The sequence below is a fragment of the Leucoraja erinacea genome, chromosome 24 (assembly GCF_028641065.1).
Source record: "Leucoraja erinacea ecotype New England chromosome 24, Leri_hhj_1, whole genome shotgun sequence".
Classification (NCBI taxonomy): domain Eukaryota; kingdom Metazoa; phylum Chordata; class Chondrichthyes; order Rajiformes; family Rajidae; genus Leucoraja; species Leucoraja erinaceus.
The window spans coordinates 23,830,210-24,108,864 of record NC_073400.1 but is presented as its reverse complement, the minus strand read 5'-3'; the positions used below and the strand labels follow the sequence as shown (position 1 = coordinate 24,108,864).

At 41.1% G+C, this 278,655-nt stretch overlaps 6 protein-coding genes and 1 long non-coding RNA gene across 18 annotated transcripts in view; 3 read left to right on the top strand and 4 right to left on the bottom strand.

Annotated features, from left to right (window-relative positions):
- csde1 (cold shock domain containing E1, RNA-binding) overlaps nt 1-14,879 on the bottom strand; it is an 82,057-nt gene extending 67,178 nt beyond the window's left edge. For all 7 annotated transcript variants that reach the window (XM_055654816.1, XM_055654818.1, XM_055654821.1 and 4 more), the window contains exons 1-2: nt 14,745-14,879; nt 1,822-2,174 (exon numbers count right to left, since the gene is read on the bottom strand). The gene's annotated coding sequence lies outside the window, so the exon portion shown is untranslated. The remainder of the gene's footprint in view (nt 1-1,821; nt 2,175-14,744) is intronic.
- Nucleotides 14,880-46,539: 31,660 nt separating this feature from the next.
- sike1 (suppressor of IKBKE 1) lies at nt 46,540-54,486 on the bottom strand. Its single transcript, XM_055654815.1, has 6 exons — nt 54,388-54,486; nt 52,750-52,910; nt 52,173-52,278; nt 50,762-50,901; nt 49,268-49,381; nt 46,540-48,268 (listed from the first exon to the last, which is right to left on the bottom strand). Exons 2-6 carry the CDS (start codon nt 52,906-52,908, stop codon nt 48,179-48,181), a joined length of 609 nt encoding a protein of 202 aa, XP_055510790.1. The 5' UTR covers nt 52,909-52,910; nt 54,388-54,486; the 3' UTR covers nt 46,540-48,178.
- Nucleotides 54,487-103,274: 48,788 nt separating this feature from the next.
- LOC129708815 (bile acid receptor-like) lies at nt 103,275-153,318 on the top strand. 2 transcript variants are annotated; one of them, XM_055654811.1, is made up of 11 exons: nt 103,275-103,944; nt 129,973-130,113; nt 134,639-135,001; nt 138,326-138,466; nt 140,576-140,715; nt 142,737-142,841; nt 143,871-143,970; nt 145,567-145,695; nt 148,575-148,703; nt 149,486-149,599; nt 152,477-153,318. In XM_055654811.1, exons 2-11 carry the CDS (start codon nt 130,017-130,019, stop codon nt 152,713-152,715), a joined length of 1,557 nt encoding a protein of 518 aa, XP_055510786.1. In that variant the 5' UTR covers nt 103,275-103,944; nt 129,973-130,016; the 3' UTR covers nt 152,716-153,318. The 2 variants fall into 2 exon arrangements, with proteins under 2 accessions (XP_055510786.1, XP_055510787.1); XM_055654812.1 differs by lacking the exon at nt 103,275-103,944 and adding an exon at nt 123,646-123,798.
- A 94-nt stretch (nt 153,319-153,412) lies between these two features.
- Nucleotides 153,413-158,585, bottom strand: LOC129708818 (uncharacterized). Its single transcript, XR_008725417.1, has 2 exons — nt 158,447-158,585; nt 153,413-153,653 (listed from the first exon to the last, which is right to left on the bottom strand). It is a non-coding gene; the product is annotated as an uncharacterized LOC129708818 (long non-coding RNA).
- Nucleotides 158,563-173,478, top strand: LOC129708816 (synaptonemal complex protein 1-like). Of its 2 annotated transcripts, XM_055654814.1 has the most exons (5): nt 158,676-158,829; nt 161,962-162,107; nt 164,109-164,193; nt 165,488-165,543; nt 169,221-173,475. In XM_055654814.1, exons 2-5 carry the CDS (start codon nt 161,976-161,978, stop codon nt 169,407-169,409), a joined length of 462 nt encoding a protein of 153 aa, XP_055510789.1. In that variant the 5' UTR covers nt 158,676-158,829; nt 161,962-161,975; the 3' UTR covers nt 169,410-173,475. The 2 variants fall into 2 exon arrangements, with proteins under 2 accessions (XP_055510788.1, XP_055510789.1); XM_055654813.1 differs by lacking the exon at nt 161,962-162,107 and having other exon boundaries at nt 158,563-158,829; nt 169,221-173,478.
- A 3,685-nt stretch (nt 173,479-177,163) lies between these two features.
- sycp1 (synaptonemal complex protein 1) lies at nt 177,164-248,045 on the top strand. 2 transcript variants are annotated; one of them, XM_055654806.1, is made up of 27 exons: nt 177,164-178,023; nt 183,211-183,269; nt 185,882-185,951; nt 187,968-188,041; nt 192,649-192,757; nt 194,695-194,789; nt 199,198-199,382; nt 199,645-199,712; nt 203,339-203,400; nt 203,542-203,658; nt 206,059-206,163; nt 207,729-207,832; nt 211,669-211,786; nt 216,656-216,726; nt 216,956-217,037; nt 218,862-218,924; nt 221,878-221,940; nt 223,362-223,424; nt 228,253-228,378; nt 230,446-230,556; nt 231,943-232,035; nt 232,953-233,027; nt 236,466-236,534; nt 237,792-237,992; nt 240,357-240,506; nt 246,116-246,202; nt 246,743-248,045. In XM_055654806.1, the coding sequence occupies exons 3-27, from the start codon at nt 185,891-185,893 to the stop codon at nt 246,881-246,883; spliced, it is 2,493 nt and encodes an 830-aa protein (XP_055510781.1). In that variant the 5' UTR covers nt 177,164-178,023; nt 183,211-183,269; nt 185,882-185,890; the 3' UTR covers nt 246,884-248,045. The 2 variants fall into 2 exon arrangements, with proteins under 2 accessions (XP_055510781.1, XP_055510782.1); XM_055654807.1 differs by lacking the exon at nt 236,466-236,534.
- Nucleotides 248,046-249,057: 1,012 nt separating this feature from the next.
- On the bottom strand, nt 249,058-269,835 carry si:ch211-105j21.9 (sialomucin core protein 24-like). Of its 3 annotated transcripts, XM_055654809.1 has the most exons (5): nt 269,582-269,835; nt 264,688-264,821; nt 255,834-256,431; nt 251,603-251,770; nt 249,058-250,658 (listed from the first exon to the last, which is right to left on the bottom strand). In XM_055654809.1, exons 3-5 carry the CDS (start codon nt 256,396-256,398, stop codon nt 250,444-250,446), a joined length of 948 nt encoding a protein of 315 aa, XP_055510784.1. In that variant the 5' UTR covers nt 256,399-256,431; nt 264,688-264,821; nt 269,582-269,835; the 3' UTR covers nt 249,058-250,443. The 3 variants fall into 3 exon arrangements, with proteins under 3 accessions (XP_055510784.1, XP_055510783.1, XP_055510785.1); XM_055654808.1 differs by lacking the exon at nt 264,688-264,821 and having other exon boundaries at nt 269,582-269,834; XM_055654810.1 differs by lacking the exons at nt 264,688-264,821; nt 269,582-269,835 and adding an exon at nt 262,666-262,807.
- Nucleotides 269,836-278,655: the final 8,820 nt, after the last annotated feature.

Sequence of the window (278,655 nt, the reverse complement as noted above, 5' to 3'; positions counted from 1 at the left end):
GTTTTTAAAAAATCACATTTTTGAAGGCAAAAACCAAAGGAGAATAAAGACCTAGCTTGTTCATATGGTTGTGGAACTTTTCAGTGATGATTGAAGGGGACTGATTGGGTCTCTGGTCATGAGGAAAATGAAGGGCATGTGTTTTTCATACATTGAGGACTGATATGCTTAAAATGTATTGAATTTAAACAGAAAAGATTGATATGTGGAACAAAAATCAAATTGCTGAAGGAACTCAGTAGATCAAGCAGTATCTGTGGAGAGTTGGTGGGAGGGTTGGAACAAGGACTGTTCCATAGAGATAACATAAATATAGGCATAGCTGGGGCCCATTCCAGTGCCCATGGTTCTACATTTGATTTGTAAAAATTGTCAAGAATTGAAAGTCATAAATTCTTCCTAGCAGTTAGGTGTCCATCGAGAGGAACTTATTGGGTCTTTGTTTCAGAAAACAGAGGGCCCCCAACCCCTTCCTGATTGTGAGAGAGGTGTATAAAGATGATGTCCACTATGAAAATGAAGTGTTAGAGCCAGGGAATTGGAAGCTGTCAAAACACAAGAGGTGTGCTGAATGTAGCTGGGAAGGCACTGAACAAGGCAACACAGGATAGAGTTGAGGCATAGTGACAAGTACAGTCGCATAAGAGCAGTCAGACGTAACAGGTCCTATCAGTGGAGTAGATTTAAGTTAACAGAATGACAGATTAGAGAATTATGAAAGTTTCACTCAATGGTGAAGGGGCATGGGAGTGAGAAATTTGGTGCCCACGGGTGGAATAGTCAGAAATAACCACCATATTTTAAAAAAAAACCTAGATGAGGACTTAATGAATCATAGCCAATGGGTACATGTAGGATAGTAGGATTAACCCCGAGCTCATTTTAGCCAGTTCATGGGCTGAATGGTCTTCTCTGCCTTTATTTTCTATGATTCTGAGAAAAACCATGATTTAAAAAAACAATTTGTTTACCAACTAGAAATTGGTTAGACAGAATTTGCTGACCAACTATCTTTCATTCTACTGGGATTACATGCTGGACATCTGCTTGTCAGCAAATGAAGTTTACTGCTATTCCTGTTGACTTAAGTTAATTATTTTGAGATGAGTTTGGAGATGGAGACATGGTAATTGAATGATACAAAGTTGATTAGTTTGCGTTGCCAACCAGCCAGTGCAAGCTGGGTGATGATAATCTTCACAATTACAAGGTTTGCGTCCATTTCATTGAAGGTTGTTACACTTCTTAAAAAGAACGGTTGCACTTTAAACAGCTTTAAGCATTAAAATAAATGTCAACACCCACATGAAAGAACTGGAATGACCTCCCATCTAATGGACTTTACCTGGTGACTGTGGTGTGGTCAGAAAGATATAGAATGCACTAGAGCCCTAAAGTTTCTACCTAATCCAATCTCAAATAACGTTTGTACACTTTCCGTGCATTACTTTACCAGTGTCAAACCTTTCAACCATTTCTTGTCTACCATCAAGCTCCCTTTATAAACTAATTGTTGTTCCAGCCTGAATTGTTGGGATGTGTTCTATGAAACAGACTTAATTCCACATCTACATGCCCCAATGAAATCATGGATAATTTGTCACACAATTCTATCTGCTCACATATGCCCCATCAAAGCCTCAATTTTTATCTAAATGTGCAGTTATTAAAGGAATGAAAAATTAGCAAGATTAAATGGTCCCAGATTAAAAACATATTTCTCCATAACGTAATAGTTTTTTCCAAGTGATAAAGGCATTTCAATAAACACCTCAGGCAAAATTTGTTTACTCTCAGATAATATCCAAGTGAATCACATACCTTGAAGTGATGTTGAATATTGCACTTGCACTGCTGTCTGATCTGTTTAGCACGCGTTCGTTTACAAATGCTGGGTGGACAGAGAGAGAAGGATCTATCAAGCTAGTAGAGAATTCCTATTCTTGCTGCACTAGAGAGCATCCCAGGACAGCAACAAGAAGTGTAGAAGGTCTAGCAGCGTTGGGAAGTGCTCTTTGTAGGCTGTTGAGTAGGCACAAACTTCTGTTTCGGATCAAGTTTTCAGCTGTAGTTTGCTCTTTGGTTGTTGTTCAGCGTAATTTTCTATTTCTCAACGTGATCCGAACTTGAAGCAGCAGTTTCAGATGGTAAATTCAGTTATATTTCACTTCATACTGGAAAGACAATAGAATCAATGTTAAAATTGGAAGTGCTGGAAGCACTGACGGTTAAACAGCATTGGAAAGAATCAGATCCAGCATTTCGGGTCAAGGAATCTTTACATAACCATTTGATAACTTCGCTCCATTTCAAAAATGATTGAAATGCAAGTCTTTAAACAGTTTTAAAAGTCAAGGAAACCCCACAGCAAGTTGAGCTGCTCCAATAAAAACTGAGCCATGAAGAGCTCAAAATTGGAACCTTTTGCACAATAGTGAAATGTACAAGATGTACACGTTTATTGTAAGTAAATTAGGGGTTGTTGATTTGTTGTAAGGACACCATACCTTACTTGCAGTTTCTATATCTCTTTTGAATCTGCTCTCAGAACATCCATATCATCTTCACTCCAGCAAGTATGGATTTCCCCTACAGTTGCAGATGCAACCCTAATCCATGTCGCCTCGGGGGTTACCCAGTTTTGCTCTTTTCCCCCTCCTCCCTGACAAAACATGGTTTGAGTTACCCTGCTACCACCTTTCTCCCCATCAGTCTCCATATCCAAACCCCCATTATTTGCCATTTCGACCACATTCAATGCACTCCCACCACCAGTCCCACCTTCACACCTCTACCCCTATCTGCTTTTTTGCACTCTTCATGATTTCTTTATTTCCTCAACTATTTCCACCCTGCCCTGATCCAGTTGTCCCCTGCAACCACAGGAGGTTCAACATCTGTCCCTACACCTCTCATCTCCATTCGCTGCCCTTGATTTAGCCTCTTCTACATTGGCGAGGCCAAGCATAAACTAGGCCGCGATTTCACCATACAGTGCTTTGTCCACCAAGGCCTGATGATCTGCTGTGTGGTAACCATTCTAGTTACCCTTCCCGTAGGGTTCTTTCTGTCCATGGCCTCATTCATTGCCAGAACGAGGCCACACGCAAAGTTGAATATGAGCACCTCATATCCCGCTTGAATAGCTTACAATGTAATGGTATGAATTATGCTGAAACCAGGAACTGCAGATGCTGATTAATACACAAAATGACACAAAGTGCTGGAGTAACTCAGTGGATCAGGCAGCATCTCTGGAGAACATGGATAGGTGATGTTTTGTGTTGAGCCCCTTCTTCAGACTGATTGTAGAGGGCAAGAAGAAAGATGGAAGAGGGGAGAGGCAGGACAAGACATGGCAGGTAATAGTTGAAGAACAGTGGGGGGGGGGGGGGGGGGGGGGGGGGGGGGGGGGGATTGATCGACAGATGATTGTAACAAACAAATAAAAGCAGAAAGTTAAGAGGCAGGATTGAAGAGTTGTACACTGTGAAGACAGAGGGAGGAAAGTAGCAAGAGGGGAGAAATAGGTATGAGTTACTGACTTTGCTGCCCTCCGTCTTCTCCACTGCCAGAATGAGGCCATGCAAACAGGAAGAACAGTACCTTATTCTGCTTGGGCCACCTATATCGAGCACATGAACATTCTCCAATTTCAGGTAAAATGCCCCAGCGCCTTTCTCATCTACCCAGTTTCCCACACGTGCACGCACTTCCTCCCAAACCCATTTCCTTTCCCTTCTCCATATTCAAAATCCCCCATTTTTATTTTCCACCTCTACCCCATTTCAAGATTACAGAATGTAAAAAGCAACACCCGTGAAGGCAAAGGGATGTCTGACTTTAATCCCAACAGTAATTAGGATACTGTTGGTGCAAAAGACATTAACACAGCAGAATTTCTTGAAGCAGCAAGAGGATAGTCCAACTCAAGGAGTGAATATATTGGACCTTGCATTAGAAAATGAGCATGGCCAGGTGAAAGGTGTTTCAGTGAAAGAATATTTTTGGAACAATGTTCACAACTACATAAATTGTAAGATAGTTATGAATATGGATAAGTCTGGACTTCGGGGAAAGTAGTGAATTAGGGCAAGGCAGATTATAACATAAGGCAGGAGCTAGAGAGAAAAAATTGGGAGCAGCTGACATTAGACAAGTTCGCACATCATTCATGTGGGAGTAGTTTAAAGACTAACTAATTATAGTGAAGGACGGGCCACATGTTCCAGTAATGAGAAGGAATAAGGATGACAAGGTAAGGGAACCCTGGATGAAGAGGATGACTGAATTTGGTCAATAAGGAAGCATGCGTAATGTTTAAAAAGATGCAATCTGACAGATTCTTCGAGAAAAATGAATCAAACCGGAACGAACACAAGAAGGGAATTTGAAAGGCCAAAAGGAGGACCCATGAAATGTAATTGGCAAGTCAGATTAAAGAAAATCCCTAGGCATTTTATAACATACATGAAAAACAAGAGGATAACACTGGGAGAACATAGGACCACTCAAGGTTAACTGAGAGAATTTATGCTTAAAATACGAGGATGTAGGAATGGTACTAAGTGAGTACGTTGCATCTGTATTCACCATGGAGAAGGACACGAGGACAGTGAGATCAGTGTGGGGAATATTAATATGCTAGGGCAGTTTGAAATCAAGAAGGTGGTGGCATTGGATCTCTTAAAAGCACTAAATTAAGATTGATAAATCCCAGGTTATGGAAAGAAGCAAGAAAGGAGATTGCAGGTGTCTTAACAAAGATCTTTACATTTTCCAATGCCACAGGCAAGATCTCGGAGGACTGGAGAGCAGCCAATTTTGCTTCCATGTTTAAGAAACTCTAGATAAACCATGAAATAATAGGCTGGCAAGCCTCATGACAATGGTAGGGAAGCAAATAGGGAGGATTCTTCAGCATGGAATTTACTTGCATTTTGAAGAGAATGGGTTAATTAGGGAAAGTTAGCACATTTTTATCCGTAGAAAGTATTTTTGAAAAGGTGATGGAGGTGATTGATGAGAGTAAAGCAGTGGATGTTGTCTACATGGATTGTAGAAGGGCAAAAGGTTGAGGATTTTAGATAGGCACATTGATAAGGATCACATGCAAGAGGATATTAGTTTAACATGGCAGCATGTTCGGCACTGACATTGTGGACCACAGGTCTGTTCCTGTGCAGTACTGTTCTAGGTTTCCTTCCATCCACCACCCCTCCCTCTTGTTTTTGAAGAGTACAACACAGGAACAGGCCCCTCGGACCAGTGTCAATGCCAAACATGATGCTCAGACCAATTCCTATCTGCCTACACATAATCCATATCCCTCCATATCCATGTGCCTAACTAAAAGTCTCCTAAATTACACTATTGCATCTGCTTCCACCACCACCACTGGCAGCACACCACCATTTATGCAAAAAACATGCCCTGCACATCTCCTTTAAACTTTGTCCCTTTCACCTTAAAGCTATGCTCTTTAGTATTTGATATTTCAATCTTGGCAAAAAGATTATGTCCCTCTTCCCTGTCAATGCCTCGTAGTTTTATACACTTCTATCAGGTCTCCCCTCAACCTCTTGCATTCTAGGGAAAACGATCCAAGTCGGTCCAACCTCTCCCTGTAAACAATACCTCTAGATCATTCCAATAAATCTTCTCTACACCATCTCCGAAACCATCACATCCTTACTGTAATGGATGAGCAGTACTGCACGCAATACTCAAATGCAGCCTAACCGAAATCCAATAAAGCTGCATCATGACTTCCTGACTTTTATACTCAATGCCCGATCTATGAAAGCAAGAAATACAATATGCCTCCTTTACCACCCTATCAACTTGTGTTTCCACTTTCAGGTAGTTATGAACTTGGATCCTAAGATCCCTCTGTACATCAATGCTGTTAAGGGTCATGACATTAATTGCATATTTTCCACTCACAATTGACCTCCCAAAGTGCAACACCTCACACTTGCTCAGATTAAACACTACCTGCCATTTCTTGAGCTGAGCTATATCCAGTGTATACTTTCATAGCCTTCCTCACAGAGAGCGACTGCAACAATTTTTGTGACACCTACAACCCATCTACATTTACATCCATGTAATTTAGGTATATTACAAGCAACAAAGGTTCCAGCATAGATCCCTGCAGAACTCCATTGGTCAGACCTCCAGTCTGAATATTGTTCTCTCACCACAACCTTTGGTTTTCTACCAGTAAAAGCCCTGTTCCACAGTACAAGTTCATTCCAAGAGTTCTCCCGAGTTTGCCCCGATTCGAACTTGGAGATTTACGGTAATAGCCACTCGACGGTACTCGGGGCTCTCGTGGACATTTTTCAACGTGTTGAAAATTCTTCACGAGTCACGTGCTTACCTGCCATTAGCGAGTCTTCCCGAGTACCTGCCGTTCGCGTAACGAACCGCTAGAAGTCGTCCCCGAGCTCCGACTTACCCACTACGTTCATTCTCCATGCTTCCTACAAGTTGGATTTTTTTTAAAACTCGGGAGAGCTCTTGGAATGAACTCGTGTCGAGGGACAGGGCTTTGTGAACAAGTCACTGTTAATCCCATGCATCTTCATTTTCAGGATCAGCTAACCATGGGAGACTTTATCAAGTGCTTTACTAAAATGTATCCACCGCCCTACCGTTATCAATCACCATCACCTCCTCAAAAAACAAAGTTAGTAAGACACGACCTGCCAAGCACAAAGCTTTGCTGACTGCCCCCAACTAACTTATTCTTTTCGAATGAAAATGAAACATATCCTGGAGAATTCTCTCAATAGCTTCCCTAACACTGAGGCTCATCAGTATATAATTTTATCAAATCTCTCTACATCCCTTCTTAAACAAAGGAACAACTTTGGCTACTCCCCAGTGCTCCAAGACCTTCCCTGTGACGAGAGAAGACAAAGATCTTTGTTAAATCTCCTGCAATCTTTATTGCTCTCTCAATAACCCAGGACTGATTCCATCAGGCCCTGATAATTTATCCACCTTACTACTCCTCAAGAGCGCTAACACCACTTCCTTTATCTCAAACTGTCCTTGCATATTAATATTCTTCACACTGATCTCATCCATCACATCCTTCTCCTTGGTGAAAACAGATGCAAAGTACATGTTTAGTACTTTGCCTACATCCCTTGACTCGAAGCATAAATTTCCTCCCTTGTCTCTATTTCACATTACAAATCTCCTATTCAGTCTTTATCCGATTCCATATCTGTACTTCCCAATCAATTTCACCTCCATCCATTATTACTATCTCCCTCATCTGCCAACCATCCCTTCCTCATCCAGAATCCACCTCCAGAACAAGGGGTCACAGTTTAAGGATAAGGGGAAAATCTTTTAGGACCGAGATGAGGAAAACATTTTTCACACAGAGTGGTGAATCTCTGGAATTCTCTGCCACAGAAGGTAGTTGAGGCCAGTTCATTGGCTATATTTAAGAGAGTGTTAGATGTGGCCCTTGTGGCTAAAGGGATCAGGGGTATGGAGAGAAGGCAGGTACAAGATACTGAGTTGGATGATCAGCCATGATCATATTGAATGGCGGTGCAGGCTCGAAGGGCCGAATGGCCCCTCCTGCACCTATTTTCTATGTTTCTATCATTTCCCATTTTTGCCCCATCCCTTCCCCTCAACTGTCTTTACGAGCATCTTCTCTACTCCATTAGTTTGAAGAAAGGTCCAAATTCAAAACGCCACCTGTGCATTTCACTCTACGGATGTCTGACCTGCTGAGTTCCTCCAGCACTATTGTTCAACATCCAGCATCTGGAGTCTCTTGTGTCACCATTAATCACAGCAATAGCTTCATAATAGTTTATAATTCATGGATTAGTATTTTTAAAGTGTGATATACAAATAGCAATACTAATAAGAATAAAACAAAACCTTCAGGCAACCGAAACAGTAGCCAGTGTAAAGAATAAAAGCGTGCTATAGATTAACTGGACTGTGCGTATCTTTTGGGATTAAAGCACCACATCCACAACACCTATTGATTGTTCCAATTGCTTGTAATTCCCTACAGGGTTACATGGTGGCAAAATAAAATCAGAGACCACAGGGTAGAGAGTTTGATTTCTCCTCGTATAAATTACCTTATCTTGCTAGCTATGAGAAGACCCATGTTAGGAAGGAATGGGATGGAGAAATGTTTTGTTTTTGATCAGTGACTCCACATCAGTGACTCCAGAGAATAAAACATTATAGTTTAAACTATAATATTTTATTCTTAATGTTTTAATAGACAATAGGTGCAGGAGTAGGCCATTTGGCCCTTCAAGCAAGCCAATGTGATCATGGCTGATCATCCTCAAACAGTACCCCGTTCCTGCCTTCTCCCCATATCCCCTGACTCCGCTATTTTTTTTTAAGAGCCCCATTAGCTCTCTCTTGAAAGCATCCAGAGAACCTGCCTCCACCGCCCTCTGAGGCAGAGAATTCCACAGACTCACCACTCTGTGAGAAAAAGTGTTTTCTCATCTACATTCTAAATGGCTTACTCCTTACCCTTAAACTGTGGCCCCTGGTTCTGGACTCCACCAACATCGGGAACATATTTCCTGCCTCTAGTGTGTCCAAGCCCTTAACAATCTTATACGTTTCAATGAGATCCCCTCTCATCGTTCTAAACTCCAGAGTGTACATGCCCAGCTGCTCCATTCTCTCAGCAGATGACAGTCCAGCCATCCCAGGAATTAACCTTGTAAACCTACGCTGCACTCCCTCAATAGCAAGAATGTCCTTCCTCAAATTAGGGGACCAAAACTGCACACAATACTCCAGGTCGCACTGGGGCTCTGTACAACTGCAGAAGGACATCTTTGCTCTTAAATTAGATTCCTCTTGTTATAAAGGCCAACATGCCATTCGCTTTCTTCACTGCATGCTGTACCTGCATGCTCACTTTCATAGACTGATGTACAAGGACCCCAGATCCCGCTGTACTTCCCTTTTCCCAACTTGACGCCATTTAGATAGTAATCTGCCTTCTTGTTTTTGCTACCAAAGTGGATAACCTCACATTTAAAACATAATATTTTATGTTTTATTCTTAATTGTTTACTGTATGTGGTGTTGTTACCTGCGAGCAGAGTACCAAGGCAAATTCCTTGTATGTGTACATACTTGGCCAATAAACGTATTCATTCATTCATATTGCATCCTCTTGCAAATAGTGTTACACTTGCAAATTAGGTTTCAATACTCCCCAATGCTAAATTAACACTTAATTTAAGATTATTTTTGAAAAACAGTTGCTAGAATAAAATTATGAGTGTGTAAAAAGGAACTGCAGATGCTTGTTTAAACTGAAGATAGACACAAAAAGCTGGAGCAAGGCAACGGGTCAGGCAACATCTCTGGAGAAAAGGAATTGGTGACATTTCAGATGGTGACCCTTCTGCAGACGAGTGGGCAGTTAATGGAGGGCAACTATCATGCTCCAGGTCATACAATAAAGAGAGAAAATAATTGAAGGATACATAGGAGTAAAATACTTTAGCATTATTTGGCTAAAATGCAATTCAGCTCTTTAGTAAAACATTCAAGCCCAAGTAAAGCAATCTAACACATTTAAAAAAAAGAACAAAAGTTTATTGTTCCAATTTAAAATACTGTGATGAAACTTTTCCAAACCACTTACTGCTTTCCTCACCGTCTTGGTTTTTCAGACACATAAAATTGAAGTTTATTTGAAGTAATTAACTAACATTGTACTGTTCTGGAATAAAATGTCATCTTGCCCCAAATCTGCCCACTCTATTAACCTACATCTGACATTTTTCAACTTATAATGAATTATCATGTAGTCTGTCACACAATCTAATCAATAGCATACATCAGACGTGACTTACCCAGTACCGATCCTATGGAATAAAGATATATTTCTCTTAACGTCTGGAGGTGGGGGGTTAAAACTTTCACTGGAGACCCTGTTTTCTGTCAAACTTTGTGATTTGCCTCTTCCTCCCTAGTTATTTTCTAAAACGCATAATACTAATACATTCCCAATCGGCTGAATGGTTGAATTGAAACTATTTCAGTTCTTTCACCACACATCACCTGATGATTACCACGATTCAGTTTTTACTTGATTTCCAGCATTACAATATATTGTGTCAATGAATATTAAGCTAGAACATAGTAAAATTTCCTGAAGAATGTGATGGAAAGGATGCATGCTTTCAACATTACAGGATGATTATGCAATTATTGCTGAATGAAGAAATATCACTTTCTGGTTTTTGGCCCAGACAGAGCATATTTCTGAAAATAGTAATCAACAAGACAGACAAATGAATCCGGTTCATTTTCAGCACATTATTGAGAAGGGCTTTACAGACAATCGCAAGGTAAACATGTTTGATTTGCCTGCGAGCTAGAAAAAAAATTGCAACATCATGTCCAATAGAATTTGTGCTGTTCCTGGTTGCATACTAAGCATTCCCAACACTACTAGATAATCAGTTTTAATCAATGTTGTTGTTTCCACAAACTAAACCAACTGTCCCACGCATTTTGGTGAGGAGTCTCCTAATGGACCATATGTGATACAAGAGGGCAATGCGGCATGAAGAATCACAAGGTGGCTGAAGCAAATAAATGATTTAGTTTTGATTTAGACGGCTACGTAAATGGGTACAATCATAACAGTTTATTCCAGGGTTTCGCTATATTCATGTTTATTAACAACGTGACACTCACCTCAGATTTACAAATTATGCCAGAACATTGCAAGGAAATTGATTGCAGCGGATTTGGGAAAGTGGGGCTACGATTTGAAAAATAAATTAAACAGCGCGACTATGCACATTTCAACTCTTGCAATCTATTTGGAGTAAAAAGGTCTAATTGACAGGAAAGCAGCCACCAACTGCTCCAAGAAGTTTTAAATTGAATATCAGGAAAGTGGTGCAAGAATCTGGACAGATGAAAGATATTAAGTTAAAGAAAATGTAATCTTAAAGTGGCTTCTACTTATGGAAAAGTTCAGATTGAAGGAGCACAAGTAGGTACAAGACAAATTAAGTAGGACATTGTTACTACGAGAGAATAATGGTGAAAAATCAAAAATGGTTCAAATGAAATATTAATCCACAGGGCCAACTCATTCCTGCAAATTAATGTTTCTCATTTCCTATACCAAAATGGTGCAGCATGCCAAGTTAAAACCTCACTTGGAATAGAGTATAACTTTAGTGAATCATTAACATTGCAATAGTTGAGGCAGGTATCATAAAAACATTTAAAATACATTTGGACAGGTACATGGATAGGAAAGGTTTAGAGGGATATGTGTCATACAGGAGGAGGTTACTGGTTTAAAGAAATTCTATCAGTGACCAAAATTAAAATTCCTGTTGACGATTCTGTGGAAACCTGCTGGGTTTTAACATAATGCATCACATTTTGTGGAGAATCAGCACATTATTTTCAATGAATGACCCGAGCTCATCATTGGGAAGCACACTCACATCAAGCTGCCAAGTGAGTTTCTGCAACACCCAGAATTCAATAAACTATAAAAACAAACCAAATATCTTTAAAACGGCTGTTGTTCAGGGAGTGTTCACTGCTTCAAATATACACATTTTAATTGGTGCTCATTAGTGATCAATAACAATTATGAAATTAGTCTCCAATTTTAACATTGATTTCACAACTTCCAAAAATCACCGATTTACAGTCCTTCTCAAAGGATAGAACAAGCCATAATTTTATGGATTTTGACACACTAAAATGTCCAGTGCTTTATTATTATGCAGCACAAGATTAAATACCCAGAATGCAGGAAATGGTGGAGGTTGCCAACAATAAAGGTTGACATTCTAAAAGATGATCCACCCACACTACTAAAATTGTGGAAAGCTAGAATGATCATGTCAAAGTAACTCACAAGAACAACTTGAAATTTCTGATTGACCAGCTACTCAGAAATTAAGCTGTAAAGACAAATTGTTATAATCTCACCGTTGAAATATATCAAAGAAAAGTATATTGATGCAACTGAAAACAGCATACTGTTTTTCAAATAAACAGCTTTCCATATTTATTCCCAAGATGTTCTGCTGTTTTTGATGCTGGGTATAGTGCTGGTGGAGATACAAAAAGGGGTGGGATGTGGCAGTGTTACAAGTTGACAATCTGGATAAGAATTTTAACACACATTGTTTTAGCCTCAGTACTAACAATAGGCAAGACCACAGGGTGGCTTAATGGTTAATTCACTGAACAACGTTGATATCCCTGGACTACAGGCCTTGAAAAAAGCTTAAAAATGTCATCATCAAGGCTAAGGAATGTAAACATAAATAAAACTGGAACAAAACTAGCGACAGTAATTAAAATCACTAAAACACGAAATTATACAAACTCAGCTGGCTCAACAAAATATGCTCTCCACCTGAAGCGTCACCCATTCCTTCTATCCAGAAATGCTGCCTGTCCCGCTGAGCTACTCCAGCATTTTGTGTCTATCTTACTTGTAAACCAGTATCTGCTGTTCCTTCCTACACAAAATACTGTACCCCAGTTTCAACTCCAAACACTATTGTAATCGGCTCTTAACTATTCCCAAGTGGCCTAGCGAGCCGCTGAGCTCAGGAAGCAACCAAGGGTGCCAAATATTTTTGGTCTTGTCCGTGACACCATGTCCCATCATTGAACAATCCAACAAAAACAAAGAATAAACTTGGTCCCCAATGCACACATGGAGATTGCAGCAACAGCTTCTGATTAACAACTACAAGTTGGTACTCAGATCCACTCGTTCTACTCAACCCCTTAACACAAGCAGTCTTTCACACAGCCTCTCAAGCCTGCCACACCACTCAATATGATCATAGCTGATCTATGTTGCACCCTGTTCTATGGCAGCTTCCCATAAACCGAGCTACCTCTATTTTTTTTCCAAATATCTATTGTCACCTAAATGTATGAAATGATCTAGCTTTAGCCACCCTCTAGGCAATGAATTTTAGAGATTCACTACCCTCTGAAGAAATTGCTACACACCTCAGTTTTAAAAGGCCAAAGCCTTATTTTGTAACTGTCACCATGCATGTGCAAATATCTCAGTATCTATGTTTAAGAAGGAACTGCAGATGCTGGAAAATCGAAGGTAAACAAAAATGCTGGAGAAACTCAGCGGGTGAGACAGCATCAATGGAGCGAAGGAAATAGGCAATGTTTCAGGTCGGTTCGACCCAAAACGTTGTCTATTTCCTTCGCTCCATAGATGCTGCCTCACTCACAGAGCTTCTCCAGTATTTTCATCTCACTATCTACCTTGTTAAGCTCCTTTAGGATATTCTATGTTTGAATAAGGTCACCCTTCATTCCTCTCAACTCCAAGGAATGCAGACTCAAACTATCTAGCCTTTCTTGACAGGGCAACCCTCTCACCCCAGGAATTAGCCCAGTGGACCCTCTTAAGCCAACAATTGCTGTCATGCCATCACAACATTTTCCATCAACCAGAGATTGGGACATTTTAAATACACACAAGAACCATGTAACTACTATTCAAAACGTCTTAATTCTTCTTAATTAATTACACAAGCTGACAAAAGCATTTCAGCAACGACTTGAACTGGCTCCCTATGCTGGAAGTTGACTGAAACTTTAAAATTGTGAACACCGACATAATTTTTTAAAAACTAACAAACCAGGATACAACACAAGAGCCATGCAGAGTGGGCCTATTCAACATTTCCTAAATTACCACCCCCCATTTCAGTCCAACCCGACTCCTCAATCAAGTAAAACATCCTTCCTGTATCTACCCTCTAAAGCCTCGTTTATCAAGGTTAAACCGTATAAATTCTAACGTCAATGTTTGAAGTTGGCTGTAAATATAAGATTAACAATTAACAATGTCACACTATTTCCAACCATAAACCCGAGAGAAGGTATTCAATTAATCAAATACAAGTATTCTAGTTTAGCAGTATAATTACACTTCCTAAACCTTTGTTCTGTATTTAATCCTGAAATGGACAACACAGGAATGTATAACAATATTTAACGCAACATTTGACAGATTAAGAAGGAAATCTACTTTCCAGTGAAACACAATACTGCATGTATCGCTCGTGCTTCTTCTAATCTTGTTTACAGTCAGCTAACGAGGTTGCGCAATTCCGCCTGCAAGTGCAGAGGGTTGATATTCCGGGCCGGAGGGGAGGAGGAAGCAGGCGCGGTGTACTGTGGTATTTGTAGTGCCACACGACAAACGAACGCCACACCCGCCCGGAAACGGAAGCCATCGCAACGAAATCCCGCCCCTCTACCCGCACGTGATTGGTTCTCCGCCACATCCATCAACGTCAACCCCATAAAAGGCGATCGACACGCACGTAAAAAAAAATTCATGCGGTAGAGGGGGAGAGAGAGAGAAAGAGAGAAAGAAAATGAGAATGGAGGCAGGAGTCTGAGGAAAGGGAGGGCGCGGGGGCGTCCGTACTGGGGGCTGCCGGCGTCGAGCAACATGACGGACAATAACAGCAGTAGCGGCGGCAGCGGCAGCAGCTCCCCCCGCGGTGGCGCAGCTCAGCGGCCGAGGGCCAGGCCCCGGCCCATGGACTCGCAGCGCCACCGCTCCCCCTCCCGCCCGCCCCGACACGCACCGCCGGCTTCACCGCATCCTCAGCCCGTGCGGGGAGAGGATGGGAGACGGGCGCCGGCCGGCAGAGCCCCCGATCCCCGCTACTCACCCCAACAGCAGAAACACTCCAGCGCCGCCATAAGCAGCACGGCACATGACGTAGCGATCCGCCCGGATCTCGCGATGACGCCCGCGGCAGCCGCCAAATCCCGCGCGAGGAGGGGAGGAGGGAGGGAAGAGGAAGGGGAGGGGAAGGGGAGGGGAGGGAAGAGTAGGAGGGGCAAGAGGAAGCGAGTGAAGACAGGAAGAGGCGAGGATGAGAAGCAAGGGAAATGAGGGCCAGAGAAGGAGGGAAAAGAAGAGGAGGAGAAAGAACAAAGGGTAGAATAGGAGGAGGAAGGGAAATGAGGCAGCAGTGAAAGCTAACATACCATTCGCTTTCTTTACTGCCTGCTGCACCTGCATGCCTACCTTCAGCGAGACCTGGGTGTCATGGTACACCAGTCATTGAAGGTAGGCATGCAGGTGCAGCAGGCAGTAAAGAAAGCGAATGGTATGTTAGCTTTCATTGCAAAAGGATTTGAGTATAGGAGCAGAGAGGTTCTACTGCAGTTGTATGGTGTCTTGGTGAGACCACACCTGGAGTATTGCGTACAGTTTTGGTCTCCAAATCTGAGGAGGGACATTATTGCCATAGAGGGAGTGCAGAGACGGTTCACCAGACTGATTCCTGGGATGTCAGGACTGTCTTATGAAGAAAGACTGGATAGACTTGGTTTATACTCTCTAGAATTTAGAAGATTGAGAGGGGATCTTATAGAAACTTACAAAATTCTTAAGGGGTTGGACAGGCTAGATGCAGGAAGATTGTTCCCGATGTTAGGGAAGTCCAGGACAAGGGGTTACAGCTTAAGGATAAAGGGGAAATCCTTTAAAACCGAGATGAGAAGAACTTTTTTCACGCAGAGAGTGGTGAATCTCTGGAACTCTCTGCCACAGAGGGTAGTTGAGGCCAGTTCATTGGCTGTATTTAAGAGGGAGTTAGATGTAGCCCTTGTGGCTAAGCGGATCAGGGGGTATGGAGAGATACGGGATACTGAGTTGGATGATCAGCCATGATCATATTGAATGGCGGTGCAGGCTCGAAGGGCCGAATGGCCTACTCCTGCACCTAATTTCTATGTTTCTATGAGGCAAAGGGAGGAGGGGGGGATTGAAATGAGGGGAACGGAACAGAAAGGGAAAGGAAGAGAGGCGGGGATTAGAAAGGGAAGAGGAGGAGGTGGAGAGAAACGAGGAAGGGAAGAGAGGTGGGGGGTAGGGAAGAGAATAAGAGAGGGAAGCAACAAGGTGGGGGGGGGGAGATGTGGAGGAGACGGGAAACGTGGAGGAGGAAGAGAATAGGAAGGGAAGGATCACTCTGCCTGGGATGCTCTCCTGGGTCAACTTGTGCTGTTACATATCTTTAGTGAAGGTGCAGTGAAAAGCTTTGTTTTGCATGCCATCTAAATCAGCTCAAACTTACAATAGATGAACCAAAGGGGAAGATACAGAGTGCAGAATATAGTTCTCAGCATTATAGCGCATCAGTTCCTTGTACCAAGTCCAATGTCCTCAATGGGGTAGAGGTGAATCGAACATTGGCTCAGCTTATGGAAGGACTATTCAAAAGCCTGATAACAGAGGGGGAGAAAGTATGTGAAAGTTTTTAGGATGAAAAAGTGGAGAACATAGAACTGGTGTGAATAGGTGATCGATGGTCGGTGTGGACTCAGTGGGCCTAAGAACAAGTTTCCATGCTGTATCTCTAAGCTAAATTAGTTTGGCCTCTGGAGGAGTAAATAAGCAATTAATGAGGCAACCTATTAATTTTCTGTCAGGATGAAATGGAAGGCTTCCTGGTTTTCAAGTGTGATTCCTTGGTTTGGTCAGAATATCGCGATGCAGTTTAGCAAAGCAAGAAGCAATCGCACATTTTTACTGGAAGATGAGAAATAAAATGACTGTGCATCACTGTCATTGGCTTTTATTTGGAAATAGGTTATGATGCTAAAGATGATTTTTTTTTTTAAAAAAAGTTAATGATTTCACCCAAGCCTTGGAACTGTGCAAACCAGAGCACACACATATCATTTAGGCTGGGTTATAATTAATATGAAGACAAGCTATTAATTTGGAAATGTCTAATAGAATTCAAAGGTATTGTTTTGAAGGAAATCAATCACCCACTACATTCATGTTAACTGTATTCAATCAAAATCCATTATTTGATCAAATAACCAAATGGATAACCAACTTATCCATAAAGAATAAAGGGATCAAGTGTATCCCTGTTGGAGTACAGGGGGATTGAGGAGTAACTTAAGAGGGAAATCAGGGGGACAAAAACGGCATGGGATAGCTCTGGCAGACAAGATTAAGCAGAATCCAAAGAGATTGTATAACTATATAGTTTCTATATACAGCATCTGTGGAGAGAGATGGACAGACAACGTTTCTCGTTTGCCCATCTCCCTCCACAGATGTTGCCCGCACCTGCTGAGTTTGTCTAGCCCTTTATTTATAGACCAGGGAATGCAAGCAATGCTGAGAATCTCAAAGATCCTGAGGGCGTTTATGGGACTTTGATAGTCAATGGGAGATGTATACAGTCATGAGATTGCAAAGAATAAGATTATTATGATTTTATACATTTCTCTGAAGTGTGCACCTGAGCTGAAGGTTATGACATTTACAAGTGGTGTGGAGTTGTTAAAATATTATAAGGTTGACAATTTCTAAAAGCAGACCATGGGAAGATGTATAAGGTCACCAGCGAAGATTCCTGATAAACTCATCGTTCAGGAAGAGATTACATATGCAGACTGCATATTTCAGGGTAAATGGCCATTTGTTTCTTTCATGAAATTTAGATGCAAGGGAAAGAGGTCTGAAGATGAAGTTGAAGATTTAAAGGTCTTAAACATTACTGATATTTCAATCCACTTTCTAAAATCCCAATGGCAAATGTCTAAGTTTAGAATTTTCAGAACACTCTACATATGTAACAAGAGCTTTGGTATCATATGTGATAACAACCAGCAGATGCTGGTTTACCAAAGAGAGAGACAAAGTGCTTAGTAACTCAGCAGGTCAGGCATCATCACAGGAGAACACGGATAGATGATGTTTCGGGTCGGGCCCCTTCTACCTGAAACGTCACATATTCATGTTCTCCGGAGATACTGTCTGACCCACTGAATTACTTCAGCATTTTGTGTCTTCCTTTGGTATTATGAAATTCCATCTCACCAATATAATGAATTCAATTTGATTTAGTAAATTGTGGGTGTGATCAGGCCCCTTCTGTATTTCTACTGACCTGATGGGCTCCTGAATATAGTTCAAATGGTGGAACACGCTCTCAATCTTTGCCATTGGCTTCTGCAATATGGCATCTGTGTTACATCAGAAACCTTTTTATTTAAACATTAATTTTTCAACATTGCCAACGGGTGAGATGACATTTCTGCATGGCTTTCTGCAGTTCGCTTCAGAGTCAACCAGTGGACCTATAGTTACCCGTTGATCAGACCAGGTGAGAATTGGCAGATTTACTAACGAAAGGATGTTTGTGATGCAGATGGATTTTACAAAAATCTAATAACCTTTGCAGTCACCATTGATAAGATTAGTCGTTATCATTCTTTTCCAAATTAAGTTAATTTAAATTCCACTGCTGCCTTAAAGGGATTTGAACTCAGATGTCGACATTGTTAGTCCAGAGTCGGGGACTGCTAATTAAGTAGTTTAACCACTGCTCCATCATTGTACCCTAGTGTTGACATAAGATGAAACCAAACCAGCTAGCCTGCCGTCTTCACTATGAGTGATAATACATCTGTAACCCATCTGACTGGAGCAACAAATTATATTCCTCTTGGGCATCATGTGGCACAGCGGTAGAGTTGCTGCCTTACAGTGCAAGACACCCAGGAGTGATCTTGATTACGGGTGCTGTCTGTACGGGGTTTGCACGTTCTCCCTGTGACTGGGTGGGTTTCCTCCCATACTTCAAAGACATGCAGATTTGCTAGTTAATTGGCTTCTGTGAATTGCCCCCAGTGTGTAGGATAGAGCTAGTGTAGGATGGGGTGGTGGTTGGTCGGCATGGACACAGTGGGCCGAAGGGCCTATTTCAGCACTGTATCTCTAATGTCCCTGTCAAATAATGGATATGTCATATGGTCAGCAGCAATTCACCAGTAATTTGGACATTCAAAGATACAGACTAAGGTCAAATTCTCTATTGGAATTTGACATTGCCACTATATCTACCGCGTCATAGTTTTACCAGCGACGCACATCTCCAACTACATCCTCAGATAACAAAACGGGAAAAAAAACACAGACTAGCTGGTCAAAAACAGCTACATGCAGCAAGGGTATTCAGGAGCAGAAGCCCTGTCCGAATCTCCTCTCCCTTTTCAAGAGATGAATTTCTACCACTGTTCCAGCTGAGATCAGTTAGACCTGTGATTATACCAGGGACATATTCCAATATAACTGCGTGTCTTTAGTAATTAAGATCACGGGCATCAGGCAATCCTTGATTAGTTCAATTTCTTTCAAGCTGTGACTGAACGATAATTCATGCAGGTTTGTCAGCATCCACAGCTGTACATAGATAAGAACTATATTCTGTGCTCTGAGAACTATATTCTATATTTTGCACCCCGTATCTTCCCAAAGATAGATACAAAGTGCTGGTGTAACTCAACGGGTGAGGCAGCATCTCTAGAGAAAAAGGATCGGTGACATTTCAGGTTGGAAACCCTTCTTCGGACATATCCTTTTTCTCCAGAGATGCCGCCTGACCCGCTAAGCGACTCCAGCACTTTATCTCTATCTTTCGTATAAACCAGCATCTGCAGTTCTTTGTTTCACCCTGTATCTTCCCCTTTGCTCAACCTATTGTACCTGAGTTTGACTTGATTTATATATGTAAACCTAAACGTGGGAAAGACACAAAGAGCTGGAGTAACTCAGCAGGCCAGACAGCATCTCTGGAGAAAAGGATTAGGTGACGAGACCCGAAACATCACCTATTTTGTTTACGCAGAGATGCTGTCTGACCTGCTGAGTTACTTCAGATCTTCAGTTTCAACCAGCATCTGCAGTTGCTTCCTACACCTAAATGTGCGACAATCAATCTTACTTCTGCTGAATCTAGCTAGGGTGTAACAGTAGAGGGATATAAAGCTCATTGTGCAGAAGGAAATACTTGTAAATGAAAAAGAGTGCAGATGCTGGAAAAGAGAAAATGTTAGAAACACTCACCAGGTCAGCATCTGTGGAAAGAGAATCAAGGTTAACATTTTCGATCTGAGACCCTTCGTAAGAACTTGGAATTAAATTGGAACTGAGACTAACATATTTTCTCTCTTTCCCAACTCCATCTCTCCATGAGAATACAGTGGTAAGGGAATCCAATGGATATAATTCCCCAAAGCAGCTTATGCACACTTGGCTAAGTACTGATTAATAGTTTGGTTTAGATAGACACAAAATGCTGGAGTAACTCAGCGGGACAGGCTGCATCTCTGGAGAGAAGGAATGGGTGACTTCTTCAGTCTGAAGAAAGGTCTCGCCCCGAAATGTCACCCATTCCTTCTCAACAGAGATGCTGCCTGTCCCGCTGAGTTACTCCAGCATTTTGTGTCTATCTTCGGTTTAAACCAGCATCTGCAGTTCCTTCTTACACAGTAGTTTAGTTTGGTTCATTGTCACATGTACCGAGGTACAGTGAAAAGCCTTTATTGCGTGCTAACCAGTCAGCAGAAAGACTATTGATTACATGATTACAATCGAGCCATCCACAGTGTACAGATACATGATAACGGGAATAATGTTTAGTGCAAGATAAAGTCCAGTAAAGTCCGATTATAGATCCATTGACGTAGAGAGTAGCTCAGGCCCGCTTGCTAGTTGTTGATACAATTATTCAGTTGCCTGATAACAGCAGGGAAGAAACTGTCCCTGAATCTGGAGATGTGCGTTTTCATACTTACTTGGTAGCTATATCTGAAATGCATATTTTGTAACCATTAAAGTCAAAGTACAGCTGAAGTTCACATACTGCCTGAATAGTTGATATTTATTCATTTTGAGATGCCAGGTCTATAATTTATTGTCTGCTTTCACAAGGTTGGAGCAAAGTCATCTGTTGATGGCCCTGATGCGTCCGGATGTTTCCTCCAGTATATTCCCCACCCCTCCCAATCTCTACTTGCAGTCTGAAGAAGGGTTCCGACCCGAAACGTCACTTATTCTTTTTCTCCAGCGATTCTGCTGACCCGCTGAGTATTTTGTGTCTATCTTTGCTCTAAACCAGCATCTGCAGTTTCTCCTGCATAGAACCTTTTATTGTTTGAAATTTGCAGGAAGAATTCTGAAGTCCTGAAATGATCTTGGAGTTATGGGCAGCACAGTGGTAGAGCAGTTGAGTTGCTGCCTTTACAGCGCCAGAGACCCAGGTTCGATCCTGACTACGGGTGAAGTCTGTATGGATTTTTCACGTTCCCCCTGTGACCGCGTGGATTTTCTCCAGGTGCTGCAGTTTCCTCCCACACTCCAAAGACGTGCAGGTTTGTAGGTTAATTGCCTTCTGCGAATTGTCCCGAGTGTGTAGGATAGTGCTTGTGTCTGGAGTGATCGCTGGTCAGCATGGACTTGGTGGGCCGAATGTCCTGTTTCCAGGCTGTATCTCTAAAGTCTTAAGGACATAATTGCATCAGCAATTCACTCCAGAATTTCTGTCCATGGAAATATTTATTGTAATAATCTAAACATTATGGAGCAAGTAACTAGTTTAACTAGTTAGGGTAATGGACATGAACATTTGTAATCTCAGAGGATGAATATTGTCACCATAGTTGGTTTTTGGTATGTGTATTGCAAAATCCTTGTTTTGCTCGCTTGAAATGTGGGTCTTATGATTGCACAATGTGTATTTCTATTGCTAGGATACCGGATCTGTGTTCAGCAAAGAGATACTGTGCCTCAATTACAGAAACATAAACATGACCTTGAAAGTATTCAAAGTAAGATCGAGGAAGGTGATGCAAGAGCAACAAGCCTGACCTTTGGTCATATCCTTCCATTGTTCACCCAATTCTCATCCAGATGACAACAATGGAAATATAAATGAGATATTACTGAAATTCTCAGTTCATTTGTCTCATTGACGATATCTAATGAGTGAATGTCATGTCGTTGGTTTTTACTAATGTGCTAGTCTGATGTTTGGTCGAGCTCATGGCAATGAAATTAAACTCTATCAAAGGAAGGAACTTGTGATGCTGTTTGATATATTTAGAAGCAAAGACAGCTGCTTCATAATTCAGGAACAGCAGCAGCCACATGAAGATACTGTGCACACCATACAGAAGTTATTTCTTCTGTTAACTTCGGTACATCTCTGAATCTTAAATATATTTGTTTTCCAATGTCATTACTACATCATCTTTAACACTCATAGTTATTATTCTGGATTATGTAGGCGAATTTCTATTAGATGTAGTTAAATCTAGACATAGTAGCCACTGTTTCTATGTTGGATAGGAGTCTTGAGTAGATCCTGATATCCATTGTCCCAAAGGGCGCACGGCCAAGTGTAATTTAGGAATGGGACTGAGAATTGTTGAAGGGGGTGGAGTTTTAGCATTCGGTGCTTTGATTAGTAAGGGTGTCAAGGGTTATAGGGAGAAGTCAGGAGAATGGGGTTGAGAGGAAAAGATAGATCAACCGTGAATGAATGGTGGAGTAGACTTGATGGGCTGAATGGTCTCATTCTATTCCTGGAACTTATGAATTTAATGCTACAGTAAATTTGAGGCCAAACACAAATTCTGGAGGAACTGCACATCATATTTCTCTTGGGCCGATTACAACCCAGTGGTATAAATCTTGCAGTTCCACTGCCTCCAACTAAACAAGAGTAAGTCTGAGGTCATCCTTCTCGGCCCCTCAGACTCAATCAAAATGATAGCAGGCAGCCTTGGAAGCCTTACCCCACTACTCAAACCTCACGTCAAAAACCTTGGCGTGATATTTGACTCAGCACTGAAATTTGACAAACAAATCAATGCCGTGGTAAAAGCTAGCTTCTTTCAGCTTCGGACGATAGCTAAAATAAAACAATTCCTCCAGTTTGATGACCTGGAAAAGATCATCCACACATTCATCTCCTCCCGCCTAGATTACTGCAACTCCCTTTACACTAGCATCAGCAAATCTTCCCTGTCCCGCCTGCAACTGGTCCAAAACGCCCCAGCGAGACTGCCTGACGGGCACCCGCAAAAGGGACCACATCACCCCGATCCTGACCTCTCTCCACTGGCTCCCTGTGCGGTTCCGTATAAACTTCAAAATACTCCTCCATGTCTACAAAGCCCTCAATGGGCTTGCCCCCACCTACATAAAAAGTCTTCTCACCCACCACTCCACCTCCAGGCCCCTCAGATCGGCCGACTTGGGGTTGCCGAATATCCCACGGTCTAGGAATAAGCTCAGGGGCGACCGCAGGTTGCAGCCCCCTATGCTGTGGAACAGCATCCCCTTTCCCATCAGAACTGCCCCCTCCATCGACTCTTTTAAGTCAAGACTAAAGACATCTATCCTCCCAAGCCTTTCCTGACGTCCTCTGAGTGAGGGCTACATGTATATATGTATGTAGTCTGTTTTCTTGTGCTATTCTTATAACAAATGTAATGCACTTTGGCCAACGAGAGTTGTTTTTTAAATGTGCTATATAAATAAATGTGACTTGACTTGACACTTCATATCCTTGCATCCTTCTTTTTAGCACACCTTCCCCAGTCAACAATTGACCATTATGGACCACCCATCCTGAGGTTATCTGTTACCACCCGTGATTTTTCTGGCCTTTCTCGCCTCCAGTTCCTCCCCCCCCCCCCACCACCACTCCCCCACTTCTATCTTTCAGTCTGAAGAAGAGTTCCGACCCAAAACATCACCTACTCCTTTTCTCCAGAGATGGTGCCTGACCCACTGAGTTACTCCAGCAATTTGTGTCTATCTGCAGTAGCCATAGTTGGTTAGTCTATAGTGGAGTCTTAATTATTGATTATTGTTAAGAGTCATAAATCTGGAGATTCCAGAAAGGAAAACCCCAAATGCTGGCTTATAGCAAGAATCTGTACCATGTCATCATGTGCAGGAGCCTGAGACCCACTCACTAGACCAAGTATAAGTTTCAAGAGAGTCAAGAGTGCTTAATTGTCATATGTACTGAAAACAGAACAATGTGATTCTTACTTGTAGCAACATAACATGTCTGTAAACACAATACTCATAGATAATATAATAAACGAAAGAAAGTTCCATACATTTTTTTAAAACCTTATATTAGTGCAAAACATAAATCCGAAGTTCCTAGAGCAACCAAGACAGTTCGTAATAAGTATTTTAGTTGGTGTTTGCAATGTTCAATGTACTTTTTATTGTTGGGAGAAACTGTTCCTGAACGTAGAGGTCACAGTTTTCAGATTCCTATACCACCTTCTCAATTGTAGGAGTGAAATGAGAGCGTGGTCAGGGTGGTGTGAGTCCTTGATGTTGCTGGCTGCCTTTTTGAGATAACACCTCTCATAGATCTCTTCGATGGTGGGGAGGTCAGTGCTCTTGATGGACCAGGCAGTATCTACCACTTTTCGTAATCGCATTCGTTCCTGGGCGATCGAATTGGCGAACTAGGCCATGATGCTACCAGTCAATATGCTCTCCATCATACGCCAGTAGAAGGTCTCAGCCAAACTAAGCACACTCTTGAAGCACAAGTCACCTACTGAATCATGTCTGTCTTGTGCCCTATATTACTGCTCATCCCTCAGATTATTTAGCTGAAACATTTATTTGCTTCTTTTGTACTTCAATAGCATTGTTGCATGCTAACACTGCTTTCTCAAAGTCATGTTAAGATTGCTCTCTTACATTTCAAAATTCATAGGATGTTGTTGGTAGCACACTATAACCATGATTTCTTATACCTCTTATAGAAGTGTACAAAACCATGAGAGGAATAGATCGGGTAGACGCAGTTTCTTGCCAAGACTAGGGGAATCAAGAACCACAGGGCATAGTTTTAAGGTGACGGGGAAAAGATTTAATAGGAATCTGATGTGTCAATTTGTCCCACAAAGGGTGGTAGGTGTATGGAACGAGCTGCAAGAGGAGGTAGTTGAGACGGGGTCTATTGCAGTGCTTAAGAAACAATTAGACAGGTACATGGATAGGACAGGTAGCTGGGACTAGTGTTGATGGGACATGTCGGTTGGGCCGAAGGGCCTGTTTCCATGATCTATGACTGTGTAACCAGACACATTTCAAACAGTATCTTTAAATTTGCTGATAATGCAACCATTGTTGGATGAATCACTCTGAAAGTAGGTATCAATTAATGAAAACCGTACATAACAGCTTTATGAATAGCTTCTTCGCAACAACGTAGGCTCTTGAACACACAACATTAATCTCAATTATGAACATATAGATTTGTCTTTGGTTGCACTGTGGACTTGGAGTTTTCTTTTGCACTAGTATTGTGATGATTTATTTGTAATGATTTATTGATTTTTTGTTTATTATAAATTATCCTGTTAAGCTGCTGCAAGTAAGAATTTCATTGTTCCGTTGTCAGTACCTATGACAATTAAACACTCTTGACTCTTGACTTTGCTCTTTGTAAGAATTTGTAGCATGCAAAACAGGTGACTCATTTCCAGTGTTATAACAGGGTCTACGCTCCAAATGTATTCTAATGGTGGGAAAGAATTTCAAATGACCAAAAGTCAAGTGAGTTCTCTACCTATCACTTGCCAGATCCTCACACCCCAACTCTATAACATAGAGACATAGAGTCTCACAGCATGTAAAGAGGCCCTTTGGCCCAACTAGTCCACAACGGCCAACATATTCCATCTACATTGGTCCCACATGCCTGTATTTGGCACATATCCCTCTAAACCTGTCCTATCCATGTATCTGTCAAAATGTTTCTTCAACATGGCGATAGTACTATTCTTCCAGCTTTCTCTTCGCCTACTACAATCTGTCTCAAGAAAGTTCCTGACCCGAAATGCCACCTATCCATGTTCTCCAGAGATGTTGCCTGACCTGCTAAGTTACTCCAGCACTTTGTGTTGTTTGGTAAAATAGCATCTGCAGTTCCTTGTGTCTACATGTTACTTTTCTTTCTGTCCTTCCGAAAATTTTCCTGTAGGAAATTTCTGCTCATCCATTGGTGGTTAACATGTGAGTTGTATAACAATTTAGTAACAGTGATGGTGTTAATGAGATGCTACTGGATACATCAAGGGAGTAGTCAATAAAAATGTGGAAATTGTCGCAATGTTGCCAGCCCTTTTGCATGTGGACAGTAATTAGACCCTTGGAAAACTTTGGAAGTAATGGTACTCGGAAACTGAGCCATTGCAGATAAATCTCTGGATAAATAACAATGGAAGATCCAAAAATAAGTTCCTAACTAGGTGAAGAGCAATGGAAAGGTGTTGGAGAATGATGAGTGAGACCAACTACATGAACGGCTCTAGACAATATGGGAAAGATGTGTCCAATGTGACAGTCACTACAAAGATTGTGTGGTCATAATTAATCTAAGGCCAGATGAGGGAAAGATGGGGCATGTACTGCCAGAGGGGATATGTGGCATGTCAATGCATAGCTCAGTTGGATGGGCACGTAATACTACAAGATATAGATTAATTGAATTCCTTAAGCTAGAGAAGAATGTTATGCACATTAGCTCCTTGTTTTCACCCTATAAACAGCCTGCTTCCTTTATGGTTGTTACTTTTTTACATATCTTTCATTCACATCACCGTCTATATCTCTTGTTTCCCTTATCCCTAACCAGTCTGACAAAGGGTCTCGACCCGAAACATCACCCATTCCTTCCCTCCAGAGATGCTGCTTGTCTCAGTGTTAACTCACCGTGCAGCTTTTTGTGTCTATCTATGGAGAAAGGAAAGCGATTCTAATTAAAAGTGCTGCCTTGCTAATTGATACTTAAGGCATTCCAATCATGTCAGATCATTCCAATGCGGGTGGAGGAGAATATATGGAACCAAAGCTTTAAGAATCGTTCAGAAACAAATGTTTGCACCATTGAGAATTGGGTTAATGCGGAGTAAAGCAATTTTGCTCGCTTGCAAACAGCATCATTCATGTCCTAATTCTTGGCTATAATGCTCATCCTTACTAATACCTTTCTTTTAGTATCTAACTCAACCAAATGAGGCCAACAGCAGAGATCTGTCCATGGGTCTAATTACTGTCCTCATCCACAATGAGTTTCCACATATTCACTGACAAGTCCCTCGATGTATCCACCAGCATCTCTCTTAACATCGCCACTGTTTCTAAGTTGTTATGCAGCTCATATATTAACCACGAAAGCAGAGATTTTCCACCATATTGATCGGAAAAACAGTCACTGTTCCTCATTAATTAAACAGCCCAAGTTAACGGATCAGATGACTAAAGGGGGCCAGCACACAAAAAGCTGACATAAAACCACTCTGCCACACCATTTTACATTCCAACATGGCTTACAACATGGAGCACCAACACTTGCTTTGTCACACACCGTGCCGCCTGCAAACAGGATCGTAGAATCACAGTACGAAGGGAGGCCATTCAATCTGTTACATCTTGTACTAGCTCGGTGTAAGAACAATACAGCCTGTCGCACATCTCCCTCTTAGCTGCACGTTTTTCCCTTGCAGTTCATCCCAGACCCCATCCATGTGCTGTTTAGGAAAAACTCTTCATTTTATTTGTTCCCGGTTCTTTTGCCAATCAATTTCAATCTAAGACCACTAACTCTTGACCCATCTGCCACAGGGCACAATTTTGAGCTACTCTATATGATTCTACCAGATCTCCTCCATCTTTCTAAATAATTAAAGCCCCTCATCCTCAGAACTATTTTTGTAAATTTTCACGCTGTGAAGAATTGGAAACAGTACATCATTGGTGACTGAACTAACATTTTATAAAGGTTCATTATGATGTTCTTTCTCTTCTACTCAATACCTCTATTTATAAAGCACAAGAAGTTGTTTGCTTTTTTTAAACACATCTTACTCATCTTGTCCTTCCACTCTCAACTAACTGTGTGCATAATCCCCTTTGAGATTGATGCCTTCTAGTTTATGTTACTTGTTATTCTTCCAAGTAAAATGTAGCATTTCTATTGTCTAAAAGTATAGTGGCGAGAGTATAGTGGCTATTACTCTTAATCCAACGAGTCACGAGTCAAGTGTGTTTAATTTGTCATATGTACCGACAACAGGACAATTATATTCTTATTTGCAGCAGCATTATAGGCCTGTAGCACACGACACAAAGATAATATATAATAAACTAAAATTCAATACATTAATAATCCCAATAGTAGGGCAAAAAAGGCAGAAGTCCTCGGTGCAATCTAAACAGTCCATAGTTTGTCAGTAGTTTTGTGTAATGTTCAAGAGTTTGATGGTTGTTGGGAAGAAGCTATTTTTGAAGCTGGTGGTGACTGTCTCCAAACTCCTCCACCTTCTTCTTGGGAAGACACCACATTCCTTCCAGATATCCCAGGTATCCAAGAGGATCACTTCTGTAGTGTGTACATTGTGTATGCAAGCAAAGAATCTCATTGTGCCTACTCACATGTGACAATAAAGTATTCCTAACCAGATGTCACTGGAGCCACGCTCTTATCTACACTTCTCAGAGAATAATGACCGTGCTGGGAAACACTTCCACAAGGCTGTCCTCAGTCACATTTGTCACCTTATATGCAAGCTCATTTTGCATCCAGTACCTCGTGCTGGTGAGGGCAGGAACAGGGAGATAGGGGATTTGAATGTGTGAGTGAGGAACTGGTGTCGGTGGCAGGGATTTAGATTTATAGACCACTGGTATCTCTTCTGGAGTAGGGGTGACCTGTACAAAAGGGACGGGTTGCACCTTAACTAGAGGGGACCAACATTCTGGCAGGCAGATTTGCTAGTGCTGCATGGGTGGGTTTAAACTAAATAGGTGGGGGGAGGGGTTGACAAACTGGAAGTATAAGGATGGAGTTAAAGGGAAAGATAGTGCAGGAAAAGTTATGAAGGACACCCCAATTAATGGGACAGAAAGTTCAAGAAGGGATAAAAGAGTAAGGTCAGGTGAAATAGGAACCGGTGTGAGAGGGGAGGTGAATACCGAATTAAAAGTGTTATATATGAATGCGTAAAGTATAAGAAATAAAGTGGATGAGCTTGGGGCTCAGTTAGCGATTGGTATGTATGATGTTATGGGAATTACAGAGACATGGCTGCAAGAGGATCGGAGCTGGGAACTGAATATTCAGGGTTTTACATCCTATCGAAAATAATATTCAGGGTTATACGTCCCATCGAAAAGACAGACAGGTGGGCAGAGGGGGTAGAGTAGCTCTGTTGGTAAGGAATGAAATGCAGTCTTATGGGAAGGGTGACATAGAATCAGAAGATGTAGAGTCATTGTGGATAGAACTGAGAAATTGTAAGGGCATAAAGTCCCTAATGGGAGTTATCTACAGTTCCCCAAACAGTAGCCTGGATATAGGGTGCAAGTTGCATCATTGGCTTGTAACAAAAGTAATGCTATGGTGGTTATAAGAGATTTCAATAAGCTGGTAGACCTTGAAAATCAGACCCCAAGAAACGGAGTTTGTGTCTTCGAGATGGATTGTACTGGAGGACCAGGAAGAAGGCAATTCTGGATTTAGTGTTGTGTAATGATTTGGATTTGACAAGGGAACTCAAGGTAAAGGAAGCATTAGGAGGTAGTGACCATAATATGATGTTTTAATCTGCAATTTGAGAGGGAGAAGGTAAAATCAGAAGTGTCAGTATTGCAGTTGAACAAAGGGGACTAAGGAGGCATGAGGGAGGAGCTGGCCAAAGTTGACTGGAACAGGACCCAAGCAGGGATGACGGTGGAACAGCAATGGCAGGAATTTCTGGAAATAATCCAGAAGATGCAGGATCATTTCATTCCAAAGAGGACAGATTCTAAGCGGAGTAAGAGGCAACCGTGGCTGACAAGGGAAGTCAAGGACAGTATAAAACTAAGGGAGATGTCGTATAACATAGCAAAGACGAAGACAGAAACAGGTGAATTAATTATGGGGAACAAGGAAATGGCAGACGAGTTGAACAGGAACTTTGGTTCTGTATTCACTAAGGAAGACACAATCTCTCAGATGTACTTGGGGGACAGAGGATCTAGGGTGACAGAGGAACTGAAGGAAATTCACATTAGTCGGGAAATGGTGTTGGGTAGACTAATGGGACTGAAGGCTGATAAATCCCCAGGGCCTGATGGTCTGCATCCCAGGGAACTCAAGGAGGTGACTCTAGAAATCGTGGACACATTGGTGATCTTTTTCCAATGTTCTATAGATACTGGATCAGTTGCTGTGGATTGGAGGGTAGATAATGTTATCCCACTTTTTAAGAAAGGAGGGAGAAAATTGTGAGAGGCATAGATAAGGTAGACTGTCAGAATCTGGCTGATCTATCTTTCCCTCTCAACCCCATTCTCCTGCCTGCTCATAACCCTTGCACACTTACTAATCAAGAATCTGTCAATCTCAGCCTTAAAAATACCCAATGACTTGGCCTCCACAGCCGTCTGTGGGAATGAATTCCATATGTTTGATGACACAATAATTTGACTAATGTAATAAGATAATTTGGAGCTCAAAGTTCCACGTCACAACCATTGGGAATTATTAGTCTCAATGGAAACCAGGAGCATTTTGTGTTGGTTAATTGCTTCCCCTGCTATTTGAAGGAACGCTCTGCTGAAATCAGGTAACTTGGCTAGGTAGCGGGGAAAAATGACAGCCTGCTGCTCGAGCATCTTCCAGAGTCCGCACAGCGTGCCTGAACTAACCGGAGTGTTTCCTCCAGCATTCAGCTGTTGCACTACTCATTCAGTGGGTGACTCATTTGTGACATCACTGGCTTGGGCGCTCCTGGTCACTCAGGATGAGTTGGGGATTTCATACATGCCCACCCACAAGAAGGCCTAATCCCAGAGACCCCTTCAGAGACACCCCAGCCTACCTGGACCTCGCTGAAGAGCAATATATTCGCAGGCACAGATTTCCCAAGGTCGTCTTCTCTGAGATACATGACATTCTGTACAAAGACCTTCTACCATGCTCTCAAGCCCAGACTGCTCTCTCCGCTGAAGTGAAGGTCACATTGACTCTAAACTTCCTCCCCACAGGAACTTCCCAGGCAGCTGCAGCAGACCTTGGCAAGTCTCCCATCTGGCTGCTCACGGCAACATCAGAGAGGTCGCCCGGAGCAGAAATAACTTCATCTACATTAATTTCAATGAGGGCAAGTGCAGCAAGCAAGCTTTTCGTTTCGGAATTGAGCTCAGTCCAGGAGAATGTATCTTATTTTGAGCGGCATGCAAACCTAGTTAGTCAAGTCAGCTTGAATTAATATTATCATCGACTAGTTATTACGTAAGTAAAATTCCAATATTCCAACACCCTTGGGACTCTGCTGGTGCTGGACTAGCAGACTTGCCAGACTATTGGGTGTTGTGCATTCTGATTCTCAAACACGCTTTTATTTCACTTATTCTACATGTAAAACAGTGGTGGAATAAATCTTCTAGTGAAGCCGCTATGCTTCAATGGTACTTTCACATATACCTACATACAGTGAAATTCTTTGTTTTAGAGTGATAGAATCACACAGCATAGAAGATGCCCTCTGGCCCAACCTGCCCATGCTGACCAAGATGCCCATCTGCACTAGTCCCACCTGCCGGTGCTTCGCCTATTTTCCACTAAACCTTTGCTATCCAGGTATATGTCCAAATGTCTTGGGGCCATCAGAAACGTTTCCCAGTCTTAGAGCCATTTGGTCCATATCCCTCTAAACCATATCCTTCCTCTCCGGTCCTGAGGGACAAGCAGGAGATGGGCTCGAGAGCTTCCTTCTCCAGGAGGGTTCCCAGTTCCGCGGTGGGCGAGCCATGCCGGCTGCCGGGGTCTGTCAACGGTCCGCAGCCCCTACGGGACCGTGTTCCACAGTTCTTAATTGATTTGATTGATTTGATAGAATTTATTGCCACACAACCAGGGTCGGTGGTATTTGGGTTGTCAGCAGCGGTACAATAATAAAGAACACACAACCAAAATAAAAATGTAACACAAACATCCACCACAGCATTCATCACTGTGGTGGAAGGCACAGAACTTGGCCAGACCTCCTCCATTTTCCCCCGTGGTCGGGACCTCCACCCTCCGCAGCCGTTGCTGCGGGCGTCCAGATGGTAAGGGACAAAGTCAAAGTCTCCGGGAAAGGCCGCGCTGATCCTTGCTGTTAGGCCAAGGGGGAGGCGACCTGGAAAAAGTCGCCTCTCCGTGGAGGAGGCGGCCAAAACGGTTTCCCCTTTACCCCCCCACACAAAACACACCGAGAAACATCAAAAACATACTTTAAAACATACTAAAAAAATAAAAAAAGGCGGTCGTACTCATTGATCACCAAAACAATATTAGAGTATTTTGGTACTTTGTACTTCATAAGTACTTTGCCCAATAAGTCCCAATAATAGAATAGTTTCTTTATTGTCATTGTAACATGAACCATGTACAACGAAATTTAAAAATGTCAGCCAGTCAGTGCACCATTCAAACATTTCTAAAAAGCTAACGATACATACAAGGTAAAATATTAAAAGATAAACAACTAAAATAAATATCACGAAAATAGCACGCATAAACACCCAATAGCACGCATAAACACCCAATAGCACGCAATAAACCACAATAAAATGCTTCCTTGCAGAGATATAACCATCAGGAGCTTGGAAATGTAGTGGTGCCCGCATAAGTAGATTTGCAAAAGGAATTTCACTGTGGAGATAAAGAATCATTGAACGATTTCATTTGAACAGCATCCATCACAAGCAAGCCAGCAGAGCAGATATGTGCAATATCAGCAATCCTATCATGCCAGGCACCACAGGACTGCAGCAGTGCCGGCAGTTAGATAACCTCTGATACTTCTCTCTGCAATCTGAAAGCTGACATCCTCCAACACTTGGAAGCTTCACCACAGTGTGAGATATGCCACGTTTTTGAGGCAGGTGCTGCATATTTCATTTGTGCTTTTCCTACCTGACACCAGCTGCATGTAGATTGTTTTTTATCTAACAGCTCACGGTACACTTCACATGCCTGATATGTATGTTTTCAGCAATGACACTGGGGATCAAACAGAAAAACCATGCAGTCTATTCCTGCCACAAGAACGATTGAAGAAAACGCTTACCTTGTTAGTAAGCAAATTCAAAATATTTTAACGTCAGACAGGGACACCGATTGCAAATCCACAAATGGTTTGTTCAACGAAGAAAAGTTAAATAGCAGTAATTTTGAATTTGTATCTATGATATATTTTAGTCATTGACATTTATCCAAAACAATTATACATTTGATCATTTGGCTCCACACACAGATTACCTCACTTTCTCCCTGGCTTCCCTTTTGTTCCCTATATACTTATCGAATGTCCTGTAATTCTCCTTAATCTTATTGTCAAGCACGTTTCATGACCCATTCTGCCCTCCTAATTTCCTCCTTAAATTCTCTCCAACACATGCTATGTTCATCATGAGATACCTTCAATTCTAAGGTACGCAAAAATGCTGGAGAAACTCAGCGGGTGCAGCAGCATCTATGGAGCGAAGGAAATAGGCAACGTTTCGGCACGAAACGTTGCCTATTTCCTTTGCTCCATAGATGCTGCTGCACCCGCTGAGTTTCTCCAGCATTTTTGCGTACCTTCGATTTTCCAGCATCTGCAGTTCCTTCTTAAATACCTTCAATTCTAATTGTCTTACCTGCCATTTCTTTCCTTTCTTTTCCTGAAGAAGCTTTCAATACTCTTCCTCATCGAATGACCCCTAATGTTGTCAACTTTGCATTTCACTATTACAGGAACACGTTGGCCCTAAACTCTTCCCAACATTTCTTTTAAGGATTTCCAGGAGATATAGAAGTTTGAAAACGCATACTGTTCCTCTAAATTCAGGAACAGTTCCTTCCCTGCTGTTATCATGCAACTGAACGGTTCTGTCATTAGTTACAGTGCAGTCCTGACCTCCCATGTACCTCTTTGGAGACCTTTGAACTTTTTCTAATCGGACTTTATCGACTTCAGTGTTACATCTTTGCACTAAATGTCGTAACATTCATTCTTTATCTGTGCACTGTGGATGGGTTCAGTGGGCTGAAGGGCCTGCTTCCACGCTGTCCTCTAAACTAAACTAAAATTAGCAAGTGTGTGGCGTTGCATTCGAATGTAAGGTTAATAGCATACACTTAACAGCATTAATGTCAGAACAGTAGCTCCCTAAAAGTAGCTACACCAGTAAATGGAGTAGTATAGTGGTCGTATGGCATGTTTGTTTTCATCGGTTGGGGCAATGAGTCTAAGAATTGGGAAGTCATTTTGCAACTCTAGTTTAGTGTATTATTGTCACGTGTACCAAGGTACAGTGGTAAGTTTTTGTTTGCGTGCTGTCCGATCAAAAAAAAGGTTATATGTGAATACTATCAGTTCTGCATCGGCAATAACCTCCAGTAGACGGAGGGATTACAATCAATGTTTGACACTCAGTCAGAACAATATTGACTAACATTTGCCGCACCCACGTGAGCTGTAGTTGTACCGAGATCCTCAGGTTTTGCCAGTGAAATCCAAGCACAGCAGCAAATGTGTGGCTGATGCAATCTCAGTGAGCTACAGTATGTCAATAATTACTCTGCTCACAGCTTGGATTTACCTGCAGGTGGGGAAGGGTTCTGTATTTTTAATGAGAGGGCCTGTCCCACATAGGCGATTTTTTCGGCGACTGTCACAGTCGTAGCAGGTCACCTGAAAAGCAGCCTGAATGCAATCACCTCCTACAAGGCGAAATCAGGAGGCAAGTCACATGTCAATGAAACATCACTCCCTGACGATCTCAATGCGTTTTACGCACGCTTTGATAGGGAGGACACTGATGTGCCTTCTCGTGCCCCCTTTAGCTGTGATGGTATTTTGGGTCACGGTCACAGAGGTCGACGTCAGAAAATCTTTCAGAGGGGTGAACCCTCGGAAAGCGCCTGCACCTGATCGCATACCCGGTCGTGTTCTAAAAACCTGTGCAGACCAACTGGCTGGAGTTTGTCTTTCTTTTAAAACCTTTTTATTCTTTTTTTTTCAAAAACAAAACAAAACAAAAAAAATTATGATAAACATAACAGTGATATTGATACATAGGGATCAGGATTACATTAATAACAAGTATAACCTGAGTATAAGTCTAGTGTCAAAATTACACATTGAGTATAGACCTCCCGGTCTCTATGTAAGTTAAATATTTAAAAGAGAACTTGTATATATATAAAAAGCAAAAAGATAAAAAGAAAAAAGAAGAAAAAAGAGAAAAGAGAGAAAAACAAAACTCCCTAAACTAAAAAAAGCAAAACAAAATCTGGGCTGCAAAGAATTTCGACAATTTATATTGTGTGAAAATGTTGAATAAAGCTTCCCCAAGTCCTATCAAATCCAACGAAGGGTTCAACAATGTCACTCCTAATTTTTTCTAAATTTTTAATGGACATTTCCAACCTCTCTGAGGTTCCCACCTGCTTTAAAAGGGACATCAATTATACCAGTGCCCAAGAAGAACAAGGTGACATGCCTCAATGACTATCGATCAGTGGCACTAACATCGGTGGTGATGAAGTGCTTTGAGAGGTTGATCATGGCGCAAATCAACTCTTACCCCGACAAAAACCATGGACCCACTGCAGTTCGCTTATCGCCACAACAGATCAACGGTGGATGCGATCTTGCTGGCTCTCCACTCTGCTCTGGACCACTTGGACAACAAAAACTCATATGTCAGGCTGTTATTCATTGACTGCAGCTCGGCATTTAATACAATCATCCCCTCTAAGCTGTTTACCAAACTCGCAGAACTGGATCTCTGCGCATCCCTCTGCAATTGGATCCTCGACTTCCTCATTCACAGACCACAATCTGTCCGTATTGGTGGAAATGTGTCAGCCTCGATAACAATCAGCACAGGAGCACCTCAAGGCTGTGTGCTCAGCCCCCTGCTGTACTCACTCTATACTCATGACTGCATAGCCGGTCATAGTGCGAACTTCATCATCAAGTTTGCTGACGACACCACTGTTGTGGGATGTATCACTGATGGAGATGAGTCAGAGTATAGAAGTGAGATCGACCGTTTGACCAAATGGTGCCAGCACAATAACCTGGCTCTCAATACCAGCAAAACCAAGGAACTGATTGTGGACTTTGCAAGGGGTAGGATGGGGACCCATAGTCCTGTTTATATCAATGGGTCGATGGTGGAGAGGGTCAAGAGCTTCAAATTCCTGGGAGTGCATATCTCTGAAGATCTCTCCTGGTCTGAGAACACTGATGCAATTATAAAGAAAGCACATCAGCACCTCGACTTCCTGAGAAGATTACGGAGAGTCGGTTTGTCAAGGAGGACTCTCTCGAACTTCTACAGGTGCACAGTAGAGAGCATGCTGACCGGTTGCATCGTGGCTTGGTTCGGCAACTTGAGCACCCAGAAGTGGAAAAGACTGCAAAAAGTTGTAAACACTGCCCAGTCCATCATCGGCTCTGACCTCCCTTCCATCGAGGGGATCTATTGCAGTTGCTGCCTCAAAAAGGCTGCCAGCATCATCAAGGACCCACATCATCCTGGCCACACACTCATCTCTCCGCTGCCATCAGGTAGAAGGTACAGGAGCCTGAAATCTGCAACATCCAGGTTCAGGAACAGCTCCTTCCCCACAGCCATTAGACTATTAAACTCAACTCAAACAAAACTCTGAACATTAATAGCCCATTGCACTTTATCTGCTTATTTAGGTGTGTGTGTATATATATATATATATATATATATATATATATATATATAATGATATATATAATGATATATGGTCACACTGATCTATTTATGCCTACTATATTTTGTTGTGCTTAAGCAAAGCAAGAATTTCATTGTCCTATCTGGGACACATGACAATAAACTCTCTTGAATCTTGAATCTTGACTGGACTCCCCCCCCCCACGACAATGTCTACGACAGCCTACCACCTAGTCGACGTTAATCCACGGCAAGCTTCCGACAACCAGCAACCCATTAGGACGTCCACCTACGACCACACAGGCGACAACCTACGACAACCAAAGTCAACCTACGTCCACCCGCGACCTACGTCCACCCGCAACCTACGTCCACCCACGACAAGCTACGACAAGTAACGACCCTGTTGGCGACAACTGAAGACAATTCAGTCGCCGGTACCTGTCGCCGGTTGACGTAGGTTAACGTAGATAGTCGCCAATGGAAATCACCAAAGTCAGCACCCGGCAACAACCAACATCACCTGGTGACAACCTGCATCATCCTGGCGACAACCTTACGACAGCACCTACGACAGGAGAAGACAAGCTACGTCAAGCCCACAATCGCCGAAACGTTTTTGAACATTTCAAAATCCAGCCGCGACCAGGAATCCAGCGTTACGACTCTTTGGGCGATTTGAGGAGACGACTCACGACAATACAGGTATCACCCCGCGAACATGTGGCGACAGCCTAGTCGCCAAAAAAATCACTTAAGTGGGACGGGGCTTTATACATTCGAATGAATCACTGATCTGATCTGAAGTTTGGGCATCTGATTCATCAGAACAGGATGAGCGATGGTCATGTGCAGGAAGGAACTACAGATGCTGGTTTACATCGAAGATAGTCACAAAATGCTGGAGTTACTCAGCGGGATAAGAAACATCTCTGGAGAGAGGTAATGGGTGATGTTTCGGATCAAGACCCTTTTTCAGACGTGTTCCTTGTTCATTCCAGGGTGTGCTGATGGGTGACAAATAATATTCAAAGCAAACTTATGTCAGGCAATGACCATCTTCAAGAAGGGAAAGTACAATCACTTCCTTTTTGATCTTTAATGACTTTGTTTCCAGTTCTATCAGCATCACCTGGATCAGTCTCATATTACAGCTCCAACTGCCCAACTGAAGCCGGTTTTCTGCTGGTGAGTAACCACCTACCCATTCTCCAGATCTCTTCCACTACCTAAATGACACATCAGGAAAACGCCCTCTTGCCTGGACAACGGCTACTGCCACTACAGTCAGCACTCACCATCCTGGAGAAAGCAACATGCTTGGGTGGCAAATCCTTTGCCATTGGAAGCATTTTATCAGGATGCATCTCAGCATGGCGTGTGAACCGCTCCGTCCAAGACCACAGGAAATTGCAGACAGTTGTGGACTTTTTTGTCAGACCATCACGCGATCCAGCCTCCCTTCCATTGACTCCACCTACACTTCACGCTGCCTCGGCAAGGCCACCAACATAATCAAAGAAGGAGGTACTGAAGTGTAATATGTACATCTCAAGATTCAGGGACAGTTTCTTCCCAGCTGTTGTCAGGCAACTGAACTATTCTATCACATCTAGAGAGCATTTCTGACGTACCATCTACCTCCTTGGAGACCTTCGGATAACTCTTAATTGGACTTTACTGGGTTTTCATCTTGCACATAACGTTATTCCCTTTCCCTTGTATGTGTACACTGTAGACGGCTTCATTGTAATCATGTCTAGTATTTTTTGCCAACAGGATAGACGCAACAAAAAAACTTTTCACTGTACCTCGGTACACGTGACAATAATAAATTAAACTGTCAACTCTTTTCCCACTGTAAAACCCTGAGGTCACACCACTATTTGCCAGCACAATGTTGCTGCACTGACTTCCAGGCTTCTTAAACAGATCTGCAAAATCCGGAAAAACAAGGAGAACCGATATTTTTTGTAACATTTATTTATGAGAGGCAGGCACTGCTGGCTAAGTCACCATTTATTACCCGTGCCTAACAACATTAGCACCACCACCACCATCATCACACCAAGATAATGATCTCTAACACACATCACTTGCAACACATGAACAACGCAAACACTGACACCACCTGTACACTGATGTTACACACAAATGGATTACACGCAGAAGCCTTCAGCACCTGGATCTGGCACATGTGAAGGACCATCTTTGGCCTCTCTTCCCTTCACTGTGAATGTTGCATGTGGGAGTTGAGGCATGGTCACCCAGCCTGTTGTCCACTGCATTTCATTACTGTGGCAGGAATACCATTCCAACTTCCTAATAGCTGAACACTTTGAAGAGCTCCCTGCCCTATTAATATATCTGGTAAAATTCTTCCTTTTAAGAGCCCTTTGAGGTTTACAATCTGTCGACCAGTGGAAACCCTTCAAAGTGATTGACTTTACCTGGGTTGGTGGCTATTTTATGCAAAAACACGCAGTAAATTTGCCTTTTGTTTCTCATGATACCGGTTGACCTTTCTCGCATTTTCAACATAGTCACAAGAGGGAGTTTCAACAGCTGATGTCATGTAAAATGTTGGCTGAGTTTTGTACAACATAAGTGAGATAATATCTGACTCAGAGGATTTCGAACACTTGGCATTTTTAGAGGTTAGTTTAGAGATACAGCATGGAAACAGGCCCTTCGGCCCACTGTGTCCATGCTGGCCAGCAATTGTCTTGCACTTGTTCTATCCTACACACTAGAGACAATTTACAGACGCTAATTAACTTACAAATCTGCACGTCTTTGGAATGTGGGTGCAAACCAGAGCACCCGGAGAAAAACCACGTGGTCACTGGGAGAATGCACAAACTCAGTACAGACAGCACCTGTAGTCAGGATCAAGCCGGGGGTTCTGATGCCGTGAGGCAGCAATTCTACTGCTGCGTCACTGTTTTGCCACTTGCAACCATACTGTTCATGGAAGCATTTCTCAGTCTCTGGCTTCTGTTGGCCAAGGGCCATTCTTAGCTGTATGAGCCGTGAGGTCTCACACAGCCAATCTTTGCTGGGTGAGACTTCAGTCGGAATACTCAGACTCTTCAGAGTCAATAGGTTCAAACACCTGCAATTGAATGGAAACTAAAGCAGAGAACCAACCACAGAAGGATAGGCAGCACTTGTAGACAAAACAGACAGGTTCACCTGCCACATTTGGCATAAGTGGTGGGCTTTGTTTTATATGTCAGAGTGTGGGGTGAGACCTGAGAGTTTATTAACATTACGAGAGGCATAGATAGGGTAGAACCTTTACTCCAGGATGGAAATGTCAAAGACGAAGGGGCATAGGTTGAAGGTGAGAAGGACAAAGCTTAAAGATGTGTTGGGCAAGTTTTTTTACGCAGAGAATGGTAGGCGCATGGAAAGTGCTATCAGTATTGGTGGTGGAAGCAGATACAATGGTGGCATTTTGATGGGTGTATGGATATGCAGGGATTGGACAGATATGGATCACGTGCAGGCAGAGGAGATTATAGACAATAGACAATAGGTGCAGGAGTAGGCCATTCGGCCCCTCGAGCCGAATGGCTGAACTTAGTTCAACTTGGCATCATGTCGGCACGGACAGTGTGGGCTAAAGGACCTGTTCCTGTGCTGTACTGTTCTATGTGTTTAAGAAGGAACTGCAGATGCTGAAAAATGGAAGGTACACAAAAATGCTGGAGAAACTCAGCGGGTGCAGCAGCATCTATGGAGCGAAGGAAATAGGCAACGTTTCGGCACGAAACGTTGCCTATTTCCTTCACTCCATAGATGCTGCTGTGCCCACTGAGTTTCTCCAGCATTTTTGTGTACCTGTACTGTTCTATGTTGTAAGGCAGGTCATGTAATTTACTTTCAAGCACGTACCAGTGGCCATAGCAAGATAAATTACATAGAAACATAGAAAATAGGTGCAGGAGGAGAACATTCGGCCCTTCGAGTCCGCACCGCCATTCATTGTGATCATGGCTGATCGTCCCCAATCAATAACCCGTGCCCGCCTTCTCCCCATACCCCCTGATTCCACTAGCCCCTAGAGCTCTATCTTGCTCTAACGAATCCGACAAAATGTGTAGGAAGGAACTGCAGGTGCTGGTTTACACCAAAGATAGACACAAAATGCTGGAGTAACTCAGCGGGTCAGGCAACGTCTATGGAGAAAATGACTAGGTGGGACTTGACCCGAAATGTTACCCATTCCTTTTCTCCAGAGATGCTGCCTGACCCGCTGAGTTACTCCAGCATTTTGTGTCTGTCTTCGCAATAATAGATTATTTCCTTTCAATGGAGGTGGGTGTCTAGACTAAGGATAGCAGAAATGGAAACAATAATTCCTTTAAATAGAAAGAAGACAAAACATACAGCAAACAACATGGGATATACATAAACCCTACTGATAATGTGCATCAGTCACAGTACTTGTTATTTTCTCGTGAAGTTGAACATTTTTAGGCATCTAAACCACCCACTACTGAAGCAAAAGCTGCCTGGCAAGATCTCACCAAAGCAATCACCTGCATTCCGTATACATCATTCTATACTACAATATCACTGACGGATACGAGGGAAAATTAAAATCCTATTGACGATTCAGACCCAAATTTCCACTCAACAAGTCTGTGTTTATCCCCCAATGACACATTACCATGTTACGGAGACATTTTATTTTCATAAAGGGACATGTTCATTGAAATATTTATTAACTGCTTTGGTGCTGTTTCCTGCACCTGTACAGAGCTGAAAACGTTCAGTACTTTTGCAGTACCCTGTTCTCACTTTCCTGTGGTCCATCTTTCACTTTTCCCTCCCTAGTCCAGATTTTCCTCACGCCATCTGAGGGGCTAGGACAGGGGACAATATCCCCAGCACAGTGGGGGTGAAACAGTGGCGCAGCGAGTGGAACTGCTGCCTCACAGCACCATAGACCTGGGTTTGATCCTGACATTGGGTGCCGTCGGCGTGGAGTTTGCATGTTCTCCCTGTCACTGTGTAGATTTCCGCCGGGTGTTCTGGTTTCCTCCCACATCCCAAAGATGCCCAGGCTGGCAGATTAATTGGCTTCAGTAAAATTATGAATTGTGTCTAGTTTGTAAGATGGAACTAGTGTTCGGGATGACTGCTGGTCGGTTCGGACATGGTGGGCCGAATGGCCTGTTTCCACGCTGTATCTTTAATATGCGGGTTTGTAGGTTAATTGGCCGCTGTAAATTGCCTCTGTTGTGTGGGTGAATGAATGAGAAAGTGGAATAATATAAAATTCACATGAACAGGAGATTGATGGTTGGCATGAACTTGGTGGGTCAAAAGGGCTGTTTCCATGCTGTATCTTTCAATGATTCAATGGATGCTCCAAGACTCCCACAATTACCTCTATCACAATTCCTCCTATCCTGCTCCCTGGACGAAATCCATTGTTTAGTTTAGAGATACAGCACGGGAACAGGCCCTTCGGCTCACCGAGTCCGCACCAACCAGCGGTTCCTGCACGCTATATAACACTATCCTACACACACTAGGAACAATTTACAATTAACCTACAAACCTGTATGTCTTTAGAGTGTGGGAGGAATCCGGAACTCCTGGAGAAAACCCACTGATGTCAAGGGGAGAACACACAAACTCTGTACAGACAGCACCCACAGTCAGTATCGAATCCGGGTCTCTGGTGCTGTAAGGCAGCAACTCTACTGCTGTGCCACCCCCATTGTATTCAGTTCTTCCATCTCCATAATTTCTGCTCCAATGACTAGGCTTTGCGCACAAGTCTGCTCTACAGCTGTGCCATTGTGCTGCCACTTCTTCCAATGTTTGCTGTGCTCAGTGTCCACAATATGGTTGCTTTTTCATTTGAGTAACTCCCAGCAGTTCTGGTGCGAGGTTATCCTTATGTAATATAAATCCAGTTTTCCCTATCTCTACGGACAATGCGTGATGTGCTGGATATTTTTAACACTCTCCTTTTGCTTTCTGAGTTTCAGCAGCAGCTCAGATTTGCATTTCACAACTTTACGTTTCCTTCTTTATTTTTATTTTTCCAGATTATGTTGTAAACTAGGCAAACCAGGCCTGATCCTACGAGAAATATTTCCTTCATCTATTGGGTTTTGGGTATATTTGGCCTTTTAGCAAGGAGAGGTTCCAGATTTAGCTGAATTGAGATTTTCTTCCACAAAGCATAATACCCAAGGACATTTCATTTATTTACTCTTTACTCTGTAGTAAACTTCACTAAGAGGTATCCAACAAATCAGATCTGATGTTGGAGGAACTTCATAAAGAAAATGATCAGGACAACTTTACAGTCAGAATCCTTTGACACAGTTGTTGGGGCTTGTGATGCACGGTCTAGTTATTAAAATAAAATGAAATGCATCAAGATCTAAATCCCCAATTAGTCATATGAAACTCCATATGTTGACTGTCTGACAGAAGCAATATGAAAGATCTTGTTACAGCTAACAGAAACCCTTTTTTTGTTCAATATGTTCCATTGTTCCTTAATGTTACACCTCTTCTTTGCCTCTTTCGACAGCGTGAATAATCCGTAGCATTTCAACACAAAATGCCTGACTCCGTTTTCAATTAACCCATCACAGCTGCTCCATTTCACTTAAATTGCTGCAATATAGTCGACACAAGGTGTCACCTTGTACGAAGCATGAATTTCATTTCCCCGAAGAAAGAGTGAATAAGATGTTCTTGGATGTTAATAGAGGGAGTAGAAACCTTTTACCAATGATTGAAATTAGAATCAGTGTTTAAAATTAAACTCAATAGTCACTTCTCTCACTGGCTCCTGTCCTGAAGTCAAGCGAAATGAAATCTTGATTCTGAAATAAAAGGACACAGTGGCGCAGTGATAGAATTTCTGCTTCACAGCGCCAGAGACATGGGTTCGCTCCTGACTCCGGGTGCTGTCGGTATGGAGTTTAAGTTCTTCCCTTGACCACGCGGGTTTTCTCCGGGTGCTTTGGTTTCCAAAGATGTACAGGTTTGTAGGTTAATTGGCTTTGGTAAGAATTATAAATTGTCCCTAGTGTGTAGGACAGTGCTAATGTACGGGGATTGCTAGTCAGAGTGGATTAGGTGGGTCGAAGGGCCTATTTCTGCACTGTTTCTCTAAACTGAACGAAACTAAACATCAAGAGAAGAAGAACGGAAGGTTTTTCTGTCATTTCTTGCTGGAGATGGTAAATTATTAAATCATATTCAATTCACAGATTTTAATGAGGCATAAAAAATGTGCCAATGCACATTTTAATGAGTGAAACTGGAGATATGCTGGATTCTGTGATACCACACACAATAAGTTGCTGACTCCAGTCAGGATGACAGGGTGGGTGGCGGTGGAGGTACTGAGAAGAACACCTTTCTATGTGGGGGGAGAAAAGGGGTGCGGAGACAAAATTACAATGAAAGCAAAAGAGAAACGTAATTAAATCATCACAAAACAGCACATTATTTTACAGATACATTAAAAAAAGGAAGATTGGAATGGAAATAGAGTCTGAAGTAGGATCCTGACTCGAAACATCGCCCAGCCATGTCTTCCAAAGATGCTTCCTGAGCAGCTGAATTACTCCAAAAGTTTGTGCATTTTACTGTATAAACCAGCATCTGCAGTTCCTTGTTCCTGCATTTTTCGGCTCCACTGTGGAATCTCCTTAAGGTATATCTACTTTGAAAAAGTAGACCTCCTCAGTCTGAAGAAGGATCCTGACCCGAAACATCGCCCATCCATGTCTTCCAGAAATGCTGCCTGACGCGCTGAGTTACCCCAGCACTTTATGTATTTTTTATGGGAACAGGGCTACTGGAGTGGCCAGGACAATGTTGTAGAGAGCCATATTAAATGTTAAGTGACAGAAATATTGAAACATTATCTTGCTTCTATATTTACCAGGGCAAGGAAAAAAGTAGACAAGACTTTCCGTGATGAGATGAGTACATTTAAAATTGAAAAAGGATATTAAATGAGCTAAATCAAATTCAATGTTGTGTACACTGCTGATCCAAATGGCTTGCATTAAGTCTATCAAAATAATATTGGGAAGAAACAGCAGTGGGATTATTACATATATTTAATAATCCATTAGAAAATATGAATGCCCGAGCCAGCAATCCACCTGCTTGTCCTTTACCTTATTTATCATCAATTATGGGGTGCCATATTGAAGGCCTTTTGAAAATGCGAATGCATTTTTGCACTTTTACTATGTCCTCTACTATCTACTCACTATTATCCATTTAAAAATTCCAATAAGATTGTCGGAGCAAAGTTTTATTATCTCTTATTATGACTCAGTGTTAGGATAGGAAATGTTCAGAGGGATATGGCCCAAACATGGGCCATAGGTGGGACTAGCATAGAGAGGGCATCTTGGTCACCATGGGCAAGTTGGGCCAAATGGCCTGTTTCCCTGCTGTATGAATCTGACCACAATGTTCTTTTATTTCCAAATAATACTTGCCATCAGGATGGAGAATAGCGAGAGGAAGTATAGGGAAGCAGAAAGAAGAAAGAAAGTTGATGGTGCTGTGGCTGTTCCCAATTTGCACTCATGATTTACACTCTGGAATCAAAACACAATTTTTATCTTGGAAATTCTGAAAACATTGATGAGTTTGAACTGGATCATTATTTTCAGGCCGTATTTAGCATTGGAAACTAAAGGAATTGAAACACAGATAATTACATCAATTCACAGATTATATTACATTCTGTGAGATGATTAAACCATCTGTATGTGCATGGCAAATAACACAGACACAACAAAATACCCTATCTTCAAAAACAATGTACATCCTGATTAGAACGTGGAGTTTGGAAAGCAACATAACTTTATCTGTAACAAATTTTGTGCAGATCAGATTACTTTATTCTTCCCTTTGTTCTAATAAATGTCAACTTTTCCTCTGATTACGTTAAAGACAATTCAGACCACTCTGCTGCACTGCCTCCTGTAGACTAAGAGGGGCATTACCCTCAATCCAATGCTATCCTCATTCCACTTGCACATGCACCACTTTCCAGCAGAGGGAAATGGAATGCATTAACAAATGCATTAACTTTGGCTGATTTTTCCCTTCACAATATATTGGCACTGCGTCATGTTGCTATACTTTCATGACTAAAGCAACAAAGCTTGGAAAACTTGGAATATTCCCAAAGTCTGGAATCTTGAGACTGAAGAAGGGTCCCAACTCAAAGTGTCGTCTATACTTTCCCTCCACAGATGCTGCCTGATCCACCGAGTTACTCCAGCACTTTGTGCTGGGAATATTCATGGTGGTGTGGGGGCCTGTTTCTATGCTGTACAGTTCTAATATTCTATAACTAAGTGAAGTGAATCGCTGCTTCACTTAGAAATATTTTGTGTCCGTGGATGATGAGAAGGGAAGAGGTGAAAGGACAAGGGCTGCATAATTTGTGGTTGCAAGGTTAAAATTCCAAATATAGTTTTAGAGATACAGCACGGAAAGAGGCCCTTCGGCCCACCGAGTTTGCATCGACCAGCCATCCCCGCACATTACCACTATCCTACACACACTTGGGCCCATTTTATATTTATACCAAGCCGATGAACCTACAAACCTGTACATCTTTGGAGTGTGGGAGGAAACCGAAAATCTCGGAGCAAACCCACGCATGTCACTGGGAGAACGTACAAACTCCGTACAGACAGCATCTGTAGTCAGGGTCAAACCTGGGTCTCTGGAGCTGCAAGGCAGTAGCTCTACCGCTACACCACCGTGCTAATAGAATATGTGTTTTGGGCTCTGACCCATGTGTGCATTCATGATACAAACACACAAAATGATATACATTTTGCAACAATTGGTTAAAAAATACATACAGAAATTTATTTGGGCATTTACAAACAGTCGGTCTTAGCCAAGCAAATTGTAAGATTCCAGCTTTAATTTCAGAGGCTTCTAAATTAGATGCTCGGCAGATTTCCGCATTACACAAACAGCAGGATTCAAGCTGCTTCTAGAGAAATGCAAAGAAACGCAAAGCTTCCCCCATTGTCTCCCCCTTCCAATCCAATGTACACCACATTCTCTCACCATTTTGCATCACAGCGGGATTAAATGGATAATACAAAATATCCAGAGCTCAGTGAAAGTAAGCTTTTAGTCATAGTTCTCCGCGAGAAACATCGAAAGGAAGCAACTGAATTGTCTCATGTGTTGTCGAAACATTAATAGGTGAAGTCCACTTTCTGTTTAGCTCCAAGCAATTTTCCAAGAGTGGGAACCAGCAGAAGTGTTCACATAACCCAATCACACCTGTACTATAACCAGTTCAGCTCAGAGAAGATGAGCACAAGTCTGTTGACTTTTTGTGCTCTACAGGTTTTCTATCTACTTGCCCCCCAAATCTTCTGACGGTGGTGACTCTTGTGTAAAATTGCAATAGATAGAATCAAGTGGTTATTTCATGGTTTGAGCCATCACAGACAGCTTGATCTTGATCATTCTGTCTACCTACTGTTCTATCCAGTTTAGACTTTACTTTAGAGATGTAGGGAAACAGGCCCTTCGTCCCACCGAGTCTTTGCCATCCAGCAATCCCCATCCTCTAGCACTATCCTACACACTAGGGACAATTTTACCGAAGCCAATTAACCTACACACCTGTATTTTTTTTTTTGAGTGTGGGAGGTAACAGGAGCAGCCAGAGAAAACCCACACAGTCACAGGGGGAACGTACAAACTCCGAACATGCAGCACCCATAGTCAGGGTCGAACCCGGGTCTCTGGCGCTATAAGGCTGCAACTCTAAAATTAAGAAAATGGGACAAGAGACAAGATCATCTCCCTTTTGAGGCAAAGGATAGAGGGACTTTGATTGAGATTAGGTGACACAATGAGCGTAAAGCCAATGTGACTGCATCAGAAAATTCCAACTAGCTATCAATACTGCTCTTCATCAATATTTTTAATCAAACTCAAGTTACCAGCATTAAAGTCAGAGTAGATGACCCACTTTTTTAACCTTTTCTTTCTCATTACAATGCATTAAAGTTGCAGATAATCTTTCTCTTTGGAGAACCATTTGGAAATTAAAAGCAGGCAGAGGCGGATTTGCCAAGCTTGTGGTCCTTGTCTTGTTGGTAGTTGACGGAACAAATCCAGAGTTTGAAGAAATCCAGTGGCTGAGTTCTTGCTGTTTTTTTCCACACAAGACGATGTGTGGAATGGACAGCTATTGCAAAAAACTATTGTCAATATTGGAAGAGCTGTAAAGGGAAAAAGGCAACCTACAAATTCAAAGCTTCTCCAAAGCAAGTGGAAGTGTTCTACCAAGAAATCTCATTAAAATTAAAAAGTAGCTTCTGGTTGAAATGTCCAGCTCCATTCCAGTCTTAGCAGCACTGGTGGTAACAGAGTAGGTTACCAGTTGGAGACATCATTCAAATGGTTCTGTCAGTGCAGCTACCTGATTCAGGGTCCATCCAGCACAGCCTGTAGTTACTTTTCACAGTGAAGTTGAACAACATTCTCCTTAAGAACTATTTCCTTGCTGAATGACACAAGCTCCCGTAATTCTTTATTTTCAAGCTTGAAAAGAAAGTTAGGAGAAAAAAAAAACATTAGTCATGGTGCATTTCAAGTCATTTGCCAAATCTTTCAAGTCCCTCCTATTCTTTGATGCATTTTTGAAGGAGCAGATCCTGCCCAGCAGCTGGTTTACAAGTGTCGACAATATGGCACTCCCAGGTAGTGAATTGTAACATGCTCAACTATATGTGCAATTGTAATCAAACTGTGCCTCCCACAACTGCTGCCAGAACCAGATGAGCAGAGGATTAGTGTTAGATTATGAATGCTTGTTATTGAATACCCACCTACCCACCTACCTATTGAATCCAGAACGAGGGGTCACAGTTTAAGGTCCAGAACAAGGGTCACAGTTTAAGGATAATGGGGAAATCTTTTAAGACTGAGATGAGAAAAACATTTTTTACACAGAGAGTGGTGAATCTCTGGAGTTCTCTGCCACAGAATGTAGTTGAGGCCAGTTAATTGGCCATATTTAAGAGGTAGTTAGATGTGGCCCTTGTGGCTAAAGGGATCAGGGGTTATGGAGAGAAGGCAGGCACAGGATACGGAGTTGGATGATCAGCCATGATCATATTGAATGGCGGTGCAGGCTCGAAGGGCCGAATGGCCTACTCATGCACCTATTTTCTATGTTTCTATGTTTACCTCCTCACCATCCGGGACCACATAAAGAATAGCTATGAACGGGAGAGTGTGAGAGAAACACTGGTCATACTGGACGGCGCGGGTGGAGTTGCTGTCTTACAGCACCAGAGACCTGGGTTTGATCCCGACTACGGTGAACCCGGGTCTCTGGCGCTGTAAGGCAACAACTCTAGAACTGCACCACCGTGCAGTCTCAAGGTCAACCAGTGCATCCTGATAAGTTATTAGTGAGGCACAATACAGGAATCTGGCTTTGCCAACAGAAACAGGTGCTGTCTGTGGCACTGCATCAGTACAGTGAAGGCTCAGCGACCACCTGAAATCCTGTGGAGCACGCAGTGAAAACCCTACCTCCATCTGGGCTATCTTCTCTTGAATTTGGCAATATTCTGGATCGTCGATTTGTACTGCTTTCCTCATGACTGTGGCCATGTCACAGATCTGTTCAATGTGAGTTTGCAACTCCTGGGGGGGGTACAAGAAGCAAAAAATATCACCCAGAAAAGCTGAAGTCAGCAAAGTAGACAATATGAAGGTCGGTCTAATAAATAATTTAAACCAACACGATGTAGGTATTTAAAAGAGCCATGTGAAATACTACAAATCTCAATGACATCAGTGGCAAGATGCTACAATGGGTCTAAATACCCAAGCACCACCCAGTGATGTGCAAGAAGGAACCACAGATGCTAGTTTACACCGAAGATAAACACAAAATGTTGGAGTAACTCAGCGGTTAGGCAGCATCACTGGAAAAAATGAATAGGTGACATTTCGGGTTGAGACTGTTCATCCAATGTCAGGGGGCAAATCTGACGCGCCTAACGACCACAGAAGCCCCAAAGAGGACGAGATCGGCCATCTCACCCGGTCTAGGCACCACATTTTCAAGGGAACCTCTGGGGCGATTTCAAGTGTGCTCTCGTCATTTTATCCTGATTAAAAGAGTTTTCCACCAGTTGCTGGGAAAATAAATTGGTGGTGAACCTGCATCTGAATTCACCATTTAATCATTATAAACAAGAAAGATATCAAGTGAAATTCCACTTGAAATGCACAGTGAAAGTGTTCCATCTAAACTTCAGATTCTTGAACATGGTGGCTTGCATCTCAGAGCTCTCCTTGGCCTTTTGCCTTGTTCATGTCTGAATAATTATAGGGCAATATATATTTCAGAAAGTTAAGATTGTACTTGCACTTAATGCTGCTGGAACCCGAGAAAAGGATAGATTTTACATCAATGATAATAAATTGACACCCAACTCTTAACAATACAAAAGGACACAAAATGCTGGAGTAACTTAGGGGGTCAGGCAGCATCCCTGGGGAACCATGGATAGGTGACGTTTTGGATCAGAAAACTTTTTCAGACTGATTGTAGGGGCGAGGGGGGTTGGGGGGGGGGGGGGGGAGAGGAGAGGCAGAACCATGTGTCTTTTTGTGTAAACCAGCATCTGTAGTTTCTTGTTTCCATGTTTTTCCCAACAATACAAAGAGTTGGAAATCATGCTAGGTTTGCAAAACACCAAATGTTACGGTGATAGGAAGGAAAGAGGGGCAGCAAGGTTAAAGATCTTTGAAACAATTAGTTCACCTTAATTATTAGATTGACACAAAATTACCAAAATAATACTATCATTCTTGACAACTACCATCACTGTCTAAGATACCCCATACTTTAGTGTTGTCTGCAAACTTACTAATCATGCCTTGTATATTCTCATCCAAATTGTTGGTATAGATGACAAACAGCAATGGACTGACTCAATATTAAAAATTGAGACACACAACCTCTCAAAGAGATTTTTCCTGGTTTAAACTAGGATCAGTTTGCAGTTTTGTTACCTGGGAATGCTCCTGGTGCAAGTTGGTAACTGGTGTACTATCCAGTTTCTTAGCGGCAAGAAGGTGTAGCATCTGCTTTCTGTATTTACTCATAATGAGTTCCAAAGCGTAGCGGTGCTCTTCCAGGGAAAGCCACAGCTCTGAGAGAAACAAGACAATCACCAGCAAGTTAAGAGACAACCGCGTTAACGTTAAGCCACGTAGATAATAAAAATGCTCAGGTTAATCCTTGTTGTGAAATGAAACTGCAATTGTATGACAATTGCACAACACTAAGGAGACAGGGAGCCTGCCTGCCACCATCAGACAAGTTCTGAATAAGAAGGAACAAGGTGTGGCGGGCTTATCTTAACATGCAAGATGACCTGGAGTCAATGACCAGAGATGCTGTCTGATCTGAGGTACTCCAGCTTTTTGTGTCTATCTTATGGAAACAGGCCATGCAGCCCAACTCCTCCCTGCTGGCCAAGATGCCCAGCTAAGCTACACCTATTTCCCAGCATCTGGCCCATATCCCTCTAAACCTTTCCTACCCACATACCTGCCCAAATGTCTTTCAGATGTTATTATAGTACCTGCCTCAACTACTTCCTCTGGCAGCTTGTTCCATATACTCACCGCTCTATATGTGAAATAGTTTGCTCTTCAAGTCTTTCCCCTCTCATATTGAACCTATATGCCCTCTAGTTCTTGATTCCCCCACCCTGGGAAAAAGACTGTGCATTCACCCTATATATTCCCCTCATGATTTTATATATCTCTGCAATATCACAACTCAGCCTTCTGTGCTCCAAGAAATGAAGTCCTGGCCTACCCAACTTCCCCTGATAGCACAGGCCCACAAGTGCTGACAACATCCTTGTAAAAAAGGGCTTGTTCCTGTGCTGTACTGTTCTATCTTCCTTCCCTCATTCTTATGGGGGTTTCAGGAATCCTCTTCCCTGCTGCATGTACACAACCACATACCAAGAAAGGTATAATTTCGCAAGCCACTTAGACCTCATTTTTGAGGTTCGCAGACAGCTGCTGCTTTGTCATAAATGTTACTAATTCAATCTTGAGAGTGTGGAATAATCACAGTGGAGAATTATAAGATGAAACCTTTGGTTAAGGGAGAGTGATGCAAGAGGTTATGTTGTACAATGGGGAATTCTCCTTAATGTTCGAGCTTGTGAAGGTACTGCAAAGGCAGCTCGCAATCAGCATGACCTTTAGAATCTGCACTCGGCATGAACACTAGGGATAAGGAAAAACAATAGCCTAATTTGGCCAGCAGGAATTCCCTCGTAAGCTAGAAACAAGTCATAATATACATAGCTGTTAAAATTGGAGTCTTATATTTTTGTGAACCAGAATAGTCTGCCATTAGTTCGCCACATGGTGAGGTGTTAATTAGTAAGAAAGGAGAAACCTTTATTTTCCTGCTTCAGATCCCGTATCTGTGTGTTCTCCTGAGTAAGGAGTGGGTACGGTTTGTAACTGGCCATCTTCTTCAACTTTTCAAAATCTTCCTGGTTCTGAAAATAAGGGAAGATCAAGATTATGAAGCAATTCGCAGATCAAGTTGACACTATTCCACCTTTGCTCCTTTTGTTTGGACCGTCATTTGTTACCCCCACCTCACTGCCCTGGAGATGGTTATCCACTTTACTAAAATAAAATTGCATTCAGGTTCATAAAATATATCTTTACATATGATAGACACAAAATGCTAGATTAACTCAGCGGGACAGGCAGCATCTCTGGAGAGAAGGAATGGGTGATGTTTTGGATCGAGACCCTTCTTCATATAATAGCAATGGTTCTTTAATTAGAGATGCTGAGGGATAATATTAACCATGGAGAAACTGTAAACACAAGTTTACGCGGACCATGAGAAATGTGGGTATAATCAGGAACCATAAAGACATGGATCTGGGGATCCGTTCCTTTGGAGGAACAGTACGGTGGGATCTGAAGGCTCCATTGTCTAGTGATCTTGATCTCACCCGATCCGAGATTCCAGTCCCGACTTCCTTCATGTTCTCCACCCGCTTGTTGAGGGTGGTGGTCTGGTCGATGAGGGACTCTGCTGCATTATGATGATCCTTCAGTCGCTCCACCAGGGACTTTGCATCAGCTAGCACCTTCTCGATTGTGCACGCCATCACTAGGGAACAGAGATAAACCATTGGATAGGGGACTGATCGAATGCTGCCCTTCTTGGCGAAAACCTGAATCATTTGGTTTATGAAGTAGCTGGGGCAGGTACAATAACAATATTAAAAAGACATTTGGACAGGTACATGGATAGCAAAGTTTCAGAGGGATATGGGTGAGACTCAGGCAAATGGGACTAGCTTAGATGGGGCATCTTGGTCGGCATGGACAAGTTGGGCTGAAGGTCTCGTTTCTGACCCTTGACTGATATTTTGCACTAGTAAACATTTCTGGTTTTACTTTAAAACTATTGGTTGACAAATATGTGCGTGCCATTTTGATTCAAATGATTGCATTTGGGTCTGGGGGGGGCACGCCGGAACTGAGCATGATCAGCAGCAACAAGTTGTAGCGCAGACTCAGCAACTGTTTTGGGCACTTATGCTTGGTCCACCAAGGCCTGCTGGATCTCCCAAATGCTAACCACTTTGACTCCTCTTCCCATTCCCTTACTGATCGTTTTGTCCTGTGCCTCCTACATTGCCTGGGAGAGGCCACACACAAATTGGAGGAAAAGCACCTCAAATAGGTTCATGGTATTAAGTGGAGATGGCCAATGGACAGATAGTGTGTACAAAGGAATTGCAGATGTTGGTTTAAACTGAAGATAGGCACAAAAGGCAAGAATAAGCTTGGGTAGCTTATAGCCCAATGGTATGGACATTGAATTCTCCAAATTTAGGTAACGACAACCCCCACCTCCAGTCCACACCCATTTCTTCCACTCCCCGCCTCTCACCCCCACCCAGTTAGCACTCATCTCTCCCACCCTCTCCCCCACCCAGTGCACACCATTTCTCCCACTATTTTGCTCTCCCCAGCACTCACCACACACCCATTTCTCCCACTCTCCAGACCCCTTCCCCGTCACCTTCCACTTATCCCTCTGTTCCCCTCTTTGTTTACATTTCACCCTCTTCTCTCCTTATCTGACCTTTCCGGATCCCCTTTCACGTCTTGCCTTTGTCCAATCGTCTGCTAATCGCCCCCACCTGCATCCATCTATCACTTGCCAAGCTTTGCCCTCTCCCACCTTTCTCCCCCACCCCCTCCTCCTCCTCCTCTCTCCCTCCCTCTCTCCCCCTCTCTCTCCCTCTCTCTCTCTCTCTCTCTCTCTCTCCCCTCCCCTCCCTTTCCCTCTCTCTTCCTTTCTCTCCCTCCCTCTCCCCCCCCCTCCCCCCCTCCTCCTCTCCTCCTCCCTCCCTCCTCTCCCCCTCTCCTCTCCTCTCCCTCCCCCCCCACCTCCTCTCCTCCTCCCCCACCTCTCCTCCTCACCTCTCCCCCTCTCCTCTCCTCTCCCTCCCTCCTCCTCTCCCTCTCCCCTCTCTCCTTCCCACCCTCCAACCAGTCCCGGCCCTCCACAGATGCTGCCTGAGTGCCCCCAGCACAGTGTGTAGTTGGCAACATGCCGCCACACCGCTCCCTACCCGCTCCACCCAGGTCCCGGCGCCGCTCCCTCACTCTGCACCTTGCCCGCCCGCCCGCTCCCTCCACTTCCTGCTCCGCCACATCCGCTGCCGAGCCCTCGCCGCGCGGGTCCTAGCGCCCGTCGCCCGCCCGGCCTTCTAGTTGTCTCCAGCCCCACCTGCCTGTACAACTCATTAACACCAAAGATCCAATAGCAATATGATCTTTGGTTAACACCCAGCCCAGACTGTTGCTTTGATCATTGCTACTTTTTTTTGCATATATTTCATTCATTTGTTCTACATCTCTCAATATCACCATCTATGTCCCTCATGTCCCTCTCCCCTGACTCTCAGTCTGAAGAAGGGTCTAGACCTGAAATGCCACCTATTCCTTTTCTCCAGAGATGCTGCCTGACTCGCTGAGTTATTCTTGCCGTTTGTGCCTATCTTCAGTTTAAACCAGTATCTGCAATTCCTTCGTACACACTATCTGTCTCCACTTAAAACCATGAACCTTATTGAGTCACACAGCATGGAGTCAGGCCATTTGGCCCACCACATTCATGCTGGACACTAATACATCTGTATTAACCCCACTTGCTCCATAGCTCTCAATGCCAGGGCAATTCAAATGCTGGTCCAGTCTCTTCCCAAATACTGCCAGTGACTCTCCCTCCACCATCCCCTGGCAGTGCATTCCACATACTCACCATTCTCTGGGTGAGAAAGATAGTCCTTGGGTCCCATCTGAATATCTTTCCCGAAACCTATGTCTTCTGATGAGGAAAATGTTTCCAGCAGTCTAACCTATCCATACCCCTCAAAATGATATATATTGTTAATATGTTAATATATGAATATGTTAATAATCTTATGTTAATATGTTAATAATCTGTTAATATATGACTTCTTCTGCCTCCAGGGAAGACAGACCTAGCCTCTCCTCATTACTGAACCATTATGTCTTTCGTAATTCCTGGTGAATATTTTCCATACCTTCCCCCGCACCATCACCTCCTTCCTATTGTGCGGTGACCATAAATGCATCCATTATTACAGCTACGGCCATAAAGTTGGGGCATAACTTCTTTATTCAATATCTCAATTAACAAAGGCCAGAGTACCCCATATGCCTTCTTTACCACATTATCTTTCTGTGCTTCCACTACCAAGGATCTTTAAACTTGCACATCATGGTCCTTCAGAACTTCAAAAGAAAAATACACAAAGACTTATCCCCCCTACACACTGCAGGCAATGTACAAATGCCAATAAACTTACAAACCTGACTCTCAGTCTGAGAATGGATCTTGACCCAAAATGACAATCTATTTCTTTTCTCCAAAGATGCTGCCTGATCCGCTGAATTACTCCAGCATATTGTGTCTATCTTCGGTGCAAACCAGCATCTGCAGTTCCTTCCTACTACACATACAAAACTGCACGTCTTTGGCATGTGTGAGGAAACCGGAACACCTGGAGAAAACCCATGCGGTCACAGGAAGAACATACAAACTTTGTACAGACAGCACAGGTGGTCAGGATCAAACCCGGGGTTCTGGTGCGGTAAGGCTGTGCCACTGTGCCACCAAAGATCCTCTCTAAACTTCATTAACTCTCACTTCCTTTCACAAACACTTCTTAAGAAGTATCTTTTTGGCTCTAATTTCCACAGAAGTGGTTTAGTGTCATGTTTACCTGAAGATGTTTATCTATGTTAAAGGTGCTACACGAACAAAACATTGCCGATGGGATTTGTCTTGTAAATGCTGCTGAAAGTGGGTGCAGAGGAGTCCACTAGATGTCACTATAGCTATTCCTTCTCTGACTGGGATGTCAGTTCCAGTATTTACCTGAACACTGAAGAGCAGCAGGAAGGAAAAAGTAAAAGGCCACAGAACCATTTCAACATCAACATGTAAAACAAAATTGCAACGAGAAAAGATAATTTTAACGTGCAAACATTAAAACATTATTACAGCTGTGTGTTTGAGGTGGAAAAAATATATATTTAAAAAACATTGTGTAAATCCTTTATGAAACTGAGCTGAAGTTCTGAACTTCAGGGGATCCGAGTGAAAGCTGCATGTGGTAAGATTAGGAGATGGAGGAATAAGTATCTAGAAATTTGATTGGGTGGCACCATGTTGGTGTGTAATAAAAAGGAACTGAAGGTGCTGGTTTATACCGAAGATAGACACAAAGTGCTGGAGTAATTCAGCGGGTCAGGCAGCATCTCTGGAGAACATGGACGGGTGACCTTTAGGGTTGGGACCCTTCTTTAGGCTGAAGCTTTCTGATGCTTAGCTGAACCACCCCTCCTTCTGATCTGCCAATCGGATCTAATGCCCCTATCCAATGATTTGCCAATCTGTTTTGAATCTTGCCCCTCGTCCCACAACCCAATGATCTGCCAAACTCCACCCACCAACAAAACCCAAACCGCCTTAACCGCATGACCTCATCGACCAGAGAGCCATTCCTCTGACCACGGATAGGTGGTCCACAATTCCAAGTAGCAGGCCCACAAAGGAATGTTCAATGGCTAAGCTCATCCAGTTACTATTTAATCTCTAGTCAAACTAGGCACTAGTAAATATTTGGGGGCAAATTCTATTGCTCCACCTGTGAGCTGGTGGTTCAATTGCTCTGGATCCTGCACTGTTGAGCAATTGTATATCAGTTTGGTTTAGTTTAGTTCATTGTCACGTGTACCAAGGTACAGTGAAAAGCTTTGGTTTTCGTTGCGCGCTATCCAGTCAGTGAAAAGACTACACATGATTACAATCAAGCCATCCACAGTGTACAGATACAGGATAAAGGGAATAATGTTTAGTGCAAGATAAAGTCCAGTAAAGTCTGATTAAAGATGGTCCGAGGGTCTCTAATAAGGCTGATGGTAGATTAGGAATGCTCTCTATTGGTGATAGGATGGTTCAGTTTCCTGATACCATGGTCTTATATCCCAAAAAATGAAATAAACATTATTAAATATTTGGCACACACCTAACACACAGCCAACAATGGACCTTTTCCTTGATCATTGTTACTTTTTTGCATACCTTTCATTCATTTGTTCTGAATCTCTCTATATCACCGTCTATATCGCTCATTTCCCTTTCCCTGGACTCTCAGTCTGAAGAAGCGTCTTGACCTGAAACGTCACCTATTCCTTTTTTCCAGAGATGCGGTTACCCGCTGAGTTACTCCAGCTTATTGTGTCTATCATCTTTAATTAAATATTTGACCTCTATTTGGAGACCTGCAAGTAAAAGGGGGCAATTTGACCTCAATAGCTGTTCGGCAAGAAATCCATCTTTTTAAAATTAATCCGAAGAATTACATTAATTTAAACCATATTAAATAATTAAGAAAATAATTTAACTGGAGAGAGACCCTCTATCACTGCTCCCCCTTTGTGATGCCTGCAGTTCTCCTGCTCCACCTATCAACCTATTACCTGCTTTGTTTTGTCCTGCCCTTCCTCTCCTCCAGCTCTCATTCCCCCTGTAAAATGGAAGCTGTTCATTATCCGGGGATAACCTGATCCACCCTCAACTTTGTGGGACTGAAGAAGAATACGGATAAATTGTTGATAAAAGATAACTAGGTTAGTTCAGTTTAATGATACGCCATGGAACAGGCCCTTTGGCCCACTGAGTCCACAGCGAACATTGATCACCTAGTCCAAAGATTTCCCAGCCTGGGGTGGAATTACCCCATGGGAGTAAATTTCGCCTATCCAGGGGGTAAATTTGTTGATTCTGGATTTGTACATATTTTTTCTCATTGACTGACTGTGTTTGGTTCTGGTACACCGGTATCTGTTCATCATTAGTTGTTCATAAATAAGTGAAGTAACATTGTCATGTGCTATTAAAGTTGCCAGGTGTAAACGGGACGAAAAAGGTTGGGAACCCCTGATCTAGTCACACTAATTCTATCTAAGAGTCATAGAATCATAGAGTCGTACAGTAATCCTATCCCACTTTTGCAACCACTGCCTACATACTAGGGGTGATTTACAGGACCAATTAACCTACAAACCTGCACGTCCTTGGAATGTGGGAGGAAACCGGGGCACCCAGAGGAAACCCACGTGGTCACAGGGAGAACTTACAAACTCCATACAGACAACGTCTGAGGTCAGGATCGAACCCGGGTCTCGGGGGTTGTGAGGCAGCAGCTCTACTGTGCCGCCCAGATAAGGGCAAACTTTCAGAGAGTATAGAAAGTTTTAAAAAGGAACAAAAAAAGAGTATAAAAAGGCCGAGAAGGTGTAAGTTAAGAAGTGGTAATAAGGTACTTTCAGCAGTGAATGCTGATCCCATCAGGAAAGGCGCTGGTACTAGTGAGTGGTTGTCTATCCCTAATGAGTCATTTTGCAGAGGGACAGGTTCACATGGCACAGCTGTGTAACATCATGCATCAGAGAAGGTCGGGCTGTACTCATCCTTGACCCTTACTGCTCTTGAGCTTCTGTTGTAAATAGCCCTCATAAACTGTCTGATAAGCGTTGGATTGTAATCCATCATTCAACTTCATTATCTGTCTTTTTTGTTTGTGCTTCTTCATTGTAAACATCCCGTGTCCAGACTAAAGCAATGTGACTCTTGCCGTACTACCTCACTGTTGCTCCTATTTATTTACTCAGCAACTGCGCCAGATACCATAGTTCTGTCCTTGATGACTTCTCTTTGCTCTGCCTTGTCCTGTTTTCCCTTCAGCTTCTATCTGGACGTTTCCATTTAAACACACTGCCACCTATCAAACCTGAAGGCAGCACTGGTCTCTGTCTGATTCTCATTAGTGGGCACCTTCTTAACAGGCACCAAAGTCAGCTTTATCTAGGTTCCAGTGAACTCAAAGCTACAAACCTGCCCACATATCTGGTGCTAATTTGTTGAACGAACAAAGGTATGGGGGCAGAAGGAAGAGAAATTGAAAGATTATTCAACCAAGATTTCAATATTTGGGCGCATAGTGCTGCAGCAGTACAGTTTGCCTTACAGCACCAGAGACCCGAGTTCGATCCCAACACCAGGTGCTGCCTGTACAGAGTTTGCATGTTCTCCCTGTGACCATGTGGATTTTCTCTAGGTGCTCTGATTTCCTCCCACATTCCAGGTTTGCATGTTTATTGGCTTCTGCAAATTATCCCTGGTGTGCAGGATAGAACTAAGGTACAGGTGATCGTTGGTTGGCATGGACTTTCACGATGTATCTCTAACCTAAACTAAACTAAACTAAACTCAACTCCCCAATTTTCTTAACATGTATCCCAGAAGGTTGGCCTTCCAAGCTATCCTTCCCTTTTTGGTGCTGGTCTCCATGCCCTTTCATTGTGGTGTGTTGTCCATCCATACGTCCCATTCATGACTGAGTCCAAACAAAGTCCATAAGTGCCTTTGGCTGTAATTTTTGGAGCCACAAAAAATAATTGAGCACATTACAAAGCTCTACAGGAACACAACGGGTCAGGCAGCATCTGAGGAGGGAATGGCCAGATGATATTTCGGGTTGGGATCATCCTTCAAACTTGACTTTGGTTTATCGCAGAATGCCAATGAAAGAGTTAGTTATTAATTGATTGTTGTCATATTTAAGCTTTCCTGTTGTAAAAGACCAATTGTTCCTGAATTGGATTTATTGTGCAGGAAGGAACTGCAGATGCTAGTTTAAACCGAAAATAGACACAAAATGCTGGAGTAACTCAGTGGGACAGGCAACTTCTCTGGAGACTGAAGAAGGGTCTTGACCTGAAACATCACCCATTCCTTCTCTCCAGAGATGCTGCCTGTCCCGCTCAGTTACTCCAGCATTTTGTGGCTATTTTCGGTTTAAACTAGCATCTGCAGTTCCTTCCTACACAATGTAACCATTTCAGGAACAATAGCCAATCATGTCCTAGATAGCACTGGTTCATTTTTGGCAGATAATCTTGGTGTCGTGGAAGATTTTGAGGCCTCTTTATTGTGACTTGGCAACAGATTAAACTAAACTAAACAGATGGTTGAGATTAATTCCCCTTTCGTCCAATTTGTTCCAAAACCAAGCAGTTGGCCCTGGTGTTTGAGTTTCGCAATTTGGATATTTGAGAGATCAGCCAAAAGAGGTTCAATTAGTAACCAACTAACAAGGGAACTATGAGAGCTCTAACAAGTGGAAGCATTCGAGCTTGCACTGATGAAAAGGGAAGAAGGTGTCCGAGACGCTCCAGGTGAATTTGAGGGCAGGGTCATTACTTCAAGTTTTCACAATGACATGGTTGCCTTATTTATGGCTGCTTGTTTCTTTCAGTGTACGTTGATGCATATATTTAGGTGCTTGGGTGGCTGAGAGTTGGTGTGGTTGGCTGTGTGAATGGGAGAAAAAGTACTGAGAGAATAAGGATTATGAAAGAAAAGTTGGAACATTGTCTGTAAAACCATAAGATTATAAGACACAGGCAGAATTCGACCATTTGGCTTATCGAGTCTGCTCCGCCATTCGATCATGGCTAATCTATTTTCCCATCACAACCCTATTCTCCTGCTTTCTCTCTGTAACCTTCGGCACCCTTACTAATCAAGAACCCATCGATCCCTCCTTTAAAAAATATCCACCGCCATCTGTGGCAATGAATTCCACAGATTCACCACCCTCTGGCTAAACAAAATCCTCTTCATCTCCATTCTAAAGGTAATGCTTTTATTCTGAGGCTGTGCCCTGTAGCCCTAGACTCACCCACTACTGGAAACATTCTCTCCACATCCACTGTATCAAGGTTTTTCATTATTCAGTAAGTTTCATTGAGATCCTCCCCTCATCCTTCTAAACTACAATGAGTGTCAGAGGTTATGGGGAGAAGGCAGGATAATGGTGTTAGGAGCGAGAGGTAGATCAGCCATGATTGAATGGCAATCTTGATGAGTCAAATGGCCTAATTCTACTCCTATCACTTATGATCTTATAGGACCAGAGCCAAACACTCCTCATATATTAACCCAATCATCCCATGGAATAATCACCAGAACCTCCTCTGGACCCTCTCCACTGACAGTACATCCTTCCTCAGATATGGAGCCCAAAACTGCTCACTATATTCCATGGGCGGAAATCCTGGGGGGGTGGGAGGTACACGTCCCCTCCATGCTTTGAGAAGTGGGGGACAATCCCCCCCATGTTTTGTTATCCGGACTTTATCAGACGCTTTCTAAGGGCTGAATCGGCCCGTTCGCGGGGCCTTTCAGCGTCCACGCGGCTTAAAATCAAACTGCTGCATCGAGGGGATCGAGGCTCCCGATGTTGAAGCCACCGCCAGCCGATGAAAGGCCCCGTGAACAGGCCGATTCAAGCCCCACAATTCGGGGCGGACAAAGCTGCTGTTGCTGGAGTTCGGAGTTGGTCACCAACCAGGTCAGCTTCCGATGTTACCGTCCACAGGGCCCACGGCCGAAGCCTCGCGTGTGTGTGCATGCGCGAGGACGGCCGCCAAGAAATTGTGTCCCCCCCATGTTTTGATAGTGATTTCCGTGCCTGCTATATTCCAAAGGTGATCTGACCTCAGCTTTACATCTTTGTTTTTACATTCTAGTCCTCTCGAAATCAATGCTTACATTGCATTTGCCTTCCAGAGCAGTTGGTTTGTTTATGTCTATGATTGTCAGAGGAGCCTTTGGTATTGCAGCTTGTGATATTCCTATGTCATGAGGAAAATTTAGCGATGGGCAAACTTTGTTCTGTAAACTCACTGTTATCTATTCCTTCTGGTGGGTGACTGCAAACAAAAAATGGCTTCCTGCCAAAGAACAGGACATGTTTTTACTGCTGAATTGTGAGTTTTGATTTTACATGATGTTTGAATACATTGAACCGTGCCATCTTGATAATTGGTGAAGGGCAGGAACAAAGACTAATTAGGATATTTTCTGGTGTATGCGTTGCTTATGATTCATAATCTTTGCTTTTTTTCTCTCTGGAAATGTGGATCAGCATAGTTCATTGAAACTGAGCCAAGTTCCGCAGATTTATTTTTGAGGCATTGCAGTAGTTATGTAGTGGCATATTCTCCTAGATGGCCATAATTGGAACTTTATATTCTTTAAATAGTTCAAATGAATAATGGATTAATCATGTGGAAAGGATGAAACACTTTTAAGCTGGAAAAAACATTGCAGAAGTGAAGATGGATTCCATTTTGTTGTTAAGATGTATAAGTTACTGAAAACATTAGTATTTCCAGCCAAATAGCAGAGTTTAATTTAGTTTAGAGATACAGCGTGGTAACAAACTAGGGACAATTTACACTCATACCAAGCCAATTTACCTATGTCTTTGGAGTGTGGGAGGAAACCGAAGATCTCAGAGAAAACCCATGCACGTCCCAGGGAGAACGTACAAACTCCGCACAGACATAGATAGATAGATAGATCCTTTATTGTCATTCAGACCTTTCGGTCTGAACGAAATTATGTTGCTTGCAGTCATACACAGAATCAATAATAACAAAACATACAATAAACACAAATTAAACATCCACCACAGTGAGTTCACCAAGCACATCCTCACTATGATGGAGGCAAAGTCTTAGTCTCCGTCTCTTCCCTTCTTGTTCTCACTCTGCGCTGAGGCGATTGATCCAGGCCGGAGATGCCGTCCTCCAGTCCAGCGGACCTCCGTGGTGATGTCGCCGCTGCTGAAAGCCGGAACGCCTCCGCTCCGAGACGGCCCGCCACAGCCTCAGCTCCAGGTCCCGCAGTCTCCGCTCCGGGCCGCCGCCCCAGCTCCGGGTCCCGCAGTCTCCGCTCCGGGCTGCCGCCCCAGCTCCGGGTCCCGCAGTATCCTCTCTGGGTCGTGCAGTCACAGATCCGAGTCCCGCAGTCTCAGCTCCGAGCCCCACTGCATCAGCTCCAGGCTGCCGCCGAAAGCCAGAACGCCGCACCAGCAAGTCGGGCCACCGCTGCCTTAGCCCCGAAGACGGCCAGCCTCTCGTTGGTAAGTCCTGGCTGGTTCTGCCTCCGGAGCCTCGAGGTCGGTCGCAGGTTGGAGGCCGCCAGCTCCGCCATTAGGCCTCAGCGCAGACGAAGGCAGAGAAGGGGGATACGACATGAAAAAGTCGCATTCCCCCGAAGGAAGAGACAGAGAACATGTTTCACCCCCCCCTAACACAACCCAACAAACTAAAACTTAACCAAAACAAGTTAAAAAAAAACAACAGAAAAAAGTAAAGACAGACGGACTGCAGGGACTTCCGGACAGCACCAGTAGTTGGGATCGAACATGGGTCTCTGGTGCTGCAAGCGCTGTAAGGCAGCAACTCTAACGCTGTGCCACTGTGCCCTTGAAGATCAATATTAGAAAAGTTGCTTCAAATAGTTCGACGACTGAAGTGACCGCCCCAGTACAAGAGTGCAACAATTGTAGTTCTGAGGCAGTACACAAAGAGTTGCCAGGTTTCTGGCTTTCAGGCAACGTTCTACCAGCTGTGCCATTGTATTCCCCCTAGTTGGAGACGAGGAAAGTTGTAAATCTTTGAAATTCTCTACCGCAGTATATTATGGATGGTCAGTTGCTCATTTAAGAATGGAGTCAGTATTTTTGGAGCAGGAAAATCTGTGGACATGAATATTGGACAAGAAAGTGGATTTTGGTTCCATGTTCTTGGTGGATGAGGCTCGAGGGACCATTACCATGCTTTGATTTCTTATGAAACTTTGGAAGATCCCAGATCCTGCACACTTTCAATGCTAACAAATGTGATCATAAATATACTTACTTTGGAAAAACATCAAAAAGGTTCCTCTTTAAAAAAAAAAAAGCCAAGAATTTTGTTGAGATTAATTCCCCTTTCATCCAATTTATTCCAAAACCAAGCAGTTGGCCCTGGTGCCTGTTTTTCTTACTTTGGATATTTGAGAGATCAGCCAAAAGAGGTTCAATTAGTAACAGGATGTGGAGGCACTTTTGCACTTCTCAAAGAGCAAGTCTTTGCTGACCTTCTAATAGAAGTGGATTCAAACACTTCAGAGCATGAACAGCCAGAGGAATAGGGTTACTGGGGTTAATGTGGTAATGCTTTTAATCCATGTCAGTGAGTTGCTGTGTCTTGTCAAAGAGATTAGAGCTTTGCAACTAATTTGTAGCATTCTGCAGAATTTATTTATCAGGGAAATGGTGAGCAATGTGCTTTTATAGGGTTAGAGTATTTTTACCTGCACTGTTATTAAATGAAGGTGCATACTGTGATGTTACGGTCAGATTCAATGGTATGATTGGAGATATTCCCTTTATGGTTGCCAGATTTTTTGGATGTAATATTTTGAGGTATGTTAAGGGCAGAAACTATAGTTTTGAAAATGGTGTTGCTCCATTTATACTGAGTTAACAGCTCTAGGTTGTGGACAAGTTGTGTGGGAACACAACACAGATTTAGTAGGTTAAGATTAATTTCTGGACTGCTTTTATGCTGTGAACGTAGACACACTGGTAATAAGGATGAGCTTGTGACACTTTATTTTAGGTACAGGGATGTGAAAAGTTTACGGGGATATGGGCCAAATACAGGCAAGAATAGAATAGAATAGAATAGAATAGAATAGAATAGAATAGAATTACCTTTATTGTCATTCAGACCTTACGGTCTGAACAAAATTTCGTGCCTGCAGTCATACATACAATAATACAATAATAAACAACAATAAACACAAATTAACATCCACCACAGTGAGTCCTCCAAACACCTCCTCACTGTGGTGGAGGCAAAAACCTTAGGGCTGCAGTCTCTTCCCTCCTCTTCTCCCTCTGCGCTGAGGCGATACCACACCAGGCGATGGCACAAACAATCCCGCGGCTCACCGAACCCCGCAAACAGGCCGGATCAAACACCACGGCCCGGGGTGGTCGAAGCTGCCGCCCTCCAGTCCAGCGGACGCAGCCGCCGGCCCGCGGCTGAACCCCGGACTCAGGTCACCGCTGCCAGAACGCCGTCCCAGCCACCGGAGCACCGCTCCAGCCCCTAGCCGGATCGCCCTCACGTGAGTGCTGTTCCTCCCTTGAACTGGGCCGCTCCGACGGGAGCGCCGTTCCTCCCTCGAGCTGGGCCGCTCCGACAGGAGCGCCACAGCCCCTCACGGGAGAGTCTCAGCCCCGCGCCAGGCCGCCCTCACGGGAGCGTCACAGCCCCTCACGGGAGCGCCGTTCCAGCCCTGAGCTGGACCGCCCTCACGGGAGCGAGCCCAGGGCAAGTCCTGACTGGCTCTGCCTCCGGAGTCTCGAGGTCGCCAGCTCCGCCATTAGGCCTCAGCGCAGACGGAGACAGAGAAGGGGGATACGACAAGAAAGTCGCATTCCCCCGAAGGCAGAGACAGCAAACCCCGTTTCAACCCCCCCCCCCACATAAACACAACCTAAAAACCAAAAACTTAACTAGACAAAACGAAAAAAACAACACAAAAAAGTAAAAACAAACGGACTGCAGGCGAGCCGCAGCCGTTCACCAGCGCCGCCACTTCCGGTCATAACGGGATATAAACGGGATATAAAACCTGGTTGGCATGGAAAAGGGTAAAATAAACATTCAAAGCAAACTAGATACATGGAACTGCAGATAGAAACATAGAAACAGAAAAATAGGTATAGGTGTAGGCCATTTGGCCCTTCGAGCCAGCACCGCCATTCAATATGATCATGGCTGATCATCTAAAATCAGTACCCCGATCCTGCTTTTTCGCCATATTCCTTTTGCCCTAAGAGATAAATCTAACTCTCTCTTGAAAACACCCAGTGAATTGTCCTCCACGGCCTTCTGCGGCAGAGAATTTCACAGATTCACAACTCCCTGGGTGAAAACGTTTTTCCTCATCTCTGTCCTAAATGGACTAACCTTTATTCTTAAACTGAGACCCCTGGTTCTGGACTCCCCCAACATTGGGAACATTTTTCCTGCATCTAGCCTATCCAATCCTTTAAGAATATGCTGGGATCTTGTATAGACCACAAAGTGCTGGATTACTCAGCAGGTCAGGCAGCATCTGTGGAGCACACGGATCGGCAACATTTTGGGAAGGATCCCGACCTGAAATGTCACCTATCCATGTCCTCCAGAGATGCTGCCTGACCTGCTGAGTTACTCCAGCACTTTGTGTTCTCTTCAAAGAAATTTAATTTTGCATTCTAATATCTATTGGTCTAGGATAGTCAAAAATAACTGATGAAATAGGGCGGCTTAGTGTCACTGCAGTAGTGTTGCTGCGTTAAGGGCCTGTCCCACGAGCATGCGACTCCATGCGGCAAGCGCGACCTAACATGGTCGCTTGAGCCGTACGGCCTTGCGGGGCCGGTCCTACTTTGATTGCCGGAGCCGTATGGAGTTGTGCGGAGCTGGTCCCGACATCGCGCGGGGCTCCGAAAAACTGACCGTGTTCAAAAATTCCGCGCGGCAACGGCCCGCCGGACCGCAGCCGCCTCGACGCCGTACGTCACGCGCGAAATTCCCGCGGACTTCGCTCGCACTCATGGCACTCACTCGACCCCCGCTTCTGGTTTGGTCGCGCTTGCCGCATGCAGTCGAATGCTCGTGGGACAGGCCCTTTACAGCGCCAGAGATCCGGATTCAATCCTGACTACGGGTGCTGTCTGTACGGAGTTTGTACGTTCTCCCTGTAACCGTGTGAGCTTTCCCAGGCCGCTCGGCTTTCCTCCCACACTACAAAGGCGTACAGGTTTGTAGGTTAATTGGCTTCTTTAAATTGTAAATTGGCCCTAGGGTGTATAATAGCGTTAGTGTATGGGGTGGTAGTTGTCGCTGGTCGACATGGACTTGGTGGGCCGAAGGGCCTGTTTCCGCGCTGTATCTCTAAAGTCCAAAGTCTAAATTTGATTTTTTTTTTTTTCACATCGGAGGACATCAGTGGCAATGATCTGCCCACTGCCTGACCACGCACCAAGATCAATTTATTATTTGGACAAGTTGGACAAGGTGGGACAATCACCATGGTTATTTGGATGAGGCACGAGGGCCAATTTCTAATGATCTTCAGACCTTTGGTTTTAATGTAAGATTCATGTGTCCATTAGCCATCAAATCGGGGGCTTACATGAATTTCTAGATCACACTGAAGATCCGGAAACAACATTAAATATCAGCTTGTAAAATATGATTTAATCTTTTGCCCATTTTAAAGATGACTGTATGTCTGACAAATCCATGTGCCTTATAATTGTAAAAATCACATCCGCATATACAAATTCTTTTACTAGCAGTCTGCTACTAAAATTCTAAACAGGCCACAAGGCACTCCAAATATTTAGAGGACAAACTTGTATGAAGGTTTATTTTTTACCTCAGAATTTCCTTCATGTGGGGGTTTGAATCTTCCAATCTGAAGGGAATCCCCTGGAAGATCTACCACATTTGCAAGCACTATGTTTTTGAAATGTAGCTGATTTGGTGGTGAAAAATAATAATTACAACTTGTTTTCCCGCCTGTTCCTAATGGGCTGAATTGTTAATGCATTAATAAATAAAATATTGTTTTAAACCATGTATAGAGTCTACAGAGCAGAAATAGGCCATTTGGCCCATCTGTCCTCCTCTTAAGCCCTCTCCCAGTATTATTATTCCTCCTTATGTTCAAGGTGGACAATTGGTTAGCAGGTAGATGCTAAAGTCACTGCTTAGCCACAATGTTTGTTCCCAGCTGTTATCAGGCAACTGAACCATCATCTCACCAGCTCTCACCATCTGCCTCATTGGAGACCTTTGAAATATCTTAAATCGGACTTTATCGAACTTTATCTTGCACTAGATGTTGTTCCCTTTATCCTGTCTCTGTACACTATGGATGGCTTGATTGTAATTATGTATAGGCTTTTCTTTAACTGGATAGCAAGCAACAACAGCTTTTCTCTGTACATGTGGCAATAATAAACTAAACTAAATAAGATGAGGTGAAAGTTCCTAAGAGGTACAAATCTCCTTGACGACCCACTTACACATGCAGAACCATATTTTGATTCAGATATAATGAATGGTGATTGGCCGTCCTAAATTTGAGTTGATTTGTCCAAAATCTATCGCAATGTTACAAGAATAATAGTATGTGTGGCATATACAAAACCATAGAATTTCAGTTAGAACAGTCCTTGTGTTTGGCCGATTGTGCAAAACTCAATTTGACTGTTAACTTAGTGCTGCCAATTTTAAGAGAAAAAAATGTAAGATTCCCAAACATTGTAAGAATGAAATGCTACCAGCAAGGAATGAATCTAGCCTTGGTCTTCCTACAAATTGGCGCCCTGGGAACTGTAAGTGTTTATATGTCTATAAATAAACACTAAATTAACAGCACACAATGGGGTCCAGAGATTCTCTCGCGCTCTTACGACTCCCACAAATCCTGACTGACTACAATATATGATTCAATAATGTGAACTATTTATAAGGTTCAATTGAAGTTGAAATATTGTCAAAAAATGTGTTTGGGAATAAATGTAAACAAGTTTCTTTTGGAATACATTCGTGGCTTTTTGCCTGTTTGCATTATTTCTGTTTTTTTTAGACTAATGATTAATATTTATTTACTTTCCAAATAAAAAAAATGGGAACTTCGGTTTGGATTTGACATAAAGCTGTTCAACAGCGCTGCAGTAATATTGTGTAGGACACTGTATGTTACCTGCAATAACCGCATAGGAATGAATCAGTGGTAAGCATTAGGAGATCAGGTGAGTAGCTGACTCAGGAGAACTGAGTGCTACATGATCAATTGCAAGTTAGTCTAGTTCCATTTGGGTGGCACAGTGGTGCAGCAGCAGAGTTGCTGCCTTGCAGCGCAGAGAACCGGGTTCGATCCTGACTATGGGTGCTGTTTGGATGGAGTTTTTTTGTTTTCCCTGTGACCACATGGGTTTTCTCTGGGCACACCAGTTTCCTCCCACACTCCAAAGGTTTATAGGTTAATTGGCTTTGGTAAAATTATAAATGATCCCTAGTGTGTAGGACAATCTTAGTGTAGGGGTGATCGCTGGTCGGCGCGGACTCAGTGGACCGAAGGGCCTGTTTCTGCGCAGTATCTCTAAAGATTGAGTTGAATGCATGCATTCGTGCATATTTTTGACCATCCCATATCTTTTTCCCTCTTTGAAATTAACGATTCAGTGGCAGTTCTTTTATTTACCTCTGAAGTTGCTCCCTAATCAAAGTTGGAGCTTCTAATAATTTCTGATTTAAAATATGTGCAATGAAAATCCAAGGATCTAAAATAAAAAACATTCACATTTCATCTGCTTTATCTGTACTGTTTGAGAAAACCATAACTTGGTATAAATAAATGAAGATTTAATCTACAACTGATGAACTTCCCTCCTTGCTCACACTGAGGATATCCCCCACCGAGTAATGCGGGACTATTTTGTTTATTTAGTGTAATTTATTGTCATGTGTACAATGAACAACTTTGTGTAGTGTGTACTCATGTGTACAGTGAAAAGCTTTTTTCTTGCATGCTATCCAGTCCGCAGAAAGACTGTACATGATTGCAATCAGGCCGTACACAGTGTACAGATACAGCACCAAGGGAACAATGCACTAGCATTGCATTGTTCAGAATAGATAGATTCAAAGTAGACATGTCTGCAGAAAATTGGGCATTCAATGGGTACCCTGGTTATCATCATCAGTGTCCGAAGACGGGTCTCGACTTGAAACAGCACCTATTCCTTTTCTCCAGAAATGATGTCTGACCTATTGAGTTACTCCAGCTTTTTGTGTCTATCTTTACTTTAACAGCATCTGCAGTTCCTTCCTAAACAACAAATTTATGATCTGCCACAACTTATATCCTCATTACATGGCATTTTTTCACTCCACTAGAAGCATTAAACTAGATGAGCAATCCTGGTTTAATGAATGTTGTAGATGAGTATGGGATGATACTGGTGAGGCCACAGCACATACTGAGCGGAAGCTGCAGTCTATCAACAAGACTCAGTGATCCCTCAGTCATTGGGGCAGATTAATATTCTACAGTCCTGCAACATCCAGTTGTAAATAATGAATAATGCAACAATAAGAAGGCTAGAATAAGATGTACACCTACAATGATAACATGGCACAGATACAATGGTCAACTTGTTTCAATCCACAAAAATGGCTGAGATCATATCTTGCACTAAATGCACCGAGATGAGAAGAACTTTTTTCACACCGAGATGAGAAGAACTTTTTTCACACAGAGAGTGGTGAATCTCTGGAACTCTCTGCCACAGAGGGTAGTTGAGGCCAGTTCATTGGCTATATTTAAGAGGGAGTTAGATGTGGCCCTTGTGGCTAAGGGGATCAGGGGGTATGGAGAGAAGGCAGGTACGGGATACTGAGTTGGATGATGAGCCATGATCATATTGAATGGCGGTGCAGGCTCGAAGGGCCGAATGGCCTACTCCTGCACCTAATTTCTATGTTTCTATGTTTCTATGTTATACACATTATTCCCTTTATCATGCCATTTTATGGATGGCCCGTTTGTAATCCTGCATTGTCTTTCCACTTACTGGTCAGCATGCAACAAAAGCTTTTCACTGTACCTCAGTACACGTGACAATAAACTAAACTCAAGCTTCGACAAGGCAGGCACCATTCAATTCAATGGAGTCACAATTGATTAGAAACTGGACTAACCATACACAATCTTGTCTTAGAGATATCTGACCTTCCCCAAAGATGAAAGGGGAAGGTCAGGAGCTCTGATTTTGGTGGAAATGGATCCATCTAATTCTTCAAATCCTTTCCACAATCCACAGAAATGTAATGAAATGCTCAGCTTTTGCTTTCCTGAGTGCAGCTCTAACAATCCTTACACGGTTTGATTCTATCCAGGGCAAAGTAATTGACATGTCTGGCACCCCATCAGCCACTTTAAACATTCCCTCGTGCCTCCAAAGCCATACCAGGGCTGCAGTGTGCATTAATTACAAAATTCCCCTCTGAAACTCAGCAAGGTTTCTTTGGCAGCTCTTCACAGACCCACATTCTCCATCACTCAGAGTACAAGAACAGCAAACACATTTGAACAGAATTAGCCACACGTTTGTGCAGCAGGTCACACACCAACGTGTTTTTGCAATCTTTATTGTCACTGGGTAAAGTCCTGGAACTCTCTATCTCTCCGCAGTATGTGGGTATCTTCAGCACATGCATTGCTGTATTTCAAGGATACGGTACAGTGACAGACACTAACATGAATGGGTTTAGATGGATATTATTCTGGAAGTGATGGGGAATAACTAGCTGAAGGAACAGTTGAAGATGCAGCAGATGTAAGGAATGAAGTGGTTCCGTTGGTTTTCTTGAGGAGTGGTGACTGATCTACGTCGGCAGGTCTACACTGACCATTGATTACCCGTTCACACTAGTTCTATATTTCCTCACTTTCAATCCACTCCCCATGCACCAGGGCAACTTACAGAGGCCAGTTCACCCTCAAACCCGCATGCCTTCGGGATGTGGGAGGAAACCAGAGCACCCGGAGGAAACACATGCGGTCACAGGGAGAACGTGCAAACTCCACAAGGTCGGGATCGAACCTGGTTTTCTGGCACAGCGAGGCAATTATGCCCCTGTCCCACTTAGGAAACCTGGACGGATGTGGATCGCAAGTATGTTGGACACCGCACATCTTGAGGAAATGCGATTCCTCCTAATAGATAAATCAGACCAATTGATAACGAGTTGGTCTCCATTTGTCGTCTTTTTGGAATCATATGGTGCAACACAATTGTAAAAGCTAATTGTTTCAGGACTGGACGAGGGATGGTCAAGATTATAAATAAGGATCTCATTACTTCTTTTTTTTGATTTCTTATTCTCTTTTTCCTGTTCTCTTTTCTTCAACTTTCTTCTTTCATTCTTTTTTTCTTCTTTTTCACCACACACTATATATCTCACATCTTTCTATCCTTTATTATCTCATTTCTTTTTCTTATTCTTCTTTATTATAATAAAAAAAAATAAGAAGCTGTACATAAAATGTATTATGAAAATATATATAAGGCACTTTGGTGCCATACGATTGTACTTACTTCTAATAAAATAAAAATATATTTAAAAAAAAGGAAACCTGAACGGAAACCTGTGGAGACTTTGCGCCCCACCCAAGGTTTCCGTGCGGTTCCCGGAGGTTGCAGGTGGTTGCCGGAGGTTGCAGGTAGTGGAAGCAAGTAGGGAGACTGACAAAAACCTCCGGGAACCGCACGGAAACCTTGGGTGGGGCGCAAAGTCTCCCGAGGTTTCCGTTCGGGTTTCCTAAGTGGGACAGGGGCATAACTCTACGAGTTGCACTGCTGTGCTGCCCTTAATGTGTGACGATTGCAGCTTTGAATGTTTTAGGAGGCAGATTTCTCCTTTGTGAGAGATCTTGAAGAATTTAACAGATCGCTGCTCAGTTGCTCAGACAAAATATTGTGGATTATCTACTTCATAATAAAAAAATATAAGGTGTAATTTAATTTTCAACCAGCTGATCCATTGGTCAAACATTCTGCTGACAGTTTCCAGTTCACTGTGTTGGAATTAGATTCATTCAAGTTCTCCACAAATAATTATGTGGAAGGCACAATGGTGCAACTGGTAGAGCTACTGCCTCACAGCGCCAGAGGCCTGGGTTCGATCCTGACCTTGAATGGGTTTAGATGCACATAGTTCTGGAAGTGATGGGGAATAACCATGTGTGAAGTTTGTACGTTCTCCCTGTGGCCACCTCCTGTGTACTCCCATACCCACAATTGGCCTCTGTAAATTGCCCCTGATGTGTAGTGAGTGAATGTAAAAATGGAATAACATAGACTCGTGTGAAGGGCCTGCTTTCATCAATCAATCAATCAATCAATCAACCTTTATTGTCATCTTGCAAGCAACAGTTGTTACAGTGCAAAATGAAAAGACGTTTCCCAGTGAATAGCGGAGCATCGCACATGAAATTTAAACACTTCACACATAATAACACTAAAAACAATCCAGTCCCTGATGGAACAGTATAAATAGTTAAAAGCAGGTAAAAAAAACCACAATGTTAAAATTCAATAAACCAATCATAAAAAATGTCCGGGGCCGCTGATTTGAGTGGCCAGTGCCAGTATTAAAGTGTCCGTGCCAGCCGCAGAGTCAAGTCAAGTGACTGTGGGTGCAGAGTGACTGTTTAGCAGCCTCACAGCCTGTGGTAGGAAGCTGTTTAGCAGCCTCGTAGTCCGGGCTTTGATGCTACGATATCTCTTGCCTGATGGCAGGAGATCCAGGTGTGCGTGGAGGGGGTGCAGTTTGTCCTTGGCAATTCTCTGTGCTTTCTTCAGACAGCGGCTCTGGAACAGTTCTTGTACCGATCATGCAGCATCTCTAAACTAAAGTAAGCAAAACTAAATTATTCAGATCCAATGTTTGTGACAAGTTGCCATGAGGAGGATATTAAATTGTGTATCCTAGAAATACTTTAAGTATATTTGTGTCGGTGTCATATTCCAAGTCCATGCTCTAACATTCTTCATCAGTAGTATTTTTGGTTAATGGTGCTTCATTGTCTGAAAAAGTCTTTATTTATGGGAGAGCAAACTCTTGGGATCAAAGTGGACGTCACATTTATTCAGTAATTCCATAGTTTATCATCTCACAATATGCTGACGGGTGAGTTCGGATAAATAATTGTCAGGAATTAAGCCGGTTATGAAACGCAGACCACACATCTGGATAATTTGTCTTCCTTTGCGTAACTCAGTCATGTTAGTAAAACGCTTTTTAGTGCCAAAATGGTAGCATTACAATAAAAGGAGATTACTTGCATTTGATAGGTGAGTCAGGCTAGCTCTTTGTGACACTAGTCTACGCAACACACTCGCGGGATGAAAGATAGTAAGATGAGTCATGAATTTTACAAGATCCGTACCTATTGTATATAAAGTGAGATATAGGCAGACCTGTCATCTGCAACATTAGCAGTGAAGCATTTTGGCTCCAAAGGCTACCATATTTTGTTTATTTTTGATGAATCCTTTTTGAAATCAGCTTCCAAATTTCCCACATTGGTCTGAATGAAGTCGCTGTAAACGTGTCAGAGATGACAGGTTTGTTGTTTCACTTTATAGAGGTACAGACCTCCTTTTGTTAATGACTGGTCTCACAACCATTCATGCAGCAGGTACACTGCATGGACTAGAATAATAGCGTGTCACCCTAATGCAGCTATGAAATGCAAGTGGTCTATTGTGAAGTCCAATAGTGACTAGTGCACAGTGGCGCAACAATAGAGTTGCTGCCTTACAACGCAGGAGACCCGGGTTCAATCCTGACTACAGGTGCTGTCTGAACAGAGTTTTAACCAAAGATCTTAGGTTTTAACGTTATACCTGTGGCCATGTGGATTTCCTCTGGGTGCTCCGGTTTCCTCCCACATTCCAAAAACATGTAGGTTAATTGGCTTCTGTAAATTGTCCTGAGGATGGAACTAGTGTTCAGGTAATTGCGGGTTGGTACAGTCTTGGTGGGCCACAGGGCCGGTTTCCACGTTGTATCTCTAAAGGAAATTAATAATAACCTAAAGTAATTATCTGATGATCGCAATTTTTACTGTTAACTCCAGGGCATAGTAGAAAATGGCAGTATTTAAGGAAGGAAGGAGATCCCGAGATTCAAGGTGCTTTAGAAGTCCCGAGAAAAAATGAATTGGAAACTGAGTTAAGGGTCTTGATTTCTCTGCCAGGGAAACAGTGATTAAGAATGTGTAGAATCATGTCTTTGGAGCATAAAGGAATAATAGGGCATGGCGACTATGATAACTTTAGTTTAGAGATTAATGATACAACCCATAAGTCCAAGCCGGCCATCAATCACCCATTCACACTTGCTCTGTGTTATCCCACTTTCTCAGCCACTCCCGATACACGAGGGGCAATTTACAGGGGCCAATTAACCTTCAAACCTGCATGTCTTTGGGATGTGGGAGGAAAACAAAGCACCCGCAGGAAACCCACGCAGTCACAGGGAGAACATGCAAACTCCACACAAACAGCAGGCAAGGTCAGGATTGAACCCGAATCTCTGGCGCTGTGAGGCAGCAACTCTACCAGTTGTACCATTGTAATGAGGTACAAAAAAGCATGAATATGTGCTGTGAAATATGATTATGGCAATAGAGTTTAAGCAATAGATCCCTTTAGAAAACTGCTGTGTATACAGATTTGACAGTGACATTATGGATATGTACTTTCTCTCCTTAAGTCCATTAGATGAGGTAACTAACCTTAAATTGTATTTATAATTGTCACTCTAAATCAGCCGTACCAAAGATGAGGGAACGTGAGCATAAATCTAAATTTTCCCTTTATGTCCCATGGTAGGGACGTTAAATTTATGCTCAGCTCCTACAAATGGCTAACCCTGGCCACTCTCTGGGATTAGACATTTTGACACAATCTGGGTGCCTGCGTTCGGTCAAACGGAAGACATTCACTGCTGGATCTTGCCACAGGATGACTGGGTTAGCTGTGTTCCTGAAGGTTGTGAGAAAAAAGGCCCCTTTTTTCAAAAGGTTCGTTCTGAAAGTGATTGCAGCAGGAAAACCTCAACAACACTGGATTCCGAGGACACATCCGTTGAACTGGTTTGGTCATCAATACATGCAACATATAAATTCTCTGCTCATTTTGGCAGAGGAATGAAAGAGTGAGGATCTGATCACCTTCAATGACACCTGCCCAGATTAGAGCATTTTCAGAACCGATATTAGATCTTAGAGTGCGGGTGCAAGTTTAAAAAGGCCGTTCGTGTGATATGAATATAAATATTGGTGGAATTAATACCTGATGCCAAAAATCCTCCGAAAATGGTCTGTGAGAACTGAAGGGTATTCAATGAGCTGGCACTTAGCCACAGAATTAATATACAACACTTCACAAAATGTTAACAGCTGTGAAAAAGAAAAGACAGTCTGTGTACGTAAATGAGGAACTGAGAAACAAACTGTGTTAGATTTACAGTGGGAGACAAGTTTTTCTTTGGCAGGGCTCGTAAACAATCTGCAATAAAACATATCATCAGGAGCAAGACGGAAACACCATCTGTCCGCTGAACTCAATAAGTTGAATCTCTAAGTATGAAATGTCCTTGTTTGCTTTCTTGAAATTCAAGCTTTTCTGTATCACATTACTATTATAATTTAAGATTTATCCTTTATTTTTAAGGCATGGTTGTCATTTATTGCCCTGTTTTGGTTGTAAGGTCAAGAAGGCGGTCTAGGTACTTGAACAATTGAAGTCAAATTCATGCAGACAATGAGTCTCTCCAACATGGGAGAGCCCAAATACCTAAAACAAGGAACTGCAAATGCTGGTTTACACAAAAGGACATAAAGTGCTGGAGTAACTCACTGGTTCAGACGGCATCTGGAGAACATGGACATGTGATGTTTTGTGTTGGGACCCTTCTTCAGACCTAGCAAGGGTACTCAATGGCATTACCTTAATTGAGTCCCCTTTTATGAATATCTTGGCAGTTTCCATTGACCAGAACACAACCTGGCCAGCCACATATAAGAGCACGGGCGGCACAGTGACACAGCGGCAGAGTTGCTGCCTTATGACCCTGTCCCACTTAGGAAATCTGAACGGAAACCTCTGGAGACTTTGCGCCCCACCCAAGGTTTCCGTGCGGTTCCCGGAGGTTGCAGGTGGTTGCCAGAGGTTGCAGGTAGTGGAAGCAGGTAGGGAGACTGACAAAAACCTCCGGGAACCACACGGAAACCTTGGGTGGAGCGCAAAATCTCCAGAGGTTTCCGTTCAGGTTTCCTAAGTGGGACAGGGGCATAACAACGTCGAGACCCGGGTTCGATCCTGACTACTGGTGCTGTCTGTATGGAGTTTCTACCTTCTCCCTCTGACTGCATAGGCTTTCTCCGGGTGCTCCGGTTTCCTCCCAAACTCTAAAGACATATACGTTTGTAGGTTAATTGGCTTCAGTAGGTTGCATATTTGTTACCAAGTCTGTTTTGGTACTTTTCTACCAAATTTTAAATTGTTCTCATCTCTTCATTGTTTCATTTACTACTAAAGGGATTTATAGAATTGATAAAGATAAGTGGATTAAATAAGGTTTGTGAGTTGTAGGTAAAATTATGTTGTCTTGGTTAATAATAGCGACTTGGTTAAAAAATAGTCTCCAAAGACTATAGGTTTGTTTGTAGGCTAATTGGCTTGGTATAATTGTAAATTGTCCCTAGAGTGTGTAGGATAGTGTTTGTGTGCGGGGATCGCTGGTTGGCGTGGATACGGTGGGCCGAAAGGCCTGTGTGTGCGCTGTATCTCTAAACTAAACTAAACTAAACTAAAAGAAGTGAGTGTTAAATATTTAAGATGTAAGATTTTCGGGCAAGATAAAGAGGCAAGGAAAGGAGAATATTGTATCACGAGAAAAAAAGGAGCAAAGTTATCTGTTCAGAGTTAAGAAGAAATAGAGGAGCAATGACACCAGATGGACATTTCTTAGGCAACCAATTTTGGGGTAGGGTGGGGTGAAAGGGAAGAGTGGACATAGGAGAGAGTGGTAATGAAAAGCGGTTTAGTCTGGGCGGAAGTGTACAGTGTAGTTCCCCAGCAGTCAGAAGCAGGAACACTGCTTTCCTTAATGTATATTAATGACTTTGCTTCGAGTGCATAGTATACAATTTCCAAATATTTAGTCAAGCATTTGAAGGAGCTATGTGGGAGTGTTATTAAGAGAAATTTGACATTGCGTCATTCAATGAAATATCAATGCAGAATGTCAAAAACTTGGTCGAAAAAGGTCAAGTGTACCAGGAGCCAATTCAAGAAGAAATAGGAAAATAGAGTGGACATGGAGAGGATGTTTTCTACCTTTAAAATGGGGATGAGGTGGAATTTATTTAGCCATAGGGTGGTGAATTTGTGAAATTCATTGCCACAGACGGCCATGGAAGTCAAGTCTTTGGGTATTTTTAAAGCGGAGATTCATGGGTTCTTGATTAGGAAGAATGACAAAGGCTACGGGGAGAAGGCAGGAGAATAGGGCTGAGAGGGGAAAATAGATCAGCCATAATTGAATGGCGATTTGACTCGATGGGCTGAATGGCCTAATTTTGCCTCTACGTCTTGTGGTCTTAAAAGAGAGTTAGAGACACTGAAAAACTCAGAAACGAAATCCAGAGCATTGGAACCCACAGAATTTCAGCAAGATTTTAAAGCATACATCTCATGAGTAATTTGTAATTGCCTACCTGTCTGGGTTCTTGAGTTGGCACGGTTAAAAGTTCCTCTTTATTAAAAAGAACTTTAGCATTACAAATCCCCTCGGTCCATATTGTTTGCTCTTCATTTGGAATTTCTGGTCTTAGGATCAGAAATATTTATGAATGATGTGCTCCTGGATATCTTTGTTTTGTTTTTACTGCCAAGTAATGCAAATGTAGAAAATAGCCCTGACTGATTCCAGAGGCATCAATATACCTCAGACTTGTAATCACCCTGCTGTAAAGGTAATTGCAACTTCATGTTATCTTTGGATAGAAATGCTGCATAATGATTAAAAAGATTCTGTTGTGGAACAAGCATTTTGTAATTTATGGTGCCAAAAGTGAACTAAAACCTCAGTCTGACAGGAATAAGCTTCAGTTTCCTACTGCAAAATATCTCCCACATGGTGAAATTGCAAATTTATAATTGGGATCCACCTGAGTGAGAACCTGTAACTTGTGCAAGGGTGAAATAGATAATAGGCAATAGGTACAGGAGTAGGCCATTCGGCCCTTCGAGCCAGCACCGCCATTCACTGTGATCATGGCTGATCATCCACAATCCGTACCCCGTTTCTGCCTTCTCCCCATATCCCCTGACTCCACTATCTTTAAGAGCTCTATCGAACTCTCTCTTGAAAGCATCCAGAGAATTGACCTCCACTGCCTTCTGAGGCAGAGAATTCCACAGACTCACAACTCTCTGTGACACAAAGTTTTTCCTCGTCTCCGTTCTAAATGGCTTACCCCTTATTCTTAAACTGTAGCACCTTGTTCTGGGCTCCCCCAACTTCGGGGACATATTTCCTGCCTCTAGCATGTACAAACCCTTAATAATCTTATAGATTTCAATAAGATCCACTCTCATCCTTCTAAATATAGCTGGCACTTGGAATGGAGAGGCAGATTTCTGTGCAGTGCAGTGTTTATGTTACTGTTGGAATCTTGTGCAATGATGCTTGATACTGGGATGTCCGGATGACACCAGTTCAGGCCAGGGCAAGATCCCATACTGAATGAGAGTCTGTAGAACAGTCCCGACACAAAACGTCACCTATCTGTAGATTAACCCTTATTAATTCATGCCAGTTATAACCTTCACCACACATATGTGCATGCCACCCTTTACAGGGTATTACTGTACTACACAACGACTCTCTCTCTCTCTCTCTCTCTCTCTTGCTCGGGCATAGTAGTTAGTAAGCCAGACGCAAGCAGCTGGCTGTTGAAATGTTCTAGTGTATTTGATGAAATAAAGTTTTATTTCACCATGAGTGTGTTTTAATTATTGGGCCACCGATAAACATTAACCATTCCCTCCACAGATGCTGCCTGACCCGTTGAGGTCCCCCGGTAGTTTATGTTTTGCTCAAGATCTCTCGCGGTTGATTTGCGTTGAATGACTTTTCCGTACAAGGAGTGTGAAATGGCCCTCGAGATGGTCTCTGAAAATAACAGTTGTGAGACAAAGACGATGCCTTTTTGCGAGCTTTTGCGTAAGCTACTCTCCACAGAAGCCCTGCGGGTTCGCTTACTAACTGCTCCTTCCCATAAACTTTCCTTGATGTGAATTTCTACGAATGAACTAACTAGGTGGTTTACATTCCATTAATGAGGGAGATAACAGCTAATTACAGCAGCATAATAAACATTTGGAAACCAGATCATGACCAGCAATAGTCAATTATCAAGAGAAGAACCATCTGGATACAATGTAACATCCTTCTCACTCAGTAATGGACTAATCAGCGGCAGTCAAATTAACCATTTGAGTGTTGGAAGGAACTGCAGATGCTGGATTAAACTGAACATAGACACAAAATGCTGGAGTAACTCAGCTGGTCAAGCAACATCTCTGGAGAAATGAAATAGATGGCATTTCGGGGTCAAGACCCTTCTTCAGACTGTGAGGCAGGGGAAAGGGAAACAAGAGATACAGATGGTGATATACTGTAGAGATATATAGAACAAATCAATGAAAAATATGCAAAAATGTGACAATGATAAAGGAAACAGGTCATTGTTGGCTGTGGTGTAGGTGAAAACGAGTTATACAAACAATGAAACTCATCAGGATGACAGTCAAACTAGTAAAACCTTAAGGCAGGGAGGGGGAGCGACAGAGAGGGGGGGGGGGGGGGGATGCAAGGATTACTTGAAGGTAGAGAAATCAATATTCATACCGCTGGGTTGTACGCTGCCCAAGCCCACCATTTAAGTTCCAGGTTTTGAAGACAACATTTACACATGACACATATTAGAACTGTGTGGTAACATGGTGTCTGACTTGAATTGTCTTTCTAGTGATTACATGAACAATGTTTATGATTGTATTTTATATTTACAACAACCCAGAAGAAAGGACATATGGTGCATTGGATGTATTATGGCACCCAGGGGACCGATGCCAGAAGTCCCAATCTCCCCGTATCCTCAAGTTATTTCCCCCCATATATGCCCAATAACGTATCATAGATTTTTATGTCATTAATCTACCATGGTGGGTAATTTACAGGGACCCCCCCCCCACCATCATGTACTTTGGAAGTGGGAGGACACTGGAGCACCCATTGCAGTCATGGCCAAAATGTACAAACTGTGCAGACAGCACCTGAGATCAGGAACGATTTGTTTTCTCGGGAGCTGTGAGGCAACTGTACTAACTGCTGGGTCACCACTGTACAACCTCTCCCTCGTGTATCTGGTTGACTATGTGAGCCTTCAGCTTTAGAACACAAACTACGGCCATGCAACAGATGGGACAGGGCAGTGATATCATGGTCCATCGATGACAGTCGGCAATCTTTAAAGTCGGAAATGCTGATGCAGGTTTGCAAATCAAGACATACGATGCTGGAGTAACTCAGCGGATCAGGCAGCATCCCTGAGAATATGGATAGGTGACGTTTCAGGTAGTTTAGAAATACAGCACAGAAACAGGCCCTTCAGCCCACCAAGTCCGTGCCGACCGGCGATCATCTAGTACTATCCTTCACACTAGGAACAATTTACAATTCTTATCTAAGCCAATTAACCTCCCATCTTTGGAGTATGGGAGGAACCCGGAGCACCCATAGAGAGGGGAAGAACGTACATACTCTGTACGGACCGCACTCGTAGTCAGAATCGAACCTGGGTCTCTGGTGCTGTACGGCAGCAACTCTATCGCTGTGCTACTACATTGGTTGACTACAATTACTCATGCGAAGGCAGCGGTGAGGCATCATCTTGAACAGCAGCATCCATCTGATGACTATGCTCCCACATTGCTGTTAGGGATTAACATTTATAGCCCAGACTGGAACAGTATGATTCTGTGGCTACATTCTGTGTCACCCAGAGTGTGGAAAAACTGTCCTAACTTAGCCAAAGGAGCCCAGCTATTCACTGGCCTGTCGTATCTGGGGTGCCAAGGTCATTTTCTGGTGCTTATTTTGTCTGGCTTATTTTTTGCTTGGTGGCCCTGTGGGTGCCTTCATGGTCAGAGGGAGATAGAAATTAAAGTGTGGGTTTGTGGTAACAGTGGTGGAAATGGGTGGGTATGCAGGGGAATGGCGTTCCTCTATTTTCAGTTTCCAACTCGGGTTTAATGAGTACTGCAGAAAGATTGGAGTGGTTTATCACTTGATTCAACTGAGACGAAAACAATTTGTTAACTGCCACTGTTAGCACTTGTTAACAGCCAGAAGTTAACACGTATTTATAAAATGTGTCACCAATTCATCGATCTGCATTCCTCAGTCAATATAATTGTGTTTTGACCAAGTATTAATGACGCCGCGTTCCTTCGAATAAAGTTCACGGGAGATTTTCTTAAAACTTACTGTCATTAAGGGCTCCGGACCGCGAGCACGGGCTTCTTCCTGGTGTGCAGGTACAGTCATTCGCCCACGTTATTTTAAGAAGGAACTGCAAATGCTGGAACAATCGAAGGTAGACAAAAATGCTGGAGAAACTCAGCGGTTGAGGCAGCATCTCAGCATTTCTCTCTCTCCTTCAAGGTTAGTTCTTCTGTTTGTCTTTATTTGCTTCAGTATTATTTAGTGTTATTTATCACGTTGTGGTTGTAGCTTTTGAACGATTTAATCATATCGAATTTTAAAAATTCATATAAATTCATATCGTTGCCCGAGCGCCAAATCCCTTCAGCTGTACCTGCAACTGAAGCTACGGGTGGATTAGTAGACCTTGAAGAGGCATTGACACTTTGTTTTTATGTAGAGGGGTAATAGAGAAGGGCTCCGGACTGTGAGCTCACTGACTGAATAATACAGTCATCCTGAAAATCACACCCTGATCAATTATTTTAGGATAAGCCTTTCTAGAGAACATGCTATTTTTTGCTTTGCCCATTTTCAAAATATAGAATTTTGAATTTGGCGTTTGATTGGTACAAGGAGCCTACAAAGCTCGTAATCTATTTTTTACACACTGTAACTTTCTACATTTCTACTTTTGGGTATGTATGTGGCAATTACGGCTCATGGAATTTTCTCCCACGGTACCAGTTATATTCATAACAACATATTTAAATACGTGAAGTTTTTGATCTTTCCCAACCCCTTAAAAAATGCCTGAAGAAGGGACCCGACCCTAAACATCGCCTAGCCATTCCCTCCATAGATACACAAACTGCTGGAGTAACTCAGCGGTTCAGGCAACATCTCTGGAGAGAAGGAATAGGTGACGTTTTGGGTCGAGACCCTGCTTCAGACCCTCCATAGATCCAGTCTGACCTGCTGAGTTCTCCAGTACTTTATGTTTTGCTCTTGAAATAAATCCGTGGTCTGCTGAAGAAACAACAAGATAGACCACTCTGAAAGTGCAAGTTTTGCTGTACACTTTGCTGTACAGAAGACATAATAAATGTCCTTTGTACCTTCGTACCTTGTACACTTCATACTGTAGAACACATCATAATACACCTTGAGTGAATTAATGGGGTTAGATTATTTTTTAAATCTGTTGTCTAGAATTAATCTATACCTTATATAAGATTTAAATCGGAATTCCAATTTTTTTGTTTTCCTATTTGTCAATTTTTTATGCCCAATTATTTGGCGGCCAATCAACCGCTGTCTCTAAGGGGGTTGTGTCCAATCACCGACCAGCTTCCCTTAAAATTCCTGTCCAATCACCAAATCGGTCTCCACCGGTCTAATCAGCCGCTGTCTCCAAGGGCATTATGTCCAATCACATAATGCGCTGGTCACTCGGCAGCCCAGCAGATAGAAGTTGATAGACACAAAATGCTGGAGTAACTTAGCGGGACAGGCAGCATCTCTGGAGAGAAGGAATGGGTGATGTTTCAGGTTGAGACCATTCTTCAGACTTCAGGGTCCCGACCCAAAACGTCACCCATTCCTTCTCTCCAGAGATGCTGCCCGCCCCGTTGAGTTACTCCAGCATTTTGTGTCTATCTTCGGTTTAAACCAGCATCTGCAGTTCCTTCATACTAATAGAAGTGAATGGCAGCCTTCAACAAGTACTGTTAAAGCGGTTCGCATATAGTTGGAGTTTTGCCTGCAACATATTCCACATTTCAGTTAATGCTTCCTTAGTGAATTAGTGAGACAGCTCACAGATAGCTATTAATTGAGGTAATTGTTGGAGAATTGCTCCTTGATGAGCCTTGGTGTACTTGGCCTTCTGCTGTCAGGCCGTCTCCCTTCTGACTCTTCAAACAGCTTAGTTTGCTCTCCATGCTGTCAGCCCATTGTGCTTGTTATGGTGCACTCCTGGGGGAACAGCTATCAAACCACCCACATCTGGGACCAAATGGTTATTGCAGAAACTGGAAAAGTCAAAGTGAACTCAGTCCCCAGCACAGCAGTCCCTGTAGACTGATGTTTTTTAAGAATTCTGGAAGAGCCAAACAATGGTGGAATCAAAGCTACTCAGCAAAAACCAGGCAGGCACTAGCCTTCAAGGAATTAATCTTTTAAACATGCAAATGTATCTGGTGTATGTTTGTTCAGCTGTGTGAGGTGAATACTTAGTGTTAGCTGGAAATACGAAGAGAAAATGGCAGCATCAAATCAACAATGCACGTTGATTAATGTCACAGTCTTCAGACATTAGAGATACAGTGCGGAAACAGGCACTTCAGCCCACCAAGTCCATGCCGACCAACGATCACCCCACACACTTGCACTATCCTACACACTAGGGACAACTTACAATTTTACTGAAGCCAATTAAGCTACAAACCTGCATGTCTTTGGGAATTGGGATGGAACCGAAGCACACGGAGAAAACCCACGCGGTCACAGGGAGAATGTTCAAACTCCTTGCAGACAGCAGCCGCAGTCAGGATCGAACCCGGGTCTCTGGCGCTGTAAGGCAGCAACTCTACCGCTGCGCCATTGTGCTGCCTGTACATTCTATATGTGTTCCATCTGCCTTTTGTAATATGACAACTGACAAAATCCATATTAAAAACATATCTCCATAGCACCCAAATACCTGCCACTTGGCAATGGAAGTTTGCAATGATAATGAAGGTCTGTAAAGGGAAACATGGGCAATATGACATCTTACAAGTGTGCTTCACAGAAGAACTATTGGTGGATTAATTCAAGCAAGCGCTTTACAGGGTTATTAAAGTGATAATGAGTGTCTTCATCCCACTGGGATAAATTCCTGTTCCCTTCCAATGTTTTATGGTGAAAATATTTGAAACGCATTTCAAGAGACCTTTGAGGTTATCCAAATAAAAAGAATAATGTATATATTACACTACTGGGAATATCATTCCTCCATGATATCCTTATCTCATTTCAAAAATCAGTAATTATGTAATAAATGTTTGTTATTGTTTCCTTAAATCTTAACTCCCATCTATCCCTCACTCCTATAGTCACAAATTCAAACTTTAACTTCAAGCAACTTAATAACAATATTGGCTATGCTTTGTTTTTATGGAAAATTAAGAGAATCACTTTAAAGCAAAATTTACAACTTAGTCACTTTTAAGAGTAGAAGATGTTGAAATGTGTAATTCATGAGAGTGCCAAACCAGCATTCAGTTTCAATAGATCTTTACTATTAAGCAGACAAGGAAATTAAAGATACATGAAGAATTCATGAATGTCACTGTGGAATGTATAATTTTTTGTGTGAAAATCGTCAAAGCCATTTAAAAAAACAACCTTGGTTATAGATCAGGCTCTTAATCTTTTGGTCATTCACTAAACACTGACGTAAACCAACTTGCCCTACTTTAATTGCAAGAAAAATGGTATTTATAAATGGAACAATAAAATTCTTACTTGCAGCAGCACAACAGTTTTGTAAACACAGTACTCAATGGAAAATGGAATAAACGAACAAAAAAGTTCAGTAAATAACGAAAATCAATATAGTGCAAAAACAAACAAAAAAAAAAGTCCCTAGTGCAACCCAGGCAGTTCGTAGTTTGGAATTTAGTTTGAGCTTGTAGTGTTTAATAGCCTGATAGTTGTTGGAAAGAAGCTATCCCTGAACCTGGACGTTAGTTTTCAGACTCCTGCACCTTCTCCCTGATGGCAGGAGGAAGTGAAAGCTTAGAATGATCCATGGGAGTGGAGGTACAAGGAGCTATTTTTATCTTAATGAGATTAAGCATTCTGTCGAATCTTTGAGTTTAGAAATAAGGAACTGCAGATGCTGGTTTACACGAAAGGACACAAAGTGCTGGAGGAACTCAGTGGGCCATGCAACATCTCTGGAGAACATGAACATGTGACATTTTGGATTGGCACTCTTCTTTAGACCAACCCATCCATGTTCTCTAGAATTGATGCCTGAACCATTGAGTTACTCCGGTACTTTGTGTCTTTTTGAGTCTTTTGAGTTAAATGGAACTTCCGAGAACCCTAATTTAAGCTGTACCTTAATTTCACTGTACCTTAATTGGTACATGTGACAATAAACTGATCTTGAAACTAGGGTTGCCAACTTTCTCACTCGCAAATAAGGGACAAAAGGTCAAAATAAGGGACAAATTCCCAATGGTAATTCATTGACCGACACGGCCGTGGCTGAGTGAATGATGAGCTGGCCCGGGTGCAGGCTGATTTTTGGCCTGAGCGCTGGACTTTGCGCGCAACGTCGTACACAAAGTCCGGCACCCCATTCAACTCATGAACCGATGATCGGCCATGAGAAGGAGGGATGGTGGTGTCGGCGGTAAGCGAAGGTCCGAAGGTTGACATCTGGCCGGGCTGCCGACTGACGGGGCTACGGGCGAAACGCTGCTGCTGCACTCCAGGGGCTGTATTACGTCGGGACGGGTGAGGCGGGGCAGGACGCAGCGCTCCGACCCGACAGTCCCCTCAATCCGAGTAGTAGCAGTCAAATACGGGACAAGGGTGGTCCCTTATGGGACAAACCAATTTAGCCCAATATACGGGATGTCCCGGCTAATACGGGACAGTTGGTAACCCTATTTGAAACCTTGACCTTGAAACCTTAAGCCTAATTTAAGGGTTTGAGAATTTGGGACTGTCATATATAACTCTGAAATATCTCGCAGCTATGGTCATTAAATTCCAGTTTCGAGTAACTTTCAGCTTTTTCCAGGTGTTGATGTTGAGAGAATGCTATTGAATAACACAGAATAATGCCGAGACTTCCACTTGGCATAGTTGAATATTGTAAGGGTCTCGGCACTGGCAACTTGCCGCATCATTCAAAATCAAAATGTGGCAACGTCCTTTTGCATTGAGGTATGGGCTGCCTCTCTGTTTCTGCCCTCAGTTGTTGGAGAAGCCCTCTTGAGCAACAGGGACTCAAAAGCACATTCAGAAAGGGCCATCCATGCCTCCTGCCTTCCAACTACATCCTTCTCCATTTTCTTTTCCTCCTTCTCATGTCCTGAGGGAGAGGCTGTGCCCTCACATTGCCAGATTATAGAGTATAAAGCAGATAATGAAGAAACAAGGTGTCTCACCAAACACGTTTGTGGCCCCATGTAGAAAAAAAAACTGCAGATGGTGGTTAACTCTGAGGAAAGACATTATTGCCATAGAGGGAGTACAGAGAAGGTTCACCAGACTGATTCCTGGGATGTCAGGACTTTCATATGAAAAAAGACTGGATAGACTCGGCTTGTACTCGCTAGAATTTAAAAGACTAAGGGGGGATCTTATAGAAACTTAAAAAAATCTTAAGGGGTTGGACAGGCTAGATGCAGGAAGATTGTTCCCGATGTTGGGGAAGTCCAGAACAAGGGGTCACAGTTTAAGGATAAGGGGGAAATCTTTTAGGACCGAGATGAGAAAAACATTTTTCACGCAGAGAGTAGTGAATCTCTGGAATTCTCTGCCACAGAAGGTAGTTGAGGCCAGTTCATTGGCTATATTTAAGAGGGAGTTAGATGTGGCCCTTGTGGCTAAAGGGATCAGGGGGTATGGAGAGAAGGCAGGTACAGGATGCTGAGTTGGATGATCAGCCATGATCACATTGAATGGCGGTGCAGGCTCGAAGGGCCAAATGGCCTACTCCTGCACGTATTTTCTATGTTTCTATGTTTCTAACTCACAAACGGACACAAAATGCTGGAGCAACCCAGCGGGTCAGGCAGCATCTCTGGAGAACATGAATAGGTGGCGTTTCAGGTCGAGACCCTTTTACATACACAATGGCCCTTGTGGCCCTATGGCTGAGTATAATTTCAATCTCCACTATATCTTGCAGATATTGGTGAAGGTGTTTTCCTTAAATGATCAGAGGTTTATTATATCTGGAAACTCGCTGTTAATCCTTTACCAGAATCAAAGTATGTTTTGTAAAATAAGGTGACTTAAGGGCAAATTTAGACATTGACATACTTGAATTTCAACAATAGGATTTCCTTGTTTATGTGAATGCTTTTACTAAAAGTGATCTCTGCAGGGGTCCAACATATTTGACAATACAGGAAATTGATTGTGCAGATCTCAACTAAAGCAATGGTTCAAGGCAAGTGAATCATCATTCAAAGACCTCACACAAAGATAAAATATTACCAGAATCTTTTTTTTAAATTGAGTTTAGTTTATTATTGTCACATGTACCAAGGTACCGTGAAAAGCTTGCTGTCCAGTCAAGCTGTCCACAGTGCGCAAATAGAGGATAAAGGATAAAGGGTACAACGTTTAATGCAAAGATATAACACTGAAGTCCGATAATGTCCAATTAAAGATAGCTCAAAGGTCCCCAATGAGGTAGATGGGAGGTCAGGACCACACACTAGCTGGCAAGAGGGCCGTTTGGTTGCCTAATAATAGCTGGGAAGAAATTGTTCTTAAATCTGGAGGTTTGCAATTTTCAAACTTGTGTAATTCCGCCTCGAAGGGAGAGAGGAGTGACCGGGGTGAGACTGATCCCGCAATATGCTGGCGGCCTTGCTGAGGCAGCGTGAAGTGTAGATGGAATCAATGGTTTGTGCGATGGTCTGTCTTATTATCAACTCCAATCCACATTTATTGCAGTTGGTTTGAAAGGAACTACTCGCTATCTGCAAAGCAAAATACCCTCTATAATTAAGTATATTTTTGATGATAAAGTGGAACAGAGATTGAGAGTTTGGGAAATTTGTTATTAATGTACATATGTGCTACGGAGAGCATTTATTGCTCATTTCCAACTACCTTTTGGAAGTTGGTGGTGAAATATCCTCTCGTGGTGGCTCCTGTGGTGAATATGGTGAACTAGTGTACAGGGGATCGTTGGGCAGAGCGGCCTCAGTCGGCTGAAGGCCCTGTTTCCATGCTGTATCTCTAAACTAAGTGCCTGTCCTTTCCCTGAACAGCTACTGCCTTGACCTGTTGAATTCCTCCAACATTTGTGTTTTGATCAAAATTCCTGAATCTGCAGTTTCTTGTGTCTCCAAGCCATGCTTAGCTCCAAGCCAAGCCATGCCAAGCTGGACCTAAATGCAATTTCATAGTATGTAAGAGAACCTTTTGATTTAAGGCAGTCCATATGGCCAGGCCTATTGCAACAAATAACTCAATTTACTAATTCGCAGATAACACCACCGTGGCGGGCCGGATATCAAATAATTACGTGATAGAGTACGAAGAAAATTGAGACCCCGTAACCAGGTGCCAAAACAACAACCTCTCCCTCAATGTCAGCAAGACAAAAGAGATTGTGATTGATATCAGGAAGCGAAACGGTACACACACCCCAGTATACATTGATGGTGCCACACAATATACAATACTTGTATCCTTTCCTACATAACTGTACATTTTTATTAACAACAAATCTTAGGAACAGTGTGCTTTTTTTCTTTTATAATAAGTCTCTATATTTCTAGTATTATATTGATACATTTCTCTGCAACTTCTCTGTCCTCCCCATGGCTTTGCCATCATTGCTTGAATGAGGAAAGCCAAATGAGAAAGCTCAATTAATTTTACAGAAATTCAGCAATAAGTTCTCACAGCTGGTCTTGTTCTTGGTTCTTGGTCCTCCAAAATATTCCAAATGAAATTTAATCTGGAGGTGGCGGAGGGTTCTTGGAGAAGAAGAGCTCCCTTAAATTTAGTTGCGCCTGGTTGGGTAACTATGGTAGGGCGAAGACTATTCCATGCTTTAATTGTGCGGGGGAAGAATGAATTCCTGTACACATCTGTCTTGGTAGCTGGGATCTCAAATTGGATTGAATGCCTTTGTCTGCTCCAAATAGGTTTGGGTTTGGTGTAGGTTTTGTAATCTATGTCAAGCTGACCATTTAACATTTTATAAAAACAAGTCAAACAGTGAGCTTTACGTCTGTCTTGGAGAGGGTTCCACCCCAGTGAATTCAGAAGTTTGGTAACACACGCTTCTCTATCATAGGTATTTGTAACAAATTGAGGTGCCTGTCTTTGGGCACGTTCGATGGAAGAAATGTTTCTATTTGTGTATGGATAGTCCAAATGTGGTCTAACGAGGGTGAAGTATAACTTCTCCTTGATGGAAGTTGAACAATGATTAAAGTTGCATCTCAGAAAATTCAAGACGCCTGTTCCTTTCTCCGTTGCATGATGAGTCTGACCATTCCAACGTGGATCGTTCTGTAATTTGATGCCAAGATACTTAGTCTGTTTGGATTCTTCAAGGATGGCACCAAGGATATTGTATGATGTTTCGCCTGGTTTCCTCTTCCTGGTGACACGCATGGTTTCACATTTGGAAGGTTTGAACTGCTTGCCCCATTGTTGTGACCACTCAACCATAGTATCGAGATCTTTTTGGAGAGCCATGATCACAATGCCATCATCACAATGAATGGCGGTGCTGGCTCGAAGGGCCGAATGGCCTCCTCCTGCACCTATTTTCTATGTTTCTATCATCAGCTGACTTAATTGCACGGTACAGCAAACAATCGTCAGCGAATAGTCTGGCCATGATTATGATTTTTGCATGGATGTCATTAATATAAAGCAAAAACAGATGTGGGCCAAGTACTGTGCTCTGAGGTGTACGACTTAACACTGGATGCCAATCAGAGCTTTTTCCATTCACACACACGCGCTGAAGACGTTTTGTCAGAAAAGTGGAAATCTATAATTTTGTGTTGGAATGAAGTCAAGCTTCCGAAGCAGTCTCTGGTGTGAGATGACATCAAATGCTTTAGAAAAGTCTAGCACTACTAAATCCGTGATGATGTTACTATCAAGGTTCTTGGCCAGGTCATTTGTCGCCAGGGTAAGCTGAGACTCGCATGATCTTTGCCTTCTAAATGCATGTTGGTTGGCAGCAAGAATGTTATGTTTGCTAAGGTGTCCAATCAGATTACTATCGATTAAATGCTCCAGCAGTTTGCAGTAAGTACTTGTTAGTGAAACAGGACGATAATTCACTGGGTTGGTGGTTGAACCCTTCTTAAAGAGAGGAGTGATGTTAGCCTTCCTCCAATCCCCGGGTCAAGTGACTGTTGGAAATTGAACTGCAAAACAGGAGCCAGTATTTCAGCTGCGATCTTGTGGGCTTGATTCTGTATCTGATCTGGTCCAATAGCTTTTGTTGTATTGATGTTGAGCAATAACTTCCTGACACCTTCAACCTCAATTTTAATAGCAGGCATATCAGCATACGGGCTGGGCGGTAGAACTGGAAATGATGAAGGCTCCACATTTTCCCGGGTGAAAACGTGTTGAAATTGGTTCGCAAGAGCTTCTGCTTTCGCCTGGTCCTCAGTGATCATACAGTTGGGCACTTTAAGCACCTGGACACCAGTGTTGTCTGTCCTTCTAGATTTCACATATCTCCAAAAAGCCTTGGGTTGCTCTTCCTTAAGAATAGAAGAAACATGTCGTCTATGAGCACTCCTAATAGCACGATCGACTTGCTTTCACACTCTCGTAAAATTGTCCCAGTCCAGTTTTGTGCACCTTTTTTGGCACGATATAAAACTTCTCGTTCTTACTGCAGAGACGTTTCAGTTTTTCCAAAAACCTAGGACGCATACTGCCTGCCCTTAATGAGTTTTTGAGGAACATGATTTGTAACAATGTCATTTAATGAGTCTCTCAGCCACACACAGTTGTCTTTTACTCTACTTAGCTCTTTTATCTGGTTGCAGGTTGAAGAAATATTTCCCCAAGTCTTTAAATTCCTCACTGTTCACTTTTCTCCAGAGGGAAATTTTATGCGGTGGTTTTGTAGGAACTTTAATCTTTGTGTGCAGTTTTACTTGGATAATAACATGATCCTAGCACACGTATTTTTGGTGCCACTTGTATCATCATGCCTGGTAGGGAAAGTGACTTTTTGGGACAGGTGATTTTCCAGAATGTCAGCCAGGGCTTCCTGAAGATCCCCTTTTGGTTGGCATTGTGTGCCATCAGACCAATCTACACCTGGAACATTGAAATCACCGCCCAGGATAATAAGTGGACAGCGTGACGAGGCGTTAATTTTGCAGATGTTTGATTCAAGATCTAAAAGAGGCTCAGTTTTTGTGTCAGTAAAAGTTGGTAAAAGCTTCCGATCTGTAACAATTGACCCTGAAGTGTAGCTTGACACCAGATTTGCTCAGAGTTGCTGTCTAAATCAGTTCTTTCAAAACAAGAAAGAACGCTGCCAGGAGTGTTCTCACTCGTCAGTGGGAATGTATTTATTCACATTTTTTCTGAGAGTTTACTTTCTACACGTTATAAAGCTGCGGTGTAAGCTACCCAAGCAAAATATGAGGTGCTGTTCCTACCGCTGGGGTGTAAGCTACCCAATATCCGCTGTTCCAGGTGTCAACTTATGTACATCGGCAAGACCAAGCGCAGGCTCGGCGATCGTTTAGCTTAACTCCTTCGCTCAGTCCACTTTAACCTACCTGATCTCCCGGTTGCTCAGCACTTTAACTCCCCCTCCCATTCCCAATCTGACATTTTTGTCCGGGGCCTCCTCCATTGTCAAAGTGAGGTCCAGCGCAAATTGGAGGAACAGCACCTCATATTTCGCTTGGGTAGCTTACACCCCAGTGGTATGAACATTGACTTCTCTAACTTAATAGCTCGTGCTATCCCTCTCTCTCCATCCCCTCCCCCTTCCAAGTTCTCCCACCAGTCTTACTGTCTCCGACTATATTCTATCTCTGTCCCGCCCACACCCTTGGCATCAGTCTGAAGAAGGGTCTCATTCCGAAACATCACCCATTCCTTCTCTCCAGAGATGCTGCCTGTCCCGCTGAGTTACTCCACTATTTTGTGTCTACCTATGCTTTTGAGGGACTACCCACTATAGACAAACAAGAACCAAAGAGTCACACATAATGTCACACAAAATAAGTACTTTCCTGCCTAACTGTAAGTGGAAAAGACCAATGTTACTCAATAACTGTGCAGATACAAATTTCAGATCCTGCAATTTCTGAATTTTCTTATAGTGGGCTCTTAAACAAATATTTGTTGATACTCTGCAAACCGATTGAACAATTACACAATCTACTTTTTTGTAAACCTGCATCTACTGTTTTCTGTGTCTTCGTGTGAATGCTATTACAACGGTTTATCTAGGAACTCTAGGAATGTAATAAAAAGGAACTGCAGATACTCATTTATACCAAAGATAAACATATATCATTTTAAAATTTAAAATGGGGGTGTAAGGTACAAAGGTACGACCTATGTTGAAGACCAATTTTTTTTTTAAGTAACATTTTGTCTATCTCTTGCAATTCTTTTGTTTCTTATGTCCTATCCATCAAGCTTTTATTAACTACTCTCTCTCAACGTTGTTCTTTAGCTGGTACATCATGAAATGCTTTTAAACTCCATGCAAATAACGTAGTGTTTCTTTGTTTAGGAGCGCAATAAATGATTTCCTCACAGACATAAATTATTAGATTTACGAGGCAGAATTTGCCTTTTAAAATGTTATGCTGCCTGTCTTTAAGTTACCTGTTTCTTTTAAGTGAATATTGATAATCACTCATGGCCAGCAGAGATTCACTATGAATGTAAGGCTGACTAATCTAGTAGTTACCCAGTATATTTATTTCTCTATCTATGAATAAAGTATTACATTGGCAATTGTCCAGTCATCTAGCACACATCTCAGAGCCAATTATGGCTCATTATACACTATTGAACACTATATACATACTGTTTCATTGTACACTAGACAGAACACTTGCTATTTCTCTTTTGACGTCTCCTGAGATCCTAGAAGGTATCCTGAATTCTGTCAAAATCCAAGAAGTTTTCTTCCTTCAGTTCTCGTTGACCTTACATAACTTCACTATGTGTCAGCTAAATTATTTACTATATCCGTTTCTGTTCTTTGCCAGTTTTTTTTTTTGTCTTCCTAATTTTTGATGTAGGACTATTGGCCACAACAATCTTCATGAGAAAATCGCATAAATATTTGTATGAAATATCCTTGGGACCATCTAACATACTATTAGTTTGCAAAGGATTTATCTGAAAAGTATTTTCTGAAAATCCTTTCGCAAATGTGGTTCAGCACATCAAATGTCAAATACTATGCAAATATATTTTCCTAATGAAAATGTAAACCATTTTAAAATCTTTAAAAATCTTCTCTAACTGTTGTCTATACTCATTGTACCACATCCCCATTGACTTATATTAGAAATCACATTCTGCGTTCTAATTCCAAGCTTCATAACGATTAATCAATTATTGGCGTATTTACACATCAGGAAAATTCAAACTCCAGGCACCTTTAATCCTTACCATCATTTAGTGCTTCAAACCATAGATTAATTGGATCTGGAATTCCTAACACTAGTGGCATGTTATGGCTGAAACGCTGACTTCAGATAGAGTGTTACCGATAAAGAATGACAGTATTGAAACAGTAAGTTACCGATTAAAACCATTCACTATTCTACATGAGCAAGTCCACAGTCAAATTCAAAAAGGAACACATTTTGATTTAATCCCTTTTTAGCCATTAGATTGATCTAGGTGCTACAAAATATGTTTATATATAGGTAGCACCTACATAGGTCATTCGTACTATGTGTACATATACACACAATATATATAAACTGCATCATTCGGCACTCGAGGCTACTCTTCATGCTACCTCGACAAGGCCTACAGCATAATCAAGGACGAGCCGCGCCCAGCCGCGCCCAGCTCTTCTCCTCTCTCCCATCAGGCAGGAGGTAAAAATGTTTGAAAACGCACACCTCCAGATTCAAGAACAATTTCTTCCCAGCTGTTATTATAGAAGTTATATAGAATGTATATAGAAGAAACACGTTACTTCTTAAATAGGCATCTGGCCCATCCTATCACCAACTAGAGGGCAGTCCTGACCTACCATCTGCCACATTGGAGACCCTCAGACTATATTTAATCAATCTTTACTGTACTTTATCTTCCATTGCATGTTATTCCCTTTATCCTGTATCTGCACACAGTGGACCTCTTGACTGTAATCATGTATAGTCTTTCCGCTGACTTGATAGCATGCGACAAAAAAGCTTTTTACTGTACCTTGGCACATGTGATAATAAACTAATCTATCGGTGCTAAGGATCTGTTTGTTTCACTGTCAATTCCAGTATAATATCCACAGTAAAAGCTCTATTTACCAGTACCTGAATTCTTGAGGAAATGTCCTCATGGCAAATGACTTCCGGAAATTGGAGGAACAGCACCTCATATTCCGCTTGTGGAGTCTGCATCCTGGGGGCATGAACATTGAATTCTCCCAATTTTGTTAGTCCTTGCTGTCTCCTCCCCTTCCTCAGCCCTCCTGCTGTCTCCTCCCATCCCCCAGCCTTTGGGCTCCTCCTCCTTTTTCCTTTCTCTCTCCCCCCCCCCCCCCCCCCCCCCCGACCACCCCCACCTACCCCCCACTCCCTGCATCAGTTTGAAGAAGGGTTTTTAATGCCCGAAACGTTGCCTTCTTTCCTTCGCCCCCGAGCAAGATCCCCTAGAAGCACTACTGCTGCACCCCCAATGATGAGTTTCTCCAGCATTTCCTGAACAATCATTTACCTTTGTGTATGTGGCTGACTCTTTGCATACCTTGGGTATGAAAAATAAAGAATCTCCCTGTGACATGTCATGTGATAATAAAGTATCATTTATTCAAGACGCTGCACTGAATGGAAATTAAATCTGGTGTTTTGACTTAAGGTGTCTTCTTGCGGAATGGAGATCACCCTATCTCAGTCATTACTTCCCCATTGCTATCAGTTTGTTGAACAATCATCTCTTTCATGTTCTCTTCCCCAAGGGGCTGGGACCCACTCTTATTCTTAACTCTACTTTATTGAGTTATTCCATTATTGGGATTTTTTTCTGCACCACCTAAATCTGCTCCATAATTGGCGGCACAGTAGAGCAGTGGAAAGGCTGTTGTCTCATAGCACCAAAGACCCACGTTCATTCCAGACAACGGGTGCTGTCTGCTCAGGGTTTGTACCTTCTCCCTGTGATCGCGTGGGTTTCCTCTGGATGTTCCGGTTTCCTCCCACTTTCCAAAGACGTGCAGGTATGTAGGTTAATTGGTTTCTGTAAATTGCTCCTAGCATGTAGGATGGGATAGCATAGAACTAGTGTGTGGGTGATCATTGGTTGCCGTGGACACAGTGGTCCGAATGGGCTGTTTTCATGTTATATCTCTAAAAAAATGTTTTTGCATCATTTTGCTGTTTTGTCGTCATTTTATTTATTATTGTACATCATTACTCTATGTATACTGGTTACCCGGTGAGCTTCAGGTGAATTAGGAATTTCATTGATCCCTGTTGTATAAGACAATAAATTAATATGAATCTGAACTATTCTGAATCTACTTTATCTTCTCCCTCTGTTATTATTTTTTGTAACTCTTTTCTAAAATTCGTTCATAGGCTTACCACTCTACTTGGCAACATTAAATGTCTCAGCATTACAAGTCCCTTCTTTTATTGTAAAAATATCCTTAACCTAGCCACAGATGGACAGTTCTCCTTGTGAAGTCTATATTTCTCAGTGAAACATAATCATTAAAAATTTTGAAATATTTCTGTGAATGTTTATCATTTTTTAATGAATTCCCAATCAACCATAACCTTTGTGTCACTCATACCTCCATAACCCTCATTGCGCGCAATCAAGACTCTTGGCTTTCATCTGACACAATTCTCCCTTGAGTCACATACCAAATTCAATCACATTGTGATCAATTTTCCCTGGAGTACCCCTTACTATTACATCAATAAATCAAACTGTTCCCAGTTGGCTTCATGATATATTGTTCCAGAAAATTGTCACAGATGCATCCCATGAGCTTGTCCTCAAAACTACTTTTGCCCAGTCTGCAAAAAGATGAAAATTCCCAGTAATTATTGTATTAACTTGCTATAAGCTTTATTTTTTTGGTGTACTTATTTTCAAACTTGTAAAATATATAAACCAATGTATTTTTAATCATTTACTATCTTTAAACATAAACCTCCTGTTCATTGTGGGCAAGGTCATTCTGTGCTATTTTTCTATTCCTATTATTACCAGCTTTTTTCTATTCCTTCTATTATTACCACTTTTTCTGGAATTTCTAGATGTCAAGCACCTTGGAATATTTAATTCCTCTGGTTCCCGTGCAGCCTCATCTCTATTAAGGTCACTAAGTCATGCAGCATATCATTACCCAAATTGTGAATTTACTTTATAGCCTTGACCTTTTCCTTTCTTCAGAACATTGCCTGCCCTATCTTCTAGCAAGAGACCGAGAAGATCCCCATTGGTTCCAGCTGTTCCTTATTTGTTGTGCTCTCTTCCTTTTCTCAGATCCAAAGTGGATGATCTCCATTTTGCTGTTAAAATTCATTGTTACACTTCTCTTACTCTATTGGCATCCCTTAAAAACTTCCATCTGCATTACTTACATTGCACATGTTACTGCATTGTCAGTAAACTCGGATTACTATCCTACTATTATATATGTTATAAATATGGTGACTAGTTGCAACACTAGTACTTGTGAAAGATTCATCAAATCTGCCCATTTGAATACCACTGCCATATCTCACTGCCATAACTGAATGACTTCTGCTGTTATGCCAATTTCCTATCAAAACCAATATCATCAAAGACCCACATCACCCTGACCACGCTCTCATTTCACTCCTACCATCAGGAAGAAGATGCAAGAATCTGATAACCGTGTCCCCATAACCTCTCTTTTCTTCCTTCATTTAAAATGGTCTCTGAAAACTATGCATCCAGTCAAACCTGAGGTTTTGGGCAACTGTAAATGCTCCTTTTCAACTTTGCTGTGGGGAGTAATGAAGAAAAGAGTCATGCAGATCTAGTTCAGGGATCAAGAGGATAGTGGCTGGGGGTTGGATGGGCCTTAATTTAGAGATACAGCTTGGAAACAGGGTCTTCGGCCCACCAAGCCCACTCCGACCAGTGATCCCTACACATTAACACAATCCCACACATACTTGGGACAATTTGATATTTATACCAAGCTAATTAACCTACAAACCTGTAGGTCTTTGGAGTGCGGGAGGAAACTAAAGATTTCGGAGAAAACACACACAGGTCACAGGGTGAACATACAAACTCTGTACACACAAGCACCCGTAGTCTGGATCAAACCTGGGTCCCTGTAAGGCAGCAACACTACCGCTGCGCCATCGTGCCAGCCCACTAATTGAGGGCTGTTCCAAGGCCACCATCAGGAATCAGATAGGATCCTTGCCTGAGGGTGAGAATCAATGAGACATTGGTAGGGATCTGGAGTTTGGATCCGAGAGCTGGGGGCAGTTTGGAGATCATTCTTGGAGTTGGAGGTAATTGGGAAGGATTGGTGAATGGAGAATTGGCATCAGAGTCAAAGGACAACTAAGAGTAGAGTCACTGCCCTCGTGTAAGTGATCAGAGAGTCAGTGGGAGAGCAGCAAATGGGTCGCAAAGTTGGAATGCAATTATTGAGACAGATCAAGAGTTAGGGAAGTCAGAACCAGGATCTGGAGATGATTTGAAGTTTTGAAGTGGAGCTCAGATCAGAGTGGAGCTGGAGCTCAGATCAGAGAGCTGGAGGATGAAGGGGTTGGAGTCAGGGTCTTCTTCTTTTCGTGTCCATCTTGTTACAAATGTTGGCCTCGTTGTCTGTCATCGTCCTGAAAAGGACGCAAGCTTCCAGCTACAATCAGTGGAAGCCGTCACTTGTCGCAATAAATGATGGTGGTAGCAGAATTAGCTCACGATACTTCCAGTTTCCAGCCCCGCGACGTGGGTGCTCCTGCTATGGGGCCGGAGTCAGGGTAAGAAGGCATTTGAGGATTTGCGGGGAAGAAATTTGCCTGAGCCTCAACGTTGAACCCGAGGGTGGGCCATCACTGCAGAAACATAGTGTTTGAGGGTGCCCCACCACAGGCATATTGCATGATGAATTGATGATACAGGTTCCCATGCAAATTCCTAAAGGACGACTGCATGAGAAATTATTTTATTCCATGAACAATTTGACATGAAAACCACATCATTGGCACAAGCGTGGATTTGCAACTGGATGCATCTAGTCAAATGAAGGCACAAATTGACCTAGAAATCCCTACAGTCACAATCAATTCTGAGAATAGCTGTTCTTCCTGCGTGTACTGCTGAGAACAAAATCTACGAGCACAAATTCCTAATACACATCCTGAACTGGGCTGTTGATCATTTTACTGATAACATGTGATTTAGTGTTAAAAATACGTTTGTGTCAAGTGCTTTTAAATATGTTATTGCACAGTGTTGTTATTATTATTATTGATGTAATAATGCTCAACTGGGGTTGCACAGTGGCGTAGAGATCGAACTGCTGCCTCACAGCACCAGAGATCCAGGTTCAATCAATCCTGATTACGGGTGCTATCTGTACGGAGTTTGTATGTTCTCCCTTTCACCGCATGGGATTTCTCTGGATGCTCCGGTTTCCTCCCACATCCGAAAGACATGCATGTTTGTAGGTTAATTGCAACTTGACAAAAGTGAGATAACATAGAATAGTGTGAATGGGTGATCCATAGTCGATGTGGACTCAGTGGACCCACAACCCTTTAAATCTTTCTTATTCATGTGCCAATCCAAATGTCTTCCAAATGCTGTTAACACACACTAGGGACAATTTACAATTTCACCAAGCTAATTAGCCTACAAACCTATACATCTTTGGATCAGTTTGTATGTGGTTCTTTTTAGTTTCACAGTGGGGGGAACCAAGAATCAAAAGGCATAGCTTTAAGGTGAGAGGGGAAAGAAGTGGCCAGAGGAGGTCATTGATGCAGGTACTGTAATAACATTTACTTCTCTGTTGAATGTCACCATGTCGTGATGGAGAAGCTTGTGTGGTCCTGAGATCCTGTAGAACGATGCTGTCTGGAGCTATGCTCCTGGTAGGGTCACCCATGGTGGTAAGATCGAGTGGGAGGTCTCTGACAAAAAGCAATCCAACCAAGACCTCAACGGTGGAACAGGCGGAGGACGATGGCTGACTTTAGTGGAGCATCACAATGACTGGGAAAGCGGATGAAGGCTGCAACATGAAAGGGTCCCCGGTCGTCTTGGATTCCATGCCACTGGATTAATACCCAGATCTGTCAAGGACCGTGTGGTGGCTGTCTGTGCACCAGTCTCCCCACATTAAACAAAGTCACGCACAGGCGTCCTCCATGAGAGGCCAGTCATACTCGTTTCGAGCGACCGCCGATGATAATAACATTTATAGGACATTTGGATTGGTACATGGACAGGGAATATTTAGAGTGATAATGAGCCAAATGTGGGCACGTGGGTCTAGCGTTTATGGGGCATCACGGATGGCAAGGGCAAGCTGGGCCAAAGGGTCTGTTTCAATGCTGTATAACTTTAATGAATTGATTGTCATGGAGAATGTTTTCTGCTTCTTTATGGAGGCTGCATGACATTTAGTTGGCTAGTGCTTGTTCTCATGCTTTTCCCTAACAGAGATTTGCTTTTTGGGAGTAAGCACAGCACTGAGTTTGGTATGATGTACTTTTTATCTTTAGCTCATCAAAGGGCACCTGGTTACCGAAGCATCACAGCTTAATTGCATTGTTTCTATTTGAAGTCAGCCTATTTGTTCCCCTCCGGAAAAAAAATTGAATGAACCTTATTGATGGGAGAAAAGGCTGTTTATTGGGCTCAATGAAGCACTGTCTCAGATGGATTAACATTATTTGCCATACCCATAACTCCAGTTTCCCTCTCATCTGCCTGAAGATGGGTCTCGACCCAAAACGTCATCTATTCCTTTTTTCCAGAGATGCTGCCTGACCCACTGAGCTACTCCAGCATTTTGTGTCTATCAGTGTAAACCAGCATTGCATTTCCTTCCTATACTTACAAAATTCTTAAGGGGTTGGACGGGCTAGATGCAGGAAGATTGTTCCCGATGTTGGGGAAGTCCAGGACAAGGGGTCACAGTTTAAGGATAAGGGGGAAATCCTTTAGGATCGAGATGAGAAAACCATTTTTCACACAGAGAGTGGTGAATCTCTGGAACTCTCTGCCACAGAAGGCAGTTGAGGCCAGTTCATTGGCTATATTTAAGAGGGAGTTGGATGTGGCCCTTGTGGCTAAAGGGATCAGGGGGTATGGAGAGAAGGCAGGCACAGGATACTGAGTTGGATGATCAACCATGATCATATTGAATGGCGGTGCAGGCTCAAAGGGCCGAATGGCCTACTCCTGCACCTATTTTCTATGTTTCTATACTTACATGCAAATTGTTATCACAAAGCATTTTTGTCTTTCCTTCCACTGGTATATAAAGCAGAACCTCATGGAATTGACCAGGACCTTATATGCAGTTGCTTAGGGATAGTTCAATTAATCTTTTGTTCAAGTGTTTTCCTCTAGAAATGTCACAGTCCCAAGAGTCCAAAAAGTTGTGCACGACCAAATAGCCTTGCACACTCAAGGCTACTCCTTCAGTGTACTACTGCCACTACAAAGCATGCACTCACCTCAAGACACCTCAGGATGGATCTTTCTCCTATCCACAATGCATGAATCAGGAGCTTGATGTAATATATTCTAAATGCCTTGATGGATTTGATTCAATAATACTAAGGAAATTCAATATCATACAACATGCAATACAGAAATGCTGAAAGTACTCAGCCAGCCAGGCAGTATCTGTGGTGAGAGAAGCCAGTTCTGATGCATGGTCTTCAACCTGAAACATTAAGTGTTTTGTGTAGGAAAGAAGTGCCGATGCTGGTTTAAATCGAAGATAGACACAAAATACTGGAGTAACTCAGCGGCACAGGCAGCATCTCTGTTTTCTTTCTCTGATTTTACTAGCCTTTTCTGTTTTTATTTCAGATTCCATTAGTTCAATTTGTTTATCACCCTACATAAAGCAATCCACTTGACCGTATTTGTGGCACAACTTCCCACTGTCACTGGCTCACAATGTGTGTGTGTGTAGATAGTGGACAATGTGGTGCGCACTAACAACACAAAACAACCATGTATGTTATACCAACAGGAGCTTCCAAATGTCCAGCCTCTTCCACCAAGATGGTCATGGGGTGATGTTCAGTTCTACAGTGTGGAAACAGCACCAGGTACGCACCAACCATCCACTAGTTCCAAGCCATATACATTTGGGGCAATTTACCAAAGACAATTAACTTTCTTAACCTACAAACCTGCATGGGTTGGAAATAAGACAGTACATTTTTGAAAATGTGGCAGTGTAGTTGATTTTCACCTATTAAACATCTACAAGGCGCTTTAAAGATTATTTTACTTTTGAAAGAGAGCCTCACTTGCTTCAGAAAGACTACCGTTTGGGAAAATGGAAGACTGAAATAGTTTCCTGTACAAGCACAGAAGCATTTAATTGGGAGCAATGATGACAATAACTCTTCCCATTCATTTTCTGCCAAATTGTTCATGCTCTTAAACCCAAACGTATCTGGAATGAGCTGCTAGAGGAAGTGGACTGGAGGGGTTTAGAGGGATATGGGTAAAATGCAGGCAAATAAGACTAGCGCAGAATGCCAACTTGGCCAGCATGGACAAAGTGGGCGGAAGGGCTTGTTTTCTATACAGATCAATTACTCTATATTGAGAATTTCACATACATTACAGAAGCTGTTACAGGGCATTTTCATCACTTGAAGCTGCAATAAAAATACCACGGTGCAAATCAGGCTAAGCATATGTCATAAGACAGAGGGAAAGATAGATCAGCCATGATTGAATGGAGGAGTATACCTGATGGGCCGAATGGCCTAATTCTGCTCCTATAACTTTACGAACTGACGAAAAAGCTACAGCAGCAATGTTATCAGCAACATTGAGCTTTGACAGTAAACTTTACATGTGGTTACCCACAACGTCCTCAAGTATTCAAATAGTTATTTCTCATTTACTCAATCTGACCAAGCTAACCATACTGGGATTTGTTCAGATGTTTGGTCTGGATTTCCTGTTTGGGGTTGTCACCGGATGATGAATAGAAAGATGTTTTCTTCTTTTCCACTGCTTGTCTTTGGCTAAACCTGAAGGTAAAAAGAAAATCAAAGATTCGAAAATGGGGTAGCAGAAGATAAACATAACTTAGAGATCTCTGTGACCTGGTTGCGGACAGTAACGATGAGCCAGTTTTGTTTGATTTATTCACACAAGGGCTGCCCTTTCTCTGACCCAGGAGGGAGCTGTGTGGGAAGCTAGTTAGTGCGATAGGCCTCTAGTGCTGTTCTGCAGAATGTCTGGAGCCAGAGTGTTTGCAAAGAGCCTCTGATAAATAGGCAAAAAAGGCCCTGCTCTCTCCAGCTGGACTTCAGTGATGCTCAGAGATCATTGTATCCTCATGTAACAACTCAAACAGGCAGGAACATCCTAAGCTCCACTAGATTCTGGTAAGCAGACTTTTAAGAATACCAATTTAATTTTGTTTCAGTGTTTCAACAAACTTCGGTGACTCTTTAAAATACAACTTATATTAGGAGGAACATGACAACAGAAAAATGAGCAGATGTGCTCAAATACTAAAATTGAAAGTATATTTTAGTTGGAGAAAATTTGCAAAACAATTAGCATTAGCAGAATTAATATTGGTTATATTTTATTCCATTCATTAGTCAAGTCAAGTCAAGTCAAGTCAAGTTTATTTGTCACATACACATACGAGATGATTACATGAGATAACAATAACCTCATCTGTAATATTCATTTTAGATGATACTACAAAGATTGTTTGACTAGTTTTATACTTTTTAAAGGTTCGTCATACACCCATTAGTTTGCAAACTTCTCAACATTACGACAACTGCGATCTAAAAAGGTTATACAAATGGCCGTGTAGTAAATTAGGATGTCATGAAATACTAAATGTTGTATAAATGCAAGTTCTTTCTTTAACTATCACTAACATTAACATGTGCAGTTAGAATATAGTCATAGCCAAGAAACAAAAATAGTTTTGGATATGTGATAATATAAAGCAATCGTCTTTGAAGGACAGTTATTTGGCTTAAATGAGTGATAATAGTAGATATCGTCTGGCATAAACCTAGAACAGAAAAATATTGTTATTAACTTATTATTCAACTATATAATACTCACTTACATGTAATTGTACATTTAATTTCTGTAGAAATTAAATCTTTTTTTTAGATTGTTTAAATTCTTGCAGCTTAAAATAGCGGCATGTGTTGATGCTTCAAGGGAAATTGAAGTTCTTAAGAACTAAGTACAAATCTTAAAGTAGTATTCAGTTGCAAAGCTTTTTTGAACTCCATGGTAATTTAGGAAATCACTGTTGTACATGGTAGACCAAATATGCAAAAGGAATAGTTGACGATGTACCTGCCAGCCACGGAGAACATGTCACTGTTCATTTAGAAATAAAATGAGAATCAGGAATTTATTTGTTGCCCTAAATAGACAATATCTCATAGCTGATATCCTACGTATGTGAAATACGGTTATGTCTTCATTCGTATGTGCAAGAATACTTGTAAACCCAATGATTTTTGAAGTACCCCCAATAACAAAAAACTTTTTTTTAATGCACAAGACAAAATGACAAAAAACAGAACATATAGATTCATAGTTAAACAGAAAGCAAAGGCACAGTAAAATATTCTGTTCAATTCATTAATGCAGTTGCTTTCGATTATTGCAAATGCTTTGAGTAAGAGCCAAAGTCTACGGTATCGGTTTCTATGAAGATTGAAATCGGTAGAACAGAAGATGAAACAAATGATGAAGTGGTGATAAGTCAATACCAAATACCTTATACCAATTAGACCAACATAAATGTAAAGACTGAGGAAGACAAGATTTTTCTGAACTTTTGCCTTGGGAGACATTGTGTTTTGCCATGATTTGAAAACTATGAGCATGGTGTTCCTAATATATACAAGAATAATCAATCCAATTATGTGAAGAATATTTAAAATTTGGATTAAATTGATTCTATCGTCTGAAGAATTTTAATGGAATTTTGGCTGTGCAAGGTAAAGGCTTTCAACGCTAGTTATTTATCATATCTCACAGTTGCATCTGAGTTTAACCATTCAAATTATGATTTTCTTTAATGTGTATTCCCTAATTAGGTAGAATTCCACAATTCTACATTAGAGAACTGCATGTATACAAATTATTGTTATTATCACAAAGTGGGATTGTGGAAAATGTGATCCATTTTAAGACGACCATGGACATCTGTGGAGAGACTGGAGCTTAAATAAAACAAAGACATCGTAGATGTACAGCAAATAGGTCAGCATCTTCAAATGAATGATATTAACATTTTGGATGGAGAACTTTAACCGATATTTTGCTTTTCAATTCTGCAAAAGTATATTTAGCATTTCCTAGTTACTTGCAAACTTACTTTTTCTTACAATATTTTGAGCATTATTTACTGTATTTAATCAAATTTAAGGTCAATTTCAATAATATCCCTGCACATCCCTGAAATGGGATGACCATATGATAGACCCTCCCAAAATAGTTGTAAATTGTGAATCAAAGGGGTGAAATCGTTGTCTCTGTAGTCTTTAGTAACCAGCACTAAATGCACGCAAGAGTATTGGCCACTAGTTACATGCACCACTTGTGCACTGTGCTTCATTGACTTTAATGGATCGGATTGAATGGTGATGAATACAACCAGTGACAACTTTAATGTTGGCAAAAAATGAAATCTTCCTCTAGAACGTTTACATCACAGATTCAGGTGATCGATTCTTTCGGGGCACAAATGTCACCCAACCCACTTTGCTGCAAGAACCTTGAATATCAGTTTGTATATGAAAACCCAAGGCTTTAAGGAATGTTCTCAGTCTCTTCTTTCATTGGGCCATAATCCTTCTTGAATTGATTATCATTTACCATTTTTACTCTAAGATATTTTAAAGTGCAAAGACTACATTTATCTCCAATTCATCTTTATCTCCATTTGTGTTCAGTAAATTCTGGTTTGTTCACTCCCTTCTCTACTAGTTTCCTGCTTTATGCAAATCACCAGAGTTCTTGGATTTTTCACCACAATTAAGTTAGAGTATTTCAATTTGTAACTCTCATTAATTCTCCCAGAGACCTGGAAAACAGGTTAGAACTAACCTAGACGAATAATCAGAAGAACTGAATAGGTTTCAAATGAGACATCTTGTTGCAAAGTAGAAATTAAACGTCTTCATTGGAAAAGTGGATTCTGTCATTGCGGCAATGTATGAATAGACATTACCAATGTTGGATAAAAGCCTCAGTGCTAAGAACAGTACAGTACAAAGTTGAAAATAGGCATTTAAAAGGTTGATTTGCAGGTTGAGTGGGTAGTAAAGGAAGGCAAATGCAATGATAGCATTCATTTAGAGAGGTCTAGAATATAAAAACAAGGATGTAGTGCTGAAGCTTGTCAGGCCACATTGGGAATATTGTGAACAGTTTTGGACCTCACGTCTGAGGAAGAAAGTGCTGGCGTTGGAAAGGTTCCAGAGGAGGTTGATCTTGGATTATTATGGGTTAATGTATGAGGAGCGTCTGAAGGTTTTGGGCCTATAATCACTGGAGTTTAGAAAGATGAGAGGGGATCTCATTGAAATCTACTCAATAATGAAAAGCCTAGATAGAGTGGATGTGGAGAGTCTAGAACCAGAGGGCACAGCCTCGGAATAAAAGGACGTACCTTTAGAATGGAGATGAGGAGACATTTATTTAGCCAGAGAGTAGTGAATCTGTGAATTAATTGCCAAAGACAGCAGTGCAGGTATTTTTAGGTATTTTTAAAGTGGAGATTGATAGGTTTTTGGTTAGTAAGGTCTTCAAAGGATACGGGGGGAAGGCAGAAGAACGGGATTCAGAAGGAAAAATTAATCAGCATTGATTACATAGGAGAGCAGACTTGATGGGCCGAATGGCCAAACTTTACTCCTTTGTCTTACAGCTCATGTTTTCGCCAACCTTCTTTAAAACACTGGTTCTGATTCTTTGTCACTATATAGGACATAGAAAAATGCAGCACAGGAACAGACCCTTCAGCCCACAATATCTGTGCTGAACATGATGCTCAGATAAACTAATCTCGTCTGCCTGCATATGACCCATATGCTTCTATTCTCTGCATATCCATGTGCCTATCTAATATCCTCTTATTGACATATACATTGAAGTTAGTCAATTAACCCAACGTTGCTAATGGAGAATATGAGCCAAGACAAAACTAAATCACATGCAGAAGAGCAAGAACTATCAAATAATAATCAGTCCAGATTTTTTGCAGGCAAAACATGTTTTACAGGAGAAATTATTGCTTATCTTGCTGAAATAATGGATTTGAAATGATGTAAATTAATTTTCACCAAGCATTTGACGAAGCATACGATGGATCTGTTTGTGAAATTTAAGCCCATGAAGAGAATGAGGCCAAAATTAGTTAATAATAGAAAGCAGAAAGATTCACAAATGTCTGTTTATCAAACTGGTGAGAAATCGTTCTTGATACCCGGACCATTGTTCCTCTTAATGTATATTATTGATTTGGGGTGGTATCATTTCCAATGATACATGTCTTAAAAGTCATCAGTACAGCAAATGTTGAGAAGGAAAAGGCAGTGACAGACTGATAGAATATTAATCGTAATAGTAATTCTAGATAACCTTCATCTAGTCATTGTACTACGATTTTAGTGTCATCCGCAGATTTACTAACCATGCGATCTACATTCACATTCAAATCGTTAATATAAATAACAGGCATCAGTGAACCCACACACGATCTCTGCAGCACACCACTCATTATAAGCCACCAGTCTGAAAACCACCTTCTGTCTCCTACCTTCAAGCCAATTTTGTATCCAATTGGGGGTACACAAAAATGCTGGAGAAACTCAGCGGGTGCAGCAGCATCCATGGAGCGAAGGAGATAGGTAATGTTTTGGGCCGAAACCCTTCTTCAGACTGATTTGTATCCATTTGGTTTGCTCACCCTGGATCTCATCCGATCTAACTTTCAGACCCGAGGGTCTCGACCCAAAAGGTCACCCATTCCTTCTCTCCAGAGATGCTGCCTGTCCCACCGAGTTATTCCAGCATTTTTTGTCTATCTTCTGTGTAAACCAGCATCAGCAATACCTTTCTACCATGTTGTACCTTGATCTTGCTCAAATCCATGTAGACCATGTCTACCACACCCCTTTGATCAGTCAACTTGGACACTCTTCAAAAATCTCAATTTAATTTGTGAGACACAATTTCCCACGTGCAAAGAAATGCTCATTATCCATAAACACTTCTTGCCTTTCCAAATGCATGCACATCCTGTCTGTCAGAATTCCTTCCAATAACCTACCCATCAATTATTTTAAGCTTAATTTCCTTGGAGCCATTTTTAAATAGGCACAAACTAGCCATCCTCCAGTCTTCCCGGCCTCATTCATGGTTATTGATGATACAAATATCTCTTCCGTGCCCTCCACGTTCTTCCTCCACCTGCTTTCCACATTGTCCTGGGATGCACGTGATTAGGTCCCACGGATTTATCTACCTTTATGCATTTTTAAACTTCTAGCACCTCACCTTAGCTATTATTTTACCCAAATACCCTAGAATCCATATTTTTCTGCACAATAAATATTCATTTAACATCTGACTGGTTTGCTATGGCTCCATACACAGATTACCTCATTGATCTTCAAGGGGGGCTGCTCTCTCCCCAGTTACCCCTTTGCCCTCAACGTACTTGTAGAATGTCCCCTTTTTGCCTTGCTGATTTCCTTCAAGGGTGCACCTACATCCTAATATTCCTCATAGAGTTTGCTTGATCCCAGGTGCTGTGGCTCCTTGATATCTCTTATCATCCAGTGCTCCCTGATATCCAGCCTTGCCCTTCACTCTAACAGGAACCTTTCTGGGCCTGAACTCCCCCTATCTCATATTTAAAAGCCTCCCACCTACATTCTTCTTACTTGTAAACAACCTCCCCCAATGAGCATTTGAAAGTTCCTGTCAAGTACCATCAAAATTTAGGACATCAATGTCTGGACCAGTCCTATCCTGTTCCATAACTATTTAAAAACGAATAGAATTATCTATCACAAATCTCCCATCAACAATTCAGTCACCTGCCCTGTCTTATTAGAGTCATACAGCACAAAAACTAGCTCTTCAAACTAACACCGACCAAGATGCCCCATCTAAGCCAGTCCCATTTTCCTGCATTTGGCCTATCTCCCTCTAAACCTTTCTAATCCATGAACCTGTCCAGGTATCCTTGAAATGATGTTTAAGCCTCAACTATATTCTCTGGCAGTTTGTTCCATATAGGCACCACCCTGTGAGTGAAAAAGTTGCTCCTCAGGTTCCTACTAAAAAAATTACCTCTCACCTGTTGCCCTATTGTTCAAGTGGAGGTCAAATTTTGTCACTTTTCCAAATAGGCCATCTACATATTGATTGAGAACAATTTCTTGAACATACTGACCAAATTCAACCTCATACAAGCCCTTAGGCCCAGTTAATATTTATAAAGTCAAAAATTCCCACTAATTATTAATCTACATATTTTCTCCTCCAGTTTCTGCTGACTATTGGGGGTGCCCATGTTACAATCCCATCAATGAAAACAATTTTTATTTCTCAGTTCCATCCATATAGCCTCACTGGATAATCAGAGAAGGTCATCAGGAATTGGATAGAGGTGTTTAAAATCATACAAGTTATAATAGAGTACATAAAGAGAAGCTTCATTCTAGGTGGCAGCCAATAGTGGACAATGAGTGCTTTCCTTGTCAGTACAGTTCAGATCCCAAAACTAACTATAAAATAAATGCTCAAAGGAACTAGCACAAGAAGGGATTCGGCCCGAAAAGTTGCCTATTTCCTTCGCTCCATAGATGCTGCTGCACCCGCTGAGTTTCTCCAGCATTTTTGTGTACCTTCGATTTTCCAGCATTTGCAGTTCCTTCTTAAACAAGAGAAATATCAGTTGTGCTCAGTGAATAAGCTGTAGGATATGTATTCTGTCACATTAGGACTGCTCGTCTAAATGTGCAACAAAGTATTTAAACTCTACTATTGATATTTGGTGGCTGCTTTTCATGGCATATAGACCATTGATGGAATTATATCATATTTTAACAGCAAATATATAACCAAAAACAAACATCATTCATTGCAAAAGGATTTGAGTATAGGAGCAGGGAGGTTCTACTGCAGTTGTACAGGGTCTTGGTGAGACCACACCTGGAGTATTGTGTACAGTTTTGGTCTCCAAATCTGAGGAAGGACATTATTGCCATAGAGGGAGTGCAGAGACGGTTCACCAGACTGATTCCTGGGATGTCAGGACTGTCTTATGAAGAAAGACTGGATATACTTGGTTTATACTCTCTAGAATTTAGGAGATTGAGAGGGGATCTTATAGAAACTTACAAAATTCTTAAGGGGTTGGACAGGCTAGATGCAGGAAGATTGTTCCCGATGTTAGGGAAGTCCAGGACAAGGGGTCACAGCTTAAGGATAAGGGGGAAATCCTTTAAAACCGAGATGAGAAGAACTTTTTTACACACAGAGAGTGGTGAATCTCTGGAACTCTCTGCCACAGAGGGTAGTTGAGGCCAGTTCATTGGCTATATTTAAGAGGGAGTTAGATGTGGCCCTTGTGGCTAAGAGGATCAGGGGGTATGGAGAGAAGGCAGGTACGGGATACTGAGTTGGATGATCAGCCATGATCATATTGAATGGCGGTGCAGGCTCGAAGGGCCGAATGGCCTACTCCTGCACCTAATTTCTATGTTTCTATGTTTCTATCCATTATCCATCTGCCTAAAATTAAAATAAGAAATGGGAGAAAGAGAACATTTAAATTTAATATATATTTTATGATAGCAGGACATCCCTTTAAAGATATTGTATATTTTTTATGAAGTGTAGGCTTTGCACCAATGCAGAAAAAATGGCATTTTGTTTTCAGAGTCCTAAAATAACAAAGTGATAATGTCCAATTAATTGGCTTTTTAATTGCATTAATTGGGTGCTAATTGTTGGGCAGAACTGCATCAGGAATGCTAAAATTCTCCTCTGAAATAGACTCACGGTACATTCTACATCCACTGGAGAAGCTATTCAAACCTCAATTTATAACCTGTAAGTATGCATCTGTGACAGTACAGTGCCTCAACATCTTGAGTAGACTTTTTTGGTTTCTATGTGGGATTAATAGAAGGAAGAGAGTGAACATAAGAATAAATACTTGTATAAATTGGGAGGAACTTGTGCCCAGAAATTCACCCATGATCAGTAGCTCTAAGCCCAATTAAATGAATTTGGAAGCAAAGTTATTATATAGCACATATAACATTCTCAGCTAGGAATATCTTCATAAGCAAATTGTCCACTTTAGATTAATTGAGGCAAAGAAGACTGCACACAAAATATGTTCTGGGCCTACGTTGGAGAAACAAGTCAATGCTAACTGTGCTACTGTTGGCCTCAGTGCTGAAAAGTGCTTCTCTATTTGGGGATTAGTTAGCACATTGAAATTAGTGCTAATCCTACCCTGATTGTAGGACCCAAACTTTCATCTCTTAAAAGGTAAATGATGAGGGGTGATGTTTGAGAGGTGGGGAGTGCTTTATGATTGGAAATGGTAGAGGTTTTTTTTGCAGTTTGTCTAACATTGCAGGTGATACCTGGCCTTTTCACCAAATGCGTAACTTGCCTCTAATTGATGAAGATAATGCATTTCCATCTAGTTGATTAAGATAGTGCATTTCCATCACTCAATTACCAACAAACTTTATCATGTAGTATACTTTCCTAATGTAACTCCCTTCGAGTCCTCACACATTTATTATTGCTCCAAGTCTTGCATCCCCTTTTCTCAGCTACCATCCAACCATGGCAGGCACAGAAAACTTCGAAGACTTTCAAACGATTTATCTGACTTTAATTAGTGGGCTCTGGATAAAGATTTTTTTTTTTAAATGTTCTGCATCAGATGTCTAATAACTAAAATTATACAGCTTTACAAGACCAATGGCTCATTCAAATTGTTACCTTCGTGAGTACTTATTACAATGCTTGTGTAATAGTCACGGCATATCAAAGGTATTAGCGTTTTGAAATGCTATGAAATGTGGTTTAGATGAAATGGTGCGGTTATTTAATGTAAATGAAATATTAAAGAGATAGTTAGATTTAGCTCTTAGGGCCGGGGGAATCACTGGATAGGGGGGAAAAGCCGGAACAGGGTGCTGATTTTGGATGATCATCCATGATCACATTGAATGGTGGTGCAGGCTCGACGGTTCGAATATCCTACTCCTGCACCTATTTCCTATGTAATATTTGCTTATTCTGATTACTATTACCATTATAATGTTTTAGCTTGTTTTACTTTATGCGTTTTATGTTAAATCAGTACTTTTGGGTTTTTTTGCATAGAGCTTTCATCACAATGAATAGTGCCTCACATTCATCAAAAGTACAAACAAACTGAAAAGATGGCAATTCTCTCCAACAGCTGCCTTCTATCCTAAACAAGTTTATGCAGTCTTATGCATAACCCCAGTGGATGAGATGGGTCCCCAGAACACCATTACTCTTTAATTTGGCGCAGTTCCTACAATATTCTTGCACATAGAGGCAGTGAGAATGGATGGTGTGGGAAATGGAGAAGTGGCACTCTCCCATCTTTGATGATGTATGTATGTGTTACTGCTCTAGGTGACAGATTGAGTGAATGCTTGGAGATCTTCAGAGGCATTGTGAACCTTGGTATTCAAGAAGAAATGTAACATTGAAGAGAGGTATCGGTTATTATTCTTAATTCTCTGGAAGTAGCAAGATTTTCTGACAGACCAGTTCTGAAACTGAAAATGCATTCAACTTGATGAAAGAGAGAAGAAAATGATAGTTCCTTTTGTAGTGTGTACGTACATTCCAATAGGTCAGTACATAAAATAGTTCAACAGTTCCCCGAAAGGAAAGTTAAATTTGTTTTTTTCCAAACGGACTTTGACTGCTTCCGATTTTCTCGAATTGATAAGCAGTGTCTGATCTTTGCAGTGAGATAATGATGGGTCACTTTGGTTTAAAACAAACATTTACTGTGGCAGATAAGAGCTAAATCTCTGCAAGCTGCACCTTGACACACCACATTCTGTTTGCAAAACTAGAAATCCTGTGACTTTTAACCAACCCCTTTCTTCTAAAACATACTGAGATGGAAATAAAATACCTTGATAGTTCATTGATCCTTCCTTAAATATGTCCATTGTGCACTTTAAGCACCCCATAGATTTGTTTTAACATAAAACCTCCTGTTGCTCAACCCCCCCCCCTCCCATCCCCTTTATTCGCAAACAGAATTGTTCAAAATCCACAAGGATGCAGATTCGGCAAAAAAAAAATGCTGAATAGGAGATAACTATATTCAAACAACAGAGGTTCCATTACTACTAATCCATATGTGTCCTGGTATTTACATTTATAGAATAGACCACTATCACAGGCATTAGGGTACAAATTATGTGATACGCAGAAGGATATAACGTCCGTGAAAAAAACAAACTGCTGGAGGAATTCACCAGGTTAGGCAGCATCTGTGGAGGGAAATTGACAGATGACTTTGCAGATCGGGACCCTACAGATACAAGCAGAAGAAACTAAGGACAGCAGATGCTGGTTTAGACCAAAGGAAGACAGACACAAAGTGCTGTCTCGGGCAGCATCTCTGGAGAAAACCCTACAGTTACAATTTCTGTTCATTTTAATAAGAGGGAACAATTGAGGGAACAAACCTAAAGTAATCCAATTGATACTCTCAACTCATGGGTGGTTTTATAGTGATGATCTGATCATTAAAATAAAAGTTAATTAGTTTAATTCAACTGAACAGGAAGTTAGCAAGGGTCCTGATCTAAAAAGTCACCTATTCTTTTTCTCTAGAGTTGCTGCCTGACCCACTGAGTTACTCTAGCACTTTGTGTCTATCTTAGGAATTTAGCACAACGTATTTACTTTCCACTGAGGAAAGAAGAAACCATTTAATAACATCATTTACTTGTTTGTTGGTTCCTTTCTTGGGTCAGGCCAGGATGGCTCTTGGCTCATATATAATGACTGGGTGTCATGGTACACCAGTCATTGAAGGTAGGCATGCAGGTGCAGCAGGCAGTAAAGAAAGCGAATGGTATGTTGGCTTTCATAGCAAGAGCATTTGAGTATAGGAGCAGGGAGGTTCTACTGCAGTTGTACAGGGTCTTGGTGAGACCACACCTGGAGTATTGCGTGCAGTTTTGGTCTCCAAATCTGAGGAAGGACATTATTGCCATAGAGGGAGTGCAGAGAAGGTTCACTAGACTGATTCCTGGGATGTCAGGACTATCTTATGAAGAAAGACTGGATAGACTTGGTTTATACTCTCTAGAATTTAGGAGATTGAGAGGGGATCTTATAGAAACTTACAAAATTCTTAAGGGGTTGGACAGGCTAGATGCAGGAAGATTGTTCCCCATGTTGGGGAAGTCCAGGACAAGGGGTCACAGCTTAAGGATAAGGGGGAAATCCTTTAAAACCGAGATGAGGAGAACTTTTTTTTCCACACAGAGAGTGGTGAATCTCTGGAACTCTCTGCCACAGAGGGTAGTTGAGGCCAGTTCATTGGCTATATTTAAGAGGGAGTTAGATGTGGCCCTTGTGGCCAAGGGAATCAGGGGGTATGGAGAGAAGGCAGGTACGGGATACTGAGTTGGATGATCAGCCATGATCATATTGAATGGCGGTGCAGGCTCGAAGGGCCGAATGGCCTACTCCTGCACCTCATTTCTATGTTTCTATGTTTCTATGTTTCTATGAGCACTATGTAAGATTTGTTCTGCACATCGGTATTATTGATAAAGGTAGGATAAGGAATTAGGTCTTGCAGAGTGAATTTAGGGAATTAGGCAAAGTTTAAAAAGCAGGACCTCAAGGGTAGTAATCTCCAGATTATTCCTGGTGCCACGTGCTAGTGAAGGTAGAAATAGGAAAAGACGACAGATGAATGCATGGCTGAGGAGTTGGTGCAGGAGGCAGGGATTCAGATATTTAGGCCATTGGGATCTCTTCTGGGGCAGAGATGACGTACAAGAGGTTGCATCAGAATTGGAGGGAAAACAATATCCTGGTGGGCAGGTTTTGAAAGTGCCTCTCGGAAGGGTTTAAACTGAGATTGGCATGGGGAAGGGATACAATACAGTGATGATGCAGGTGGGAGGATGGAAGCCGGTATAGATGTCACTAACAGCAGGTTCAGTTTACAGGATAGACATGAGCACGGTAGGGAGCGAGGAATGACGGTTGGATTAAAATGTATTTATTTCAACACAAGAGGTCTGACAAGTAAGGTGGGTTAACTCGGGGTGTGGATAGGAACGTGTGACTGGGATGTTAGAGCCATCACGGAAATCTGGTTAAGGGAGAATAAGGCCCCTCAGAAACCAAAGTGGTCACCAATGTATGGAGCCACAGAAGATGGGCAAGGTTCTCAATTAATAGTTATCCTCTGTTTTACTGCGGTGGAAGATGTGGGAACTTGTTAATGGTGTCAGTGGTAATGTCTTAAGGACAGTTTGTATTGCATTCGTGGAGGTGCTGGATGTCATAAGATGTATGAATATAGATAAATCTGGTCAGATATGTACAATAACACTGTGGGAAGCTAGAGAAGAAATGGCAGAAGTCCTGGTTGACGTTTCTTGATCAGGAATAGTTTCTCCCCCTCCATTATCAGGCTTCAAAACGGAAATTCCATAAAGTAGGATTCTGTTCGAATTACCTCGACCCCGTTTAGGCCAATGTCTAATTAATTGGTGCGTTACAATGTGCTGGAATGCTGAGAACTATATTCTGCATGGTGATTCTTTCCCTTTGCTCTATATATTGTACTTGAATTTGAACTGATTGTATCTATGTATGGTAACTGTGATCTGTTTGGATAGCATGCAAAACAAAGCTTCTCACTGCATCTCGCTCGGTACATGTGACAATAATTAACCTGAACCTAATCATCGTTACACATGGCTGAGGTGCTGTAAGACTAGAGGCTGGCTAATGTTTGACTTCTCCCTAAGAAGAGCTGCAAAGAAAAACCTGTGTTCTATAGACAAGTAGGAAAGTTACTGGTAAAGTGGGGAAGAGGGGCGGGATAATGGGAGAAATGGGCAACATTGGGGGTGACGGGTAAGAGAGGTGGTTTAAAAAATGGGGTTTGATACTCAAAATTAGAGAATTCAATGTTGATACCATGAGGTTGCGAGCCATCGAAGCAGAATATGAGGTGCTGTTCCTCCAGTTTGTGCGTGGCTTCACTCTGGCAGCTTTCGCCTTCCACTACAATCAACCTGAAGAACGCTCCCAACCCGAAAGGCAACCTCTCCATATTCTCCAGAGATGCTTGCTGCTTGACCGCTGAGTTACTCCAGCACTTAGTGTTTTTTTGTAAAACAGCACCTGCAGTTCCTTGTTTCTACAAAAAATTAAGAATTTACTGTACATCCCAATTTCTAAATCACAAAAGTTTTTTTCTATAAAGTGACAGATGTTTATATCCAAGTCGCATGTTTATTTGTCACATGCACGGGAAGCCCGGAACAATGAAATTCTTACTTGCAGCAGCTTTACACACAAAGTTGCTCAACAATAATAAGTATAAAATACATTATCAGTTACTCTCTGTCAACTAGTACATGGACTTCTTGTATGATTCTGAATTGCCTGAGTTGACCACTGATCTGGTCTTTAGTAGATTACGGATCTCCTTGGTTGATTCAAGGCTTCTGGTTAGGAAACACTCAGATGATCTTGGCAGGAACACACTCCTCCATATACCTCCTTATGAAATCGGTAACAACCATGGTGTATTTGTTCAGGTCCATTGCCAAGTCTTTGAACGTTGTCCAGTCTACTGTGTCTAGCGATTGTGAAGTCACTCCTCTGAAGAAGGGTTTCGGCCTGAAACGTTGCCTATTTCCTTCGCTCCATAGATGCTGCTGCACCCGCTGAGTTTCTCCAGCATTTTTGTGTACCCCCTGCTTTAATGTTTATTTTTGCAGATATAAAGTTACACAACTGATGCATCAGAGATGGAAATCTACTTTTTAAATGGTACTTTGAATAGAAAAATATATATTTAATATATCCTATGAAGAAAATGTCACATATTTATGTGAAGAAAGATGTTTTTAACAGGAGATACAAAGAGACGCAGATGTTGGAGTCTTGCGTAGAACTTTGTACAAGATGTTGGTGAGGCCACATTTTGAGTAATGTGTTCTGGTCTGGTCCCCTTGCTTTGGGAAAGATAGCGTTAAGCCGGAAAGAGTGCAGAGTTTCAACTAGTCTGACTCCTGGTATGATATGGTAAATGAGAGTTGTCATATAGTGGTTGGTAGACAAAAGTGCTGGAGAAACTCAGCGGGTGCAGCAGCGAAGGAAATAGGCAATGTTTCGGGCCAAAACCCTTTTCCTTCGCTCCATAGATGCTGCCGCACCCGCTGAGTTTCTCCAACACTTTTGTCTACCTTCGATTTTCCAGCATCTGCAGTTGCTACTTGAACATATAGTGGTTGGTCAAGGAAACCCAGCTGATTGCTTTTTAACCCTACAATGAAATTTGTGAAATGGCCTTGTTGGATTAGTATGCCAAGCTTTTAATGAATGCAATCTGCGATTGTTGTTTTTTTGACTAGGATTGTCCTTCGCGTAACTCCACTCTCTCAATATAAGATTAATTTTTAATGCACTTAGATGTGATTTAAAAAAAAAAAATTGAATATCAATCCATTGCAACAGAAATAAGTCCACTTCCACAGGAGAGCGAGGATGGATAATAAATGTGGAAGTGGAAGTGTCAGAGTAATCCTTGGTATAAGTAAAGTAATTAATACATTTTTTAAACTAATTGAATGAGAAAAATACTTGCATATATGAGGTATTTTTAAAGTTACTTTTAGGAAGCTCCAAAACACTCCACGGCCAATCGAGTACATTGGTGATGAAGGGACCATGATCTTATGTCACACTGCGAGCCCTTTACAAACTAAAATGTGATAATGACCAGTTATAAGGGGACTGGACGTCACAAAAATATCGTCATGGAACCTTTTGTGCCCACTTCAGAAAGCCGACAGGTCTTCGGTTTAACCTTATTTGACAAAGGTAGTCCTTAAATATGATACTCCCTCAATATGATATTGGAACTTTAGAGAAGGTTTTATACCTTAATTTAGATTTTATACTCAGGCCACTGGTGTGGGGCTTGAATCGGCAAACTTTTTAACACGGAAAAGAAGTATTACACTGAGCCATGACGTCTGAGTCTGTAGATATATGATATATCTACATTGGCTGAATACACCATCATCGACATTCATGTTTTGAAGTAAGATAACATGCAATGTAAGGTAAATCTAGGATAGGTCCTGGGCCCAACAGCTGTGAGATTCCCTCCTTTAACATCTTCATTCTATTTTTATCCATGTTATGCCACATAAACTATCTCGTATCCTCAGATTGAGTAAGGGAATGCAAACTGTGTCAACATAAACATTAACAAGAACAAAAAACAGAGTTGTTGGTGTGCTTCTTTGCCAATAAAAATAACACAAAATGCAGTTAATAATTGAGTAAGTAACTGATCCAACAATCTCACAGTAAAGGACAATAATAATGTGTCTGAAAGTCACTGTAAAAACTTCATTATGCACTGTATTGGAAATTGTTCCCCTTGAAACAATAATGGAATTTGATCCAAAGCATGATAAAAAAATTAAAGAGTAACAACATGAGCAAACATGAAAGGTCAGACGTTCTGACAAATGCTAATTTAGCTAAAGGTGGTGTACACAGCAGTGAAAGGCAACAGTTCATCCAAAAATATAATTGCCTTCAATGTCTGCTGCTGAACAGTGCACTATACACAATAGTTAGTGAATGCACAGTGAATGGCAAGGCTCTAGGGAGTGAAGGGATTTAGGAGTGCAGGTACATAGTTTCTTAAAAGGGGTGTCACGGGTAGATAAGGTGGTCAAGGAGACTTTCGGCACATTGGCCGTCATCAGTCAGGGTATTGATATGGACATTGGCGAGGCCATATTTGGAGTATTGTGTTCAGTTTCGGTCACCCTGCTATAAAAACAATGTTGTTAAGCTGGAATGAGTGCTGAGAAGATTTGTGAGGATGTTGCCAGGACTTGAGGGCCTGACCTATAGGAAGATGTTGGGCAAGCTAGGACTTTCTTTCTTGTAGCACTGGAGGATGAGCAGTGAACTTACAGTGGTGTATAAGATCATTAAGGGAAATATATAGAGTAGATGCACAGTCTTTTACCCAGAGTAGGGGAATCAAAAACCAGAGGACATACATTTAAGGTGAGAGTGGAAAGATTTAATAGGAAACTAAAGGGCAACATTTTCACACAGAGTGTAGTAGGTTTATGGAAGGTGCTGCAAGAGGTGGTAGTTGAGGCAGGTACCATCACAACATTTAAAAGACATTTGGACAGGTTCATGGACAAGAAAGGGTTAGAGGCATATGGGCCAATAGGACAATGGTAGATGGAGCAGCTTGGTCGGCATGGGCAAGTTGGGCCAAAGAGCTGGAAAAGAGGTGGGGGCAGGACAGAGCCTGGCAAGTGATAGATGGATACAGATGAACATGGTCAAAGTGCAGGAGATGAGCTGGAATCACAGAGGGAGAGCAATGAGAGTGGATCGTTCTGAACTCCAGTTAGAGGGAGGAGGAGAACTTCTTCAAGGTGGGCAAATCTTGGAACACCTAATGGGTCAGGCATCATCTACGTAAAGAAAATAATGTTGTTTTCTTGATTCCTACTGACAATGTATAAAACAGTTGGTTTCTGTATATTATTCTCATAATTTATTCTCACTCTTTTTTAACTCTGGAACTTTTGGAATCATGAATTACATGTTAAGGATTTTAGTACTTTGTGAAAATATTTTCTTTCATAAGCAGTAAATAATGCAATGAAAACAAAAGCTATAAGTTTTCAAACCAGAATGTGGGAAGAGATGCAATAATTAGAACGTAAAAATATTTCAAAATGCAGTGAAAAAGAGAGTGGGGAAGAAGGAATTAAAAAAAAAGCTCCATGAATAGTTCGAACGCAATAAAAAGGTTAAATGACGAAGGGTCTGAAGAAGGGTTTTGGCCCGAAACGTTGCCTATCTCCTTCGCTCCATAGATGCTGCTGCACCCGCTGAGTTTCTCCAGCATTTTTGTGTACCTTAAATGACACATGATGAGAATACAATGTAAAATTAAGTGGCAATTGGACAAGCAAGAGTGGAGTTGCAGATAATTACCCAACGTTTTTGGAGGAAGTTGGAACAAATGTTGGAAATTTAAATTATAAAATGCTTGAAATGCTTCTTAACTGGAATTGTGGATCTCTACATCGTGTCCTGAATGCTGACATATGCAGATTTGGAATGAACCTTTCTCACAGTGAGACGAGGTTGGGTTGGTAGATTTATTTTCCTGAAGGACTTAAATGAGTCGGGATATCATTACTAATATTAGTTTTTTCAATTGCTTGAATTTAAATTCATAATTTGCCATGAATTTAAATTCAAATCCCTAAAACAATAATCCAAGTCACTGGATACTAGTGCTGTAACAAACATTATGTTCTGTTGCCATACCGCCAAATACTACCTTGGATGCTGTTTGTGTGGAGTTTACATGTTCTCCGTGTGACTGCGTGGGTTTCCTCCAGGTTCTCCAGTTTCCTCCGACATGCCAAAGACATTGGGGTTTGTAGGGACTAATTGAAAGGTGAATTTCTATAAAATCTTTGCCATATAAAGATGTATAGGGAGTGTATTTTGATTCAAACAATGGAATAAGGCATATAGAACTAGTGCAGGAGTAGGGCCATGGACAGTGAATTGAAAGGTGAATTTTTCTGTCTGATCATGGTAACCTCTTTGCATACCCCCTAGGGCCACATCTAACTCCCTAAAGATGCTATTAGCCTCAACTACCTTCTGTGGCATGTTGGTGAGGCCACATTTTGAGTAATGTGTTCTGGTTCAACAACAATGTAAGAACAGATGGTGTTAAGCTGGAAAGAGTGCAGAGTTTCAACTAGTCTGACTACTGGTATAGAAACATAGAAACATAGAAAATAGGTGCAGGAGTAGGTCATTCGGCCCTTCGAGCCTGCACCGCCATTCAATATGATCATGGCTGATCATCCAACTCGGTATCCTGTACCTGCCTTCTCTCCATACCCCCTGATTCCTTTTGCCACAAGGGCCACATCTAACTCCCTCTTGAATATAGCCAATGAACTGGCCTCAACTACCTTCTGTGGCAGAGAATTCCACAGATTCACCGCTCTCTGTGTGAAAAATGTTTTTCTCATCTCAGTCCTAAAAGACTTCCCCCTTATCCTTAAACTGTGACCCCTAGTTCTGGACTTCCCCAACATCGGGAACAATCTTCCTGCATCTAGCCTGTCCAACCCCTTAAGAATTTTGTACGTTTCTATAAGATCCCCCCTCAATCTTCTAAATTCTAGCGAGTACAAGCCGAGTCTATCTAGCCTTTCTTCATATGAAAGTCCTGCCAATATGGCCAAATGAAGATACTGTGTGATTTGAAGGGAATTTGCAAATTATGGTTCAAGTGTCCATTGTCCTTTTTCTATTTTTATTGAGTTTAGTTTAGAGATACAGCATGGAAACAGGCCCTTCAGCCCACCAAGGGGGTTAAATTAAAAGAAAAAGCTTATAATATTATTAAAATAGCTGTACACTGTATATCCAAAGACAGGATTTTAAAATTCAGCACAAGATTTCCAAGAGATCAATAAGGTAATAGAAAATTGAGCCAGAAAGAGGAATCAAGCGGATTTCAAAGTAGTTTGCAATAATAGGAACAATAAATGTATGACCCATTAAGATGAAGGTGGTTATAATAAGGAATAAGAATATGGAAGAAACATCAAATATTTTATGACTGTCTTCATGGCATAATCCATGAAATACAAACCAGTGAAGATGGTCTTCTGAAGATGAAGAACTTAGAAAAAATTAATTTGGATATAAAAGAATATTGAAGAAATTATTGGGACTGCACACAAACAAATTGCCAGAATTTAAAACAAAAAGAGGTGGCAATGGATGATGAATTGGTTTTGATCTTTCAGAATTTAATAAACTTTAGAATGATACGTGTGGATTGGCTAGCAGTAAACATAACCTGGCTATTCAAGAAAGGAAAGAAAGAGAAAAAAATACATTTAAAAATAAATTTAGGGTGATTAAGTTTGGGAACAATAGGAAGGAAAATGCTTGAATCATTTACTAATGGGTGTGGTAACAGCAATTTACAAAATCATAAAATAATTAGGAAGTATCAATGTAGATCTATGAATAGAAAGTTGTATTTAATTAATATGTTTTATGTTGTAATTAGGACAGATATTAAAATGAAAAAAATAGTTAATAGCTGCATAATAAATATGAATAAAAGGAACATTTTTAATATGCAACTAATTTTTAATATGTACCTACAAAAACTATTGGTTGGACCTCAGCTACCCATAATCCGTGCCAATGATTTAGATGAGGTGAATGAGAATAATATATTTATGTTTGCTAACCACATACATTTGGACAGGAAAGTAATCTATTGAATGGATGCAAAGGGATTTAATATAATAATGACTGATATTTTTTGGCAACAAGGATCGTGTGGGTAAGTGGACAACGTGCAGGAGCAGCCTTAATGTTATTGAATAGTGGAACAGTATTATAGGGCTGCTCTTTTTTTTATTATTAGTTTAAGTAAGGCAAGCAAAAAAGTGCCACATGAAATATTATTCACATTGGAAGAAAAAGTTGAAAAGCCGATTTGGTTTTCTGACAGAGAGATTGGGAATGTTGCCATTCAGTTTAAAAAAAATATTTTTCTCTCTTCTACCTTAACACTATTTTTCTTAGCATCCTTGAACATACAATCACAAACTTGACAATGAATTACAGAATGCAAACAGTATGCTGGCAATTATTGAAAAAAGATTACGCTATAAGAGTAAAGATGCACAGATGCAAATATATTGGGACATAATGAAACCTTTCCTGGAGTTCTGTGTAGACACAAGGAACTGCAAATGCTAGTTTACAAAAAAGTGCTGAAGTAACTCAATTGGTCAGGCAACATCCCTGGAGAACATTGATACGTGATGTTTCAGGTTGGGACCATTCTTCAGACTGCTCGTGGGAGGTGGGGGTGGGAAGAAAGCTACACGAGAGAAGGGACAGGACAAAGTGTGGCAGGTAATAGGCAAGGGGGATTTTGATAGGCAGATTGTTGACAACCATCTTGAGTACCTGGGGTACCATGCACAGTTTTGGTCTCCTTATTTAAAGAAGGATACATTTGTCTTTAAGAGGTTCACAAGACTAGCTCCTGTGATAGAGGGTTAAAGGATGAAGGATTCAGTTATGGTAATGGTTGGGGTTGTCCCAATTTGGAAAAAAATAGTGAGTTTACCCTCTAATTCCTTAGAGTTTATAAAAATTAGAAATTAATTAGAAACATAAAATGGATTGTTAAGGTATTGTTGAGTGACTGTTTAACCAGACTTGCAAGTCTGGAACGGAAAGGCATATTTTCAATTCAGGACCGAGTTTAAGAGAAATCTATCCTATCAAAGAACATCAGAAAATCAGCTGTGATAATGTTAAATGGAGAATTAAAAAGTGGTCATTTAGCACTTTAATCTACTTCACCTACCTTGACACAATTTTTCTGCCCTATTCCCTTATCTCTTGATTCCACAATTTTCACAAATCTATCGGACCCAGATTTTGAGCGATGGAATTGTGAATCTTTGGGATTTCTACTGTGAGGACAGTGAATATTTAATTGTGGATTAAATTCAAGGTGGGGAGTGATATATTTTTGGTTACAATGAATCATGCGCAGGAAGACGTAGTTAAGGCCTGTCCCACTTGGGCGTCATTTTCGGTCACAGCGTGAAAAGAGGCTGTCGCGACGTGGACGGGGCGTGACGCGGGGTGACGCATGTAGTGACGCCTGGCGTCTCCCTGATGCCCCTGGATTTTGGAATGTTCAAAATCTTCAGGCGCCATCTGGGTGTCTTATCATGTCGTGTGCCCTGTCACACGCTGACGTACGCTGTCCTGCGGGTGACGCCCGGTGATGCGGGTATACAAAGCGCCGACTTTCAAAACATTTTAGATTATTTGACTGAAGATAGCCAGGGGCAAAGTGCCCATAGGAATGAAAAGTACAAAAGTACATAAATGTACAAAGTGTGTTATTAAGAACATCTGAAATTATGTTCTTTCTAATGTGGTGAAAAAATAAAGATATTTTTGTCTTGTTGAAGTTCATTGGAGTTGATGTAAATTGTAATGTCATTGTCAGATCTGACTATTGTTGCTGAATAACATTTTTGCTTAAGTATTGCGTTCTTTGAAATATTCCGTTAAATATATAGTTACATTTGTTGAAGTTAAACCTTTCTTGTTAAACGAATTGTTATTTTTCAATATGATATTATTTCTAAGCTGAATTGAAATAAACTATTCATTTCTTTAAAAGTTATTGGTCCTTAGATTTATTGTAGATAAGTTCATTTCCAATGTGATTATTATATTTCAGTGTAACCTTCTTGTGTTGTGAAGGCGGGTGACGCAAAGTGTCGTAGATTGTAGTACAACTTGATGGTTTTTAGGGCGACTACAGGCGTCAATCCCTGATGCTCGCAGTCGCCGAAAAAAATCACAGTGGGACAGGCCCTTAAGGTAGATATGCCATGCCCATATTTGAATGACAGAGCAGGCTAGGGTGCTCATATGATCTAACCCTGCATTCATTTCTTATGTTCTAAGTATGAAGCAATTTCAAAATCATGTTGGATCCAGTTCATCCTGATATAAAGAAACGAAGGATTTCCAAGTAATTCATTCATGTTTTCAGAGTGATTAATCTTTCACATTAAAATCCAGATTTTTAGATGTTGCAAAAACATCTCAACTATAAACATTAGATTGATTTGCCATCTTTGAAAATTCAACATGTATAATTTGTAAACAAACTGCTCTAATTTCAAACCAGAAGGTCCCCAGGGATGCTTTCCTTAGAAATGTCAAATTGTTTGCTAATCCCCAGTTCTCTCAGTCCAACATCTTGAGAATTGGAGTGTGGGAAATGTCATTATTATTCTGATCAAACTTTGCATGGGATTGGAACTGTTTTCAGTTGTTTTATGTTTTTGTGAAGCTTTTCAAAGTAGGAGGTTTGCATTTACAGGAATTTTAGTAATTAAATGGGGATTCTATTCCAGAGAAAGGCCAAAAGGAGAACAAAAATGTAGATTGAATCCAGTCTCTGGTATGAATCACCTGATCAGGGTGCTAGTGCTACAGTTTATCCCATACAAGAAAAAAAACCCAAATGCATGTCCACTCTTCATTCTTCTCTATACATTCTAATTGAAAGGTAGAATCATAAGGGGGGACTTGATAGAGGTTTTTAAAATGATGAGAGGGATAGACAGAGTTGACGTGGAAAAGCTTTTCCCACTGAGAGTAGGGAAGATTCAAACAAGGGGACATGACATGAGAATTAAGGGACTGAAGTTTAGGGGTAACATGAGGGGGAACTTCTTTACTCAGAGAGTGGTAGCTGTGTGGAATGAGCTTCCAGTGAAGGTGGTGGAGGCAGGTTCGTTTTTATCATTTAAAAATATATTGGATAGTTATATGGATGGGAAGGGAATGGAGGGTTATGGTCTGAGCGCAGGTATATGGGACTAGGGGAGATTATGTGTTCAGCACGGACTAGAAGGGTCGAGATGGCCTGTTTCCGTGCTGTAATTGTTATATGGTTATATGGTTATATGGTTATATGGTTATTCATCTGCGGCAATCGTTAAGTATCTCGTTGTAGCTAGAGATTCATCAGCATGTCCACCCCATTACCAGTGGGAATCTCTAAGTGTCTATATTTGTCCCTACCATTTCTCAACATGTTGTAGCTCAACAACATTGTCTGAAAGCATGGCTTCAGTTTTCACCGTGATTGAAAGGTGAAGCATCAAGCAACTTCAAATCTTTGTTCTCAGACCTCATTCCAATAATCCGTCGTTACGGTAAACCGCGGGTGAACCAGGATGGGGCAGGACTAGGAGAGGGGCACAGAGTTGATACATAGTCTTGGCTGATGTCAATGTGAAGGAGGTCAGTAATGATAACTGGAGAAGGTGTCTATTGGGTGACCACAGATTGCTTTCAGTGATGATGGGGTGGTGGGATGTATAGATCAATGACTTTGGATGGAAGATATTAACTGGAAATGATGCTGATGGGAAGGTGGCAACAGAGAACATTACAGCACAGGAATAGTTCCTTAGACCCACAATGTTTGTGCCGAACATGATACCTAGCTGAACTGATCTCATCTGCCTGTACATGATCCACATCCCTCTATTCCCTGCACGTCCAGGTGTTTATCTAAAGGCCTCTTCAACACAACTATCATATCTGCCTCCACCACCACCCCTGGCAATGTGTTCCATGCCCCCATCACTCTCTGTGTAAAATATTTGCCCCACACATCTCCATTAAACTTTCTCCCTCTCACCTTAGAGCTGTCCTCTAGTGTTGGACATTTCCCAAAACAAGAAAGAGCGGAAGAAGAGGTAGGAAATGAGAAAAAATACCTGAACAATCACACCTGCCAATAACATCATCCAAGTGACAAGGTTAGTTCAGATCAAGAGCTAAAAAAATATTCTTTAGAAAATACTCGCATGTGATAATGCCCTTCCCAAACTTTATAGATTTCTCAATGTTTCATCATGTTCCTGATATCCAGAATTGCTTAATTTAAAAAAAACCCACAATGAATCAAATAAACAAATAAAGATTATTAAAAATAATTATCTTCTTAAAAATTAAAAAAAAATCAATAAAGGTTCTTCAAATAAATCTTTTAAAATGATTAAAAACATTAAATCAAACAAGGGATGAGCGAACCAAGGAGTTACAGAGATAATTAAATGTGATTACAATGGATTTAGAGTAAATGTGTCTTAGATGGTTATGTGTAGATTTAGTATGCCAAAGTTCCTGTTTCCATGCTGTATTGCTCTATGGCAATGTTAGACAAATTCAGGCTTCAAAGATCCTGAGTGACTTTCGAAGAAATAAGTCAGGAATACACAAGGACAAGCTTACGTGCAGGTTGCTTGCTGCAAGGTTACTTATCCAGGGACCTTACCACATGTCAGTTTAGCCAAATCTTGCCTTGGTCTCTATTTGATGAAATTCAAATGTGGTTAATGGTTATAAAAGTTGGAGCAGAAAATATTTTAAAGGTAGTATCAGAATCAACATGAACATAAAGATTTCTGTGGAATGGAAAAGTGTGTTACGTTCCCACAGATTTTCATGAGTTAGGAATTATTCAAAGTAATAATTAAACATTTTCCAGCTTTCTTTTGACAATTCCTCACCAAATGTACCATCTCTTGTTCTGCAGGAATATTTGGGGTGCAGTTTTATTTAAAACTGGAGATTTTGGATCATTTTGCCTTTATTTTAAACCCAGAGTACTGAGACGTATTGTAGCATTTGCACTGTGTTTTGAGTAAGAATCACAAAGTGATTCAACTTGTGGTAGAGGCCTCCGTCCATAATGGCACTGACAGAAGTGACCATCGTACAATTCCTGTGGAGATAATGTCCTATCTTCACATGCGTATAATACACCCTTCATCATTTTGTGTGGTATCACAATCACGCCAAATGGGATTGTTTTTGGACAGGCTGGCTGCTCAAAACTGGGCTTCAGCCAATTGCCTCACCCCATGAGATATTAAGAAAGTCCTGTGAGTAATTGGAATTGATTGATTATCTTTAAGCATTTTTCAAAATCCCTGGAGTTAGCGTTTTTTTTATGGAAGATTTACAAACATGTTGAATCTTTCATAACCTCTGGACTTACCAACTAATTCTACAGCCAGTTAATTGTATTTAAACTGTATTTGCTTCCAATTTATGAAATATTACAGCCAATGCATTCTCAGAACCTAATCATCTGTTATATTAGGAAATGAATAATGATCAGGACACCAGTCAATTCTCCTCTTCAAAATGTCCCTTGGAATCTTTTCCCACCAACTTTAGAGAATAGTCAAAGTTTAGAGTTAAATATCCCATCCAAAAGACTTGGACATTGCTGGTCCAAAATGCTTCACTGAAGAACCACCTTGATATTTCTACTTAAGTAATGGATCAAGATTTGAACTCACAACCTTATTATTCATAGGCAAGAATGCCAGCAAATGAGCTACAACTATTCCTCAAAATAGTGATCTCACTTCTTTAAATAATGTTTCTCAGAGCATTTAAATTGTCCTTATTTAATTCTGATAATTAAAATAATTTTGAGCATCATCTTCAAATAAATATATTTTTTTATAACAGAATTCTGGACTTGAAAAGGAAGAAAAGTACAACATTACTTTCTTGATGATGAAATAATGATGCAGTGTTTTGGTAATAAATGACAGTAATTAATATATTCTTAGAATTTTTCTGTACTGGGATTATATCTGGAGGATATTGCATCTGAACCAATCTTAACAAGAGCGTGTCAACATCAAGAGGCTTTCAAACTATAAATTTACGATCAGAATTTTATTTTAAATCTACTTTAAACTCTTTGAGAAATTTGCTTTTTATATTTCTGTCACTTTATTTCCCAATGTAGAAGGAGATTATTTGGAGGAATGTTTGTTGTTCGTTACTGTTAGTCTTCAAATTTCAAGTATCTGGCAATATGCGCTATATAATTATCAAAAGAAAAACATTGAAATAGTGTTTAATTAGTCTGATTCATTATTTCAGTTTGCCCAGGATCAAGAAAAAAAGCAAAGGCATTTAATCTCCAAAATGAATAATGTGAAAAAAAAATTGTAAATGGCTTTCACAATGTAACATTTCAATTATCTTTATTTAATTCTGATCTGAGAATTTTGAGCGTGCTTCATCTTCAAATAAATGTATTTTTATAACAGAATTGACTCTTGTTTTCTGTAAGTGAATTTACGAAAACTGCTGTAAAGCCAATTCCTCAATCCAAATGATCAGTGAGGAGTTAAATGATTTACAAATGCTAACTTTGGTTTCGGTAAGTAGTATGCGCCTTCTATTTTCGACATGGTATCAGATCAGATCCAAAATTAGGATCATTTTCCACAAAGACTGACTGTGATGCATTTAACCCGTGATATATTAAACCAGTTCACACTTTGCTACAGGCAATGGTTCCAATGGTATTATTGCTATTGAATAATTAAACTTGTTTCAATTGTCTCTTCATTTTTCAGTGTCTATGCTGTTATTTTTAATGCAATCAACAAACAGTGCATGAATGAAACACTGGACAGGATCAGAGGCCAACATGGCTGGGCATGGCCACTTAGCTCTTTCAGATGGATACTGTCTTGCTGAACCACCCCAACTCTACGGTATGTATAAACTCACAACAATTATGTTTTACTTTGGCAAAGACCAAATAGAAGTGTATATATCTGTTGTATACACCAGCTCTTTGACCATTTTAAGCAAAAATCTATGTGGAAATTTGTTCATGCACTAGGCATTCACTTAAAACCCCAGAATAGGGGACAGGGAAGATATTACCTATTTTTTAGCTAGAACAACTGAAACAGGCATAAGCAGATGTAATAAGAAGCATGATGCATGAGGAAGCATTTAGGCCCCCTCCGCAAGACTGCTCTTTCCCCACACATTGTCATCCCAGACTGTTCTCAGTGAAATCTGTGATAAAGGTTTAGATTTCAACTTCCTGCAGGAAATAGTTGGCTCATTCAGTAGTTTACATTGCCTAATATCTGAAAAGCAGTGATTTTCAAAAATGACTACTAATTATTCATGAGCGATATGTGCCATCTATAGACGATGCACATGTAAAGGGGAAATCGTGGCAGCAATGTGCAATGTACTACAATCATTTTAAAATGGTTTGCAGGGATGAAAGGTTAAGGAAAGAAACTTGCCCATTTGTGACTGTAGTTACAAACTAATGTGACTAATCCTTAACTGGTCTATCAAGTCACCAGTTGAGTCGCCTTCTTTTCAGGATGGCCCTGCAATAAATACTGACTTAGCCTGATGTACCCATAACCTGAGAATGAATTCTAAAAGGAATTTGAATGTTTTTTAAACAGTGCAATAACATTTGAAATGTGTGTATCAAAATGTAATCCATTTAATTAATACTTATTACCATCAATTTTATTTCGAAATTCCAAATCAATGCTATTAAAATCAAGCCAATTAATATTTTTATGCCTGGGAGAAAATGATGGGTGCAACAACTGAGCTAAATACATTTTCACTTAAGACGATATCTGGAAGCAATCCAAGGAAAATTCTTTGCAGGAAAATTAAATACATTTTAACTGTTCCATTTTGGCAGCTTACTTATTATATGAAACTTTAGCAGGGGTAAAAGTTAAATAAACACATTTGTAATTATAACTTTGAGATATCATCAGCTCATTTGAAAATATAACTGACACAAGATTAAGCCAAGATAACAGTAAGGGGAATGCATCCAGCTGATTTCAGAACCATCAAGAAAATGCAATAAAGCATTAACCTTGTTTGTATATAAATTAGTGGATATTTACTGAGTTGTAACATCTGGAATTGGCAAAAACATTTCATTGGAACTTTACGACACATTCAGATTCAGTATCCAGTGTTGAAAGGGCAAGACATGCAAGAATTAAACTGTATGTAGTGATAAATTATTGGCACATACTTTTATGTGTGAAAAGGGCAGTAATATCTGAAATTGCAAGAGGTCCTGAAAAATATTGCACAAGAACATGAACATAAATGCAGCCAATATTCAGGATAAATGAAGTATAGACAATGGCAAGACAAGACAAATTCAACAACCCTCCCCACTAAAGAAATGTTTTAATGCATATTATCCTACAGCAGACAAAATGTTCTATTTTGCTTTGGTTAGGTTGTGCTTAATCTTTTGTTAGTTTCAGTACTTTTCAGCTACACAATACACAACTGGGGAAAAAAAATGTGAACCTATAAAAAATATTATTTTTGGGGGGGGGGCGGAAGATGTGTTTAATTATTTCACCAAGAAAGACACGGAAAGCTTGGAAATTTAAAGTTTTGAGTTTCTAAATCACAAATGGCCATACCACATGTGTCTCTAATCAATGTAAATGTCCTACAAACGGTTTGCCAAGTACATTGTTTGCCAAGTTCATTGCAAAACATTGTTTGCCAAGTACATTGCCTAAAGATGCTTGGTTTACATAACTGCACGTGTAGAAGACTGCAATATATTTGTATTTAACATTAACCAGAAAAAAAAAGAAGCTTAAACGACATCAAGTCGGATGCTTCATATTATAATGTTCATGACAAAAATCTGATATAAACATTGCCAGACATGTTTGTTGTCCTCAATGTATTTTTTCACTCATTATCGATGAGATCTTGAGAGGCTTGATTCTCGGCAATGTTTCTCCAGAACTGACATCTGTTGGGAGGCATGAGGGGGCACAGTTTCATCAGGATGTTATTTTTCTTGTTGCTTGGGATTCCTTGTGCACCATTCCTTGGGTGAAAGCGCTGCCCATTCAACACCTTCTCAGCCACTTTCATCTTCAGGAATTCCCCACACGAGAACTGCTCATCCTCGGACGATGTCTTCCAGTAGATTTTGCTGGAGCCTCGGTGAAACTGAGCAACTCGGACTGTGCTGAGAAACCGGTTTGTTGGTGAATCCTGCGCTGCTCATTCCATTCTCCCACAGACTGAAGTCTGCTGGTCCCATCTGGATGGCAGCACCGCTCTTGTTGTCTGCAGTCATAGATGTTCTTTTTTGCTCGCATGCCTTTCTCAATCTATGCCTGGAATGAATCAGCAGACATGAAGGTGTGTCCTTTCTCAAAGTAGTTAAGGGTGACAGTGCCCCCCCGCCCCCTCCTCCCCCCCATCCTCATTAACTATGAGCGCCATGCCTGTGAATAGAACCCAGTTCTTATTCTGGGCCGAGTAGGTGTCCACCCAAAATGTGAAGTGCTTGAAGGCCCCGTTTTGAATGACCTTGTCGAATGCACTGACAACATCCTCAGCTTGCCGGCCGGTAACGCCCTCGTTCCAAACTACTAGTGACTTTCTGTTATTGCCTGCTGCTTTTCCTCCAAGGGGTGCAAATGTCTCATGGAACAAAACAAGAACACGCATGTCTTCACACCCGGTAGCCTTGGCAACATGATCACTTTCCGCATGTCCACGGAGAAGACCGCCTCTTTGTCCCCGTGATCCCCTTCACAGTCCTCTCGATATGCCTTTCTGGTCCTTCTAGCATTTTCGTTATGCTCTTTCCATGCTGTACATTTTGATGTGTCTTCATTGCTGTGTTCATGTTTGTCATAAATTAGACAGAGCTCACATTCCTCCTCCGCCAATTTGGCGAAACTAATGTTCAAGCTGTTGACGGTCTTTCTGTATGTGTTGTAACCTGCAACACCCGGGTGCGATTTTTGGAAGTCATGGTACATTTCTTTAATGCTGAGTTCTGGTGGGAGGTACTTCCTATGCGGAGCGTGTTCGTGTCTGTAGTGACTGATGCATGGATTGAAGGAGTTGATGTGGTCGGTGATGAGTGTTTGGTTTTCTGCAGAAAGCTTGTGTTTGGGGTCATGGCGTCCTCTCTTGTCATCTCTCTGCGGTGATATCTCTCCTGGCATGGCTGAGTTGAGCGTGACTGTGACGACTTTGTCACTTGTGTAGCCGAGGGTACTCAAGAAATACTTTTGCATACCATGTGCTGGTGGCCTGTCTCGTCAATGAACCTGTAGAGACGTGTGTGGTTCCTGTCATAGATTGGCTTAGTGGAACATGGTCAGTTGCTTCCCTCTGTCAAAGTTTTATGATAATATTTGTCCAGTTGCTTCCTTTTGACATGTTAAAATCTCAGAAATGGAGGGTCATGTGACTTATTTTGTTCCCCATGGTGTAGAGCACATCTCAAATACCCTAAACAAGCAATAACTCAATTTTGACAAAATTGTCAGTCGCTTCCTTTTGTCAAAGTAGGGCAGAAGAGTGCAGTTCAAACTGCTATAATGGTATTGGATCACGGTTACATTTTGCCCAGGCTGGATAAAGATGGGAAGTGATCTTCTACTTTAGACTCTCTTCCTGCAAAATATTTCTTTACTAACTAAGGAAGTGAAACAGCAACATGATTTTCAAAAATGAACCATTTTATCTCATTTTAAAAAGTTTGAATGTTTCAATAAATATTATTAATAAATGTATTGTTCTTATTTTCATGTCATTTTCCATTTGTTTTAACATGTTTCATACGTTTTTATTCTCTGTACAATCAGCATATATTGATGATTATAAGTTATGATTTTGTGAAAAAAAAATCAGAAATTCATTCACAAAGTACCATATTTTTGTGTACCACAAAGTGAATTTTACCTAACAAGTGGCACATCTTTGCAAATCTGATCCAGATCCTCTTATGCATTTGACATGCTAATGTTCCTGAGCTTATGTAGTAATGTCAAAAAGCTGAGTTTAAATGGAAAGCTCTGCACTCTGCACTTTTGGTAACCCACACCCTTTAGTAGGTGGTCCTGAAACACTACAGTTCTCCTGAAATCTAGCTGCATATTCAAAAAAGGACAAAAAGTACTGGTGTAACTCAGCGGGTTAGGCAGTATTTCTAGAGAATATGGATAGGTGATATTTCGGCTCAGGATTTTTTTCTTCAGACCTGAAATGTCACCTATCCATGTTCTCCAGAGATGCTGCCTAACCCACTGAATTACTCTAGCACTTAGTGTTCTTTTGTGTAAACCAGAATCTGCAATTCGGCAATTCCTTGTTTCTACATTCTGCATATTCAAAATGTTTACAGATGTAGGCTAAAATTTCTTGCAATACAGTAATTTCTACTTTGTTTTAATTCAGAGGTGCTGACTGATCAGATTAGCTACCCACTTCAAGACCCAGAACTACAGATGCCTGCATACAGCCAGTATTCCAACATGCAGTTCTCTACAATGGCAGCACCTCAGCAGCAGACACATTATTCTGCTCATAATTATTACCCTCAGTATTCACCAGAAGGACATTATTCTCCAAGCTCATATGAGCTAAACAAACCACAGTACTTGGGCCCCAATGTTACAGATGGAGTGATGCCTGTCATGAAAAGACCAAGACTCAACAATTCATCTATGCGAGTAAAGGGTGAGGAGGAGTTGTGTGTGGTGTGTGGGGACAAGGCTTCGGGGTATCATTATAATGCACTAACCTGTGAAGGATGTAAAGGTAAGAATTCAACCCTTTTAAAATATATATTGTAATTCATTATCTTCCTAATTCTTCAATATTTTTTCAATAGAAATTTGTACTCACAACTAAAATGGATCTGTCATATGTATAGCCTAAGTGATATAAATTAGTTTGCTTAAAGTACGACCCTTATGAGTGATTGATGACACTGAGCCTGTACTCGCTGAAGTTTAGAAAAATGTGGTGGGGGGGGGGGGGGGGGGGGGGGGGTCCCCATTGAAACGTACCAAATAGTTTAAGGCTTGGATAGAGTAGATCTGGAGAGAATTTTTCCACTAGTGGAAGAGTCTAGGACTAGAGATCATAGCTTCAGAATTAAAGGACCTTCCTTTAGGTAGGAGATGAGGAGGAATTTATTTAGTCAGAGGGTAGTGAATCTGTGGAATTTTTTGCCACAGAGGCTGTGGAGGCCATCCATAGATATTTTTATGACGTAGATAGATATATTCTTGATTAGTACGGGTGTCAGGGGTTATGGGGAGAATGCAGGAGACTGGGGTGAGGAGGGAGAGATAGATCAGTCATGATTGAATGGTGGAGTACACCTGATGGAATTCTGTTCCCATCACTTATGACCTGATGATGACCCAGCAGGAGGTGTGTGTGGGTGATGGACAGATGGAGTGGGTGGGGAAGGGAAAGAAATTAAGTGATAGGGGGCTGGGTTGAAAAGAAGGGTGCGTGCAAGAGCAGGAGAGATGGGAAGCAGGTTACCTGAAATTGGTGAATTCAATATTTATGCTGGTGGGTTGACAGAACTACCCGGCTGAATATGAGGTGTTTCATTGGCCTCATCCCGATAGTGTATGAGACCAATGAAAGGCAGGTAGGTGTGGAAATGGGACGAGGAATGACTTAAAATTGAAAGCTTCAGATTGTCGTGATGGACAGAACGTGGGTGCTCAGCAAAGCGTGTGGGGATAGTAAATTGACATAGGCCTACAAAATAAAAGTAATGCTCTACAATTTAATTACATAGTTTAATTTACTTATTTACTTCCTACCACTGTAGCAACCATGAACAAAAAAACTCTCAATATTACAATTCTAGTTTAAAGGCAATGATCTTAACAACAGAAAAGCAATATCAATTTATTGCTATCTTGCTAAAACTGTTCAAAGTGCAGATACTTGTCTTCCTGATGCATTTCCATACATACACACTCATCGTTTGCGAATATCAAACACAATAACTGTTCTGGATGGTAGCTTTGATAATTTTTATCGCTGTCTTGGGATTACAATACGATTGCACATTTGTTCCTGTGCATTGGTATTTAGGCCCCCAATAGTCTACCATGCATGTGTTTCAGAGATCTGTGTAAATGCTCATTTGTATATTTTGTGCATATATTTTATTGGATGGGTATCTGTTTCACATGTGAACATGTGATTTAGTTTACATAGTGTTTAAGAAGGAACTGCAGATGCTGGAAAATCAAAGGTACACAAAAATGCTGGAGAAACTCAGCGGGTGCAGCAGCATCTATGGAGTGAAGGAAATAGGCAACGTTTCGGGATGAAACCCTTCCAGTTTACATACTTTTGTTAGCAATGACAAATGCCGTTGCTGACACAATGAATTGACATTTACAGCCATACACTGCACATAAAATTAAAACAAAAATTGAACAAACCAGTTCAATATACAGACCAGCATTGAAAAATAATTGTTTAGGATGATTGATGCTGACTTAGTTAACTCTGAAGAGAATAAAAACTGAAAATGCCGGAAAAAACTGAGCAGATATTGAGAGAGTAACACTGTTAACATATCCGGCTGATGACCTAAAAGTTCATGTAATTGACCCGAGATATTAATTCCATTTCTTTCTCTGCAGCTATTGCTTGACAATTTCCAACATTGCAGTATTTTCTGTTTCCTGTTATCTTTCTGATATCTGCAGCATTTTGTTTTGGTCTTATTTAATTTTGCATTTTACATCTTGTATATTTTAATATATTTCTGTTTCATCAATGTATTGATGATGTCTTGCAACTATTGGCTTCAGGAGGTTAATGAATACTAAATACATCATGGGGGAGCTGAAAATATTCTGTCTTGAAATGTCTCAGGAACAAATGAGGGTAATGCATGTAAACAAATCTACTTCCTACATACCTATATTGTTATATCAGGCTTTAGTGCCAATGAATTGGACTGGCACTGCTTAACTAGAAGTGGGGCAAAAAAGAATATTACTAGTATGGGAAATGGGAAACTGGATTCTATTGTATTTGTATTCCTCACTCTTTGCTCAAATTGACACTGCACATGCTTTGAAGGATGTATGCTCATTTGGTCAAACCAGGGGTATGAATATGTAAGGAAAAAAGATAACACAAGGGAGTGCCATCAAAGTGAGCTTTATCATAGGAAAGTCAGATAAGGACTTTGATGGTGTACATTAGAGAAAAAGGCTGATGGGCATAAACAAGCATAAACAAGTGCATTGTAAGAACTACCTCAAGCAGAATGGCAATAAACTTGAAGGTATCCAGTTCCAACATGACAAAAGGCTTTGTGCACTCCAATTTCATCGCTTCCTATGTGCATAATATGCAGTCTTTTCAATCTGTTCATCCGGGGACGCGCGCCATACAATATCAAGAGTTTGCATTTTGAACAAGTAGCTTCCACATTGTCAGAGGCATTGGAATCCCAGCCAGTAGAATTGAAAGGAGCTTCCAGGATTTCTTATTTTCACCTCCACGGCACCAGGCTATTGATATGAATGCTTGGCGATAGTTTTAGGAATATGGGAGGCAAGATGTCGCACAGCCAACTATATAATGCACATTAACTACATGTATTCTTGAAACTGGTAACTCATTAGAAATACATGGCTCTATGTTAATTCCAAGCCTGGGAAGTTGATTCATATTGGTCATTTAAAAGGTGTACCTGCAAATATTGTTGGTGCATCTTGGTAATGTAACCGTTCAGGATCTGCTGATTATTGATTACCCTGCAATATCTTCTCTCAGTATTTTTCTACAAAAGCGTTATTGTCAAGAGCCGTTCAGTATTACAATTGATCTTGGCTTCAGAAATTATATACACGGAGAGAATGAATGAAATAAATATTCTGCCTAAATCAAGAAAAAGATGGCAATGTAGAAATGTTCCACTTTGTTCTCATTTTTCTTGAGATATGAAAGATGTAGAAGTAGCCATTTTAAAAAGTACAGATAAGTTTAAAAAATATGTGTAGATCTGTCTACTTTAAATAATGAATTCTCTATTCAGTGAGATTATTTTATTGTTATAAAATTTACACCATCCTGTTTTCCAACCAGGATTCTTCCGCCGGAGTATCACGAAAAATGCTGTTTACAAATGTAAAACTGGTGGGAACTGTGAAATGGATATGTACATGCGGAGAAAATGTCAGGAATGCCGGCTGAAGAAGTGCAAGGCAGTGGGAATGCTAGCTGAATGTAAGTAATTAATAAACAGAAAAAAACGTTTATGTTTGAAAATGTATCTTTGCTGATACTTTGGCTTCTGATTTTTTGGAAAAACGCATTAATTTAACACTTTTTAAGATCTCTGGGAACCCCAGAACACTTAACAACCAATAAAGTACTACTGTAATTTATGAAATATGTCAGCCAATTAATAGACAACAAGCTCCAATAAACAGGAAATTGATAATAAACAGACTGTCTGTGTTTAGTAATGTTTATTGAGGATTGAGGGTTTAGGAGATGATGAGCAAATTGGTCAAATTCCTGTCACAATACTGATCGGCATTGAGCGTAAGAGTCAGGAAGTCACATTGAAGCTTTATAAAATATTGGTTGCCCCATTAGGAGTATTGAGCCAGTTCTGGTTGCACATTGCAGGAAGTACATGTAGGCCTTGGAGAGGGGCAGAAGAGTTTCACCAGATTGATTGTTAGCTTAGCGAGCAAGAGAGACCGAACAAATTTAGATTGTTTTTTGGAACGTCAGAGACATGGATAGGCGACGTTTTCGGTCAAGACTTCTGTGATTTCAGGTTTAGATAAGGCATCCTTTGAGCTCAGGGCTTTGCAGATAAGGAAATGATGTTATGGAACAATTTAAAATGCCAATCTGCAAGAATCACACATATCATCAAGGTTATGGATTTGGAGGAACATAGGATAGGTACGACGAAGAAATGAAGATTTTAAAGTAAAGACATAAACATAAATTAATATAAATCAAATATAGAAGAGATGGACACATGGAACATAGTACAGTACAGTTGTTTAAGAAAGAACTGCAGATGCTGGAAAAATCGAAGGTAGACAAAAAATGCTGGAGAAACTCAGCGGGTGAGGCAGCATCTACGGAGAGAAGGGATAGGAGACATTTCGGGTCGAGACCCTTCTTCAGACATAGTACAGTACAGCATAGGAATGGGTTCTTTGGCCCACAATGTTTGTGCCCAACATGAAGCCAAGTAAAACTGCTTGTACACGATCCATATCCCTCTATTCCTTGCACTTCCATGTGCCTATCTAAATGCCTCTTACATGCCACTATTGTATCGGCCTCCACCGCCACCCCTAGCAATGCGTTCCAGGCCCCTACCATTCTTTGTGTAAAAGAACTTGCTCTGTACATCTCCATGAAACGTTCCCCCTCTCACCTTATAGCTATGCCCTCTAGTGTTGGACATTATGACCCTGGAGAAAAAGATTCCTACTTGTATACTTCTATTAAGTCTCCCCTCAACCTCTGACATTCCAGAGAAAACAATCCAAGATTGTTGCCTGGAACGCATTGCCAGGGTGGAGGTGGAGGCGGATACGATAGTGACGCGTTTCACCCAGAGAGTGAGATGAGGAAATTCTTTTTCACCCAGAGAGTTGTAAATCGGTGGAATTCTCTGCCACAGAATGCAGTGGAGGCCAATTCACTGGATGTTTTCAAGAGAGAGTTGGATTTTGCTCTTGGGGCTAAAGGATATGGGGAAAAAAGCAGGAACGAGATACTGATTTTGGATGATCAGCCATGATGATATTGAATGACGGGGCTGGCTCAAAGGGCTGAATGGCCTACTCCTGCACCTATTTTCTATGTTTCTATTATCCAACCTCTTCTTGTGCTGAAACCTTCTAGTCCAGGCAGTATTCTGGAAAACATAATCGCCACCCTCTCCAAAGTCTACAAATCCTTCATGCAACACTCCAATTGTCAAATAGAGCTGCAATATGACTTCCTGACTCGTATATGCCCCTAGCATTGAAGACAAGCATACCAGCACGTCAATGCTATCAATGGTCTTGCCCTTAACTGTATACTCTTCCTTACATTCATGCTCCCAAAGTGCAATACCTCACTTACTCTGATTAAACTCTATCTGCCATTTTTTCAACCATTTCTGCAGTTGATCTATATCCCTATGTATCTTCTGACAGCTTTCCTCACTGTCTGCAACTTCTCCAATTTTGTTGATCCGCAAACCTACTCATCAACTTATACACATTTAAATGGAGCATTGCGTGTTAAAATAATATCTCTTTATTCAGGAATAACGGTATTGAGCATGACATGATATCTATTAAATTCTTCTAGGTTTGCTAACAGAAATTCAGTGCAAATCTAAACGTCTACGGAAAAACACCAAACAAGTCATGGATATTTATTGCAGCATAAAGACAGAGGAAGATGGTGTTGACAGCAAACAGGTTTCATCTACAACAAAGGCTGGAAAGGTAAGATTGTTTGAATTTGTAGGATAAATATCTCACTTTTGAAAGGGGGATGGCTGAAGGATACATGGTACATTTATCAGATTTCTATTTTCATGCAGAAAAGTTGTACCTCATCTTTGAAGGAAATCACATATAAGAATGCTCTATAAATCTGTGCATATCTTTTGTGGGATTGACTGTAATTATACAGTGCTGAGACAAACTCTGAGGCCTTCTGGAAGTGCCATTTAAATATGGTGCACAAGTATCACCTTTTTTTGAGGGCGGACGAGTGGTGCAGCTAGTAGAGCTGCTGCCACAATACCGGAGACCCCGGTTCAATCCTGATCCTGAGTGCTGTCTGTGTGGAGTTTGCAGGTTCTCCCTGTGATTGCATGGGTTTCCTCCGAAATCGCAAAGATGTAGGGTTTATAGGCCTCTGTACAAATTGTCCCTAGTGTGTAAGGAGTGAATGACAAAGTGAGATAACGTACAACTAGTGTGAATGGATGATCAATGGTCAGTGTGGACTCAGTGGGTTGAAGGCCTGTTTTCATGCTGTTATTTCTAAACTAAGCTTTTACCTTGCTGTTCTATTTTGCCATGGCTGCTTGGCACACATTTTAGCTCAAAATTAAAACAATTATAAATGTTGAGAATTTCATGCCTGAGATATCTTTTTGAAGAGGTGAATTAGTGGAATATAAGCAGTACAGAGAAAGATCTACATTGATTATTGGATACATTAAGAGGATCTAATCTGGGCAAGTATCCTGAACTAATAACTTGCATCTCAGGGTTTGGTGGGAAGACGGTAGCACTGATCTTCCAAAATTTCCACAGTTCTCAAACAGTTCCAAAGGTTGGAAGTAACAAACATAATACTGCTAACATAAGAAAGGAGGGACAGAAAATATAATCGACCGGTCATTTGAATCTGTCCTCAGCACAATATGAAGATCCATCATCCTGTGCATGGTAAAGAGACATCTAGAAAACATATGATTTGGCAAATAAAAACTATTTTATGATAGGGTCATCGTTTTCCGTAATTGAGGGTAAAATTCAGGGGGGAATTGTCTAGAATAATTTATATAATTTAAAATAAAATGTCCTCCGTTTATTAGAATTACTCTTTATGTCCATATTAAGAATAGTAATACTATAAATTATTAGCCCTGTTATCCATATACCTAGCTCTTTATTTACATGTGTATCATTCTCCTGTTCTCTCACTATCAGAAATAAGTGGTGAAAATAAAAATTTGAAAAGCCAATACATCTCTCCTCAGAGGGTCCCTATGGGTCCCTTTGCTCTCCTTGGGATTTCTCAGTCACCCACGCCTCTAGATTAACTTTCCTGATATCATGATTTAAGAAAGAGCAAGAAAAGCCTCCTGAATGTAATCCCTGTGTCTTTATTTATCTGTTCAATTAATATATGTGTATAATATGATATTACACCATCATTCTGATATTACTTGTGTAATTATTCAGATCAGTAGATGAAACAAAGTGAATGATAATTCCCTTTTATCTCTGCTATAACTCAATTTGTGACATAAATTTAGTACATCATTCCATTAATTCTGCATGAATAACTGAATAAAACGATGATGATTTGTAACAGTTCTAAAATGTAATCCATTTCCGCTGCATTGCTTGTGAAAGTAAAGTTTATAATACAATTTATTTCCAGGTTACTACTACTTCCAATGAGCAACACTGCATTGAGATTAGGTTGTTAAACAAATTAATGATTGATGAGCTCGTTCTCTGTAAAATAATGAAGACTCCGATGAAAAGTGCCATATTTAAAACTTCTCACATTAGAGGTGCAAATAATGGGATTTTCTGTGTTTTATACCAGTTCCCTGCCAAATAGATGGGATTCTGCATAATCAGGTTATTTTTCAAAGTACATGAATATATCACAGATCTTGGGTCTATGTTTCTTGACAGTACATTTAACTTAAATGAACACTATTGAGAATGCACTGAGCATCTGAGTAACATAAATACCTTTTTTATTTTTTATACAGATGCAGCAGAGAGTGGAGTTTACAGCTGAGCAACAACAGCTCCTCGATTACATTGTGGAAGCTCATCACAAGTACCGAATACCCCAAGAAGCAGCAAGAAAATATGTAAGTAATATGGGCAGATTTATATAATCGGTTTTGCATTAAAATGTTATAGTCACTACAATATTATTGGCTCGAGTGAATCAATGATAATTTGGTTTGTGATTTAACTTTCACAGTTTTGTAAAGACCATATAATTAAATTTTGACAATTGCATCATCAATCATCCATGTTGATGTGCTTAGAACAGTTTTATAACCATTTTTATAAACAAGAAAGTGCAGATGCTGGAATTATGTGCAAAACACAAAGTGCTGGAAGAAGTCAACAGGTCAGGCAGCACCTGGGAAGAGAATAAACAGGTGTCGATCCAGGACGGGATCCTTTTTCAGACCCAAGTTCATCCTGTTTCTATCTTGTTTGGAGATGTATACTAAACACTTAGCTGCATCTGATGTTAGTGGATGACAAATGTATGTGAATTATGGGTAAAAGTAAGTTAACCACTTGAAAGTGTTTCCTTTTGAAATGTGTATTACATCAGTATATCTCCAATTGGAATATCCAAATAAAATCAACCATTTCAAACATTTAACATACACTTCCGGTCACAAATAATAGCTGTACAGAGCAGCTGATCTCCTTGGGTGGCACACAATGAAGTCATTCCTAGTGTAATAGTCATTTAGAGCATAGTCTGGGATTTTTTTTTAATCATATTGGCCAAACAGGGCTTGTCATTACGTATTCAACTAAACCAAATTTTAAAGGGACCTTTTTCCATTTCCAGCATCTGCAGACTCTTGTGTCTCCAAAATCAAAATTCAGATTCTGTAAATCTGCAATAAATATAGAATTACAGAAATACTTGTTTTATCTAGGATGTCCTGGTCCACAAATGCTATACGCGCCGCTGAGCATTTATTTCTGCCATTCTTTCTGTTTATTTAATGTAGATCCCTTTCATTATTGTGACACTGAATGGGAGAAGTATTTGACATACATTATCGTGCTTTCAGGGGTTTACCTGATTAACCACAATGTTTCTTCACAACTAAGTGTTGTTTCTAATATCACTGTCTCTGTGTCAGTTATTTGAACCTGCAAATCCTGTGGAGGATTTTCTCAGGCTCTCGGAGAATGCTACCCTGCAAGTGGAAGTATTGGTAGAGTTTACTAAAAGATTACCAGGTGAGTAGGTGTGAAGTTGCAAATAAAACTTTATATAGTTTTAATGTGCAATTGCAAATCTAAGAATGTCTCATCTTTGTTCCATTGCACTATTTAAAACCAATTGAAACAGAATTACTTAGTTTGCTTATTTTGTAAAATGAATATTAATTTTGGGGAAATATGATATATGTAATATGCCGGGAAAGAAAGTGGTTGTATCTCCCTCTACAGACACTGCCTGAGCTGCTGACTATTTCCAGCATTTTCTGTGTTTATATTCAGATTGTCAGCATTTTGTTTTGCATTTGTTGCAAAACGTTATTTTAACCATTTCCAAATCAAAACAATTATTGTATGAAGTATTGGAAATGTATTTATTCTTCAATGGAAACCATTTTGAGGATTACTTAAAAAAATGATCATGTTCTTACTATCAAATCAACTCAAATGTAAACGGCTCTATCAAAGGCTATCATTCATTTCTCGTGGACGCTCCTTCATTTTGTCACCTGCTTGGTGAAGGTGTTGGTGAAAGCCTTTTAAGAGGACTCTTGCTTCATTTACACTTATGGTTAGATTGGACCTTCCAGGTGCTCCTCAAGAAATTCCTCAGTCACAAAGAAATTAAAACATTTGTATTAGATTTCAAGCTTTTTTACTCTCCACACTCCACGAGAAGCAAATATACTCTGGGTGTATAGGACAACAAAATCTGCTGCTAATTTGTCATTCAGTTTAAATATATATTTTATAATGAATCAAAGATAGACACAAAAAGCTGGAGTAACTCAGCAGGTCGGGCAGCATCTCCGGACAAAAGGAATAGGTGACGTTTTGGGTCAAGACATTCAACATACACTTCCGGTCACAAATAATACCTATACAGAGCAGCTGATCTCCTTAGGTGGCACACAATGAAGTAATTCCTAGAGTAATAGTCATTTAGAGCATTGTCTGGGATTTGTTTTAATCATATTGGCCCAAACGGAACTTGTCATTACGTACTCAACTAAACCAAATTTTAAAGGGACTTTTTCCATTTCCAGCATCCCTTCTTCAGATTGAGAGTCAGGAGAAAGGACAACCAGAGATATAGATTGTGATATAGAACAAATGAATGAAAGATATGCAAAAATGTAACAATGATCAAGGAAAAGGCCCATTGTTAGCTGTGGGCGGGGTGTTAACAAGTTATATGGACAACAAAACTAAACAGGGCGACAGTGAAACTAGTATGACAACTAGGGTGGGGGAGGGGATGCAAGGGTTGCTTGAATTTAAATAAATCAAATTTCATACCATTGGGTTGTAAGTGCCCAAGCGAAATATGAGGTACTGTTTCTCCAATTTGCGTTTGGCCTCACTGACAATGGAGGGGGCCTAGGACAGAAAGGTCAGTATGGGAATGGGAAGGGGAGTTAAAAGTGTTTGGCAACTGGAGATCATGTAGGCCCAGGCGGACTGAGCGAAGGTGTTCAGTGAAACATTAACCCAGTCTACGTTTAAATATAAAGATTGTAAAAAGTTGATGATTTGTTTTTATGTATTCCAAATGGGCAAAAGGAGAGGTTGAATGTTATATCTGGAGATTCAGTAGTGTGTATATTGTTTAAGGATTCCAGACATTAGACAACGAAGACCAGATTGCATTGCTAAAAGGTTCCACTGTGGAAGTGATGTTCCTTCACTCGGCACAATTGTACAACCAGAGCTTCACACAGAGCAGTCACCAATATATTCAGGGTGAGTAATGAGAGATTCAAACAAAGAATGTAAGCTTCTTTCACTTTTGTCACTCCCAAGTCTCCGTACACCTGGTTGGTGCAAGAGATTTTAGGAAATGTGAGAAATACAACTGCTGATTTAACATGCTGCATCTTGCCACATAAAGGAGTGTGGTTAAAATTAGAAATTGTGCTTGAGGGATGAGCATTGGGACAAAGGAAGGAGTTACCTGGCCACCCTTTGCTAATCCTTGCATGTTCCTCAGGAAAGATTGAACAATGGTTTAACATCTTATTGTGACTAGGTAATGCTTCCTAGGTAACTCACTTGAATGTTAGTCTAGATTTTGTGCTTTAGTTCCTGGAGTGGGACTTGAACTTAAACCTCCTAACTACAAGGTGAGATTGCTGCATGTTCCCAAACCAAAATGTAGTAGTTAACACACAAAGGGCTTTTCCAACCAACATGCTATTGCATAGGTATTTGGCCATCTACCACTTTTCAGTGATCTTCCATCCACGTTCCCACCATCTTTTCCTCTAGAATAGAACATGATTAAGCCAGTTTATCATCAAATCCAATCACTTCAGAAGATTATCTGGACATTTTTGTCACATTGTTCTTGCTCAGGTCAGTCATTTCTTGTCCTGGATAAATACAGAATTATATCACTGGTATGAACACACATTTTGAGCACTGCCAAAAGAAGCAGGGTCATATTGTTCTAAACCATAACTTAAATGAATAGTCTGTGAACTGGTCCCATTCCAGGACTGGGAAATCTGACCCAGGTGGTTCACTTCGCTTTTTTAGCTAATGGGCCTACTTCAGCATCAGACATCACGTGCGGGATTCCCTAAAAATGGCAGGTCAGATGGACAGTGTGATGAAGAAAGCTTTTGGCACACTTGGGACATCATGATGCAACTGTATAGGTCAATGATGAGACCACACTTAGAGCACTGTGTGCAATTTAGGCCACCCAGATATATGAAGGATGTCACTAAGCCGGAAAGGAAGCAAAAGAGATTCACCATGATGTTACCTGAGCTTGCGGGCTTGAGTTAGAAAGAGATTGGACTGGCTGGGACAATGGATCCGACTTCTAATTTCTGGGGCTAGGTTGTTAGATGCTGCATACACAGCAGAAGTGTACTCAACTTATTTTTAAAAAATAAGGACTTTTTTTCCCCTTGTATCAAAAAACACACTGAAGAATATCTGTGTTATACTTAATATAGAATGTATGTCCTGTATATTCCACCATTAGACTTTCTTTCATTGATTTAATGGCTGTAGTGCATATCATTTTCCAATTGGATGGCAGCAATTCATCATCATTTCCTCACCCTCACAAGTAGAAGCTATATCAATTTATTATCTGGAAAGGCAAGGGCAGCTGTTGCACGTGTGTGTTACAACTGAGGAGGAGGATTGTAAGTCACATAACCTGCTTACTTAGAAATGTGTTTTCCCTTTGTATGTGCATTCTCAGTAAATATTAAAAACAATTCCTTCATCAAAGGACTATATTCAGGAAAATTCCCAATTTTCAATGGCAAGAAATAATCACAAATAATTCCAGGGTAGACAAAAATGCTGGAGAATCTCAGCGGGTGAGGCAGCATCTATGGAACGAAGGAAATAGGCGACGTTTCGGCACGAGACCCTTCTTCAGACTGAAGAACGGTCTCGACTCGAAACGTCGCCTATTTCCTTTGCTCCATAGATGCTGCCTCACCTGCTGAGTTACTCCAGCATTTTTGTCTACCTTCGATTTTCCCGCATCTGCAGTTCCTTCTTAAACAAATAATTCCAGGAACAGTTTTGGTGATGTGTACCAATTTTTTTGTAATTGTCTTAAAGATGGCTTGAAAAACATGTATTCATTCTTTAAATGTTAGCCATGGATTATTTACTGCCATGCCTTTTAATAATTTTTCTGATCTATAAAAACATTCTTATAATTCATAATTCTTGCCTCCTTAATTAAATCTGAAGAAAACAAACTAGATAATTTTCAGTTTTTAACTACAGTATCAATTAACCCTTTAAAAAAAAAAATACTGTATCTATAGTTAGTTTGCTTATACATCCTGCTGCCATCCACACAGGCTGGAAGATCCTCATACCTTTGGAAAGGTACAAGAACGAGGGCACCTGCAGACTCTCATACCTATTTCACTTATAGTCACACGATGCCCAATTCCAGTTATTAATCTAAAAAGTTTGATTGTCCTCTGGAACCAAGTACACATGTAACATTCCTTCTCTCTTATGCAGCATAATCTATAAACTACATCATAGTACACAAACTATAAGCTTCATCTCATCAACTCTGAGACAAAATTCCTCAAGCTACAGATTTACCACAGATATCTTCACCATGAATTCCAAAGCTTTCTAGCAGCTCCTACAAACTGCTGCTGCAGCATCTTTCACTTACTAGCCTCTGAATCCAGTATATTATCCTTATATTTCAGCCAGCTCCAATGATATCCTACTACAAGCCTCCCCACCCCTTTCTGCCTTCTGCAAGGACCACCCCCTCTGACTCTGTGGTCTGCTAATCCCTCTGCGCACACACTCTTCCCTGATTCAAGCTATGGTTGTTCTTCCATTTCCTCCCTCGTCACCATCCATGGACCCAAACAGCCCTTCCGGGTGATGCAAGGCTCATGTGGACCTCGTCCAACCTTATCTATGGCATTATGTGCTCCAGATGAGGCCTCTTCTACATAAGCGAAACCAGGCACAGAACAAGTGACTGATTTGCAGCAAAACCATATTGTACCGCTGATTGTACTACTGTTAGGGATTTTGTCACCTTATATATAGGACTGAGTTATAACCAATAAAAATCCTAATTGCAAATTGTTCTTTTGTTTGTTATCCAGATACTGAACACTATTCCACACTCCCTGGATGTTGTACTAACCAATGTTTTGAAGAGCATATTCCAGCCGTTATGATGGAGCAGTCTAATTTGGATGAGATCTCGATTGTAGTTCCAAATCGCACATTAGGTACTACCTGCTTGTATATTTTTACAGTAATGCAAAAATTGAGGCATTTATTATACACCAAATCCAAATTTTATTTCCTTGTTGACCCTGGGGGTAATTTTAGTAGGGTGAGCTATATTTTAACTTATTTTTAATTACCATGGTTTATTAGAATTAGTCCATAAAAATAGAAATACTATGAATTCTTAGCCCTGTTATCCACATACCTGCATAACATGTGCATCATTATGCTGTTTTCCTTAACTGTCGGGCATAGAGGGTATGGTGAAAATAAAATTAAAAAAGTCAATACATTTTTCATCAGCGGGTCCATTTCTTGGGTTTTCTCAATCACCCATTCCACCATAATAACCTTTCTGGTATCATGATTTAAGGAAGAAAAACATCCCAGTGAATTTAATGAAAAAAAATTTAATTAATTGCTGCTATAACTATATTTGTGACATAAATGTTGTGTATAATTTCATTAATTCTGTACGAATATCCGAATAAAACTATGATTGATTGCAGTACTTCTAAAGTGTGAATCATTTCCACTGCATTATTTTCAAAAGCATCCCTTCTAATACAATTCAGTCTGATTCAAGTGTGTTAAAAATATGGTTGTAGTTTTAAAATGCTACAAATTTGAAGTTAGACATCTTGATTAAATCTATTTCGGTTCACCTTTATCTATCGACAACCTTTGCAGGTACCCCATCGTACTTCAAGTTATCATAAATCATGTATGCATTTTGTTGAAGTTAATTTGGAAATATAATGTTGCACTTCTTTGTAACCAGGTATAGCTGAAGAATTTATAACACCAATGTTCGATTTCTACAGAAGCATGGGGGATCTGAATGTGACAGACACTGAATATGCTTTACTTTCTGCAACCACCATTCTTTTCTCAGGTAAAAAAACCCATAATCACTAATTAGGTTGACCATGCATTATAATTCAACACTGGTTCTAATGCAGCTAAAGTAAAATGGTATGGTAGTTAATTGGGAAAATCTTCTTGCGAATGAAACATAAATCAAAGGAATAGTTAGACCTCAAGCCGGGTGTTGAGCAGCCAGGTTGTTGTCTCTGCATCAATGTCTGCCAGGCCCTGAGCTCCATTTGGTGGGTGGTAGAGCGGGCACCCAGAGATGACATGGTTGGCTGTCTGTTGTTCTGCTCTGCATTCACAGGCTGGGCTCTGGTGGAGTCCCCATCTCCACATACTGGCATTGAAACGCCCAACTCCAGTACGAAGTACGAGACCTGGGTGTCATGGTACAGCAGTCATTGAAAGTAGGCATGCAGGTGCAGCAGGCAGTGAAAAAAGCGAATGGTATGTTAGCATTCATAGCAAAAGGATTTGAGTATAGGAGCAGGGAGGTTCTACTGCAGTTGTACAGGGTATTGGTGAGACCACACCTGGAGTATTGTGTACAGTTTTGGTCTCCAAATCTGAGGAAAGACATTCTTGCCTTAGAGGGAGTACAGAGAAGGTTCACTAGACTGATTCCTGGGATGTCAGGACTTTCATATGAAGAAAGACTGGATAGACTTGGCTTGTACTCGCTAGAATTTAGAAGATTAAATTCTTAGGGTGTTGACAGGCTAGATGCAGGAAGATTGTTCCCGATGTTGGGTAAGTCCAGAACAAGGGGTCACAGTTTAAGGATAAAGGGGAAATCCTTTAGGACCGAGATGAGAAAAACATTTTTCACGCAGAGTGGTGAGTCTCGGGAATTCTCTGCCACAGAAGGTAGTTGAGGCCAGTTCATTGGCTATATTTAAGAGGGAGTTAGATGTGGCCCTTGTGGCAAAAGGGATCAGGGGGTATGGGGAGAAGGCAGGTACAGGATACTGAGTTGGATGATCAGCCATGATCATACTGAATGGCAGTGCAGGCTTGTAGGGCCGAATTGTCTACTCCTGCACCTATTTTCTATGTTTCTATGTTGAGCTTCACCCATGTTCCTCTGGGGAGGTCAGACCCTGGATAGCTTTTATTTGGTGAAGAGATGTTGCTGTGTAATGGCGATGATGTTGCCTTCCATTACTGTGACCATTTGGTGGCTATCCAATGTACTTTTGTCTCAGTTGGCTGGATGGATGCTAGGAGTTGTTTTCCATGTGGAGCAAAGGGGTGACGGTACTTGAGTTGGGGTGACCTCTGTTCTCTGCCGATTGCCTGATGGAGGAGGTGATCTGGGTCCATGGCACGACGAGATAGTGCCAGGGTTGCTGTTTGCAATAATGATCAGATTAACACATTGATATGATTGCTGAAAAGACCTTCAATTTATTAATTTGCCCAAATTATATTGGAATTTAAATGGAAAAAATATAGCGCCAAATTGTAACGTTCTGGCACATTGGAAAAGGCCACCAGGTGAAAGACTTGAAATTTTCTTCATTACATTTATAAGTCTACCGTGGCATTAACATATCACCTGATTTCCTTTCTGGTTAGGCTGATTTGAGTGTCACAATAACATTGACTCAATTGACTACAATTCCAAGAGATATTACAAGCATTACATCCATGTAATCTAGATCTGGATGAAAGGCAGAGATGAAACCAGGACAATAGGTGTGACAAAACAACTCTTAAATCGACTCCAGCTCATTCCTTGCAAATTTTCACCTTGCAACAACTAGTGAGACAATCATACTTTACCGAGTTTGTTAAGAAATTTGGAAATAAAATCGGATAACCTACATGAGCCAAATGCCTGTCTTTGCTTGTAATGCACAATATGCAGCCCTCAGACCACATCCATTCTGCTCGATGTTCATTTTTGGTCTGACATGGCTGTGAGCAGCAGATAGTTGTATGTTTCCGTCTAAGCTTCGGGCACAGCCGCAACAGTTGAATAATTGTCCTATTTTTGTTCTGTACAAGCCGCCTAAGCATCCAAATATCCTGTCTGAAGAAGGGTTTTGGCCCGAAACGTTGCCTATTTCCTTCGCTCCATAGATGCTGCTGCACCCGCTGAGTTTCTCCAGATTTTTTGTGTATATCTAAATATCCTTGTGCCTTATACAGTAGCCTGTCAGTGACTGACTGTCCACCATCCAGAAATTGATCAGTTGCTAGGCGAGGGCTTTTTACTTCTTGTTTTCATATATTCTAAAAGACTCGGGCTAATGCTGAAATAACAATTAACAGCAGGCGAATAACAAATAATGTTAAAGTCCTGACTATTGCATGGTTGTGACAAAACTTGATCTAGTGGTTGGTCAGATATCTTTGGACTTTACATTTGACATATAGGTTCAAATGAAGCTGGGAGTAATACCTTCAGATGCAGTGGAGGGGAGGGAATTGATTTATTTAAAAAACTGGCAAATGCAGAGGGAGATCTCAAGGTTCCCTTCCATATAAATTCTACCTCACGCAGCCAAATTGTATCTAACTCTTGCTTCTCTGAATTTAGTATCAAGTGTACAAAATACAATCTTCAAAATGCACTTGAACAATTTTATTAGCAAATTACAGGAAACCTGTGTTTAGATTATTTTACATTTCCATCCGGCCGTTATGTATGGAATTTCACTGTTCCCTTTCGGTACATATGACAACATTCGAAAGAAAATTCAGTCACTCTCAATAGCGGGGTTTTCCCGAACTAGTTTCTATAAAACAGATGGGTATTTTTTTGGGACATTACAAAGCTTGGTTTAACGCCTTGTCTAAAAGACAAATATTTACCGACTGTGCTTATACTGTTGTGGTAACATTATGCCAATGATCATTGTACACAACTTAAGGCTCTTTTTTTTCCCTGCAGATCGACCCTATTTAAAGAATAAAACACATGTAGAAAAATTACAGGAGCCTCTTTTGGAGATTTTACACAAGTACTCCAAGATCCATCATCCCGAGAGTCCACAGCGCTTTGCTCGGCTTTTGGGTCGACTTACTCAGCTTAGAACTCTTAACCACAATCATTCAGAGGTATTAATGTCCTGGAAGATGAAGGATCAGAAACTTACACCCTTGCTCTGTGAAATTTGGGATGTCCAATGAAGGATTATAGCAGAACACTGTTACATATTTTTGGACTGGTCAGTGCAAGTGTAAACCCAGCTTTTATTTTGTTGCACAAATTCATGACAAAATAAAAAATGCAAGATCTCCCTTTAATTTCCATCATTCAACAACTACTTTGCCAAATCAATCATCTTGGTGCTCGTTACAGTCGCTGAAGTTTTCTTTGCATAATCTAACTTTTTGTTTATTATACTGACTAACAGCTTGTCACTTGGTCATTATATTTGTAAAGCATCTATTCTTATTCAGTATAAGGATGACCCACCGGTGATCAAGACAGGTAATTTTCACCTTTTTAAATAAACTGTTCTGGAGATTGCGGAGACCTCTTAACAGAGCAATAGATAAATCAGCCTTTGGATAGTTGCAATTCCAAAATGTTTTAAATTTGTATAATCTTTAAAAATTTTAACATGATTTTTATAGAAATTAGTACACATTGCTGGGGTATGGAATTACAAAATCGCTAAAATGCATTTCAGATTGTTTTATCATTTATTATATATTTTAACGGTTTATGGAAGGAAATGTAACATATCTTAAAATGCTAGAATTTAAGAATATTCAATAAACTTTTATATTATATGGTGTTTTGAATTTTAATTTAAAACAATCGGCATCAATAGAATTTACATTGGTTCGTACAGCGCAATTAAAAAAATACAAAAATTAATTCAATGAAAATGTAGTCTATATTTTGGAAGACAAATTAAATGAAACAATTCTGTGCGGCACAGCTGGTAGAGCCACTGCTTCATAGTTACGGAGATCCAGGTTCGATCATGAACTCGGATGCTGTCTGTGTAGTTTGCACATTCTCCCTGTAGTTTAGGTTTCCTTTGGTTGTTTCTGTTTCCTCCCACATTCCAAAGATGTGTGGGTTTGTAGGTTAATTGGCCCAGTGTACGGAGTGGCTGAGAAAAAATGGAATAACAAATAACTAGTGTGAAAGGATGATGGATGGTCGGCGAAGACTTGGTGGGCCAAAGGGCCTATTTCCATGCTGTATTTGTAAACTAAACTAAGTCAAAAGTAACACATGGGAATTTGTAATGTCACTGCAAAGTAGGCATGGCAATATATTCATTGTGTGGTCTTCTAGCTTCACTTTTACGTTTCTTTAAATTGTTTTTCTATAGGTTGATTGTTACAATTGGACACGGTGTTGGTAAGGCCATACCAGGAGTATTATGCACAGTTATGATCCCCTCACCTAAGAGAAGATCAAGTAGCAATGGAGAAAGTCCCAAGATATTCACTGCAGTAATTCAGCCATGATCATATTGAATGGCGGTGCAGGCTCGAAGGGCCAAATGGCCTACTCCTGCACCTAATTTCTATGTTTCTATGAAATGAGAGGATTGTTCTATCGAGATAGATTTGTATTCTTTGGGGTTTAGGAGAATGAAAGGTGATCATATCGAAGCAAACAAGATTCCAATGGGGGCATAACATGGTACATATCAAGATGTAGTCTCTACTGAAAGAATTTTGAACAAGGAGACAGAGGTACAAGTTAAGGAGCTGAACCAAAATCTATAGCAATGTCTTCATGCAGAGACTTTATGAGACTTATGCACATTGCAGGATATCAGCATTCTTAACATTGGAGGTGAACTTGGTAAAAGTGGAGACTGATCAATTTTGAAAGTTTGGAGGTTTGAGGACCATGGTGATCTGATGGAGAAGGAGCTGAAATTTTGGGTAGATCGGCCATATTGAACACCAGGGTAGACTTTGAGGTCCAAGTGTCTACTCCTGCACCTGTTTCTGGTGTTCTTGGATTCTTATTTTGTTTTATACTTATTCTAGAAGATCACTAAAGAATTGTGTATGGAGATGAACTTTATTTGTCTCACAATTTTCTTCCCAAACTATTTTAGTGAGCTTTCTGAAAGACTGCTCTGAGCCCTCAGGTTAGGATACCCGATGACCAAGATAAATCACAATATATGTCATGGCCGTTAAATGTGAAGAATGCTGATATCCTGCAATATGCACGTTTCTACATCTGAAACTTATCTGTCCAGTAGGACAGGGGATGCTAATTTTCCCATGAAGCCAATAAAATTATTGGGATTCACAGTATAACAACAGGTCCTTAAAAGCAGCAGTGCTTCTGGCTGAAAACTCACTCTTCCCATCTTCCTGAGCCCCAGGATCTACAGGTGGTAGGACCTGGTTCTTGAGGCTTGGGGCCAACCTATTCAAATAGAAGCAAAGGTCTAGGCATCTCTCACTCTAGTATTCATTCTGAATAGTTGTTTTAAAGAACTGTGACAAACACAGAAGGCTGCAAGATACTTTGAATTTCCATCCATGCCCCTATGACTCTCTTCTGAGAGACAGCACAAGTGTGTGAATGTGAGGGATTCCTAGGTTAAACAGTATGAAGCGGTTAAACAGTATGAAGGGTTCCGAACCAAAACATCACCTATTCTTTTTCTCCACCTTCTTGAAAGCAAAGTTAGGTTTGCTGTATTTTTCTTTGAATGACCGTAAGTGCTGCCTTTCCGGTTTAATCGTTACATTTCAGAAATAAGGTGATCTTGTGCTACATTTTGTTTTAATACCCTTTAGTTTATTGAAGATCATTTCATAAACCATTTAGTACAGGAGACTGACCCACTTTGACAGCCCTGTGCTCTGGATCCTTTGTAATGCACAAGCCCTAATACCATACTGCTGGAATACAATTTTAGCTTCTCTTGTTTGGTAATACTACTGATGACAATCGTGTGACTATGGGTTTGAGATGGGATGGGTTGTTTTATCATAGGAGCACACTACCCTAATGTGAAGCTGTGGTAATTTCCATCCAAATTTTGTAAAGTTTTCCCGATGTACTTTATTTGGAGCATATTATTTGGCCACGTGCAGTTATGTCCTAGAAATCTCTGGACACTTCATTGCTTGACCATAATGTTAATTTAATTTGGCTCCACAGTGCAGCACAGGAACAGGCCCTTCGGCCCATAGCGTCTGTGTTGAACATGATGTAGCGATGTAACAATACAGTGGTGCTGCAGTTCTGCCACTGGCCGTATGCGCGACTTTGGCGCCTTTGGGAGGGGACGGGATTAAAATGCAGATTTGTACCGCTTATTGGAGAGGTATTTCCGCGGGCTGCGAGTCGATGAAGAAAAATCGATCGGACTTCCGTTCCTGTTTTGTTTTTTTTAAGTCGCTGTGCAATTTAATAGTTTGATTAAAATAAAAAGCGACTTCTAACGCCCTCAACGCCTACAATGTAACGGATCGCAAGAACGGGACAAAACTAAGGGTAAGTCGGCTATTTTACATATAATCTTGCTTTTTGGGGTGGCTCTAATCTAATTTTACATTGCGAAAATGTGATTTGGGCCTCTTATGATTCGGCAGTGTCTTTCCTGCTGATATTGGCTTCAAATTCACCGCAAATGCAACGTTCCAATCCAGAAACACCCACTCGCAAGATGATTTAAATCCTCATTTTTTTTGGACAATCATGTCATAAGAACATCTAAATCGTTTATATTTTGTGTAATTGTATAATCAATATTTTCATACTAAATATACACAACAGCTTTAGCCACAGTTATTGTGCAAAAAATAATAATTTTGATTATATTGAAAGTAGATGTTTCTAGATTAATTTATGGGAATTAAACATTAAATTCCTTCCATCTGGCATATGTTCATGACAGTGAGATTTAAAAAGCATGTTAAATTGTGAATTCTTGTGTGAATGGGATTAGTTTGTTATTTGGATACTTAGGCTATTTAAAACAATTATCCTTTTCTTAAGAAATTGAATCTACAGGACATTCTTAATGGGGAAAGTAGTGGGCAGAAAGGCATGTCATGTGTGGTTTGAAGAGCAAAAACTTGTAGTTTACAATGCCAAAATTGAAAAGTTAAGGAAAAACAAAGTGTACTGAATTGCTTATTGGTTACAATCTGAGGAGTATGATGATGCTATTGATTATGATATGGCAATGTACCAGGTAGCAACTGATCTTCCCCATAAAGACTTGGTCTATTGCTAGAAATTGTAATTTATTTACCTATCTGTTACGGACTTACAGCATATAATACAATAATATTAAAGTTCTGATCTTGACAATATCACATTTTAGAATTTTCAAGGCAGTCTGGGTGTTTATTACTATTTCCTTCACAACGGTTAATTTTGTAATTAGCTACAATTAGGTAACTAATTATAGGCTTTAATTTCATCATCCAAGTAAGATGTTTTATATTTGTTTCAGAATGCGTCGATCTATAATAACTGAAAGTTCACTTAATTTTTAAGAAAGTTATGGGCTTATGACTGTCCTCGATCACAGCTTTTGTGTTAAGTCAATGGAAAAGCAATAGGGAACAAGATGCTAATTTCCGAGTACGAAAATGGCCATAACATTTTTAATATTGAATATATGAAAGTGAATTAGGTGTCAAATTAAACTTATTTTTATGCTTTATCTGATGGGATAAATCTTGATTTTTTAAATCTCAAAATTTTGTAACATTGCTACATGATGCTATGATAAACTAACTTTGTGTAGGTATGTTACAAAACTTACCTTCAGCGGCGCTGCAATTCTGCCACTGGCCGTGTGCGCGATTTTGGCGGGTTTGGGGGGGGGGGGGGGTTAAAACGGGGTTTTTTCCCGACCTGGTCCTGAATTATATTTGTTGGAGTGCAAGATGTTGCTAAAGAATCGTTCCGACGGCCGTTCTGTGTGTTTTTAAAAAAAAATTCACCCGACAAGTTAATCGCTGGAATGATTTTAAAATCGGCTTCTGAAGTCGTCAATGCCGCCAACAGGGACGGATTTTATGGAGGTCCAGGCAAAAGAAAGTAGTTTATTTTTATGTATAAAAGTGTTTCTTAAGATGTATTAAATTCACATTTTAAGTTGCGAAACGGTGATTTTTTCCCCCCGAAGAACCGGCAGTGTACTTGCTGCCGATATGGGGGACTAAATTCACCGCATCCTGAATGTTCCAAATGGTCCCGTTCCAGAAAATCCCACTCGCAAGCTGATTTAAATGGCCATTAAATGGTATTAAACATTAAATTCCTTCCATTTGGCCTATAAACCCATGACAATGAGATTTAAAAATCATGTTATATTCTGAATTCTTGTGTGAATGTTATTTGGACACTTAGGCTATTTAAAAATGTTAATCTATTCTTAAGAAATGGATAGATGTTTAGATCTAGTAATTGAATTTTGTAATCGGCTACAATTAGGTAACTAATTATACGCTTTAATTTCAGAATGCTTCAATCTATAACAACTGAAAATTTCTTTCAGTTCTCTTAAATTTTAAGAAAATTATCGGCTTTTAAATGTTCTCATCACAGCTTTTGTGTTACGTCAATTAAAAAGCAATAGGGAACAAGATGCCAATTTCCGAGTATGAAAATGGCCATAACTTTTTTAATACTGAAGATATGAAAGTGAATTAGGTATCAAATTAAACTTTTTATGCTTTATCTGATGGGATAAATGAAAGACTTGATTTTTTAAATCTCAAAATTTTGTAACATTGCTACTTTGTGTAGGAACTGCAGACCCCGGTTTTCACCGAAGATCGGCACATGATCAATATCCTTACATATCCAAAGACGAAATTGTTACAGCACTTGGAACTATCGTTGACACGCGAGTTTTACCACAACCAATAATAAAAAACACGTATAAAGTCAATGTCTTACTGATCGTGGGAAATATGTAAAGGAGACCTGGCTATTATGCGTTCCCGCCGAGGCTCCACCTTGCCCACCTGGCGCCGAGCCGTTGGGCAGGACAGGGCACGCGCAGTGCGCCGAGGATGCGCGAGCTCGTGCTGCTCTACCTGCGAGGCTGGAACTTCTGGCGCCAACTGCTGGTTGGAACTCGCGCCGCGCGCCGTGTCCCTCCTGGTTGTCCGTTAACCAGCCCTTGGCGCGTGGAACAGCCAAGAGTCGGGACCGACTCGACCGCGGACGAATGCTTGATTCGTCTCCTGTCCCTCCCAGTTTTCCACCTCAGCAATATTAAGACGTGGTTCCCCGGGGACAGGTGGCAGTTTATTCCTGTCACCATTTCAGAGCCTGAAGTAAGTAGTGAACCACTGCTCGTTTTCGTGGTTTGCATACAGCTTGCAAGGATATTAGAGGGTGAAGACCCGGTGGAAGAGCATTTTCATTAAAATTAGTTATGCATTCCTCACATCTCATAGCTAAGTTGAATGTTAATTCAATGGTTAACTTGGCAGTGTATGGGTTCTCTTAAAGTTTCAGCATTCTCTTTTGGGAGAAAGGGACTTGGAGCATGCAGCCCATTCAACCGGAAAATATTGTAGGGAAACAGCCCCTTTGGCCCAACTTATCCATGCAAACCAAAGTGCCTATCTGAGCTGATCCCATTTGATTGCCTTAGGCTCATAAATCTCTAAACCCTTCCGATTCATGCAACTGTCAAATGAATTTTAAACAATCAATGTATCTCCTTCTACCACTTCCCCTGGCAGATTGTTCAGCCTTCTTCACTCCAAGAAAAATAGTCCCCGTCTATCTAATCTCCCCAAGCCCTCCAATCCTGGCAATATCTTTTCTGTGAATCTTTTATCTGCCCCCCTCTAGCTTAATCAATCTAGCTTGACGACCAGAACTGCACTCAATACTTCAGGTGGGGTCTCACTGACATCTTGTACAGCTGTAACACTTACAGCTATTCAGGTATGGCAGCAACATTTCCTCCTCCATAACCATCAGCAGGTGAGCACCTCAAAGCTGTGTGTTCAGCCCCCTGCTCTACTCACACTATACTCACGACTAGCTGAACACAGTTCAAACTCAATCTTCAAGTTCGCCGACGACACCACCATTGTTGGACGAATTACAGATGATGAGTCGGAGTATAGGAGGGAAATTGATTGACTAATCAAATGGTGGAAGAACAACAGCCTTGCTCTCAAAGTCATTAAAACCAAGGAACTGATTGTGGACTTTGGAAGAGGAAGGACAAGGATCCACAAACCTGTCTTTATCGATGACACAGTGGTGGAGAGAGTTAAAAGCTTCAAATTGCTGGATGTGTATATCTCTGAAGTACCCAGCACATTGATGCAATCATAAAGAAAGCCCATCCACACCTCTACTTCCTAAGAAGACTGAGAAGATTTGGGATGTCAATTAGTACTTTCTTGAACTTCTACAGGTATACTGCAGAAAGCATATTGACTGGTTGAACATTGCCCAGACCATCACTGGCAAAAGTGTCTTGACCCATTCCTTCTCTCCAGAGATGCTGCCAGTCCCGCTGAGTTATTCCAGCATTTTGTGTCTATCTTTACTGGTACTAACCTCCCCACCATCGAAGGGATCTGCAAGAGTCACTGCCTGAAAAGGGTAAACAGCATCATCATAGACGCACACCACTCTGGCCATGCTTTAATTTCACTCCTGCCATCAGAAAGAAGGTATAGGAGCCTGAGAACTGTAATGTCCAGGTTCAGATTCAGCTCTTTCCCTACAACTATCAGGGTATTAAACACTACAACCTCCAAATAGACATCTATATAGATTTGGGGGACATTATTTTTGACTTTGCACTATTGTTTATTTATTTGTCTGTTTCTTAATAAATATATACTGAATGTTTTTGTTTATTATAGTTTATTATTGTTTTACAGAGTACTATGTTTACAAATCTGCTGTGCTGCTGCAAGTAGGAGTCTCATTGTTCTGTTTCAGGACATATGATAATAAAATCTCCTTGACTCTAGAAAATGACATCCCATCTCTTGTACTCAATGCCCTGACCAATTCCTGAAAATCCCTGCTCAAATTAAGACCCGATATAAATGACCATTGAAGCAGCTGTCGTGCTTAGAAGTTCAATTCTCCAGAAAGCATTTTTTGCAAGTGTTGAGAACTGGGAGTTTTATGTTTTGGTGCATTTTGGAGCAGCAAGTAAAATGTTCCATCATGATCAGGATGGTCCTTTGAGTCGCATCTGAATATAAAAAGCAGTAGAACTGAGACGAGGAAACACTTTTTCTCACAGAGTGGTGAGTCTGTGGAATTCGCTGCCTCAGAGGGCAGTGGAGGCAGGTTCTCTGGATGATTTCAAGAAAGAGCTAGATAGCGCTCTTAAAAATAGTGGAGTCGGGGGATATGGGGAGAAGGCAGGAATGGGGTACTGATTGCGGATCATCAGCCATGATCACATTGAATGGCGGTGCTGGCTCGAAGGGCCGAATGGCCTACTCCTTGCACCTATTGTCTATTGCCTAGATCATGCATTTGGATGGTCTAATTCTGCTCCTGTGAACTTACACTCTTTGTTTCAGCTAAATGATTGTCAGTTTCTGGAAACTAATGTATATGTAAAAGGTTCAAACATTGTGCACATTTCAGATATGTTAATATGGATCTTGACCAGAAGTGATTGGTTGAATTTCCCATTTAGGGTAAATTCACATGAAAAAAGGCACAAATGCAAATAAGTTAAATATTTTTAGATTGCTTAATACTGAGCAACCAGTACTATGCAATCCAATTTCTAGGCACACATTTGTTATTGTAGAGGTAGAGGGTCAAATACTTAAGGATGACATACAATACAATACAATACAATACCTTTTATTTGTCATTTGAACCTCACATGAGGTTCAAACGAAATTTGGTTTCTGCAGCCATACAAGAAAAGAACCAAGACACACACCAACATAATTCACACAAACATCCATCACAGTGAGTCTCCTCACTGTGATGGAAGGCAAAGTCTTATCTCTCCCCTGCTCTCCATTCCTCTCCCGAAGTTGAGGTCAAAGGCCCCGGCAGGCGCTAGCAAGTCCGCGGCCACTCAAAGCCACGCCGGGCGATGTAAGGCCCTGCCCCGGGTCTTGATGTTGGAGTCCCCGGCGGGCGCTAGCACATCCACATATAGGTGATAAATTACCAGGATTATTTAAGGAAAAAATTGAATTCGGGTGATGTTAAATGTTGTATTTTTATATTATTAAAAATGTTATTTTGAGTTAGTGAGAAATTGAAAGCTAATATGTTTAATATTATCCATCTTGATGTTACATATGTCTAAATGCTGGCAAATACATGCAGAACAGCTTAAAAAAAGAAAGTAAGATCAAAACCATTGATTATGTTGGCAAGTCGTGCAAATCAATGTTTCTATTTCATTGTTACAGTTTTCTAAATTAAAAAAAAAATGACATGTTCTACAGGCACTAACTAAATAATGGAACCCAAAGTGATAGGGGATGGCGTAAAAGAAAATCCTTTCAAATTGTTTATTCCTCCAAGGGTAAACTATGGTCCTGTATCTGCAGTGAGACCACAAGAAGTAGCAAATCAAAACTTTTTTATGCAGGTATGAGAATTGCAAGAATCAATATTATACAACCAACAGTGGTACATTTTACAATTTTTATTTACTAATCAATAATGATGCTGTTCTTAACTTAATACGCTGTCTGTCTGCCACATGTGGCATGTGTCTAATGTATTAGAAACATTGTTCCAGGTTGACACTTCGCTACTGGGTAAGGACTGGGTAAATACTCCACTCTGAGTTCAATTGAGACATTTGCTCTTTCAAATGGTTATAAAAGATTTCATTGCACTAGCTAAAGTTTTGATATTTTGGACAGTATAATGAAAACAAAATTGTTTGGTTGTTTAGATGTCAGTCAATATTAGCACTTTTGGATCTGCATCAGAAGATTTTAGGTTCAAAACCCAAAAGAGCACATCTAAAAGCAAATAAACAAACTACAAATACAGGAAATCTGAAATGAAAGAAGAAAATGCTGCAAATACGCACCAGGACAGGTAGCATAATCGGAGAGAGAAACAGAGTAAACATTTTAGATTGTTAATCTTTCATCAGACCTAGGAACACTAAGAAATTGAATAAAGTTGTAAATTATAGTGAGTGGGATGGTTGGCAAGAACAATGGGACTTTCTGTGTTAGTTGCTGGAAATCTAAAATGTGCAGCAGATCAGATAGCATGTGTGGAGATAGAAGAATAGAGTTAAAGTTACAGATTGATGACCTTTCATCTGAATCAGATATGTTTAAGAAAGTCTGCAGATGCAGGAAAAATCAAAGGTAGATAAAAAATGCTGGAGAAAATCAGTGGGTGAGGCAGCATCTATGGAGAGAAGGAATTGGCGACGTTTTGGGTCGTGACTCTTCTTCAGCCTCCTTTTGGCTACCTGTCATCAAAATCGGATAGTTTGATCCATGTGAAAATGACTGGTTATCAATTCAATAGTGAGTTCTGGAGTTGTAAAGTGGTTCATCAGAAGATTAGACTATATTCTTTGAGCTTAAATTGATAGAGAGGTCAGAATGGGGTGGGAAAGAAAATTAAAATAACAGGCAACTGGAAGGTCAATGTCCTCCTTGTGGACTGTGGAGGCTTTCTTTAAAGTGATTACCCAATCTATCTTTGGATTATTCAACATAAAAGTGACCACTTTTAAACACTAAATACAGTACTCAAAATTAGAAGAAGTGCAAACGAATTGTTGGGTTCCTGGATGGTAGGAGGGGAAAGGATAAAGTCCAATTCCGTCTTGAAGAGTGAACCGATGAACCAGGGAGTCAAGAATTCTGGATTACTAGAAGGAAAGAGGGGGGGGGGGGAGGAGGGGGGGGGGGGGGAGAGGGGAGGGAGGGGGGGGGGGGGGGGGGGTAGGGGGGGGGGAGGAGAGGAGAGGGGGGGGAGGGGGGGAGGGAGGGGAGAGAGGGAGGGGAGGGGAGGGGGGGGGGGGGGATATACATGACTGGAGGTCCAATTCTTTTGAAGGCACCAGAAATTATAAGAGTGAATGTGAGATCTGCTGGGCTGGAAGATGAGAAACCTATCCTTGGCTCTGGATGGGGCAAGGGAATGAGAATAGATGTATGGGAAATTGGATCAACATAGTTGAGAACCTTTCAATTATTGTGGAAGAGATACCACAGTTAAGGAATAAAGAAGGTACATAGACAGTACATTTCCCTTCACATTTCCTGCCAGGCTTTGTCCTGTTCCTCCCCTCTTCCAGCTTTGTGCCCTCCCTCCCCCTCAATCAGTCTGAAGAAGAATCCTGACTCAATATATCACCTGTCCATGTTCTCCGGAGATGCTGCCAGACCCCTTGAGTTACTCCAGCATTTTGCATCTCCCCATCTACTTCTGGATAATTCCACCTGATTTTCAGTGGGATTGTTTGATCGTTTATTTCATCATTGGCAAGAATTTTAAAATATAGTAAGCATTGCTTTAGAATATATTCAAATAATATATATTCAATAAATTAATTCAATATTAGAATAAATATTATTAAAATAACAATAATTAAACAATTTTACTCATTTAGAATTCTAATGGGTGCCATGAAGATGAAATTGATGTAAACTTCTTAATGACGAGCACACCAAAGTTATCTAAGACTGCAAACCAAGGTAAATTGTTAGTAACAACTGCATTTGATATTGAAATAATTTTTCGAGTTTAACTGCATTTTACATTGGACGTTTGCAATATAACAAATTCAGACTTTTTCAACACACTGATTCTTAGTGAAATTGTGCAAGGGCGCTGCAGTCAGCTATTATTTGCCAGCAATAACAGAAGCAACTAATTTTAGAATTCTAACTCTAATAGATGCCGCTATTGGCCACTAACTGTACTTACAGTTGTGTGGATATGAATAGATCTGTGAGAGTGAATTAGAAGGGCTACCAGATGAAATTGTTAGTTTATGTTAATCTAGAGATTCTAGAACATATGTTCCCCATATTTCTTCCATGTTTTTACATTTAATAATATCCAAACTTCTGAACATGTATTTCCATCCTTTTATTCTGTAGTATTTTTTTGACAGAAGCAAAATAATCATCAGAATTTGTGAGTGGAATGATCATAGAGATAGATATCAACAACTTGTTGTTCATCCTATATGTCACAAGTGACAACTTATTTTGCAGACATTATATTGCGATAGTTTTGTGTGAAGTTCTTTGACATTGAATGTGCTGAAACGCCGTCATATTGTGTAAACCACCAATACAAAGCAGAGCCTTGCCATTACATTGCAGGATAGACGTATGTTTCCAGTTGGTGGATATGCAGCAATTCATAGCAGCAAAATGTGGTAAAGTTATGAAACCGGTTAGCAAGAAACATTTGATAACATTAATAATTTGATCCATCTACTTGTCTTGAAAGGATCTGCCACAACTATCTCCTTTCAAACATGCTTCATGCTTCAGTTCTTATGTGCCAAATTGGGCAACCTTTTAAAGGATTTTGCTGTACTACATCTACTTTTCTGGATGTCAACATTTGAGGACTACACTGCACGATAATGGCCATCTTTCCATCTACACCTGCATGGAAACAGGTTCTTAGGCTCACGAACTTCATGGTGACCATTATACTAGTTCTATGTTATCCCATGTTTGTATCCATTTGTCACACACTCAGGACAATTTACAACAGGTAGTTAACCTAAAACCCACATGTTTTTGGGATGTGGGAGGAAACTCATGCAGTCATAGGCAGAATGTGCAAAATCCACAAAGATAGAACCTGAGGTCAGGATTGAACCCAGTCTCTGGCGCTGTGAGGCTGCAGCTCTACGTGCTGTACCACAGTGGCATCCTAATAGTTGAATAGTCTTGTGTGTTGTAAATTTCTGCAATTCAATTTTTCTTTACTTCAATATTTTCTAATTCAAGATTTTTTTGTGTTAAGAGTTTATAGATCCAATTTTGTTAAAACCACAGAGGATGCACATTGTGGAAAAAGAGGTTAGTAATTTGACTAAAACATTGATAGTTAAACTTGCAATAAATGAGAATTCCTAATTTTGTTATTCTCTATACTCTGTAAAATATTTCTAGTTTACTAATGAAACATATTTGAGGCCACAGTTTCCACAAGTTATTTCTTGAATAGTATGGGTATTGGGGTATAGGGAGAAAGCAGGGGAATGGTGTTGAGAGGGAAAGATAGATCAGCCGTGATTGATGGCAGAGTAGACGTGATGGGCCAAATGACGTAATTCTGCTTCCATAACTTATGAAGGCATGGGAAGGTGAGTGGGCATTGGAGGAGTTGGAACATGGAACAGTACAGCACAGAAACGGCCCTTGGGCCCACAATGTTTGTCAATAGTGGATGACGCAGCCTGCCCTTCACCCTCCAGCACCTAGACCGCCAGGGGACATATACAAGGAATTTATTTGTTGATTTTAGCTCAGCATTCAACATCATTGTGCCAGAGCTACTACACTCCAAATTCTCCAAGTTAACTGTGCCTGAACCCCTCTGTCAGTGGATCACCAACTTCCTGACAGACAGGAAGCAGCATGCAAGGTTGGGAAAGACATCTTGGACGCACAGTCCCTCAGCATAGGAGTACCGCAAGACTGCGTACTCTCTCCTCTCCTTTACACTCCTCTTTCTCTCTACACCAAAGACTACACCTCCACGGACTACACCTCTCTCAAGCTTCTCAAGTTTGCAGACGACACAACCCTGATTGGACTGCTCCATGATGGGAGAGGAATCTGCCTACAGGCAGGAAATGACACAGCTGGCGTCCTGGTGCCTTTATAACAACGAGCTCATCGACTCCTCAGTCATAAAGGCCCAACAGAGGATATATTTCCTACGGCAGCTGAGGAAACACGATCTGACACAGGCAATGATGGTCCAATTCTATACTGCCATCGTAGAGTTTGTCCTCGCCTTCTCCATCATGGTCTGGTTAGGCTCAGCCAACAAGCATAACACCCGGAGGCTGCAGGGAATCGTTCGATCAGCTCAGAAGGTTATTGGCTGCAACCTTCCCCCCCCCCCCCCCCCCCCCCCCCCCCCCCCCCCCCCCCCCCCCCCCGAACCCCCCCCCCCCCCCCCCCCCCACCCCCCCCCCCCCCCTCACCCCCCCCCCCCCCCCCACCCCCCCCCCCCCCCCCCCCCCCCCCCCCCCCCCCCCCCCCCCCCCCCCCCTGACGAACTGTACACTTCAAGGGCCCGGAAGTGGGCGGGTAAGATCATCTCTGACCCTTCTCACGCAGGCCACAAACTCTTTGAAGCACTTCCCTCTGGAAGGCCACTCCAGACTGTCAAAGCCGCCACAGCCAGACATAAAAACAGCTTTTTTCCAAGAGTAGTAGCTCTACGCAATAACCAAAAGTCTGTAGACTCTTTTTGTTCTGGTATTTTATTTCATTCACATGTTTAAACTATAATGTTTAATTATTAATGTTTAATATGTCATTCTTAATTGTTACTGTATGTCGTATTGTTACTTGTGAGCAGAGCACCAAGACAAATTCCTTGTATGTGTGCATACTTGGCCAATAATCTTATTCATTCATTCATTCATTATTCATTCATTCATTCATTCATTCATTCGATGCCTAGCTGAACTGGTCTCATCTGCCTGCACATGATCCATATCCGTCTACTCCCTGCACTTCTATGTGCCTATCTAGAAACTTTTAAACTTCACTACCATTTCTGCTACCACCACCACCCCTGGCAATATGTTCCAGGCTTTCACCACCTTCTATGTAAGAACAACTTAACCGCACATCTATCTGTATACTTAGAAAACTCTGATCTTGAATGTGGATGTATTTGTGTGTGGATTTGTGTGTTTTTCTCTGATTCACATCTCCTCGAAAATCTGACGCGCTAACGCGGTGACATTTTTACATATTCCGGTGGAGATTTACCTCATGATCTTGAAAATCGGCTCATCTGAAAATGTGATTATTTATTTCTTCAGTTATTTCTTCAAATTGTTCACAAATCTGAGATCTAACGAGCTGGATGACATCACAATGGCTCTGCTCCTCGCGGCCAGCTGCGCAGAGTTTTCAAAGCGCAGCCCGCTGGGCACTGTTTTAGCATGTGCTGCGAGTTACGTTAACCCCCCCCCCCGGTTCTTCAAAAGACGCAGAAAGAACGAGCAAGTGGGCTCTGTTCTGCAGATCCCAAGGGCTTCTGAGAGCTTCAGAGCGCTTCCGAGGTCGATGCACGCTAGCGCCTCTGTGATGCTTGGTGGACTGTGTGGGTTGGGAGCACCCGTGCTTCTCCTGTGCAGCGCCACCTGCTGTATATACACAACATCTCCCTTTGTCCTGTGAAGTGCCACCTGCTGCATGGGAGGACCAACAGGTCCTCCCACCCCACACAGTCCACCAAACATCACATTCCCCCTTTCCAGTTTGAACGTCTCCATTTGGCTGGACCTCGCCTCACTTTTTTTCAGCCTTTTTTGCGTTTCACAACTCTTGCTAAAGGCTCAGAATCAACAGAGTTTTCCTCCGTGTTCTCTTTTGAAGAGTTATCAGTATTTGCATTATCTGTATGCTGTCTTTCTCCACTTGGTTGTAGTTTTTCTCAGCGGTCGTCAGCGTTTTGGATGCGAACGCGATAGGTTCTTCCTTGCCGTTCGGCGCCATTTGTGAGATTACAGCTCCATGACCATATGGCGATGCATCAGTGGGCAGCGAGATCGGCTTCGATGGGTCATAGTGGACCAAACGCGTTTTCTGGGCGAGCATCTCCTTCAACCTGATTAATGCACGGTCACACTCTTGGGACCAGTGCCATTCAACGTACTGTTTTCGCAGGTTGTTCAATGGTGCGCACAAAGTTGAAAGTGCCGGTACGAACTTGCCATAGTAGTTAACCTTGCCCATGAACCTTGCCCATGCTGCTTCACATTTTCGGGTGTCGGCAATTTCACAATGGCGTTCACTCTTTCTTCTGATGGCTTCAGACCACTTGCCGAGATCACATGTCCGAGATATGTGACCTGTTGTCGGAATAATGCGCACTTGTCCATGCACAACTTCATGCCGTAGTTCAGTGTCATGAGGGCCTGTTTTAGGTTCTGCAGGTGTTCTTCCTCTGGGTAGTGGCATCCTGTTGGAGGTGGCAGCCTGAAGAAAACGCTTTCCCCAATGGGTATATGTGAGCTGCAACAACACCCACGTCAACTGGTTGACTTAAGTGGAATTGTATAGTAAGAACTTAATGTTTTTTATTTGGAAAAGTGCCTTGGGAAATTTTATATCAACTTGAGAGTCCAGGCGAGGCTTTGCTTAAACAGAAATCGAGAAAATGTCCCGTCCAACAGTGCTCTTTCAGTGGTCTACTGTAATATCAGCTTTTGATTTTTGTGCTGATTAAATCAAACTCAACAAGAAACACTATTTTTTTTTGGATTCTGATCAATTCCTGTTGTTACTTATTGTTTCCTGTTATGCTTGTAGTTGATCAGATGTTTTCTGCTTTCTTTTGCATTTTAAGAGATTTATTGGGTTGAGAAATGATTCAACGGTGCTGCCAATGTCCTTCACATAAAGATTATTTTAAAAAATAGAGCAACAATGATAAACAAATCTTGCTGCTACCGTTTGGCAGGCGATTATAAGTATTACTAACATACTTATGATATTTGCAATAGAATACTGAACATATAAGTCAGTTGTACACCAAGCTGTTCCAGGAGGCTGAGAAAATCAAAAGGTGGAAATTATCCATGGACAATGAACTTTGGCAGAAGGATAAGAAGTTACAAGAAAATAAACAAACTATTGAAGTTCAGCGTAAAGCAATACAAGAACAACAAGTAAGTGCAAAGCATTATAAATAAGCTTGTTCACAATTGTAATGTTTCCTCAACAAATGAGTGCAACATCCTAAAGGTATTGTCAATGCTGAAAGGTTGAAATAAAAACAGAAAATGCTGGGGTTGGACCTTAACTGGAGGGTGACCAATATCCTGGTAGGCAGGTATGCCATTACTACTCAGAAAGTTTTAAACTAGATTGACAGGGAGATTAACAGGGAGACTGGATCCAAAGCAGTAGTCAGGCATGTGGTAGGCTGGAAGTCAATACAGAATATCAGTAGACAGAAAGAAGAAAAAGACAATAAACAGAGAATAAGAGGGGATGGGTTTCTTAAATGTGTATATTTTAATGCTAGGAGCATTGTAAGAAAGGTGGATGAACTTACAGCCTGGATTGACACCTGGAAGTATGATGTTGTGGCGATCAGTGAAACATGGTTGCAGGAGGGCTGTGATTGGAAACTAAATATTCCAGGATTTCGGTGCTTCAGGTGTGATAGAATTGGAGGGGCAAGAGGTGGAGGTGTTGCATTGCTTGTCAGGGAAGATATTACAGCAGTGGTTTGGCAGGATAGATTAGAGGGCTTGTCTAGGAGGCTATTTGGGTGAAACTGAGAAATGGGAAAGGGGTAGCAACACTTATAGGGGTGTATTATAAACCGCCAAATGGGGAGCGAGAATTGGAAGAGCAAATATGTAAGGAGATCGCAGATATTAGTAGTAAGCACAAGGTAGTGATTGTGGGAGATTTCAATTTTCCACACATAGACTGGGAAACGCATTCTGTAAATGGGCTGGATGGTTTGGAGTTTGTAAAATGTATGCAGGATAGTTTTTTGCAGCAATACATAGAGGTACCTATTAGAGAAGGGGTGGTGCTGGACCTCCTGTTAGGAAATGAGACAGGTCAGGTGGCAGAGGTATGCGTTGGGGAGCAGTTCGGGTCCAGTGATCACAATACCATTAGTTTCAATATAATTATGGAGAGGGTCAGAACTGGACCTAGGGTTGAGATTTTTGATTGGAGAAAGGCTAACTTTGAGGAGATGCGAAAGGATTTAAAAGGAGTGAATTGGGACATTTTGTTTTATGGGAAAGATGTGGAAGAGAAATGGAGGACATTTAAAGGTGAAATCTTAAGAGTACAGAATCTTTGTCCCTGTTCGGTTGAAAGGAAATAGTAAAAATTGGAAAAAGCCATGGTTTTCAAGGGAACTTGGTTCGGAAAAAGAGAGATAGATCTACAATAATTATAGGTAGCATGGAGTAAATGAGGTGCTTGAGGAGTATAAATAATGTAAAAAGAATCTTAAGAAAGAAATTAGAAAAGCTAAAAGAAGATATGAGATTGCTTTGGCAAGTAAGGTAAATCCAAAGGGTTTCTACAGCTATATTAATAGCAAAAGGATAACGAGGGATAAAATTGGTCCATTAGAGAGTCAGTGGACAGCTATCTGCAGAGCCAAAAGAGATGGGGGAGATATTGAACAATTTATTTTCTTCGGTATTCGCCAAGGAGAAGGATATTGAATTATGTGATGAAAGGGAAACAAGTAGAGTAGCTATGGAAACTATGAGATTCAAAGAAGAGGAAGTACTGACACTTTTGAAAAATATAAAAGTGGATAAGTCTCCAGGTCCGGACAGGATATTCCCTAGGATATTGAGGGAAGTTAGTGTAGAAATAGCAGGGACTATGACAGAAATATTTCAAATGTCATTAGAAACGGGAATAGTGCCGGAGGATTGGCGTACTGCGCATGTTGTTCCATTGTTTAAAAAGGGTTCTAAGAATAAACCTAGCAATTATAGACCTGTTAGTTTAACGTCAGTGGTGGGCAAATTAATGGAAAGGACACTTAGAGATAATATATATAAGCATCTGGATAAACAGGGTGTGAATAGGAACCATCAACATGGATTTGTGCCTGGAAGGTCATGTTTGACCAATCTTCTTGAATTTTTTGAAGAGGTTACTCGGGCAATTGATGAGGGTAAAGCAGTGGATGTTGTATATATGGACTTCAGTAAGGCCTTTGACAAGGTTCCTTATGGAAGGTTGGTTAAGAAGGTTCAATTGTTGGGTATTAATGGTGGAGTAGCAAGATGGATTCAACGGTGGCTGAATGGGAGATGCCAGAGAATAATGGTGGATGGCTGTTTGTCAGGTTGGAGGCCAGTGACTAGTGGGGTGCCACAGGGATCTGTGTTGGGTCCACTGTTGTTGTCATGTACATCAATGATCTGGATGATGGTGTGGTAAATTGGATTAGTAAGTATGCAGATGATACTAAGATAGGTGGTGTTGTGGATAATGAAGTAGATTTTCAAAGTCTACAGAGAGATTTAGGCCAGTTGGAAGAGTGGGCTGAAAGATAGCAGATGGAGTTTAATGCTGATAAGTGTGAGGTGCTACATCTTGGCAGGACAAATCAAAATAGGACGTACATGGTAAATGGTAGGGAATTGAGGAATGCAGTTGAACAGAGGGATCTAGGAATAACTGTGCACAGTTCCCTGAAGGTGGAATCTCATGTAGATAGGGTGGTAAAGAAAGCTTTTGGTGTGCTGGCCTTTATAAATCAGAGCATTGAGTATAGAAGTTGGGATGTAACGTTAAAATTGTACAAGACATTGGTGAGGCCAATTCTGGAGTATGGTGTACAATTTTGGTCGCCTAATTATAGGAAGGAGTACAGAGGAGATTTACTAGAATGTTGCCTGGGTTTCAGCAACTAAGGTTGAACAAGTTAGGTCTTTATTCTTTGGAACGCAGAAGGTTAAGGGGGGACTTGATAGAGGTTTTTAAAATGATGAGAGGGATAGACAGAGTTGACGTGGATAAGCTTTTCCCACTGAGAGTAGGGAAGATTCAAATAAGAGGACATGACTTGAGAATTATGGGACAGAAGTTTAGGGGTAACATGAAGGGGAACTTCTTTACTCAGAGAGTGGTAGCTGTGTGGAATGAGTGAAGGTGGTGGAGGCAGGTTCTATTTTATCATTTAAAAATAAATTGTTTTTATTTTTTATTTATTTTTTATTTTTATTAGAAGTACGGTAAATTACAATTCTACACAACACATATATCTTAATACATTTTTAGTACCGCTTCATTTTTTTTTGAGCTTTAAGAAAAAGGTAGAAGTAAGGAAAGTAAAGAAAGTGCAAGAGAGTCGTGCAGTGCAAGAGCAAAAATAAATTGGATAGTTATATGGACGGGAAAGGAATGGAGGGTTATGGTCTGAGTGCAGGTAGATGGGACTAGGGGAGAATACGTGTTCGGCACGGACTAGAAGGACCGAGATGGCCTGTTTCCGTGCTGTAATTGTTATATGGTAATATGCAGGAGCACTGTGTAGGAGGGTCTCGACCCGAAACATCACCCATTGCTTCTATTCAGAAATGCTGCCTGTCTCGCTGAGTTACTTCAGCATTCTGTGTCTATCATAGGCAGGAGTACAGCAGGGAGCAAGGAAAGACACTTGAATTAAATTGCATTTACTTCAATGTAAGAGGCCTGACATGATGAACAAATGTTGCATTTCATGGATTTTTCTTATCAGTAAAACACTCCTACCAAGTCTGAACATGACATGACTGAAAGATGCTGTTACCTTTCACAATATAGGAAAGCTGGGCCCAAATCAAGCTCATCCAATAACAAGTTATTATTTATCTCTGGAGCGTCAGTTACTTTTTTCAATCTTGGCTTCTTTAAGGCCTTGAAAAGAAGCACATGTTATTACTGCAGGCTGCCATCTTAATGTATTTATTGAAAAGACAACCTGTCCTCCATATTGTGTCCCATATAATTTACAATTCCTCACTGTGATGGAAGGCAATAAAGTCTAATCTTCGTCCCTCATTTTCTCCCGCGGTCGAAGCAGTCGAACCATCTGCGGTCGGGGCGATCGAAGTTCCTGCAGCCGGCGGTCGAAGCCCCCACATCGGGTGATCGAAGCTCCTGCGCCAGGGGAATCGAAGCTTCCACGATGAGGCCTTCGAAGCTCCTGCAGCTTGGAGCTATCAAAGTCGGTCTCTAACCAGAGACCACGAGCTCCACGATGTTAAAGTCCGCAAGCTCCCGCAGTTGGAGCTCGGAGGTCAATCTGATTGTCATGAGAATCTGCACACTGAAATATAGAACTTTGTACTGAAACTGTCCATGTAATATTACACAAGGAAATCCAACTGATTGTGGACCTCACAAACTACATTTTTGCTTATTATGTAACTTTCACAAACACCATTATTTACTTAGACTTAGTTCCTTCCACACTGTCGAGTGCATTCGGCAGCAAGCTTTTGCCATTCTGTTCGGTCATGTGCGACGTCTCCCACCCTCGATAGGTTAGCGTCCCGGGCTTCCAAATCCTTCTGGAATGTTCGCCTCCATGTGAATTTTGGTCGGCCTCTTTTCCTTCTTCCGTCAGGTTGCCATGTCATTGCTATCTTAGGTGCACGTTTTGGTGACATTCTGCATACATGTCCTGCAAATTTCATCTTGCGTATCTCTATGTCCTGGCAAACACCATGAGGTAACATAAATTTATTTTGTGGTTGTATGTGAGCAACAAAAACGTAAGTAATATACAAAATAACTTTTCTTCAGGCTGAACTATTAACTCTTAGTAAAGTAAGATTCCTTATTATTGGCACACTAGAGATCTATGATCTATGGTGTTAGCACACTAGAGAAGCCTATTTCCTTCGCTCCATAGATGCTGCTGCACCCGCTGAGTTTCTCCAGCAATTTTGTGTACCAGAGATCTATGTTATTTTGTTATACTGTTTTCATCAGTGGCAGAGTCTTGAACAAGGATACATGGAAAATAGGTGCAGGAATAGGTCATTCGGCCCTTCGAGCCAGCACCACCATTCAATATGATCATGGCTGATCATCCAAACTCAGTACCCCGTTCCTGCATTTCCCCCCCCCTCCCCCATGTCCCTTGATTCCGTTAGCTTTAAGAGCTAAATCTAACTCTCTTGAAAACATCCACCTGTGGCAGAGAATTCCGCAGATGAACAACTCTCTGGGTGAAAACGTTTTTCCTCATCTCAGTCCTAAATGGCATACCCCTTATTCTTAAACTGTGACCCCTGGTTCTGGACTCCCTGAACATGGAGAACATTTTTCCGACATGTAGCCAGTCCAATCCCTTATGAATTTTATATGTTTCTATAAGATCTCCTCTCATCCTTCGAAACTCCAGTGAATACAAGCCCAGTCGACCCATACAAGCCCAGTCGACCCATCATTTGTCAGTTCCGCCATCCCGGGAATTAGTCTGGTGAACCTACGCCTCACTTCCTCAATACCAAGAATGAAGCATAGTTTCAAGATAAGGGGAAACTGCAGAAGCTTGCGAAAATAGAAAATGCTGGAAATGCTGAGCAGATCAGGTGAGAAGATAAACGTTTAAGGTCAAAGATCCTTTCTAGTATTTTCTGTTTTAGGTTTCAAGGTAAAGAGTTGGTCATTTCAAACAGGTGCAGAAAAAATAAATAGTAGAAAACAGCAACTTGGTCATATGCATTAGAACTGGTTTACTGATAGATGGCAGAGGATTGTGGTGTTGGGACAATATTCAGGCTGGAGATTTGTGAGTTCAACAGGAATCAGTGCTGGGACCTCTATTGTTTGTAATATATAGAGATTTGTGACATCACCTTCTCCCTTGAATGTCGCTCTGATCCCTATAAGTGGCTGACAGGCCAGGAGAGGCCAATTCCCAGCAATTCCCACTAATGGTTGCCTTGCTAACAGTCTGTCTCGTCCATTCCTTCTTTGTTGTTTCATAGTATGTGGTAAATGTATGGTTTAGTGTTCTTTAGCTTGTTTTATGCGGGGGGTGGGGGTGTTGGGGAAAACGTTTTAAATCTCTTACCTCGACAGAGATGCGATTTTCTTTCCATATCGTATCTCCGTCCGCACTGCATCGTGGAGCTGGCAGCATCTGCTGGAGATCAACTTCAGGAGCTCCAACCGCAAGAGTCTGCAGGCCTTAACATTGCGGAGCTCGAGGTCTCAGGTTAGAGACCAACTTCGGGAGTTCCAAACTGCAGGAGCTTCGATCACCCCGACGCGGGGGCTTCGATCACCCCGACGCGGGGGCTTCGATCGCCAGCTGCGGGAGCTTCGATCGCCCCGACTGTGGATGGTACAACTGCCCAGACCACGGGAGAATAAAGAGGGAAGAAGATTGCCTTTATTGCCTTCCATCGCAGTGAGGAAAGTGGAGAATCCGCTGTAGTGGATGTTTATATTACCTTTTATGTAGCTGTGTGCTTGTTGTTTTTTTTAGTATGGCTGTTTGGTAAATCGAATATCACTGTACCTTAATTGGTACACGTGACAACAAAAGACCTTTGAACCTTTGAACAGCTGTGTTTAATTAGCTAATATTGATTGGCCACTTGAATCTTGTCAGCCTACTCTCCATAAAACCTAGACATTTTAGCCAGTCTAGGTGAAGGTAGAAGGAAGTGAGACAAAGTGGGATGCCTCCATCCAAGTTGTTTCCCCCCTGTCGCAGGTTTGAAGAAGACAGCCACAAAGACAGATCAGAGACCACCAGCGACACTGTGTGGTCAAGACTTCAGGGAAAGAAGCCATAGACAACCAGTGCCTCCAGCTGAGACTATGACTGAGTGGCCGGGGCACGCCTGAGATGCCAGATACAACGAGAGATTGTGCTTACATACACACAGAGGTAAAGACTGGTTGCCAGGATAATCCAGAGACAGGCAGCATCGCCTCTTCAAGCCCAAAGCTCAGCTGCCAGGAAGAAGCCTGTGCCATCATTGCAGGAAGAAGCCCACGATCGCCATGCCTTCTCCTTCAAAGACTAAGCAGCTGGGACCTTCGAAGACTAAGCCCAAGATTCGCACATGCGCTCTGACGGCAGGGGACGGCGCACCTATGTGGTTCTGGACTTTCTCACCACTTTAAATAAAATAAATTGTGTGAGTTCACCCTACAGTGAGTGTCGGTGTGGTCACTGCCAAAACATGGTGTCAGCCCCTGATGCCACAATATATGTAAATTACTTTGACTTAAATGTAGATATGTTGGTTGGTAAGTTTGCAAATGACAATAAGATTGACGAGGTTGTGGACTGTGAGCAAGGCTGTCAAAGTATACAGCGGGATATAGATCAGCTCTAGAAATGGCCGTTGAAATGGCAGATGGAGTGTAATCCAAGCAAGTATGAGGTGTAAAATGTAAGTGGAAAATATGCAAATAATAACACGACCCTTAGCAGCATTGATGTACAGAGGGATCTTGGAATCTGAACCCGAAACTACCTGAAAGTGGCAACATGAGTAGATACCGTGGGAAAGAAGGCTTCCCTTCATTGGTTGGGGCATTGAGGATTAGAGTCAGGAAGTCATGATGCAGTTTTATAGGATGTTGGTTAGTCCGTATTTGGAGTATTGTGTGCAGTTCTGGTTGTCCCATTGCAGGAAGGATGCGGAAGCTTTGGAAAGGGTGCAGAGGAGGTTTACTGGAATGTTACTTGGATTAGGAGGTATTGGTCACTGGAAGGGGTTGGACGGACGTGGATTTTTTTTGAGGTTGAGGAGGGATCTGACAGAATTATGAGAGCCATAGGTAGAATGAACAATTAGAAAACAAATTCCAGGATGGAAATATCAAATATTAGAGGGCATAGCTTTAAGGTGACAGGTGCAATGTTTAAAGGAGATTTTCAAGTCAAATTTATTTTTATATGGATGGTGGGGAATTGCTTGAATGTGTTGTTGCCAGGGGTGGTGGTGGAGGCAGATACGATAGTAGCATTTAAGAGACTGTTGGGCTAGGCACATGGATATGCAGGGAATGGAGAGATATGGAATATGTACATACAGTTAAGAGTTAGTCTTGGCATCATGTTCAGCATGGATGATATAATTTGAAAGCTTGTTCCCTTACTATACTCTTCTTTGTATTTTGCATGTTGTAGATAGCACACACTGTAGCCACAGTGTGCCAGGATGGAGGGAATGAATGTTAAAGTGATTGATTGATTAGCCCATTTCTGAAGTTGTTGAACTTCTTGCATGCCATTGGAGGTGGAGAGTGTTCCATTATGTCAGGGGTAATGGGGAGAAGGTAGAAGAATGGGTTTGGAGGAGAGAGTTAGATCAGCCATGATTGAATGGTGGAGTAGACATGATGGGCTGAATAGCTTCATTCCACTCCGATCACTTATTATATGCCTTAATGGGCATTGTAGATAATGGAAAGATCATGTGGCGAGCCACTTACCATAGGATACCCAAACTCTGACCTGATCCATAACTTGGAAATAATGAAAATTAGTTTGCTAAGAAATTGAAGTTACTTGTTTATTTTCAATACAAGGATTAAAGTTAATCTTAACTCAATGAATTGTAACAACTACAATATATTTCAAGTTTTCACAATATAATCTCAATACGGTTAATTTTCAGCAAATTTATTGACTCAGACAGCACAGATTTTTATAAATGACAAAGATACTTCATCATAAAATTATATGAACCAAAAATGTGATTGTGTTTATCACTAGACATAATGCCACAAGAGATCTGTGTTCTCTTGTAAATGATTCCTCTTCACGGTTGGCTGAAAAAATAAAAGCATGTAAGTATTTATAGTTGTAACTATTATTCATGTGAAGATTGTTAATTAATGTGAACTATTTGGAAAAAACTGTTAGAAATTCAAATGAATCCATTACAATTTTTGTAGCAATGCAGGTGAAGAAAATAATAAATTCGGGGAGCATAGTATTGGACAAATCACAGAGCATAGTATTGGACAAATCACAGACTGGTGATGTTAGCCTCCACATTGCTCCAATGCACTGTATAAAAGCCAAAGCTTTCTTGAGCCACGTTCAACACTGAAGCTTAAGCGCCCAGATGTGGGTGAGAACTGCCAGTGCCACCTTGACGGCATGCTTGCTGCTCATAGAGCACTGACTGAAAAAGCAACAGAGAAATGAAACCAATTCAAACAGATGTTACCTGAGCTGGGGAAGATGGCCCATAGACCTAAGCAATGGGTTCATCAGGGCTGGTTTGATGAGAACAATAATGAGCTAATCAAACTTTGGACAAAAAGAACGATGTCTGTGTTATGTCACAGAGTGATGTTAACTCTGAATTAATGAGAGATCGCTTCAAACACCTACAGAGCAAAGTTCAGAAAGAACTCCGCAAAATACAAGACAATTATAGGGGTCACAAGACAGATGAGGTCCAGAACAATGTTGACTTGAGCAATTCAAATGAGAATTGCAGATTGTTAAAAGCTGTTTATTAGACTCACAAAGTTCAGCATCACCACACCTTTCCTGTAATGGCACCACTTTGCTCAAAGACAAAGGAAACACCATTGATTGTTGGATAGAGCATTTCTCCAACCTCTTCAACAGGCCTTCTGCTGTTGATCCTGCAGCCTTGGTTATGATACCAAAGAAGCTGACTCACGATGATCTTAACCTACTGCCAACTCTGGATGAAGCCAAGAAAGCAATTAGCCAATCCAACTTTGGTAAGGCATTGGGAATGGATGGTATTCCTGCTGAATTCTTCAAAATATGAGATCCAGGCAGAGCCAGGAAACCAAATACAGACTTGGTTTAATAGCTGGAAAGACAAGTGGTGGTGGAAGTTGTTTTTGAACTGGAGGCCTGTGATATGTGGTATGCCACAGTTATCGATGATGTTTGTCATCTATATCAAAGTTACCCGGACGTGGCACTGACAGGCAAGAAGCCGCAGCAAAGAAGTTGAAGCCAAAAAAAAGAATGGAAACAAGGCCGAAACGCCAATAAACGGAAAGAGTCCGAACACAAAACGCCTACTAACCTACTATTCCGGAACATGGTCAATTAACTGGTGGCATTATTTCCCTGTCCTAACGGCCTTTGTTTTAGCCAGTGATTACATCCATTCCATCCCTCCCTCTCAAAGATGTGGGATTTCAATTTGAGCACACTTGTTTGAATAGATGCAAGCGGCATGTACAGAGTCTCTTCTGGGCGCGCAATACACGAAGCTGATGAAATGAGACAACTGTCACACCAAAGATAGACACAAAATGCTGGAGTAACTCAGCTGAACAGGCAGCATCTCTGGAGAGAAGGAATGAGTGGCGTTTCGGGTTGAGAACTTTCAGACGCACTCTGAAGAATGGTCTCGGCACGAAATGTCACCCATTCCTTCTCTCAGATATGCTGCCTGTTTTGTGCGTGGGAGCTTGGGTGCGTTCCGCAAGCACCGAGACGGTAATAAATAAAACATCTGTCCCCGCAGCCGGGGTGGGTGTCAAAGTCCGGGGGCCGGAGGGGGGGGAAATCACCCTGGTGTAGAGGCTGGGGTCCGATGGCGGTGCATCACGGTCAATGACTGGGACGCTCCCGCGGGTGGAGGGAGGAGAGAGAGAAGGGAGAGAGGGGAATCACCCTGGTGTGGGGGTTCAATGGTGGTGCATCGCGGTCAGTGACTGGGACACTCCCGCGGGTGGAGACGGGAGGGAGAGAGAAGGGGGGACAGGAGGGGAAGAGGAGAGAGAAGAGGGGGGGAGAGAGAAGGGGGAGATGGGAGTGTGGGGTTCATTTTCCCACATAAGCCATAGGTGACTGGGCAATCTGAACCCAAGCACCAAGTTGAAAGCGGCCGAAGGTGTGCATTCCTCGGGACAGCCCCCACTCTCCCACGGCCACCCTCCGTGGGCTGAGGGTCAGATGGAGCGGAAGTTTGGGACAATGTTCATCCCTTCACAGTGATGTGATGGACGCGGGGGTCTGGACCAATCGCTGACAAGTCCCGCACCCGGCAACGTCATGTCCGTTATTGGACTTTTCTGTTGAGCGACAGTCGGTCCTTTGGCTTGTAGGCGACGCCGCCTTTCGGGTAGGTGGCGTTTCGACAGAGCAGCCATTCGGTAAATTTGCTATTAGGTGACGCAGCTTTTTGGTTCATTGGCTTTTAGGCATCCCGCCCTTTCTGTTAGTTTGCATTTAGGCATCCTATCCTTTCGGTTAGTAGGCGATTCGTGTTCGGACTCTTTCGGTTTATTGGCATTTCGGCCTCGTTTCCATTCGGTCCTTTGGCTTCGACTTCTTTGCTTCGGCCTCTCGTCCGTCAGCGCCACGGCCGCACATGATATCCAAAATGTGGATGAAAATGTACAAAGCATGATTAGTAAATTTGCAGGTGACACAAAAATAGGTGGCATCACAGAAGAATCAAAAATTACAGTGGAATCTTGAGCAGTTGGGCAAGTGAAATGAGGAATGCAAATAGAGATTAATTCAGATAAATGTGAGTCAAGACTGTTTATTGTCATGTGTCCGAGATAGCAGAATGAAATTTTTACTTTCAGCAGCACAACAGAATAAGTAAAGATCATACAATACAATCAATACAATACAATCAGTTTTATTCGTCACATTGCACATAAAGTGCAAGTGAAATGAATTTGTCAGCAGCGGTACAATAATAAAGAATACACAATACACAATAAAAATTTAACACAAACATCCACCACAGCATTCATCACTGTGGTGGAAGGCACAAAATTTGGCCAGTCCTCCTCCATTTCCCCCCGTGGTCGGGACCAGAGTCGGTCCAGGATCATCTCTTCCCCACCGGACACCGCAGCTTTAGGTTGGTGTAGGCCGCAGGCCGGCGGTCGATGATTTAAAGTCCCCGCCGCAGCCAGAAGCACCGCAGACCGATGGTAAGTCCACGCCGGGTCCGCGGTAGAAGTAGGCCGCGGGCCGGCGGTGGAAGCTCCTTCTACTACCGGGTCCCCAACGGGTCTGTAGACGCCACGTCAGCTGGAGCTTCAGGTTGCCGGCTGCCACGGGCCAGCGAAACGGAGCGCTCCCCTCCAGCGAGCCCCAGCGAGGGCTCACCCGCTCCACACCGAGAGCCCGCGCTGCGCCCGCCGCTGAAGCCCCGGGCGCATCTCCAGGAAAGGCCGCGCCGATCCTTGTTGTTAGGCCACGGGGGAGGCGACCTGGAAAAAGTCGCCTCTCCATGGAGGAGACAACCAAAGCGGTTCCCCCCCTTACCCCCCCAGACCACCCCTACACGACACACAGAGAAACATTAAAGATATACATTAACACATACCAAAAAAATAAAAACAATTACACTGTAAACAATATAATAAGTGAGAGAAAAAAAGTTCAGTGTATGTATGTATATACATACATACATATATTTATATCCACACGCATGCACGCACACATAAAAAACAGACAATAATAGTGCAAAAAGACAACAAAAAAACAAAGCTCCCAAGTTTATGTAGTTCAGAGCTTATAGGAAATTGTATTGTTTTATAGCCTAATGGCTGTAGGGAAGAAGCTGTTTCTGAACCTGCACGTTACGGTTTTCAGGCTCCTGTATATTCTTCCTAATGGCATAGGTGAAATGGGTGTGTGGCCAGGATGGTGTGGGTCCTTACTGTTGTCTGCCTTTTTGAGGCCAGCGATTCTTGTAGATGCCCTCGATGGTGGGGAGGTTAGTACCAATGATGGACTGGGCAGTGTTCACCATTCTTTTTTTTGTTGTTGTTGCAATCTTCTGTGTTCCTGGGTGTTTAAGTTGCCAAACCAGGCCATGATGCAACCGGTCAATATGCTTTCTACTGTGTACGTGTAGAAGTTCAAGAGATTATTCATTGACATCGTAAATCTCCTCCGTCTTCTTAGGAAGTAGAGGTGTTGATGGACTTACTTTATGATTGCATCAATGTGCTGGGTCCAGGACTGTCTTAAGAGATATGTGGACCCAGGAATTTGAAGCTTTTGACTCTCTCCACCACTGTCCCATCGATGAAGACAGGCCTGTGGACCAGGTATATCATCAGGTCCAGACCCTTTCCGAGGGCCAAATGATGTGAATATTATTTCCCCCTGGTTACAATAATACAAAATTGGGATGTACTTAATTCAATAGGTGGTTTTGATGGTCTTGGACTATCAGTAGATGTTACATGGTCAACTGGATGGTCAGTGGATGTTTCAGTGACATCTTGTCAATTTGCAAACAAAATCTCTTTAATGGCTTAATGTGGAAACAAAGAACTGCAGATGCTGGTTAATGCATAAAAGAACATAAAGTGCTGCAGTAATTCAGCTTCTTTGGAGAACATGGATGGGTGACATTTCTTGTTGAGAAGAAGTCTGAAGAAGGGTATCCACCTGAAACAGCACCTATCCATGTTCTCTAGAGATGCTGCCTGACCTTCTGAGTTACTCCAGCACTTTGTGTCCTCTTTAATGGCTTCTTGCTGTAAACATGAAGCTTGCATACTTGGAGACAATGGTGCCTTATTACTGTGGGGAGGTCACATATTAATGCATTTTTTTCAAGAATTATGCTTGTTTGAACTTAATAATATTTATTCTTCATTGTTTGTACACAATGCATGTCCATGAATTAGGCATTCATAATGCAGGGAGGTCTATATTCTGAGTGTAACAAAATAATTTCAGTATTCCCAACGCACCAAAGGAAGCGACAAGGTTAATGTTGTTAATGATTCATTGATGAGGCGCTCTTTTTAAAAAATTACTGAAAAACTAATGTAAAACAAATCTTTTGAAATTGTAATAATTTGTTATTTTCACTTTGGAAATAATTGTTGTGAAAGTATTTTGATGTTTCTAAAATTTTCTCAGTGTGGAAATTTCCATCATGTGAAAAATTATCAGTATCTTAGAACTTTTTTATTTGAAGCCTTGTACTTTATCATTTTTATTCCATGTTAAAATCATAGTTATATTCTTGCTTGTACCTATATTAGATGAAACAGAAAGAGATGAAACACGGCGACTTTATGGTGAAAATGCTGAAAATATTGAGGTAGGTATTACTTCAAAATGAGTTGAATAGCAATGGAACGTGGGATATTCTGGTGCTTTATAACAAGTGCTTTTAAACCAGATACCAAATATTCTTCCTCATCTTTGCAGAGTTGGAGAACCACTCAAACTTGGTTTTCTCTTTATTTCTTGCATCTCCTCTATTTAATCTGGCTCCATGTCCTCCAGAGATGCTGCCTGCCCGCTGAGTTACTCAATATTTTGTGTTATTTCTCTGTCGTTTTACTGGGTTTACACCACACAATGGAATTTTTCTTTTCATTCTCCAAGAATGGATTTATTAAAAAGAGATACAACTTGGAAAAAGGCCTTTCGGCTCACCAAGTCACGGCGACCCGTGATCACCTCATGCACTAGCACCATCCTACACACTCGGGACAATTTACAATTACGCTGACGTCAATTAAACTACAAACCTGTATGTCTTTGGAGTGTGGGAGGAAACTGGAACACCCGGAGAAAACCCTTGTGCTCTCAGGAAGAACATACAAACTCCATATAGACAACATCTGTAATCAGGATCGAACCCGGGTCTCAGGAACTCTAAGGCAGCAACTATGTGCTACTATGCCGCCCTATTATTCTGTTCCCTTATTTTGGTGTCACTGTTCTCTTTCCTCTGCATCTCAACGGAGCCTTCCACGTTCTATAAGTTATGAATGAGATTTGTTTTTACTTGCACATGTAATCTGATATGGTTGTATATAGTTTAGTAAAACAGGAGTAGGAATGTTTTGCCAAACTAATGGAATCATGACTGAAAGTTTATTAATGTCTCTACTTGTTTTCTCTTAGACAATTCTTAGTTTGAGAATGATTTGCTTCCACTCAGGATTTATGAGTTCTGAGGTAGCTAATGAAGCTCTGTGTAGGAAATGTAGTTTATTTCTCAGAAAGGGCAAGGAAAGGCTGACAAAACAGGCAGATGGCGAAATTGTGAGGTGGTCCACTCTTTCTGTTGCTTCAAAAGAGCTTCTGTATATGCTCAATACATGGCCATGAGATACTCAATATCATCCTAATGTTCTTTCGCTTCTCTGAGAAATCCTGGCCCAGAGGTGTCAAGGAGTCAGTGGGAATTTTGTGCTTTTTCAACGAAGCTTTTAACACATGCTTAAATCTTTTCATAAGATCATTTGATAGGATCAGAATTGGGCCATTCGGCCCTTCTAATCTACTCCACCATTCAATCATGGCTGATCTATCTCTCCTAACCACATTGAATAGTGCTTGAATAACAGCCTTGCTGACAACATCAGCAAGACCAAGGAGCTGATTGTTGACTTCAGGAAGGAAAAGCTGAGGATCCATGAATCTGCCTTCATTTACTTAACGGCAGAGGAGAGAGTCAATAGTTTCAAGTTCCTTGGCTTGAATATCTCTGAGAACTGTCCTGTCTCTGAGACCCCTTCCACCCCTGCAACGGACTGTTCCAGCTGCTACGGTCAGGCAAACGCCTCCGTTGCCATGCTGTGAGAACGGAGAGGTTGAGAAGGAGTTTCTTCCCAGAGGCCATTCGGACTGCAAACTCCTATCTCACCAGGGACTAACTTTACTGATCCTTTTTCCCTCCGCCCACAATATTTAATATGTAAAAGAATATGTGATTCTGTTTGTAGTTTGTTTGGTCGTTTGACTTGACTTGTATATCCTCCAGACCCGACGTCCTCCAGACCCGACGTCGGACATCCATCACCCCGGCGAGCGGGCCTGAACATCAGGCTGCCCGTAGCGGCGACAGCGGGGGGCTCGGGAGCCCCTCGACCATGGGAGGACAAGAGAGGAGGATAACTGAATTGTGGAGCCTTCCCTCACAGTGGAAGGCTCCACAGACATCCCCACACTTTGATCCCGCTGTGTGGGGATGTCTGTGTTAAAGTATCGTGTTCTGTGCTCTATTATTCATATGGTGGTATGGCGACCACACATTTCACTGTACCAATTGGTACAGGTGACAAATAAATGTATCTTGTTTCTTGTATATGGATGTACGCTCCCTTCTCTCTCCTCTCTTTGTGCCATTCCACAGGTAATATGTTTGCAAGAATGTGGTTTTGTGCAGCGTGTTTCTATAAAGGAACCTTGTTTATTAGCTATTCAGCTTGTAGGTTGATTCAAAACTCAACAGTTAGTTAAAATTGTTCTGAGAGATATGATATGTTTTTCTAGTGTTTCATGTGTTTTGATTGATAGAGGGTCACTAACTTAAGCTGACAGGATCAGTTGATCTCTCATTTTTCATTTCACTGAATTTAAGTCAACAATAGACAGTAAAATCAAAAGAGAACAAATTGATCATGTCAGATTTCAGTTAAAACACAAGCATCTCCTTGATTATCTCCTAGTTGTTGCAAATGGAACTTGTAATTGGTTAGTAAAATTCTATTCTACATAATTGACATTAAATATAAGATTTGCTACTGTCATTTTGAACCTGAATTATATGACAATTACGTCTGAGTTTGATACACTATTTACATATACCAAAGCAAAAGCTTTGGATAAAGCTATAACAAATAGTTTTGCTTATATTTTGATAGTATAGAGTTCATTTATATTATTTACAGTTTCCTATTTGTAATTCTACTCTAGCGAATAATAATGGCTTTTGAAGAACTTCGCATTCAGGCTGAAAATACAAGATTAGAAATTATATTTAAGCGTAAGTATCTGTCTCATTATTAAATGCTAATATTATTAATAAATATATTTTTTTCATGCATAACTATTATTATCCAAATAATGCACACAGGTCAGGTAAGACAATTGACCTGTCAGATCAAATATTGTACTTTGTTTATTATTATCAATTTTATTTGGTTCCATAATCTTGTACGAGTTTGCCTCACTCTCTCCTCAGACCCACTGAAATTCTATGCTCTTAGGTTGTCTAATCCTAAACTGTGGAAGTTGGCTCCTTCAACATCTTCCCCTTTCTTTTCCATACTCTTAACTTGTTCCTTAAAACATCATTTTGAGATAAAAAGAAAAGCGGAAAGTAAGGTTTGGAATATGGGAAGTTAATATTTTATTGACAGCGAGCAATTGTAGCCAAAGATGAATTTCTATCATCAGGTCTGTCCGAAATGTGAAACAACCTATTTTGAAGGAGATATGAAGAAGGGTAATATGAATTAAATTGCATAATTTGAAAGTTAAGGGGTTGTATGGGAGGGGTTCAGTAATAGAGTTACCTTAGAGCAATACAAGATTGATAATGCAAAATTGGGTTGTTAATATTTGTTGTTTGGATACCATCAGTTCCCTTAAACTTCCAAACTGGGACATGTAAAACACATTTATAGGATGAATTATGCTGGATCCCATCTTGATGAGGGCATTGCTGCATAATCTCTGATCACCAACCACAACAAGCAATATAAGCAGACCATAATGTCAGTAAACAATTTGGAATGCAATGGGTTTTTTTGGGGGAGGACTGGAAGCAAGAAAAAACTAGGACAAATTGGGGCTGGCAACAATTGACCTCGGGCAGGCAGGTTCCTTAATAGGCTGATTGTTGGCTAGGGACAGTGTGATCCCAAGAGGCTGATTGTTGGCCAAGGACAATGTGATCCCAAGAGGGATATATTGTTGTGAACTATGGAGCTGGTTAACTGACTTTTAATGGGGGAAGAGGAGTGAATCTAGGTGGGGGGGATTGAATGTGAAGTGCTGTTCCTCCAATTTGCATGTGGCCTCACTCTAGAAATGAAGGAGGCCCAAAACAGAGAGATTAGTACAGGAATGGGAAGTGGAGGTGAAATGCTTCGCAATCGGGAGATCCAGTAGGCCTTGACCGACTCTCTAACGGCACTATACACTCATCAGATCTCTCTTATCAAAAATATTATCTTTGCTACACTCATTCCTCTTGCTACTTTCTCCGGAATTTCAAATTACTTTTATTTTAATCTCTCGAATTCTGACTAACGGTCTCTGACCTGAAAATATTAACTCTGTTTTTCTTTCCATAGATTCTGCGTGATTTGATCAAATAGCACGGAAACAGGAGTTTTTTTGTCAACTTGCCCATGCCAACCAAGATGCCCTACCTACTCTAGTTTCACTTGCCCACATTTATCCCACATCCCTCTAAATCTTTTCTATCCATGTACCTGTCCAAATGTTTTTAGAATATTCGTACCTGTCTCAACCATCTTCCCTGGCAGCTTGCTTGTTCTGTACACACCACACTCTGTGTGAAAAGGTTGACAGCTCGGGTTCTTTTTCAATCTTTCACCTCTCATCTTAAACCTTTGTTTTCTGGTTCTTGATACTCCTACTCTGGGTAAAAGACAGTGCATTCACCCCACATTCATGATTTTATACACCACAAAGATCACCCCTCAGTCTCCTGCACTCCAATGAATAAAGTATGAGCCTGCCCAACTTCTCCCGATAGCCCAGGCCTTCAATTCCTGTCAACATCTTTGTAAACCTTCTCTGCACTCTTTCCAGCTTAATGACATCCTTCGTATTGCAGGGTGCACAAAACTGAATACTACTAAAGCAGCCTCACCATTGCATTATTTTGCCATTATTACCACGTGTCACAACTTCACTTTAATGCGACCATCCATTTCAAGCTAGATGATATTGTCTGAGTGTTTAGGCTAATATTTCTTGTATTCCTTTTCTAAGAAATCAAGTGACAAATGATCCTGTTTTGTTGCAGTAAAGGAAGAAATTGAACAAAGAGAACAGCTTAAGAATAAATATCAACAGCAACTGAATGATAAAGAGAATGAGGTATTTTACTATGCACAATAAACTTTAAAAGGAATTTGTTTCTATCCACAACTTAAGAAGAAAGCTTGATTTGGATTACATTGAGTACATTTTAAGTCTAATAAATCAGAATGATTTATCATGGAGTGAGAATTGGGAAAACTCAGGGAATGTGTCTTGAATCCACTCTGGTGATCACCCATTCAATTTAATTAATAAATGATAACTAATTACTCTTCCGAAAAGGTCACCTCAAAGTCCCTTAAATAATTAAATTCCAGATGCTACGATATTCCTTCCACCAAAATGAGTACTCTTCCTGATCTTTAGACTATTGTTTATGATGAAAGTTTATATTAGTGTAGAATTGTTTCTTTTTTTGTTGTTTTGTTTAGTGCCTCATTATAAACCTTGTGTTAACCTTTTCTTGCAATTTTGTATTTTATATATATATCTATCTATCTATCTATCTAGATATCTATCTATCTATCTAGATATCTATCTATCTATCTAGATATCTATCTATCTATCTAGATATCTATCTATCTATCTATCTATCTATCTATCTATCTAGCTATCTATCTATCTATCTAGATATCTATCTATCTATCTAGATATCTATCTATCTATCTATCTATCTATCTATCTATCTATCTATCTATCTATCTATCTATCTATCTATCTATCTATCTAGATATCTATCTATCTATCTATCTAGATATCTATCTATCTATCTAGATATCTATCTATCTATCTAGATATCTATCTATCTATCTAGATATCTATCTATCTAGATATCTATCTATCTATCTAGATATCTATCTGTCTATCTAGATATCTATCTGTCTATCTAGATATCTATCTGTCTATCTAGATATCTAGATATCTATCTAGATAGATAGATATCTATCTATATAGATAGATAGATAGATAGATATCTATCTATCTATCTAGATAGATATCTATCTATCTATCTATCTAGATAGATAGATATCTATCTAGATAGATATCTATCTAGATAGCTATCTATCTAGATAGATAGATAGATAGATAGATAGATAGATAGATAGATAGATAGATAGATAGATAGATAGATAGATAGATAGATATCTAGATAGATAGATAGATAGATAGATAGATAGATAGATAGATAGATATCTAGATAGATAGATAGATAGATAGATAGATAGATAGATAGATAGATAGATATCTAGATAGATAGATAGATAGATAGATAGATAGATATCTATCTAGATAGATAGATAGATATCTAGATAGATATCTATCTAGATAGATAGATAGATATCTATCTAGATAGATAGATAGATAGATAGATAGATAGATAGATAGATATCTATCTAGATAGATAGATATCTAGCTAGATAGATAGATAGATAGATATCTATCTAGATAGATAGATAGATAGATAGATATCTAGATAGATAGATAGATATCTATCTAGATAGATAGATAGATAGATAGATAGATAGATAGATAGATAGATATAGATAGATAGATAGATAGATAGATAGATAGATAGATAGATAGATAGATATCTAGATAGATAGATAGATATCTAGATAGATATATATATCTAGATATATATATATATCTATATATATATATATCTATCTATCTAAAGTGCTAGAATTTCAATGTTTTGGAATAATTTTAAACTGATATTGTTTGCCAAACCTTTCAAAGTATTTAAAAGTGAAAAGTTTCAAAAGAATACATGTAAAATCTACTTTCATGTTAGGTATTGTATATTGATATATCTTTACTCAATTATGCACAATAATTAACGTTCTCCCACAAAATCTCTGAATTACACGCCATTTTAGTGGACAAACATCTATCTTCTATCAATATACTTTTAAAACTCTGATCTTGGGTCTGCATACATTTGTGTGTATTTGTGTGTTTTTCTGTGATTCACATCTCCTCGAAAACATGACGCGCTAACGGTGCCATTTTTACATATCCCAATAGAGGTTTACCTCATGATCTCGAACATTTGATCATTGTTTTCCGAGTTTTTAATTAAAATAGTTCACAAATCTGAGATTTTTTAAAGCGCTAACGAGCTGATGACATCACAATGGCTCTGCTCTTCGCGGCCAGCTGCGCAGAGTTTTCAATGCACAGCCTGCTGGGCACTGTTTTCCACGAGCTGCGAGTTACGTTAAACCCCCCCCCCACAGACTCTCAGTGAGATTTGTTGCCTCCTGCTCAGAGTTGACTCGCACTTGGCCGAGGGCATCCCCCCCACTCCCCTCTCCCTCCCCCCCCCCCTCCCCCTCTCCCCCCCTCCCATCCTTTCCCCCATTCTCCCTCTCTCTCCCCCCCCTCTCCCCCTCCCCCTCTCCCCTCTCTAACGTGACATGTTTACATATTCTGATAGAGATTTACGCCATGATGCCAAAAATCGCTTCATCTGAAAATATGATGCATAATTTCCAGAGTTATTTATGAAAATGTTCACGTGTGTAGAAACGTGGAGCAAATAACTGCTTTTTCCCTGTGCTTAGCCCTGCTCGCAACATTGTTGCCATCCAAGTACACTGAGTTCTGCCTGCCCTAGCAAGTGCAAATGCGTTTTTTTTTAAGTTTAAAAATGAGGGAGGCTGAATAAGGCAAAATGAGCTGCCCCTGCGCAGTTGTCGGCTATGGGTGAGTGCTGGAATAAAGGGGAACGGCTTGCGTTGGGGGACCAGGCCTCCCGTGTGACAGGGCCTAGTTGGTCTAGTAATAACTAAAGGAGTTAATGCCCACTGTAGTAAGTAATAGTAAATTACAGCTCATCATGTTATGTTGTGTTATCAGGTTGTATTATGAGAGCTGAAAGCCTTCAATGATACACAGTATCTTAGTATTATATCTTGATGAGCCATAGTGCAGTAAAATGCAATGACATCAAGTCGCAACTCATGTAAAAAAAAAATGGGTTGTATAAAAGCAGCTCATGTTTCACTCACTTCCTTCAACACTTGTTTAACAAGTAATAGAGAAGAAGTTAAATATTAATTAGCTCTAATATTTGTCTAGCGACTTCATTTTGTGCAGTCATATTGTAGATTCTCTTTTCATTATTTTATCCAGGCACTCTGTTAGTTCAGCTTTATTAAAGTCATGATTGGCTGGAAATACATTTGAGCCTTTGAGTGGAACCAATTCTTACCTGTTTCTATGGCCACTTAAACAGAGTTTGTCTTTTTGGGTGGTATTTTGGCAGTGCTCTGGGAAGCCTGTTGTAAGTAATCTAGGTCTCAGAAGCTTATGGGGGAATAGGGATCACTGATGCTATGTAGATCATGAGTCTTGTGTTAGGTGTGAGGTCAAGATCTTCTGACATCCTTTTCCTCAATTGACAAATGTCTTTCTTGGGAACATAATGGTGAAATTCATCATTGATGGATTTCTTCACCAAGAGATAGTTCCAAAGATCTGTGGTTCATGTTTCCCATCATTAACCTTTATTGTTGGAGGGCAGCTTGGAAGAGGATTTTAGTCATGTGGGTGTTGAATGTAAGACCCATCCTCCTACATGCTTTGGTTAATGAGCTTGTGAGCATGTACAAACATGAGAATTATGTGCACATTCCAAGTTAGCTACTGAGCTTCAGCTGATCTTGGTACTGATATGTTGTTGTGCCATTGGCATTCTATGTGGCAGAGAGAAAGAAAACACCTGTGTAGTTACCACAGTTAGATTTACCATATCATTAATACCTAAATCATAACGTACACACATCAGGTTTCTACCAGGCTTAAGCTGGAGAAGTGTGCTCACTTTTGTGTAAAGATTCAGAGGTTCTCTTTTTGAAGAAAGTTCTCTTTTTGAGGAAGCACGTTTTCTCACAGAGAGAGGTGAGTCTGTGGAATTCTCTGCCTCAGAGGGCGATGGAGGCAGGTTCCCTGGATGCTTTCCAGAGAGAGCTAGATAGGGCTCTTAAAAATAGCAGAGTCAGGGGATATGGGGAGAAGGCAGGAACGGGGTACTGATTGGGGATGATCAGCCATGATCACATTGAATGGTGGTGCTGGCTCGAAGGGCCGAATGGCCTACTCCTGCGCCCATTGTCTATTGTCTATCTATTGACTATTAAAGTAATTAAATTGTGCATTTTTCTGCCAGAAACCATCAGATGTTCAATGCAGCAGCCTCAAAGTTGGGCATGTTCAGCACTGTTTGTCTGTCAATTTGCTCATAGTTTTTAACAGTTTTGAATTTAGACTGAAACTGATATGGAAGCTATGTTCTGTCATGTAGCAAGCGTTCACTTGGGCTCATACAGAGGCTTGTATTATCAGTGCATTTATTCTCCATTTCTCAATTGCAGGTCTATGTCATCCATTGAAATATAAATAATCTCAGTGTCGAAACTAGTGGTAATAGATATAAACAAAGGTGATAGTCTTGGTTCGTTTCCACCTTGACGCATCTCTTCATTAGTAGAAAGGTCTCATTGTTGGTATTTGAAGTGGTAAAGGTACAAGGATGAATTTTGCATAAAGAAGACTATAAATTGCAGGCTGAGATGGAAGTAATATGAGGACAAGTGAATTGGGTAAGTATCCTAATACAATAAGTATCCTAATAACAGTTTATAACTGTTCATTCCAAGGTACAGCAATTCCAACAGCAGTATAAACAAAAAGATACTGAGCTTCATGAAACATGGATTAATCTGCAGGAGTCCAAAACCAAAAATGATCGGCTAGAGGAAGCAAATAGTAAGCAACTTTACATATTTTGGTCAATCTAAAATTAATTTCTGAATTAATTCTGTTTATGCAATGAATAAGCTAAAGAAATAAGAGACGCAATTGGAATTCTGTAAATCTATGAAATTCAGAACATTCCTGTTGCCCAAAGTTTAGAGGAATTACAGTGCATTCAGAATATTCAGACCCCTTCACTTTTTCCACATTTAGTAACGTTACAGCCTTATTTTAAAATTGATTAGATTTTTTTTTATCATCAATCTACACACAATACTTCATAATATAAAAGTGAAAACAGGCGTTTAGAAATTTTAGCAAATTACAAAGAAATAACTGAAATATCATATTTACATAAGTATTCAGACCCTTTCCTATGATACTCAAAATTGAGCTTCGGTGCATCCTGATTCCATTGATTATCCTTGAGATGTTTCTACAACTTGATTGGAGTCAACAAGTGATAAATTAAATTGATTGTACATGTTTTGGAAAAGCACACACCTGGCTATGTAAGGTCCCGCAGTTGACAGTGCATGTCAGAGCAAAACCAAGCCATGAAAATGAAGGAATTGTCCATAGACTTCTGGGTCAAGATTGTGATGACACAGATCTAGGGAAAGGTATAAAACAATTTCTGCAGCATTGCGAAGAGCACAGTGGCCTCTGACATTCTTAAATGGAAGAACTTTAAAACCACCAGGACTCTTCATAGACCTGGCTGCCCGGCCAAACAGCAATTGGGGGAGAAGGGCCTTGGTCAGGGAGGTGACCAAGAACCCCAATGGTCAGAGCTCAGGACTTCTTCTGTGGAGATGGGAGAAACTTCCGGAAGGACAATTATATCTGCAGCACTCCACCAAACAGGTCTTTATGGTAGAGTGGTCGGACGGAAGCCACTCCTCAGTAAAAGGCAATATCCACCACTTTCTGCAGCCTCTTATGTTATTGGCATTCGTTATCCAACTAGGCCATGCAAATCAGTCAATATCTGCTCTTAAGACAGTGGAATTGATTGTAGACTTTAGGAGAGCTCCCCCTCCCCTCATCGCACTCACCATCAACAACACCACAGTCACATCTGTGGCGTATTTTAAGTTCCTGGGAACCATCATCTCCGAGGACCTTAAGTGGGGGGCTACCATCGGCTCCACAGTCAAAAAGGCACAACAGAGGATGTACTTCCTGCAGCAGCTGAGGAAGCACAATCTGCCACAGGCAGGTCCAATTCTACACGGCCTTCGTACAGTCTGTTCCCACCTTCTCCATCATGGTCTGGTTTGGCTCAGCCACCAAGCACGACACCTGGAGGCTGCAGCGAATCATCCAATCAGCAGAGAAGGTTATTGGCTGCAACCTTCTCTCCAATAATGAACGCAAGGGCCAGGAAGCGAGCGCGCAAGATTATCTCTGACCTGTCTCACCCAGGCCACAAACTCTTTGAATCACTTCCCTCTGGAGGACGACTCCAGACTGTCAAAGCTGCCACAGCTAGACATAAAAACAGTTTTTATCCACGAGTAGTTGCTTTACACAACAGCCAAAAATCTGTAGCCTCCCTTTGATCTGGTATTTTGTTGGTTCACATGCTTGATCAATGGTGTTTTATCATTAATGTTTTATTATTATTATTATTATTATTATTAATGTTTAGTGTTTTTTGAGTAATTTGTAACTGTGACTGTATGTCATGTTGTTACTTGTGGGCGGAGCACCAAGGCAAATTCCTTGTATGTGAATACTTGGCCAATAGTCTTACTTACTTACTTAAACTTACTTACTTATATGATCTCTGCTGTACTCTTGCAGAAATTTGAGAATATTCAGCACCATGCCAAATCTCAAACTTCTAAGACAGAAATTCATACTTGTAGAAAGATATTTATGAAATGTAATTTTATATTGTCATAGTTTTTATTCATTTTTCATTTATCAAATTACTTTAAAAGGACACTTCAGTGAAAACCTTCAAGAGTTGAATGCCAAGGAAAGAAACTTGACAACAGAATTAGACAAAACAAAGGACTTGTTAAGCAAAAGAGAGGTATGAATTATTACTATCAATATAGAAAGATTGCTTGCAAAGTTGTGTTATGTAACTGGGGAAATGGTTGTCGGATAAATATCATCAAGGGACGTCTAAAATTGAACTGAATCTACACAGGGAAGATCTTCCTTTGTAAAGGGGAGTTCACTGACTACATCAAGTTGCTGTTTTGATAATGGAAGCCAGCTTTAAAATGTGCTTCTAGAGTTTGGGTCATCTAGGTATTATAGCCTTACTCAGGAACATATTTATGAGTTGATTTTGAAATTACAAATAGATACATTTGATAAAATTAAGAATGACTGGGAAAGAGAACTCTAAATTTCTCTTAGAGAAATGGGAGAGGATTCTTCAATTAGTTAATACTTCCTCAATGTGTGTAATACACGCTTTGATACAATTCAAGGTGGTTCACAGAGTTCATATGTCAAAAGATAAGTTAGCTTGTTTTATGGTCATATAAATCCTACCTGTGACAGATGTAACTCTGAAGTGGCCTCACTGACCCATATGTTTTGGTCCTGCCCACTTTTGGAAAAATATTTGAAATAAATCTTTGATACTATTTCTGTAGTTTTAGGTATTGATTTACAACCTCATCCTATTACTGCAATTTTTGGGCTACCAATGTTAGATTCTATTCATTTGTCCCGTTCCGCCCATCGGCTGATTGCTTTTACCACATTAATTGCCAGAAGATCTATTTTATTTAAATGGAAAGACTAACCCTCCGACCACACTCCATTGGTACTCTGAAACGATATCATGTTTAAATTTAGAAAAAATCAGGAGTGACATTGTTGAACCCTTGGTTAAATTTGACAGGACTTGGGGAAGATTTATTCAACATTTCACACAACATAAATTGTCCCCTCTCCAACCGTTATAAAAATTATTTTACCTTTATACGGTGGAACGGACTTGACGACAAACAGGAACTTAAATTGTTGAAATTCTTTGCAGCCCAGATTCTGTTTTGCTTTTTTTTTCTAGTTTAGGGGGGGAGGGTTTGTTTTTTCCTTTCTCTTTTTTTTCTTTTTTTTCTTTTTATCTTTTTGTTTTTTTTATATATGTTTTCTTTTAAACATTTAACTATATTTACATGGAGACCAGGAGGTCTATATTCAATGTGTATTTTGACATTGGACTCATATTTAGGTTATACCTATTATTAATGTAATCCTGATCCCTATGTATCAATATCATTGTTATGTTTATGTTTATTCTTTTTGTTGTTATTTTTGTTTTTGAAAAAAAAGCTAATAAAAAGATTTTAAAAGAGGAAAGGAATATACTTGAGAGAGTAGATTTTAACAGCACCCGTTTTTAACTGTTATTTTAAAGACATATTAATAGATAGTATTTATTTCACTTTCACATGGTGGGATTCATCTCACAGTGTGCAGTATCATAATCAACAGATAATGCAACCTAATTTTTAGTATTTTGTTAAGTTATTAGAATAGACTTTGTGTAAATATTTTCCTATCTGCATAGACAGTAGTCTTGCTGTTGCTGCTCTCAGCCTCCATATCAATACACCCATACTGCATTAGGTCAGCAGATCACAAAAAAAGCAAATGCCATTGCACGCCACTTGTTTTACTTGATCCAATTCATCAGAGGCCGTACCCAATGTGCAGATGAGATTTTTGTCCGAGTCCATGTTTCTCTCTTCCAGCTCATCAATTACCACCGTATTTTTCCCATACAAGAGGTACAACATCTGTACTCTTATCTCTTCCATTCCCACCATCCAGGGCTCAAACGCTATGAGGTGAAGTAGATATTTACTTGTACTTCTTCCAATTTTGTGCACTACATGCAAGGTGTTCTTCCCTAGATTGATGAGATGGAGATTTTGCATCCTTTTGTTTTACAGAATTCCACTTTTCATTTGGCATGAATGGTCCTGAGTTTCCAGTAGCTTATCCCTTTAAATATCCATCCCTTTCCCACTCTTACCTTGTCATCTTTGGGCTCACACTGTTCCAACAAAGCTTAATGTAAGCTCAAAGAACAGCATCCCAACGTGTATTTAATGCTAACCAGTTTTGATGAAAGATCATCAACCTGTAACGTTAACCTGTAATTTTTAATTCTTCAAAAATAATACATGATTTCCTAAATATTCCTATCATTCTTTTTTTTTAATTTTCCTAACATTGGACTGTTCTGTATCTCATAATTGCAACATTGTATCTTTTTCCTCCTCTACCTTAATTTAACTCCCTCAATTTACATATCCTGCCGACAGACCAGCTGCAATTAACAAGCCTTCATTGCACTCTCCCAGTAAGCATTACATCCGTCTACTTTATACATACTCTCAGAGTCTCTTTGGTTCTCACTACTCTTTCCCATCTCTACAATTTAAAATGTTGATTTCTGTCTTTGTTTTAGTTCTGATGCGACATCATCATTAGTGTTAATTGCGGATTTCCCTCTATTCCTCAAGCTTATATTAGACTTTAGTGGAGTCGTAAAGGCTAAAAATGCAGAGGTCAGAGTGGGACTGGGATGGAGAATTAAAGTGTTGGATACTGCCTAACCTGCTGAGTATTTCCAGCATTTCCTTTTTTATTTCAGCTTTCTAGTTTCTACAGATACTTGGTTTTCAATAAAGGACCATACGTTTAAATCATTATGCACCATTCCTTGACTACATGTGTAGAATTTTAGACATTTGATCAAGAATAAATCTGTACCGCTATCCTATAATATAATGGCTGATTGTCAACTGTACCGGCTTTCTTGCCTAAACCCATAAAACTTTATCCTAAAACATATCTCAAGACATAAAGGCCGTGTCCTGAATGTTATAAATAGCCTGAGCATCTAGACCCCTTGAGGATAGAGAATCCAAAATACCCACAACCCAGAAAAAAACAGATTCTCCTAATTTCAATCCTCAATCTTTCATCGACACTGTCCAGGTAGGAAAAAAAACAGCTTTCCGACTTCTATTTTGATAGTTACTCTTGGAATCGTTTATTTTTCACTAAAATCAATATGCATCCTTCTGTACTGCAATGAGTGTACCCAGATCCCCAATCTCTAATTTCCTTTGTGCGAGGAATCAATGTAAGGAAAAATACTGTACCAAGGCAAGTAATATAATTATCCTTAGGTACAGTGACTACAACTGCACATGGATTGTAATTAGCCAATATATTGGGGGGGAAAAATCCTTTGGTACCCTACTATTAATGACAGCCTGGTATGACATCTATTGGGACAATGGATACAAAATATTTGTTCACTATTTCAGCCATTTCCCTTATTCTCCTTGATAATTTATCTTACCACTGTTTTTAAAGAGTTAGTATTTACTTTTGTTGCATGTTTGCTTTTTATATATTTATGTAACTCTTATTATATTTTATATTTTTGATGGTTCACTGGCATTTTTTAGCTTCCCTTTTTTTCTACATTTTTTGATCATGGTACTCTATGCCAGGACCCTGTGCCATGAATTACCCAACTCATCCACGTGCCTAATATCCTATCACTTGACCTGAATACATGTCTTTGCAGTTAGTCCAAGACCAACTTCACAATCAGTCTGCGGATGGGTCTCGACCCAAAACGGCACCCATTCCTTCTCACCAGAGATGCTACCTGTCCCACTGAGTTACTCCATCATTTTGTGTCCATCTTCAGTGTAATCCAGCATCTGCAGTTCCTTCCTTCACAATCATCCTGTTGCCTTTAATCCTTAATTAGGAACCTGATTTCCCCCGTGCCTCCACCACAAGGAACAAATGTCTTGTGTTTGAAAGAAAATGGACACCAGTCACTTCACCATCATTAAACAAAATTATCATTGGTTTTTTGCATTACCTCAAACTTGTTTGTTCACTTACTACTGTATATCTAAATTGTTACTGAACATAAGGTGTGGTTATTGCCATCTGTGTCTCAAACTCTAGCTAATTCATCTTGCTGATGAATCACAATATCTACAGCTCAGAGTCCAGCTCAGTAATTCTTCACCAAATTTCTTCAAGGTGAAGACATTTGCTATAAAATAGATTAAGGTTCAAAATGTATTTGGCACATGCACCAATGAACCTACAGTGAAGTGAATTGTAGCCATACAATTAAAAAGAACACACAATACACAATAGAATGAACATAAACATCCACCACAACATTCTTCACTGTGATGGAAGGCAATACAGTTCAGTCAGTCTTCCTACGCTGAAGATTTCATTGTTTTTTTAAGTTTAATGAACTATTGAATTATATTTAATTGTAATTTACAATGAAATTCACATTACTTGCTTGACTCGCAGTTTACACTACCACCCAGCTTTGTGTCATCTGCAAACTTTGAGATGTCACCTTTAATTCCCTCGTCTAAATCGTTAATATATATTGTAAATCTCTTTGCCCTGAACAGATTTCTCAAAAGTCTCTTGAAGAAGAATTAGGAAATTTAAAGACGGTTATCATTCAGGTTACTAAAGAAAAGGAAAGCAAAATTGAAGAATTTGATAAAGTTGCATCAAGTAGTGCATTAGAAATTGATGAACTTAGAAAAATGGTAAAACATTTGGAAGAATCTTTCAGAACAGAACAGCAAAGGTAACAAAAAATATTCAAAACTACTTCATATTTTTCTACTAAGTAGATGCCTGAGGTGCAAAATATACAAGAAATGTATGTTGCTGATTGAAAGTAGTAAATTATTTCATAAAAGTCATTATTTACTATTTGATAGATATCAAACTTGTCTACCAAATATACATTTGTCTACATCAAAAACTAATATCTTAAGTGTGAGGTTATGAATAGGCTTAATAATATATTTGCTATAAACTCAATTGTCTCAGTATTTTTTCAACAGATCAAAGCAGGTCCAAGAATCTTTACAGATTTCTTCTTCAGAGTTGGAAAAAAGGACTACAATACTAGGTGATTATAAAATATCTGAAATATTTACTTGGGTGGATTGAAAATATTTATTGCCCCTTAAACATTTGGTCTGGTTATTCGGAACAGTTATTTCCTATATACACTACAATTGTCTCGGTAACCAGCTGGAATTGTAGTGAATATAAATTCTCTGTTTGATGGGAATTTCATTCAGATTCTAATTGTTGTAGATTAGCACCTATATTAACATGTTTAAATGACATGTTTAAAGTAACATCCAGTAACTTATCATCAGATGAATATGGTTAAAGATGCAGGTGTAGGCCATTCGGCCCATTGGAGTCAGCACCATCATTCAATATGATCATCTAAAATCAGTACCCCGTTCCTGTTTTTTCCCTATATCCCTTGATCCCTTTAGACCTAAGAGCTAAATCTAACTCCCTCTTGAAAACATCCAGTGAATTGGCCTCCACAGCCTTCTGTGGCAGAGAATTCCACAGATTCACAACTCTCTGGGTGAAAACGTTTTTCCTCAATCAGTCATAAATGGCCTACCCTTTATTCTAAAACTGTGACCCCTGGTTCTGGACTCCCCCAACATCTGAAACGTTTTTTCCTGCATATAGCCTGTCCAATCCTTTCAGAATGTCATATGTTTCTATACGATCTCCTCTCATCCTTCTAAATTCCAATGAATACAAGCCCAGTTGCCCCATTCTTTCATTATATATCAGTCCCACCATCCCGGGAATGAACCTGGTGAACATACATTGCCCTCAACAGCAATAATGTCCTTCCTGAAATTAGGAGAGCAAAATTGCACACAATACTCCAGGTGCGGTCTCACCAGGGCCCTGTACCACTGCAGTAGGACCTCCTTGTTCCTAAACTCAAATCCTCTTGCAATGCAGGCCAACATGTCATTAGCTTACTTCACTGCCTGCTGTACCTGCATGCTTACTTTTGGTGACTGATGTACAAGCGCACCTAAGTCTCGTTGCACCTCCACTTTTCCTAATCTGACATCATTCAGATAATAATCTGCCTTCCTGTTCTTGCCACCAAAGTGGATAACCTCACATTATCCACATTATACTGCATCTGTCATGCATCTGCCCACTGAGCCAACCTATCCAGGTCTCCCTGCAACCTCATAGCATCCTCCTCGCAGTTTACACTACCACCCAGCTTTGTGTCATCCGCAAACTTGGAGATGTCACATTTAATTCCCTCGTCTAAATCGTTAATATATATTGTAAATAACTGGGATCCTAGCACTGAGTCTTGCGGCACCCCACTAGTCACTGCCTGCCGTTATGAAAAGGACCCGTTAATTTCTACTCTTTGCTTCCTGTCTGCCAACCAGCTCTCTATCCATGTCAATACCCTACCCTACCCCCAATACCATGCTCTAATTGTGCACACTAATCTCTTGTGTGGGACCTTGTCAAAGGCTTTTTGAAAGTCCAGATATGCCTCATTCACTGGCTGTATCGATTCTACTTGTTACATCCTGGAAAAATTCCAGAAGATTAGTCAAGCATGATTTCCCCTTCATTAATCCATGCTGACTTTGACTGATCCTGTCACTGCTTTCCAAATCCACTGCTATAACATCTTTAATAATTGACTCAAGCATCTTCCCAACTACCGATGTAAGGCTTAACTGGTCTGTAATTCCCCATTTTCTCTTTCCCTCCTTTCTTAAAAAGTGGAGTTACATTGGCTACCCTCCAGTCCACAGGAACTAGTCCAGAGTCGAGAGATTATTGGAAAATGATCACCAATGCATCCATGATGCAGTAAACTCTAGAACTGAAATGTACAGTATAAAGCACAAATCCAACAGAACTTGGAATTAGAATTTTGTGAATTTCCTGTCATCATATATTTGTTGAAACCTTCTGACTCGCTGAACACCTATGTGCAAAGAGATACATAGAGGTCTACAGGCTGTGTCTTGTAGAATTTAGTTATTACTAGACTAAGTGGGACCCGTTGGGTCCCATGTTCACACGGGAGGGCTGGTCCCCCAGCGCAATATTCCACCTCTCCACCAATTCCAATATTGGTGGCCAGTGGGAGGGGCAGGGGGCTTTCTGGAGTGCTAGTATGAGTGTTGTGGGCTGAAGGGACTGGTTTCCAGAGGGCTAGTATGAACATTGTGGGCCAAATGGATTCTTGGGGTGGCAGCTCAGTCACCCAAGCCTGATGTGCTGGCAGTTGACTCACAGCTATTCCTTGAAATTCCATTTCATGCAGGGTACAAGGCCACCAAATTCAAGTAGTTTCATACCATTTCAAGCAGGGTGCAAGGCCAACAAATTCAAGTAGTTTCATACCATTTCTAGCAGGGTGCATGACCACCACATTCAAATGCAGTTTCATTCCATTTCATGCAGGGTGCAAGTCTATCAAATTCACATTAAGGGCACTCAAGGTCAGTAAAACCACACTCACAGAATAGTAGACATGTGTTCAGTGTTATTCACAGCTCAGACTGAGAGACGTGACCCTCTCGCTCCCCCATCTTGCAGAGACTGACTGAGGCACTTCAGGAGAGAGAATCTCAACATTTTTTAAACACTAATAACTCTTTTATTTCTCATCGATGGGAAAAAATCCTCTTGTCCTGCGCAGCAGAGGGGGACTCCGAGTAAGATGGCCAAAATCACAGCCATAAGTGGCAGCGTTTTTCTAAAATCAATATACAGAACAACAGGAAGTAGTCAAGATCAGACTTTTAGTAATATAGAAAATTAGGTAATTTAAATTCCGAAGTTTTCTCCTTCAAGTTAACTTTCAATAGTATTCTTGATGCTTTAATTTCTGCCTTGCTTTGTTTCAGTTCACTACATCTGTGGTGCACTCATGGTGAATAATATTCTTGGATAAAATAGGTTGATTTCTTGGATAAAATAGGTTAATTTCTACACCCAAATGCAAAACTCACTAAGGGCATTCCATTCAGTTTTTTAATGACCATTTGATTTGAAAAGAGAAAATTAAAATGAGAGGATGATGCTTAAAGAAGCACCTAATCAAGTTGCACTTCAGAAGAAAAGTAGTCACAATGTTGTCTATATCCTATTATGGTTCATGCTGATGATATCCACACCAGGACGGTCAACGATTATCATCAGTTATTAATGCAATTAACTTTGTGCCACCTCCTAATTTTGAAGCTGTTAATATCTGCATTGTCTGCTCCTGATCCCAAACATATTTTTGGACTCTTTTGGGGAACTGGATGCTTCAGGCAAGGTCAGCATTTATTGCCCATTCTTAAAAGTCCCTGTGAATGGATTGTTTCCTGACCACACCAGTCCCTCTATGGTATATATGCCCACGGTGCTGTTAGAGATTTCCAAAATTTAGGACCAGTGACAATGAAAGACCAGCAGTATATTTCCAGGTCAGGATGGTTTGTAATTTGGAGCCTGTGGAATCAGGTGATTTGTACTTCAGGAAAAGGTGATTTTGTCATTCCCAATGCGGCATTTAGGAGGCTTGTATGCAAGTTAATTACTTTGATGAAGGTGCAAAACTGGAAGCAAGAAGTAAAAAAAATCCTGATTGTTAAATTAATTATTTTTAAATAATTAAAGCCTTTTAGATTTTGATAGGAAATTGCAATTAAAAAATCTGTTGAACTTTTGCAGGGGAATTGGAACAGCTTAAAAGTGAACATGAATTGAAGATTAATCAACTCACAGAGTTTTTGGTAATCTTTAAAATAAACTTACAACATTTTTCTATTTGCAAATATATAAAACAAGTAAACCTATCAATTTTGCAAGGTGTTTGATTTCCAAGTCTAATCTATATCTTGTGTAATTTGGATGTGTTTTGATTATTTTTATAGGAAAACAACACAAAAAGTAAAGAAAAAATAGAGGAAGAACTAGCAAGTGAAAAGTTAGAAAGGATAAAATACTTTGAAGAATTGAAAATGGAAAAGAAAATGCAGAATGACTTACAAGTTAGTTTCTATTTCTATATCTGTCTTTACATATAAGAATTTGAAATGCCAGAGTATCTAATAGATTTTTTGTCATAGAATAAAAGACAAGAATAGATCAGACCTAAATATAAATTAATTAGATTAACAAAGACAATAAAAAGGTATTGTTAAGTGCTTGCGAATTGCTTGACGATGGCTGTGCAACTGATAGAGAGATCATTTCGCGAGGAGAATATATTTGAAAAGTGAATTATTTACTGTTAACTCTGATAAAAAAATTTTAAACAGCGCGAGGTACAAGTGACCATACGCACGTAAAGTGACTATAATTATTCATCTCCAAACTTTACTGCACTTGCTGTTTTAATGCTAGCTTTGGCAATTATGCTAATTACGATAAATATTCACCTCCTAGAAGAGTAAGAGCAATACAAATACCTGCAGGCATACAGCTAGGAGACAAACCATGTATTTTTACCATTAAAGAGCTCAACAAAATAATATTTTCATCTTTCAGTAAAATTGCTGTTCCTATTGAATAACAAATCATCTTGGATATTTGGATGTTAATCTTAAGCAATTGAAAATTGCCAATTGAATTTCCATAATTTTATAGCATATGGTTTCTAAATCCTGTTACTTTCTGGAAATACATGAACATAGAATTGGACTATGGACTGATTATCTGATATGTGCATGTATTCACAAGACTGGAAGTAATTGAAAATGCTGGAAGATGTGTACAAACATTGCAATAAATTTATTAATCGGTGACTCACAGGATGCACTCAAAATTGCAGTGTAATCTCGTTATTTCGACAGCCTGTACCAATTGCATAGTTATTGCCTTAGCAGGTAATCATGGAGCCCATTTTTTATGAAGCTTGCACCAACGAAAACTAGCTGATGCTGGTTGAAGCTCAGACTTTGCTATTCAGAGGGAAGGTGATCTGTGCTTGCAATTGGTGGTGGAACCTATTCCACCAGTTTGGGAAGAATGCTGCATGCTATCACATCCCATGGGTAGAGCAGGCACCATAATATTCAGATATGATTTGGAATGCTTTGATTGGTGCAATGAGAGATTGAGTAGACCTGGGACTTCTCCAGGCACACATATAATAATCAGTGAGAGGTCATAATCAAAATTAATACTGGAATGAAGCCCAAGAACATGGAATTAGTGCTGCAAACCATTGAAGGACATTGCGATTCATAGCCTCTGGTCCAGCAGGTTGAGCAAGAGAGATGCCTTGACCTCATCTGGGTCGTTGCAATGGGCGATATTGATGTTGTGCTCATAGTTGATCAAGAAGAGCCTCCAGCACTCGCCTATGTCTGTATCAAAGACTAGTTGGGCTTGCTTTCGGCACGAGTGAGCCATCGGGGCAAAAGATCAAATCAATAAAACACAAATAAAACCCGATAAACGGACAGTGGGTAGTTTCCAGCTTTCTGACACCATGTAAACAAGTGTACAGACACTGTCTAGTGTTTAAGTCAGCTTTAATCATCAGTCATAATGGCACAGTACAAAACATGTTAGTTCCACTCTATCACTAGTGCGACTACGTAATATAGGACGCGGGTGTTAATATGAAGTGTTCAATAAGGTGGAGTTAGTGGTAGTACAATACTAGGATTGGTTCACATGCAATAACCAATCTACACCAAACATTCCAGTTTCCTCCCACATGTTGGTTGGAAAGTTAGCTGGCTTTTGTAAATTACCCCTAATGTGCGTGGGTGTTAGAATCAAGGAGGAGTTGAGGAAATGTGAGTGTAAACTAATTATTGGGAGAAATGTGTGAAATAGGAGGGTGAATACGGAGGCTGGTGGGGTAGAAAGGGTGGACCAAAGGAATGTTGTTCTTGATAAATCCAAGAGGCGAGAAGATGAAACCAAAGGTAGGAAATAGAGGAAATACAGTCAATGGCTCTTTCCATGATGGTAGTTAGGAAGTCGCCATTTGGGAAGGAGGAAGTCAGTTCAGAGGCACTGACGTGGAAAGTCTCATCAACATTACAAATATAACAGAGAAGGAAGAACTGGGAGAATGGAATTAAGTCCTTACAGGACACAAGTGGTAGGAAGTATAGTCAGGATAATTATAGGAATCTTTAGGGTTGTAATAGATGTTTGCTATATGCATATCTTCTGAGAAAGTAAAGGAGAGAATTTATAAAGGAAAGAAAGGTTCAGAGATAGACCATGTAAAGGTGAGAAAAGGGTGGAAATTGTAACAGTGTGTACTACAAGCAGAAAAGTAACTTATAAATTTGTTTTACTAAGCAGATTAAACATGAGCTTTTGTTTTCTAACACCTTTGAGAATCCTATTAGTGCCCCAAACTTTCAGTAGGATAGGCTTTTTCCCCAAAAGAACATATTTTAAGAATATTTATATTGTTTTTACAGGACAGAATGGATATACTGGTACACAAAACAGAAGATTTACAGAAATGTGTAGATGAATTGATGAAAGAAAATGCAAACCTTAAAGAAATAACAGAAAACAAAGAGGTGTGCATAAATAAGTACTTCTAAATATTGTGGCCAGGGTGAGAGGGGTCAGAGATGATCTTATCCACTCGCTTCCTGGCCCTTGCAGTGTACAGTTTGTCAATTAGGGGGGAAGGTTGCTGCTAACAACCTTCTCAGCTGATCGAACTATGTGCTGCAGCTTCCGGATGCCATGCTTGGTGGCTGAGCCAAACCAGACCATGATGGAGAAGGTGAGGACAGACTCTATGATGGCAGTATAAAACTGGACCATCATTGCCTGTGGCAGATTGTGTTTTCTCAGCTGCCGTGGAAGTACATCACCTGTGGGGCCTTTTCGACTGTGGAGTCGATGGTGGCCTCCCATTTTAGGTCGCTGGAGATGATGGTTCCAAGGAACTTAAATTACTCCACAAATGTGGTGTTGTTGATGGGGAGAGGGAAGGTTGAACACTCCTAATGTCTACAATCAATTCCACTGTCTTAAGAGCATTGAGCTTCAGGTTGTTGCGATGGCACCAGGACGCCAACAGTGCCACTTTTGTCTGTAGGCAGATTCCTCCACATCCTGGATCAGTCCAATCAGGGTTGTGTTGTCCGCAAACTTGAGAAGCTTGACAGAGGTGTCTGTGGAGGTGCAGTCATTGATGTTGAGAGAGTAAAGGAGAGGGGAGAGTAGGCAGCCTTGCGGTGCTCCTATGCTGTGGGTCAGAGATATACTTTCCCAGCCTCACATGCTGCTTTCTGTCTGTCAGGAAGTTGATGATCCATTGACATAGTGGTTCAGGCACAGTCAACTTGGAGAGTTTGGAGTGTAGTAGTTCTGGCACAATGGTGTTGAATGCAGAGCTAAAATCCACAAACAAAATCCTTGCATAGGTCCCCTGGTGGTCTAGGTGCTGGAGGATGAAGTACAGGCCTAGGTTGACCGTGTCATCCACTGATCTATTGGCCCGGTATGCAATCCTATGGTTCTAATCCTTCTTGCAACCTTCTGTCCACCATTCTTTCATAATTTCCTAACTGGTTTAAAATGACATTGCCGTATTAATTCCTATATTTCTAACTTGGTTATTCATTACTTTGTTCGGGTTAATTTCCATTTCCCCATCATACCAAATTATTTTTTTTGTGCTTGCCTTTAATATGTTGAAAGCTTCTCCATTTCCTCTCTCTGCAGGTTTCACCATTCTATATAATGAGGGTGGATCTTAGTGACTCAGCCATGCTCTCTGGAATTCCCTCCTAACATCCCCTGACTCATTATCATTTAAATATCTTCTCAACAACCACCTTGCATCCAATTGTTTGATCACTTTGATTGCTTGCACAGCGGCTTGTTGATTTCGCTGTATATTTTTTCTATTCATCGTATATTTAATAAATATTTATAAAATTGCTTATCTGGAAAATATATAATTCAACAAGTTCATCCTTAATATAGACCTGAAGGAAAGATCTTCACAAAGTGTTACTAGATCTGGACCATGTGGAAACAAAAATATTTTAGCAATGAATACAGTATTCACAATTACTAAAGTTTGTATAAAAAATAAAAAAATTAATTATTCCATTTATTTTAATAGAATATACATTCTGAACTTCAAAGAGAGATCGCTAATGCACTTGCAAAAGAAAAGGATTGTTTTGAACAAATAAACATCTTGAAGACGGAACTTGAAGAGGAAAAGTAAGTATCACAAAAATTCTGGAAGTCACAAGAAACTTCAAATTTTGCAATCTGGAACAATAAGCAAACTGCTGCAGGAACTCAGCAGGGTCGGCAGCATCTGCGGAACAGAGGGATAGTTGACGAGTTGATGCAGGATCTCCACCTGAAACTTAGACTATCCCTCTGCCTCCACAGATGCTGCCTCATCCCAAAACTTTGGAAGTACTTAGCAGATCAGGCTGCTTGCATTTAGTTCATGTTTGTAGGTAGCATATAAAGTAGGTAGAGAAGAAAGAACAAAATAAATATTGACATGTTCATTTAATATTTGCTGGGTATAGACAACATTTTAAATGAAAAATAGTGATGCAAAGCAAAACAAGTGTTAAGGGGACAAGCTAAGAAACAAAAAGGAAATACTGAAGTAAGAAATGCAGAAAGATAGTAGCGATAATTGTGAAATAACTAATTTTGAAGATTCCAATTTGGAGCTAGAGTGGGAGAATTAGGAGCAGTTGTTATTGGATAAGTCTACATCTGACATGTGGGAGTCGTTTAAGAACCAATTGATCGAGGTTGTGAACAGGCTTGTTCCAGTAAAGATGAGGGAAATTAGGATGGCAAGGTAAGGGATTCTTGGATGACACAAAAATATTGTAAACTTGTGCAAAAAGAAAAATGGCTTATAAATGAAATCAGACACATTTTTTGAACAATATAAAGCAATTAGGAAAGAACTCCAACAGCAAATTAGATGGGCCAAAAGGGTCTATTAAATGACACTGGCAAGTCGGATTAAAGAATCTCCCAAGGCTTTGTGTACCTACAGTGCAAAAAGGGTAATGGAGAAGGTAGGACATTCGATAAAGGAGGGAATTTGTGCTTGGAATCAGAGGATATACATTGCATTCAGAAAGTATTAAGACCCCTTCACTTTTTCCACATTTTGTTATGTTACAGCCTTATTTTAAAATGGATTAAATTCTTTTATTTTTTTAATATCATCAATCTACACACAATACCCCAGAATGAAGAAGCGAAAACAGGTATTTAGAAATTTTTGCAAAGTAATTAAAAATAAAGAACTGAAATATCACATTTGCATAAGTATTCAGACCCTTTGCTATGACACTCAAAATTGAGCTTAGGTTCATCCTGTTTCCTTTGATTATCCTTGAGATGTTTCTACAACTTGATTGGAGTCCACCAGTGGTAAATTAAATTGATTGGACGATTTGGAAAGGCACAAACCTGTCTATCTAAGGTCCCACAGTTGACAGTGCATGTCAAGGCAAAACGCAAGCCATGAGGATGAAGGAATTGTCTGTAGACCTCGGAGACAGGATTGTGTCGCGTCACAGATCTGGGAAGGGCATAAAACAATTTCTGCAGCATTGCAGGTCCGGAAGAGCACAGTGGCCTCCGTCATTCTTAAATGGAAGAACTTTGGATCCACCAGGACTCTTCATAGAGCTGGCCACCTGGCCAAACTGAGCAATCGGGGAGAAGGGCCTTGGTCAGGGAGGTGACCAAGAACCTGATGGTCACTCTGACAGAGCTCCAGAGTTCCTCGATGGGAGAACCTTCCAGAAGGACAACTATATCTGCAGCACTCCACCAATCAGGCCTTTATGGTAGAGTGGCCACTCCTCAGTAAAAGGCACATGGCAGCCTGCTTGGAGTTTGCCAAAAGGCACCTAAAGAATTCGCTGGTCTGATGAAACCAAGATTAAACTCTTTGGCCTGAATGCCCAGCATCATGTCTGGAGAAAACCAGGCATCGCTTATTACCTGGTCAATACCATACCTATGTAAAGCCTGGTGGTGGCAGCATCATGCTGTGGGGATGTTTACAGAGAGATCCTTGATGAAAACCTGCTCCAGAGCGTTCTGGACCTCAGACTGGGGCAGAGGTTCACCTTGCAACAGGACAACGACCCTAAGCACAAAGCCAAGACAATGCAGGAGTGGATTTATGACACGTCTGTGAATGCCCTTGTGTGGCCCAGCCAGAGCCCGGACTTGAACCCAATCAAATACAGGTGTGCCAAGCTTGTAGTGTCATACCCAAGAAGACTTGAGGCTGTAGTCGCTGCGAATGGTGCCTCAACAAAATACTGAGTAAAGGGCCTGTCCCACTTAGGCGATTTTTTAGGCAACTACAGGCGACTAGGCTGTCGTCACCGGGTTGTCGCCTGTATGGTCGTGAGTAGTCTCCTCAGTCGCACAAAGAATCGTAGCGTTTTTCTGGTTACCGCTGGATATTGAAATGTTCAAACCTTTTTGGCGACAGTCGCCGACAGTTGGCTTGACGCCAATGAGCGTAGCTTGACTTCTCCTGATGTAGGTGCTGTCGTAGGTTGTTACCAGGATGACGTAGGTTGTCGCCAGATGACGTAGGTTGTCGCCGGTGCTGACTTCAGTGAATTCCATTGGTGACTACCTACGTCAACCAGCGACAGGTACCGGCGACTGAATTGTCTTACCTTGTCGTAGTTTGTCGTAGGTAGACATCCTAATGTGTCACTGGTTGTCAGTAGCTTGCCGTAACTTGACGTTGACTAGGTGGTAGGTTGTTGTAGACATTGTCGTAGGGGGGACCAGTTGCCGTTTTTTCGGCAACCTGCTTCGACTGTGACAGTCGCAGGCAGTCGCTGAAAAAAATCGCCTAATTGGGACAGGTCCATAAAGTGTCTGAATACTTATGTAAAAACGATATTTCAGTTATTTATTTTTTAATTACTTCTAAACACCTGTTTTCGCTTTTTTATTATGGGGTATTGTGTGTAGATTAATGATATAAAAAAAATAACAATTTAATACATTTTAGAATAAGGCTGTAACATAATTCAACACAACAGTGTCTGAATACTTTCTGAATTCACTGTACAGGTGGGTGAGGTACTAAATGAGTACTTTGCAAGGAGAAGGACATGGAGGCAAGTGAAATCAGTGTGGAGAATACTAATATGCAAGGGCAGTTTGAGATTTACAAGGAGGTGGAGTTGGGCTCCTAAAGAACATTATGGTGGGGATAAATACCCTGGGCCTAATGGAATCTCCCAGAGGCAATTGAGAGTAGGTTGCTGGAGCTTGACAAAGATTTTTACACTTTTCCAAATGCATTTAAGGTTTTGCCTTGACTGCCCTTCATAATATAAACTACAGATTTCCATGATGGCCAGTAAACCTGCACAGGCGTCTTCATTTGAGCAATATGTGATGGGCAACAAAATAGAGTTCAATTAATTTCCTTAAGAAACTAAGAATGTATCCCATCTGGTGAATTAATAATTTATAGAGTCATAGAGCACGGAAACAGGTTATAACCTTGTCCACACTGACCAAGATGCCCATTTAAGCTAGTCCAATTTCCTTCATTATTCATGTACCTTTCCAAATAGAAATATGTCATATACTTTTAAATATGTTCTCGTACCTGCCTCAACCACTTCCTCCAGAGAGAGGAAGTAGCTTATCTTGTTTTAATGCAGCTAGTCTTTCTATTACATTCTAGATATGTATTTGATAGTTGGCATGTACATAGTGGGCCTTAGGGCCTATTTTTGTGTTATACGACTCTATGTCTTTTCATTGGCTGCTTTGTCCTGGATAGCCTCTTCAATCGTGTATAACCTGTACTCATTGAGGCAAGTGAAGGGTGATTCATCGTGCTTCTGATTTATGCTTTGGCAATGATAGAAAAACCCATTCACCTACCTCGGTCCTCTCTATTTCCCCATTTTTTGGTGTTGATCATTTTATTTTTTGCTCGGTGATGACTTCTATTGAGAATTCCAAGTCATCTAGGTAAATTTGCAGTTCAGAAACATGTTTTTTTTTTTTTTTTGCAGACAAAAGCACAATAAACTCTATTCGGATTACCACATTCTGTTAACAGTGAAAGAAACAATTTCACAAAACCTAAGTAATGGCAATGCAAAAATTAAAGACCTCCAAAAGAAACTTGATGTAAGTAACATTATTGGGCAAGTTATCTTTGACAGCTGAGAGCTTGAGAAATAATGAATAAAAATAATTAACTTAATTTACACTGGTACCTCACTTAGCATCCAGATGTGTTCCCAGGAATGAAAATGCTAATGGAATCAATGGCAACAGAGGTCATCATAATGTTGGAGAGAGAGAGAGAGGGCGATGCATTACTAACAAGATTGACATGCCAACAATATGGCATGAACTGCTGCTCTCTTTATTGCTGCGAGCTGCTGTGCTAGGAACCTGGCTGCTAGGAAATTATTTGCCCCTGTGGTGGTGGAAGGCAGATCATTGGATGTATTTAAGTTGGAGATTTGAAAGAAAAGCTGAAATTTAGGGCTATTTGCAAGAATTCCTCAGTGCAACATTTTAGATCCAACCATCATTAACTACTTCATAAATAACCTTCCATCATCGGGTTAGAAGAGGGGATGTTCACTGAGGATTAGAACATACAGGTGCACAACCTTTTATCCGAAGTTCCAAATAACGAAAACCTCCGAATAGCGACATTTTTTCAGTCCTTGAAGAAAGGTCCTTGAAAACGTTCACCGAGGGCGGCCCGCAGAGGTGACAGCGAAACCTCCGGTCGGTCCTCGAAGATAGGGGAACTAAATCCCCATTCATAAAAGAGAAGGTGAGGGTATATTGCGCGGAAGGGTTAATAATTGACAATCTGCTGCTGCCTGCCCGCTCAGTTAAAAAGTTCCCACGGTAGACTCACGATACACAGTGTATCGTGAGTCTTGCATGAGAACGTTTTAACTCAGCGGGCAGGCAGCAGCAAATTGTCGCTCCCTTAAGTTTCACCCCACCTACACCCCTCTGCTTCCAGGCCATGTGTGTGACCCCTTCCCTCCCCTCTCCAGCTCCCCGCCCATTGCACCGGCGCGGGGGTTTTGCACTGTCTTCACGTCGGAGCTAGTGCCAATCACCGGAGACGTCAGGACCAACGGGACACCGGCCCCCAGGCCCACTGCAAGCACGGAGATCCCAGAGACCCACAGCCAGCAGCAGCCCAGCCCCGTTCCAATTCCAGAGGAACACGCTCCCCGTAGGGACAGAAGCTGGTGGTGTGCAAGGTGCGTCTTGGTCTTGAGGTTGCGGATGAGGGGGCGCAGCTCGGGCCGTGACGTCTCCGGCCACCCCCCTGTACAGGAGCTGAGACTGGGAACTGTGGGGTTGTTTGCAGTTGCAGAGGGAGGGGGCAAGGGCGGTACAGTTCCCAGTCTCAGCTCCAGTCCAGAGGGGTGACCGGAGACGTCAGGACCAACGGGACACCGACTGCAAGCACGGAGATCCCAGAGACTCACAGCCAGCAGCAACTCTAGCCCAGCCCCGCTCCAACTCCAGAGGAACCCGGGTTGCGGATGAGGGGGCGCAGCTCGGGCTGTGGGCGAACTGCCACTTGTCGCTGTAGCGGCGCATCGGGGAGCGGGTTCCTGTTGGTCCTGACGTCTCTGGCCACCCCCCTGGACAGGAGCTGAGAGACGTCAGGACCACCAGAAGCCACTCCCCGATGCGCCGCTACAGCGACAAGTGGCAGTTCGCCCACAGCCCGAGCTGCGCCCCCTCATCGGGACACCGACCCCCAGGCCCACTGCAAGCACGGAGATCCCAGAGACTCACAGCCAGCAACAACTCTAGCCCAGCCCCGCTCCAACTCCAGAGGAACCCGGGTTGCGGATGAGGGGGCGCAGCTCGGGCTGTGGGCGAACTGCCACTTGTCGCCGTAGCGGCCCATCGTGGAGCGGATTCCTCTGGAGTTGGAGGGACAGCGAGACACAGCGGCTTTTGAGAATGGTGGGCAATCACTTACAAAGTTCTGCCCACACAGTCAGTACACCTCTCCTACACTTGTCTCCCGCACTAAGATCATCTCGCAGAGAATGATCCCAGCCTAACCCTCCCTATTCTCTCCTATTCTGCAAGAAAAAACTACATTGAAGACTCAAACTCGCGATCGAGTAACTGCCGGGATCGAGGCGCAAACTCGCGACCTTGCGGATATGAGCCGAGCACTCTACCACTGAGCCAGCCGTTAAAATCTACACTAAAAATCTTCCATTCCGAAAGCCGAAAAATTCTGAATTACGAAAAGTGTCTGGTCCCAAGGCTTTCGGATAAAAGGTTGTGCACCTGTATAACAGTACAACAGAGGAATAACCTTTTCGACCCACAATATCTCAGCCTAGCACAATGCAAACTTAAACTAATCCTTTTTGTCTGCATGTGATCCATAACCTCCATTCCCTGCATATCCATTTACCTATCTAAAAGCCTCTTAATAGCAGTGAGGCATCTACCATAATCTGTGTTTAAAAAAAAAAAAAAAACCTGCTCCACTCATCGCCCTTAAACATTCCCCCTTTGACCTGAAAGCTATGTCCTCTCTGGTCTTTGTCATTTCCACCCTGGGGGAAAGGTTCTAACTGTCTATCTTGTCTGCGTCTCTCATAATTTTATATACAGTGCATTCAGAAAGTATTCAGGCCCCTTCACTTTTTCCACATTTTGTTACGTTACAGCGTTATTCTAAAATGGATTAAATTATTTTTTTTATCATCAATCTACACACAATACCCCATTCCAAAAAAAGGTGTTTAGAATCTTTGCAAAGTAATTAAAAAGAAATAGCCGAAATATCACATAAGTATTCAGACCCTTTACTCAGTACTTTGAGGCACCTTTGGCAACAATTACAGCCTCAAGTCTTCTTGTGTGTGACACTACAAGCTTGGCACACCTGTATTAGGTCATTTCTCCCATTCTTCATTGCAGATCCTCTCAAGCTGTCAGGTTGGATGGGGAGCGTCAATACACAGCTATTTTCAGGTCCATCCTGAGATGTTCAATCTGGTCCCAGTCTGGGCTCTGGCTGGGCCAATCAAGGACATTCACAGACTTGTCATGAAACTACTCCTGCATTGTATTGGCTGTGTGCTTAGGGTTGTTGTCCTGTTGGAAGGTGAACCTCCGTCCCCGTCTGAGGTCCAGACGCTCTGGAACAGGTTTTCATCAAGGATCTCTCTGTACTTTGCTCCGTTCATCTTTCCCTCGATCCTGACTAGTCTCCCGTTCTTGCTGCTGAAAAACATCCCGACAGCATGATGCTGCCACCACCATGCTTCACATAGGTATAGTATTGGCCAGGTGATGAGCGGTGCCTGGTTTCCTCCAGACGTGACAATGACATTCAGACTAAAGAGTTCATTGTTGGTTTCATCAGACCAGAGGGTCCTTTAGGGGCCTTTTCGTAAACACCAAGCGGGCTGTCATGTGCCTTTTACTGAGGAATGGCTTCTGCCTGGCCACTCTACCATAAAGGCCTGATTGGTGGTGTGCTGCAGATATAGTTGTCCTTCTGGAAGGTTCTCCCATCTCCACAGAGGAACTCTGGAGATCTGTCAGAGTGACCATCGGGTTCTTGGGCACCTTTTGCTCTGACATGCACTGTTAACTGTGGAACCTTATATGGACAGGTGTGTGCCTTTCCAAATCATGTCCAATCAATTTAATTTACCACTGGTGGACTCCACAATGAAATTGTAGAAACATCTCAAGGATAATCAATGGAAACAGGATGAACCTAAGCTCAATTTTGAGTGTCATAGCAAAGGGGTCTGAATACTTATGCAAATGTGATATTTCAGTTATTTATTTTTAATTACTTTGCATAAATTTCTAAACACTTGTTTTTGCTTTTTTTATTGTGGGGTTATTGTGGGTAGATTGATGATTAAAAAAAAAGAATTTAATCCGTTTTAGAATAAGGCTGTAACATAACAAAATGTGGAAAAAGTGAAGGGGTCTGAATACTTTCTGAATGCATTATACTTCAATAAGGTCTCCCCTCAACCACCAATACACCAGAGAAAACAATCCAAGTTTGTCCAACTATTCTAGGCAGCATTCTGGTAAATCTTTTCTGCGCCCTCTCCAATGCCTCTACGTCCTTCCTGTAATGAGATGACCAGAATCACACAGAATACTCCATATGCGGCTTAACCAAAGTTCAATAAAGCTACAACATGACCTTCTGACTCTTATATTCAAAGCACTAACTGGTGAAGGTAAGGATATGATATCCCTTTTTACCACTCTATCTACTTCTGTTGTAATTTTCAGGGAGCTGTGAACTTGACCCCAGGATCTCTCCGTAATTTAATGCTGTTAAGGGACTTACCATTGACTATATACTTTCCCCATACTTTTAACTCCAAAAACACCTCACACTTGCCCAATATTCAATTCCATTTGCAATTCCTTAGCAAAAGAAGCAATGCGTAGATGATCTAGACAACATTCAGACATGAACTGATAACTAGTAAGTAATATTCATACCATAGCAGCTTCAGACAATGTAGAACTTGCTATACTAATCAGGGAGAATATCACAGTGGCACTCAGTGGACATATTGGAAGATTTGTACACTGAGGCGATATAGGTAGAACTGAAAAATAAAGGTGCAATCACTCTAATGGGATTGTATTATTGGTCTCCCAAAAGCTAGTGGGACATTTAGGAACAGATAAGTAAGCAGATTATGGAAAGATGCAAAAGCAAAAGATTGCCATAGTGGGTGACTTCAACTTCCACAATATTGACTAGGACTTACTCAGTACAAGAGGGTTAGATGGAGCAGAATTTACTAAGAGTATATAAGAGGGGTTCTCGAAACCGTATGTGGAAACTCCAACTATACTATACTATACTAGGTCCCTTATGTTTATGTTAATGCTTGCCATTTTACATTGGTTAATATATGCATGATTGCTGAATGCTGCATTCATGTTACTTTGTATTTTGCACATTTTCTGCATATTATTTTTTGGCACTAGAACTTTGAATATAAAGAAGAATCAACAAAGAAAGAGATAGAAGAACTTCAGGAACAAAATCATCAACAAAAGTGAGATCCAGTTGGAATAATTAAAAGTTTAACTTTTTAAAATTTATATTTAATTAAATATTGTTAAGTGCTCAAGGGTTTATATCACATCCTTGAAATTCAAAAAGGTACACCTGCTTTTCTGGTGAGAAACATTAATCCAAGCTTGCAAAATAAGAGGCTGGTAAGATTTCTATTGTAAGAGATTCTGAAGTAGAAATTTTACATTTGTAACCTTTATTATATATAGGGAAGAAATGAAAGCACTAGAGAACACATTGAAACAACAGGATCAATTAACTGTAAGAAAACTTGGAGAAAAGGAAGAAAATGTAAGCATCATCCATTTTAACCTCTTGTTATTTCTTTAAAGCTTCTGCTGCCTTTTAGCATTTATTTTCAAGGTTCACACATGAACATTTGGATGAGGTAAAAATCAGTGCAGTATTTATGGAATTGTTATTCATAAATGCAACACCATAATTATTAGCGTATAGATATTGAGTTCATATGCAGCATTAGTAAATGATCATTGCAAGACATTCGACCAACCATTTTAATCATAGGTCAGGTGCTGCGAGATTCATTCAGATGTTGAAAAGTGCAGTCAAGCCTTGAGAAGACAAGTACTTTTGCTGAATGGGCCCAGGATGGGCTGATTCAAAGTTCATTTGAGTTCTGATGGATATTAGACATTGGTTCAGACTTTGGAGGATGAATGGCAAAATTATGATTGGGATCTGTAAATTGTAAGAGGACTAAGATTGGAGCTTGGTCAGAGAGGCCCAAGTAGAGCCAATAATCACCAGAAATACAAGAGCTGTAAGGTATGAGGGAGAATGTGAAAAGGAGATTTAGGAGGCTAGTTTCTTACTCGGAGAAATATAAATGTGCCCAGAACATGCTGCCAAATGAAGTGGTGGAATCAGGTGCATATAAACTTTTAAGAGTCAATTGGACAGACATTTGAACAGACAGGGAATAGAGGGGTGTAGACCATGTGCAGGGAGTTGGGTTTAGATTGGATTGGCTGCATGATCTTGTGCATTATCTTGTGCTGTACTGTTCTGTGTTCTGTTCTATTTTCTATATATGTTCTATGAAGAAGTTCAGTGAACCATAAATATCAAAACTGCAGTTATAAATGTAACGATAGATCTGAAAGACATGAATGTGGCCATTCTAGAGGGGCCAAGAAAAAAACAATACTCAGTAAATCAAAGGACAATGCTGGAAACATCTGTGGAATGAGAAACAGTTAACAATTTAGGTTGAATACATTTCTGTTTGATGAGGTTTCAAGGGTCTTCACTTTTATCTCTCATTTAAAGGCAAGTTCTAATCCTGTCAGATCTATGGGATAGATTAAAAACACATCTAAATGTTTTCATATTCATTTTGACGGAGCCACACCTAAAGAAGGTACAGGCCCTTCAACACCAATATTGTCATTAACAGTTGATTCTCTCAGATCGGGATGGGTGTACATAAGTGGACAAAAATAATCCATGTAGTCTACAGCTAAGAGCAACCTCCACGGAGGAGTAACAAGCAATAGCCTCTTTGCCTGGGAGAGCAGAATATCAAATTTACAATGACTTCAGCATCAAATAGGAGAGCCCATAGCTTTATAGCAGTCTGCTAGCCTCTTCTGCTGGGCAAAGTCACAATATACACATAATTATAAGACCATCAGAATGCAAGCCACGTGTATTTATTAAGAGAAAATTAAAGGGATTGATCAATCCTTAGATGTCACTAATCACAGAAGGGGTATTTTGTTTATTTAATATACCCTGGGTGCTGCCTTGTTTGTATACCATCTCTTCATTCTTCTACACTGTGTCAAATGTCAGAATATCAGTTGTTGGTATATATAAGATAGTAAAGTATGTGGCTTTAATTGCTGGATCCATTAGAAAGTTACAAGGCATCCAGTCAAAAATGTTCTTGAACAACAATCGACAAGCCATATTCTAATTGTGTTTATAATTTGCATTCGTAACGAGGAGTTTGAGTTTGTTAAAAAGATTTAACATTGTTCAAAATATATGAGATTGATAATTTAGACTGATGAAATAAAAAGACTTGTAAGAAAACATCTTCAATTTGATTAACAATGATGGCATCAATATATTGCAAATATTTTTCCACAGTCCAAAACTTTTCAAAATGAAGTTAAAAAAAAGGAAAAAATGCTAAAGACAATGGAGAATAAGGTAAAAGAAAAAAAAAGTTTTTAAAATCTTAAATGGTTTGTAGATAAGAAAAAAACATTAAATAATCAAGTAGACAGAAACATTTCATAGTTGTGAAAGTTTTAACCTTGCTTCTCTAACTCCTAAAGTCAAGGCAAATGACCTCTAACAAAATCTTGGAAACTCATACAAAATCATTTCACTGGCAACAGAACATGCTGAAACTCACAATCACAATTTGGCCTTTCCCATGATTTTTCCATCGAGTACCAATGAAGCTAATTTAATTATTTCTAAAATACGGTAGGTGGCGCTGATACACTGAATTTCCCAATTTTTTTCTTGTAATGAGACGGAGACTAACGAGATTTAAGATAGATGACAGGAGCTTGACTAGAAAGGGTGAACGAAGGAGATAAGAGAAATTCCAAGCTTAAGGCTTTGGCAGCTGAATATGTGGTGGTTCAGTTGGAAAAGCAAATAAATTCACAGACATAAGGAACTACAGATGCTGGAATCTCAAGTAAAACATAAAGTGCTGGAGTAACTTGATGACAGCTTCTGTTGTCTGAAGAGTTGGAAGAAGGGTCCTGACCCGAATCATTGCTGATCCATTTCTTCCACAGATGCTGACTGGCCTGCATTGTCATTCCAGCACTTTGTGTTTTATATAAATTCAGAGTTTGGCAAAACCTGAGAAATGTATGAGCATAAAAATCTCAGGGTAGTGGCAGAAACAGAATTAGAGAAAAGCAAACATTTAAAAATAAGCTGAGAATTTAAATTGGACCATCACTTAACCAAAATTCAATGTAAATCAGCCATGATGAGGGCGATTGGTGAATGTAATACTGAAAATTAGAACATAGGCAGAAAATAACCAGAATTTCGTGGCTTAGTTCGGCAGCTTGAGTGCCCAGCAGCGGAAAAGATAACAAAAAGTAGTAAACACTGCTCAGTCCATCATCGGCTCTGACCTCCCTACAATCGAGGGGATCTATCACAGTCACTGCCTCAAAAAGACTGGCAAGGACCCACATCATCCTGGCCACACACTCATCTCCCCGCTACCTTCAGGTAGAAGGTACAGGAGCCTGAAGACTGCAACGTCCAGATTCAGAAACAGCTTCTTCCCCACAGCCATCAGGCTATTGAACTCAACTCAAACAAAACTCTGAACACTAATAGCCCATTATCTGTTTATTTGCACTTTATCGGTTTTATTTATTGATGTGCATATATATTTATACAATGGTATATGGACACACTGATCTGTTCTGTATTTATGCCTTCAATATTCTGTTGTGCTGAAGCAAAAGCAAGAATTTCATTGTCATATCTGGGACAAATGACAATAAACTCTCTTGACTCTTGAGTCAACTCTCTTGACTCTTGGTCAGGTGGTCAGGAGTGCATTGGAATAGTCAAGTATAAGGATACTAAAGCACGGATGAAAGTTATAGCTGCAGATAAGCTGAGGCAGAATTAAGTCGGATTTGGCTTTAAGTCAAGGACTAATGAAGGGTCTCGACCAGAAATGTCACCCATTCCTTCTCTCCAAGGATGCTGCCTGTCTTGCTGAGTTACTCCAGCATTGTGTGTCTATCTAACTTTTGAAAGTCTACTGATTAATTAGAGAATTCCTAGGAAATCTATTTTCTCAGTCCCATTCAAGAACAGTTACCACTTCAAGCATTTTAGGGTGAATGATCTTCAATGCTACAATTTCTACTATTATGGAATAGAGTACTACGGGTCTCTTAGCTATATATAATGGGTAGTTCAAACAAGCATGGCATCCTAGACAAGTTCATAATTTTTAAATACTACCAACACAAACAATAAACACAATATAGACCTTCTGAGTATAAAATTAATCTGAGCCATGGTGCAAAAGGACAATAACAACCTTAATGCCCTTTTTACATCCTTATCTTTTCCTTTCAATTTAAGAACATTTTTAATCTCCAAAGGAGTCAAGTCTAAGTGTGATCTTAAGGTAAAGCAGAAACAGAGGGCAGGAAATAAATGTTCCAGAGTAATCTCTTTAACAGTATGTATTCTGTCATTTTTATGTTTCAATGGTCCTTCACTCCATTCCCCAACACTACCAGTAGTGGCATAGACAATAGGTGCAGGAGTAGGCCATTCGGCCCATCGAGCCACTCAATGTGATCATGGCTGATCATCCCCAATCAGTACCCCGTTCCTGCCTTCTCCTCATATCCCCTGACTCCGCTATTTTTAAGAGCTCTATCTACCCCTTTTTCCAACTTGACGCCATTTAGACAGTAATCTACCTTCCTGTTTTTGCTACCAAAGTGGATAACCTCACCTTTATCCGCATTAAACTTCATCTGCCATGCGTCTGCCCACTCCCCCAACCTGTCCAAGTCATCCTGCACCCTCATAGCATCCTCCTCACAGTTCACACTGCCACCCAGCTCTTTGTAATCTGCAAATTTGCTCATGTTACTTTGAATCCCTTCATCCAAATCATTGATGTATATTGTAAATAGCTGCAGTCCCAGCACAGAGCATTGCAGTACCCCACTAGCATAAAACTCCTTTGTCAATTGACTTGGGGGTTGCTTCCATTGTAAATGTGTCATTCATTCTATGTCACCTACTCTTTCCACTTGAATACAATTTTTTTTTTTTTAAAGAGAAAAAGGAGAATTAAGAAACGAAGATAAGAGTTAAGAGGTGGAAGAAAGTGAAGAAGTCCTGAGAAGGATTAAATAACATAAGGGATGTTAGAGATAATTAAGAGGGAGACTATGCGGGATTGAGATACCAAAAGTAACAAGCAAATATTTTCTCACTCTTTATTAAGGTTCACCAGCATAGTTCTTATGAGGTAGCAATGTTTTATATTTATAAACTTTAAATTAGTCTAAAAATCAATTTGTTACATCTTACTTTTAATTTGTTCCATGTATAATGGTTTAATTGATGGCTCTTATTCATGCAGTTGAACTCTTTGAAAAAGCAATTGGAAAGTAAGAACATCTCTGCTGAAGAATTAAATCAAGAGGTATAGAAATCCAAATATATAAAATATACTAGAAATATACGTCTACGATGTTTTTTGCAAAGCTCAGAAAACCACTGTCCAGTTGAAAATGATTAAACCTAGTGTAGAGCAATTGTTCCTCAATATCTGCACTTTGTCCCATGTGGAAACATCTACCAGCACCAAATCCAAGGCGTAGCTATGGGCACTCGCATAGGCTCCAGCTATGCCTGCCTCTTTGTAGGGTACATTGAACAATCACTTTTCCAGGAGTACACTGGCAGTATCCCCAAACTCTACCTCCACTACATTGACAAATGCATTGGCGCTAACTCCTGCACCCATGAAGAACTCACTGACTTCATTAACATTACTACTAATTTCCATCCTGCACTCAAATTGGACCACTTGGATCGTCTCCGATATCTCCCTACCGTTTCTTGATCTCACCCTCTCCATCACAGGAGACAAACTATCAACTGACACCTATTATAAACCCATTTACTTCTATAGCTATACTACACCAGACTACACTTCTTCCCACCCTGCTTCCTGTAAAAACTCTATCCCCTACCAATTCCTCCGTCTACACCGCATCTGCCCCCAAGATGCTATTTCATGTAAACGAGCAAGAAAAATGTTGGCTGACTGCTCTAATATTTCTTTATATAACTCAGTGTCACCTTCTTCACATGGAAAGCATTAAGGGCCTGTCCCACGAGCATGCGACTGCATGCGGCAAGCGCGACCAAACCGGAAGCGGGGGCCGCGCTGAGGTCGAGTGATCCCTTACGAGTTGACGTGAAGTTCGAGCGAAGTCCGCGGGAAGTTTGCGCTAGGCGTACGCCGTCAAGACGCTGTGTACGGCGTTGAGACGGTGCGTACGGCATTAATGCGGCTGCGGGCCGGCAGGCTGATGCTGCGCGGAATCTTTGAACTGTGTCAGTTTTTCAGAGCCCTGCGCGATGTCGGGACTAGCTCCGCACAACTCCATACGGCTCCGGCGATCGAAGTGGGACCGGCCCCGCGAGGCCGAACGGCTCAAGCGACCACGTTAGGTCGCGCTTGCTGCATGCAGTCGCATGCTCGTGGGACAGGCCCTTTAGAATGCTGAAAGTATGTATAATATGCACACAAGTCACATTGGTGTTAATCAAGTGACCTGAGGTGAAGGTCTAAATTTGGTTAGCATGTACCTTCAAGCTTCAAAGCTTTCTACACATCATATCAGGCTTTAAAACACACTAAAAATATTTTTTTACTTCTCCATGGAAAATAGGTGTAGGGCTAACTGATATAGTTCATGGGCAAATGGAAATTGCTCTCTGCAAACCTTTACTTTGCTACAAGAGTACATCTATCAAGAACCTTTGGTTCACCATATTAGATGTTTTATTTTGCTGCTTATTCATATATATGATTTTATTCATTCATCTCAATAGAATAAGAGCTTGAAAAAAAAGTTTATTGAAGAAACTCGGCAGGCCAACATTTATAAAACCGAGGTATGTATAAATCAAAAGTCTACAACAAATATCTGTAACTATGCTTTGGTCCTATAAAATGTTTTATTGGTCCCCTTAATGTATGATAAGGCACCTCTCATAGTTATTTAGAGTAAACATAGCATAACATTTTCGCCACTCGGTGTTCCCACCACCCCACACCCATCCTCCTCAATCTTCAGGTATTTATTCAATTTTGTTTAAAATGTGGCATTTAAATCTGCTCCCACTGACCTGGAAGATTGGAGATTCCAGATCATGATGATTTGATGTACAGAAAATTCTCCTTGTCACGCCATTGGTTCTTTTTATTATCATCTGACAACTGGCCGCTGGTTTGTTTTGTCAATGGAAACTAATCCTCTCCATCAAAACTTCCTTAATATTGAATACCTCTAAGAAATCTTCCAGGAAAAAAATGGAATGAACTTGAACAAGATTGCCAAGCTAAGATTCCTCCTCGCAGTTCACATTGTTCCTCTAGTCCCAGGCAAATGTATTGCCACTGGTTATCCTGGGGAAATGATTGAACAATTGGAGATGGTCATTGGCAGGCACTTGCATGGTATGATGGTAATTTGCCCCTTTTCATCCCAAGAATGATTGTTGTCAAAACTTCCTGCATGTGGGTAAGGAATGCCTCCTTGTTGGAACGTGAATCGAGGAAATAGGGAGCTCAGCTGAATTTAAGATAATTAGGTAACCCATAACAATACATTTGTGGTCTTCATCGTCTTCCTTCATCTGCTGTTCAAAAGAATAAAAGGGAGTTTTCATAGTTATTTAGGGTAAACATTGCAGGCTAAGAGCTGCCTGGCAGAAGTCTGAGCATTGTCCATTAACATTATGGTAGCTGTTTACTAAGGGGGCTTCCTTAGAATTACCACCCAAAGATTATCAGACAATTTCTATGCAATTTATATAAACCATGCAGGAAGTAATGGATTAAAACATTTTTTTCAGGATATGAGTATTACTAACAATGTTGGCATTTATTAGCCATATATGGAGCCATCAGCACCATAATTATAACCAAACTCATCTCCAAACTCCTGGACCTAGAGGTCAGCTATCTTTTGTAAATGGATCTTCATCTTCCTGACCTACAGACCACAATCAGTGAGGATAAGCGACAAAACATACTCCATGATAATACTTAATGCCGGTGCCCCGCAAGGTTGAATTCGCAGCCCCTTACTATACTCCCTACACTCTTGCGACTGTGCAACCAAATTCTGCTCGAACTCCATTTACATGTTTGCAGATGACACCACCATTTTAGGCCAGATCTCAAACAATGATGAGATGGAGTGCAGAAAAGAAATAGAGAGCTTAGTAACATGGTGTCAAGAAAACAACATGTCCCTCAATGTCAGCAAGTGGGGAGAGCTAGTCATTAACTTCAAGAATACGATTTACATGCCCAGGTCAGCATCAATGGTGTCAAAGTGGAGACGATCAAGTACTTCAAGTTCGCAGGCGTAAATATCATCGATGGTATGTTCTGCACCAACCACATACAGTCAAGGAAGCACACCGACTAAGGAAGTCTGACATTTCTCCAATGACTTTTACCATCTTCAACAAATGCACTGCAGAAAGCATCCTATCAACATCACAGGTAGACAAAAGTGCTGGAGAAACTCAGCGGGTACGGCAGCATCTATGGAGTGAAGGAAATAGACAATGTTTCGGGCCAAAACCAACATCACAACTTGGTTTGGTACAGTCATGCCCATGACCACCAGAAATTGCAGAAAGTTGTCAATTGAAATTTGTTGTGGATTAGTTGTCAAACAACAAACCAGCTTCCTCCCTATCTAATCCATATACACTTCACATTGCCCCAGGAAAGCAGCCAACATAATCATGGACAATTTACAACCTGGTCATTCCCTCTTCTCCCCTCTTCCATTAGGAAGAAGATACAAAAGCTTGAAATCATGTACCACCATGGGAAATACAGTGGAATAGCCTGGGCAAGGAACTACAGTGTGTACCATCTACAAATGTGCACTCTTGATCTACAGTGCATTTTGTAGATGATACGCACTACAGCTCATGTGTACTGGTATTGGAGGAAATGAATGTTTATCGTGGTAATGGGGTACCAACAGACTGAGCTGCTTTGTCCTGGTTAAGGGCCAGTTGGGGCTACACTTATCCAGGCAAAGAGCAAGTATTCCCTCGTACTCTTATGATTTGTGCTTGTAAATGATGGAATGTCTTTAGAAAGTGGGGAAGTAAATTACTTCCTGTAAATCATTTGCATCCAGTTAGCCGGGATTGGATTAACTCACCTGCATCTCCTCAACTTCAATCCTTAACACTGAGGTAATATCAGCCAGCCGGAAAAAGAAAGTGAGGTGCCTCCCTACCAGCTGTGCTTCCCTTTGCAGACTTGAGACAAGACTGAGCCAATGGGACAAGCCCGAGACATGGACCTGGACCTTCCTATCACCATAGCCCTTTACCGTAAATAAACCTTTTTACGTGAGTTCACCCCACTACGAGTGTGTTGGTGTAGCCATTGTCGCTATGGCGTCATTCCCCCATGTCACGTAACATTTATCGTGTATTCCTTTGTCTTAATAACTCTCAACAATTCAGGGTCTGAATCACGACTCTGACATCGGGGGGGGGAGAGTGCAGTGGAGAGATACGTTTTTTTGGCCTTCCATCACAGCGATGTGATGGATGTTTATGTAAATTATGTTGTGTCTTGGGTCTATTGATTGTAATATATGGCTGCAGAAACGTCATTTCGTTTGGACCTCAAGGGGTCCAAATGACAAATAAATTGAATTTCATTTCATTTCATTACCTCACACTTAACTAAAATGAGTTCCAGTTGTCATTTTGTGCTTATCTATCTGGTCCATTGATTACTTGCTGCAGCTCACTGTCAACCACTCTGGCAATTATGATATTAATGGGAAACTCCTTACTTATGATCCCTATCTTTAAGTCCAGATAAAGCACGAGACCTGATATTGAGCCAAGTGAAATCTCACTCTACGTAACCTCCAGTCATGAAAAGTCACCACTGACTAATGCCATTTGCCTTGCAAAACAAGGTGTCAATCAAACCTGCCAGTTCCCCATGTCATTTATGAATTGCTTGATCATCTCAGTTCAAATCATCTCAAATTAGCTGTTTGATGCATTCAAAAAAATACATAGCAACCAAGTGTCCTTTTCACAGCATGTTTCAATCAGCTGACATGAATCCCTGATTAATGCAAGCTTGATTGTCATTGGCTGTGCAACTATCTAAGATAAAGAATGAAAAAGCTGTGTTATGTAAAGCCTAATGTGGTGTAATGGTTTTTCATGCAAGTTCCATGCTTGGACAGGGAGTCTTTGTATGTTTAAAGAAAATAGGAAACAGGATGTAGATTATCCTGCCTTCAATAATCATTCCCACTTATTGTACACAGCATTGTTCTGCACAATCCAAAGCAGGCATTTCACCTAACCCCAATTATGTTTAACCTACCGGTTGTGTACAATAGAAGGACAGGAAATTCACATGGAAGACTGGTTCAAAAAGGTTAGTGCTCATGGGATCCAGGGCAAATTAGCAAACCAGATCCAACATTTACATAGCAATAGGAGGCAGAGTGTTATGGTAGATGGTTGTTTTTGTGATGGGATGCCTATGATTGATGTGTCTCACGAGGATCAATACTGGGAAATTTGTTATATAGAATTGGTATGAATGCCTTGGATATGGATATGGAAGGCATAATCAGTAAGTCTGCTGATGATACAAAGATTGATCTGGTGGAAGATAGTCTTGGGTTTCTGGGGAAATTGGTTGAAAAATGGCAGATGGAGTTCATTCCTGACATGTGAGGCAATGCATTTTGGGAGTACTGAGGCTAGGACGTACAACATTAACAGTGAGACTTATTGGGTATTGAGGAGCAGAGGGTTCTTGGAATACAAGTTCACAGATCCATGAAGGTGGCTACACAGATAAATAAAGCGGCTGACAAGATCGAAGCCGGCGAGCGGCAGGTGAGAGATGTTCAGACGGAGAGTACTGCCAGAGGTGAGCGGGCCGGCAGAAGGCGTCTAGGTGGCGTCCAGTTCCGCTGTCCGATCCCGGGGCCGCTTGCAGCCACTCTAGCTGCTTCCCTCCCCGGCCACAATGCGTTGACTCCGCACCCAAAGCGCTGGGCAGCGGTGAGTGAGTGAGTTACTGGCATTATCCCCAACCCCCTCCTTCTCAATGCTCCAGGCCTCCCCTCAACTTTACCCCTGGCCAGACTCCCCACATGCTGTGAAAGGAACTCTCCCCCCAATTGGTCCCTTGAACAAGTATTGTCATTCAATAAGATCACAACTGGTTCAACTTGTCCCGGTGTACTCCCGTTTTTCCCACCATCTCTCCACCTGCCATCACCCTCCACCCCCCACCCATTTAGTAATTCAGAACGCAGGAGATTTGGAATCCTTGGGCAAATTGCTTGTTCTTTCTTTATTTTTTTTTGAGTGTGTGAAATTCTATGTCCCACCAGCCTTCTTTCAAAATTTAGCAACTCAAAATGGGGGTGCGTTTTCATTGCCGGGAAATACGGTACTTTATTAAGAGATTTGGCCTTTGAAGACTATATAAAAGTCGACTGACAGCTTACGTAGAGAACAATCTGCGCATGCGCGGTTTAAGATTTTTTAAAAGCTGACTGACTGCCTACCCTGAGTAATTACTCACGGCACGTGCCTAGTGTGTGGGTATATAGAAGTGTTGGTAGAATGTGTAAAACTTCAAATAATTATTTAACAAGAACATAGTTTGATATATTTATTTATTATTTTTAAGAGAAATGAATTGAATTTGTTGCATTTGGAATTGACAAGTCTCAGTAAGCAAAATGAAGAAACCATTCAGGGTCTTCAAAAGGAAATTGAAGAACTGAAGCTTGAAAACAAAAAGTTAACGGAAGAGGTATTCATATTACTTTAACAATTACTGTACATGCCACAGAGGTTTGAAATGCCAGATGATCTACTTTTGTTTCTATTTTCTTAGATGTACGTAGTAACAGATCTTAGAATTCTATAGTAGGGCAGGAATCACTGCAAGCTGGTAGATCATGATTTTTGTGCCAGGTCAAGGATCTTCAATTGGCCAAAGGCTATCAAGTGATGGTGAATTTCTTTGTATGCCTGCCTTTGTCTAAGGTATGGGAAGTTATCTATGTTTTTCAACATCTAGTGAAAGTTAATATTAGAGGGCAATATGATGAAGCCAGAGCAGGTTGGAGAGGACCTCTCATATGTTTAAATGGCTTTGGAGCATCACAGTGGCTCAGCAGTACAGTTGTTGCCTCACGGGGCCAGAAACCCAGGTTCGATCCTGACTACAGGTGCTGTCTGTGTGGGGTTTGTTCATTCTCCCTGTGAACACATAGAGACATTGCAATAGGTTTTCCACAAGACGTTAGATATTGTGTCTCATATAAAGTTACTGCACAATGTAAGAATTTGCAGGTTTGGGGGTAATATACCACCATGGTTAAAGAATTGGCTAAGTACCACAACAACAGAGTTGGGGAAAATTTGTTGTTTTTGCACCGGCAATCAGTAACCAGCAGGGTACCACAGGAATCAGTGCTTGGACCACAACTATTTACAATATACATTAATGACTTAAATGAACAGACCAAATGCATTCCAACAAAATTTGCTGACAATACAAAAATAAGTAGGTTATCAATTTGTAAGGACAGTGTAGAGACAGCAAAGAACCATCAGTATGTTACGAAGGTGGGCAAAAAATTGCCAAAGTCTGAGGTTATCCATTTTGGAAGGTTGAATGAAAAAGCAAATTGTTTTGCAAGAGTTTATAGTATATGAAACAATTGGTTGACTTGTTGTTACAGCAATTAGGAAAGTTGATGGAAAGTTGGCAAGGATATTGACAACAATATGGAGCTTAAAATAAGGTTTTTTAAATATTACTGTACAGTGGGCTGGTGAGACCATGACATGAGTTATATGTGTGGCTTGGTCTTCATGTTAATGGTATCATATATGTGCATTAGAGTACAGAGAAGTTTATTTTCTACCACTTCTCTCTGTTCTCCTGATCTTGCATATTTCCACTGTCATTCAATCTCATATTCCCATCTCTTCCCAGCATCCTCATTCTTGTTTTTGTTCACCCATCTATTTCTCTTACCATTTCCTTCCTACTTTTGCATTCCCACCTTAGGCCAAATATTTTATTACCAAGTAATCTTTAGCTTTTTTTGGCCCAGTGACCACCCTCTCCCCATTCCCCACTTTCCCACTTCCCCAGTGAACTTCGACATGTGAGAACCAATGAAGAAAGGGCATTCGAATGGAATTGGGAACCTATAGTTAATTTTTTTAGAGCAGAAGCCCAGTGTGGTGGAAGATCTCACATCTCCCAAGTATCTAACTACCCTCCTGTTCAACTGTGTCATGGCATTCGATGGGACCCATATTGATCTCATCAGCCATTTCAGAACAGGTAACTGCAATATAAGCAAGTCATCATCAATCTGAAGGGACAGGCCAATTAAAGAGATTTGCTGTTGTTACTTTTTGGCCCTATCCAATGCAAAACCATGATTAACAAAAGCAAAATATAAAAAACGTTGTAATTTGTACGCTGCTCATAAGATACTGAGCACATCATACAGTTAATTTTTTTGTCGTCATATAGTTATGTTTCAGGCATTTCAAACTAGCAATGCCCTAGAAGCAACAATTAAATGAATAGACATTTTTACATTTTTGTTGACGTTTGTTCAGAAAGAAATGTTGGTATAACACTGAAACTGGTGCACCTCATTTCTTTTCAAATGCGTCACTTTATCTCAATTAGGTAAAATAAAATCATCTATGCATGCACTGTTCTGTAAGTACTATCTCAAAGGTGGGTTCAAGTCCTACCACAAATTTCCAACCTTTTGACTATAGACACCCATATTACCAAAACATTTGTAAGTATTTCTGAAGCATTAATTTTCTGTTTATATTTTAGGTAAAATCATTGAAATTCACAGCAGAAACAACTCTTCAGGCACAGAGAGAAACTGAGATTATGTGCCAGAACAAGATTACTGAAATGGTTACGCTTATGGAAAAACACAAGGCAAGAAGCATTTTCAATGTTCCTTTTATGTTTTGGGTTACTTATGTCTTGCTTACTTTTTCTGCAATAGATTGTGCGGGGATAAGTAAATTAGCATTCAGATTTAATATCAATTCCTTCCACAAACCATACAAAACAGAAAGCCTGACAAGAATAATGAGGAGGAAATATGAAAGAAAGAAGAAAAACATTAATTATTAATTGGTCAATAAACAAGTGCCGTAAAAGAATGATACCCATTTAACTGTCCTTCAAAGGTTGAGAAGTATTTGCAGGCCTGATACTTCTGCCCCAAAATATTCTTTACATTTCCATAACTGTCCAAATAAATTGTTGCCATATTTCAACATGTGTTCAGTAAAACTGACAAGAAAGAATCTGGTACCTCAATATGCATAGTCGTACTTTAAATTGGGATTTCCTATTGAAACTTGCATGGGGCAGAGATTTTGTCACTCCTTAGAAAGGTACCAATTAATAATGTTGCGATTGGTGAAGAGGATGAAATGCAGTATCAATTTGTTTTCCTGTGTTACATTGTCAAGAGGCAAGCATCTCAGCCAGAAGAAATGTTTTTATGTATGACGGACAGTCCTCATCCAGGAAAGGGATATTCCTTTATAATTTAGGCGCTTTATCATTGACATTGCATTCCTTAATGGAGTTTATTGAAGGCTCTTAGTCAGCTCTAAAGCTCAATCCTGACAGACTGGCTAAGAAGAAGGACCAAAAGGCATCATCCCAATATAGCTACAAAAATGTTAGTATGTAGCTATAGTATCTTGTAAGGTCCACTTTCAGTTATGTAATCTGGCTAATACATAGAATGTTATTTAGAATAAGACTGTGATCAACAAATGATTTTATCCCTAAATCAATGTACCTGGTTTGAACAAGGTTGGCCAGGAGCCAGAATCTATCACACATGAGGCCCGAAGGACTGTGTTTAATAGAAACAAAATATTGTATACAAATATCTTCCCTCTGTTTCCTCCACCATTCTTAACAGAGGAAAACATTTAGATTATCTATTAAATTGATGGCAAAGGAAAAATAATGGAATGCAGAATAGTGAGGAGAATCATGGAGTAGTTGATTGACATTTGGGAGTGCACAGTTTTATAGGAAAATGAGGGGGAATGGGACTGATGGGATTGCTCTTCCGAGTTAGCATGAACCCACTGGGTCTAATGGATTCCTTCTGTGTCATATTAATTAGTAAATGACATCATGATAAATGTTCTGCCATGGAAAATAATCTGCTGGTTAGGAACAGCATATTGTGAGAGTCACTTGTAATACCAATTCAGTTAATTGATTTTTTTTTTTAAAGCACCTTGAAAGAAAAGGTCGTTTAACATCTCTCTTTTTAAACAATTCTTACAGCATCAGTATGATAAAATGGTTGATGAAAAAGATGCAGAATTGAAATGCTGGAAAGAAAAACAACGAAATATCAACCTATGTAAAAAACCTTTGGTAAGAGTCTGAAAAAAATCTATTCAGTGATTGTTAATGCATCATCAGCTCACTAGGGGTCAGACTCTTTTCTGGAAAGTTGCATAGGTGGTAACTGCACACGAGGGAAAACCAACAGAAATAGTAGAAACACTGGATGCAAAATGTGCCTTTCTGTGTTGCTGCAGTTTTTTGGGGTTTCCTCCAGGAATTGGTGAGTTCCTTTACCTAAGCCAGTCACAGGCGAGACAGGATTATTGATCCCAGTCATTCCAAAAGTTCACAAAGTGTTTGAGGGAAGCAGAAGATGCCTGGAAGATGACTGTTACATCTTAACTCACTCAGATCACCGAAGTGCATATGTGATCCATCTGATTCCAACAATGACATTTCTTCCATTGATCATCAAAATTCCATTCATCCTTCCTCATTGACTCCAGACTTGATCATGGATACCCAGCACAGATAAACCCTGTCTTTCTTATTCAAGATTCCCAATGTGGACATTTCTGGTTTAATGGAGGTGGTTTTGGATGCAACTTTGTACAGTGTATTCATTATGACACAACATTTAAAAAATACAAATTGGATATTTTTCTGCAGGTTTTGAAATAATTTTTAGGTCAGAGATTGTCATATCTTTTACATTGTTGGGGTGCAATTTGGAGTATGTTAAGTGCTTAATTATATGATTATTATAATGTCAGAAATGCGTCAGCCAATTTGCTACAGCAAAGTAATGTGATGAAGTGGTGCTCAAATTCTTCTCTGTTATACTACTCAACTGCTTTTCAATTAGTTGTTTTATTGTGCATCTAAGAACACAGCTTGGATTTCTGCATCATCCATTAATGCTCCAGAAATGTTAGTCTACCTTTGTGCTTACATTTTTAAATGTACCTGAAATTGCTTATTGATCTTATTAATACTTTTTCCAGGAGGAAGAGCTAACATCTCTCAAAAGTGAACTTTCAGGTGTAAAACAACAACTTAAAGAAGTGACTGGTGAAAAGGTTTGTCTGCATTGAGCCTATTCTTCACTCCAACAGAATAATTAACTTGTGCTGGCTCCAAGCATATACATACACACTTTCTTGGAGCATTAGGTGTTGTAATCATCATTCACTTTGCTGATTGTTTTCTTTTTTTTTTGAAATAGACAAAAACGTAACCTCCTGTTTTTGTTATTGAAGATTTATGGTTAAAGAAATTTTACACCTCTACTACTTTACTGTTTCCCAGTTCTTTCCCTTATCATAATATGGCCCTCCTTCGATAATTGCTTCCTTTTCGTCTAACTTGTTGCATGCTAACTGTTGCAATATTTATCCATCTTTCAGACTTGTATTACAAAGCATCACCAGGTCTTTCCAGACATCAATTGTCTTGTTTTGAGAAAATAATAGCCTATTCATTGTGGGCTGTAGTTGACCAATGGATCTTATGTTAATATAGGACTACAGAAGAGCATATGATCCATACATAAATTAATATCATGAGGTTTACTAGTGAGAGAGCAGTACCGTCAACATAGAAACATAGAAAATAGATGCAGGAGTAGGCCATTCGGCCCCTCCAGCCATTCAATATGATCTGAACATCCAAAATCACTACCCCGTTCCTGCCTTCTCCCCATATCCCTTGATTCCATTAGCCCAAAGAGCTATATCTAACTCTCTCTTGAAAACATCCAGTGAATTGGCCTCCACTGCCTTCTGTGCCAGAGAATTCCGCAGATTCACAACTCTTTGCATGAAAGGGTATTTCCTCATCTCAGTCCTAAATGCCCTACCCCTTATTCTTAAACTGTGACCCTTGGTTCTGGACTTCCCCCAACATCGGGAACATTTTTTCTGCTTCTAGTCTGTCCAATCCCTTAAGAATTTTATGTGTCTATAAGATCCCTTCTCATCCTTCTAAATTCCAGTGAATATAAACTCAGTCGATCCATTCTTTCATCATATGTCAGTCCCGTCATCCCGAGAATTAACCTGGTGAACCTACACTGCACTCCCTCAATAGCAAGAATGTCCTTCCTCAAATTAGGAGACCAAAACTGCACACAATACTCGAGGTGTGGTCTCATCGGAGACTTGTACAACTGCAGTAGGTCCTCCTTGCTCCTATACTCAATCCTCTCGCTAGGAGGGCCAACATGCCATTTGGTTTCTTCACTGACTGATGTACAAGGACACACATGTCTCATTGCATATCCCCTTTTCCTAATCTGACACCATTCAGATAAAAACCTGCCTTGTTCTTGCCACATTTATCCACATTTTTACATTGCTTCTTTTCCTAAAATCTCATGGACTTCAAATGTGCTAACATCCGTGTGGCAATATCCATATAATGTATGCATATGAGCTGTGCTCATTCTCGCACATGCTCAGTAAATCAGTCGGTGACCTTTGACTTGGAAATAAATAATTCCTGTTTTTGATTCCTACATGAGTGTGTGTGCGCAGTCATCTTTCTCTGTATATTAGGTACTTGTTTACTTATTTTATAAGCAGACAGATATCAAAACAATCTGTTGTTCAGTATTTTGCCAAATGCCCTCTAGAGATAATTTGCACTATCCTTGTCATGAGGGATCAATCTTCTCCATCACTTTGTCAGATAACTTTAGTAACTTAGTCAAAATGATTTGTTTTTAATAAATTCATACTACCCTTCATTTATTAATCCATGCCATTGCCATTAGACATGATTAGCTTGTATTTGCAAGATTTATCCCTTTATGATTTTTTTAATCACTTCGGAACACTTGCACTACACCATTTCTCTCCCATTGCTTTCATATCTAAGGAAGATTACAATTTTGTGGAGAAATAAGTGCAATTTGCACCCTTATTTCACTCAAGTCTTTTCCAACCAGGTGACTTTCTACTTGGAAGAACATATGTAATTATGTTCTTTACTTATTTTTGCCCAATGTATTATATCTGCTGCCTTCATTATTGTTCCCTTGACTACATCATATAATTTAGGGTTGCCCTCTACTTTCAGTCATTTTTTTAAAATCCCCAATCGTCCCATCCCTCCTTATACTCGTTTACTATTTCAATATTTATTCATTTTTTTAAATTGAATTCAGTACCATTTTATGTTATATCACCATTCTTTTCTCATACTTTTTCATTTGTCTTTGATTTTTTGTAAATCGCTTCTATACTTTATATATTCAACGCATGCCTCTGCAGTCCGTCTGTCGTTTTTTTATTTTTTGTCTTGTTTGAATGTAGTTTTTATTTTTTTTAAACTGGGTATGTGTGCGGGAGGCAGGGGGTGGGGAAACTTTAAAAATCTTTCCCCTGCACGGAGAACCCGACCTTTTCTCTGTCGGGTCTCCGTTGTCGTTGGGGCCAAGCACCGTGGAGCGGCCTCCAACCGGAACGACCCGGGGCTCCAGTCGCGGAGGTGCGGACCTACTTACCATCGTGGAGCTGCCCGAGTTTGGAGCGGGAGGAGGGGTGGTGGCGTGCTGCTGCGGCCCAACCCCGGAGATTCGGAGTCTGGTGGACAGTGACACCGGGAGCCCGCAGGTCCCTGCTGGGAGCCCGCGGGTCCCTGCTGGGAGACCGCTTTTCAGAGCTTCCGCAACGGCGACTTCTCCCGCCCGAGTTGCGGGGTTGAATAGTACCTGGAGCAGGGCCTTACATCGCCCGGCGCGGCTTTGAATGGCCGCGGGACTGTTAGCGCACGCCAGGGGCTCCAACACCAAGCCCCGGAGCGCGGCCTTGCATCACCCGGGACACTTACCATCGTCCGCCGGGGCTTTGACTCTGACACCGGGAGGAGAATGAGGAGTGCAGGGGAGAGATAAGACTTTGCCTCCATCACAGTGAGGAGGAGATTCACTGTGATGGATGTTTGTGTAAATTGTGTTGTGTCTTGGTTCTTTTTCTTGTGTGTATGACTGCAGAAACCAAATTTCGTTTGAACCTCAATGAGGTTCAAATGACACAAATAAATTGCATTGTATTGTATGTTCAACGCATGATGTTGGAATTCCTGTCAGCTTTCGGTTCTTATTTCATTGTATCTTCTTGAGCTTTACTTGTGAAGTAGATTCCAGCTTTTGGTCCCCTTCTTTTCCTATCCTAAGAATGTGTCTACCTGATTCATCACCACATCAGACGTATTCGGTTCTTCTTTACTAGTGAATGAGTTTGAAATATTGATGTTTAAGCAATAACTTGATTGTTGCATCAAAAATGGTTATATGAATAATTTTAATATTTGCATTTGATCAGAACATAGTCTTTCACTCTAAATGCATCACAATATAACCACAACTGCACATGTTAGTTCTGACAGAGACCTATTTAACATCATATTTCTGTTTAAAATTATCTTCCCGATTCAAGAATCAATGTAAAGTATTTATATTCAGCATTTTTACATAGTATGTTTATGTCTGGTTCCATCGTATTTATACTTTCCAGGAAACTTTTGAAAATCATGTTAAGGCATTGAAGGGCACAGTCAAATCTTTAAAAGATGAAATAAAAAAGGTAACCTGATTTAAAAACCAAGATCTTTTTTATTGTAGAAGCAATCATTTTAAGCTTGCATAGTCTTATAAAAAAGAATACTGACACCTTAGTATAATAGCTAAGAAAAGATTTCAAATAATTAAAATTGTGACATAGTTAAGAAAGCTTTCTGATTATCACATAGATCAAGAAACAGTTTACCATGAACAATGTAGAAATGTTAGGACAGGGCTTCATTTCATTTCACTTGCAATTTATGTGCAATGTGACAAATAAAACTGATTGATTGGTTGATTGATCCATTGCCCAAAATCACTAGCCATCAGCCAAATGTTCAATAGTGTTTGTTCCAGTATGGCCCCTAATCTGGTCTGATGCTACAGCCTGACCCAATGCAACATTAGGGCTGTCTTAGCACAAGCAGTGGGTTTACCTGAAATAACTATTTGGCCCCCCGGTTATTAAAAATGGCACCGAGATTAGAGCGACGATAGACCCAAAATGTTGGAGTAACTCAGTGGGATAGGCAGCATCTCTGCACAGAAGGAATGGGTGACATTTTGGGTCGAGACCCTTCTTCAGACTGAGAGTCAGGGAGAGGGAAACGAGCAATATGGAAGGGTAAGGTGTAAAAACAAGCGTTTAAAGGAGAGGAAGATCTAGATAAACTGGTATCAAAGGTGGAAAGATTTGTAATCAAATAGAGGAATAAGACAAAGCAAATGTTGGAATGGAGCAAAAATCGAGCTCTAGAGAAAGTAATTGGGTGGGGCTGCATCCATGGAGGGAAATGAACAGTTGACTTTTCAGGTCAGGGATCTTCATCTGGACAATATATATGAAGGACCTTGACTCAAAACGTTGATGGTCCATTTCCCTCCACAGAAGCTGCCTGACCTGCTGTGTTCCAGCAACTTGTTTTTTGCCTTATGATCAATGAATTCAGATTTAAGATGAATTGCAAAACCTGTGACATGAAGGGATGAAATGATACAAGATACCATGATCTAGAGTCTACTGTTTGAGTGAGAAACACGTTGAAGATAAATGTTAAAAGTAAATAAATATTTCATAAAAAATGTTAAAGGAAAATATGAGTCGGTTATGAGGAAATTCTAGATAGGACTTTCAAAGAACAGGTTCAGGCATGATGAGCCGATTGGTCTTTATATTATTTTGTCATTCCTTGATATCAGTCCAATTTGTGATCTACTTTATTGCCTCTATAATATGGAGGAAAATCAGTCAATATTTTGCAAATGTTTTCCATTTTAGAAAGTTGAATCAAATTCCAGTTTGATGAACAAAAATAACAGTGCATCAAATTGTGAAGTATCTAAGACTCCTGTCAGAAAAAACAACCTATCTACTGCCTCAAAATCAGCAGAACTGCCTAAACAGTCAGAAAGTTCAATTATTCAACATTTTCATACTTGGACACCAGCAGAAAAAGCTAAAGTTTTCCCAAATCATCAGGTATGCGTTGTTATAAATAACCAATCTATTATTTATTATTAATCTAAAATGACTACTTTAAATTTCTAAATAAAATGTCATTGCAAGTATTTTGAAATATTGCAACTGTTTAGAGTCTTAGTATGTATTTTACTATTCAGATTAATCCAGATTGAAATAGTACCCTACTGTTCATTAATGTGGTTTATAGTGGATTAATAGAGAGCCTGGATTATAGAGCCTTGACTGATTAATTAAAAATAGGAGTTTGTATCTCAGTTATGAGGAAATTCTAGATAGGACTTTCAAAGAACAGGTTCAGGCATGATGAGCCAGTTGGAGAATTCAAATTAGGTTCACTCGTGTCCTTCAGAGAAGTAGATATCATTCCTACCCAATTTGGCCCATATGTAACTCCAAGCGTATGTAGTGACTTTAAAATCCATGTAATTCCAGGCAGCTACTGAATGTGCCAGTGAGCTATTTAAATCAGGGGCCACAAGCAAAGCACAATATTTTGTTTAATTCTTTATTTTACTTGTCTCCAAATGTTGTACCTTTATTAAAGAAGGGCTGCAAGGAAAAGCCTGGGAACTATAGAATTGTGAGCCTAACATCTGTGCTAGGCAATTTACTGGAGAGGCAGCATGAATTTGTATATGCAAGTCGTGTCTGACAGTCTAATTGAGCTTTTCGAAGAAGTAACCAAAAAGGTTGACGAACCAAAGCCGTAGATGTCTATACAGACTTTAACAATATTTGAAACTAAAGGGAGTATATTAGACCACTCTGTTTTATTCCTCCTGTTCTCCGACTCTACGACTTTTTTGCACATCTTTCATTCATTTGATCCATATCTGTCTACATCATTGTCTATACCTCTCATTTCCTTTTCCCCTGACTTTAGTCCAAAGAATGATCTTGACCCAGAACATCATCCATTCCTTCTCTCCAGAGATACTGCCTGTCCCGCTAAGGTACTCCAGCATTTTGTGTCTCTCTTTGGTTTAAACCAGCATCTGCAGTTCCTTCCTACACAGTACTGTTTTATGTTCTAATCTGCTCTACCCACAAAATAATGCATTGCTTTCTCTCAGCATGACATAGTTTCTCACTTCAGAGAGATCAATTGAGTATCATCGAATATTTTCACAAATATTAATGTATTAGAATTATTCTTTCCAACATTTTTGGCCTAACATCTAATTTGGAACGAATATCCAAAATTGGAATCTACCAGGATTATCAGAGATTATTGAAGCCAGTTCAGGAGGCTGACAGGTGAAAGCAGGTAAAATGCCAAACGTTTTATTGAAGCCTTTTTATGAGTTAATTTCCCAAATATGCGTAGCTTTAAGAGGGCTCACGTGCTTTCCAAACAAAATGAGAAGCAAGGAATGTGCTTTTCATTGAATTATTTTTTGTTAATTTTAAGGAATTAAAAGTTTTACACCATCCATTCATACTTCTTGATGACGTTTCTTATGCAACATAAACATAGAAAATTACACAATTAATATTAGAATATTGGATGTTAAAGCATTGAAACTAAACTGTCTAGATCTTTTAATTAAAAGAAATGGACATCTTTCCATTTTAACCAGGCTACTTCAATATCGGTGTTACACTTATACTTTTGTACATTATGGCCTAACTTTTACATATGCTCTTATAAAAGCATCTGGCATAGTAAATTGTTTAAGAAGGAACTGCAGATGCTGGAAAAATCGAAGGTAGATAAAAATGCTGGAGAAACTCAGCGGGTGAGGCAGCATCTATGGAGCGAAGGAATAGGTGACATTTCGGATCGAGACCTTTCTTCAGACTGATGTGGGAGTGGTGGGGGGGTGTGGGAAGAAGAAAGGAAGAGGCGGAGACAGTGGGCTGTGGGAGAGCTGGGAAGGGGAGGGGAAAGAGGGAGAAAGCAAGGACTACTTGAAATTGGAGAAGTTGATGTTCATATCGCTGGGGTGTAAACTACCCAAGCGAAATATGAGGTGCTGATCCTCTAATTTGCGGTGGGACTCACTCTGGCCATGGAGGAGGCCCAGGACAGAAAGGTCGGATTTGGAATGGGAGGGGGAGTTGAAGTGCTGAGCCACCGGGAAGATCAGGTTGGTTATTGCGAACTGAGCGAAGGTGTTGGGCGAAGCGATCGCCAAGCCTACGCTTGGTCTTACCGATGTAGAGTAGCTATTTCCATTGATATTTGATTTGCATATTTAAATACATCTTTTTTTAAAGAATCAGCATCCAACATTTGTTGTGAACAATATTTAAATATTCTCAAGAGGGAAGGCTGTTGCTTTAAATAAATTATTGTGCACAGTACATTTTGAATATATTATGGCAAAATGTAACGTGTTGTATTTTGAATCTTTTCAGACGTACACAATAAAAACTCCCCTCGGTGCTCACAATCAATTTCTAAAGGGCATAATGAAACCGCCAGCTGATGAAGCTCTGCAGAAAAAGAGAAAAGTGTTTTTAGACTTGGATACACATTCAGACAGCTCTGAACAGAGTGATCTTTTGGTAAAATTATTTTATTACACAAATAATTACATTGAACAATTTGTGTACAGTAACTTTTTCTAACTAAAAAATAACTATGAAGTTCAATGCCATGTTCAATTTACATTGTATTATCAGAACAGTTAATAGCTCAAACTCTAAGCGTCCTTTCAACAGTAGTTATGACTTACCATTGCATTTAGTAGATTAAAATATATGCAGAATGAATGCTTTGTACTATAAAATATACAAGCAATAATAGCTGTTGAATTAAAGTAGTGGAATGTGTCTGCTGCAGGAACAAGCAAAAGATAAAGCTATATAACTCTTGTAAAATCCATACCATTACTTAATGTGTTCATTGGATTGAAATTGTTGATTGAATGAAATGACCTCGAGAAATACCAAAGCTTGGCAATCTTATGACTGGTAGGAATACTATCTCTAGTCTCTAACCACAGACTCCATAAGACTGTGATAATTAACTTTTTAGCTTCAAATTGCTGGCCTACTAATGAGTTATAAAGCAACACTTTTAAAACTGAAATCATGGTAGTGACAAATGGTTTGTATAATTTACCTGCAATCAGTTACTGCCTAGGATAAACATGAACAATAGCTAATGGGCACTGTATCCTCAGAATATAGAGCAGGACTATAGAGCATCAGATTTATTGAATACTTTGTTCACAATTCATCATTGGTCATCAGGTTACAGCTCTCAACTCCTCTAAATGCTTTCCTCGCATACTGGCTGAAATTTGACAATGTGGGGCAAGATAAACTCTAAAGAAGTGAAACCCTTTTTCAGAAGTGTTAGGAGAACAACATTTAGAGAAACATTGTCATGTCATGGAGCTGTACAGCCACTATGCCCTTACTGTCCATTGTACTTGCCTACATTGATCCCATTTATCTGCATTAGGTCTGAAGCCTGATATGCCTGGGGGGTTCAAATGTTTCTTCAGATGCTTTTTAAATATTGTGAGAATATTGTATTGTGAGATTCCTTGGGCAACACCTTGCTGATTCTAATTTCTTTCTTTGGAAAATAAATCCTCTTCAAATCGCCTCTAAACTCCCGTGTCTCATCTTGCACCTCTTGTTTTAGGCACATGTAAAAAGATTCATACAATCTACCCCATTAACCACCTCATAATTTTGTATACCTGTTATCAGGTCATCCCTCAGAACTCCAGGGAAAACTTAGCCTATTCAGTCTCCTTATAACTGCAATACCTAATGCAGACAACATCCTGGTGAATCTCCTTTGTACCCTCCCCAGTGCAATTGCATCCTTCCTGTAGTGTGATGATCAGAACTGTACACGATATTCGAGATGTTGTCTTGTATTTTACAAAGTTATAACATGGCATACCTGCGCTTATATTCCATGCCACAACTGATGAAGGCAAGCATCCTATACATGTTTCTCATCACGTTTAAGAAGGAACTGCAGATGCTGGAAAATCGAAGGTAGACAAAAATGCTGGAGAAACTCAACAGGTGAGGCAGCATCTATGGAGCGAAGGAAATAGGCAATGTTTCGGGCTGATGGCTCCTCCCCTTCATTTCTTCTTCCTCCCCCTCATCAGTCTGAAGAAGGGTTTTGGCCCGAAACATTGCCTATTTCCTTCGCTCCATAGTTGCTGCCTCACCCGCTGAGTGTCTCCCGCATTTTTGTCTACCTTCATGTTTCTCATCACGTTGTCTACAAGTCATAAGAGTGCTGGTCATGAAGCACTTTTAAAATACGGCCTCTATTATAATGTAGGAAATCATGGCAGTCAATTCACACATGAAACAAAATGCAGAGGAGAAATGCCTGATGATAAATGGTTCATCTATGTCTCCCCTCAGTCAAAAATAGAAATGTAGGGAGGACTACTTTTTTAAACTGCAATGGAGAACGATGAGTGTTCAGATTATGATTTTGCCATAACTAAAAGGTGTTAATTTTGCCATCACACAAAGAATATGTGCTGATATACATTCATGAGAACAATTTCTTCAAGGACCTGATGAGGATGCACCATCACAAGACATGCACATCCCTGTATCAATGCAAATGCCTGTGCTCTGTTCACTTCATTTATACAGTTATACAGGCAGCTAAGAGTGATTAGAAGATTGAGGGGGGGATCTTATAGAAACTTACAAAATTCTGAAGTGGTTGGACAGGCTAGATGCAGGAAGATTGTTCCCGATGTTGGTGAAGTCCAGAACAAGGGGTCACAGTTTAAGAATAAGGGGGAAATCTTTTAGGACCGAGATGAGGAAAACTTTTTTCACACAGAGAGTGGTGAATCTCTGGAATTCTCTCCTGCAGAAGGTAGTTGAGGCCAGTTCATTGGCTATATTTAAGAGGGAGTTAGATGTGGCCCTTGTGGCTAAAGGGATCAGGGGGTATGGAGAGAAGGCAGGTACAGGATACTGAGTTGGATGATCAGCCATGATCATATTGAATGGCGGTGCAGGCTCGAAGGGCCGAATGGCCTACTCCTGCACCTATTTTCTATGTTTCTATGATCTTTTTGAGGTGCATAAAATCATGAGGAGATTAGATTGGGAGAATGTACAGAGGTTTTTTCCATGGGTATGGAATCAAGGAAATTGGAAGCAAGACTTTTTTCCTGGGTATGGAGTGCATAGGATTAAGGTAAGAAGGGGAAGATTTAATAGGCACAAGAGTGCAACTTATTCACACAGTGAATTGTGGGTATATTGAATGAGTAACCAGAGGAAATAATTACAGCCAGTACAGCCAATAAAAACAATCAAAAGACATTTGGACAGGTTCATGGATAGGAAATGGGACTATCTTAGATGGGACAGCATTGATGTGTTGGACCTTTTTCTGTTCCATGTGACTGTAATTGGGATTTCACTTGGTGAGCCACACTTTCCAAATATGCATGAACAAACATCAATGGCATAGACATCTGTAGAGAATCCATATCTGTGATGCGCTTCTTTCTGAGCTCTTGACAGTAGGACAGAGACACTGAGCCCTGGATGCTGTCATTCAGAAGTATGCATCAATGCTGTCAAGTATCATCGAATATCTGAAATAGTCAGAATATGTGTATTTAACTCCATCGGTGATGGACTTTTATTGCATAGAATTGAAGATCCATATGGACAACATACACTTCATTAGCCATATCGATCACCTTTTCACAACCTCTAAATAAAGTTTGCAAGACGTGACTTACTGCAGACAAAGCCATACTGTTCGTCCCTAATTAGTTTACGAAGATTTTCATCTCGGTCTCTGCAATCTCTTTTCCTTGCCTCTCTCAATACCTGGGATGGATCCTATAAGGCCCTGGATATTTAACCACCTTAATGCTCTTCAAGAGCTCCGAAGCCACCTCCTTCTAGATCTCAAACTGTCATAGCTTATTAGTATTCCCCACACTGACCTCACTATCCTCCGTGCACTTCCCTTTGATGAATACAGATGCAAAGTATTCATTTAGTATCTATTCAGGGAACGGGGGTTCCCCTCCTCCACCATAAATGAGGCTCGCACCAGGGTCTCTTCCATACCCCGCAACACCGCTCTCTCTCCCCAACCCCGCACTCGCAACAAGGGCCGAGTCCCCCTAGTCCTCACCTTTCACCCCACCAGCCGTCACATACAAAAAGTAATCCTCCGTCAGTTTCGCCACCTCCAACGTGACCCCACCACTCGCCACATCTTCCCATCTCCCCCCATATCTGCCTTCCGCAAAGACCGCTCCCTCCATAACTCCCTTGTCAATTCTTCCCTTCCCTCTCGGTCCACCCCCTCCCCGGGCACTTTCCCTTGCAACCGCAAGAGATGCAACACTTGTCCCTTTACCTCCCCCCTCGACTCCGTTCAAGGACCCAAGCAATCGTTCCAGGTGCGACAGAGGTTTACCTGCATCTCTTCCAACCTCATCTATTGCGTCCGCTGCTCTAGATGTCAGCAGATCTATATCGGTGAGACCAAGCGGAGGTTGGGCGATCGTTTCGCCGAACACCTCCGCTCGGTCCGCAATAGCCAAGCTGACCTCCCAGTGGCTCAGCATTTCAACTCCCCCTCCCACTCCGTCTCCGACCTCTCTGTCCTGGGTCTCCTCCATGGCCACAGCGAGCAGCACCGGAAATTGGAGGAACAGCACCTCATATTCCGTTTGGGGAGTCTGCACCCCGGGGGCATGAACATCGAATTCTCCCAATTTTGTTAGTCCTTGCTGTCTCCTCCCCTTCCTCAGCCCCCCAGCTGTCTCCTCCCATCCCCCAGCCTTCGGGCTCCTCCTCCTTTTCCCTTTCTTGTCCCCACCCACCCCCGCCCCCGATCAGTCTGAAGAAGGGTTTCGGCCCGAAACGTTGCCTATTTCCTTCGCTCCATAGATGCTGCTGCACCCGCTGAGTTTCTCCAGCTTTTTTGTGTAACATTCATTTAGTATCCTCTGACTCCAAGCATAAATTATTTCCTTTATCCATGAGTGGTCTTACCTTCTCCTTAGTTACCCTCTTGTTTTTTCAGATGTATGTATTAAAAGGCATGGGATTTTGTTTAATCTGACTAGCCAGTGACATTTCATGGTTTCTTTTGGCACATCCGATTTCATCTTTCACAACCTTACATATGCTTCCTTTTCCTTATTGACCAAATTTACAACCTCCAAGGTTCCCTTATCCAATAACAACTGATTCCAATTTCCTCTCCTTAGCTCCTGACTAATAATACTGTGAAGCTGCCTGACCAATTTAGTACCTTCCGACAAGGTCCGGACATATCCTTATTCAAAATTGTCTTAAAATTTATGGAATTGTGATCACTAGTCCCAAAATACTCACCTGAAATACCAGTCACCTGGCCTGGTTTGTTTCCCAGCACAAGGTCTAATATGGTCCCTCCTCGAGTTGGACTATCCACACTTGGTTTCAGGAAACTCTCTTGGATACACCTAATAAATTCTGCCCTGTATAAGCCTTTTGCACTAATGCAATCCCAGTCAATATTGGGATAGTTAAAGTCGGCCACCACAAGAATCTTGTTATTTTTGCCTCGTACTGTAATCTGTCTACAATGTGTTCTTCTAACTCCCATTGGCTATTGGGAGGCCTGTGGAATAATCTCATTAGATGGATTGCACCTTTCTTATTTTTGAGCTCTACCAATATTGCCTCAGTAGATAAACCTTCTAGTATGTCCAACCTTTCCTTGTAGTTACAGTAAAACCATCTAATCCAGGCTTTACACTCTACCTGTGCTGCCACTTTTAGAGAGCAATGGACCTGATCTTGAAGATCCCTTTGCACATCAGTGCTGTTAAGTGTCTTGCCATCAATCATCCACCTTCCCATTACATTCGAACTCCCAAAATGTGACACCCACAGATTGAAGTCTATCTGCCATTTCTCTTTCCATTTCCGTCGCTGATCCAAATCCACTGTATATATCTGAAATAGTAGATAAATGCAAGGTATTTTCTCTTTTTTTATATTTTCTCATGGATTTAAACTTTAGTTGCACCAAACAAATAACTTGATTCATTCCACTATGTTAAAGGAAATATGTGAAGTTATTATTGCATTTGTGTAATCTAGAATATGTGACCCACATTTTTTTTCTTTGGAAAATAATATAATAGAGCATGATTCCGGAATCTGACATGTTCAGAGAATTGTATAAAGGAAACTCAGAAGCTGCTAGTCTCTTTGGAAAACCATTCAAACAGGTATGTCATAATTAAAGTTATAAATACAAATACTTGAGAAATAGACATGTCACACATAATTGTTTTTTGAGAAAAGACACACCATACAAAATTATATCTTGGAAATGTTCTCCAGCAATGCGGAGGGTGGAACAGCTTGGATGCTGAGAAGTCATTACAGAGGGGCTAGAAGTTGTTTGCATTTGTGACATGAAGAAGACCTCATTACTTGATAAGGATCAATGGGGGAAAAATGGTGCATGTGGCAGATAAACTACAAATAGCTACGTGATGTAAAATACCACTAATTACCATGCACTAACATGATCTTTACAATCTAACAACCTTGCACAGTTTTAACTGTTAAAAATAACCATAACTTCAAACTGCATGTATTTTCTTCAACTTTAACTCACTGCCGATATCACCTGAATGAGTGTGTTCCCAGCTGCACAGAAATTCTTGACTCTTGGCTCCATTAGTTTGTTACTTTGTATTTTTTTATAAACCTTGTACTAATCGAAATATGTTGATCAGATTTTCCTTAATTACATTTTGCAGTTGTGCAGTCCAGCAAAGCCCAAAACTTATGGCAATGCTCTGAAAATGGATGCTGTTAAGAAGATGCGAAAAGCAGGGTGGGAAGCTGTCACAAAGGAAAGCAGGAAAAAAAGGATGAAAGTAGCAGAGAAAATATTTTAAATTTATATAGATTATTGTTTTTTTTCTTAAGATTTCCTTGGACTTCCAGAAAAAATATATTGTTTCTCTGTAACTTCAAATATAATTTTAATGGTTATTTCAAATATGTTGATGTATTTACATAGAACACTAATTTAAAAGGTATTTATTCAAATTTGAATAAAGATATACTGTTATAAGAAGTTATTGGACTTCTCCACATTACATCTTAACATGGCTCAGGCCATTTAATAAATGTTTATTGTTTAACTTCATTTTTAAAAAAAAGAATGAGCAAGTTCTCAAACTTGTTTAGAAATCCATATTATTGCAATGGATTTTTCCCTTATCTGTAGTCAAAATCTCCAACTGACCTTTGGGTCTCCTGCTGCAGATGATGAGGAATGATAGGACACATCCTAATTCCTTTCTTGTTTATTAGATTTCCTAGAGGACGTTATCCATTTTAAAATTATTTTTACATTGGGCAAGAGAAACGTCTTTTTTGCTAGGAATGACATTAGGCTCAAATAGCAATGCAGTTTTTTACTAAATGATAAAATGCATTTTTTTTTTGTAAAATTTAAACTTCATGGAAGTGAGGATGTTGTCATCTGCATTGTTAAGCTGTGGCAGACCTCAATGCGGCAGTCAATTTTCATCCTTTTTACCAATCAGACTTCACTTTAACAGCTGAAGAATCCAGTAAAATTTTGCAAATCAGGGATATAGTTTGGAAAAGGGATAGTTTGCAGGAAGAAGATCAGTCCTGCTAAAGGTGTGTCACAAAACAAAGCGGTAAGTCAAAGGGATTAATATAATTGATGGTTGACTAATTACTAGCTTGTGATTAAACAGATTGATTACATGCCGCACTTTTCTTCATTAATGGAAGATTTCTGCCACAGAACACAACATTTCAATTCAATTCAATTCAAATGTAAGTTTAACTTACTGAGATGATATTCTATTTAAAAAACCTTTGCAGCAAACAGTAAAAACTAAACACATTAAACTGACGATGCATTTGTTCTTGTTCTTAAAATATTTGAGTGTTTGTTCTGTACTAAGATATTATTCATGTTAATAAATGATAAATATTTAAATCATGTTTCTGTTATTTTAATTGCAAAATATACAAATGGCCATTACGTTTCCCTTGTCCTATCAAACAAATCCAACAGACACCCTTTCTTTCCACCCACTCAACAATAAAACATTATACAAAGTAACAGAGAAGGTAAGGAGGGGGATGCTGTCGATAATTGAGTTTATACTTCATATGATATAAATTATTCACAAACTAGATTTAAATGGTTTTGTTAAGGCAATGGTAACGTGGTCATGTTGGTGGGAGAAGGTTAGAAAACAGCACCTCGTGAATGGATGATTTCTTGAGAAATAAGACTGGGACTCCTTTGATGTATATTTTGTTACATTTAAATGCCTCCCTTTAGATTCCCCTACCTTATACTCATCCTGATTCTTGATTCCCCTACTCTGGGTAAAAGACTGCATTCCCTTTTCTATTCTCCTCATGACTATATTCACCTCTATAAGGTCAGTCCTCAGCCTCCCATGGTCCAAGGAATAAAGTCCTAGCTTGCTCAATCTCTCCCTAAAGTTCAGACCCTCTAGTCCTAGTCGTACAACACCATTAATATTCTTATCTACACTCTTTGCAGCTTAACTACATCTCCCCTCCCCCCCCAGCAGGGCAACTAAAATTGAAAACAATACTCCAAATGCAGCCTCACCAACATCTTGTGTAGCTGTAACGTAACATCCCAAGTTCTGTACTCAGTACCCTGACTGATGAAGGTCATTGTCCCAAAAGCCTTCTTGACCCCATACATTGCCCTGGTTTGACTTTCCAAAATACAAAACCCCCCACTTGATCAAGACCCAGCTGTAATTTTTGATGAGCATCTTCACTACCGATGAAACCACCCACTTTAGTGTCATTGGCAAACTTACTAATCATGCCTTATATTCTCATCTAAATCTAATACTCTTTCCATTATGGGAACAGACTTGATTAACAAAAAAATGTGCATCATATGCCAAACTAGAAGCAGTTTGGAACGTAAACAGATGCTCCACAGATGAAATCTGCAACCAACATCTTTTATTTTAAACAGTGACATGCCCTTCATTAATTGTAACAATACAAGTATAGTCAACACCCAGAGATGCTTGCAAAAGTTTATTGCAGTGCAATGTTAGGTGATATTTTAGTACATTGCGATAAACATATCAATTGCTCAAGATAAATCACAGAAAATTATTAATATGTAAAGGTGAGATTAGGTGAAAATTTAACCTTAAGCAAACATTTAAGAGAAACCTACTAACATGTCTGGGCATAAAGTTAGTTATAAAAATAAAACTATAACTCTAAAATTGATTGTAATAGGATTTCAGATCACAGACATATTTAAACATTGTGTTGAAATATATAATTACAAATTATGGCATTCTTTTAATAGCAATATAATAACCACATTACCTTGCACCAGTGGTATCTGTCATGATTAATATTGTTAATGTCAATGTAAAGTCTACACTTGAGCACTTAGATTCATAATGTGAATCTGCTTAGAGTTTCAGAATAAATTAATCCTTGTTTTCAGGTAAATTACTCTTCAAAAGATAAATGAATCACCATTATGGCAATAGACCATGTGCGAATGCCGTATATTCCCAAGGTAAGCCATGCCCCAAAGCCATTAGAGATAAGCTTTAGCTAGTGCAGGGAACATGTTGCCAAATATGTTTCAAGCTCCCAAGTGGTTATTTCTCATTCTGACTGTTTTCTGACCAGTGCACGGCTAAATGAACCTCAGTGATTAGACTTATTTTCAGGTAAATCAACATTTCCAGTAAAGATTATTGAAGGTGCAAATAGGTTTGAAATACTGTATAGTGATTCAAATTCCCTACTGTCATTCAAGCTAAAAATGTTTTGATGCTTTGAAATGAATAATTATTAAACTCATTAAGAAATTTGCAGTGAAAGTTGAGACTTTGCCACGTTACCCTTTAAAATCCAGGGAAGTCAAGGATTGCAAGATCAATCACAAGGCAACAAAATTGCAAGGATTATAACTTAATGTTTTTACATACATATCGAAAACTAATATTTCTGAATGCAAGACTTTAAATTATTTACAAAACAGGCACGTCCATGGCACTCTAGTGTGAACTTTTTGCAATATCATACAATAGCATACAGAACACTTCAGCAAAAAACAGCGAAATTTCCTCCAAAAAATTTATTTAACTATGTTAATAGCACAGCTTGAGGAAGAAAGTTCTTTAGTCTTTTCAGAAACAATTTCTGGAGAGTTTCCACTTTTCCAACTGAATGCGTGTTTCTCAGTCACATTTGTGTCTATTGTGTTGTGGCATGTGACACAGGTGTAAATATTCAGGTTGAGATAGCTGGATGAAGAGTTTGGAAGTACTCATTAAGGACACAAAATATAAAAAGACACCTTTGGTTCATTTATTTCATTGGTGAAATTGGTAAAGTATAGAATAAACAAACAGTAGAGTTAGCACACAAGTTTATTATGAGATTATGTTTCCGGTTGAAATGTGGCAAATGAAGATCCTTGATTTGTGACCTCTCTTTCCTCTGGTAAAAATTCCAGTTTGAATTGGCTATACTTGGAGGTAAATGCAGGATATTCAACGTGAAGCTCATCATCTTCTTCAACCGTCATGTTGGGATTATAAACACGTGATTCATCATAAAGACCTCCTGATATCACCAAAGTGTCATTTGGAAAACCTACACAAGAGAAAATGAACATTGGCACATCAGGAGCTGTGTTATATGCAAGAAATACCAGCTTTCTGAAATCAACATTAATAGTAACTTCCTCAAATAGGGTCAACAGAGATCTGTGACCCTTTGTTGCCAACTCTGGTAACACAAATTTCTCATGTGTTCTCCAACCTTAGAGCTCAAAGTTCTTTAACCACTTTATTATTATTTACAAAATGAAACTGTTCAAAACAGGTCTTTAAAATAAAAGGTCATTTTTTTCTGTAGTGTAGTTTATTGCCTTACTCAGAGAATAATCTTTAATTTCGAGATTTGGTGACTGGGTAGCCCTGGCAGCTGGTGCTTCAGGAATCTGCAAATGTGTAATCTGGATTCTTAAATGTACAAAAGGACTTCAATTTTTCCAAGACTAAGCTGAACTGTACTTGCTCTGAGCCATCATTGCCAAGTTCTAAGAGATCAAGGGTGGACCAGGCATGGGATACTTGGTAACTTTGTCAGCACCCTTTATGTGGTGATTATTGCATACCTTGGGCATGCAAGCAAAGAATTTCACTGTGACTTGTCACATGTGACAATAAAGTATTCAATTAATTCCTTTTGCTTGTTTGCAGCAAAGTCCTGCAGATTACTCACCAGTTCCTGCTGGAGAATTCTGGACAATGGGTAACCAAACATGTCAAATAAAGATGTCATGTTTTGGTGAGCTGACAGTAATTGCAGCTTTATTAAAAGTGTTGCATAGTTTTGGGGTAACGGGTTGAATTTTGGGGTAAAGGGCTAACAAAGGATTTTGAGCCTGGAATGTAACCTGTTTTGCTTTCCGCAGATGGTGCTCAAGCTGCTGAGTGTTTCCACCATTTTCTGCATTTAATTCATGGCTTGGACTGCTCTGTACATATCTACTTCTAATTTACGTAATTAGACAAATCAGTTAATGTACACACCTGGCTCTTCGTTTGAGTCGGCATAGAGAGGATGGTGCAAATATTGTGCCCTCCTTTGTTTGCACTTGTTGACATTATACACAAGAATAGTTAGAATGACCAGGCCAAGAACAGTGCTCAAACAGATGGTCAGAATTACTTCTTCCTTTTTCAGAGGCAAAACTGAACCTGGAAAAAAAAATACCATTTTATTATTTTTCTCTTTGTGCAAATCAATCAATTTCTTTCCATTACCAATGCATAACATGTATTAAATCACGCATTGCTTTGGCAAATTATCCACACATCACCCTTTATCAGATTCCATAATCTGCAGCCCTTTGTTGGCTTCTCTCATCATCTTTCAGCCTGTTAATGGTTCCACCTGCACGTCAAACCCTCCTCACCTGGATCCACCCATCATCTGCCAGATCCCACCTCATGCGTTCCCCTCACCTCTTCATACTGGCCATCTCCCCCCCCCTTTCCACTCTCAGTCCTGATGCAGGGTCTTAACCTGAAACATCAACTATCCCTCTGCCCCACAGATGCTGCCTGGCCTGCCAAGATCCTTTGCAGCTTGGTTGTGCTTCAGATTCCAGCATCTGCAACATCTTGTTTGGCTTACTCACATGGAGTTCTCTCTCACTCACAGTACTTTGAGTTCTGCTGCATCAGCCCTTCAATCCTGACCATCCTCTTTATAGCACATCCCGCAAAATGTGGTCAGATTGAAGAATTGTATGCGTGGATGGTGACGTTTATGGGTACAGAAATCTTAGGAACTCTTGCGAGTTCCTTATATCAAGTAGGCCCCTGATGAAGTGGGCCCCTGATGAAGTGGGCCCCCTTTGTCTCCTGGCAACCAATATTTTTAGACCCAGTCCGCTACTGAGTGTGCTGTTCTGGTTACCATACTCTAGTATACCATACTATAGGAAGGATGTGGTTAAGTTAGTGAGGGTGCAGAAATGAATCTAGGATTTTGCCTAGGATTTGAATTACAAGTAGAGCCTGGATTGACTCTGACTGTTTTCCTTGGAATGGACGAGGTTGCGGAGGCAACATGGTAAATGTTTATATAATGAGGGGTGGTCACAGCTAGAAGGCAAAGGTTTAAGGTGAGTGGAGAAAAATGTAATAAGGGGACCTGAGAGGCACTTTGTCCCCACACAGAGGGCGGTGCGTATTCAATAAACTGCCAGAGTAAATTGTAGACCCAGGTATAATTACGTTTAAAATTTGGGCAGGTTAATGAATAGAAAAGGCTTTGAGGGATATGGGTCAAATGCAGGCAAGTGGGGTTTGCTCAGGATGACACCTTGGTTGGCATTGACAAGTTGAGCAGGAGAAACCATTTCCATACTATATAACCCTATGAGAACGACAGGCATGACTCTGATATTCAATATGTAGGTCAAAGAAGCACCCACACTATTAAATAGTGATTAAGCCGACAAGTTTACAGATAATAAAATGAACAATTTAAAAGGCAATTATTCATTTCCCATTACTAGAACGTCTGAAACTCTTTCCACCTTCAATACTACAGACAGACACTTGCTGCAAATCCTGTCTGCCACAGAAGGCAGCCAAGTAATTTGTACACAGCCAAATAATTCTCTGTGGGCCAAAGATCCACCATGATAACACATCTCTCTCGTGAAAATAAATCGTATGTCTTTTTTTTTAGAGATACAGCACGGAAACAGACCCTTTTTGCCCAGCTGGTCCGCGCCGACCAGCAATCCCCGCACATTAACACTATCCTATACCCACTAGGGACAATTTTTACATTTACCGAGCCAATTAACCTACATACCAGTATGTCTTTGGAGTGTGGGAGGAAACCAAAGATCTCGGAGAAAAGCCACGCAGGTCACGGGGAGAACGTACAAACTCCGTACTGACAGGATTGAACCCAGGTCTCCGGGGCTGCATTCGCTGTAAGGCAGCAACTCTACCGCTGCGCCACCTATTGTTACCTGATCCTTCTCTAGGCCATGACTCAGCAGCAAATTCACTGATGAATGAATATTTTGCTATTGAAATCAGCAATGGAATTGGAAAACATCATATTTCAGAGTTTACGATTGAAGGCCAAAAAATTCCAGTACCCCAATGTTGATGTGACGGGACGACCAGAGCTCTGCTGATGGGAGGCTGGGAGAACTTGTCATCCTGGGAGGTAAAAGAGCGAATGACCTGGATTGCAGGTCCCAGGGGATCAGAGAATTAGCAGTCTTTATTCTTAGAAAGTTATGACAATTAGCACGATTCCAATTGGGAAAGAATGGGTGGGAGTGAGTTTAGTTTACAGCATGGAATCATGTCCTTTGGCTCACCGAGACTACGCTGACCATTGATCTCCCATTCAGACTAGTGCTATGTTAACCCACTTTCTTATCCACTCCCTATGCACTGGTAGCTGTTTAGAGGCCAATTAATCTGCAAGCCCGCACATCTTTAGGACATCGGAGGAAACTGGAGCCCCACTGGGAACAAATGCAGTCTCAGGGAAAACGTGCAAACGTTACACAGACTGCTCCTGAGGTCAGGATCAAACCCAGGTCTCTGGCACTGTGAGGCAACAACTCTACCAGCTATGCCATTGTGTTGCTGAGATTTGTGACACCAAAATAACTTGTTTTGAAGGGAGGAGTGCGATGTGGAGAGAGATCAGAGATATTGACCCCCAGGTTTTGGTGTGAGTGAGTGTGTGAGTGTGTGTGCATTAACAACATTATTGAATGTCTACGAGATTGATTGAGGGGAAAATCGAAGGTCGGCAGAGGTGCACACTGATGACAGCTGAAAATTGGGGTGATGAGGGAGAGTATTCATAATGTAGGGGAGAATTTGTCCAGAATTTTATTACCTTTGCAAATGCTGCAGGGGTCCAATCCTGGTAGCCAGAGAGCCAGTGACCAGCTACTGTTCCACTGTTTTTAAAATATGATTGTCCCCACTGCAACGTATTTCCTGCAGAGCTCCAAATTTACACTGCATGAGGAGTTTAAGTGGATAATATTTCTTCTTGTGTTCCTGGTGTGAAAATGTCATTTGGACAAGGCAAGAAAATGACAGGAAGTGCTGAGTCAATGTTTCCAGATACGGTTGTTATCAGGATTTAGTCAAGGCAAAACAACTTTCAATTTATAGAGCCGAAAAGGGAATGGAAATTACAGGGAAATATGCATTTAGCTTCATATTACAACCTACCTCAAGACTAGAGTTCTGCGGGATTGTAACAAAGCAAATGAGTGAAAAAAATGAGATGTGGGAGCAAAAACATGAAGATGAGAGGAAAAGACTGGGGCAGGGAAAATAATGAGAAAGAGGGTAAGAGAGAGGGAAAGAAAGAAAGTTCTAAGAGAGAGAGGGAAAGAAAGTCAGTAAAGATCTGCGTTCTTCCCGTTACTGTATCTGGATCAGTCACCCCATTTCAGCTGCTTAGAGCAAGACCCAGGCATTACTTTGATTCACTGCACAATCAGCAGAAACTCACTTAGATCAGGATCACATCCTTCATAGCACCTTGAAATTGATGTTGGAACAGTCTCCAATACTAAAATGAGTCAAAAGCAAGACCTGCATAACCAGACTTCCTGTCCCCCAATCATCTCTACTCACAGTATCACTGCCAAAAAAAGTTATTCGGAGGATGTCACCCGAGTAATAAATGTAACCAAGGTATTTGATAATGGGCTGCTCAGTCATCAGTGGTGGGGTGACAAATTTTCAAACACAAAGCACAACTATTTTTTGTGAAATGGTATTTCTGAAGATCAGTCTGAAGAGGGGTCTTGACCCGAAATGTCATCCATTCCTTCCCTCCAGAGATGCTGCCTATCCCTCTGAGTTACTCCAGCCTTTTGTGTCTACTTTCAGAAAAACATATCCCCACTGTCTGTCGGGATAAAGGAGTCGAAGGCCTAATGGACACCCAATCTGTTGAATTTAGGTTATGCGACTTATTTGGTTATTAACCTTAGCAGTAAAATCAATTACTGCGTGATATGGCACCAACTTCAAATATGTTTGATAAAGTAAACCACAAGAAGAGAGATCACAGATGATATAAAATGCTTGAATTACCTGTTTCCATGGATTAGATTAGGGATGCCCTTACACAGTTTATCTTAAATGGATTCATGCTTTTAACAAACATGATCAAAAGTGCTGAAATGTGACAAATTGGTATTTTGAATACATTGATTTTATTTTGCTTCTGTCAGAGGTGAGACCTTACCCGAGACTGAGGTGGTTGTGACTGAATACAATGAATCTGTGGTCAGCTGTGTGACATCAGTGGTGCTCGACTTCCTGCTTGTTACCATGGATTCAGTCTGTGTGGACCTTGGTACAGGCGTTGATGTTGTGACGTTGCTGTCTGTAGCTGTTGAACTAAGCGTTGGCGTTGCTGATAACTCAGGTGTGCTGTGGCTTGAAACATTGGACAGCATTGTTGTTTGAACTGAAGCCATTGGTGTCACAGAAACCTGAGAACCATTAGGCCCAGAGGTTGACATGGCAACTGTACTCCCAGAGGCCACAGTGGTCGTGATGTTACTTGCGTTTTGCTTGGATGTCGGGACCAACGTCACTTCTGACTGGTTGGATCCTTTTCCAAGGGAAGTATTATTGATAGTAGCTTCAGATGAATTGCTGACTTTGCCACCGGAATTAGCAGTGGCAGGGACCATTGATGCATTTACATTAGTGCCCAAGAGGACATTGAATAGAATGAACAGAATGTAAAATGCAACTGGCATGTTTCTGAGCTGCATGTTCTTTTCACTGCTTTTTGTGCTCATTGGATGGCAATTTGCAACTTTCTTTGTTTATTCCTGTAAAACACAAAGAATTAATAATCTTACACATGACTGCAAAATGAAACATGCATTTGTTCCCCACAAATATACAAATATCAAAGACAAATCGAGGAGAGAATTGAGGCAATAAGGGAAGATGCTCTAATGCCGGAAGATGGCAGATGTTGCTGAGCCTACTTTGTGACTGTCTTTACTAAAATGCAGGTTGCTGGATCCTGGCATTATTAGTTAGGTGAAAGATTGCAAAGAGGTACAGATCTACAAGGACAAACAGACTTAAAAACAGTTTTTACCCCACTGCTATAAAGGCACTAAATGTAGCGGCCAAGGAACGCAGGGGCGACACATACTAAGGGACTGTGGTACACTGTGATATCAACAGAAGGATGTAGGGTTGGGTGTTTATGCGTGCTATTTTCATGATATTTATTTTAGTTGTTTATCTTTTTTAATATTTTACCTTGTATGGATTGTTAGCTTTTAGAAATGTTTGAATGGTGCACTGACTGGCTGACATTTTTAAATTTTGTTGTACATGGTTCATGTTATAATGACAATAAAGAAACTATTCTATTCTATTCTTCAGAAGGCTTTTTGGATTCCCTTTTATATAATCTATCATTCCATTCTCATATTCCTTATTTGCCTATCTTACTTTTTTTCTATCTACCATCTTACTTTCTTACATCTAGTCTTTTTTTTATCGACTTGGCATGCATCTTACATTCATCATTTTTGTTTCTGCTTATTCTCTGCTTCCATTGCCATGTTGTTCCTTCCTTTATTTGCCTATGATGGCAGTTTGTCAGCACTGGGCCTTTATTCGCTGGCGTTTAGAAGAATGAGGGGGTCCTCATTTAAACATACAGAATAGTGAAAGGCTTGGATAGAGTGGATGTGGAGAGGATGTTTTCACTAGTTGGAGAGTCTAGGACCAGAGGTCATAGCCTCAGAATTAAAGGATGTTCTTTTAGGAAGGAGACAAGGAGAAACGTATTTAGTCAGAGGTTGGTGAATCTGTGGAATTCCTTGCCACAGAAGGCTGTGGAGGCCAAGTCAGTGGATATTTTTTAAGGGAGGGAGGGAGGGAGGGAGGGAGGGAGGTATGGATAGATAGATTCTTGATTAGTAAAGGTGTCAGAGGTTATGGGGAGAAGGCAGGAGAATGGGGTTAGGAGGAATAGATAGATCAGCCATGATTGAATGGCAGAATAGACTTGATGGGCCAAAGGGCCTATTTCTACTCCTATCACTTATGACCTTAGGGAATGCACCCACTCTCTATCTACAGCAACTCTTTAAAGCTTTTCCATTATTCCGTTGCAGGTCTACCACTCATCTCAAGTCCATGTACCCTAGCCAGAACCTTTCTCCTCTAATTAAAATGCTCAACATTTGGTTGTGCAGTGCTCATCTCCATTGCCAACCTAGTGGCCACGATACAATGATCACTGTTCCTCACAAGTTAGTCACCTAACATCAGCCCCATCGTATTCCCCAGAAACTAGACCCAGTAATGACTTCATCATTGGGTGTAAACCAACTGATTAAGGAAGTTCTCCTCAACACATTTCAGAATTTTGTCCATGTTTTGTTCCTTTAATCTAACGTTATCCCCAATCATCATTGAGGTGATTAGTATCCCTCCATTATCACCATTCCACAGTTGTTGCAATTTCTTTATCGATGTACTTCATTTCTCGTTACTTGAAGGCCGATAGAATAACTTCAATAGCATCTGCTTTCTTTTGGGTAACAACCAAACTAATCAAGTGGACTTTGTCCTCGTTTCTTTAATTATTGTCTCTACATCATATTCACACAAATCTACTTGGGCTAAAAACTCTCCAATCTTATTCACTGCATTTTGCCCATTCCTAATTTGGTTTAAACATTTACCAACTGCATTCTAGTGCATCACCTAGCTAGGACATTGCTCTCAGTCCTGTTGAGATGCAAACTGCCTATCTTCTGTCTCAAAACCACCCCCAATTCCAAGAATCAGAAGCTCTCCATGCAATGCCATTTCTTTAGCCACACATTATTTTCCCATATCCTCTGCTTCATGCTATCGGTAACACTTAATAGAAACATAGAAACTTAGAAAATAGGTGCAGATGGAGGCCATTCTGCCCTTCGAGCCAGCACCACCATTCATTGTGATCATGGCTGATTGTCCCCTATTAATAACCCGTGCCTGCCTTCTCCCCATATCCCTTGACTCCATGGCAGTAATCCAAAGATTGCTACCTTAATAGGTTTACTTTTTGAACATCCCTCCTGGCTCCCAAAAGTCTGAATAAGACATCAGTACTCACTTTCCTATTTCATTTGTTCAGACATGAATCATGTCCAATGGCTCACCCAAAATGATCTGCACTCTGTGTGATCTATTTTACCCTTGCAGCAGGGAGACTGCACCACATGGAATTCATTATAGCAATGCCTGTCCATCTCCCTATTTCTGGAATTACCTCTGACCATTGTACTTCTGCCCTTCTCTGGTGTCCACCTCCCCACGACCCATGCAGACCTTCATCCCAGATTGCAGTCCTCTGGGGTATCTCCACGCTGTCGCTCAGGACTTTCCATCTCTTCCTGTCCTTCTAGATGATCAACTACTCGCTATCCACAAATTCCTCTGGTTACGAGTTGTTCGTCTCAGTGAGCAGTGGACTCAGGAAACCCTCAGCTTTGCTAATGCTTTGGATTGATTAAAGCTGCTCCAGGTTTGGAGATCCTGACCTTGAGCTCCACGTTCCAGTCACACCCTGCAGGGAACGTCTGGAAACTCCAGAGTGTTGGCATCATAGACAAAGTGTTCCAGCTGCTACATGTTCTGAGAAATCTTCTCTTTTCAGATATGCTCAACATTGATCGTTTACCCTAATTGAACCTTACCTTTTTTACAACCTTACCTTCCCACTTTCACAATGTTATTATTCAACTTTTAGCTTTATAGCCTACTTAATAACCTTGAAGTTAATTAACATAAATTATTTACTTTGCCTTCCAAGTTGTAGCTTAATGTGGTGGTTTTTAGCAGTTCATTTAATTGCAAAATTGTTATTTTCTTGGTAATTCTACATGCATGATTTTTGTTACCAAGCAGTATCCATTTCCCTACTTCACTGTTTACCAAATTCTCAACATCCAACCCGTGTGAAAGATCATTAAAAAAAATTGGTAATGTAATAGTCAAACGGCTCCCAAACTTATTTTGCTCAATGCCACGTCAAACGGATTTCTGGTTTGTTTTCCTGTCCTGCTGCCCCAGTTCTGTGCTCAATATATACATTATTGATATGCAGGAGGTGGTAAAACTTTAAGACAAAGTACTATATTTGCAAAGTCCCTGCAGAAAACTGAACGAGACAGCCATTAGGTCAGTGAGGAGTTTGAACCGGGTTTTCCGAGTCTAAGCTTCAAATCAGTTCCAATGCAAATCGGCTGGCGGTGGTGTTACCTTGATAAGTTTTGAGCCAATTTCACTCACTGTTCCATTTCCATAAATAAGCAATTTCCCTTCTTGTTCATTTTGTTGATAAGTTTAGCATATCTCCAGCATTTTGTGAAACCAATTCTCACTGCTGGGTTGACAGAAATTATGTTTTTCAACTGTTGTCTGGAAGAGGAGGAAACTGCCTAAACTAATCAACAACCTTAATATGAAAATATCTTTCAAAACAGCACCAACAACAACATCAATCAAACCCTCGCACGTTCGGACATTTTGGCTTTTGCAACAAAATGCAATCTGAGCCATGAAGAGCCTGCATTTCATTTGCTCCTTGTTTAGGAAAGTGTATGTTGAGTCTGTTGATATGAAATATTCACTGTATTTTACGTGTAACCATGCACCACCCTGGCTGAAGCTCCAGAATGCTGGAGAGCAATACTAGGATGCAATTTCCTTCCATCTTTCTCATGGGAGATGGATACATCTCCAGACCACACCTTTAGCAACAAAAGTAACTCAATTCTTGTTTTTCACAAAGTGGTAAATTAAGCGAGTTTATCAAACGTGTCAGCCAAACACCAGCATTTCTACTTCCCTTGGAAGATTGAGGAGGTTTAGCATATCTCCAACGCCTCTTACCAGCTTCTACAGATGCACCATAGAAAACATCCTATCAATAGACAATAGGTGCAGGAGTAGGCCATTTGGCCCTTTGAGCCAGCACCGCCATTCAATCTGATCATGGCTGATCATCCCCAATCAGTACCCCGTTCCTGCCTTCTCCCCATATCCCTTGACTCCGCTATCTTTAAGAGCTTGCTCTTGAAAGTATCCAGAGAACCACCCTCCACAGATTCCACAGACACACAACTCTCTTGTTATGAAGGTCAGCATGCTATTCGCTGTGTGCAAAAGTGTTTCTCATCTATGTTCTAAATGGCTTACTCCTTATTCTTACCGCTTATTCTTAAACTGTGGCCCTGGTTTTGGACTCTCCCGACACCAGGAACATGTTTCCTGCCTCTAGCGTATCCAAACCCTTAATAACCTTATATGTTTCAATAAGGTGCCCTCTCATCCTTCTAAATTCCAGAGTATACAAGCCCAGCTGCTTTATTCTCTCAGCATATGACAGTCCTACCATCCCGGGAATTAACCTTGTAAACCTATGCTGCACTCCCTCAATAGCAAGAAATCAAATTAGGGGACCTCAAATTAGGGGACCAAAACAGCAAACAATACTCCAGGTGTGGTCTCACTAGGGCCCTGTACAACTGCAAAAGGACCTCTTTGCTCCTATACTCAACTCCTCTTGTTATGAAGGTCAGCATGCCATTTGCTTTCTTCACTGCCTGCTGTACCTGCATGCTTACTTTCATTGACTGATGGACTATCGGGATGCATCACAGCTTGGTTTGGCAACAGTTCTGCCCAAAACCACAAGAAATTGCAGTTGTGGATGTAGCCCAGTCCATCGCACAAACCAGCCTCCCCTCATCGATTCCATATACACCTCATGCCGCCTTGGGAAGCGGCTGAGAGAGCAGAGGTCATTAGTTTGGTAACTTTTATGGGGTTAGTTAGATGATGTAGCAAGTCTTTTGGCCTTGATTCTGTAGCGAATCCTGGCCTGTGGTGACCACTCACTTTCTAAACATTCAGCAAGTTCAGCGCAACTCACACCGCCAGAGACCCAGGTTTGATCCTGATCTCGGGTGCTGTCTGTGTGGAGTTTGCATGTTCTCCCTGTGACCGCGTGGGTATCCTCTAGGTACTCCATTTTCCTTCCCACATCCCAAAGGCGTGTGTGTCTGTAGGTTAATTGGCTTCTGTAAATTGTCCCCAGTGTGTAGTGGGAACACTAGAGTGGACTGGAGATCAATGGTCGGCGTGGATGGTGGACTCAAGGTCCTGTTTCATTGCTGTATCTCCAAAAATAATGACAATTGTCTTATTATTATGCTTATGTCGACAGTACAGTACTGTCGACATAAGCAGAGCTATAGGATCTTTGGTACTAATCAATTGTTTCATCCGTTGGGTGTCTGCCTAAACTTCGGAAGAGCTCACCTTGTCTTGTTTGTGTTGAAGGAGAGGGGAAAAAAATCTCCCCTAAAATAAAATAATGTTCAACATGGGCTGGGAAGCCACTTCCAACAGTAGGGCGAAGTCCCCGGCTGGCAAACTCCGCTCCCACTAGCTGTCACTTGGGTTCTGCAGCCGTTTACTAACCCGTGACCAAGTTCCTCGCTCAGCCTCAGCCAGTCATGTAGTCGGGGCGAGATGCTCGCCACTTGCATGGGCTTTCCAACATCTCTCTGCCCGGGTGGATGGGAGTCGCGGAGACAGCGCAAGGTGACGCGGACAGACGTGGAGCCGCTTTATGTCTCAGCCACTGGAGTTGAATACAGACACAAGGCTGGATTGTTGAGCAAAACACCGAGTGCTGGAGGAACAGCGGGTCGAGCAGAGTCTGTGGAGGGAGTGGATAGATAGGGCCGACGTTTCGTGTCTTGAGACTGAGTTGAATGCAGTTCCGTTCAGAAGATAATCTGCTAGCCCTCTCCTTTGGGGCAGTGAGCAGTGGCGAGACAGTCATTGCCCAACTTAGACAGTACTTTCGAGTTGTCTATTGGATTGTATTTGCTTTAAACATTGTTTGAAATCCTCCATTTTACTTCCCAAACACGCTTCATTCATTGCGGCCACCCAGGCGCTGCCTCTAACTGAAACACTAACTGCTCGAGTAACTCAGCCGGTCAGGCAGCGGCAGTTCAAAGCAAGTTTACCTTCACTCGGGATAGAAATCTCGGAGCTGCCCCGTCCGCCGCCGCGGTCAGTTTCACCTCCCGCAGGATTTGATCAGTTGTTGGAAGTGTTGGGACAAGCTGGGTTGGGACAAGCTGCAAACCAGAGGGAGGAGTCTCCCCTCACTGCCCAGAGGGTTCAAACTTGGGGTCAGGCCACATTGCTGTTAAACAGACACGTTAACTACAGCGTGTGTAGGGGAGGAACTGCAGATACTAGTTTAAACCGAAGACAGACACACAAAAAAAAAGCTGGAGTAAGGGAGGCTCAGGCAGCATCTCTGAAAAAAAATGGAATAGATGACGTTTCTGTCGTGACCCTTCTACAGTGGATGGAATCAGCAGGAGTGAAGCCTTACTTCTGACGCCCTGACTCTGTAACTGTGAAAATAGTGCAATTCATTGCTGTGACAACTACCCACACACAGGTCTGAACTTTGACGACAGAGGCACAGAAAGTGAGTGGAGGAAAGTTTTCCTTAAAGATAGGCACAGGGGAGGAGGAGGAGGAGATTGGAACTGGGAGTTGATCAGGCTAGTGGGCTACACTGGGCAAGTTGGGCTGAAGGGCCTCTTCCTGTGCTGTGTAACTGTTCTATGATTCAGCTGGGAAGTTATCCTTTGAACTTTGCGGTTCAATCTCGGAGCTGCCGCGGTCAAACCTGCCTTTCAGTGATTTAATAACTTTCTAAATGTCACTTGCATGGTCCGTGCTCAACCTCTGCACTAAACTGAACCCTTTTAAAACCAAACACATCTGACCGAACAATTGGGCAAACCATGATGGGTGGAATGTGTGCGAGTTGGTGGGTCGCCTGGATTCAGCGAGTTCCAGAGAGCAGGCAAGATGATTAGGCGCCGGACGCTCATTTATGGTGAAATTGGTAAAATATTCATCTTTGCTGAAAATATTTTCAGCAGCAAAATGCCCAAGTTTCTTTGTCAATCGGATCTTGCCCTCGGAGTACACAGAAGGAGGATGTTTGGCCTTTAGTAGCTCCCCCCGGGGAGCAATCCCGTCAGACCATTCCCAGTCTCCTTATTGCGCTCTACTGGTCCTTCCCCCACTTATAGAACTTCCTTCCTGAGCTCCGTTCACAGCGCGAACAGCTCGCAGGTTGGAGATGGGGCTGCCTTGTGACATGTTTAGATAAAGGCACAGGCCAACAAGTATAATGTGTAGTTCAACCTAGGTGTTTAACTCAACCCCTCAGATATTGCCACAAACAGAGTTCCCACCTGGCAGAATATTGCTACATCCCCACAGCAGCCGAATACTCCACCACACCGGTCTCCCAAACGCTCGCTCCTGTCTGTACGGCCTTTACACAAGTCTGACGTTGAACACTTGGAGAAGACCTCCAACCCCCGCAACTGTTCTGACCCTCGTGGATATCCACCAACTTTCTGCCGGTAATTCACCCCGAGGTGATAGACTGTGGTATCCAATTAACCTACGAGCACATCTGAAGAAGGGTTTCGGCCCGAAACGTTGCCTATTTCCTTCGCTCCATAGATGCTGCTGCACCCGCTGAGTTTCTCCAGCTTTTCTGTGTAACCTTCGATTCTCCAGCATCTGCAGTTCCCTCTTTAACCCTGTGAGATGTTTGATTAGTACGGGTGTCAGGGGTTATGGTGAATGGCAGACTGGACTCAATGGGCCGAATGGCCTAATTCTGCTTCTGCGACTTATGAATTTATGAAACCTGAGCACCTGGAGTAATAAAATATCAAAGATGCACAGACAGAATCTAGAGTCAAGATCAAACTTGGGCCTCTGCCCCTATGATGCACCAGCACCAATGATGAACGCCCTTTATAAAAGTCAAAGTGAAATCTCAGAAAAACAAAAATGGCCTTTATTGTAGCCAACAGATTTAAAAGTGAATCATTTTAAATCTGGAATCTGTAAATAATACGGGGTTTAAGTAATTTTAAATCTGTAAATAATACGGGAAAATCTGTAAATCGGTTAAAAAACACAGAATTATCTGTAAATAATACCGGGAAAACCAACGCAGGTCACAAACTCTGAACAGACAGCACCCGTAGGCAGGATTGAACCCGGGACTCTGGCGCTGTAAGGCAGCAACTCCACCATTGTGCCATCATGCCACCCATCAGGACACGTCTTCAGACTGTAAGACAGGGGGCGAGGGGGCATGGAGGGGGTGGTATTAAAGTTTGTACATTCATATCGCCGGATTGTAAGCCCTCTCCCCCCCGCCCCGGTCATATAACCAGTTTGTAAAGTTCACAATAATGTACTACGCTTGAGATCATACTTCCCCTAGCTAACAACTGGCCTACCATTGAACCACCCTCCCCGAGGCAATTTGTTGTCAGCCCTGATTTGTCCCGGTCTTTTCTTCCCACCAGTTGTTCCACCACCCCTCCCCTCCAACTTTCAGTCTGAAGCAAAGATCCATCGCTCTGCTATAGGATCTTTGGTCTGAAGTAGGGTCCCGACACGAAATGTCACGCATTAGTTTTCTCCAGAGCCGCTGCCCGAGTTACTCCAGAACTTTGTTACAAACCAGCATCGGCAGTCCTTTTTTCCCCCTGAATATTGTAGGACTTGCTTTTGCACGCATGATATTGAATTGCGTGTTAATTATTAATGTGATATTATTTCCCATAGAAGTGACCAAATATTTAACGGATGTCGTGTTCTCCTGTAAGCAGTATTCCATTGTCTAACTTTATGTGGATCCTCAGAATTAATAATTAACACCTTAACTACTTTGTTGGCCTAAATCCCAGTTGCCAAACAACTGTTGCCATGGAACTGAAGTTGGAATGATTCCCTGATTTTGTTTTTCTATGTATGTTCCAAGTGGAGTGCATGTGAAATTCGTCACTCCTGTCCTTTATGTTATCACATGTTTTGTGCGTTTTATTTGCAATGACTCGTGTCTTACAATGTGCACTGTATTTAAAACCAGAACAGTTCACCCAGACAGAACTTTTAACCAATACCTTGCAGAGATAATCGTGAAAGCTACCTTGAAAATCTCAAAACACAGGGACATTTGGAAGATAGACACATAAATGTGAGGTTATCCACTTTGGTGGCAAAAACAGGAAAGTAGATTATTATCTGAATGGTGGCCGATTAGGAAAGGGGGAGATGCAACGAGACCTGGGTGTCATGGTACACCAGTCATTAAAAGTAGGCATGCAGGTGCAGCAGGCAGTGAAGAAAGCGAATGGTATGTCAGCATTCATAGCAAAAGGATTTGAGTATAGGAGCAGGGAGGTTCTACTGCAGTTGTACAGGGTCTTGGTGAGACCACACCTGGAGTATTGCGTAAAGTTTTGGTCTCCTAATCTGAGGAAAGACATTCTTGCCATAGAGGGAGTACAGAGAAGGTTCACCAGACTGATTCCTGGGATGTCAGGACTTTCATATGAAGAAAGACTGGATAGACTCGGTTTGTAGTCGCTAGAATTTAGAAGATTGAGGGGGGGGTCTTATAGAAACGTACAAAATTCTTAAGGGGTTGGACAGGCTAGATGCAGGAAGATTGTTCCCGATGTTGGGGAAGTCCAGAACAAGGGGTCACAGTTTAAGGATAAAGGTGAAATCTTTTAGGACCGAGATGAGGAAAACTTTTTTCACACAGAGAGTGGTAAATCTCTGGAATTCTCTCCCACAGAAGGTAGTTGAGGCCAGTTCATTGGCTATATTTAAGAGGGAGTTAGATGTGGCCCTTGTGACTAAAGGGATCAGGGGGTATGGAGAGAAGGCAGGTACAGGATACCGAGTTGGATGATCAGCCATGATCATATTGAATGGCGGTGCAGGCTCGAAGGGCCGAATGGCCTACTCCTGCACCTATTTTCTATGTTTCTATGTTAAAATGCTGGAGTAACTCAGCAGGACAGGCAGCATCTCTGGAGAGAAGGAATGGGTGATGTTGCAGGTCGAGACTGGAGCTTCTCTCCAGAGTGCTGCCTGTCCCATCGAGTTACTCCAGCTTTTTGTGGCTATCTTTAGTTTAAACCATCATCAGCAGTTCCTTCTTATACCCTTCTTCAGATATTTGGGTTGCAGTAAAATTTGGGTTCATAATTCCAGTGGGTAATTATTTTGCTTGAATTGGGCGCCAGTTGCACTTAGAACCAGCAGGCTAGAAGCTGATCAGCAAGAGGACAGTACAAAATTATTTTTTTACATCAGCAAGATGTGGCCAGGAATAGTGGATTGCATTAATCTTTGTCACTAGAGGTTAGTAAAACCCGAATTTGTGAGAGCAATGGAACAAGATGTGCTGTATATGTAGGAGGTGTGGGATGTACGAGGCAGAGGTTGGGGGTGACAGAGATTCATAGTTCTAAGGTGGAGCCAGTCTGCATTCTTACCTCCCAACCCACAGAGCTTTTACTGATCCTTCAGTTAAAAAAAAAAGTTTAACTATACAGCCACGTTCAGCTGGGCAGTGCGTGTATGGAACGAACTGCCAGAGGAGATAGTTGACGTAGGTACATTGATACGTGAAAGGTTTAGAGTGACATAGACTAAACACGGACAGGTGGGACAAATGTGGATGGGGCATCTTGGTCAGCATGGACAAGTTGGGGAAAGGACCCGTTTCCATGATGTACGACTCCAGAACTTTGCATCAACATTGCTCAAAGTCACAGTGAGAGATCATAAAGTTGGTAGGGGATGAGCCAAGCCTCTATATCCAGAAGATACAAAAAAAAATACTGGAGTAACTCAGCAGGGTCAGGCATCATCTCTGGAGAATAGGAATAGGTGACGTATTGGGTCGAGACCCTTCTTTAGACCGAGAGTTACTCCAGCATTTTGTGTCTTCTTCAGTGTAAACCAGTATCTGTAGATCCTCTCTGTGCAATTCGAGGGCAGCACGGTGGCGCAGCGGTTATTTTCCTACATTAGGACTTGCATTATTTACATACATTTTTTTAGAATCAAATCTAAACCAGCAGCAAAGCAAACACACTGCCCTCTTTCATGAGTTTATTAGCTAAAGTGATAACTCTGATTCAGTTATTATTTTGCGTAAAGTGTAAAGTACAATTTTCTTTTAAGCAACCAAGTATGTGACATCTTGTACAGAAACAGAATTTTCAAATAGTTGGCAGAAGTTTTAGCAGTGAAAGCATGAACAGATCCTCACTTCAAAACAAATCCGTATTGTAGCCTGCAGAGTACAATGACCTTTACACAATTTGGAAAGTTAATCCACTGCCTTGCCCAAATGAATAGAAAATCAATGGGCTTAAAATATTTTGAGGGTACTACCGCCCATTGGAATCCCAGCAGCTCACAGTTGTTGATCTGTTGTTACTTGCTCTGGGTGTGTGCAAGTGAACAAGTCCAACCTGCTCTCAAGAACGCTGCTTGCCATGTACACGTACTCAAAACCAAGACGTCAACACAAGGCTGCTGTGTGACCATCAGTCAAACTGGGCATAAGTGGGCGGTCTAAAGATTACACCGAGTAATGAGCTTAAATTCTTCTTACAAAAACGTTTTAATGAATGAACATTTAACTGCACTCATTACATGGTTGTAAATTGATCTAGAGTTCACTGGTTGAAGTACAATGTGCTTACAAAACAGTGAGATACAATGGAGAAACTAGCTCTTTGACCCACTGGGTCCATGCCATTCATCAAACACCCATTCACACCAACCTTACATGATTTTTTAAAACATTTCTCTCACAATCCCATTAACTTGCTCACATATTCACTGGAGGCTCGACTAGACCAGGTGCTGCTGCAGGAGGCCAAGCATGGTGGACCAGGCATGACCTACAGCAGCTTGGAGCAGTGGAGGACAACAACAGCCACTCTTGGCCAGGCCGACCCTGCAACGCTGCCAGGACAATGGACCTTCAAGGTCAGGTCAAGAACCCTGTACCTACAACAAAAGTGACTTGAAAATTGTGCCAACAACTGGCGACTTTGTATACTACTACTATACACTTGTACTGTATGTAGAATGCGTATCTAAGATGTATCCAAGTGCTTATGTATAGTGATACTTGTACTGAACTGTACACAAATGAATTTCACTGTATCCTAGTACATGTGACCATTGTACCTACACATTAAGCACCATTTCAAACAGCTAATTAACCCAGCAAACCACACGATTGTTGGATGCGAGGGGAAACCGGAGCACCTGGAGGGAATCCACATTGTCACAGGGAAAATATGCAAACTCCACAAGGACAGCACCGGAGGTCAGGGTCGAACTCAGTCTCTGGTGCTCTGAGGCAGCGGCTTTATCAGCTGCGCCACTCACACAATCCAAAGAGAAAGGTTCAACTAAAGTTGTATGGGAACGGTTACATTTCCAGACTTCAAACCACTAGAACAGCTTTCACACACAATTATTTCTCACTAGGTATTAACTTTCCATTTAATGATAGGTCTATCTGTAGTCTAAAGTCAAGTTCCTGTGATCTGCTTCCCTGTAAATTATTAACTGAGTAGTGATACTGAATACTGAAAGGAACTGCGACAAGCGTTCAGTGTGAGACTGACCCAGTATTATTCCAGCAACATGGATGGGAAACCTTAGAAACTACAAACATTTCCACTCTATGAACTTGCCTTCAAAGCTTTCAATAAACCTGATTAACACACCCTTTGAAACATTTGCCAATCCCCTCCCCCAGTTCCTTCCAAATCTCGCAACTGTAGTGACTGAGCCAGAAAAAGATTCAAATGGCTGAACTTCCCAAGCCACTAAACTTCTAATTTTGAAAGCCACTTATTCTTATCTAGTACTGAAAGAGTCTGGCCTTTGTGGCCACTCCAGTGAAGGACAAACTGGCAGTCGCTGCTTATTATAATCACCTCGGTCAAAACACTGCCCATGAATTGGAAGAGAAAACAGATTCCACATGGGACTTACCTTAATGGCAACACGAGTAAAGTTTCGAACAATCCTCTGCCGTCTAGTTTTGGTGATTTTAACGAGGTGTTAAAGTCTGTCAACGTTGATGTTCCTATCGATTAACCAGCACCCTCTCTCTCTACTGGAAAATAACAAGTGCTGCCTTGCTGTCATTTCCGGGGGTTTTCATTGTTCTCATTCCCCTGAGGCTGAATAAGAGAGAGAGAGAGAGAGAGAGAGAGGGAGAGAGCACAGGAGGGAGCAGCCAGTACAGAACTTGTCCTACGTAATCAGGAAGGTGGGCCCTGGTATTCGTGTTTCACCACCACAAGCCCAGGGAGTGGCGTACCTGGAATGAAACTTTCAGCTGAAAGATCAGTCACCTTTACAATGGAATGGCCAGCTTTCAGTTCATTTGGACCGAAAACAAGGTTACTTTCAGAGATAAAAATGCATTCAAAAAGAAAGCAAATATTTACAACATTAATATTTAGCTGCAGGATGGCAAATTTGATACTGGGAGAAGTATGATATAATCTCATGAAAGCACATGATTTTTTTTAGAATTTAATGGCACTGAAACTTGCCAAAATCCTCACCTCAGTTATTTATTTACTCGCCTTGTCAGTGTGTTAAAATAATCCAAATCGTATTTAGAACACAGAGTGCTGGAGGAACTCAGTGGATCAGGCAGCATCTGGGGAGGGAATGGACAAGTGACGTTTTGCATTGGGTCCTTCTTCAGAATGGACAGGCAATGTTTCAGGTCGGCAAGCTTCTTTAGACTGAAGAAGGTTTCTGACCCAAAATGTTGTCTGATCATCCCCACCCTGGATGCTACATAATCTGCTGAGTTCCTGCAGAACTCTTGTGCTTTTCTCAGGATTCTAGCATCCAGAGTCTCTTGTGTCTCCAATCAATACTCACAGCTGTCTCAGTAACATTGCAATGCAAGTCCATAGGTGCGATTCAGAGTTTACAGTCCCCGCCACTTTAATTCTCCATTCCACTCTGACCCTTCTGCCTTTAGCCCACAATATTTCCCCTGATTCCAAGGAGCAGCACCTCGCCTTCTGTCTTCAAGTCTCTATAAAAATGGAACAACTGCAACTCAGAGGGCCAAAGTCCCAGCTTTCTTGTTGTATCTCTGTGATTCTATTAATATGACATCAAAACCTCGCTCTCTGGTGTTGTGTTAATGTAAATGGGATTATTGCTCCAAGCAATTCACACTAACCTATTAATATCTTGCATGCCTTGTGGCATCAGGGACAACATCACAGTTTGGTGGTGATCACACCACCACTAGGGCAAATTCACATGGTTTATTCTATTTACAGTGGTCCAGGACCACACGAGGCTACTGCCCCTCACCACCAGAGCACATGTACTATGATGCTGGCAATCTCAGGGTTGTCCCAGCAGATTAGTCTTGGTCTTCTAAGGAGGCATGGCGATCTCACCCTTACCTCGAGAGAAGGTGCTGATGGTACAGGTTTCTTCCTGGCGACTCAGCTTTGAGCTTGACAAGGCAACACTGGCGGTCTCTGGATTATCCTGGCAGCCAGTGTACACGTGTGTGTGTGTGTGGTCCCTCGTTGTCAGTGGGCACAAAGAGGTTCTGGCATTTCAGTCTAGGACTTCTTTCCCAGCAGTCCAGTCCGGACCGCTTAGTGGCACTGGTGGCCTCAGGTTTGTCCCAGTGACTCAGTCTTCCACAAACCCGCGACAGGGGGAACACAACTAGAAGGGAGGCACCTCACCCCTCACCTCACCCCTCACCTCACCCCTCACCTCACCCCTCACCTCCCACCTCCCCTCCCTCCTCCTCTCCTAGTGTCCTTTTCTTGCTCAAATGCCTTGGTTTTATAGGGAGTAGGCTGGCATGCTTCACATGGCCAACTGTTAGCAGCTAATTGGACCCAGCAGTTACCAATGACACTGGGAATTGGCCTCTCCAGGCCTGTCAGCCAGGTAAAGGGATCAGAGTGACCTCCGAGGGAGAGGGTGGTATCGCATGAAATATCTTGATAGTTCATAACAAACAAAGTGAAATAACGTTAACCAACGTGCACAAATAGTACAAAAGGTAAAGGGACCAGGGTAAGGCACCTGACTGCAGTGTTCTTTTGCTGTGTTATAAAACAGGTTGCAGGTTTGAGTCTTGTGTCAGCTAGTTGATCTGCTGCATCACAGCTCCAGAGACCCAGTTCCAGTTCTGCCCTCTGGTGCTGTCTGTGTGGAGTTTGGCTAATTCCCCTGTGACTGTGAGGGCTTCCTCCGGGTGCACTGGTTTCCACCCACATCGCAAACTCATGCGGGGTCAGTGGGTTAATTGGCTTTGGTTCCTACGAAGGATCTGTCGGTGATATAATGGCAAAGTGGGGCAAACAAAATGGGATAGGATAGGATTAGTGTAAACATGGGTGCTTGATGTTTGGAGTGGACTCAATGGGCTAAAGTGCTTCTGTGCACGCTGTATCATTTTTACATCAATGATACATGGGCAGCATAGTGACGGTAGAGTGGTAGAGTTTCTGCTTTTACCTCGCCAGAGGCCTGGGCTCTATCCTGACCACTTTGTACATTCTTGCCGTGACCTGTGTGGGTTTTCTCCGAATTTTTCCACACTCCAAAGACATACAGGTTTGGAGGTTAATTGGCTTGGTAGAAATGTAAAATTGTCACTAGTGTGTGTAGGATGGTGTTATCGGCCTGTCCCATTTAGGTGGCCTTTTAGGCGAGTGCAGGAGACTCTGCGCTGGCCACATGGTTGCCACATGTTTGCTGATGGTCTCTGGTGAGTCTCCTTCATGGTTCATCATGTTCATCACTCATAGAGCCATAGAGCTGTACAGCAAGTAACTCGCCCTTTGGCCCACCTTGTCCATGCCAACCAAGTTGGCATATTGGGCTTGTCCCGTTTGCCTGCATTTGACCAAAGCCCTCTGAACCTTTCCTATTTGTCCAAAAAGTCTTTTAAAAGTCATACAGTAATTATATCTCCTACCGTGGCTTCTTCTGGAGGCTCATTCCAGATACAGACCACCCTCTGAGTAAAATAAATCGCCCCTGAGCTCCCTCTTAAATCTCTCCGCTCTCATCTTAGACCCATGGTCTCTAGTTTTAGAATCCTCTACCCTGGGCAAAAGACCGTGAGCATTCACTTTATCCATCTCCTTCATGATCTTGTGCACCTCAATAAGTTCACTCGTCAGCCTCCAAATGTAGAATGGAGCAGCTGGGCTTGTATACTATGGAATTTAGAAGGATGAGAGGAGATCTTATTGAAACATATAAGATTATTAAGGGTTTGGACACGCTAGAGGCAGGAAACATGTTCTCGATGTTGGGAGTCCAGAACCACAGGCCACACTTTAAGAATAAGGGGTAAACCATTTACAGAGATGAGGAAAAACTTTTTCACACAGAGGGTTGTGAATCTGTGGAATTCTCTGCCTCAAAAGGCAGTGGAGGCCAATTCTCTGGAAGCTTTCAAGAGAGAGTTAGATAGAGCTCTTAAAGATAGTGGAGTCAGGGAATATGTGGAGAAGGCAGGAACGGGTTACTGATTGTGGATGATCAGCCATGATCACAGTGAATGGACCACTCGAAGGGCCGAATGGCCTACTCCTGCACCTATTGTCTATTGTATAAAGAAAAAAGTCCCATCCTTGCCAATCTTAGTTTAGATTAGTTTAGAGATACAGCGCGGAAACAGGCCCTTCGGCCCACCGAGTCTATGCTGGCCGGCGATCCCTGCACATTAACACCATCATACATTAGGGATTTTTTTTAAATATACCAAGCAAATGATCCTACAAGTCTGTACGTCTTTGGAGTGTGGGAGAAATCTCTCTCTATAAACCGGTGGGGGGCAAGGGGGGGGGGGGACATTGCGGTGAATCTCACTGCATGCTTTTCAAGTTAATGAGATGCTTCCTCTAGCTTGGTTGCCAGAACTGCACACAGTACTCAACACATTCTTTCTAAAGATACAGGGCAACTTCAGAGTGCACGAGGCAGGTGGAATGTGCTTGGGGCTGCAGTTCAACAGTTCACCATTACATTTAGTTGATTTAATTCAGTTGATTTTTTATTTATTCCACTCATTAACTTTTTCACTCAATATGTCTACCTATCGCACTTGAGTTTGATTATTTTTAAGTATAGTATTACCTATTGTGATTGAATGCTATTCACTGTGCCTCGATACACGTGACAATACACATAAACCTGAACCTATAGAGTCAGAGAGTAAGTCAATTGCAAACAATCAGTTTGCCACTTGTTGTATTGTCACCAGTTAAAAAGTCAGTGGTAAAATGTTACCAGTTAAACTATCGCTGGTTAAACTCCCATTAGTTAAACTATCATAGGTTAAATAGTCATCAATGAAACTATCATTTCTTAAGTAGTAACTATTACCAGATAAACTGCATCAGTACACAATTATCAGTTTTGACTGTCACTAGTTAAAATACGAGTTGGTAAACCATTGCCACTTAAACTCTCACCAGTAAAACTGTCACTGGTTAATCACTAGTTAAGTTTAAGTTAAATTGGTTAGGCTGGGACTTTTTTCTTTGGTGCGCAGGAGTCTGAGGGGGGACTTTATGGAGGTGTACAAGATCATGAGGGTCACAGATAGAGTGAAGGCTTATAGTCATTTTCCCACAGTAGAGGATTCTATAAATAAAGGGCATTGGCTTAAGGTGAGAGGGGAGAAATTTTAAGGGGACCTCAGGGGGAACGTTTTCCACAGGGGGCAGTCGGTATCTGCAGAGCTGGCAGAGGAAGCTACAAAAGTGGGTACAATTACAACTTTTAAAAGACATTTGGATAGATATATGGATATGAAGGGTTTAGAGGTATATGAAGGGTTTAGAGGTATATGGGCCAAATGGGATTAAGTAAGTAAGTAAGTAAGTTTATTGGCCAAGTATTCACATACAAGGAATTTGCCTTGGTGCTCCGCCACAAGTTATAACATGACATACAGTGAAAGTTACGAATGACTCAGAAATCACTAACCATTAATAATAATAAAACATTAATGATAAAACACCATTGATCAAGCATGTGAACCAACAAAATACCAGATAAAAGGGAGGCTACAGATTTTTAGTTGTTGAGTAGAGCAACTACTCGTGGATAAAAACTGTTTTGATGTCTGGCTGTGGCAGCTTTGACAGTCCGGAGTCGCCTTCCAGAGGGAAGTGATTCAAAGAGTTTGTGGCCTGGGTGAGAGGGGTCAGAGATGATCTTGCCCGCTCGCTTCCTGGCCCTTGCAGTGCACAGTTCATCAATGGAGGGAAGGTTGCAGCCAATAACCTTCTCTGCTGATCGGACGATTCGCTGCAGCCTCCAGGTGTCGTGCTTGGTGGCTGAGCCAAACCAGACCATGATGGAGAAGGTGAGAACAGACTCTACGATGGCCGTGTAGAATTGGACCATCATTGACTGTGGCAGATTGTGGTTCCTCAGCTGCCACAGGAAGTACATCCTCTGTTGTGCCTTTTTGACTGTGGAGTCAATGGTAGGCTATCAAGCTGGGCCAATCGAAACCAGCTTGATACTAGCTTTTATTATCGAGCTGGTTGGCTGTAACTTTGAAATACCTCTATGAGGGGAATTATTTGTAACGTTCAGTATAGTTTAGTTTCAAGATAGTGCAAAAACAGGCCCTACAACCCACCGAGTCTGCGCCGACCAGCGATCCCCGCACATTCATGGGCCTGTCCCACTTGGGCGACTTTTTAGGCGAATGTAGGGACTCTGCGCTCGCCACATGGCTGCCACAGGTTCGCTGCTGGTCTCTGGTGAGTCTCCTTCATGGTCGTGTGGAATTCCCGCATTCTGGGAACCAGTTGCGGCCTCAGTAGAGTCGCCATGAAGATAATCGATAATCCTGTAGGCGAAGGTGTAGTTGTAGTGGGGTCGCCATGTAGTTATGGGTAGTCAAGCTAGTCGTAGGTAGTTTTAGTTAATCGCCTTTGCTGACTGGTCAGTTTCTTTTGCTCATTGGGGAAAAAATACATGAGCAGGAGTTTTCAGAACCAAGGATAACCGACCGGTAATGTTAAATGTCCGCCGAACTTCACAGCTGTGTATCTCTGGCTTATTAATAGTTGTATGGCTTCTTAAAAGTTGTCTCCACTCCTTCTCACCCTTCTTTCCCCTCCCTTCTCCCCGTCTCCCCCCCTCTTTTAAAGGATTTACCATACACTGTGCTAGCCATCTTAATTACAGCGCCAACCTTCCTGTTCATCACGGCGTGTGTCTGTATCACCTTGACTTTGCACCATGTGAATTTGAGACAGCGCTTCCCCTGCTTGCCCTGGCCCCCGTCTTTGCGATGTGTTCCATTCTGACAGTCGCCGTTCCAGTTCCCGGTTTTTCAGGCGACTGCCGGCAACTTGACATTCGCCGGCAGTCCACTGAATAATCGCCTAAGTGTGACAGGCCCATAAAACACTCCTACACACACTAGGAACAATCGTCTTTGGAGTGCGAGAGGAAACCGAAGATCTCGGAAACTGGAGCACCCGGGGAAATCCTACGCATGTTACTGGGCGAACGCACAAACTCTGTACAGACCACACCCGTAGTCAGGATCACCTTTGGTCAAGATTGCACCTGGGTCTCTGGAGCCGTAAGGCAGCAACTCAAATCTGAACCCAAGCACAAAGTTGTAAGCGGCGGAAGGTGCGCATCCCTCGGGACAGCCCACACTCTCCCACGGCCACCCTCCGCGGGCTGTGGGTCTGGTGGAGCGGAGGTGTGGGACAATGTTCATCCCTCCATAGTGATGTGGTGGATGCGGGGGTTTGGATCAATCAATGACAAGTCCCGCCCCCCGGCAACGTCATGTCCATTATTTGACTTTTCTGTTGACCGGCATTCGGTTCATTGGCTTGTAGGCGACGCCGCCTTTCGGTCAGGTGGCGTTTCAGCAGAGCGGCCTTTCGGTGAGTTTGCTTTTAGGCGACGCAGCCTTTCAGTTAATTTTCATTTAGGTGTCCCGCCCTTTCGGTTAGGTGGCGTTTCGGCTTCATTTCCATTCAGTTATTTGGCTTCCACTTTCTTGCTTCGGCTTCTCGTCCATCGGCCCCACGTCCCCACACACGATAAAAGCGCCATTGAAGTCCTCCAGTCGCCGTCTCATGGTCCACATTGGGCAAGAGGAGTAGATTTCAGACGACCACAAGCGGCCTTGATTGTGACCAAGTCTGACAGAGAGGTTCCTTTGCTGTCTGCCAGAGGGTGAATCATTGCTAGGGTGGTCCTCATCTCAACATGGGTTCCATCCACTCTGAGGCTCACTAGACATGATCCATGTTGCATGGCAGCAACACATGTTCATGCGTATGGCGTATGCGGACATGCACTCTGGATCGAACAGTGGAACATCCTCCTCCTCTGAGGATGACAATGAAGATTTTGGTTTAGTTTAGTTCATTGTCACGTGTACCAGGGTATAGTGAAAAGCTTTGGCTTGTACTCGCTAGAATTTAGAAGATTGAGGGGGGATCTTATAGAAACTTACAAAATTCTTAAGGGGTTGGACAGGCTAGATGCAGGAAGATTGTTCCCGATGTTGGGGAAGTCCAGAACAAGGGGTCACAGTTTAAGGATAAGGGGGACATCATGGCTGAATCCAACTCAGTATTGTAGGACCGAGATGATACCTTTAGCTACAAACATCATTTTTAAATATAGCACACTCAACTACCTTCTGACAGAGTTCCAGAGATTCAATCTCTGTGTGAAAAATTTTTTCTCATCTCGGTCCTAAAGGATTTCCCCCTTATCCATAAACTGTGACCCCTTGTTCTGGACTTCCCCAACGTCGGGAATAATCTTCCTGCATCTAGCCTGTCCAACCCCTTAAGAATATTGTAAGTTTCTATAAGATCCCCCCTCAATCTTCTAAATTCTAGCGAGTACAAGCCAAGTCTATCCAGCCTTTCTTCAGACATCCCAGGAATCAGGCCCTTGTCCCTCTATGGCTAATTTGGAGGTACGCATCAGGGTGGTCTCACCAAGACCCTGGAGAGAAGTGAGTGACACAGGAAAATATTGAGTTGGATGATCAGCCATGATCATTTTAAATGGCGGTGCAGGCTCGATGGGCCGAATGCTTTAGTTCACATGCTTCTGGCAGGCTCCACTCTAGCCAAGGGCAACCTTGACTGTCACATGGAGTTAGCACCTGACCAACCCGGCTATTTCTGGTTATGTGTGTAACGGTGAGGTACGCACTGCCCCGTGACTAAAGCAATTAAAGAGGAAGATAACGACTCAGAGATTTATTTGAACAGCACAAAAGATTTGTGCAGCATGTTATCAAATGTTCCAAAAATTACGATTGGCCACTGGGAAATTAGATTTAGTTTAGAGATAAATTAAGCTGAGAAACAGGCCCTTCGACCTACAAATTCCATGCTGGCCATCGATCACCCGTTCAGTAATAGACTCCGTGTCTTTGGACACAGAGAATGCCCAATATGGCCTATAACTCCCCCTGAAAATGAGTCCAGAAACTAAAGATACAGCATAGAAACAGGCCCAAACGCTCACCATACATGCCGACCATCGATCAGCCGTTCACACTAGGCCTGTGTTATCCTGTTTTCTCATCCACTCACTGCACACCAGGAAGCAATTTACCGAGGCCAATTAACCTACAAACTGCACGTTCTCCCTGTGACCACGTGGGTTTTCTCCACGTGCTCTGGTTTCCTCCCACATTCCAAACACGTGCAGGTTTGTAGCTTAATTGTCTTCTGTAAATTGTCCCTAGGGTGTAGGTTAGAACTTGTGTGCACATTGGTTGGCCGGGACTCAGAGGGCCTGTTTCCACGCTGTATCTCTAAAAATAAAGGGCCAGTCAGTTTAAACTAAGGTGCATAGAAATTTCTTCACACAGAGGTTAGTATGTATATGTAATTCCCTGCCCCGGAGACTGCTGGAAGTATATAAAGTGGACGTTGATACATTTTTGAAAGATTTGGGGATTGGGAGGGATCTGGCACTGAGGAGAAGGAAAGCAGTGTGGGTTGGAAGGTTAAAAACGGAGACTGTGAATT

Bases quoted from the DNA above. Each gene is read 5' to 3' on its own strand.
- LOC129708815 (XM_055654811.1), top strand. From the start codon at position 130,017: ATGAAACACTGGACAGGATCAGAGGCCAACATGGCTGGGCATGGCCAC. The intron at 140,716-142,736 runs GTAAGATTGTTT...TTTTTTATACAG, and splicing joins CTACAACAAAGGCTGGAAAG to ATGCAGCAGAGAGTGGAGTT. The intron at 145,696-148,574 runs GTGAGTAATGAG...TTTGTTATCCAG, and splicing joins CAGTCACCAATATATTCAGG to ATACTGAACACTATTCCACA.
- LOC129708816 (XM_055654813.1), top strand. From the start codon at position 158,563: ATGCGCGAGCTCGTGCTGCTCTACCTGCGAGGCTGGAACTTCTGGCGC. The intron at 164,194-165,487 runs GTAAATTGTTAG...TTTTGTGTTAAG, and splicing joins ATCTAAGACTGCAAACCAAG to AGTTTATAGATCCAATTTTG. The intron at 165,544-169,220 runs GTTAGTAATTTG...TATTTGCAATAG, and splicing joins TGCACATTGTGGAAAAAGAG to AATACTGAACATATAAGTCA.
- si:ch211-105j21.9 (XM_055654809.1), bottom strand. From the start codon at position 256,398: ATGAGCACAAAAAGCAGTGAAAAGAACATGCAGCTCAGAAACATGCCA. The intron at 251,771-255,833 runs GTAAGGTCTCAC...TTTTTTTTCCAG, and splicing joins CACAACCACCTCAGTCTCGG to GTTCAGTTTTGCCTCTGAAA. The intron at 250,659-251,602 runs GTGTGTACATTA...TCTCTTGTGTAG, and splicing joins CGACTCAAACGAAGAGCCAG to GTTTTCCAAATGACACTTTG.
- sike1 (XM_055654815.1), bottom strand. From the start codon at position 52,908: ATGGCGTGCACAATCGAGAAGGTGCTAGCTGATGCAAAGTCCCTGGTG. The intron at 52,279-52,749 runs GTGAGATCAAGA...CCTTATTTTCAG, and splicing joins GGACTGGAATCTCGGATCGG to AACCAGGAAGATTTTGAAAA. The intron at 50,902-52,172 runs GTTTCTCCTTTC...TGTTTCTCTCAG, and splicing joins TCTGAAGCAGGAAAATAAAG to AGCTGTGGCTTTCCCTGGAA.
- sycp1 (XM_055654806.1), top strand. From the start codon at position 185,891: ATGGCTTTTGAAGAACTTCGCATTCAGGCTGAAAATACAAGATTAGAA. The intron at 194,790-199,197 runs GTATGAATTATT...TGCCCTGAACAG, and splicing joins ACTTGTTAAGCAAAAGAGAG to ATTTCTCAAAAGTCTCTTGA. The intron at 216,727-216,955 runs GTGAGATCCAGT...TATTATATATAG, and splicing joins GAACAAAATCATCAACAAAA to GGAAGAAATGAAAGCACTAG.